This window comes from Haliotis rufescens, unplaced genomic scaffold, assembly GCF_023055435.1.
Source record: "Haliotis rufescens isolate VD_foot unplaced genomic scaffold, xgHalRufe1.0.p SCAF_29, whole genome shotgun sequence".
Classification (NCBI taxonomy): domain Eukaryota; kingdom Metazoa; phylum Mollusca; class Gastropoda; order Lepetellida; family Haliotidae; genus Haliotis; species Haliotis rufescens.
The window spans coordinates 4,847,052-5,135,409 of NW_025963990.1; the positions used below are offsets into that span (position 1 = coordinate 4,847,052).

At 40.9% G+C, this 288,358-nt stretch overlaps 1 protein-coding gene across 2 annotated transcripts; it reads left to right on the plus strand.

Moving 5' to 3' along the window:
* Nucleotides 1-24,572: 24,572 nt before the first annotated feature.
* LOC124144432 (G-protein coupled receptor dmsr-1-like) lies at nucleotides 24,573-186,532 on the plus strand. Of its 2 annotated transcripts, XM_046513833.2 has the most exons (3): nucleotides 24,573-25,100; nucleotides 122,891-123,000; nucleotides 184,500-186,532. In XM_046513833.2, the coding sequence occupies exon 3, from the start codon at nucleotides 184,669-184,671 to the stop codon at nucleotides 185,794-185,796; it is 1,128 nt and encodes a 375-aa protein (XP_046369789.1). In that variant the 5' UTR covers nucleotides 24,573-25,100; nucleotides 122,891-123,000; nucleotides 184,500-184,668; the 3' UTR covers nucleotides 185,797-186,532. The 2 variants fall into 2 exon arrangements, with proteins under 2 accessions (XP_046369789.1, XP_046369788.1); XM_046513832.2 differs by lacking the exons at nucleotides 24,573-25,100; nucleotides 122,891-123,000 and adding an exon at nucleotides 135,312-135,461.
* The last annotated feature ends 101,826 nt before the right edge of the window (nucleotides 186,533-288,358 follow it).

Consider the following 288,358-nt stretch of genomic DNA (forward strand, 5'->3'; position numbering starts at 1 on the left):
GCCCGTTAATGCCGGGCGCCAGGAAGGATAACAACTAGTACCACCTTTTAACGTTTTTTGATATGACGCGGCGGACGCTCTACCACTAGACCACGGAGGCGGTCCAAGGCGCCATGGAAGTGAGACAGTAGGGTATATGTGCCGCATCACGTGTCGTGCTGGCATCAGCTAAACGAGCTTCCCTGTGTGAACGAAGTGTGTGTTATCATGTAGAAAATATATTCTATATTTCCTAAGACTGATAGTGTGTTGTTATAAAGCCATGAAATCAGGAACACCTCACACTATCTGAGTGAGTGAGTGAGCTAAAATTTAACGTCACATCGGCATCATTTCAGCCATATCGTGACGAGAAAAAGTACTATGTTCAAATGAGATATATTTAGACAGTATAAAAACCTGTCGTCGAAGGACAGTAAAATAACTATATTTATCACAGATTTTATTTAAAACTAGTAGATAACTATAAAAATATAACACCATACGTAACAATACAAGATAAAAATGAGCTATAGATCGCCAGCCACTGAAGTTAGATCACCATACTAGGGACCATGGGGATTTACAGTGCCTTTGCTGCCTGCATGGACCCCAGCAGGATTTACACCATCCATTCAGTCGTTGGCGATTGTACGTAAGTTTTAGCCACAACTAAAATGACAAACATTCTACGTTTAAAAACGTAGTGGAAGTAAATATTCTTTGAATGACAGGGACCTACGATATCCTCTCAGGGGGAAAATAATTTTACAGTACTTTAACCCCCTTCGAGGATGCTGCCACTAACAATCTCCGATATAACTTAATTCTACCAATTCTAAAAAGCAATTTATTTATACAAAACATATTAAAAAAACTTACGATACAATTCTATTTCTTTAAAAAAATCAATAATTAAATGAGAACTAATTATAATCGTAGTAAAAAGATCCTTAATAGATGAAACCTTGAAATATTTATCCCTTGTGATATCCAAATCAACACAATCAAGGAAGACATGCTTGACGGTGATTCTTTCATCACAAGGGATGCAGAACGGAGACAATATCTGATATCATGCCTTCTTGATATTAGGTAAATTGTTTCATGAGTGATATTACACATGTTTGACACAAGATGTGTCAGCATCTCGTACAAGGTATCAGGTAAAACTGATACTATTTCATACGTACCAGCTAAATATGAATAGACCGCCTCCGTGGTCTCGTAGTAGAGCGTCCGCACGAAGAGGTTTGCTCCCCGGCCGCGTCATACCAAAAGTCGTTAAAAGATGGTACTTGTTGTTACCCTGTCTGGCGCTCAGCATTAAGGGGCTAAAACGAGGACTGGTCGGTTAGGAGTCAGTTTACTGTGTCTGAGTGGGGTATTCATGTTTAAACTGCGGCATGGTATCTCAGCGGGCTAGCATTATAAATCGGCACTGGTCCGGAGTAAAGAAGCAGCCACATACACGTGCATGTACGTCGCTATATGAGGGCAACAATCTTGGATGCGACGTTATATACCATTTCAACTCATCTCACCTAAAAATGAATGTGCACTGAGGTTGAATATGCAATTTTTTGTTCTGCTACACTCGGTATCTGGTAAAATGGTGATATTAGATTTCAAACATACCTGATATCTGGCAAATCATTAGTCTCATGCAGGAAATAGCATATGAGCTAAATTTAATATTTCCCAGTATGAAGATCACATTCGTTTATCCGAGTTTATTTTATCTGTAATTTATCTGAAAACTGACTTTTGGCAACGCTCTTATCTTCCAGCCTTGTGGAGAGTCTGTCACTCCCAATCTTTATACACAGATCTAAGTATAAAACAGATGAGGTGGTATCACTGGTCTCTTTTATTTCTATAAAGTGGAAGGAAGGTGTTACTTGTCCGTTATTGAACGATGTCAGATCATTCATACGCCTGAAACTTAAGTTAAACGTCTTGGCCAAATTTGAAAGTTTTTATTTTGCCTATCCGAGCAGTGATTCCGATTTTTTTATTTTTTTTGCAAAAAGACACAGGTTAACAAGAAGGGGAGCACAATTGCTGCCCATGGGGATACCTTTTTCTTGCTAAAATGTCTAACACCAAATTTCACAAGATGTTATCAGTTAAGAAGAGCAGCATTTCATACATTCCTTTCTTTTGTTTAGATGTGGAGGTGTATGTATATATTTTTATGGTCAGCGCTTACCTCTCCGTGTGCCCCCGGCCTCTGTTATAGAAAAAAACCTATACATTCATTACACACTATTACAATCACAATGAGTGGCATGCGACTGAAAATTTGATTGATCAAGGTCACAGCATTAAAAGTTGTATGGGCTATATGTGGAGGACATTTCCAAATTTCACTCATAGGTGAGTGAGTGAGTGAGGTTTTACGCCGCTTTAAGCAATATTCCAGCAATATCACGGCGGGGGACACCACAAATGGGCTTCACACATTGTACCCATGTCGGAAATCGAACCCGGGTCTTCGGTGTGACGAGCGAACGCTTTAACCACTAGGCTACCCGACCGCCCCCACTCATAGGTGACGACAAATTATGATATTATTTCAGGTGAACAGTTACTGACTTGCCTTTGCATGTGTTTGAGACTGGTTCCACCGACTGGTTTGGCGAGCACCTAGTATCCTCACTATTTGATTGGGTTTCATGAACGCATGCTTATGATACAGTGGGAATCGTAGAGTGGACTTTGATTATGGAAAATCGGAACCTTAGCAGCAATACATCACAGCATCAACCAAGACCATCAAGCGAGATCTTTGATCTTTCAGACAGAGAACATCTTAAGAATTTATATTACGAAAACGACTATGGACTTACTTTTGGAAACACAGTGCACAATGCAGAGTCTACACATGCACAACGCAACACAACGAAGACTGTGAAGGAACAAACACAGAATATACGACCTCTGCGTAATCCTACTCTTCACAAGTAGTAGAGTAGGTGTATTTCGTGTTCGAACCAGTCGGATCGTTCTCTTCAACATTTGTGCAGATAAAACTTTTGACGAGACAAAGAAGTTAATCTTCGACTATTGTCAGCAACACCATGTGCGCGCAACATATGTTAAGCTATTGAAACAGAGACGCCATTACGACACTTTTGAGACCTTCACCATACAAGTAAATATTGATTCTTCTGACCAGGAGATTTTCATGTCCAATGAGACATTCTGGCCTCCTGACATTACATGTAGAGACTTCATACCATGGAACAGACGTTATGGAGACACAGGTAACAACGAAACAGGTGGCAGTAGTCACCATCGTTATTGATCTAAATGGTTAACTAACTGTGCATTGCAACTAATTGTAATAATGTAATCTTTCCACATTGTTATTCCTTATGGCTATTAACCTTCTTACCTGGAACGTACGTGGGTTGCTTTACAACACAGACCAGAACTGTGCATTAATCTCTAATGACACAGATGTATTAGCTATACAAAAACATTGGCTTTACGAAACCAATTAGGATAGTTTTGATGTATTGTCATCATTTAAGCTAGTTGATTATAAATGTGAAAATAATATAAACTACATACGAGGATCTGGTGGGATTGCTATCCTTGCAAATAAGCACTCAAAATCGAAAATACAAAAGCTTAATATCAAAAGTCAATTGATCGTTGGGGTAACTGTAAAATCTCCCTTGTGTATTAACAAGCCGCATTCCTTCTACCAATGTACTTCACTCTGTTTATGTCGATGCCCTAAATGAACTGATAGATGCTTACGACCATTTTAGTGAAATTGGCGATGTTATTATTCAAGGTGATCTAAATTCAGATATTAACAAAGATATTCTAATGCCGCGTGACAAATTGCTTTAAGGCGCTATCAACCAGCGGTATCTGCTTAGTGCAGTGTCCAAGCTACGTACACGTTGTCCAGGCTTTACTTAGAGGAGTAAAGACAACGTACATAGACCACTTATTGACTACATACTTCTACCATCTCACCTGAAAAACCTCAGTTGTTAGATGTGATGTGTTGGATGTACGTATGATGCATTAGATCAAATGCCCTGCTACGTGTCACCCTTCCGTACGGAATGTAATACTAGTGGAGATAGGAAGAAAACTGTATACACAACATGGGCAAAAGCTGGTAATGAGCACATAGTCCAATACCGATACGAACTTGACTTATGTTTACAAGAAATTAACTTTCCACCAGGTGATATATCACCCGAGAGCGTGGAAATGTATAACTCCGCTATTACTAATGCTTTGTTAATATCTGCTAAACGTACCATTCCCGTCTCTGTCTACAATTCCCACTTAAAACCTTACTGGAAGGAAAATGACTTACATAATATTTACTATGAAATGAGAGCTGCCAGAAGACTTTGGTGTGCTGATAGTAAGCCTAGGGGACGTAACTCTACAACATATGTTGAATATAAAACCGCTTAAAGCGAGTTTAGGCGTTTACGTAGGATCGCCAAAAGGAGATATAGTAAAGAGGTGCGTAATGAGTTAGCACAGTCCCGTGAAGCAGACATTAACACTTTTGATAAATCTGTGAGGAAACAAAAACGGCAAAATCGATCGGTGCAGAAGCTCAGTTACGGAGGTCAAACAGAATCATCTACTTCTGGCATATGCAAACTATGGGGAGATTACTACGCTGACCTAGCGCAGCCTTACTACTCTGATAGTGTTAATGATAATTTCAAATAACACATATGCGACAAGGTTATGGATATCAAGGACAATGGTGAGTGAGTGAGTATGGTTTTACGCCGCTTTTAGCAATATTCCAGCAATATCACGGCAGGGGACACCAGAAATGGGCTTCACACATTGTACTCATGTCGGGAATCGAACCCGGGTCTTCGGCGTGACGAGCGAACGCTTTAACCACTAGGCTACCCGACCGCCCCTCAAGGACAATAAGGATGGGGATCGAACTGACATAGATGAAGAGTTATACAAAAGTATAGATCCTAGAGAAATCTCCTTACAAATACACAGTCTGTGTTAGAACTTAAGTCCAGGTCAGATAACGTGTGCAATGAAAACCTGTTGTTTGCAAGCAGTAATCTTCACGCGAATCTTACCACTTTATTTAACATAATTCTCAAAACGGAATATCTCCCAAACAAATACAGACTTGGTTGTTTGCAAGCAGTAATCTTCACGCGAATCTTACCACTTTATTAAACATAATTCTCAAAATATCTCCCAAACAAATACAGACTTGGGATGGTGATCTCTATCTATAAAGGTAAACAACATAAATCAGATCCAAAAAACTATAGGGGAATTCCTCTCACATCATGTCTGGGAAAACTATATGAAAAAGTAATTTTACAAGGATTGGAAGAATGGTGTAAGGTACATTGTCCATCCTTTCCAGATCCTCTACACTTCGGATTTCGAAAAGAGCATGGCGCCAACATGTCTGTCTTTACAGTACATGATTGTGTTAATTATCATTTATCCAGGAAATCACCAGTCTATGCAGCCCTCCTAGACAACGAAAAAGCCTTTGATCGTATTTGGAATGCTGGTCTATTTGTAAAACTGTATGACTTAGGCATCAAGGGGAAGATGTGGCATCTTCTCTATCAAAGTAACAGCACTAGTAGTTCATATGTCACCTACTGCGGTGAAATATCACATACTTTTCCTGTTGAGCGGGGTGTCGGGCAGGGACGAGTACTTCCTTCGTGGCTCTTTCTTGTTTATATTAATGATCACAAAAAAATTCACAAAAGCCTCTTAGCGCTACGACCTCCTAAGCGCTGCGACACGGTTTACGACCCTCTTTAGGATCTCCTTACGACCGTTTCACGAAAGCATCTTAACAACGTCGTAAAGTCAATCTTACACTAGGATGTCACAAGACCTTACGACATCGTATTTAACATAGCAACGGGACCCGGAAGTGAAAGGGCACCTGTCAAACTGATCGGCTGATGATCAATCGGCATCGTTTTCACATGGAGACAGTTCCCGATCTAGAGATTTAAAAGGTAAGCATGGCCTGAAAGCATAATACTATTCAGATATTTGTCGTCATCTGATATATTTCCAGAATAAAAGATCAATATTAGGGAGATTATTTGAAGACAAGTCAAGTGTTATCTCTTTAACTCTTCTTCCTTGAAAATAAGAATGAAGCAAGATTAGAGTTACTCCCCCTTTCGGCAAGGCAGACGTCAATCTTGTCCTGCGAGAAAATTTAGCTTATTATGGACGTATCAACCAATAGCAAAAAGCGTAAAAGAAATTTTGGACCCGGCGAAATTGAAGTACTTTTAGCCGGCGTGGAAGCGAATATTGACACACTAAATTCGTTACTCACGAATTCTGTCACAAATGCCTCTAAGAAGAAAATATGGTCAGACATCACTCTAAAGTGAGTCCATGTTTCTCGTGAGACGTTGACAATTAAGTGTACATAAAGCGTGCCTAAAATGTAAATATCAATGCCAATAATTGAAAAAGGTTTATGCAATAAAACATTATTTGACAAATAATAAAAATAGAAAAAGATCCCACACGATGCTTAGATTTCAAGTAATGCTATGATGAAGCATCAGACTAGGAAAGACATGTAAGAGAAAAAGACACAAATATGAAAATACTTATTCAGATTTGTTTGTCAAAAAAGGCACATTTAACTGTTTTAGAATCGATGCAAGTGGCACTACACCAAGAAACCGGGAGGAGATACGAAAAAAGTGGACAGATCTTAAGGCAGCAGTTAAAAAGGCAAATGTTACAGCAGCATCAAACAATCAAGCCACCCCATCCCATAGAGCTACTGGTGGAAATATAAGGAAGAGATTATCATAATCAGTTCAAGGTAAATAATAATATTTACCTTCACTTAATAATTATTATTTTGAATAATTCTTTAAATTTTGATATAAAATATCCTTAAGACATAGCTTTCTGGTGTCCCACAGTGAATGACCATGTCAAGAAAGTTGTCACACTCAATGGAATAAATAATCTCTGTTTTTTAGATAAAGGGGATGACTACATGAAGACCCTGTCCGGGTATGAAGACAGGAAAGGGCAGCTCCTTGAGGGTATTCTATGTGAGCTGAATGAGAGATTCAGAGATTCCCTCAGAGAGATTCGGCAAGAGAGGCTCATGATTCAGCAAGAGAGGCTCATCCTGGAAAGAGAAAAAAATCAGTTCATGCAGACCATGGACAGTAACAGCTTGCTGTCTTCAATCAAAAAGTTTTAAATACATGGACCTTAATAAATATTGAAATAAAAGCAGCTTTAATCATTCTAAATAGATGGTGTGTTTTTTGTCACACCTTCTCATCTGACTTGATTTCTGACCTGAATCACCAAGCAGCCACCCATCTGGTTTTTCTTCCTATAAAGCTCTCTTCAGTGAACAGTTGTGAGCATCATGTGTTGCCCCTGGCCACAAGACAACAACATTGGTGAAACTGGAAAACATAAATTTAACAATGATCTCCGGATACTGTTTACTTATGATAAGGTATACCAAGATAAGAAATGCCCTTCCTTAATCATTATTCTAAAAAAGAACATATTATTCATGTTAATAAATTATTATTGAAAGAAATACATTTAGAATTGGTTTATACATTATGTTTTTCGGTATTAACAATTAACATGTCTATAGAGTAAAACGTTATACATTTATTACCAAAGTTCATAAGGCATGGACTATATTTTGTAGTTAAACTCTACTATCGAGCGAATTATTACTTTATAAAGTCTTGGCAAGTCTATGTACTACATTTCCGGTAAAGGGGTCAAGGACGTGTTATTTATAGTTACCGAAGTTTAGCGTCGCACGCTGCCTGAACATTGACAGCGTGGTATCCGTTTCGTGATACATAGGCAACCTCGTCTACTTTAGGCCTCTGTATAGGGATGAGGGTGCAGTCAATACATCCACGAATCTGTGGGAAACCACAGCTTTGATGGAATTCTTCAATAAGTTGTCTGCGCTTGGCCAGTGTTTAAAAATGTATCAGTCGGATGGTACGGAGAATGGCGGACGTGGTATCGGCAAGTACTCTGGAAACGCTTGACTTGCTAACTCCGTGAATGTCGCCGATCTCGCTGTAAAGGCCCCCTTTAGCAAAGTGTCTCAAGGTACACAGCACTTGGACCTCTGAAGATGAGTCGAACGAGACAGCTGTTCATCAACTCGATTCACCAGTTCAATGATGACATGTCTCAGTAATCGATATCGCGAAATCAAATCAATATCATCTAAAACATCTAATGCCCGGCTTCTGTCCCTGAAAACACGTTCTCTCACGATACTATTTCTGTTTATAATTTCTAAAATGAATGAAAAATGAATTGAAAAGTACTGTCAGAAAGCAAGACAAAATATTAACTCCCTAAGATCTTTAGGATTAAATAGTTATGATCTTCATCCAATTTCAAGCGTGAAAATATGGCTGAGAATGATACTCACAACCAGCCTTTATGGATGTGAATTACTCTATGACATCAAGGGTCAACATGCCGCTCTGTTGGAAGGCACGCAAAGATATTTTGCACGCATTGTACAGGGTCTTGATAAAAGATCTCCCTCAGAATCTACTATTTCGAACCTTGGACTTTGGACAATTACTGCATATATTGATAAATGCAAACTTTTATTTCTTGGTCGTTTATGCAATCTGAACTGTAATAACTTTGCAAAAGATATTTTTTGCGCGTCCATTGCAAGCCCTGTCAATTCAAAGACAATCTGTGGAGATCTTAAATCAACACTTGATAAATACAATCTGAGTCCCTACCTTCGTGCATATACTCAGTACGGTACTTTCCCTCCAAAATTGAAATGGAGAAATCGTGTTAACGAAACTATATGCAAATACGAAGAACAATCATGGCTCACAAATGTATCAAATAACGCAAGCATGTCCCGTTATAAGAGAATTCATACGAAATTAACACACCATGTACTTTGGCAATTAGCTTTTCTGTACCCGGAATATCGACCTGCTTTACAACTCTGTGTGAAAGTCTCATCACGTAGTAAACTTTCGAAAGAGTGCATGCTCTGTAATAGGCATGCTTTTGACTATGACAGCCACGTTATTTTACATTGTGAAGCGCTGATATCAGAAAGAAATGCGTTTTTCTCTTCTCTCATTGACGTACTTGACGTTCAAAAATATGTTGATTTTGAAATGCAAGATGAAACAGATATGTTATCAGTCTTATTTGGGGCTGAAACAAAATTTACTCACAATCTGGATCAACACACCTGGGAAACTATTATACTTCAGTTCTCCTCGTATCTGTACAAACTAAGGCATCTTTTGATATATATCTTCTAGTGAAAATCTGTCATCATTTAGGTATCTGAATTTGATAAACTGTGTGTAATTGTAAATATGTTGTGCCTTTTTTTATTGTGTTAACTGCGTGTAATTGAATATATATTCATTGTAATCTTCGGAATCGCATCTGGAGGAAATAAAGAATCTCTCTCTCTCTCTCTCTCTCTCTCTCTCTAGGAGAGCCCTAAGGCTGTCGTAGATTTGCGGTGATTTTACGACGTAGTGTAAACTAAGAGGTCTTTGTGAAACGGCTTTAATAGTTATGACATGGTTTACTACGTGGTTTAGGAGGTCGTAGCGATAAGAGGCTTTTGTGAAACGGCACCCTGATCTGTGAACTGAGAAGAAAAGATTGTGGTATTATTGTACACGGAGTAAAAGTCCCAGTTGTTATGCTTGCTGATGGCACTACATTAGTCAGCGCCACACCTGCAGGTCTACAAGTTTCTCTTAACACTGTTACACATTATGCTTATGATTGGAGATTAACTTACAATGCCACTAAAAGCCAAACTGTTATATTCAGTAGATTGAATTCCCAACATAATCCCTTCAAATTTCAACTGGGTAGTGTTCCTATTAAAATATCCGATTGTGTAACTTATGGGGGAGTCATTCTAAACACTAAATTGACATGTACAAATATGATAGTGCGATGTTGCCAAAACGCAAGGCGCACAGTAAACTCACTCAAATCTGTAGGATTAAACAGCTATGATCTCCACCCTATTGTATGTGTTAAAATATGGCACCGAATGGTTCTCTCTACCAGCTTCTATGCGTGTGAGCTGTTAAGCGGCATACGTGGTAGAATACGATTCAGATACAAAATGTTCAACGGCACTTTGCCAGAGTCATCCAAGGTCTAGACCAAAACTCATCAACTGATTCAACCATAGCAAATCTTGGAATGTGGACGCTGACATGATACATAGACAAATGCAGGCTACTACTCCTCTGAAGACTGTGTACAAACTCATGCTTCTCTCCTATGAAACATATTATATGTGCATACCTAGCCTTAGTCAATGCTGATAATATCAAAACTAGCACTAGCATATGTGACACAATTCTATTACCTGTTTGTAAATATAAACTTACAAATGTCATCATGAACTTTATCAGTACTTGAATATTTCCTTGTAAAAGAAGAATGGAGAAAAATTGAATGGGATGCAATATCCTCATATGAAGAAGGTAGTTGGAAACTCAGACTGCCATTGAGAGAGGATCTGGTCCGATACAGGTCAGTTCACTCTTAACTTAAACGCCATGTATTATGGAAACTAGCACTAACTTATCGTCATCTTAGGTATTGCATCCTATATTCCCTTAAGATAGCTTCCCGACCCATTACATCACATGGATGTTCTAAATGTTCTACCAGTCGTCTAAGTCGCCGCGATTCGCTGTGCAGAGTTGCGTCCCTTGGGCACGCCAGAAACCTATGATTGTGGGTTCGAATCCCGGTTCGCCCCGATTATGTTTCTAGGTTTGTCAGCACCATACCCTTGCTCGTGGGTTTCACCGAAGTGGTAAACGTCAGAGACCTGCATCACTTCGGGCTTTCCTCCCACATTAAGCTGACACGCCGTGATATAACTGGAATACTGTTAAAAGTGGCGTTAAACCCAACTCACTCACTCACTCACTGTAAATGTTCTAAATATGATTATGACAAACATGTACTCCTAACACTGTGAATATTTTATAAATGATCGAAATGAATTCTTCGCCACTCCACCCTCATTGACAAACTGGATATGGAAAGTTATGTTCAAATTGAACTTCTGGAGGAAAATGATATGCTCGCACTATTCTGGGGCTCAGTAAACATACAATCTGGAATTATGAACCAGTTTACATCGGAATCATATCATTGATATTCTGTGAATATGTCTTAAATTTCAGAAACGTATTAGATTAACCTAAAATTAATCTGTTGTATCGTAAAAGCGCTCACTTGTGTAAATAGTAAAAAACGAAAATATATGTGTGTGTGTGTGTGTTGTGTATATATATATATATATATATATATATATATATATATATATATGTATGTTTATGTATGTTATGTGTTAATAATGCACCCATCTATATAAATACTAGCACAATGCATTTGCTCTGAGAATGTCAGAGATTTTCTAAATCTTCGGATGTAACTGCTGGAGGAAATAAATTCATTCAATCATTCATTCATTCATTCATTCATTCATTCATTCATTCACTCACTATACACCAATGAACTCACCAATCAATATCAGCCTCGGAGCAAGGCTACCTGATAAAGTGTCTGCCAACTTCATGTTATAAATCTTGATTACATATCCTTCTCTAAGCACTCATTCTCTTGCACTAGACAATCAACTGCCGTTGCACTGTTTGGTCTATTACACAATTTAGATATACATCTGATGAAGGTTGAGAGACAAAGCGATTCATGACGTCAGTGATTAATATGTCTCTTCTGCCAAACATTCTCGTCACCTTCGTCACTATATCATTATGATCCCTCCACAAGGCTAACTACGGTTCAACCACGTGAAAGTGATGAGGCCAACCGGTCCTGCAGGTCTCAGCTCCTCTATGTAAATGTGTCTGTGGGTTTAATCACAGCTCGCTGGGTTAACCGTGCAGTAATTTCCAGCGTGTTTACAGTGGCGAGATTAAACACTCATGAAAAAAAGTTATCAATCTAGATAAAATAATCGGTATTTACTGCGCAAAGACCGTAGATGAAACTGTTCTATTCTAGACAACGCTAATACATCTTGTGGGGACAGACACACAGCGTGGAAGGATTTCTCGACATGTGCACTAGACGTAATATACATCGCTTTTGACAAAAATGTAAATCATAGTTATGAGCTTAACATTTCAAAAAGTAGTTTCTTTGTTGGAAGAACATCATGAAGTGTATGTAAATATGTTTATTATAGCCTGGTGATGGACCAGGCAATGTGAGGGTATCAGTATCTGGTAGTATATTTTAGATTGACGTGATAGGAAAAAATGCATTTATATATGGTGCGATGTCAAAAAGCAGACAGTCGGTAAACGTCTGGAGCAGTGTTTGCATATTCCGTATTAACCTGAAGGCTGGTTGTTTTGTTGTTTAACGCCGCACTCAGCAATATTCCAGCTATATGACGACGGTCTGTAAATAATCGTGTCTGGGCCAGACAATCAAGTGATTAATATCATGCGCATCGATCAACGCAATTGGGATTGATGACATGCTGGTTTGGTTGGTTGGTTGGTTGGTTTGTTGTTTAACGCCGCACTCGGCAATATTGCAGCTATATGACGGCGGTCTGTAAATAATCGAGTCTGGACCAGACAATCCAGTGATTGATATCATGAGCATCGATCTTTGCAATTTAGATACGATGCATCAACCAAGTAAGCGAGCCTGACCACCCGATCTCGTTAGTCGCCTTTTACGACAAGCATAGTCGCCTTTTACGACAAGCATGGGTTGCTGAAGACCTATTCTAGCCCGGATCTTCTCGGGTCCGATGACATGCATCAACCAAGTCAGCGAGTCTGATCATCCGATCCCGTTAGTCGCCTCTTACGACAAGCATAGTCGCCTTTTACGGGAAGTATTGATTGCTGAAGACATATTCTATCCCGAATCGTCACGGGTCTAATTTGAAGGATGTGATAGTGTCACCGTGAAAAGAAGATATTATTCGAGCATGTGTGTCATACTGATTTTACGAAACGAGTGTCAGAATTCTTGTATATTCCGAACGCAAACCCCGACGTTTATACAGTTTGGCCCTCACTCTATGAATGTTCCATCGCCAATATACTCTCGCAAAGTGAAAGTCAAGTCGTTTCTATTTCTTAATCATTCTAAGCTCTCATTGCACTGATCATGACTGCCGTCTCAAGAAATTACTGTTGACAAATGACGTCAACAATATGACGGTTCTAGTGTGACGTCATTCCGTTATTACGTGACAATAAGATCTGAATACCTTCAACTATGACCGCCCGGATGATGTAAACAATACAATGGTGCACATACAATGTCAAGAACTCGGTTATTTGCACTTTAAATATGTCAATATATGTGCAATGATTTGATTTCGACGTTTGTCATGACCCAGCAGTGAATGATATCCCTTGCAATCGGCTTCAAGACCCATATCTAATTGTTTAGTCGTTTGTTGTTTAACGCCCCACTCAGAAATATCCAGGTATATGATGGCGGTCTGTATAATTATAATCGAATCTAGACCAGACAACCCGATGATCGACATTATGAGCAGCGACCTACGCTATTGGGATGCGATGACATGAATCAACCAAGTCAGCGAGCCTTACCACCAAATCCCGTAAGTCACCACTTCAGACAAGCAAGGGTTGCTGAAGATCAATTCTCACCCGGATCTACACGGGACCATGCCTGAGTAAACTATCGTTTTTACAATTTTAAATAAGCTATTTTGTTTAACATGTCTCATGAGTCAAAACGTCACCCTTTGTGGCTAGGATAATTCTATTTAAAGATGTATGTGTTATCAGAGGTACGTTTCGTTTGAAAGGTCTCATTGAGACTGAGTCTATTTTACAAGACACCGTCTACATATCCTGAGTCGTACCATGGATAGACCTCAAACCACAAGCATGGCTAAGACGGTAATAAAGGCTCGACCCACGGCATCATGTTGCTTAAGATACTGCGTTTGTGCCAAAGCGTGGCTTCCACTGACAATACGCTAGACAGTCGCATTAATTGCCTTGCATACTCAACATTTCATATTTATATTTTGATGCAAAATCACACGTTTTCGAGTGGGAAGTGACTGGTTCTGAGCAGCGAACAGAAAGCCTTTTGTCTCACTTTTCAGTCAAGCCTGCTTCATCTCAACGCAGCGCACAGATTCGATACAGTGGCCGTTCAGAAAGCTTTACTTTCAAAATCCCAGCCTGTGCCGATTTGTTATGGCACTTCACTTGGTTGACTTTCATTTCAGAACCGTCCTGCAATGAGGAATCACAAGCAAAATCAAAATTGACATGGTGATTGAGTCCCGCATGCTTAACACGTTTAAGAAAACTGTGGATATATGAAGGACTTGTTTTAATCATGAGTCTTGAAATGAGGATCATCAGACAAATAAATGTGTGCAAAAGTGCTCAATAAAATAGCCTGAAGATGAAGAGCCTCCACGTCAATCAAACCATGCTCTCCCATCATAACTGGTAAATATAAGCGATTGAGGCAAGAGCGAGGGTGGTGTGATCTAATGACTCACATGATTCTTCGCGTGAGGATACCCTGAATTTCTTGTTTCTTTGTAGACTGCCCGAAGGTTTTCCTTGATATGTCCCTAACCTGCATCCCGAAGTACGTATAGGCCTGACCTTCCCCGAGATGGCTAATAACTCCTCCTCCAAGTAAACTGACAGATCCTCCCTCGTCTACCTTGCGTTTCAGATGAAGAATGTTGCATTTGTCGAACCCAAAGAACATGCCGATATCATAAGCAAAGGACTCGAGAATGAGTATCTGTTTATTCAGTGTGGAATCTCCATTTGGCAAATAGTTCAATGTCATCTATGTAAAGGAGGTGAGTAAGGGTGAGTGGGTGTTGGGGATCTGTGCTGAGGAGGTCCAGGATGATGACCCCCCTCTTTGCAGAGCAAAAAGCTCAAAGGATTTAGTGAGTAACAGAAAAGCAAAGGACTAAAACAATCGCCCTGAAATATTCTTCTTATAATAGAAATAGGTTCCGAAGTCACCACCTGTACCCGCGAATACGTCTCAAGCTGAGTTGACCAGCAATTCACTAAAGACTTGAGTAAAACAAGAAGTCGCTCGGGAAGGTCAGTGCATTCCAGTGACTTCAGAATCCATTCGAGGTACACAATCATAAGCTTTTCCGTAGTCTATCCAACAGATTGAGAGGTTACGGTGGTAGGTTTTAGCCTCTTCAGGGAACATTTTCTGAACTGGCTCCTTTCTGCTCCATGTAAATAATGTCACTAGAAGCGTTTGTAAATAGTTTGTACTGTGTATTCAGACAAGTAATAGGGCGGAAGATTTTAGGGTCAGTAAAATCGCCTTTCTTTCTGAGAAGCATTGTGCCACCTTTGCACAACCAAGGCGGAACAACCCCTGTATCCACAAGAGAATTGAAACTGAAGTATGAAGAATGGTGTTTGGACACAAGGGAACAGTTTCCAAAACCGGTTTCGAATACCATCAGGCCCTGGCGTCGTGTTAGATTTGGACTTTTATTTACCCTTTACAGGCAATCGGGTGAAATGAAACACACCAATGGTGACTTTATTTTGGCAGGTACATTATTATTGTAATAATCCACCGTTGGTTCCTCGAGGTTGCAGTTGCCGGTTTTGACCACAACTGTTTCCAAAACCTTTCACTGGAATCCATGGTGGGTCTTTTCTCATCACTACCATTGGTTGCACTTGATTGCCTGTAAAACTGTTTTCATAAGATTTTAACAGTTTATTGTGTTTTTCTTATCCCAATTTCACTTCCCGTCTGTCCAAACCTTCAACTTTGCCTCCAGAGAATCAAGAATTTGATTAAGAATTTTCCCTTTTGTTTTGTTGTTCTTTGTTTTTGAATTTGTCCAATTCGTCTTTTGGCGTTTTGACATTGATTGCCCTGAGGAAGGTAATTTCATGCAAAGTTCTGTCCACGATAAAACTTTCTTCGTTTCATTTAGTTGTATCTGTAACCGTGTTTCCTTTTGATGTTTTTCGTTTATTAACCTTTTATGGTTCATTGTATTTAGCAACTGTATAGAGTTCCTCCAGCGTTCGAGCAGCAACATGAACGCAACAGTTAATGTCATGCTAAAGTCAGTCCGCATTAAGAGTGACTGAAATAATGTCATTTAATTTATCAAGTTGATTCTGTGGAATGATTGGTTTAATTGTTTAAATGGCCTCTGTTTCTCAATCGGTAAATTACAGAATGACATGAACAAAATATGCAACGGATCATCAGAAAGATCACTTACAGAAGTGGGGTCGAAATCGGCAGAAAACTCAAAATCTTCGAGGCTCCATCAGGAATTTCATTTCGGGAGCCCCTGTGTGGGCCATCAGTGACAACTGCATTAGGTAATTTAATGCGAACGCAATTTCGGGTCTGCTACTGTTGGAACTGAGGGTTCTTGCAATGGCACCTGACGAGTGTTGGTTCACCAGGTTCACGACGCATGTAACAGCTGTATTCGCCGGAGCTGGTCACGAATATTGTGCTCTGTCAGATATGCATAGATTGGCAATGCTTTGTCCGAATACATCTTCAGTGATGTACCATTTATTCGTGGCATTTCTGGCCATCATGTTGCTTTCTGGACTTTAATTGGTGCTCCCAAGATATTCTTGGATGGGTTCTGTGCCTCCCACTGTGGCACGTCCAATCTCCAGTTTGGTTGGTTTGTATACCGGAGGGAGGCTGTCTGGGCTGCGGAGTCGAAAGACGATTTTCCCGTCGTTCTGTAAACTGGTGTGAAATAAAAAAGAGGGTTTAGGTGATTCTGGCAGTCAGGCTGATAAGGCTCATCATACACAGTCCAGACAGCTAGTGTGACTTCTCCCAGGTAGCGCGGCTTTGTTTTTCATGAATCTTGTCTATCACATTAGTATCAAAAGGGACCGAAAATTCAATGATATAAATTATTTAATTTGATTTAAACAAAAGAAAAGATCAAGCATAACACTGTCATAACAAGAAGTACCATGGTATGACACTACCATAAACAAAGGCACCACGTACAACACTGACATAAACAGAAGCACCACATGTAACGCTGCCATAAACAGAAGTACCAAGTATAACACTGCTATAAACAGAAGCACCATGTATAACACTGCTATAAACAGAAGCACCAAGTATAACACTACCATAAACTGAAGCACCATGTATGACACTGCCATGCGCAGGGGCACCACGTATAACACTGACCAAACAGTAGCACCAAGTATAACACTTTCATAAACAGAAGCACCATGTATAAGACTGTAATACACAGAAGCACCAAGTATAGCACTGCCATAGACAGAAGCACAACATGTAACACTGCCATAAACATAAGCACTAAGAATAACACTGCCATAAACAGAAGCACTAAGAATAACACTGCCATAAACAGAAGCACCAAGGATAACACTGCCATAAACAGAAGCACCAAGTATAACACTACCATAAACAGAAGCACCAAGGATAACACTACCATAAACAGAAGCACCAAGTATAACACTACCATAAACAGAAGCACCAAGTATAAAACTACCATAAACAGAAGCACCAAGTATAACACTGCCATAGACAGAAGCACCAAGTATAACACTACCATAAACAGAAGCACCAAGTATAACACTGCCATAGACAGAAGCACCACATGTAACACTGCCATAAACAGAAGCACTAAGAATAACACTGCCATAAACAGAAGCACTAAGAATAACACTGCCATAAACAGAAGCACCAAGGATACCACTACCATAAACAGAAGCACCAAGTATAACACTACCATAAACAGAAGCACCAAGTATAACACTGCCATAGACAGAAGCACCAAGTATAACACTACCATAAACAGAAGCACCAAGTATAACACTGCCATAGACAGAAGCACCACATGTAACACTGCCATAAACAGAAGCACTAAGAATAACACTGCCATAAACAGAAGCACTAAGAATAACACTGCCATAAACAGAAGCACCAAGGATACCACTACCATAAACAGAAGCACCAAGTATAACACTACCATAAAGAGAAGCACCAAGTATAACACTACCATAAACAGAAGCACCAAGGATAACACTACCATAAACAGAAGCACCAAGGATAACACTATCATAAACAGAAGCACCAAGTGTATCATTGCCTTAAACAGAAGCACCAAGTATAACACTACCATAAACAGAAGCACCAAGGATAACACTACCATAAACAGAAGCACCAAGGATAACACTACCATAAACAGAAGCACAACGTGTAACACTGCCATAAACAGAAGCACCAAGTATAACACTACCATAAACAGAAGCACCAAGGATAACACTACCATAAACAGAAGCACCAAGGATAACACTGCCATAAACAGAAGCACCATGTGTATCACTGCCATAAACAGAAGCACCATGTATAACACTTCCTTAAGCAACTACACAGGGCGAACTCACTGTTGTGCATCAAAATGCATAATGATTTCTACAGCGCTAGTTCGAGTGTGTTATGTGTTTTGAGAGTTGAGTTAGTCATTATTGGTCAATCGCTAACAGCTGTTGTAGAGGCCAAATCGCTCGTTGTATTTAAAACACATTAAATTACCATCGGTTTAAAATTATGCTTTAGACAGGTCGAGTGGCAAAGCAAATAATTCTCAAGCATGTGATGAACGTTAATGCTAGTGTTATCTCTTTAAAACTTCAAAGACGAAATGTTAAAAATTCTGATCTGACCCTACCAACGCCATTTGCTATAACCAACCTCAGTTGTGGCTGATGAACTAATTCAGTTAGCCTCGTCAACATTTCTCCTACCAATGTGATTGATATCCACGTTTGAAAAGAAAACCAAGAAACGAAGCAATACATTAAGTCCAGGCTATTTCGCTGCCTTAGGAAATCACCTTCCACCTTCGACTGAGACATTAGCACTTGCAAATTTCAACATTAACACCGGGAACCTGTTGCAGGCCATGCTGCCTGGCGTTAGGGCCACAAAGCAGCACATTCAATTGTAATTGACCTCGCAGCAATAGGAGAAAATTTCTGTTGAGAGGAAGTTCAACTTTGGTAATTAAGTGACGATGAAGTCATTGTGTAACATTAAGAAGGCTTCGTTACATTTGCTACCCTTATTCAACATGATTTATGGATTTTCCGAATCTTTAACAGTGTTGTAACACGCAATTCATTAATAGCCTCATCACAATTGAACATGGTTCTAATATCCAATTACGCCATCCAATATATGCATTGACGTTAGCATTCAACGACCCGTGAAGATGCTCAGCATCAAATGGAATCAAATCTATATATACCAAGTTTGAACCAACACAATTGATACCTTGTTGGTCCTCCTGTCATAGCCTATTCGAAAATCCATCAAATTTTGTATATTATGTTAGCTGGAACACTCCCATAAGTTTTCAATAATTTCTATTCAATGCGATTAATTTCAGGTCTTCTTTTAGAAGTGATACACATAAGGAATAGGATATATATGGATGGCAGCTTCTTTATTATGAGGTTTATTATTTTATTCTTTAAACCTGAGAAAAATAAATTCCAGTTTTGAGAACTGATTATTAAAAAAAACTACATTACCATATATTCCTAAATGATTGAAATCGTGCAGCACGTTTACGATCATGTTGATTGTGTAAAAGCTTAACCTCGCTTTGAACAGAAGTTTATTGACATGTCCTTGCTACTTTAAAAAGAATCACGAAATATCGCGATGATTGGTTGGCTGGTTGGTTGGCTTGTTGGTTAACGCCGCACTCAGCAATATTCCAGCTATATGACGGCGGACTGTAAATAATCGAGTCCGGACCAGACAATCCAGTGATTGATATCATGCGCATAGATCAACGCAATTGGGATCGATGACATGCATCAACCAAGTTAGGGAGCCAGACCAACCGATCCCGTTAGTCGCCTTTTACGACAAGCATAGTTACCTTTTACGGCAAGCATGGGTTGCTGAAGACCTATCCTACCTCGGAATCGCGCGATGAATCAACGAAGATAGCTGCATGTGTGCTGATACTTATGAAGCGAAAACAAGCGGTTCCGCCAATGAGCAACAATTCACAGAGTAAAATTTTTTTGCAAAGTTTGCTTTTCAGGAAATGTCTCTTTTCTCAGCGATAAACATTGTCCTTGAATTTTGATCAGTGGTTACAATCCGACTGAGGATCGGTAGTCATGTGACTGCGAGCGGTTATACCAAGCAGCATTTTCCCGTCTACATTTCACAACGATTGAAGTTTGAGGTTTTTTTTCACGTGAACAATTAAATTGTGTTTGCATCTGTTTGTGAGGGGTGCTGCCGGTGGGACAGGATACGTTGACCTTTTCGCGAACACCTGGTGTCATCATTATTTCATAGTGATACATAGAAATCATGATCATGATATCGTCAGAATCGTAACAATCGACATTGCTTTTGACAGCAATTTATGAGGAAAATGGAAAGGGTTTTGTCGCTTTCATTAGAAAGAGCACTTTGAAGTTTTTGACATAACTGTAAGTAATTTTCAGACCAGACAACCCAGTGATTGACATCATGAACATCGATCCACGCAATTGGGACACGATGACATGCATCAACCAAGTCAGCGAGCTTGACCACCCGCTCCCGTTAGTCGCCTCTTACGACAAGAATGTCGCCTTTTACGGACAGCATGGGTTGCTGAAGACCTATTCCACTCCGGATATTCACGGGTTTGTCCCTTCATGCTGGACGACAAGTGACACGGGGCATGGTGAAAAGTTCACAAGAACTCCCCCTTTGACTTGCACATCACTTAGCTGTTAAACAATTTCTTTGAACAGGCCATATTCATTGATTTAAACGCGAAGTGCTATGCCAAGTCATGAGCAATAACACATCCACAATCTGGCAGAGTTGAGACTGAATGACGAAACATGACGAGCATTTCTCCTTTGCTAGGAAACACTATGGAAATGAGATTATTTCACTGGAGATGTTTTGTTAGACATGCATGACGGCTTCCTAATTCATTTTCATTACAACCAAAATAAACCACCCAAAAGCCTTTCATCGCTACAACAGGTAAGAACGTTTTATAATACAAGGTCAAATATATTTACAGGATACACTGGCATAAAGTCAGCATGCAGGTGGGTTAACACAGAACGCAGCAAGTATAGAAAAAAATGTATAATAATTTGAGATACAGTCGTCATGCATGTAGTTTTACGTATCAAACAATCATCATACTTGGACTCAGCGTGCATGAAGTTTTACGTATCGTGCAATCAGCAAACAGCTAGGTTGACATGTTGTGCAATCAGCAAACATCTAGGTTGACATGTCGTGCAATCAGACAACAGCTAGGTTGACATGTCGTGCAATCAGAAAACAGCTAGGTTGACATGTCGTGCAATCAGCAAACAGCTAGGTTGACATGTCGTGCAATCAGCAAACAGCTAGGTTGACATGTCGTGCAATCAGCAAACAGCTAGGTTGACTTGTCGTGCAACCAGCAAACAACTAGGTTGACATGTCGTGCAATCAGCGTACATGTAGGTCAGACCCGTGAAGATCCGAGGCAGAATAGGTTTTCAGCAATCCGTGCTTGCTGTAAAAGGCGACTACACTACGTCGGGTGGTCAGGCTCGCTGACTTTGTTGATGGATGTCATCGTATCCCAATTGCGTAGAACAATGCTCTGGTCCAGATTGTCTGGTCCGGATTATTTACAGACCGCCGTCATATAGCTGGAATATTGCTGTGTGCAGCTTTAAACAACAACAAAACAAACAAACAAACAAATCAAAACGAAGAAACATGTTTGTTAACATGCCGTGGAATCAGCGTACGTGTAAGTTAACGTGTCATATAAGTGAACATGACATACGGTCAATATACATTACGTGAATATGACATACAGTTGGTGTACAAGTACGTGAACATGGCATACAGTCGGTATGGTATACATTGTCAATTCACGTCAGTTGCAATCGAGGAGTAAGGTATTCTATAGTGCAACCGACTTGTTAAGCCCTGCATTCCATGGCTTGCGGTTGCTGCAGTCTGCTGACACTATTTTCAAATTTTACGACGGAAAACACCTCTACTCCCAACCACAAGCGACACAGCAACTCAGCTATGTTTGCATGGTTAACTCGACCTCACAATGCACTGTGGAATGTTTACTGTCACGTGATTAAACAACCAAATGTATGTATAAACATGAGTCATATCCTACGTATTGCTGCATGGGATATTCGATAAATACGCACACAGAAAGAAAGTATAAGCCTTATCAAACACTTAACTATCACTATCTTTTTTAGTGGTGTTTAAGTATGTTTAAAAAGAATGTTGTCTATTAACGTAGCACACCTGCCAGTTAGACTTGTTCAAAGATATTCAATTTACGGTGCTGCTTGTTAAAGATTTGACTAAAAAAGCATCTCCATTAAAACACTCTGGTTAGCCTTGAAGTTATCAGAACACAGGGTTAGTCTTAACGTCATCAAAGCACAGGGTTAGTCTTAACGTCATCAAATTACTAACGTCATCAAAACAAGGGTAGTCTGAACGTCATCCAAACGGTTAGTCTTAACGTCATCAAAATACAGGGTTAGTCTTAAAGCCCTTAAAACACAAGGTTAGTCTTAACGCCATAAAAACACAGGGTTAGTCTTAACGTCATCAAAACACAGGGTTAATCTTAACGTCATAAAAACACAGGGTTAGTCTTAACGTCATCAAAATACAGGGTTAGTCTTAAAGCCATTAAAACACAAGGTTAGTCTCAACGTCATCAAAACACAGGGTTAGTCTTAACGTTATCAAAGTACAGGGTTAGTCTTAAAGCCATTAAAACACAAGGTTAGTCTTAACGTCATAAATCACAGGGTTAGTCTTAACGTCATCAAAATACAGGGTTAGTCTTAAAGCCATTAAAATACAGGGTTAGTCTTAAAGCCATTAAAACACAAGGTTAGTCTTAACGTCATCAAAACACAAGGTTAGTTTAACAGTCGGCACTTTAGAAAAGTAATTAAGTTTGCTCTGCCCCAATGTGTAGTGTAATAAAAATATAAAGTATAGCTTTGCTCTGAACTACCATAGTGTCCACGTGGCGCTTCTTTTAAGTACAGGGTGGTCGGGAAGCCTGGTGGTTAAATAAAGCGTTCGCTCGTCACGCCGAAGACCCCGGTTCGATTCCCGACATGGGTACAATGTGTGAAGCCCATTTCTGGTGTCCCCCGCCGTGATATTGCTGGAATATTGCTAAAAGCGGCGTAAAACCATACTCAGTCAGTCAGTCTTTTAAGTACACATAGAGGTAACTTTATTTCGTAAGTACAGAAAGTAACATGTAAGTTGACATGTTACACACGTAGGTTACCCTGTCGTTATACAGCATCAAACCTAAAATAGTGTGTTTATAGTGTAGTACACAATGTAGCTACATTCGTCGTTTCACCAAATCATTCATAATTCTTCATCAACTTTATAAACCCGCATTATTGCAAAATAATTGAAAATCGTAAATTGAAAGTGTGTACATTCCTAACGTGAAATTACTTGTTTCAAATCACAGTTCAACCTTCAGATGAACAGGTGGGTTGATAAAGCTCCTGAACTATTTAATCCTGTCTCCAAACCATATGTCTAAAGCGGTATACAACTCGTAAGGATTCAAGTGCAGAAATATGTTACAGACAAGTACCTCTCTTAACAGTGCAATGAATCAATTTCACTGCAACAACATTGCAGGACTGAGACATCCTTTAGTTCAGATTTATGTGGTGTTACCGCAGACTTCATCAGTGACGTGAGACATTTCTGGGGTAAAAAAAAAGAAAAAAGGTAACCCCAGTTTGTGTAAGCTAATGAAGGACTATTTCCTCCGTGGCTTTGATTTTAAGATCAAACGAGTCAATACTACAACACGTTCATTGATGGCCCAGGCAACATGTAAACATTCACTTTGAAGTACGAACCTTAACTAGTTTCCTCTCTATTCATAACGTGTATAATTAGTTTCGAGTTGAGCCTCACTGAACAGGGCTGTACCCCGACGTTGTGTAAGGCCTGCCACTGTTTAATGTAAAGAATAATCAACAGAGATAATATGAAAAAAACGTGACAGGTTGATTTTCCTCTGAAAACTTTATGGCTGTTGCACTTGTATTTAGAAGCAATGTTTATGACATTCACGATACGTTACCATCAAGATATGATGAATGTTAATGCTGAACCTGCATTTACATTCCGAGCTGCTGATCGCTATGTTTGAAGTATTTGTCTCTGTGGGTGACATTTACAAGACGGTGTTCTCCTATCCTAAACCATCAATATGCTAAGACGCACTAATTTCCCCTGCGCCGCACCTTGCTGCGTAACTTGAACAAAACAATCTGTCAGAATTAACCAATTGATTTAGGAGAAGTGCAAAGGACGGGCATATAACCAGAACCGCTGATTGGGAATGATCATAATTGAAAATCTCTACTGAGGAAGACTGGTACAGCGGGATAGCTGGCAAGATACTTGGCGCAGGAGTCTCTGCCTTCGTAGACGCTGCTTGAACGACGCCTGGTATTTTACCATTGGTCAAGCTAGCTTTCTAGACTCCCTTCCCCATTGGCCAGGCGTCCTTTCCTAGTTCAGTGACAGAGCATGGAGCAGTCAGAGTGAGATTACTTGTATAGTTGCAGACAACACACAGCTTAGCCCCATCATTTTTCTAAGGTAGTCGATCATTTCCTGTAGACCAAGGCTATTGGAAGACTTCAGCGGCCCAGAATCCACTTGAAAGAGGCCTGCTTCGTGAGGCCCATCTACGGAAGCATACATTCACTATTACGTTGGACTTCTGAGAGCAGCTTCTTTTGACAAGAAGGACTTTGATTAGCTAACTCTTTGCAACGTCTGAAATCCTGAGATTTCCAACCTTCTGTCTTGGACTGTGTTTCAAGGCTGGCAGCTTTTCGTCTGGACTTATTCTTGTTCTGACATTGAGGACAGGACGGACGGAAGTAATCAGATTAGCCGAGGTATGTTGATCATTGTGATGTGGAGCCGCGTTGAGCATGCTTTAGAACACGCTAGAAATATTTGTTAAGGTAACTCTGTCTATTTGAACATTATCACAGAAACAGTTGCCATGAAATTAACTAACATCATTCATGATGATAATTACCCGAAACCGCCAGATAATGACACGCGATGGAAGCTAGGACTATCAGTGTTGACGTCTAAAACATACATCAAAAGACACCTTTCTCTTAATACTTATTTTAACTGTAAGAGACGTCATACCATGTTTACATTAAAACAAAATTTTTCAGTCCCAGGAAACACTGTACTTAGTAACAACATTCAAATCCGTTTATCCACAAACCACTCAAATTGATCACTGAACAAAACTGAAGTATAAACATAATGCGTTCCCATTAATGTGAGAGACGAACAGGGTTTCAATGAACATCAATGGTTTCATTGGACTTCAATTATTTCAATGGACTTCAATGGTTTCAATGTAGTATAAGATATAGCATATGTTGATATTTATCGTACCATGAATATGCTCGGATGATATGTCAATGTACCAATATATTATAAATTAGTGCTGTGGTTTTATTGGAAACAATGACGTTATATTGCTATTGACGTGATATTGATGTTTATATAAGAGATTCAAGTTAATGTGTCAGCTGCAATATATCAGTTCATTAACTACCTGCGTGCAGTGCGAATATACATTGGGATGTTTCACGACCACATTAACTTAATATCCACTTTGGCTTGGAAGATGCATGCATGAGTACCTCTGCTCTGTTTAAGCAAGCCTAGAATAAGCTGATGTTTGCTGAATCTCCTGGGATTACTGTTTAATTGATTGACAAAAGTATAGCTCCAATGTGCAGATCCAATGCTTTTAATTCTGTGTACTCTGTTTCTGTTTCCACAACACAACTGACTGTAATCACACATGTCCTGATGTTGTTTGTGTTCCAACATGTCTAACAGTACAAAACATTAAAACGGCGACAGAAAATAACTTTATAGATCCACGTAACCAGAAACTGTCCTCCCGAAGGTTATCAGGCAAACATGTGAAGGAAAACCTTCACACATGGTGTAAACAACATCGGATAGTTTGAACTATTGGAATATTAAAGCCGATGGAATAAATCAATCATTAATATTGGAAGCTTTGGCCCTAGGGGAAAAGAGTAATTATAGAGCTTTATACTTTAAACATTCTAGGAGTACGAGTTCTTCGACCCATCTTTCCGTAGCTTTGTTAACGGGGTCGTGGCCATGTTGTCCCAGCATGAGCTCGAGGAGACAGTTACACCATGAATATGTCTTCAAAGTACCTGGTCACGGTGTCAACGTCACTTAGCAGTACCCGGTCACCGTGTCAAAGTCACTTAACAATACCCGGTCAACGCGACAACGTCACTTAACAGTACCCGGTCACCGTGTCAACGTCACTACATAGTACCCGGTCACTGTGTCAACGTCACCTAACAATACCAGGTCACCGTGTCACCGTCACTTAGCAGTACCCGGTCAACGCGACAACGTCATTTAGCAGTACCCGGACACAGTGTCAACGTCACTACACAATACCCGGTCGCTGTGTCAACGTCACTTCACAATACCCGGTCACCGTGTCAACGTCACTACAAAGTACCCGGTCACCGTGTCAACGTCACTACACAGTACCCGGTCACCGTGTCATCGTCACTACATAGTATACGGTCACCGTGTCAACGTCACTACACAGTACCCAGTCACCGTGTCAACGTTGCTTAACAATACCCGGTCACCGTGTCAACGTGTCTTAACAATACCTGGTCACTGTGTCAACGTCACTTAACAGTACCCAGTCACCTTGTCAACGTCACTTAACAATACCCGGTCACCGTGTCAACGTCACTTAACAATACCCGGTCACCGTGTCAACGTCACTACACAGTACCCGGTTAACGTATAAACATCACTTCATAGTACCCAGTCAACGCGACGTCAGCATAAAATACCCGGTCACTTTGAGAAAGTTATACCGAACCTATTACGTCCACTGTTTCAAATTTGAAGATGTATTATATTGAAATATGTTAAATACGGGACGTGACATTATGGCATTAAAGATCCCAACCATGAGGTCATGACATGCAGACCTCGCACAGGAGGGACATCGTCTCAGAACACATGCACGTAATAACAATAGAGTCATCTCCCTTTGACTAATGTGCTATCGCGATCGGAGAACCTACCTGTCATCACTAACTGCAGACAGGCATACTGTTGATATGATCATGTGGTCCATCTGTCAACTGTTTACATGACACACCCGTGTGTGTAAAAATATCACACCCAAGAAAGGATTTTACTTTCGATTGCTGTACATCGAAAAATAAAATAGGGAATATTAATCGCTGTTAAAGCGATTCTTATGTGTATAGAATCTTGTGCATTTTTACACAAACAGTGAAGGCTTATCATGTGGTTGCTTATATAACACTGTTTGTGGTCGCGCATTTTCCATCTGTTTGAAGCGGCAATTTTTCGCGCTGACCATTGTATGGACAAACATGTTATTTAGCCACTTACTTCCTCGACCCCGTTTAGTATACGGTTATTATTACGTGGAAGCGACAATAAGAGTAAGACATATGTAGGTCGGTATTTGACCCTGCAATGTATCACATTGGTGACAAAAAAGTGTCAGGACAATATTCTTTATGTATTGCAAAGATATTTATATATGCTCAAGGATGAATGCAATGTGTCAGGACAATATTCTTTATGTATTGCAAAGATACGTATATATGCTCAAGGATGAATGCAATGTGTCAGGACCATATTCTTTATGTATTGCAAAAATATTTATATATGCTTAAGGATGAATGCAATGTGTCAGGACAATATTCTTTATGTATTGCAAAGATATTTATATATGCTCAAGGACGAATGCAATGTGTCAGGACAATATTCTTTATGTATTGCATAGATTTTTATATATGCTCAAGGATGAATGCAATGTGTCAGGACAATATTCTTTATGTATTGTATAGATTTTTATATATGCTCAAGGATGAATGCAATGTGTCAGGACAATATTCTTTATGTATTGCAAAGATATTTATATATGCTCAAGGATGAATGCAATGTGTCAGGACAATATTCTTTATGTATTGCAAAGATATTTATATATGCTTAAGGATGAATGCAATGTGTCAGGACAATATTCTTTATGTATTGCAAGATATTTATATATGCTCAAGGATGAATGCAATGTGTCAGGACAATATTCTTTATGTATTGCAAAGATATTTATATATGCTCAAGGATGAATGCAATGTGTCAGGACAATATTCTTTATGTATTGCAAAGATATTTATATATGCTCAAGGATGAATGCAATGTGTCAGGACAATATTCTTTATGTATTGCATAGATTTTTATATATGCTCAAGGATGAATGCAATGTGTCAGGACAATATTCTTTATGTATTGCAAAGAAATTTATATATGCTCAAGGATGAATGCAATGTGTCAGGACCATATTCTTTATGTATTGCAAAAATATTTATATATGCTTAAGGATGAATGCAATGTGTCAGGACAATATTCTTTATGTATTGCAAAGATATTTATATATGCTCAAGGATGAATGCAATGTGTCAGGACAATATTCTTTATGTATTGCATAGATTTTTATATATGCTCAAGGATGAATGCAATGTGTCAGGACAATATTCTTTATGTATTGCAAAGATACGTATATATGCTCAAGGATGAATGCAATGTGTCAGGACCATATTCTTTATGTATTGCAAAAATATTTATATATGCTCAAGGATGAATGCAATGTGTCAGGACAATATTCTTTATGTATTGCAAAGATATTTATATATGCTCAAGGATGAATGCAATGTGTCAGGACAATATTCTTTATGTATTGCATAGATTTTTATATATGCTCAAGGATGAATGCAATGTGTCAGGACAATATTCTTTATGTATTGCAAAGATATTTATATATGTTCAAGGATGAATGCAATGTAGAGTGGGTGACCCAGTCCCGTTTACCTTATTAACAAGATTCATCTACATCCTCGTGAGTTTGAGCAGCGTGGTGACCGCATACACATAAATGTGCTTGTGGTCTACACTGGCCCCAGCCACGGCATATGAGTTGATGGTACTCTTAAGGCAGAGAATATGTCAACTTCTTTATTATGAGGAACACAACGTTTCGGAGTATATGCTTACTCCTTCATCAGGTGAATGAATGCCATGAGGCTGAGAGCATATATATGTAAACAGATGATTGGCGCTGATGGGTGTTTAGCAATGGTCAATGGAAGCCAACACTTTACAGTAATTAGATGGTACTCTTGTTTAAAGTGTCACAGACTAAATAGCACTCTGTCTGGATAGCGCATATCTATTTAATGAGTTATAACTTCTAAACCACTTCATTTTTACGATCCCTTGGGTCGTGTCTTTGGATCAAGTCCATATGTCAAATGTCCATGGCTACGCAATATTCTCTTCGTCTGTCCCTGGTTGCCCGTTATATATATATATATATATATATATATATATATATATATATATATATATATATATATATATATATATATATATATTATATATAGGATATATATTTCCTTTATATATATACAGAAAAAACAGTCCAGATATTCGTACTTGTCAAAACTCCTTTATCCACACAAGATCTTTCGCCGTTCAACGGCTCTTCGGGTGTAATAAAAACTTTAACTTGCATTGTAGTCCTAGGCGACGCATAACAGTAGTATTTGTGGCGTCATAATGCCTATGGTGTAATAGTGACAATAGAGGGAGAAGTAAAACGTAGTCCTAGGCGACAGCCAACGTTATGCGTTATGGTATATTTAAAAACCACCCAAGGAAGTCTTTGTCTTCATTCTAAACTAATTCCCCAGTCGACATACACGTTGACAAACGTTTTCTTACACGAATAGCATAATTCAATATGTAAAGGACATAGAATGGCATGTCGATGACAACACAAGCCCATGACATTTTGCATATGATGGCGACTGTGGTCGTGGCGTTGATTCCCGCATGGTGTGACGCAGTGGAGAAATAACAAAGCAAGAACGCCGATAACTCAATACTGGCAATGGTGGTGCACTGAAGATGCGGATGCTGGTATAAGCCTGGCTTTGAATTCTGATGCAGCATAGCAAGACAAGACAAGACAAGACAATAATTTATTTGCGTCTCACCCATAAGGTACATTGTACAATATACATATAAATCAAAACATGTTTAAAACTTACGGCCAGTCGTAATAAAACGACTTATGAGAGACGATATGATCATAAAACCAACTTGTGTACTAAAATGAATATACATACAATATGTACATCATAAATATAAAATAGATCGGCGCTTCAATAAAATATCATAGCAGGTTTTGGCCACGTAAAAAGTGAGATCAGAGCTAGATAGAAGTAATGTAAATTGCTCACAGTAGGAATAGCCTTTGAAATACGGATCAGTAAAAGTACATCGTTTAAGAAGATCTGTTCTCACATCATTATATAGTGGGCATAAAAGTAAGACGTGTATCTCGTCCTCCACACAGTCTCCACAGTTAAAACAAAATCGCTCTTCTGATGGAATATTAGAATAGCAAGAGCTAACAATTTGTTTGCCCCTGCGTTCAAAATGGCCAGATTACCGTGCAAGACGGAATGGACGCTGTAGTGCCACAACATTTGTCCAAGATACATCAGTATTTGACATAACAATTTGACAATTAAAACCAAGGATTTTACAGCAGGGAACACTCATCATTATAGATGACTTTGTAACGAGTGGAGTTTGTGTAGTGTATGGTTCACTAACCACTTTAACCTTATCAAATACATACACAAATCCTTTTTAATGGAAAGTAGCAAAATGTATTTTTTTCTGTTTTGCCGTTAAGAACGTCATTCTTTCAGACTCCACTGTGTCTGTAGAACATTATACGATTACATGATTTCGTGTCTTCTTTGCATAAAATTTAGTACATCAACATTATTATCGAACTGGGATTTTACAATTTAATTGAAATCAATTCCTCATGTTCACTTGTTCGTTATGTCATTATATTTAAGAAATAAACGACCAGGGGGAGTTATTTATCGTACTATATAATATGCAGAGAGATTAAGTCAGGAGGGGCGCTGCCCCAAGTGGTTTATTCTCCCTGCATGGTTTTATTGTACGATAAACAACGACCACGAGTCGTTTATTTCTTATATGAGGTATCAACATTATGTACAGCTTCTTTAAGGACTTTGATGAATGGTACCAATTTTAAACATATTTACCCAAATTTAAATACCGATGACTCCTTGAATAGAATCCGACCTCGGAAATGTCGGACATGTCCATTCAAGTTTGGTATTTCCCGCATATTCTCACAATCCTCACGTCAATTCTCTGTACCTTTTCTCCTAATATCGATTAGCACATCTCTCCCACTTTTGGAGGAGATCATGCGACCACTGCGTTTATCTGCGTACCCCAGCTACATCTATAGGGAACACTTCACTGGACGCTTCCCTGTCAAAACTAACGTCGTCCAATATATGACGACATCAGGTTGCAAACTCATATTCGAATCTCAAGAAATGACGTCACATTTGATAATAGCCAAGTATTAAGCATGAGTGTTATAAGTTTTAGAAACTGTTATCGTATCCCAATTGCATGGATCGATACTCCTGATGTCAATCACTGAATGAGTGGGTTTTCCCACAATTGCAAGCATTGGATTGTCCGGCCCAGACTCGGCTATCTACATACCTCCTTAGTATATGTGTACGTCTGTTACTATTGTTACATACGTGTTGGTCTGTGTTACTAGTTCTACATGTGAATTTGTGTTACTATTCCTACATATGTGTCTGTGTCTTGCTATTTCTACATATGTGTCTGTGTCTTGCTATTTCTACATCTGTGTCTGTGTGTTACTATTTCTACATATGTGGCTGTGTGTTACTATATCTACATACGCCTCCGCCTGTTACAATTTCTACATATGCGTATGCAGAAATGGTAACACAGACACTGGCTGTGTGTTACTATTTCTACATATGTGGCTGTGTGTTACTATTTCTACATACGCTTCCGCGTGTTACTATTTCTACATATGCATTCTTGTCTTACTATTTCTACATAATTATGCGTCCTTGTGTTACTATTTCTACATATGTATCTGTGTGTTACTATTTCTACATATGCGTCTGTGTGTTACTATTTCTACATATGCGTTCTTGTGTTACTATTTCTACGCGTGTCTGTATGTTACTATTTCTATATACGCCTCCGTATGTTACTATTTCTACATATGCGCCTGTGTTACTATTTCTACATAGTATTACGCCTCCGTGTGTTACTATTTCTACTTTATTGTATACCAGTAACACTATCATCATGTCATTGGAAATAGACGTGGTTACATACGTTCAGTTAACTCTCGGCTTTGAGGAATACATCCCCCGAAATAATAATCTGTAAATACCAGTAGTCAGGAATATTTGTCACATGTAGATGTAAATATGATGTTAGACGCGTTACGATATTTATTATTCTCAACTGCAAGTTTAACGAGTTTTGATCTCAACAGTTCAGTAAAGAAAATGTTGTTCGAGTGTTTATTCATATTTTTAGTTGTTTTAAGTGACGAATAGCTATCGGAAAAATAATATCTTTGAATCTGAAGATACATTATTCAAAATTTTCAGCCTACTTGAAAGTTGGATAAAAAATAGGTGACCTTGTCAGTTTAATCAGTAAGATGTCTTTCACGAATAGTGTCAATTTGTTTCCTTCAGATCAACACTTGAGCAAAATACTTAAAAAGCAATCAAATTATTTATAGCATTCCAAATGAACTTCTCTTATACGGTGTGCTGCGGTTCAAAGAAAGCTGCGGTTACCCGTCTCCTCCATCACCTACAGTGTCCGATGTAAAAAGTCCGACTTCATTTGCCGATATCAATACACATGGCATTAAACTACTTCGCTTGACGTTGGTATCAGCGCCAGCAGAGAGGCCGGGCGCTCACTGTACAGGAGAGCCATGGTATCGAGGCTTCATCTCGTTTGCCTTGGTTCCCCGTGGCGGTGTACTGGCTGGGTTCTGAACATTCCCAGATATGTGTAAGATAAAGAAACATGCACGAGATATGTGCTTACACCCCAGTGCCTCCTCGAGTTGTTTGGACAGATATAAATACGGAAGATCAGCTCACTGATGCAAATTGAAGCGAGTGAGTCAGCGAGATTTTATGACGCTTACAGCAGTATCGCGACGGGAGACTTCAGGAGTAATCATAAGTTTCACATATAACTGCAGGGCCGTTTGTAAAGGGGATTTTTCGTTGTATTATTAATACGTATGCGGTGTTTCTAACCAAAATCTATTGGATGTTGAGCAGACTGTCATGAAAATAACCTAGTGTATAACACAGTTAAGGTTGTTAACAAGAATTGATGTATGCTCAACGGCATCGACAGTGTTAAACCAAGGCAAATAGTACCTGTGTGCTTTATATCGTTTAGAGTGAATCATTGAACACACACTGACGTATGCTGAATGTAGAATGCAGGTTTGTTTTTAGTTAAAGAAAAAGACTTTATTATGTATCTAATCTAATGTATTCAGCATTTCAACAAATAATCCGGTGCAGACTGAATATTAAATACAATGTAATTAACAAAACGAGATGTGTATGTAAACACATTCAACATCGTATTCAGTGTTGAAATCACAAGTACTAGTCTTTTCAGTGTTTGAACAGAACTATTGTTTGTTGAACGTCTTTTAAACATATTTACACAAATAGCATGTCTTGTTTGCGCAGTAATCATAACAGATAAATCATATTGTTTGTCTTCAGATATGGAATATTATTTGTCTATGATAAATGTTCATTTCATACTGGTGTGGAAACTATCCTGCGCCATAATCAAATTGATTGTGGGCAATGCGTTCCCGCTGTCGTCTTTTGCGAGTCTGGTGATGGTTACCTGGGTAATTAATTAACACGCTGTTTATGGCAGGCGTCACGCATGTTAGGGAACATTTTGATTTATGAAAAACGCCCTTGTAAACACCTTGTTATCACGTAAAGTACATAGGCACCGTGCGTTGTGTACTCACAACTGAAAATCGAGTACACATTAATCAAGTGACTAGGGTAATAATGGTTTCGCTTTTGAGAATTTACATGGTGAATGAAATCTGACGCTTTCCGCATTGGTTTAGTTTGGATGTATCGCTAGAAACGCACCATTATAAAAAATGGCCAAATGTAACACCAGTTATATTTGGGATAACACTTTCTTAATAAAGTACAGATTCTAGTACTTATTGGGGTTGAGTCTCATCCGGGATTCGAGTGAGTGAGTGAGTATGGTTTTACGCCGCTTTTTAGCAATATTCCAGCAATATCACGGCGGGGGACACCAGAAATGGGCTTCACACATTGTACCCATGTCGGGAATCGTACCCGGGTCTTTGGCGTGACGAGCGAACGCTTTAACCACTAGGCTACCAGATCGCCCCTCCGGGATTCGAACCAACACTGCCAGAATGAGGCGCCTAATTACCAGCACACAATATCTGCGATCTGACCCACTCAGCCACCGAGGCTCCCACTAAAAAAGGTCCGACAACTGGTAGTGTAGATCATGTACTTTGTGTACCCCTCTGACAAGTGTAAATTGGCACGGTTCCCATGGCCGAAAGCTATGAACACAATACCATTGAGAAAGTGGTCCAATGTAACAAATGTTATATTTGGGATAACCCTTTCCTAGTAAAGTACAGATTCTCGTACTTTTCGCCGGTTCGAACATCATGCCAGTATAGCGTGGCTTGCAAGTTAAATGGGAAGTGCGAAGTATCGCTAATCGAGGGACGTTTACCAAATAAAGTGCCTTGCTGACATCATAAGGATCATAAACAGGGCGATTCGATTCCGAGGCCACAGAAATATGTTCCTGACGCGGCTAGGGGATACAACTCATGTCAAAAAAATCAGATAACTGTATTCGGGAGTGTGATTACCAAACAGTACTGATCACAACCGACTTGTCAAGTGTTAGTTGTGGTGAATGGGGTTCAATAGTATTGCACTTATAAGGGTAATATGGTATCATATTAAATGTTCTCATTGTTGTTGAACAATGTTCCCTTGTCAGGCGGAAACCCTCGGTACCAAAGCCATCTTAGCGCTCAGGTGATTGTAACTCTTATACCTTAATGTAGACTTACGACAGTTGCAGCACTATTACGTTTGTACAACGTTTGTACAACGGTGAGTGAGTGAGTGAGTGAGTGAGTTGGGTTTAACGCCGCTTTTAACAGTATTCCAGTCATATCACGGCGTGTCAGCTTAATGTTGGAGGAAAGCCCGAAGTGATGCAGGTCGTTTACCACTTCGGTGAAACCTACGAGCACAGGTATGGTGCTGACAAACCTAGAAACATAATCGGGGCGAACCGGGATTCGAACCCACAATCATAGGCCTAAGGGACGCAACTCTGGACAGCGAATCGCGGCGCCTTAGACGCCTGGGCCACCCGTGCCCCCTTGTTCTATCATCCTAGTTCATCATAGTAACGTGTGAAATATGGTCTCACTCCGTATGATGCGGCTGAAATATTACACAATATCCACATTGATGTCCACAGTGGAATACAAATATTGCTATTATGGTCTAGAGATGAGATGCAACTTTTCAAAATGAACATTTTGTAAACATAAAAATGAGACAATATTTGGAGAAGGCGCTGGTGCATTTAGTAGTATTTTAAGTGATATTAGGTGCACAGCTAGAGCGGGTGATGATTTTTGTTTCCAGTCTCAGATCTATAGGGCATTTCAACAGAAAGTGTTCCTCGTCTTCTATTTATGATATTACAGAATGTCTAATTCCTTCTGCTGACGGAGTGTTTGAGTATTTCCCCCTCTTAATCTGAAAGCCGTGCTTAATTCCGAATTTGTCTCCTATTTTCCCGAGGTGTCTGGTTTAGTGGATGGGGCTTGGTCAGTTTCAATGAAGTATATGGACCTGAACCTTTCATGTACATGATGATAGATACTTTGATGACACACGACATGTTCCAGGGCGCACCATCGTCGTCAGGGGCCTGCTACATCACTGACAACGACTGTCCGTCACGACTGACTGACTGGCCGACTGAGTATGGTTTTACGCCGCTTTTAGCAATATTCCAGCAATATCACGGCGGGGGACACCAGAAATGGGCCTCACACATTGTACCCATGTCGGGAATCGAACCCGGGTCTTCGGCGTGACGAGCGAACGCTTTAACCACTAGGCTACCCGACCGCCCCCTGTCCGTCACGAAGGACATTAACCGCGCAAATAATGACGGCTGTAACAATAAATTGCGCTGGGTGCAAATATGTTGTACCTTGATAACACTTGATGATGATGTAGATAGTTTCTGTGGTAATATAGGAACAATGTTTACCGCCGCGACTCGAAATACTACAAATATCAAAGCGCTGATGACAGTTTGACTAGTCAATTCGTCAGAAAACTTGACAGATACTTCTTGTATATATATATATATATATATATATATATATATATATATATATATATTTATCATATAATGGGTAGGTTTCTCGGCAGGATAAAGCCAACGGATAAAAACGATATCCGTTGGGGTCATATGCGGATAGAGATGCAAATATCAAAGGTCAAGTAGGGACTACTTTCACTGTTTATAAACAAGCATGGCGTCGCCCTCGTCATTCGGCGATCGAGTCAGAATTAACCATCGGGAATCTGGATAAACTACAGGGATAATTGCTATCATTATCAAAAGAACAGTCTAATATACTGAAAATCAGTGTCTAACTGTGACGTAGCTAAGGCATTTTATAAGTTTTGGCAACTTTGAAGATATAAATTTCGAAACAATTTTGCGAGGGCACGAGGCCTAGCCAAGCGGGATCAGTAGCCATATCTGTGCTTGTTCACCTCTGCGGCTTGAAACCTTCTCCACACATTAAAACAGTTGGATTTGGCCGAAATATTTTTGAATTGTTACCGTGTTTCGTTTTGTCGCTGTTTGAACATCTGACTACCCTTCTGAACGTTATGACAGGACAGACCGACTGTCAACAACGTCTGACCGTGGCCGTGACGTCTCATAGACTAGGGTTAGAGTAGCTTCCCTTTGACAAAGGGCAGTTACTCTAGCTGACAGACCGATGGATTGCCACGAAAGGCAATTAAAAACAATTGTTTTGCGTATATGTTGCTTCGCCACTGTATAAGATTTATAAGAAACAGATTTCAGTTGGAACTATATTGGCTACTGTCATTGTCCGACTGACACATCACTTACTCTGTGACGTAATAAATATTAATGCGCGCATTCCCGGAAAACTCGCAATGTTTCGGTAATGTTTGTGAGAGAGGGAAAGCGATTCTCAAGCACAGAATTAAAGAATGACATTATATGATAAAGAGGTTATCACGCTTGTGTGTTTGTGGATGGTAAATATCCTGCATTAGGAATAAACACTATGTATTTAGCTCGCCGAGGCTCGCTAAATACAATGTTTATTCCTAATGCAGGATATTTACCATCCACAAACACACTCGCGTGATAACCTCTATTTATTCTCACTGCAGTGTTTTATTGTACGATAAACAAAGATCACGAGTCGTCTATGTCTTATATGAGATCTCAACATTATGTACAGCCTCTTTAAGTATGATGATAAAATGTGCAATCTTTAAAAGTATTCACCCTTATTTAAACAATGATGACTCCTTGAAAAAAAAACCCCGACCTCGGAAATGTCGGACAAGTCCATTTTATAAATGCACAGGTGGGTATTTCCCGCTTATTCTCACAATCCTCGAGTCGAATACCTGTACCTTTTCTCCCAAAACCGATTGTCATATCTCTCCCGCTTTTGGATGGATGCGAACGTTCGGCCATCGGGTTTATCTGCGTTGCCCAGCTACATCTATGGGAAACAACTCACTGGACACTCCCCTCTCAAAAATAAGGTCGTCCAATACGACGTCTCCAAGTTGCGCGCGGATGTTCGAATCTCCATAAATTACGTCATAATAGAGCAATTTTTAATCGTGAAATAAATCAGACTTCGTTCCTCATTGTTCTTTGCGATTTATCGCGTTTTGATATTAACCAAAAAACTTTCGTGAGGGTACTTGTGGTATATTTAGAAGGATGGGTAATGTGGCTTACCAGGGAATGTATCCAAACCTATATTCTTCCTCTTCTTCTCGTAAGTATATATGGGCAGGGATATTCGGACGTATAGAGCTCTGAACATGGATTTCTTGTCTTTACTAAATTATTTGACATGCATTGCTAAGAAGTTGACGAATGACAAAGTAGAGATAATATATGGATAACAACTTCTTTTCATAGTACGTAGCATTATAAATATTGCCCTAATCACAACATCAACTTGGAAAACGTCCAAATCCTCTCTAACAACCTCCATGAGTTCACTAAAGGAAACTGACTAACAGAAGCAATCCACATTCGCCGCCACAAGCCATCAATCAACAGAGATCAAGGCTTATCATCCCATCCGCCTACTATGAACTCATTAAGCAATAATCACCCCAGCTATGTACACTTAATCCTATTCAATTGGCTTCCTGTCTTATTGACTTCCTCATCATGTGTTCTCTGTCCATCATGTTGTTACAGTTTTATCTTTCTGTTGTCATTGTTTAACCTACTGACGTTAATCTCTCTGATGTATGCAATTGTTGTGACTGTTAATCCTCCACCTACTATATATGCAATCGATACCATGCTCATTATTACCTTTAGTAAATAGAGATAAAACGCAAAATCAAAGCCTCTATATCCCGAAGACGGCAAGCCCAATGGGACGCAAGTAAGATCGGCAGATGGCTATACAAAATTCAACCTAAGATCCAACAAAGGGAACTCATACTCAAATGAAAGGAAAATTGAAATTGGCATCTCATGATCATGCCTGAGTCTCGGTCACAAATAGCACTATGACAAGGTTTGTTCATCTTGCAATCAGGCTGAAACCATTGTGTTACTAGAATGTCAAAACCACGCCTCAGCCCGGGCGTCGGTTTAAAAAAAAATTGCACTTAGATCCGCTATCTGTCATAGATCTCTCCTAAAGCCAAGAGATGCAATAGCGAAGGCGAAACTAACTCTGTTTCTGAGAGATAGAAAGCCACTCGAACATATATAAACAGAGCAGCCAGGGATAAAAATTAAATTATATCAACATACGAAAATAGAAATCATATCAATACAAAAACAGAAAGTATGTGAATACGAAACTCACATTAAATATGTGTACCCAACTCACACGAGTCCCAAAGAGGGACAGGTCAGCCGAAATTGCTTAGGCAGAAGGCGACCTCTGAAACACTTGATGCATCAACAACGCTGATTATTCTCCGTGTACGAAATCTCCAATTACAGTAAGTAAGTCGTTATTCAGCCTTGTTTGACAACGGCATAAGGATCTATACCGAAACGTGGCCTTTGCAGTAAATAAAGAAGTTGTTATCAACAAATTTGTTGTCTTTGCTAGTTTGTGATACTGTTCAAAGCGGTGTTAAACCCAACTTACTCACTAAATTACCTTGTTGAGGCATTTAAAACGAAGTTCTTCATGTGTTCTTGTTTCACATGATCTTAACGCTTTCAAATATCCTATTCAGGGATGCTTTGTCCGAAGTCTAGCATTACAACAGAAACGGCATTCTCGTTTTACGTTTGAATACCAGCCCAGGGCACAGGAACCATATACAGTATTTGGAATATGAATATAGACGTTCATATTTCGAAGTAATTAAGAATATCATTTCAAAACGAATTGTCCATCACAAAAACATTTTGCTGCATCCCGGAGACATCAACGGACGAAAGGAGTCACATTCACTCACGAGTTTCACTTGGTGTCTGATTTACCAAAGATTTTGGGACAGGATACTCCAAGAAACAAAAACCTTCACAAAGATAGCATTTTGCTGTATTCTGGTGATGAGATTCCTTAACAATAATAAACTAAAAACCACCGAACGCCATCTGGATCCTGCGAGGCGGCATTGTTTCACCATGAGTTGGTCAGATGGTTGGGTTTAAAGTCGCTTTTAACAGTAATTTCAAGTTATATCACGGCGTACCAGCTTAATTATAATGTGGGGGGAAAGCCCAAAGGGATGCAGGTCTCAGACGTTTACCACTTCGATGAATCCCACGGGCATGGGTATGGTGCTGACAAACCTAGACACATAATCGGGTCGAACAGGGATTCGAACCCACAATTTCTGGCTTGCCCAAAGGACGCAACTCTGCACGGTGAATCCCGGCGCCTTAGACGACTGGTCTACCCGTGCCCCATGGTTCTGATGAAAAAGAACATAGTCATGTCTGATTATTTATTCTAGGTAATGTTGAGTGGTATCGGAATGTGTTGGATAACAGGGATATTGTGGTATTTTGACATTTGTAACGTTTCGAACGTTACTTGTTCTAGTTCAGTGAATTAATAATATCACATATTTAGGGGTATGCGTGGCCCAATCGTCAAATTCTCTGTGCAGAGTTGCGTTCTTTAGCTGTACCAGGATTCAAAGAGATCGAATTCCAGATCCTCATCCATTATACCGCATTGGTGTCCGTTCTGCAAGGCATCTTAATAGATCATGTGATCAGACTCGGAGACTAGGCTAATTGCGTGTCATTTGCGTGTTTCCCGACGACATAAATCGTGGCTCATGATATCAGTCATTTGATTGTCTGGTCCAGACTCGATTAATTCGTCATAGAGTTGAATGTTGTTGACTCTGCGCTAAAAACAAAACAAATCAATAAATAATATATATATGACCTCGTGCAGATACGGCAAATAATTTCTTGTGTTTAATGATCTCCTCAAACACTTTAACGACAAAATACGTCGTCAATAATATTTTAGGGGCGGTCGGGTAGCCTAGTTGTTAAAGCGTTCGCTCAACACGCCGACATGGGTACAATGTGTGAAGCCCATTTCTGGTGTCCCCCGCCGTGATATTGCTGGAATATTGTTAAAAGCGGCGGAAACCCATACTCACTCACTCACTCACTCACTCACTCACTCACTCACTCACTCACTCACTCACTCACCCACCCACTCACTCACTCACTCACTCACTCACTCACTCACTCACTCACTCACTCACTCAATAATATGTGAAATGAGCCGCCATGCGCGAAGACCTCCACACAGCGACACACATGCACATGATACGATCTCATGTGCCCGAAGCTGAACACATTAAAACACTGTTCTGATACTGAACGGCCGCGTTGCTCTGTTTGACGTCGAAACTAACGCGCAACACTATTACCTCTGGCGTGTTAATTACCAGAAAACTCCTAAAACATGTTTATCGACTATCTGGTCTCTTTCATCTTACATTCGTGTATGTTCCGACTCTAACAGACAGGGCAATAGTACTTGTCAAGAGTTATTTTTGTTTAAATACCAACCGCTTTACAAATAGTTGCCAGTCCGACAAAAGCACAGCCATGGCTCCTGCCGAGTCAGGGAGAGGTTGGTAAATCATTCAAATTAAATCCTTAACTTCCTTGTTTTTATGCCACAGTTCCAATTATCTCATTTTGGGTTTTGCCCGAATGAATTTAACGTTGTGTATCTGTAGCGTTTTGATCGATATTGACGAAATATACAGCTACGAAGCCAGCTCAACCTCAGAGGTGTCCCAGACAAGGCTGTACGCTTCCTCCTTCTCTTATCGTTGAAGAATACTGTGTGAGGGTGACTCTCATCATTCGTATTCTGGTTTAAGTGGTTTGTAATTGGCACTGCCTATTGGCTACTTAATGTCAACTAAACCACGAGAGCTGTCACATTGAATGGTCGGTCTTAACCTCCTGGATTTCAGCTATGCAAATGAAGATTGATTATGGTTCAACACTATAGGAGAATGTAACTCGCTATCTTTATCATCATTGCTTCAGAGGGTTCAAACAGAAAGCTAATTAGGCGAGAAAATATGACATTAGAGAACGAAAGAGTCGTTGGGGAAATTGATAACCGGAGATTGACAGTAATGACTTTCGGCTAACGTATTTTAAGAATAATAAAGTGATGATAAAATCAACGTCTTATTGCAAAATTCATGACGTTTTTACAAACTTGAATATTTATCGGCAGAAAAGACATGATAGTTGAAAGTGGACATTCACATTATTAAAGGCGTATACGTTGATTTCATCGAATCTTTAGTTACATCTTTCACAGGGTACTCACGTCCATCTCAACCTTACCGAAACTGGAACAGGATGGATGAGTAGGGCCCAACAGTATACACGCAGGTCAGGGGACCAACTGATTTATTTACTTGATTGTCCAGGATGGTATTTGCTGGGCGTGGCAATCACTGTCAGAGTTCACGAGGACTTTAGGTTAATATAAGGATTGTTGCATCTACATCCATTATTCATGCGTTATCTCCCCCCAACGAATTAAGATGGTGGAATATATTTACATTGGTTGTTAGAGAGGGTAATAAGGGTTGTACACGGAGGAGGTTGTTGGTTTAGATGAGGGATATGTACCACAATGATGTGGAATAACACTATCCACATTGCCTTAATATCGTGTCGTAAAATACACTTGTGTCGTAAAATGCCTTCTGGTTTATAGATATTCCCTGGGCCGGAGTGTGACAGACTCATAGTCTGGTTTTAAAGCCAAAAGGTGTCGTGTCTGTGATGTTAATACCAATATTTCATCATTCTAGGGTTTTATTGTGTATATGCTTGACTAGACCGGCTTCAGTATATTACATCACACTGTGTATTGGCAGTTCAGCCTCTGTGTATACAATAAGAGGACTACAATGTTTGTCAGTGGTAAACAGTTTTCGGTCGCAGGTTCAATTCATGAAATGTTTGCAGCACATCCATCAAAAATAATTCCTCTGGTACTTTCCAGCATAAAACCTGGGCACGTACTGTTCATAAATGATCTCACATGAGAGACTTTGATCGATAAGATAAAACTTGCTTGGCATCAGGGGCCACTCCGTGTGTAAGATAGCTGTGTCACATGGGATATATGTGTAGTAGAAATATGCAAGATATATGGTATGTTTGATAGGAATGTAGCAAGGAGTGTATAAGAGGCATGTAAAATGTATGGTATGTATGCAGAATGCCATGGTGTGGGACGTATGGATCGTTCAAAGGATGCATGCAGTATGTATGATAGCTTTGCAGCCTTGAAGTATCTCACTCTCTTGTTTTGCAAATATTGGCATATGAAGTATATTATGTCAAATTCTTCCTGTCTTCCCATCATTTCATTTAGACAGAAAGCAATGTTAGGATTTTATCAAGCCTGAGTGTTGACTTCTGAAGCGGCCTATAAAGCCTTAGTCAGGAACAGCGTGTTTTGGAGATATTTGGCACCCTCAATAATATCTTTGGGTGGCGTTCTAAAGTCGCTGAATTGTTCCAGTGTGATGAATAATGTATGCTGTTACCGTGTTACTGTGGTAATCGGACCTCAACACTGAACATACCCACAAATTCATGTTTATGTGTTAAAGTTTGCATGCAGTCACGGATAGTATATGCAGCTTGTGTGTGTATACACACAGTGCTGTATTGATTGATTTCACGAACGCTGGTGTAGGCATCGAATGGTGCATACGCTAGTTTGTTGCACATAAGCTCACGTAGGCTTCTAATTGTGCATTCGTTAGTTTGTTGTCGTTAGTTTGTTGCACATTAACTTATGTGCTAGGCGTCGAATTGTACATTCGGTAGTTTGTTGCACATAAGCTCACGTAGGCTTCCACTTGTGCATTCGTTAGTTTGTTGCACTTTAACTTATGTGCTAGGCGTCGAATTGTACATTCGGTAGTTTGTTGCACATAAGCTCACGTGGGCTTCTAATTGTGCATTCAGTAGTTTGTTGCACATTAGCTTATGTGCTCGGCGTCGAATTGTACATTCGGTAGTTTGTTGCACATAAGCTCACGTAGGCTTCTAATTGTACATTCGGTAGTTTGTTGCACATTAGCTTATGTGCTAGGCGTCGAATTGTACATTCGGTAGTTTGTTGCACATAAGCTCACGTAGGCTTCTAATTGTGCATTCGTTAGTTTGTTGCACATTAACTTATGTGCTAGGCTGCGAATTATACATTCGGTAGTTTGTTGCACATAAGCTCACGTAGGCTTCTAATTGTGCATTCGGTAGTTTGTTGCACATTAGCTTATGTGCTAGGCATCGAATGGTGCATACGTTAGTTTGTTGCACATAAGCTCACGTAGGCGTCGAATTTTACATTCGGTAGCTTGTTGCACATTAGCTTATGTGCTAGGCATCGAATTGTACATTCGGTAGTTTGTTTCACATAGGCTTATGTCCTAGGCGTCGAATTGTACATTCGGTAGTTTGTTTCACATAGGCTTATGTAGGCATCGAATTGTGCATTCGTTAATTTGTTGCACATTATTTAGTATAGGTGTCGAATTGTGCTATCGGTAGTTTGTTGCAATTGACCTAGTGTAGGAATGTATTGGTGCACTCTTTGATTATTTATTCTTTTATGCTAACGCAAGACGTATGTATCGAGTGATGCCTTTGTTACTTTATCACACGTAGGCTTCTTTAGGCATCGAATGGGATGGCTGGTTACGTAGGCTGGTGTAGGTAGGGATAGTGACATTATTATATTTTTGAAGAATTGGGGGACTAGGCATTGATGGAGATGGTATAAGTTTATTGCTTAAATTCTATGTAGGCCCAACATATACTACGGTGGTTTTCCGTTAGACACCCTTAGGCACTAACTACAAATCACCTATCGTAAGCCGGGAAACATTTTCTTTGGAAGACAGAGACCATAAATGTTGAAATATAAAAATAAATTACCAACATGCAGAACACATAACGACATGTATATAATTCCTTTTCGAAAGGACGAAAATGACTGGTTACATTCTGTTGTGATGTCTTTAAAGTCTCCTGAATTAATTAGATTTGAATCGGATTTCCGAAGCAAAACATTATCGTGACGTGTTGATTGATTCGCCTATCATGCACACATCCGGTTTTCTCTCCGTGCAGCAGGCTATAACCCGATGTACCTTCAAGTTATTTAGTCGTGTAATGTTCTTGATAATTACAATTTTTATGTTGCATTGCTGTCACAATAATCACGATCTATGTTACATCGCCTTGTTTTAATACACCACGAGCTTTAGAAAAAAAACAACGTGTTGCTCGAGCTACCATGCACAAATATCACAAACGTCTATTGTTGAGAAGAGTTAAAACGGATGGTTTGTTCAAGTGCTGGCGCAATTATGCTCTTGCAACTGAATTCCATTTTTTTTGTCTTTTCAACTAAAACGTGTATTACTCACTGGCAATATGTCGTCAACAACCTCTTAAATGCGTTGTATGAAACAGCATCCTTTTCTTCGTCTTGACAAGCGATGAGTTCGTGTAATACAATTACTAGTTTTCCCATGGTGGTTACTGTCACTCAGTTCCTTTTCAAGTCAGGCTGTTGTCACCCATCTCCAATCCTGTCGACGGAACGATGGCCAAAGAACAAATAGTTCCAACTGTTTTCTTTCAATTTACTCAATGGTCACTCGAATTAGTGAAAATGTTTTATACAACCATAATCCCCTGCTTACCAAACACCAATATCAATTGTTGAAGGTGAACGCCAAACAAGACACAGTGCTACCTGAGGCTAATGACTGTTTGACAAGTACACAGAATCTGTGGCAAGTCTGGCCTAATTACCACGAGAAATTGATACCATTTTAACGAGCGGTTAAAAAAGATATCTGGTTTTAACAACTAAGCAATGATCAGCCGTCAGAAACAGGAATGCGGATGGCTGCAAGGCTGACGCTCCCTGTGGAGTGTTAAGAGCACAACAAATGCAAGCATGTGTGAGATTATTGCTCAGTTGGAGCGACACTGCTGGCAGTGATGTGGTACATTATGATCTACCTTGAAGAGTAGGCTAATAATGTTCTGATAACACCATCTGAAGATAAAATACGGACCCTTCGGCCCCTGTTCAATTTGCCCCGAATAAGATCTTTCTTGTCAGAATTCATTGTTTGAGTTATATGGCTAATTACTCAGAAGGATTTGACAATTTTAAGCCCGTAGGGAGAAAGGAGTTCTTTGAGATATATTTCTTACAGCATTGTTCGAGGAGCTAATTATGTGACGTTCATCAAAAGCGGTTGATCCTGTTTCGAGAGGCCTGGTGGTGACACATTGCTGAATTGAGGAAGACAGCAACTGTAGTGTCTCTGACGGGAGATAATGTTACATGCATTTGACCGCTGACATTCGTCGAGAAACGTTTTATATAACATGGTTCAAGTGTCTCTTTGATGACTGTGAATGGCTGGTAAAATATATTATTTTTCATTTTGGTCATTCACAATGCCAATAACGTTATATCCATGTTTACAAATATTTGCAAGAGAATTATGAAACAACCGAGAGACAAATGCAACAATGTGTAATGGATAGAGGATTATTGATTTAACGTCGCGTCCAAGATTATTGCACTTATATAGCGACGTGCATGCACGTGTGTGTGTGGCTGCTTGTACTAATCCGGACTGATGCCGATTTATCGTTCTAGCACACTGAGATACCATGCCGCAGTTTAACATGAATACCCCACTCAGACACAGTACACTGACACCGAGCCGACCAGTCCTTGTCTTAACCCCTTAATGCCGAGCGCCAGACAGGGTAACATAAAGTACCATCTTTTAACGTCTTTTGGTATGACGCGGCCGGGGATTCGAACCCCGGACCTTCCGCTCTCCGGTTGGACGATCTACCTCTGGACCACGGAGGCGGTGCTCTTAGTCTGGACTTATGCTGGCTTTATATTGCTAGCCCACTGAGATACAATGTCACAGTTTAACATAGATATCCCACTCAGAAACAGTATAAGGACTCAGATATCCCTTAACGCCTTTTTGTGTAACGCGACCGTGGAATCGAAACACCGACTTTCCCCTCTATACCACAGTGGCGCTCTGTAATGAATGTGGACACCAGAATCATCAATGACGCCATTAATAAATGCCTCTCAAAAGCCTGGCAGGATGGATGCTCTGCACCTATTATAATGCAGCTTCATGTGGAAAGAATGCTAGACTAACATTTAGTCTATGAAATCTTATATTACACAATATCCTTCTTGACTCTAAAACTAATTAAAAAATTCCCTATTCCGATTTCATAAAGAGCCAGCTAGACCTTTCTAGACTTGCTTTTTGTATGCGTTTCTAGATTTTATTTTTTTTATAAAATAAATATATTCCACAGTCATGATGCAGGACTATAGAATTCCAACGTACGAGTTAACGATTGTCATGGTAGGATAATTTTAATTCGACCTAGAATAACCTGTAAGAATCCCTTAAGTTACCTGCCTTCTACGTTGTTTGTAAGGGGCAATTGTAGCGTACCAACTCGTATTTTGGGCAATAAACTTCTTTTCATTCACACACAGTGCAATACGCATTACACATTAAATGTAGATAAGCTGCCTGTCGTTTTTCGGTAGGTTACAACTTGCATTTTTAAGATGGGACGCAACGCAATTTGTTCAGTACAGTCTATCTATGTCACCATCTATATGTAGGCACCAAATCAAAATGAAGCTGTTCTGTTCAAGGGTGTAATTTTATTGCTTGTTGCTGGACGCTTATCATTGGGTTCAGTATGTTACTGACCCATCCCCTGAGGGACTAGTTCAAAAGTTCGATGTAGGATAAAACACTTAACTCTTTAAGTAAAAACTTAATTCTGAATATGTTTAATGCCTGTGTTAAGTAGCCTCTTTTGTCACACATTTCTTGTGTTTTGCTCTGCTTTTTATTAACGTTTATCAACTGAAGTTAAATTTACTACGTGTTGAAAATCATTTGTAGGTTTTTTTATAAATACTAGTAGATATATTTTGTATTGAACACTATATTACGCACTGCACTAGATGGACTTACCACTTTTGTAGCAAAACCTAAAAACTCGTTTTGTGGAAAGATTGGATGCAATTAATGACAAGTCCTAACTCCATATGAATGAAAATAGTACCGGTTTTGTCTTGCACACACAAACACACACACACACACACACACACACACACACACACACATACACACACACACACACACACACACACACACACACACACACACACACACACACACACACACACACACACACACACACACACACACACACACACACACCACCCTGAACTTAAGGAATTAAGATATTTATCCGACATCTAACTTTTGAGCTGGTCCCTTACCTTGACACGTTCATCACGTGCACTGATAGATTACCAGTAGCCAAAGTCATAATTAAAAAGGCTATAAACTGATGTTGCCAGTAAGAGCTAACATGAAGAACTCTACAATAATGTGATTAAATTGATGGACCAAACAGGTTGTTGGCTTTGTAATTACGTTCTTATCTCTGAAGCCATTTTGACGACACCCCTGTGAGTTGGAGTACCTATTGGTGCACGATAACAACGATGGGTATGACGCCATGGTGCCTGAAATCAGTAAATACACATGCACAAACTGAAAAGATTATATGCACATGGCAAGATATTGAGCACCATGTATTGTAATATATCTGATGAAAAATAGTTATTTTTAGAAAACGAACATTTAATGAACAGTGATTGACACAGAATTACGGATGCCTTTTAGGGCCATTTGTTTTTTTTCGATACTAAGTTGAAATTTCAAAATATTAAGTTGAAATTTCAAGATACTAAGTTGAAATTTTAAGATACTGAGTTGAAATTTCAAGATAATATCTTAATAATAATAATAATAATAATTATAATCTCAATATAGTATCTTGAAATTTCAACTAAGTAAAATTAAAAAGAACAAATGGCTCTAAAAGGCTTCCGTACGGATTTCGAATTCGATTAAATAATGACGTGTTTTGTAACTGTTCCACGGCAATAGTTGTTTGACTTCAATTGCTTCTTTTGTTTCTTTGTTTCATATCTCATGCCCCACTATTGGTGACCGTTTACTTAAGAGATTAACGACGAGTGGGAGTTAATTTTTTTCTTATTTGAAATCTCAACTTTATGTACAATCTCAGAATCTATAAAAAAATGCACAAGCTTTAACAACATTTACCCATATTTTAATGATGACGACTCCCTGAATACCACCCGACCTCGGCAATGTCGGACAAGTCTGTTATATAAACAAGTGGGTTATGTTTTGTATTTCCCGGATATTCTCACAATCCTCACGTTGATTGTCTGTACCTCTTCTCACAATACCGATTGTCACATCTCTCCCACGTTTGGATGCGACCCTTCGGCCATTGCGTTTATCTGCGTTGCCGCGTTACATCTATAGGGATACTCACTAGATACACTCATCAAAAAAAGAAACGCACAGGTAGATTTTAGTAAATTTATTAAACCTAATAAAGTCGATATATTGAATTTAATATCATAGATACAAATATGAAATTTTGGAGCTCGATAGTCACATGTTGTCGTTGTACAAAGGCATTGAAAACTGTTCATTGTCATGTCACATAAGGCCACAAGGTTGCGCTGAACTCAGCATCTCGTGTGACCGCCCCGGGCAGCAATCACGGTTCTGTATTCTTCGACACTGACTGGATAAGTGTACGAATTCTGTCCTGCGGAATTCTGCGCCATTCTGCTTGTAACGCGTTTGCAAGTTGTGGGAATTTCTGCGGCGTGCTCTGTCGTTGATGTACACGTCGATCGATTCACCCCAGGGGTGTTCGATTGGGTTGAGATCTGGAGATCTCGACGTCCAGGGCAAAACGTTGGTGTTGGCATTATGAGGTAGTCTAACGTGAAACAAGCTGTGGGTGGTGGAGCGTTGTTCTGTTGAAAGAGCTCCCTCTGGCGGTCAATGTTTGGACGAAAGTGAGGTTGAAGAATTTGATTCATGTTGCGATTTGCTGTCAAATTTCCCTGAACCACAACCAAGTCAGATCTCCTGTTGTAGGATATGGCCCCCGTCCCATGACACTACCGCCACCGAATTTGTCGAATTCACGTACACAATACGGGGCAAAACGCTCATTTCGACGACAATAAACACGTTGTCTTCCATCTCGCCGGTGAAGAAGAAATCGAGATTCAGCGCTAAACCACACTCGTCTCCAGTTTCTCAAATTCCAAGGTTGCAATGTATGGCACCAACGCAAGCGTCGCTGTCGATGGATCTATTGCAAAACAGGGACGATAACTGGTCTTCTGGGTCGGATTCCAGCCTCGCGAAGGTGGTTTCTGACAATCTGGTCCGATATCCTCTTCAAACCAGGGATGCGTCCTGCAGTCTCCGTAGCTGTGGCATTGCGATGACGTAGGTGGAACAGTCGAATGTAGCGATCCTGCGCAGGGGTGGTAACTCTTGGTCGGCTGGTTCTCAGACGGTCTGCAGTGGAATTGAACTGTGTGTATCTGACAATAAAATCAGTGATTTCGTATGGTAATGGAAAGGGTTTTGTTGGTTCAATTCAAAGAGACCAATCACAGTCCAATAGTATCAAAAGAGATCCCCATCATGACCACTTCAACACTGTAAATTGTAAAATCCACGGTCACTCCAATTATGGACAGGTGGGAACCGGCGTTCCATGTCGCTCCTCTCCCGTGAATAGCTACATTGCGGCTAATGCGGCGTTAAGCAGTGATCATTCACCCATTATGTTTGTCCGAAGCATGGCAATGGCTCTATATGTCTCTTCCATTACCAATCCAAATATGCTCTGAGCGGTTGCATGCTGAAGCTGTTCTACGGAGGTGATGTGACTCTGTGTATTCAAATAAAGAACAGTACGACGTTTTAAATACTTTCCTCACAAAGCACCAAGTAAATACTATGACATTGAGTAAATTACTAATCAAGTCATTCTGGCTGCTGGCGTGATAAACGCGACGAGAGTAGGTCTGAAGATTTGCAACTGAAGGTGTAGTTGGTCCATCATTAATGCTGACCATTTACACGTTATTGTGGAAACGAGTCGACCAGAAGAATAATTGTGTACTTGGTACGTAGAAACAATTTTATGGATAACAGCTCCTTTAATACTGTGAAGAGCGACGTTTCGGTATAGGTCCTTATACCGTTGTCAAGCAAGACTGAATGAGGGACATAGTATAAAATATATAAAGTCGGTGGAGGATTACATTACAGCAATTGCATACATGAGTGGGATAATTTTGGTAGGTGTTGACAACAAAGGGATATACTGTGTCAACACGATGGACAGAGAACACATAGGTGGAAGCCAATAGGGACATGAAGCCAATAAACAGGATAAGTGATTATTGCTTGATGAGTTCATAGTAGGCGGATGCGATGAAATAGCCTTGATCTCTGTTGATTGATGGCTTGTGGCGGCGAATGTGGACTGCTGCTGTTAATTTTCATTTAGTGAAATCATGGAAGTTGTTGGAGAGGATTTGGACAACAACCTCCATGATTTCACTAAAAGAAAACTTTTCTCTCATTCTCACTCTCTAGCTCAGTCTCGCTTTCCTTTCTCACTGTTTGTCTTTCCTCTCTGTATTGCTCCTCTCTCTCTCTTTCTTTTCTCACTTCTGTCTAGCTCCCCCCCCCCCCCCCCCCCTCTCTCTCCCTCTCTCCAGCTCACTCTCCTAAATACGAATACGGCCTTACAATCCGTCAACAAGTCCATACCAATCTACAGACACACAGAACGTTCTCAAGAATGAGGTGCTGTTCATATAAGCACGGCCTTTGAGCTGCACTTCTGTAAGTTCTCAACCAACCAATTTATTCTTTGCCAAGCAGTCAGGTCTAATATTGCACGATTGATCTGTCTGTTTCGTTATCAGTCAACTGACGTTTGGAAGTTTAAATTGATATCAAACAATTCAATCTCGCTGTCAGGCCTGCAACATGACATATATCCAAAGTGACACTCAGACTGGAATAGATCCTTTAACATGTTAAAAGAACCCCACTCTCTTCATATGCAAAGACCTTGCGGTTACAAAAGTCTGGCTTATTGTCGTTCTATTACTCATGAAATTAGAGAAAAATGTTTTCCGGATTTTCTGAGTTTCTTATAGTGAGACCCGGTGATGAAGCGTGTGCGTGATCTGTCGATATACGAGACATCTTCACATCGAGAACAGACATTACACTGTTCGATTATAAATAGTGTCAGTTTTCTTTAGTTGTGTAGTTTACTGCTGTGAACGCAACAGTATGACAGAAATTCGATATAAGGTGGAACACCAGATTGCATTTTTTCTACGACCTTTTTTTCAAAATTGATGATGTGTATTTCTCCCAATACACGCCAAGTTGGATAAATGTTTTAACGATCTCAAAGTCGATTGAATCAATAAACACAGTCTCACGCAATGATGCTCGCGACAAATCGTGACGTCACGGTTTTCCGTGAACCCAAGACGAGGGTCAGCAAAGACGCCTGAAGTCGCTGTGAAGAGTTACGTCCCCTAGGTGTGCCATAATCGTAGGTTCGAATTCCCGCCCCCTCTCATTCATCACCACTCGCCCCTTTCCGTAACCTGCAAGAAGACTCGTCCCCCGATCGATGATTGTGATGTGCGAAAATACGACAAACCAATCAGAATGATCGTATTATTTCAAGTTCTTCGTTAAAGAATCCCTCAGAAATAATTTTTGAGTTTACATATGTCTTGCATCTAAAAATATTCCCAAGACACAGTTAAATATGTTCAACCATACCGTATAATTTCGCATGTCCCGATGTGCTTTAAATTGCATCTAAAATATATATTATATATGGGGAAATATATGTTAACCATTACGCAACGAGTTGACAATTGTTTTAGGTATGCCCGTTTGCGCTAAGACGGAACCCGGTCGCAAAAATGGCCATGAGAGGAGCAAGGGTCGCTATTCGGCTTGTCCCTGAATAACACGAGTTGGTCACGAATGGTCCCCTCTGATTCTATTTCTACATAGAGGCTGGTCACATCATACCCGTGCTCGTGGGTTTCGTAGGGGTGGTAAACATCACATTGATCCTTCCTCTCCATGCTCCCTCCACACACGTGTCTGTATGGCAATTCTCATCAAAACAAGACTTGTGAATTCAACCTCCCTTCACCAACTGTAACCGTATGCGCCAGGCACATTCTGACGAACACTGTAAACTACGGTTATAACGTTGGTTGGTTGGTTTGCTGTTTAACGCCGCACTCAGCAATATTCCAGCTATATGACGGCGGTCTGTAAATAATCGAGTCTGGACCAGACAATCCAGTGACTATTATCATGGGCATCGATCCACGCAATTGGGATCGATGACATGTATCAACCAAGTCAGCGAGCCTGACCACCCGATCCCGTTAGTCGCCTTTTACGACAAGCTTAGTCGCCTTTTACGGCAAGTATGGGTTGCTGAAGACCTATTCTACCCTGGAATCTTCACGGGTCTCGGTTGTAACGAACTCAAATAATCACTAGTTTTAGTTCGTTATAACCGTAGTTCGTTATAAGCATATATACAGCATAACTACAGCAAATAATCGGGACAAAAAAGTAAGTTCGTTACATCCGTCAGTTCGTTATAAGCGTGTTCGTTATAAGCGTAGTTTACTGTACTCAGATTGGCTTTCTTTATCAGTTCAATCAGAATGTCCTCAAAATACTAGCACCATCACAATGTCCACACTAAGGACCATTATTTGGCCAGACAAAATAGGTCGGGTAAGATACAAGATATATGTGTTAATACAAATATACCGTGACAAGAGTGATGAATATAGACACGCTATACGTGAGCGTATATTAGGATTTCGTGACGGCGATGATAGCCGCTGGAACCATTTAGCCAGAAAGTGCTGGTTGTCAGGGTATCTCCACTGATATACACTGCTGTGCAATCAGGACGAACTGTTCTCAGGAACATTTCTGTTGAACTGATACAGCAGATAGTAGAGGGGGGACGTATCATTCACCAATGGTCATATCTGATGCACATCTTTACGTACACGTAACAGTCCTACTATCTGTCAAGTTCATGTTCCTTAACGTTCTTGTCACACACAAACATATTCCCTGAAACGAATTGTTTCCACGATTAGATCGCCAATATGAAATGTCATAGATAAAGTGCCGTAATTTGGTAAACACCGTGGGGGTTTCAGACTAGAATAGGTCCCCAACAACCTATCAAGGACGTATTGGGCGACAGAATGGATTTGGATGGTAAGATTGCGTGTCATCGTACACCGTCGGCGTAGATCAATGTTTCAAGTATCAGTAACTCGTGTGTCTGGTCCAGACACTAGTATTTAAAGGCTAACGTCATATCACTGCAATGTTGATAGTGCAAAGTTAAACAGCAAACAGACATACAGATAATATTCGCTGAAAAACACACTTATTCATCTCAATGATTCATCATCGAAACAGAACAGAATCCAATCATAACTTTTGTTTGCCAAATTGGTCCCGTCAGACGGGCTGCGTGGGGGCCAACTTTGAAAGTACGTACACTTCAATCAGTAGATATTTCTTCTAACTGATGGGATAAGTGTCTGTGTCTGTGTCTGTGTCTAACTTGTCATTACATCTGCCTGTAATGTTATCTACTTGCTGATGTGGGCGGCGGGGTAGCCTAGCGGTTAAAGCGATCGCTCGTCACGCCGAAGACCCGGGTTCGATTCTCGACATGGGTACAATGTGTGAAGCCCATTTCTGGTATCCCCCGCCTGCTGAAATATTGCTAAAAGTGGCGTAAAACCAAAAATGACTCAGTTGCTGCTGTAGTCGAGTCTTGTCGCCCTCTCGAGTAACTCCTTTTGTTTGCTTTTATCAATCAGTGATCTTGTGAAATAATTTGTCAAGTGTTTTGTTGCTTGCTTATGGTTCTATACACACCTGCACCCTGATCACTCTGGTCGCCATATCGTGTGGGATATCAGTAGTCTTTTTAATGTTTATATCGTTCACAAATCGAAAAAAACACGAACGGGTCCAAAAACTACGGTTTTCGTATTTGAGTTATTTCAGCAACTGGCCGTGTCGGTTCGTGCTTCCCGTGCGTTTTGTTGGAGCGTAAGTGTCACTCGCGTCGAAAAACCAGTTTAGTTACGATCTAATGACCGCTTCACTTCCCTCGAGGGGCGATCGGGTAGCCTCGTGGTTAAATCGTTCGCTCGTCACGCCGGAGACCCGGGTTCGATTCCCGACATAGGTACAGTGTTTGAAGCCTTATTTCTGGTGTCCCCCGCCATGATATTCCTGGTATATTGCTAAAGGCGGCGTAAAACTATACTCACTCACTCATGCTTACCTCGATTTAATTGTTCGGGTTCCGTCAACATTCAGCAAAGCTCGGCGATCGTCGTTGTCGTCGTTCCTTTGCATGATACACGTATACTTTATTCTCTAGCGATTTGAAGACACACTTTATCATGTATTGATTTCATATATGTTATTTCATATATGTTTGCTACCTCATTCATATGTTGGAAATGATTTTGCGACTTTGATTTGCACACATTTGGGTCATTATTTTGTACTTGTAAATATTTCACATGTATTTATAGTCAAATAATTGTACATATCAGGTTGTAAATCTTTAGTGGCACCGAAAGATAGCTTGTGTTCAGCGCTTTATGTTGGTACTTACATATCCCGTATTGGTTTAGTAGTGAGTTCGCCATTCGCGTTTTCCCTATGTTAAGAAACACACTTTGTTCAGCTCGCCAAGCTTTGACATTCCCCGACTTACCAGGAATTGTTGTCCTGTTCGACATCCGCCAACACGTATAAAACCCATGTCATGTGTTTTTACGGGTCATCTTGCTACTAGGTGGTCTCCCGTTCGTACGTGATCACAGAGCGGTGTTTATAGTACCGAATTTCTCTGGATTTATTGAGTGAGTGAGTGCGTTGGGTTTAACGCCGCTTTTAACATTATTCAAGTTACATCGCGGCGTGTCAGCTTGATGTAGGAGGAAAGCCCGAAGTGATGCAGGTCTCAGACGTTAACCACTTCGGTGAAACCCACGAGCACGGGCATGGTGCTGACAAACCTAGAAACATAATCGGGGCGAACCGGGATTCGAACCCATAATCATAGGTTTCTGGCGTGCCCAAGGGACGCATCTCTGCACAGCGAATCGCGGCGCCTTAGACAACTGGGCCACCCGTGCCCCCTCTGGATCTATTGAGCTAAAATTATTACCTAGGGTTTTCCCTACCCCGTTGTTCTAGTAATCAGTGGATAACCAACCTTCCCGCGATTGTCTAGTTTAGGCCAAGTACTTATTTTCCATCTGGAGATTTCGCTTTTGGTCAAACAGCCATTTTTAATGATTGTGAGTCCAGAGACTCCGTAGGCCAAGACTCTTATATCTTCGGGAAGTTTATCCATAAATGTGTTACCCTTCACGGTTCCTGAAGGCGAAATTTCATCTTAATCTCATCGTAGTCGTCGATCTGGTGTTATAACTAGTACATGTATACAGGACGGTCATCTCTTATCCAAGTGGTGTTTGACATTTGAGACACTTGTAGTGCAGATATGTCCCAATAATACACTCCAACCAATATACAACAGCGACACCCAGGATGCCTCCACCGCAAGACTATCGGGACACTTGGGTCATAGGTTCGAATGCCTTGAGTGGAACACCCACGTGCGGTAGGGTACAACTCATGAACATGACGTAGTTGTAGTGGAAAGTTGTAAAAATGTGGCGTTTGCGCGAGCTATTCTTTATACTCTGTTTCGCTTCGCCGGTTTCTTTCTCATCTTTCCCTTTTTAATTCATTGTCATTCGTCATCAATCTATTACAATAAAATTCCTTCTCTGAGGGCTGAAAGACTTGAGATGATTTATTTGAATGCTTCACTTTGGTAGACACAACAACATGAACTCTTGTAATGAGGACGTGATCACGTCTGGCCTTAATCTCATTAAAATCAGATCTAAGTTCTCGCTGCCGCTGAACAAAGATCTGAAAACATCCCATTGCGGGTCACGTCAGAACGACCTTTCGCGAACTTCAGTTAATCAGAAAGCAGCTTTCTCGAGCTTTACGACATTGGTTTAAACCTGGCGACTTCGATTTCAGACTACGCTTGAAAAATACGTTGACACTGTTCTCAATTTTGAAAACTGAACAATGGAGTGAGTGAGTGAGTATGGTTTTACGCCGCTTTTAGCAATATTCCAGCAATATCACGGCGAGGGGCACCAGAAATGGGCTTCACACATTGTACCCATGTCGGGAATCGAACCCGGGCCTTTGGCGTGACGAGCGAACACTTTAACAACTAGGCTACCCGACCGCCCCACTCGAACAAACGAACATTTTGGATGTCCAATATATGGTTGAGATTGTCTGGCAGTGCTTCCAACGTACTGACCCAAGCCTCCTCCGTTCAAATGTTTCTCCCATGGAAGCAAGAGATAGATGATGACTTTGACGGAATCAGTCGTACAGGTCGTAACTGTCGTTCGGAATACCCCGTTTTAACATTTTCGAGGTTGCATGATTAGAAAACACATTCCGACTGTCACTTTCATGATCTGGTAAGCTACGCTTTGATTGGTCGGATAAAAAGGTCGTTCTGACATGACCCGTAATGGGATCAGTGGATGGAGTCAGTTTTCAGCAGCTTGACTACAGAGAGCTTCTAGGGCTTCCGCCCTGCCCCTCACTGAAGCATATTTACATGTGGTGTCTGTCTCCTTAGGCACATGGCCTTGCTGTATTTATCCAGTAGTGAATGGATACCCCGTAGGATAGATGGTAGTGCGAGTGTTCTAGCAACTCCCAGGCAGCATGGGTTGTATACTCCCCAGGGAGCTGAGAATGAAAAGTTAAAAGTGATCCACTGACTGGGGTAATAGATTCAATCAATGGGTTGTAGATTGATAAGACAAGGATACGGATGTTGATTGAAATACATTGAATTCAACTCCTCACAACTCTATTCTGAAATCGCCACCATACTAATAGCGGCCCATGCTCACACGAGCAGGCGGTTTTACATGCTACACGCAAAGTGAGGATTAAATATAGGATTAGTATTGGCCTAGTGTTTATTAAGAAGGATGTTCTAGTCCATTTGTTCCAAGTGAATGCACTTCAATTCGAGAACTGCTGTTGATTACTGCAATTGATTGTCCTCTGTATTAGCTAGCCACTCCACACAATGATAATTAAAGGCTCTGGTACAATCGTAAAGAGCTTCAGGAAGAACTGGCAGATCGTGACACTCAGAGAGGATATTAACGTCAAATGACAGGTATGTCAAAGAAGGTAATCTCGTGTAATTGCCAATCAATCTAATTATTATGCTTGGAAATCCTCGTTTGTTGTCTAACAGAGAATATTTTTCATGTTTATTGCATATATAGGCAGTAAGGATTTTCAAATGAAACGAACCTTATCTCTGTTTGAAGAGGCGAAAAGTTTAATAATATTCGTTTGATGTTTGAATTGGAAAAAAATCCTTCTCAACCAATCAGATATTATCCTGCATGCTTACAACATCTTTATGTTCGGTTATTTGAGACGCCGACTTTCCAAAGGTTGATCTTTAAATTTAATGAAGATATAATAGTATATATGGTTGCGATGAAATTAATTTGCTTTTTTTTAACAAATTTCGGAATATAAGTCACTACATTAAAATTAAACTGAAGATTTTTTTCATGTACCAGATTAAATCTACTATATTGACATAAGTGAACATTGCCAGAAACAAATATTTCATTATATAGTTGAAAGAACTTTCTCGTCAATACGTATTATAAGGACGTTCTAGTCCATGTGTTCCAAGTGAATGCACTACAGTTCAAGAAAAGCAGTTGATTACTGCAATTGATTGTCCTCTTTTTTAACTAGCCACTCCACACAATGATAATTAAGGGTTCGGTACAATTGTAAAGAGGCTCAGGAAGAACGGGCAAATCGTGACACTCAGAGAGGATATTAACGTCTTATGACAGGTATGTCAAAGAAGGTAATTTCGCGTAATAGCCAATCAATCGAATTATTATGCTTGGAAATCCGCGATTGTTGTCTAACAGAGAATATGTTTCATGTATATTGCATATATAGGCAGTAAGGATTTTCAATTGAAACGAACCTTATCTCTGTTTGAAGAGACGAAAAGTTTCATAATATTCGTTTGATGTTTGAATTATTATCCTACATGCTTACAACGTCTTTATGTTCAATTATTTGAAAAGCCGATTTTCCAAAGGTTGATCTTTAAATTTAATGTAGATATAATAGCATATATGGCTGCGATGAAATTAATTTGTTTTTTTAAACACAATTCAGAATACAAGTCATCACATTAAAATTAAACTGAAGAATTATTTGAAATATTTAATTAATTGGTTTCATGTACCAGATTAAATCAATCTACTATACTGACAGGAGTGAACATTGCCAGAAATAAATATTTAATTATATTGTTGAAAGAAAATTCTCGTCTTTACGTAATAATCAGATATTTGATATTAGGTTTAGTATATTTCTGAAACCATTATAAATATTCTTAGACCGCTGATATACGTTAGGGGTATCTTAGAACAATTGCTGTTACATTGATATAAAGGGGAAGTGTACACACAAAAATCACTTTCTATCTTTTTCTAAACAAAACGCAATTTTAGAATTAGTTAGTATCTGTGTTTGAAAATATACTCATTTTTTTCACAGTGAAAGTAGGAAGCTCACAATAGTGTGAAAATGATATGCCGTTATGAGGCCTTCGTTTTTCGAGCTAAACAGGCCTGAGTTATCCCCCTTAGATTATGACGTAATTGGTGCCAATTCAACTGGGTCCCTGTCTATTCTAAACGCAAAAGATATCAAGTACCAGTTTGTGGTAAAACAACATGGCCTACGACACATTCCGGCGCAGTGGTGACTCAGCATAACACTATGCTGGCTGGCATCTGAGACGCTAGAATCACACACCTGTACCTACACCACGTGAAGCGGCTCTAACAAAGCATGATGACGTCATAATGTTTATCAATTGGCACCAATGACGTCATATTGTAAGGGGCATAAGCCATGGTGTTTTTGTTATGGAAATAGAACACTTGATAAATGTGAAAAATATAAATCATTTTAATGCAAAAAATATGTCAATTATTAGTGATATTTTTATATTTTTGTCTATGACACTTCTAGGTTAACACTTTTAATGTGGAAAAAGTACAAGAAAAATAGGTTCATTTCCGTGTGAACTTGCCCTTTAACGTAGCCAGTATTTGATAAGAGACAGGGGTTTGCTTCACGCGTTCGGGCGACGGGTCTGGTTGAATATCTAGGTCCATCTTCATCGTCAGTGGTTTCAACAAGACACAGAATATAAATGAAAGCTCAATTTGGGCCATGTTGGTCGAATCAGCCTATACAGGTGACAGGGTTGTGTGTTTATCAACTTGAAGATGTACGTTCCATGCCCATCTACTGAGTTTCACTTAACTGATGGTAGAGACTGCTGTCCAATATTAAAGACCTATGTACTAATGCTGTAGTTATCTGACAGACAAACAATTATTCAGCACCACATGATTACATCTTAGTAACCAAGTTGTTGCAACGAGAGTATGTTACCGCCGTCTGAGTGACAACGATCACCATAATCAGCCGTACCGCCATCTGGCAATCTTACGGGTATTTCCGTTAGGTGAAATTCGAGGAGTGTAACCTCATCTTTAACGAAGTTAGTCAAGTCTTTACGTGCCTGCCACTCCCAATGAAGACGTTATAAAGCTGAGCATACTACTTTTGTAAAAGAGAATAGTATCTTTCAATGAAGCTAATGCAATTGAATGTGTTGATGCACGACCAGGGCATTGTCTAGACGGACGAGTAAATCCATTGCCTCACAATAACACCACATCATAACACTATAACTGATCTACTTAAGTGATGTCTTTGAGATTGTAAAATGCCCTCTCTTCTCTACATCCGGTCGATTATAGGATCATGATTAATGACTTGCTGCCCGGAAATTACACTGGATCCAATGACCTTCAGCCCTTTAGTTAATACGAGATGCGGGAAGACTTGCCCGTAAGATCCGGGCTCTCTGGCAAAGCTTAAGTCCGACTAGAAGTCGGTGTGTTTCTAAAATGAAATTTAGTACATTGACTGCTTGTTTGTATCTTAATGTGGGCTTTGCTGAGTGGGCGTCTTTATCCTTTGGCAAGTGAACATGGGAAAACTAGTGAGTGAGTGAGTTGGGTTTAACACAGTTTGTAACGCCGTGTTCCAGTTATATCACGGCGTGTCAGCTTAATATGTGTCGCGTCTACATGAACCGTCTGCCAACACTTGTGATTTAAATTCATATTTGAGACCTCTCCCCACTCATGTGATTTACATGCATGTTTCAGATATCTCCTCACTCATGTGATTTACATGCATGTTTCACACCTCTCACAACACATGTGATTTACATGCATGCTAACACCTCTCACAACATTTGTGATTTACATTCATATTTGAGACCTCTCCTCACTCATGTGATTTACATGCATGTTTCACACCTCTCACTACACATGTAATTTACATGCATGTTTCACACCTCTCACGACACATGTGATTTACATGCATGTTTCAGATATCTCACGACGCATGTGATTTACATGCATGTTTCAGATATCTCACAAAACATGTGATTTCGAGCATGTTTCAGATCTCTCACAACACATGTGATTTACATGCATGTTTCAGATATCTCACAACACATGTGATTTACATGCATGTTTAACACCTCTAATAACACATGTAATTTACATGCATGTTTCAGATCTCTCACAACACATGTGATTTACTCGCATGTTTCACACCTCTCACAACACATGTAATTTACATGCATGTTTCAGATCTCTCACATTACATATGATTAACATGGATGTTTCACACCTCTCATATTACATGTGATTGACATGCATGTTTCACACCTCTCACAACATATGTGATTTACATGCATGTTTCACACCTCTCACAACACGTGCAATTTACATGCATGTTTCAGATCGCTCCCCACGCATTTGATTTACATGCATGTTTTAGATCTATCACCACAACTCCCAGAGTACACAGAATTGCAATTCGATTTCCAAACTATCTTTAAGCATATTTTTATCCAATGATTGACAGTATTATTGCTATTCTTGGTAAAATGGTTATTGCTCTTTGTAAATACACATACTTCAGACTGATGGCAGACAAATATATATTCCATGTTTAAAAATGACAAATGACAGCCATTGCTCTCATGACATAACGTCCAGTGTAGGAGGTATTAAGTTACATATTGGGATGGAAATAACCATCTTCCCGTCGGTCCCGGATATCATACAGACCACCATTACCTCGAACAAAGACACTGAACACGGCCCTAGCGAGTGTCGACGTGAGAAGGCTTCAACACAAGGAGATTCTAATTTCGTGCATTTCCTAACCATTAGAAAGACGGAGCAGGCATGTAATCTCTCGTGTGATTATTTTTGACATTTACAGATGATCATGTATATCATCCCTTCACCGAGGAATGTATTACTCGCAGCCTTAGTGGTAGTTTTTTTTCAAATATTATTTCAGGATCCATGCTTTACCCTCCGTGTCTACAGCCTCAGGCCCTTTGCGAGGGATTATGTGTCTGCACGAATATGTGATATTGCATAACGTTAGAACAATACTATTCTGGTGGTTTATAATTGATCTCCCTCTGCAAATGTTAACTTAGATGACTGTCTTCACACAGGACGGATATCGCAGGGTCGTTGGCAACACTTATGTAGAACGAGTCCTCAATAAATTACGTGATGAAGGAGATAGTCAGAAACTTCAGCTCCTTGAGTTATTGACAATTAGGTGTGGTACCTGTTTTTAATACCGCTCTGCGTATCAACTACCATCTCCAAATGACATGGAAACAGATCAATGGATATCTATGAAACTAAAAACCATTAATCCAGTATCATAACCCCTTGGCCCGATTCGCTGGCGATAAGACACATCACAAATACCCATAAACTGGTTCGATGATCACTTCATTATTAGGATATCAATTTCAATCAGAATCACGCAGTGCCCATGTCGTCGCCCTTATGGGAACATGTCAGTATCATGTCAATATCACTTCCGTTGTCTTTCATCTCTGTAAGTCTGCATGCATGACTCTCCACGCGTCCTCCGTCCCTCTCAGCATAATGGCAAATCACCGAGACGTGCTTGGGATAAAAAGTGAGGTTATTATTTGTAATTAATTAGTCCACGGCCTCTGTTTGCATTCTGGCTCATATTTATCGGGTTTCCTCTATACCAGAACAAGTGGCAACATCTTCTATCTCAGACTAATATTTCCATAACCGATTGATTAGTCTAGCGTGTGCCACAAGCGGAGTCAATATGATGTCAAACTACATCATAGGATCTATTGAGATGGAATCAGTCCTTCTATTCTTATATCATCATCTTTATCACACCGCCTCGCAGGGCTCCATCTTCCTCTGTTGAGAACTGTGTCGCCATTGCAAGGCAAGCGCCTTCATAAAGGGGTCCTCTTGAATGATAGCCAATCATCTCTGTTCAGTATCGTTGTCAGCTTTGGTGATACATTCAGCTCATCCCATTGTTATCAATTATTCTAATGAGATACAATGTTTCTATTTGTACATCAGACGAAAATATACACGGGAAAACATATTTTCTGGAGCGCACATGACCTTCCGGTGTATACTTGGAATATGAATGTATTGGTTATTGACAGATGGTCCTCGTCAGTATACGAATACTCCATATATAACAATTCAGTTAAGTTACTAAACGTCTTAAGCATGTGATAATTATTCTTATATGATTTCAATATTTGTGCGATCGAGTAATTCATATTTCTGAGCAATTAAGTAACTGAATATACTAAATATGTTCATAATTCATATATAACTAAAACAAAGCAGGTTCAAATATATACTATTTCTAAGCAATTATGTAACTGAACGTACTAAATATGTTTTATAAGTATCCTTATATAGCTACAAATATCAGTACCTCCGAGTAATTAATATTTCTGAGCGATTAAGTAACTAAACATACTAAATATGTTATAAGTATCCTCATATACCTAAAAATATCAGTACGTTTGAGTAATGAATATTTCAGAGCATGTAAGTAACTAAACATACTAAATATATTATACGTATCCAAATATATATAAAATATCAGTACGTTCGTGTATTTAATATGTCTGAGCAATTAAAAAACGAAACATACTAAATATGTTTAAAGTTATTCTTCTACAACTAAATTATCAGTACGTTCGTGTATTTAATATTTCTGAGCAATTCAATAACTAAACATACCACATATGTAATATTTATCTTTATGTAGCTAAAATATCAGCAGGTTCGAGTTTTTTCTGCTCGCACGGAGAAACACTGGTTCTTAACATGGACACCACGCGTGAAGCCCGTTTCTGGTGTTCCTCGCTGTGGTATTGACATTTGTAAAAGCGGCGTAAAACCTGACTGACTCAATAGTCTTGGAGTTACGCACATCACCAACACGCTGCCTTCTCGCTGGTAACACAACGTGCTGCTAATGGTACGGTGGTGTTCCTGAAACTGGATGACTTTGATACAATCTGGGGATCCAGAGGAGAATAATTTCCAAATACTTTGTCGCTCTTTTGATATAAAGAATTGGATCCATGTCCAGGTTCGGTTGTTTGGGTATCGTCATATCCAACGGTGTGCTAAATATCAACCACTGTTTAACTAATTTGGCCTCGGTTACATTTAGACCGCTGTAATATGTTTGGCTGATGCAGCCGTGGTTACATTCATACCACTGTGATATGTGTGACTGATCTAACCTCGGTTACATTCATACCGCTGTAATATCTTTGGCTTATCCAGCCTCGGATACATTCATACCGCTGTAATATGTTTGAATGATCTAGCCTCGGATACATTCATACCGCTGTAATATGTTTGACTAATCCAGCCTCGGTTACATTCATACCACTGTAATATGTTTGACTAATCCAGCCTCGGTTACATTCATATCGCTGTAATATGTTTGACTGATCAAGCCTCGGATACATTCATATCGCTGTAATATGTTCGGCTTATCCAGCCTTGGATACATTCATACAGCTGTAATATGTTTGACTAATCCAGCCTCGGTTACATTCATACTGCTGTAATATATTTGGCTGATCCACCCTCGGATTCATTCATATCGCTGTAATATGTTTTGACTGATCCAGCCTCGGTTACATTCATACTGCTGTAATATATTTGGCTGATCCACCCTCAGATACATTCATATCGCTGTAATATGTTTGACTGATCAAGCCTCGGATACATTCATATCGCTGTAATATGTTCGGCTTATCCAGCCTTGGATACACTCATACCGCTGTAATATGTTTGACTATCACTTTCAAATTGTGGTGATACCAGGTATTGGCGAATAGATGCGCGTATCCTGTCTTACCGGTGGCACCGTCACAAACACATGCAAAGACAAGTCAACTGTTCATCTGAATAAAACAACACAAGAACGTTTGTTTACAAGAAAAATAGGGAATTGCATGGGGCATCATTTTTGTCATTGATGCGTCAAATTTGGATATGGAGTCCCCATGTCTACCATAAAGCCTTTTGAAAGTTTTACTGAAGCCTTGAATGTTGTAACCTTGATCAAACTACTTCTGAGCAAGCGTAGAATGGCGCTCTTTAAAATCGTAGTAGGAAGAGCATGCTTGATTGTATCTTAAAACTTGTGACATGTAAACACCAAAGGCTGGAGCTGCTGGAATATTTCTCGACAAAAAGGAAAAGTTGACTATAGGAAAGTTGAAGTCATCCTTCTTGTCCTTCAGTCTTGTGGAGAGTGTTTTGTCATTCTGAATTGTTATGCATAGATCTAAATAAGAAACCTATAAGCGGTCTCACTGGTCTCCTTTATTTCTGGTTCATCCTTTAAAAGTGATGTAATCATTAAAGTACACAGGTTTCGTAGAGGGAGAATCACAGAGGAATAACTTGATGTCAGAACACAATAATAGGCAAACAAAGCTGATATATAACTATTGTGTGATTGTGTAGCACTCATCAGGATTTCCATAGAGCAATGACTGCAATGACTACAATGACTGCAATGAATACATTGAATGAACAATTCCAGACCCATGTCTGTGATGGAACACATACTACAATATGAATCCCACGACGCTGACCTGAAGAACATAGCAATACTTTGAAGTGAGTGAGTTGGATTTAACACCACTTTTAACAGTGTTTCAGTTATATCACGGCTTGTCAGTTTAATGTGGGAGGAAAGCCCGAAGGGATGCAGGTCTCAGACGTTTACCACTTCGATGAATCCCACGAGCACGGGTAAGGTGCTGACAAACCTTGAAACATAATCTGAGCGAACCTTGATTGCAACTCACAGTCAATGGTTTCTGGCGTGCCCAAGGGACGCAAATCTACACAGCGAAATGCGGCGACTCAGACAAATGGGCCACTCGTGCCCCTTTGAAATGACCTTAAACGACGTGGCTGAGATATAATGGTACTAATATTCACATTTTATGTTCAAGAAAAATATACACCATGCATACACGGTAGTATCCCTTGTGGTAGGGATGTGTATCTATCAGACACAAATATATGGACGCTGTATCAACCACTTACACCGTATCTGTTCAAGTATATGCATGAATGCATCAATGTCAACGGAGATGATTAATGAATTAGTTCGATATTGAGTATGTTTTATTCAGCTGTCGTCGGACTAACAAGGAAATTAAAAGTGTCGGCACCCAGACATTGATATGAACACTCCCTCTGAGTAGAACTGTAGAGTAATTACTTTATATATACACTGAATCTCTGAGAGGCTTCCGTCCTTACAGAAACCTTATAAATGATGAAAACCACGAAGTGTCTGTGGCTAGAAGTAAGGACTTGACCCAGTACTCTATTATCACAACATATGGTATCAGACTTCACGCCAATCACAGAATAAGTCATCCATTTCATAGCAATGTTGGCGTAATTGTTGAAACACGCTTGAGTTACCTACCTTGCAAACCTCATTGCCTCTCTAGTATGCTTTGGAATTGGATTGTAGGCGATAAGATGTCATTAATATAATCTGGTTTCTTAACATGTACACTGAAACCCGTCGTTGACATACAGTTCACAGAGCGGGAGCGCTCAGTATGTTAGGGGTCCCAACACGAGCATTGATCTGTCAGAAATGAACAATTATTCAATTCTGTCAAAAAATGTGAGGCCCTGAAGATACGGGCTATGTATATACATGTATGGGTGAAAAGAAAAAGAATTATGGATGTCAACTTATTTATTATGAGAAACACAACGATTCGAAGTATATACTTACTCCTTCATCGAGTGAAAAGGGAGTGAATAATGGATGTCACCTTGTTTATTATAAGGAAAACAACATTTCGGAGTATATACTTACTCCTTCATTGGGTGAAAGGGAAGTGAATTGTGGATGTCATCTTGTTTATTATAAGTAAAACAACATTTCGGAGTATATACTTACTCATTCATCGGATGAAAATGAAGTGAATTATGGACGTCAACTTGTTTATTATAAGGAAAACAACATTTCGGAGTATATACTTACTCATTCATCGGGGGGCGGTCGGGTAGCCTAGTGGTTAAAGCGTTCGCTCGTCACGCCGAAGACCCGGGTTCGATTCCCGTCATGGGTACAATGTGTGAAGCCCATTTCTGGTGTCTCCCCGCCGTGATATTGCTGGAATATTGCTAAAAGCGGCGTAAAATCAAACTCACTCACTCACTCATTCATCGGATGAAAATGAAGTGAATTATGGACGTCAACTTGTTTATTATAAGGAAAACAACATTTCTGAGTATATACTTACTCATTCATCGGATGAAAATGAAGTGAATTATGGACGTCAACTTGTTTATTATAAGGAAAACAACATTTCGGAGTACTAGTATATACTTACTCCTTCATCAGGTGAACTACTCATGTCAACATCATGGAACTTGTGTCTTCGCCCGTGTTCTCTGAGGTCACTCTGGTGAGACGTGTCACAATTGTTGACGTATGTAGTCATCCTACTGTGCATTATTCAATAATTTCATGCTTTAAAGTTTACACTGTTTCTTTCATGCTGATTGGCTGAATGGGTAGTCACATGATCTGATATTTGGAGTTCACACTCCTGTGAACGGACTGGAAAGTTCACACGATGTGAACAATTCTTTTTGTGTGAAATTGATCGTGTGAACTTCTGTCGGAACTACTTTCCGGGGTTTCCCCGAATTCTCGACCGGTGTTTACAATCAACTCGTTTTTTCTATTTTCTTTTTAATCCCTGCATTTATCAGCAATGTATTCAATTTAGTCTTTTTGCCTTGTCTTGTAACATTTCATCTGACTTAAAAATAAATAAATGCTTTGGTTCTGGTGTTTAATGTCGTCTAGCTGCTAGATAAAACAAATTGGATTGTCCTCACGGTAATTTGGATGGAAAGGCTATCTTTCAATACTAATAACGCAAGTGAAGAAAATGAATTCTGTAAACTTACTGAGTTGAACGAAATTGATTTATTGAGAGATATTGACTTTGATGACTTGTTTTCGAAAATGACAGGAATCTAGCACCAATGAAAAAAATGTGTCGTACGCTGCTCAGATGTGGCCGCAGTGGTTACACTTTTGTGTGAACCTCCTTGCAAGCTCGGGGGCCACACAGTTTAACCAGCGCTTTTAAATCGTTTTTAAATGGGAGGAATCATCAGTGGTTGCAGATTCGGCATACAAAAGGCCTGTCGTAACGCAGGAAGTACTGTCCGAAGATGCTTGAACCTACATCTGATGAAAGTAGCACTTTGCACATGGACAGTCGATCTTCGAAGAAAAGCCCATTTGTGCCCCTCACACAATCAATCACTAGTTTGCAAGGCTTAAACCATATCATCTCGACTGCAACCGTTGCGTTGGAACAGAGAGGGGAATTTTAGCTGCTATGTTATTTAGTTGTTTCTGAGCACGTCTCGCTGCAAGACGTCAACAACGGCGTATTGGAAAATGAACAACCAGCAAAGCCCCATTTCAACCTACACTAGTTGAAATATGAAGGCTGTGAAAAGGGAACGGACACGGGCGAGTTGGTGTGTCGTCAACGTGAACATACGTAAGTGGATTAATGAAGGTCAAAGGGAAGGAATGACAGTTTGAATAAACAAAACACGATGACACTGTTTGGTGTAAAAAAGCGCTACTTTTCGCCCCACATTTGCAAATTCCAAAACAATGATTAATAGCAAATGGATACTGTAATTCACAGGACTTTAAACTCAAACGAGGATAAAAACGAGGCTTGGAATCTTCGTGGAGAATTCCAGGGCCTCGTTCCACAAACCTAGGGCTTGGACGATGGTAGCTCCCATACTTTAACATTGACTTAAGAGATCCGTACCGCTAAGAACGTATGGTTGGTTGGTTGGTTTGTTGTTTAACGCCGCACTCAGCAATATTCCAGCTATATGACGGCGGTTTGTAAATAATCGAGTCTGGACCAGACAATCCGGTGATTAATGTCATGAGCATCGATCCACGTTTGGGATCGATGACATGCATCAACCAAGCCATACTTGCCTTTAATTATGCATGAAATGTGTGATGATCTTACTTATAGAATTGTCAGGTGTGAGTTTAGGTGCTCAATTCTTGTAAGTTACCCCTTGCCATGGGCTTACAATGCATATGCATGTTACAAGTAGATAGTGATTGACATCATGAGCATCGATCCACGCTATTGGGATACGATGGCATGCATCAACCACCCGATCCCGTTAGTCGCCTCCTACGACAAGCATAGTCACCTGTTACGGCAAGCATGGGTTGCTGAAGACCAATTCTACCCCGGAATCTTCACGGGTTTAAGAACGTATGGTAATGGCCCTGGTCTGCATGACCTTGTTCAGGCTATTTATTGAACAACGACCACTGAATGTGATGCATAACAGGTGTGAATAATGTAATCATGAATGTATTACTAGAGCCGCAAGTCGAACGATAGATCATATTATATGGATCCACATCCATACATAGCTACACACAAGATATATGTCGACAAAGAATAATCAGTAGCTTGTAATTACCGTGTAAGAGCGAAACATCAATATTTTTTTTGAGACAGGCATTAAATCACTGATTACGTAGGAATGTCTATGTGACACATTTCGACCCTTCTATTAACGTATGCCTGATTAACGCATTATTAATGCTACTATTGGAGTATCGTTTTATGATGGTTGTTGGTAATATATCCGTGGTTAATGTGGCAAGTATTCCAAGAATATGAAGACTGTATCGGTCATGATGATGGTGATGGTGATGGTGATGGTGATGGTGATGGTGGTGTTTTATTTATGTGTTTTTTTCGGGGGGGGGGGGGGGACTGTATGAAGACTCATGCACATACAGTATGTCTTGCTAACTTAAATATTTTGAGTCAAACTGTTTTTGTTATTTTTTCGGAAACAATTCCGCTGATAAAGCACAAATTGCCCAAAGCTACAGTCACCATTTGAACTTTATATGTGACAAATATGTTATCATTTTTTCAAATATTTGTGTTCATAAATTAGCCAAAGAAATTCATGCGGAAGCAACAGGGTGTGTTCAAAACAACGTTCGATCTGAGCATAAAAGCTTTAAGTTCGTTGTAAATAGCTGTTGCTATGTTTGTTTCAGAACCAGCAGGGTTTAAGTAATCCTTGGCACGCACGGAGGCCAGATTCCATCTTCAACATGATAAAAACGTACACTGAAATCCTTGATCTGCCTGCAGGCTAAAAGCGGCGTGTAACTTTAGACACGTTTTCTCTTAACTATTGACTCAAGATATACATAGATCCATACATCTATTCAAACATTAACGTTCGTCTTTTAAGAGTTGTTTTATGGCCGGAGAGTTGTTTGGTCAGTGGAGTAATGCTATCATTTTCTGTTTGAAAACTAGCTACATGTGTCATATTAACAGTTATTATGGCTATCGGACAGCAGGATAATGCCATCGTTACGACGTTATGCCTCTTATATTTTTCTTAGGGTTGATCAATACGACGTTTCTTAGTAAATGACATGTTGTTTTTTTCAAATTGAAGAATATTTTCCTCATTCAACTGCGAAAAATTGATGTGTTCCTCCGAAACCTCTGACAAATTTCGCCTGATCAATTCTTCAATGGGGATATAATGCTAAGAAAATGGAAAATGGAAGCCAAATGTATAATGATCATCTTTTTTCTGTGACAGGTATTCTCAGACTGTTTTCAGATAATATCAACAGAGTGTCCAGGCAGTACAAGAAAAGAGCTTCTCACGTTGACAAAACGGTATTGTATTGATTGCCGAAGGCAGCGCGTCATGCATAGTGGCTATGTGATTGGCGTGCTAAATGCGGTCTGTAATCCAGCCAAGTTTCTCCATGTAAGCTTTCACAAGTACAGGAAGTCTCTCTCAGTCCACGGAGTTTTATCACAGCTAATTACACACACTAATTACTCGAAAAGGGACAGGTATAGATCAGCGACGTCATTGTCGCGAACACGTCTTCAGCGTCCCGACGGCACGTTGCTGCCGTCGCCACTCGCGCGATGTTAACTACCAAAGGTCATCAGCCATGTTTCTGATACAAATACTAAAGAACAGCCGCATACATACATGTGTGGGAATCCAGTGGGGCACACAGCGGATGATGCTAAAAATTGAATGGTTCGAGGGGTAAGCGTGAGGTGACGGTACGCGTCGACTTTAATGCAGCACTTGCTGTATCCCTGCTCTGGTACAGGTCTTCACGCCATCTGCATGTTTCTGATACCCTCTAAACATTTGGGGTAGGTATAGGCTACGATCATTGACACCCTCTTAACATTTGGGGTAGGTATAGGCTACGATCATTGATACCCTCTAAACATTTGGGGTAGGTATAGGCTACGATCATTGATACCCTCTAAACATTTGGGGTAGGTATAGGCTACGATCATTTAAGAAGGTGCACTCACCTTTGTGTGGTGTGTGTGTTGTTTGTCACGACGTCACTATTACTATTCAATGCCCAACTCCTTAAGGAAGAAACACAGCTGCAATAACATGGCGTCCATATAACGATGTAACGTAATTAGTGACGAGTTTGCAGTAAAGGTAGAATCAATGACAGGTTGTACATAAATATGGGACAAAGAGTTCCGAACACAGTAAAGATTCTGGGAGACTACCGCACCATGGTTATATATAGTTTTATTTATTTCATTTAAAAATCAATAAAAACTTCATTGTGGTTATGTTATTCTGAGAATCCATTATATTTCCAGACACTGAAATATTATGTTCTTCAGTCCGAGTTGAAAGTGAAAGTTCACAGTTTGATGCCATAAAAATGCCATGACTATTCCAGACAGACGCTGACGTATGACCCATAATCCAACAAGCTGTTGAGAAATATACAGACATTGATTGAAACAATCCCAAAAGTTCAGTTTTGCTATAGTATGACGTCAACGTGAATTCCACAGTGTCATAATACATCAATAAAAACGCCAAGATCTCACGGAAGAACAGGTTTGTTTTTCTTGAACAGATCAATGGGACAAAACTTCACAGATTGTGCTGAAACAGTTGCAGTCATAATAAACCACGGTCATGACTGAGTGGCTATAAGGAAGCAATATCAGCAACAACACAATTTGTACGAACTGGGAGGTTTCAGTGCGGGTAGATTGAAAAATTCTAATCCTTACAAAGAAGGAATAGCGTAATATTGAAAACTGTTGCTGACATTACATGCCATGACAGTCTGTTTGTAACCATAGAAGGAATGCTATGGGCGAAGTATAGCAACTGGAAGATCAATCCATGTAGAACAGTCATGCTCTTCTAGTCAAGTGCTTATCTTAACTGAAGTTATAGTGATACAAACTGAGTGGAAAAGCATTGTTTGGGTAGAATGAGGTTAGAAAGGTCTTACCAATAGCGCGGATCGATGCTTATGATATTAATCACTGGATCGTCTGGTACAGACTCGAATATTTACAAACCGCCGTCATATATCTGGAATATTGCTGAGTAAGGCGTTAAACAACAAATAAACAAACAAAACATCCGGGGTAGAATAGGTCTTCAGCAACCCATGCTTGCCGTAAAAGACGACTATGCTTGTCGTTAGAGGCGACTAACGGGATCTGGTGGTTGATGCATGCCATCGTATCCCAATAGCATGGATCGATGCTCATGATGTCAATCACTATCTACTTGCAACATGCATATGCATTGTAAGCCCATGGCAAGGGGTAACTTACAAGAATTGAGCACTTAAACTCACACCTGACAATTCTATAAGTAAGATCATCACACATTTCATGCATAATTAAAGGCAAGTATGGCTTGGTTGATGCATGTCATCGATCCCAAACGTGGATCGATGCTCATGACATTAATCACCGGATTGTCTGGTCCAGACTCGATTATTTACAGACCGCCGTCATATAGCTGGAATATTGCTGAGTGCGGCGTTAAACAACAAACCAACCAACCAACCATACGTTCTTAGCGCTACGGATCTCTTAAGTCAATGTTAAAGTACGGGAGCTACCATCGTCCAAGCCCTAGGTTTGTGGAACGAGGCCCTGGAATCCTCCACGAAGATTCCAAGACTCGTTTTTATCCTCGTTTGAGTTTAAAGTCCTGTGAATTACAGTATCCATTTGCTATTAATCATTGTTTTGGAATTTGCAAATGTGGGGCGAAAAGTAGCGCTTTTTTACACCAAACAGTGTCATCGTGTTTTGTTTATTCAAACTGTCAAGAATTCAGCAATTAAACTCACACCTGACAATTCTATAAGTAAGATCATCACACATTTCATGCATAATTATAGGCAAGTATGGCTTAAAATTATCCTATACATATATATGACGAAAACGGAAGCATCTCATCTTTCTACAGCGAATACACAACGTCGTATTGGGGAACCGCCTCCGTGGTCTAGTGGTAGAGCGTCCGCCCGGAGAGCGGAAGGTCCGAGGTTCGCCCGGCCGCGTCATACTAGAAATCTGGTACTTGTTGTTACCCTGTCTGGCGCTCGGCATAAAGGGGCTAAAACAAATACTCGTCGGCTCTGAGGGAGTATACTGTGTCTTAGTAGGGTATTCATGTTAAACTTTGGTGTGTCTCAGTGGGCAAACACTATAAACTCGGCATCAGTCCGGACTTGTAAAAACAGCCACACAAACACGCACACACGTGCATGGACGTAGTTATATAAGTGCCATAATCTTAATTGCGACGTTAAACCCCATTTCCACCATTTACTCCCATGCATCATGGTATAGTAATGACTGATTCATGCGGTAATACGTGATTACATAATTATACAGATGTTTTATTTAACATGTTTGTGTTACATGGGGAGAGATCGTAATTAATGGAAACATTTCCTGTTAGAAATCATTATCATTGTTTTGACCGAGTTTTATGCCAAGTTTAAATTAATGGCCATGTGACAATCATGTTCATTTTCTTATGTAGATTTTTTAGTAAAAATATCACAAAAGATACCCAGATGCTCAAGGTCATAGACCCAATGACCAAGGGTAGATATTAAAAAAATAAATTCATTTTAGAATATACCCATATGACCATATGCCCCAGTGCCCCTATGCCCGGCATCGGCTCGTCCAATAACTGTCCAACTGTACATGATTCTGCAGCGTTAGATGTTTGACGTTTTATATTCTTTGACTTTGGTGACTGGTCAGGTGGGTTAGCAGCCAGATTGGATTCAAGATTTTCAGAGTACATTTTGCGATGTTTTGTGCACATTTCTTCAAAGCCCTACTCTTCTGTACCTACTGATTTAAAATACCTTTCTATGAATTTCTCTTCCATGTTATTTAGCTTTAATGCAAGATGGCGTATTTTGTTTCGAACCGGAAGTGACATGATTATTGCAGGACGTGTTCATGACTTTGTTTAAACTTGAACTAGAACATCGTAGTTTTGTTTTAAAAGTTCTAATGACGAAAGAATTGGTTTTCCGAAACCTGTGACAAACCAGAGGTACCAATTACTTTACTTCAAGCTAGAATCATGGGACGTTCTTGTTAAATGCTGAAAACTGTGTTTTCCGAAACTGGACAATAGGTAATCCAAATTGGATGTACTAATACATCTTTTTACAAATGGAGCTATAGAACCGTTGGTCTTTCTCGCATAAAGTTCAAATGCAGCAAAAAGCGACATGATTCAACTGGACGTACTAATGACTTTGTTTTGAACAGAGCTAGATCAAAGGGACTCTCGTCTTAAATTCTTTTGCAGTAAGAATGTGTTTTCCGAATCCTGTAGTGACATGATCCAAACTGCTAGGAGAGCGGGTATAAATGTTCTAAGCCTGACAAAACAAAACCAACAGTGCAAGTGTTTGGCACTTGGTGCCAGGTCTGGTGAGTATGTAGGGTGAGGAAGCGCTTCGAACCCACATTGTCGCACAGTGCTCAGCCTTTGCAAGTCGGGAGGTGTGAGACGAGGCATTGCCATGAAGTAGTAGAACTCCAGCAGTCAGCATTCCTCGCGACTTTTCTTTGATAGGATCTCTCAGGCGATGAAGCAAATCAGCAAAGTAGGCCCGTGTAATCGTCTTTTGGCTTTCTAAGTAAAAATCAACGAGAATCACACGCTTCGCATCCAAGAATACAGTGGCCATGATTTTCTTCACTGATCTTGAGGACTTGAATTTTGAATTTCTGCCATTCCATGGATTGACGTTTGGACTCAAATCGTCCTCAATTAGTTTTAAATGTTCTCTGGCAATGTCTTTTCTTTTTTTCTTGAGATCAGAATTTAGAAACGTTGGCACCCAACGAACAGATATTGTATTCATCTGTACCCTTGCATGAATTATAGTTTCGATGGATCCATGGTTTAGACCAGTGTTTTTCTCAAGTACAGCAAAGATAATACGTCTATCTGACAGTATACGTTGTTCTTTCTCCTTGATTGAATCTGCATTTGATGGAAGCTGAGGGACGTCGTCATCATCAAGGCTTGTTCTCCCAGCCTTAAACACAGCGACCCAACAGTGGAATAGCTAGGGCATTTATCCCCATACATTTGTGACATGCAGTCATGAATTTCATGAAGCCCTTTTCTCTGAAGTCAATAGTTGATGGCTGCTCGGTACTCGTTCTTTTCCATTTCTGTGTCCATTTGGACCCTATCACGTTCAACTGACTGTCACTAAATATACAATTGGCCTCAACAGGCCTAATGCACTTCCAATGAACTACACAAACAATGTGAAACATTGCCCAGTTCATTTTGTTACGGCCGATAGATGAACGGTTATGTCAGGCTTAGAACGTTTTGAAAAGCCCTCGAAAAAGTACTTATAACCTTCCATAAAGGCCTTGCCCATAATACATTCTTAATGTATGTGTTTTCAGAAACCGGAAGAGCAGACGTATGGATATTAAATAAATAAGCCATCAATAACTTCTGTTCAGTGCTTTTGTTGTCTGCTCAGCAAAATAAAATAATAGAACATATGTCAATGTTGATAATCCAACACGAAGAAGTATCATTTGGAGCCCGTTTGAATGTTTTCAGCTATATTGATAAAGTATAGTTCATTCCAATCACTCACGATTTAACAGGTAATCATGGGCAATGAAGAAATGTTGTGCTAAATAAAAGACAATCTGTTTTAGTTTCATCATTTACGTAACCTTGATGCTTTTGTTTTGATGTCAATTATGATGATGGGAAGTTGATCATGGGAGGCATTTAAATACGCACCGGTTGGTCTGTCCGAGAAACGATAACAAATAGGACTTGACGTTTGCTGTGTGAGTGGAAATGTACCAGAGCAAGGCGCCCGACGTATCAAGTCGGTCTTTCGTAGCTTGTACTCATGTGAGATCTAGGACATTCGAACTTACGCGACCTCTACCCTTACCGACCTCTTTTTTTTAACCAGGGAGGGTAAATATTTTCATAAGCATAATTACTTCTCTTCGCCACCTAAGGCATGGTGGGGGCAATGGTGGCCCAGTCGTCTAAGGTGTCGCGATTCTGGATCGACTCGGGCTTTCCTCAAACCCAACTCACTCACTCACTCACTTAGACATGGTAACGACGATTGCAGGTTTATCTGACCCTGCATGGAAAATAATATTGCAGTTAGGACAAGCAAACATCAAGAGAAACAGTACAATCCATCGGGCAGATTGACAAGGAAGTTAGCGACACCATCGGTCTTATCATAGGCTAAGCGAAACAACCAAAGCAATGTACAGAGTGTAAGAAATATGAACCATTGCGCTGTGAAGTAACGTTCAAAGGAAAATACATGCTTTTGCACTGCGTTACGTCCACTCGATTCCACACCACGCGTCACAGTAGAAGCAACAGCACCAAGATCAGATACATCCAGGACAAGAGCTGTCAAATCGGGGCCGCTTCTATGATGAGAGAGAAGGGTTGAACATCTGACAGTCGCTGCACGTACCGTCTTAGTCAGTTCAATCTTAATGCTACGTTCACGGTTCCAATTCTTTCTTTGTCTGTCAGATCCCAAAAGTTCGTATGAATCACCAAGGAGAGAAGGAACTTTTCGTGGCCTTTTCAGACATTACATGGCTGATGTGGTAAGAGAAACTTGGTTTTTTTGAGAGTCACAGAATATTGACTGATTATTGGCAAAATAAGAAATCGACTTGCTCGGAAGAAACCGAAAGCGAATACATGTAATCTTTAATGTATTACATTTAGTCATTTATTTTATTGCTGGAGCGGATTTTTTTTATCTTCGGGTTTTTTCGTCTCTGATTTCATGGGAATCGTACACTATTAAAATTGATTTTTATGTAGTAACAAAGGAAAAACGGTTTGGAAAATTCATTTGGTTCACGTGGGTAGCACAGAATACTTGTAGAAAATCAGTATTACTGTAAATGTTCTGCTAATGTCATATTCAATTTATCAGATGATAAATTGCAGCCGATGTAATAACATTATGTTTATTAGTTTCATAACATCAATATTCAACTTGCATCTCTTGGGACAAAGTTGATTCGAATATGTTAATCCGAAGTTTCAAATCACACTGACATTCTTCTTAATCTAATATTTCTTGGAGTAAGTATTTCTTCCTAATCCTAGTCTGTAGGCAGTTTAGGATATCATTTGAAGTAGGTTCTAAAATCTGAAAGTTTACGAATTGTGGCTATATAATTACAGTCGCGGAATGAAAAAAAAAAATTCGACTTTAACAGCATATTTATTTTAAATAATTGGCTTAAAGTGGCAAGAATTTTGTTTGTGTTTTCAACGCCGCACTCAACAATAGTTCAGCTATATGACAGAGGTCAGTAAATAATCGAGTCTGGACCAGACAATACGATGGCATGCATCAACCATGTCCGCGAGTACCCGATCCCGTAAGTCGGGTTGCTGAAGACCAACAGAAATATGGATCTCCACGTGTTAAAGTGCCATCAAACATACAGTCAAATGCATACAACTCTACGTTTGACGCCAAAGTACTAATGTGCATTTCCTAAACGAGTACGCTTCTACTACCAGGATTGGTAACGAAGGACAAAACTTATGTCAGTGTGGAGACTTGGGTCTTCAGCAACCAATGCAACTAACAAGATTGGTTGATCAGGCGCGTAGATCGATACCCGTGATGTCAGTCGCTGGATTGTCTGGTCCATATTCGATCTTTTAAAGACCGTCGTCACATAGCTGGATTATGGCTGGGTACGGCGTTAAACAACAAACAAACAAACATCTGTTAAATGCCAAATAAGAAGCAGAATGCCAATACGTTCACACGTGTTTTTATTGTGTGGTATTTCCATTGTCAGATTTTCCTGTACAGAAACCAAAAGGATTAGCCCATCAATCACTATACCCAAATCTCAATAACAGAAAGCGAAACACTGTCTCCATAACGACAAAAACAAAACACTGTCTCCATAACGAAAAAAGCACGCACAATAGCTGAAACCCACTAGGCTGAGACAAGAGAAATTGCCAGCGTTAGGCATAAATACTCAGCACTTGTCATATTCTATAACGCTCAGTTACACAATTTAGTCACTGCAAATTGCCCATTGGCGTAACGGTTTGCAATAGTTTACTGATGCGCAGGACAACACGTTTTTTTTGTCCTGTTTGATATCAGCCTATAGCGTTAAAGGCCTTCAGTAAACAGCCAGGCTTCTGAACAAGGTGCATCCACAAGCCTGACCGCACAATCTCGTCAGAATCGTTGTGTCTTACTTAATGAAACTCCTGTTCTACATTGTCGCCCTCGAGTTCCAATCATTAAACCGTTGGGGATTGCTGGGATCAATCATTCCAAATAAAACCTATACTTCTTCCACGATTTACGCAAACGTGTTTGTTCTAATTATCCCTAGTTTATAGGAAGCAGTTTGGGGATTGATCTAGTTGGCTACAGCTGGGCGATTGAAGTCGTACATGATCCCAGTCATTCCGGCCTCAACACGCATGTATCACCGCCAGGCTGACCGGTGTCTTGCACTGACGTCAAACAGATCTCAATCCCTCGTTGGTGTACACTCACATAAGATACATATATCTTGATTTCGTCGTGACGTGGTCTGCTTTTCCAAAAGAACACAACAATCATGTTTCATTCGGATTTCTCTAAACGTTGTTTTTATCTCGCGGTGTTACCATATAATAAAGCAAACTGACGAAAAATGTGTCATTATACTTATATCCTTTTTATATTTTGAAGAAGAATTATATGAACACAAAATGACATTTGGAAAGAGGTCAAATGTAACAAATGCTATATTTGTGATAACACGTTCCAAGTAAAGTGGAAGCCTCGGTTGAGTGGTTAGAACGCTGACGGGACTCAACCCTAAAAAGTACGAGAATCTGTACAAATATAACATTTGTGATAAAGAAGAATGACGATTCAAACTACTTTATTTTATCAATATATCGGTTTTATGTTTTGGTTTCTACTGACATCCATTGACGTCGATTCACGATTCATATATTTCATACAAAGATACAAACAACTGAAAAATCGACAAAAAGGTTTTATTTTGATTTTAAAAAATCACAGAAAAACTATTTCTTTTAAGCCAAAGAGTAACAAATGAAAGTTCCATAAAAGCGTCAATCTACAAAGGCTGGCACTGTGGCAACAGCATAAATCTTGGATAACTCAGTCATTATTTGAAACCTGTGATGTGCATCCAAACCAAGAAATTTAATGCCAATAGTTCTCATCAGAATATTTAACATCATTAATAAGTGTGATACAGCTATATGCATCAGCAAATTCCTCCTCGATATACCATGAAGGCTGAATAGACTAAAATAAGGACCAACACCGAATTTACATAGAAAAACGGATAGGAATTGTTATATACAATACCATCAGACTGTACAGTAATACGTGAACATTATTTATGAGTACTAATTATAACAAAACTGCTGCTCTGAAAATGGATTCTTTCCTCTGCTCACTACAGTGAACTGTGAAATTGCGGGCCCTAGGCTCCTTGAGACGTCATGTGCACGTCACCTGTCATGAAAAACTTGTTGATATGATTCATGTGGTATCGCCTAAAGTACCCGTATCAAATACGTCACCATCGAATAACCATTTCGTGTTATTTTTTTCATTTTTAGCCACTATTAATCATGAGTGTTAACGTTCTTTTGCCTGGAACTCTATGAGCTCCCATATTTCATAGACTTCATGGTGATTCCCAACAAAGGCGAGTGTCAGTTATGACAGTATCCCGGCGGACACGACAAGGGGAACTAGAAGTAAACTTGAGTTTGAATGACTCTTGTCGTACAAATTGTAAAATTCATTCATTGACTTGACACTTCTTTTCTTTTTCAAATTAGCTTCAGTTTCGTATCGTACTATGAACGATGCTATCGATCCTGTACACGACCCCTGTTTGTAAAATATGATCAAAGAAACCACACACTTGAAAACTGTATTTGACCAAACAATTAGAAACGTTGTCAAAGCGTTGCTAAGCTGAAAACAGTCGCAATAACACTGCAAACGTGAGGTAAAAAAACAAGCTATCTACCCGTATCAAATATATTACCTGCATCAAGTAACCATTTCTTGTTTTATTCATTTGTAGCCACCATCAAACATTTGGGTATACCTTCGTTTGCCTGACAGTCGTTTACCATCAAATGACTGCTTTCTGATTACATTGCTTAAGTCTCCTTGCTTTAGAGGACTTGGGTGATGATTTACCTGTTTGTGGCATGTCAGAGGACGTGTTGCCACTCAAAGGGACGTGCAGCGTACCAATGGTAGTTCTGATCCTGGTCTCGAGAACAAACAGTTATCACCGAAGGACCAAATATTCACTTGCCAATTTGGCTTTGAGTCTGGTCACACTTTGGAAATATTTCAGCCACAAATTCTTTAAATGTACCCATGCTTGGACTAGACAGTCGCAGAGGTAGTTTTACGGCCAGCTCTGCTGTGATCGTGTGATCTTCACGAACGATGGATGCCACAAGCAGAAACAGAAAATAATCATCCGTTTGTCATCACTGTCATATAATTCAAGTTAATTTTTTAATAATTTGTATTGGAAATCGTAGCTTCGTGTGTGTTTGTTTCTTATCTTTCCTTGTGACTATGATATGATTGTGAATGCCTTTGGGCATCGCCACTTCGATATGATTGAACAATACAATGACGTAACTTCCCTTGGGGGTCTGTGTTACCTCTCACTGGAAATGTGGTTGAGTATTTGCCTCTTGTAAACTGCGTAATTTATCTAATTTAGAAATATGACAGGTGACGTATGTGCCTCGTCCATCTAGACTGTAGAGATTGATATTACTGACCCTGGCGTTATGTGTCTGGTTTGGCGGGATATAGTCGATATCCAGCTTACAGATAGTAATTCAATCCTAATGAAGTGTCAGTTTGACGAGAAATGAAATTGATTTCTTTGGCAGCTGAGTGCGGGCTGCTGAGATGCAGGTTCATGCCACTGTATTTATTTATCTTTATCAAAAGGTGTATCGTCGTGAAAAACGCACTCTCGATCTTTTTGGTCATCCAGATGCACATGGGTTTGCCTCCAGGGACAGGGAGGATGTAGAATATATCCCATCGAGTTCCAGCCTTCAGCACCAGTCATGGCAATCAGCTTGGTAAGAAATGGTCGTTCTTTGCCTCCGACACCAGGTGTCATTATCATCATGACAGCGAACCATTTTGACATTCATGTTTTATCGCATTTGGTGGCAAAAATACGTTTTTGCTGTCTTTTCCTGCCATTGACATTTGATTTGATTCGCCCTGGGCTGAAGGCTCATTAGTCAGGCCTAGCGAGGAAAGTAACGCTGTTTATCCTTGAACTACCATTCTGTCTTGGGATCATTTTATAAGAGTAACGTTATATTAAATACTACTGAAGTATTTTCCCTGTTAAAGCACCTGCTATAATGTTGTATCAGTGATGGGATAGTGTAATAGTTACCGTTATTCTCCAACAATGAATATTCAACACTAAATCAAAACCTAGGCGGCCCTCCAAATGGTTGAGACTTTCTTTTCTTTTCTGTCAGAGCTTCAAACGAATTTTGGTCCTGGAAGGTGGAGCTAATGAATCGCCCCAGACACACAACATGATATCAACTAGTCGCACTTTAACACATCCATTCGGTCATATAATTTCCTATTTTAAACACGAGACCAGTAGCATCGTACATAGTATGATATGATACTATGGCTATTTTGAAAAGAAAAGAAATGTCAAACCAACACAATCAATTTAATGAAGATCTGATTGCACAATCCAGTCGCCAGCAGTTTTATATACATTATAGTACGCTATTCGGATTAACATTTTGTAAAACGACAACAGGAGAACTCAGAGCGTAGTTGGCTACACATTGTGCACAACATTTTGTATGTTTTATACATTTTGTGACATTAAAGAATCTCCATGTGATACATCTCTTTGAGGTACTATGACGTCACACAGTGTAAAGAGGTGATCTTTCGATCTACATTGAACCATGCACAGTGTTTCTATGCCTTTTTCGAGCGGTCGTTCTTTTTACATGGGGTTTTGATAATATTAGCGCTGGATAATTCAACAGTGAACAAAGCGATCTCGGGTGACTGTATTCCTGGGGATATTATCGCTCCCATTTCAGTAGGTTTAGCAAGTTCCGTGCAGGTTATTTAGAGGAACAGACGATTATTTCCGTAATTTGGCCTCATTACATTTAACACGTGGTTTACAAATATGATGTCCGATGCAAACCCCGTGTTGTTATCAGGTGAACAATTGACTTGTCTTTGCATGTGTTTGTGACGATGCACCGGTGAGGCAGGATACGTTCACCTTTTTGCGAACACCTGGTGTCATCACTATGTTATAATAATTCGTAAACACCTGCTCATGATACACTCGGAATCGTTCATTAGACTTTCGGCAGAGATTTCTATTGGATATGGAAAGAGTTTTGAAGCTGTTGTTTATATGTTTATTCTTTACGCTTGTGTTTGAGGGCGAAAAGTGTTTTTAGATATACAAGATCACATGCTCATTGTGTGAGTTGCAGGAACTTGACAATGTAATGTTCAATTTAAGTTGACATTTCAATTGTGTAAAATTTATTATTATGGGATTTGTTTTTGTACAAACAAAAAATGAAATGAATGTATTTCATTTTCATTAAAGCCGTTATCATAATAACGACATCGTGCTTCTGCGGTTTCTTTTAATTTCTTCTTGCGAAGTAAATTAATCTTAAGTGGCACATGTACGCTGTCAAACTGCCTTAATCCTTTCCCTAGTTTAATATGACACAGAGGTGATGGCGCGGCCCCACGTACATGAATCCTCCCACGTAGCAACATACTCGACTTTCCACTGATTAATTAGAACAGCTTTCAAGACAATACAGGGCCAGTGGCGTGTTACAGTCAAGCTCATGTCATTATCGCGACAATATAGGTTATAATGTAATATGCTGCTCAATCATCACCTGGCTGTAATGAGCTCTGTGGAACGTTGAGTGCGATCACATGGCGCTCCGTCGCTGAAGGTGGCTAGGTCAAGGTGTTCTGGATGACCACTGACTCGACAGTCCAATCGTCTCTTATTAAGGCACAAGCAATGCGTAGAATTATCCGATATTTGCATGCTCACATAAGCATTTTGTCCACTTTACAGTTGAAACGATTGATCCCATTGAGCCTTCGTGAGCCCTTTGCGGGGTCAGCCTGTTCTAATTACTTAACGATTGAAAGCCTGGTCCACCAAGGGCTGCCTTGGCCGTATTGAGCAGTATAGAATTAATGAGGCAACATCGCCCGCCACCAGCAACTCATGAATCACATTGCCTCAAATATTTCCTAAACGTCTATATTTCCCAACACTCGAAAATCAACACTTAGGGCAATTTTTAAGCCTGTCTTTTGTTTTGGAAGGGCCCGATCACGCCTAATCTTCCTATAGAGCAGCGGAGATTGATCCGCGATTGATTTAACACGGAATTATTGTGCCAAAGGCGTTCGGTATTTCGGAAGAAGAATGACCATAGAATCCCGATGTATTGACACTTGCCTCTGAGTAGCATCCCCTCTGATTACCTGACCCCCTCCACTGCATCCTCCCCCGCTCCCCTACCCATCCTCTCAAGGCGGTTTATTATCCTCTTCTTAATGATTACACTCGGCATTTCAAATGGTGAGTACGAGCCGGACATTATCCACACATTGGAAGGTCGTATTGCACACAAGTCACATTGGACCGTAAAGTGTGTGTGTGTCACTGTGAAGACACTACTGGCCTTCAATTAAGGCTCGGTGGGATAGTTCGGTGGATTAAGCGTTTGCTTGTCACACCGACGGCCCGGGTTTGTTTTTTCACGAGTTTTGTTTGTTTGTCGAATTCAAAATTCAGCTGAATGATGGCGGTCTGTAAATTATCGGGTTACGAAGACCAAATCAGAAAGCCTGACTACCCAATCCCGTTAGTCTCTTCTAACGACAAGCATAGGTTGCTGAAGACCAATTGTAACCAGGATGTTCCCTGGGGGCCACATGGGTACAGTGTGTGAAGCCAGTTTGTGAGTGAGTGAGTGAGTGAGTGAGTGAGTGAGTTGGGTTTAACGCCGCTTTTAACAGTATTCCAGTTATATCACGGCGTGTCTGCTTAATGTGGGAGGAAAGCCCGAAGTGATGCAGGTCTCAGACGTTTACCACTTCAGTGAAACCCACGAGCACGGGTTTGGTGCTGACAAACCTAGAAACATAATCGGGGCGAACCGGGATTCGAACCCACAATCATAGGTTTCTGGCGTGCCCAAGGGACGCAACTCTGCACAGCGAATCGCGGCGCCTTAGACGACTGGGCCACCCGTGCCCCCAGCCAGTTTGTGGTTTACCCAACACGTATTGCTGGATTATTACTTCAAGAGGGGTCAGCTATGTTCACGAACTCAATAAAATATTCAGGAGCTGTTAGGTAGTCTATAGTGGTTACGAATTCGGCTTGTCATGCTGAAGGTCCGTGTTCGATTATTTCAAATTATAGGTGGCCGTATTTTCGAATATCCACTTTATTGTCAAGATGCGAAAATTTGATCGGATGGTGAGGCCTCGGTGATCTCACTTGATTGTGCGTCATAGTATCCTCACGGCGTTGAAAGTTGCTGTTTAAACACTGCTTGTTTAGATCAGAATTCTTAAAGCCTTTGATATCCTTATAGCTTGAAATCCTTTGATAAGAGGTCTTAAGCACATGATCAAATAAGTACAGGAAAAATATTTCATTTCTTTAAAGAGCTTAATCAGGGATCACAACGTGATGACAAAGAAATTGTAAATCACAATGATGTTGACTTGTAAATCAAGTCAACCGCCGGTGAATTGAAAAACAATGAGACGTGTGGTTTAGATTGAATACACATTAAACACATCAAACGTTCTGTCCATGTGATGCTGCAAGTCCATGTTAAGCTGTCCAGCCTTACGCTTATGTATACGTTTTTTCCCTCGGGTCTGGGAGGCAGACTACACTGTCGGCAGCATGTAATATAAATACAAGTTTTACATACAAAGCTAGGCTTGCTTGACAACGGTATGATGATCTATACCGAAACGTCGCCTTTACAGTAAATAAAGAAGTTATTATCCATAAATTATCCTTTAATTGTCTACTTTGTCATCCGTCAACTTCTAAGTAATTCCAACAAAGAATTCACGTATGTTTGACACTGGCGTTCTCCCTTAATCCTGACTTTTGTGCTCAATCAGACCAATCTTTAACAATAAAGGCAGCCAATGATGACTCTGACAATTACAGGAGATTTCTATTGTAAGCTGTCAAGGTAAATATTTCATGGTTGTGTTGAATTATCGGCTTCAAGCCTACCGTCACCTTTGTTTTTTAATTACACAAGAGCAAGCCGGGTTTGGGAACACAAAACTCATCCTTTGACAGTATGTTTATTCTAAAAGCGCTGATAGAATTTTACAATAATTTGAATAAGAAATTGCATTGTGTGTTTGTTGATTTTAGTAAAGCCTTTGATACAGTTTGGAGGAAAAGTGATAAAATCAAACATGAAAGGAAAATGCTTCACTGTCATATATAACATGTATCTGAATATTGAATCATTTATTTCACAATGGTGATGTGACGGGTATTTTCAGTTGGACGATAAGGCGAAAATTTGTCACCTTTCTTGTTAGCACTGTATCTGTAGAAACCTTTCTCTCAGAAAATGGTTTAAAGGGACTGCAAACTGACTGTGCATTATCGATTCTCTTGGTTTGTATGTTAAAGTTGTATTAATATTATATGCTGACGACACTGTGGTCTGCCTCAAAGACCTCAGAGAAAAAAACACACCAATGAGTCAAAAATGATTTGACAAGTCAAGATCCTGAAATTTATGCTTGTTCTGGTCTTCATATGGATTTTATCTTTTTTTGTTTTGTAGATATAATTTTATCTTTAAATAAGATAACTTCATTTCTGGGACTGAATGTCAGTCTAACGACACTGTGTTAATGACAGAAACTCCAAATGATCTAAGAATATCTATATTACTGTATAAATAATGTATGACTCTATTTGAAGAATACTGTAATGAAAGGAGTCTGAAACTTAATGAAGATTAGACAAGGCTTGTACTATTTCGCATACGACCGTCAAATAAGGCATAGCAGTTTATGTTAAATAATAATGTTCTCCAGATTGTGAAAGAAATGGTGTGTATTGTTTACAAACACCGGAAGATGTTGCAAAGCCGAGATAAGACTGACAGATGAGGCAATGAAGGCTGTGGATGCAATATGTTAAGAACAATTAGAGTGGGAGAAATACCTATCGATAATCAGCTTAATCCATTCAACCAATCTGTTCAGACCATATTGTTAAATGGTTCAGAAACATCGAGAAACCAATAATTAAGGAACATGTAGATTCATAATTTTGTGAATATATACTTTCACTGAAACAGTCACGCCAGATTATATGGCGTTTGGTGAACTGGGAAGAATACACTGAGCATTTTCATTGAAGTGAGAATGGTAGCATATTGGTGTCAATTATCATCATCTGATAATACTGTTCTAAGAATTACTAACAGACTGATGTTTTATGTATTTCATGTAAATCAAGACAACAACTTTCAAATTTCGGATGATACGAAACAGTTTTGCAAAAATATGGGTTTAAATTACATTTGGTTACCTCAAAGGTTTTCCAGTTCGTCTGAACTTTCGGGTTCAAGCAGTTCTGAATCATCAGGGTTTTCAGCATTGGAGAGATTCCAAAATATATTCATCAAAATGACATTTTTATAATATTTATAAAGAAATACTTCCCCTGGAGCCACACTTCTATTATAACCGTCTGACCTACGTATTTGTGCTTTAGAACTTCTAATCCCCAGTTACCTGTTTAAACTGGGAGAAGGTACATGAGTTAAATAGGAGAAAATGTACAGTGTATAGAAATGCAATCAGTAACGAGTTGCACTTGTTATTGGAATGTTCCAGAGTATCAGAAATCAGTTGCTTCCAGATAACTACAGTAACATGTTGTCAATCACTGGATTGTCTGGCCCAGACTCGATTATTTACACACCGCCGTCATATGTCAGGAATATTGCTGAGTGCGGCGTGAAACAACAAAGAAACAAACATCAAACGTGGCACAGAGTCAACCAAACGTTGCTTCAGTGATTCCTGCAGTGTGTTTCCATTCTCCGTGTTACTTCTCTGACAGCCGGCAGTAGCAAGGAAAGGAAAGCAATGTGGTATCGGATCAGGTGCCCGTCGATCTTAGTACTACGACTGTCGTAGGTCTATATAAAAGTATGGAAGTTACGATCTTTGCACTGCGATCGCTTTGTGCAACGAGAGCCACTTACGTACAGGTGTTCAGCCCCACTGTCTTAAATGCAACAGAAAAGTATTAAAAAGAAAGTCCTTACAAATATCCTGTAGTCCCTGGGTAATAGCTAATGGTTACTGTGATTAGCACTGATGAGCGAATACCTCTCACATTTTAATGGTGAGTTGGTTTTAACGCCGCTTTTGACATTATTCCAGTTATACCACGGCGTGTCAGCTTAATGTGTGAGGAAAGCCCGAAGTGATGCAGGTCTCGGACGTTTACCACTTCGGTGAAACTCACGAGCACGGGTATGGCGCTGACAAACCTAGAAACATAATCGGGACGAACCGGAATTTGAACCCACAATCATAGGTGTCTGGCGTGCCCAAGACGCAACTCTGCGGCGCCTAAGACGACTGGGCCACCCGTGCCCCCTTTTTAATGGTAGTAGGGATAGCAGGTGGATGAGGTATAAGACGTAAAGTATAAGAGAAGAAGTGTGAAGGAGTTAGGGGTGACAAAGTAGACACAATTTATTGATAACAACTTCTTTAATACTGTAAAGTCGAAGTTTCGGTAAAGATTCTTATACCGTCACGCAAGATCGAAAATGGAACACTGTACACAATATATATAGTAGGTTGAGGATTAACAGTAGATACAGAAGGATAGTCATTCACAACATGATGGACAGAACACATAGGTGGATGCCAATGAGAAATGAAGCCAATTAAACAGGATAAGTCTTATATCCTCCTGTTGTCATTACCTACTCATGTTATCCCACTCAGGAATGCAATTGTTGTTACTGTTAATCCTCTACTGTTAATCATCCATCTACTGTGTACATTATTAACATTTTCTTATTAGTCTTGCTTGACAAAACTGTAAGGATCTGTACCGAAACGTCGCCTTTTACAGTACTAAAGAAGTTGTTATCCATACCTTGTGTCTACTTTGTCATCCGTCAACTTCTAATTAATGCCTATCAAACAATTCGAGTTAGGGGTGTTATGAGGGAGATATAATTTGGCCCTGGGGCCATTTTCAACATAAGTCAAGACGATTTGTCCCAGTGACCCATGTGAAACTGAGGCAGTGTCCCTGTATGATTCGTCACCATTACCTGCCTGTCTGATAATCAAATGAGAATTTAAAGACTTTTACGCCTATCCTCTTATACGCAAAAGCACGATGAAGTCACAGTGGATATGTAACAGTTCAGTCGGAGCATATTTTTCCTAATTTTTTTAAAGAACAAAGTGGAAGAGATACAATACTTCATATGTTTTATGTAAAATCCAAATGCCCTTTAGCAGCAAGAAGAGTATCTTTATTTAAACAGTACTCAAACAGCAAAATGCGGAATGTTATGTCAGGGTAGAAGAGCCAAGCAATCTATGCATGAGACCCATCGTCTCAGGAGCTAATAGCACAGACCAATGTCTAAGTAATGTCATAGATAACATCCTGAAGCCGTTAGCCTAGAAGGTGCGGAGACGATATAGACGTTCTGAATCATTTACCAAAAAGCATACCAGAAGATACAATATAGGGCACCTTTTGATGTTACAAGTTTACATACTAATGTTCCGCATGAGTTGGAACTAGATGCCATCGCATACTGGATTACGAGAACACGAGACGAGATTGACGAATGTTTCTCCGAAAAAGTCATCTTGAAATCAATGCGATTGATTTTTCGGACAGTACATTTGATTTTATCGCGAATTTCTACCAATAAACAAAAAGTAGAACAATGGGCACAAAGATGGCTCCAGCTTACGCCATCCAAGTGATGGGTTACCTAGAAGAGACAATGAATTCCAATTGCTACATATATTTGACGATTCTTCTGTTAAAGAATGTGCGAGATAAATGCAGACTCTATCACTCTTGGTGACTGTTTTATCATATGGCTGTCAAGTTTCAAGATACGGAAGCAACATGACAATCGCAATTTTCTACACCGATCAGTGATCATGACGTTCACTAAGGAGACGGACTAACAAATAATTGCACTTTTAGATGTGAGGATTATCAAGCGAAATACAATTAAGGTGAGGTGATGTGAGGTGAAATGGGACTTAACGTCGCGACCAAGATTATGGCACTTACATAGCGACGTGAATGCACGTATGTGTGTGTGGCTGCTTGTACTAGTCCGGACTGATGCCGATTTATAGTGCTATCCCACTGAGATACCGTGCCACAGTTTAGCACGAATACCCCACTCAGACACAGTCTACAGACTCCGAGCCGAGCAGTCCTTGTTTAAGCCCCTTAATGTCGAACGCCAGGCAGGGTAACAACAAGTACCATCTTGTAACATCTTTTGGTAGGACGCGACCGGGATCGAACCCCGGACCTTCCGCTCTCCGGGCGGACGCGCTACCAAGGACCATAGAGGCGGTCACTACAAGTACGACTGACATCATCAGTATCCACAGTTTCATTCCATCATCTCATCCTCGCCACACACAGATAAATATTCCCTAGTGTATGGCAAGAAGAATATGCAGTTATGCATATTATTGATTCCTTTGAACGTTCTTAAGGAAGGTCAAGGCATAGATTGATGAAAACGAAAACCAAGTCCCAGAACTAGATGGCTATTGTGTGTGACTCTGTATAACCCTAGAAATTGCAATCTAATTCCCGTTGTAGGCACTTGTATTCCAGTTGTATTGGAAAGCGAAAAGATAAAAAGTAGATTAATTACGTGTAAATGTATTCACAGCACAGGACAGCCATAGAATCTAAAAAGATTGTTGTGTTCACCAAATTATATTCCTGTTCAACTTGACAAGATTGTTAGCTCATGTGATATACCGGCGTTGCATGCCCCTTCATAATTGAAGGCGGTAAGGTTTTATACCAATTGGTAAAATGGTAAAATATTTAAGGTCAAAACATGACTTGACGCAGCAGAAGTGTGATTTGTATCATAAGATGTGCAGTTGTGGATGAAATTACAACAGCCAAACTGGAATGGAATTCAAAGACTGTGTTACTGAACATGAACAACAGACATTTAAAATGAGTGGACACATTGATCGATGTGGAAATGGAAAGTTTCCGATTTTTTTCCATTTTACAACCTATTTAGAGATACCCATACACACAAAAGGCTGGTCATATAACTATTGCCATGCAATATGTTTTACAAAACATTTTATTAAAGCTTTTCGCGAACACCTGGTGTCATCATTGTTTGATAGTGATTCATGGACACATGGTCGTGATATAGTCGGAATCGTTCAATGGACTCTGCTTGATATAAGAGCTATCTTATGAATCCGGAAAGCGTAATTACATACTAGAGTACAGTTTCTGTACTTCAATATGAGAGTACTTTAGAAAAGACCAAACGTTGCTAGTCAGAGTGAGTGAGTGAGTTTGGTTTTACGCCGCTTTTAGCAATATTCCAGCAATATCACGGCGGGGGACACCAAAAATGGGCTTCACACATTGTACCCATGTCGGGATTCGAACCCTGGTCTTCAGGGTGACGAGCGAACGCTTTAACCACTAGGCTACCCGACCGCCCGTTGCCAGTCAGAAATGTCATACAGGATACGAATTAAAAATTGATTTTTTTGTATGGAAATATGATAATTATAATCAGCTTACATCATGACTGGAGAAAACTGATAGGCAAAGCGGAGTCTAAAGGTTTTGTATGCGATTGATGTTTCGGACAATACATTTGATATTAACGCGAAATTCTACCAACAAACAAAAGGTAGAACCATGGGCACAAAGATGGCTCCAGCGTACGCCATCCCAGTAATGGGTTACCTAGAAGAGACAGTATATTCCAGCTGCTACACATATTTGACGATTCTTCTGTTAAAGAATGTGCGAGATAAATGAAGACTCTATCACTCTTGATGACTGTTTTATCATATGTCCGAAATAGCAATCGCATTGATTTCATGATCCTTTTTCAGAGAAACTTTCGTCAATCTCGTCTCGTGTTTTCTTTATCCAGCACGTGCACAGAAGAGAGCACCTCAAACAGATAGACACTACTGCAACATACTTAAAAGAGACGAAGCTCTAGGTACTTGGCACTCCAAACACATTCTGTGTACATGCACCTTACCCCCACCCCCCACACCACCCCACGCCCACCCTTTGTTTTCCGTCTGTGTCAGTATGAACATACTTAAATAATAACCTATAACTTAGTGCAACACGTTTCTGTCCACAAAGAACAATTGATATACGGTAAAGTGATCTGAAACATGATACTGCAGCGGTAATAGCAGCAAATCAATAGAAATATAATGGCTTTTATCAATTTAATCAGAACGTTTTACCGTTAATCAGCAGAGAAACGAGAGTGTAACGGAATCAAAAGTACCGCTCGTAAAACAAAACAATTTCCAGCCTAATGAGTTTCCCTTGGGTTTCCGTTACAATGCTCGCTTACTAAATAGAAAACAACAACATTTCTACCTGCGAGGTCGTAATTTCATATATACTCTTCAAAAAAAGAAAAGCAAAGCCAGATTTGTGTGAGGTAGGAAAATACATTTATTCGAGGAACCGTACAAGATATTGAGCCAAAATGTTGTGGAGAGAACACGTGGTGATTGTAGTCATCTCAGCTATCGGTACAAAGGAAAAGTCCAAGGTGATGTCAGCTACCATCAATAACTCCTATGTCACCCGTTGGAATCGATAGCGGCCTGACATCTCTTGCCCATGGAAGAGACGAGTATGCGAATCACATAGGTGAATGATAGCCCACTCAGCCTGCAACGCAAAAGCCAACTGCTGCAACGTCTTGGGTTGTGGTTGACGTTGGCGTAGCCGTCTATCCAATTCATCCCACAGATGCTCTATCGGGTTCAAATTCGTGGATCTGTAGGGCCAGGGGAGAACACCAACGTTGTTGTTGTGTAGACAGGCTCTTGTGATCCGTGCTGTATGCGGTCGAGCGTTGTCCTGCTGGAATACACCGTTGCGTTGGCTGCAATTGTGAGGACGTATGGTAGGAGCATTTCGTTGATGCATCGTTGAGCCGTAAGATTGCCCTAGATATGGACCAAATCTGTCCTGCCATGATGAGAGATAGGCGCCCACATCATAACGCTACCCCCACCAAACCTGCCCGCTTCCTGTACGCAGTTTCCGGCGTAACGTTCTTCCCGACGTCTGTAGACCCGTGCTCTTCCATCCCCTCGACGGAGGGGAAATCTTAATTTGTCGCTGAACAAGACCGTGCAGTACGTGCAGCTCCATGGCTCTTTTGTTAATGAACTGGTGCGTTTTTCCGAATCGTACACATTTCCCGACTAATGGTTTGCATGTCCTCGTTGTGACCATTTTGATCCGGTAAACACATTAAACCTCTTCATTTGGCACCTCAAATTGTGCTTCTATGGCCAAAAATATCCGTTTTGCGTTTCTTCTTTTTAAAGAGCATATTGACCTCAAAATTCATTATTATTTACCCTTAATAGGAACATCTCGAAGATAATGTGTCACTATGGAAAAGGTCAGCACTGCTGTTGCAATGAGATTGCTCTAGGGTCGTCCCAGTGTTGTCCTGGTCGGCCCCAATCACGCGAACTTCATGTATTTCCTATTAAGACGACTTATGGTTTAAAGGTATTAGGCGGGACATGATGGCTATCAATTCTCCTGACCGAGAGACCACCCTATATGCCCTCTGCACATACTGACCCTACATGGTGATAGAATCAGATGACCGGGGGTCCCTGTACCCTGACTGACACGATGTAAGTGACCTTCTCGTGACTTAGAGAAATATAAATGGATAGTGGTTTTAGAGGCTTACTGCAATTGTGGTTGACACAATTGATTTAATGCCGTTTGCAAGCTATATTGTTCTTCACGTTCCATTACTGGGCATTGTTTATATTAAATATTACGACAATCCATTTCACCAGTTTGACGATCTACTCATTTTTATTCGAAGTGGAGCCCCCAAAGGGGGCGGTTGGGTAGCCTAGTGGCGCCAAATGCTATTCTACTCCCTGGTACAATTTGTGAAAGTCATTCATGGGGTCCTCGGCTATGATGTAGCTGGAATAGTGTTAAAGCGACGAAAACCCCAACTAATTACTTATTTAATGTATGCCAATACCGTAGCGCAATCTTGCAATTTAGAACATGCCTCGACAGTTGTTTCAAATAAGGGTTTCAATAAAACGCGTCTGACTCCACACTTTGGCGATTACTCTTTAACCAAAGCATATTCCTCAACTGATATATGCCCCCTAGGGCTGGGACGGGTAACTCGGGTACCCGGGTCGGGTGGGTACTGAGTAGGACCCGAGTACCCACAGGACTACCCGGACCAGTGGTTAGTCATGTGATATATAGTTTAATGGCAAAAATTATCTAGAACTCTATGGTTACACTTCAAGTCACTAATGTTCCCAATTCTTTCTGACTATGCACCCATTCCTTCTGACTTTTCATATGGTCGCATAAAGATATAACTTAAGTCAACCTCAGTGTATGCATGACCAGATCGTTTAATACATGTATCTAGCTACGTTTAGCAAGTGCTGTGGTAAACAAAAATTACCAATCGGACATTTTGTATCTCTTGAGACCTACAGTGGGTACCCGGGTAGGGTCGGGTAATAAGGGGTTGGGTACCCGTATAGTAAATTTGGACTCGTCCCAGCCCTAGTGCACCCCTAGACTGTGTTTTGGCGTGATGGCAGAAGGAGAATCGCCTTTCATCAACAGGATCAGCACGACGGGATGATTTCAGCGGACATCCACTTAGCTGCTCATCAAAAAGACATTTCCGTGTGATAGTACCGTCTCGTTCCCGTAATTGCAGCCCCTAAGTCAAAATAGTAAAGCCATCCGAATTCGAAAGAAACGACCGGAGATTTCAGCTATTTCTTTGTTTTCAAAACGCACCTCAGGGCTAATCAACTGGAATTGTACACGACGTCTGGGGGTCATTTCGGTGTTCAGTCATACAGATTGTACATTCCAATCAAATGCAGAAGAAGAAACAAACCTGGTCTTTAAAAAGCATTTAGGAGTGATGACATTAAGAAGAGAAAATACGGATGTCAACTTCTTTGCCATGAGGACATATGTGCTTTCTCAATCAGGCGAATAGATGCCATGAGGAATAGAACATATTTATCATTTAACTTAAGCATTTATCCATGACATAAGCTTATGACATAAAAACATGTATGTCATACCCCAATGACATAAGTATGCAAATTAGATATGCAAATTAGATAACCGGAAGAGCGAGCGGTTTGATTTGAAACTATATATTATAAGTGAAGTTACACCAGAGATATAATCAGATTACACAGAATCGTTGTTGTTACCGTTATTAAAGTTTCAATTATTCTGCAAAAGTCTGTTCAAGTATTTTGTTTAAAATAATCCGAGGAACTTTTTTTCTCAGCGAATTGTTTATTTTGGTTTACATGGCTATGGAAAACATGTATCACTACGCACGATCTATACGTAAGAATTCGACAAGTTGCTGATGTTAAATTAGGTGAATTAGGACTGAATCCTCTTACTTTACAAATATATATGTCCATGTATAAATATTACCAGCGCCTGAGAAACATGGAATGTGACAGGTTCTTATTCGTTGCGAACCAGGAGGATATTCTTTTAGCCTCACCAAGACTGTTCAGGACATCTTCCATGAAATATCTGATGCAATACTTATTTCCCAAATCCATTAGTGTAATTGCCCCTTGCTCAAAATTCAATGAAGCTCTTCAAACAAAATTTAGGAATTTATTTCTCATTGAAAGTGACTAAGTAAACACTGATAGCTCCCATAAACTAAGGCATTTTGGACTTATTAAAGATACATTTGAACTTAAAAAATATGTTTCAGCTGTAAAATGTAAAGATCATAGATTAGCTTCAACTAATTGTTAAGAAATTAAGACTCAGTTGCCATAATCTGGAGTTTGAAAGAGGCAGGGACACTTACACCCCTGTCGACCATAGAATATGTAAATGATGTAACTTAAACAAGACAGAAGACGAAAAACACTTCCCTTTGTACTGTCCAAATTAGCGTTACGAAAGACAGTTACTTCTTTAAACGCCAGATTTATTAAACTGCCAAAATGATAATAAAATCTTTGCAAGTATCCTGAACCCCTGACCTGAAAAAGCAAAATATGTTTCACATATTATCTCTGACATGTTCATTAAAAGAACCTCTCTTATAGACAACATCTAGATATGACCTTAAATCTTTACTGTAACTATTGTGTCTTACCAATACAGTATCTACATTATTAAAGTGTACGCTGCCAGCCACCTCGTGATATATATAAATGTTTATACACCATGAATGAAAATAATATGTATTATCTCTATACATTATGTACATTATTTATATCTACCTCTCATGTCTATAGTTATATTTATTCTTAATATTTATATTTATTTATTTATTAGTTATATTTTGTACCCTGCCCTACAAGCGTGTTGTACTATAAACATTCTTGATTCTTGATTATTGATACTAGGGTTATAGTCAAAACGCAAGACACAAAACGCCGAATGAAAAAAAACCCATGCCAAATCGATAAAGATTAATACGGGACGTTTTGATGTGATGAATTTATAAAAATAAAGTGCATAAAAATAATTGAAATCTAGAAGTCATTTTGATTTTAGGACTGATAGCTGTTCAGCGGAGATTTTTTTATGGATGTGGAAAGGGTTTTGCCGCTTTTATTTATCTTACCAGGAGAATATGTCTATGTTGTTGTCTTTGACGAATATCTCACAAAGAGTGTCAGATTAGCTGTAAGTTGCATTTTAACATATAAACGTTTTAACTAGAAATCAAACGTTCTGGCCAAACAAAATCCCCTTAGCATCAACATGATAGTATGCATGCACTTTTGCATATATGAGCCCAAATATTTTGAAAGCAGCTGATAGACCTCACGGTTATTCCAAAGTAAGGCTAGTGACGGCTGTAACAATAAACCGGAGGACACGATAATGAGAAACGAGGAGTGAAGTTGAGTTTGAATTAGCAAACTTCTGAACGTAAAAGTCGTAAAATGTTGATTGATGATATTTGCCAGAATGTATTTCAGCGAGGGTACTGTAAAATGTTATTATTTGACGATTGGCGGAGATAATGTTATTAGTGCGTGTTATTTGATTACTAAATGATATTTAACGTGTACCGAATAAGAATGTTTTTATACATGCCAACCAATTTGTGATCTTGATTTTCTTGGATTTCGATATCAGTTGTTTGACCCTTTTGAAGGTTCGATCCCTCCTTCATCTGACAGATCTATGATTTGTTAAAATGTCAGTCGACAAGGTCGTTATCTAACTTCACGTCTAACTTCAAGGAAACATATTGCAAAGAAGTAAAACGTCAATTTCGACTGGAGTTTTAAACAAAAATCACATGTTCCAGAACATTACCAGGCTCTGAAACAGAAGAGATGTCACCTTCAACCCCCTCTCTCTCTACTTGATATTGAATGGTCAGTTCACTTCTCTGCCTATTAAACCTCCCACGGCCAATACAACATATATGTCCCTGTTTCCAAATGTATTAAACTTTGGTTAACATTGATAATAGCAAATTCACAAGGGAATGGGAAATATTCTTGAAATTTATTATCATGTCATTCTACACTGTCAAATATAATCCTATTTAAGAACATCGTTCTTCCTTGCCTCGCTGAAGTACGCTCACGCAAATGTGAAAAAACGTCTTGAAAGTCATAAACGTGGTGACATGTTATCATTCCAACATGGTAATGTTCATCTATTCTCACCAAACTGATTGCGACACATGACACCATAGTTTATAAAGTTTTCTGATATTTCTGAAGTTATGACTGTCACATGATGGCATCTGATGTGTTACACTGGAACCTGCAATCACAATAACACGCGGTTGCTCATGATGAGCGCGTTTTCATGTAATTTCGATACGTCCGATTCTTATAATCATACCAAATGGAAAACAACTATTTCTGGAACCTTGACATCTACGTGATGTTTCCAACATCACAGTACACAACATTGTGTCTTCAGCCACTCATAGCTACTAAATAGGTTTGCGTCAGTGCCCATAAACAAGATATTGAAACTATAGGCGGATGGTAACAGGATAAGAACACAATAAACTCATACTATTTTGAGCTAAAGGTTTCTGAAATTATTAATGTTGGTGATAATAATGATAATGGCTAAAGAATATATAAGAAAACAACAAAAAAACAAAAAAACAAGGAGGAGAATTTATTGATGTCAACTTCTTTATTATCAGGTGAATGAAGGGGTAAGCATATACTCCGAAACGTTGTGTTCCTCATTATAAAGAAGTTGACATCCACACATTCTCTTCCTTATGTGTATCACTTCTAAATGCCTTTCAAAGACTTGAATCGACAAAAAACAAGAAGTGTAATAAAGAATGTTTATGTTCACAGATCCATTATCTACTTTGTACATATCTTGATGCATATCACCTACATATTGTCCTTGCGTATTAATCTCCTAGACGATACTGCTTGGTTATGCGGGTATGAGGTCAGCCATAGCCCCACAAGTACCACCTGACAACATGGCTCACGCACACTGAGTGATTATTAATGAATCAAATGTTTCTTTCTGTGTGAATAATTTTGGATAGAAATAGTTCATTCTATTTTAAATTATGCCAGATACAGAAGGTATTACAGGTACGTAAGCTACATCAGTACAGTTTTCGCTGACAAAAAACACGGAAAGGAAAAAGGAGGAATGAATCAAGAAATATGATGTATCCGAATCGTTCCTTCCCACCATGTAAAATTGCAATGCAACTTTGATTTTCAGTGATCCATACAAATAATTTCAACCTCTATTGCCTTTTACGACTGATGGGATATATTTCGGTGATTATTCCAGACTAGTTATTCTCTTGGGTTGACGTTTCATATCTTAACGTGTTAATATATTTGATAGTTAGATCAGCACTGTCATATAAAAGCAAGTTTATATCAATGAGAACATTGGTATTGGCTACTATAGTGTATAATTCCTTGAACAAACCGACCCGTGAAAATTCCGGGGTAGAATAGGTCTTCAGCAACCCATACTTGCCCTGAAAGGCGACTATGCTTGTCGTAAAAGGCGACTAACGGGATCGGGTGGTCAGGTTGGTTGGTTGATACATGTCATCGATCCCAATTGCGTGGATCGATGTTCATGATGTCAATCACTGGATAGTCTGGTCCAGACTCGATTATTTTACAGACCGCCGTCATATAGCTGGAATATTGCCGAGTGCGGTGTTAAACAACAAACAAACAAACAAACTTGAATTTGTCATACGAGTTATAGTAAAGAAGAAAAAATGAAGGTTACAATGACGACCGTATTTCTAATGGGATCGAAATAGGTCGTACGTAAGTGTTGTTCGACAGTATCCATAACAACAACAACATCAAGTTGTCGGTTTGCGACTGTGAAGACTACCCTTGGACCCTTGAGGCTCCGTCCAACTCAAATATTGAATGGCGCTGTTGAAATGGTAATGGAGCGAGCAAAAGTTAGCAACTCTATATTTCGGGTTTGATATCACGCATGCAATATAGTGAGATGTGCAGTAGCCAGTTGTCAATATTTACTGTCTCTTCCATTACGGGGACTGAATTCAATTTAATAGCATAACGTCGTTGTGACCGACAGGCCTCTGAACCATTTGTCAGAAATCTGAGCAACTGGTTTTACGTGAGACATTCATATCAGGCGAGCTAACCTTGAACTCATGGGTGTCTGAACAGCCAGGATACTCTTTTCTCTTTCTCATCCCTTCCTACACAATCAGGAAGGAGTGTTCAACAAAACAATGACGCACCTCAATGAATGAGGGTGTAGATACAATATTTCTGAAATCATTATGTTATTTAAAATATGTTAAAGAAAATATGATATAGAACAAGGAGTAAGTGAGTGAGTGAGTGAGTATGGTTTTACGCCGCGTTTAGCAATATTCCAGCAATATCACGGCGGGGGACACCAGAAATGGGCTTCACACATTGTACCAATGTCGGGAATCGAACCCGGTTCTTCGGCGTGACGAGCGAACGCTTTAACCACTAGGCTACCCGACCGCCCCTATAGAACAAGGAAACGAAGTTAGCATCTCAATGATATCTCTGTCTCTTCACCCTGTGCATATTGAATTATACACCATTCAAAATGTTTATTTGAGTTTTGAATTTGCTTCATAGGCAAATATGAAGATTGTGATCTGTAACATAACCCTTGACACTCTATTGAGAACCCAGCTCAACGTATAATGGAAAAGTTTAATGAAGTTGAAACTGATACTCTCAGGAATTGACAATAGAGAAATAGTTGTTCAGCTATAGACCGATCAAAAAGGCATGGAATGTCTCGTGTGTGAAAGTGGTAGTAGTGTAGGACGCCATGGAATGTCTCGTGTGTGAAAGCGGTGGTAGTGTAGGACGCCATGGAATGTCTCGTGTGTGAAAGCGGTGGTAGTGTAGGACGCCATGGAATGTCTCTGTGTGAAAGCGGTGGTAGTGTAGGACGCCATGGAATGTCTCTGTGTGAAACTGGTTGTAGTGTAGGACGCCATGGAATGTCTCGTGTGAAAGCGGTAGTAGTGTAGGGAGCCAATGAATGGCTTGTGTGTGAAGGCGGTAGCAGTGTAGGACCTCATGGAATGTCTTGTGTGTGAAGGCGGTAGCAGTGTAGGACCCCATGGAATGTCTCGTGTGTGAAGGCGGTAGCAGTGTAGGACCCCATGGAATGTCTCGTGTGTGAAGGCGGTAGCAGTGTATGACCCCATGAAATGTCTCGTGTGTGAAGGCGGTAGCAGTGTAGGACCCCATGGAATGTCTCGTGTGTGAAGGCGGTAGCAGTGTAGGACCCCATGGAATGTCTCGTGTGTGAAGGCGGTAGCAGTGTAGGACCCCATGATATGTCTCGTGTGTGAAGGCGGTAGCAGTGTAGGACCCCATGAAATGTCTCGTGTGTGAAGGCGGTAGCAGTGTAGGACCTCATGGAATGTCTCGTGTGTGAAGGCGGTAGCAGTGTAGGACCTCATGGAATGTCTTGTGTGTGAAGGCGGTAGCAGTGTAGGACCCCATGGAATGTCTCGTGTGTGAAGGCGGTAGCAGTGTAGGACCCCATGGAATGTCTCGTGTGTGAAGGCGGTAGCAGTGTAGGACCTCATGGAATGTCTTGTGTGTGAAGGCGGTAGCAGTGTAGGACCCCATGGAATGTCTCGTGTGTGAAGGCGGTAGCAGTGTAGGACCCCATGAAATGTCTCGTGTGTGAAGGCGGTAGCAGTGTAGGACCTCATGGAATGTCTCGTGTGTGAAGGCGGTAGCAGTGTAGGACCCCATGGAATGTCTTGTGTGTGAAGGCGGTAGCAGTGTAGGACCTCATGGAATGTCTCGTGTGTGAAGGCGGTAGCAGTGTAGGACCTCGTGGAATGTCTCGTGTGTGAAAGCGGTGGTAGTGTAGGACCCCATGAAATGTCTCGTGTGTGAAGGCGGTAGCAGTGTAGGACCCCATGAAATGTCTCGTGTGTGAAGGCGGTAGCAGTGTAGGACCCCATGAAATGTCTCGTGTGTGGAAGCGGTAGTGGTGTATGACGCCATGAAATGTCTCGTGTGTGAACGCGGTAGAAGTGTAGGACCCCATGAAATGTCTCGTGTGTGGAAGCGGTAGTGGTGTATGACGCCATGTAATGTCTCGTGTGTGAAACTGGTTGTAGTGTAGGACGCCATGGAATGTCTCGTGTGAAAGCGGTAGTAGTGTAGGGAGCCAATGAATGGCTCGTGTGTGAAGGCGGTAGCAGTGTAGGACCCCATGGAATGACCCGTATGTGAAAGCGGCAATCTTGTATAGAACAACCAATTTTATCCATTATGTTTATGTAATATGTGCACTCCATTTAATGTGATACGTCTAATTAATGCCGTGCAACGCAGGGAAATTGCCACAACCTGATCTGAGATGTCCAAGAACAGAATGGTTAGCGTGAATCTCACAGCTTGTCCAACGCTTCCAGCCACGGCGCACCTGGCGCGCCGATAAATAAATCAATTCCTTGGCGTCCTTTTACCGAAATTTAGTTTCCACACAGCTAAACCTGCAATACCCACACGACCTTGCGCAGCTGGAGGACGGTCAAGTATGGAGGATCCCGCTCGTTTTATTCTCTCTTATCGCTCCCTGTGGACTCGCGTAAAACATTGTAGAAAGAAGTTAATTACACCGTATGATAGGGGATCATTGGCTTTTTGTTAAAACCAACGCGGTCGCAGTGGTTACATGTTGCTGATGATTTTTTACGGCAAAATACGTTTGAATGACCGATATTGAGTCATGCTGTAACAATATGCTATTTTTCAACATTTTGGATTTTTTAGGTTAAAACCGAACTTCGTTGGGTAATTGGTTTCTAAAATATATGGAATGTTATATTCTCAACGTCAGAGTGAAGTATATATGGAATGATCACCACCTCGGGGGGCTTGTTTTTTGTCTGTGAATGGAGACGGTCGATCCAATGATTTTTTTCCCAAAAAACTTTTTTACAGGACTTTAAAAATGTCTAGTGAACGAAAACTCGTTTTTGGTGAAAAAAAGATTTTTTTGATTTTCCTTTTATTTCTGGAATAAAGTACTTTTTTGCAACAAAATAACACCCTCTCCCTTTGTATAGGTATCAGCAGCAGTTGCAAAGCGGCTCTCCCCGACAGTTTTTCAGACAATAATGTATATTGATTTGCACCTGAAGAATCTAGTGGGTTGTCCATTAAACTTTCTAACAATATGTTATCCTGTGCACTTATATATTGCATATTTTTAATAATTATTTGTACCCATGTCTTGTTTAGTCATTGGCACGAACTGAATTTTCCAAAATGTTCTTAATGTACACTCTATATTTTCAAAATTAATATGCATCATATGCATCGAATTTATTTTTTTTATTCACCTGTACATTCCATGATAAAATGCTCGATATGCAATTATGTTCTATCTTTGTGTTCACGCTGTTATGTATCATAAGTTCTGTGAAACGATCTTTCTTGAGTGGGAACAACGGACAGTTTGGCATTGAATTACATAGGGAATGTAGATTTAGCTCACAAATCATTGACGGCTCGCCGCTGATAACAGTTAGATCGTGTTTTCGGCATAAAATAATAGTCATTTACATACCTTGACAGCTTTAGATGTGGCATGTGAAAAGTGCAACATTGTTGATGGGGTACATTTCGGAAAATCCAATTATTTTGACAGAGAGGAGACATTAACACTGCGACCAACGTGCACCGTTGTGTATTAAATATGTATGTAAAAATGTATAATTGTATGTTCATGTTCATGCATAACCGAGAGCTATGGTGGTGGCTTTGAAGAATGATGACGCCCAAAGACAGCCGTGTACAATGCCTTTGTTTTCATGCATATATATGTTCGTTGTTATTTAACACCGCGCTCAGCAATATTCCAACTATATGACGGCGTTCTGTAAATAATCGAGTCTGGACCAGACAATCCAGTGATTGATATCATGAGCATCGATTCACACAATTGGCATACGATGACATGCATCAACCAAGTCAGAGAGCCTGACCACTCGATCCCGTAATCGCCTCTTACGACAAGGGTGGGTTGCTGAAGATCTATTCTTCCCCGGATCTATTCGCACAGAAGTATGAACCAACTAATAACTTCTTCATTAAAAAAGTTTTTCCCAATTAATATATTGTCATATACAATATAGTTGTACTGAAATAGTTGTCAAATACATAAGTGTAAATATAATTCATTTCAAGGAGAACAAATATGGTAAAAACATGAGATGAACATTCGTCTTTGGGGACTTAATGTACAAACCATCCAATATAACATCACAACCAATTGTTTTGATAAATGACATCAGTAAATTCAGTTCTTGAGATAAAGAAACGCTATCGTTGCCATGACCTTCTTCGCAATCGTAACATAAAGGATAATAACAACGCAAATGAGTGTGTAGGTACATGTATGTATTGTATATATGATCAGTGATAACTGTGACTCCAACTATAACTATATACTTATTAATATTAATCTATTTACGTGGTCCCGCCTTTCAGGTTTCATCTTGTGCCTATGTTTTATTTCGTCCCGACTGCCATTTCACAATGAACAATAGCGTAGAATCTGGACATGACAGTTATCTGTTTAGATGCCGCCTAGTGTACACAGCAGATCAGAGACTTCATAGGCTCTTATACTCTGCCCCTCTTTCACGCATCGCGCAGACTCACTTTCGTTACAAAGACAGCTTTGGTGCAGGTCAGATCTGTTTGATTATATCGTCTTCAGCTTCCTAATCTATCACAGTAATGGCAAACCGCACATCCTTTCTCAGTGTTCTTAAGGCTGTAGGGTCGGATAATGATCTAGTCTTAATTACATTGATGTGATGCCAACGCCATAGATGTTACTGGAAGCATGATTCAGACTGCAAGGGTGTCTTGATACTTCAAAAGACAAACGTTTTCAGACTTGTATTTATGTTACTTGTTAATGATCCCAAGTGCACAGCGTTGTATCATGTTAGTACGTATATCTGCAACTGTCTTTGAGCTCTCGACAGCATTCAGTGTCTTGGTCCGCATGGTGATGTGTCCGTCAAGCTGTTACTGTTACGTGATGTAATGGTCATGCAATGAAAGGTTGTCATCGCGACCACGCATTCCAATCGCTGCTGAATTCTTAAGTGATTTCTACATTATCGTCCCGTTTCGGCGTGCGTGCGTGCGTGCGTGCGTGCGTGCGTGCGTGTGTGTGTGTTTGTGTGTGTGTGTGTGTGTGTGTGTATGTGTGTGTGAGTGTGTGCGGGGGATGGGTGGGGTGGGAATTTATATGAAGAGTAAAGAGTATATATATATATATATATATATATATATATATATATATATATATATATATATATATTTGATTAGAGCTACAAGAGTACGTTTTCATTTTTAATAAAACAAAACACCTTGCAAGAATGTATTCGTTCAATAATCTGAGGCATAATTCTTATTTTGCAAGCATTTCCCCCAAGGATATAAAATGCTCGGTCCCTAAGCCATAACTGACAATTTTATAGATGGAATTCTGTTCAGAGGTGAAATTCGATTTTTACTAACTTAGGTCACGTGTAACTTTAGGTGTTCCAGCCTTAGGGTATATAACATTGGCTTTCTTTAATGTTAACATATTTTGTTGCAGAACTTTTATCTTTGGAAAGGTAATAAAGGAAGCAGTGAAACGGAATGACGGTTAGCTGATTTCAAATGGGTTCGTGCTTCTCATTTTGTTAATACTTACTGATAATAAACTAACATATATTATGGATAGTATGAAAAAAGCCACTAAGAAACAAGTACATGTACAAGAACCTCTTTGACATAATAGGGGAGATCTCCTCACAATACGTTATTCATCAAAGGCAGGATCAAAGAATTCCTTCAAGAACATTAACGCCAGTCTGAGGTCAAAGAGGAATCTGATCAGCTAGTTTGGAATTAACTACAGCAAAACGACGAAGAGACATTTTTGAAAAATCACGTATCTAAGCTGTAAACGTGGTTTCTTCTGCCTCTCGGACAATGGTGTCAACGCAGTTGCGTAATAGTGTCACGCAAGTCTCAAGGGAAGCAGTTTGTCTGGGTGGTCGTTAAACATGGAAAACACCGTTATCACAACCACGATTGGCCCGGGGATGCCCATATCAATATATAGATGGAATTAGATCCATGTTTGCAGTCTGTGGTGTTTTCTTAACAATGTTTAGACTGGTATCGGGTCTCGATGATCGTCATTCTCCGTATGTCTCTCACACCGTTGTCTAAGCACGACGAAGGTCAAACAGAAAGATTGATGGAGGCACGCTCCACAACGTTTTAATTATATCTACACATCAAAGAGAAGATTCCCGTATTGAAAACAGACAATCTGATTGATCTCAGAAACGTAAATTGGGGAGCATAAAACGGTTTATAGATATGGGTTCTGCTTGACACCTTTTCTTCATTTGGAGGCGCATTCGAATTAGAAAGCCGTTGTTGGCACTGCGATTGGAGTGCAAACTTTCTTCACAAACACAACGCCGGGGATTTCGTATGGTATTTAAGCTTAAGACATCATGTATATCTTGATTTGATTTGTTATTTGGGAAGAATGTCTTATAACTAACACAATGTATTTGTCAAGGAAGAGAATGTATGGATGTCAACTTCTTTATTATGAGGAACACAACGTTTCGGAGAAGGAGTAAGCATATACTCCGAAACTTTGTTCATCATAATAAAGAAGTCGACATTCATAAATTCTCTTCCTTATGTGTATCACTTCTAAATGCCTTTCAAAGACTTGAATGTAACTGTTTTTCCAACATCAAAACTATACCTATAGGTATTCAAACAACACAGTGATGCTTTCAGAATTTATCAGAATTTGGATTTACGAGATATGTTCTTCCAGTTGGATATTTTAGTCATTATTTCCAAACAGTTATAATGTTATTTATGAACGGAAGTTGTCTTCGGATGCTAAAGCATACACATGGGTTTTTTACACTGATAAAGAAACTTTCTTCATGATAATATATATGGCTGATTTTCTTCTTTTCCTGATGAGAAATTGGATTAAGTTTTTCTTTTGCTCTGTGAAACAATCATAACAAAAATAATTATAAACTTTTGTCTAAAGAGATTTTTTCTGTCTCTATTTCCGTGCGAAATTGGTCACAAAATTATCCTGAAGGGAAAATGCAGTTTTTCGCTAAAGTAGACATTCAAGCTTCCCCGCTCAAAACGTAATAAGCAATAATGATACAAACGCCCAATGGTGATACGGCTTTGTTTTTCCCAAAAGTAAGCTTATGTCAGGACAAAAAATAAGAACATTATGCTGGAAGGAAATGTTTGGTAAAAATTATAATTGTTAAAAATGAAAAATCAGAAAAATAATTTTCCGGTCCCCGGATACGTAACGCGCTCACTATTTAAGCGTTTTTCTCTGCAAAATGTCCTGAATGACGACGTTAGATATATTACTCCTGGGGGAATTGCAGATGCAGTTAAATATATAAATAAGTTCATCAAAAATGGACGGATTCTTAAAAAAAATGTCATAGATGAATGTTGCTTTTAGGCAGTTTGTGTTCTCAGTGTTTTAAAACAAATTTGGGAACATATTTCAACAGTATCAAGACAGACTAAATGTGGCCAAACGAAATGCAGATTGTTTACATCAAAACATGGTGTTACCGCGGATACTGAGACGTCTAAGAGGCGCAACTTTGTAAAGCAATTATAGCCGATCAACCCATGTCTTACTGATTTTGAGGACACCTAGCTCTTGTCATCACTCCTTACCAGTGATCTATTCCTGTCATTTTCATCGTTATTTTGCTTTTTAGGCCGAAAAGATTCTGTTTAGGCAGTTAATCAAGATTCAGTAATCATTATATATTTACCTGAAGTGGGGCGATGTTATTGCTGGTGGATTGAATATCATCATTATATTAGTAGCATTTATTAAGTATGCTGAATAAACTACAAAAGGAATGTTAGGGCTGTGACATCAAACGTATCTTATTGTTTTTAGTTTCAACAAAATCTAGGTCTTCAGCAACCCATGCTTGCCGTAAAAGGCGACTATGCTTGTCGTAAAAGGCGACTAACGGGATCGGGTGGTCAGGCTCGCTGACTTGGTTGATGGATGTCATCGATCTCACTTGCGGGGATCGATGCTCATGATGTCAATCACTTGATTGTCTGGTCCAGACTCGATTATTTACAGACCGTCGTCATATAGCTGGAATATTGCTGAGTGCGTCGTTAAAAAAACAAAACAACAAAATATAACGCCACCCAAATGAATCGGTGGTCAAGCTGATATTCGATTGCGCAACATTGTACACCACGGCATGTATCATAACACCAATCATTCGGTTGCCTGATCCAGAATCGATTATGCACAGGCCGCCCTCATGAAGCTGGAACATGGATGAGTGCGGCGTTAAGAAACTAACAAACGCCATGACGCCACGAAAGCCTATGTCTGCAACAACAAGTTGCTCAAATCTATACTTGTATCACACAAAACCCGACGAATGGTCGCCCTTTTCCGAATTAGTTCAGCTATCTTGCAAACATAAATAACACTACATCACTATCATGACATCACTGTCGTATGCAGTGTACCAGAAGAAATGTCTACGTACTCTGGTAGTGTTGGCCTTGTTCAACATATGCCTTGTGTTTAAGCTTACATCCTTGGTGCTGCTTTAGAAATCATCTTCAGGGAGAGTTGACATGTTTTCATAGAGGTCAGACAGCGTTGAATTCAAGCTTATGATTCTGTCTTAAGAGATATAACTTCCTCGGAGTTCTCCTGGAGCGGAATAGTTAAGTTTCTCCTTCATTAGATTCGCCGTCCGCTGTCCTGGATACCGTATATTAATTGTGGTTAATTTGAATTGCAACATGAAATAGTCTAAGAAGTTATATTGTGTTAATCGGATGAGGCAGGTGCCCCTAACTAAGGAAGAATATACAGAATGGAATGAGTCATTTGATAAGAAGAAAGTGATCTTTTACGTTGATGCACTTAGGAAAATAGACTGAAAAACAACAAAATACAGAACACGATAAAAATACTGAAATTATACAGCTCCGGTGAGTATTTTATATTTGTAAGACGAATTGATATTTTTCCCATTTTGTACAACCGCTCAAAGGTAATCATCTGTGATTTATTACTTTCATTCAACGACTATAATGACAGCATCCTTGGGGTATGCTAATGACAGCTTGCATTGAAGGCTGGGGCGTCAGAACTCGCCCCCCGCGTATGGGAAATGAATAGCCCCGGTCCCTGTGCGTGTAACTGGATTTTCCGTCACTGTACTTTAAGAGTTGGCTGCGAATGGCAACTTCTCAGGACCTCTGGTGTTTACGAAAATGCTTCCTAATGACCTTGATCAAGCAATGGCGTCAATACAGCGTATCATAATGGCGTGTTCGTCTCCTGCGAAATATTCTGATACCCCACTGGTAGAATGGCATGATCACTATTGCAAGATTCGACTGAGTACCGTCGGGCATACCAATGTGTGTTGGGGTGTGTTACACACTGTCAATAGGTCTTCAGCAACCCATGCTTGTCGGAAGAGGCGACTAACGGGATCGGGTGGTCAGGCTCGCTGACTTGGTTGATGCATGTCATCGATCCCAATTGCGTGGATCGATGCTTATGATGTCAATCACAGGATTATCTGGTCCAGACTCGATTATTTACAGACCGCCGTCACACAGCTGGAATATTGCTGATCGGGGTATTTAACAACAAACAAACAGCTCAAACAACATACTGGCATTGATCATAATTCGTTCTCACGATTATCCAGTGAAAAGTACTCGCGCATCCTCGTTGGCTCGTTGATCCTTACCCTTAATACATTACATTGCCAAGGAAACAACCGATAGATAAATCAAATGACGATGGACTCTTCCGAGTTGAGATTACATTACATTGTCAAGGAAACTACCGATAGATAAATCAAATGACGGTAGACCCTTCCGATGGAGATAACATTACATTGCCAAGGAAACTACCAATATTTAAATCAATGACGGTGGACTCTTCCAAGTTGAGATTACATTACATCGCCAAGGAAACTACCGATAGATAAATCAAATGACGGTAGACCCTTCCGATGGAGATAACATTACATTGCCAAGGAAACTACGAATATTTAAAACAATGACGGTGGACTCTTCCAAGTTGAGATTACATTACACTGCCAAGAAAACAACCGGTAGATAAATCAAATGACGTTGGACTCTTCCAAGTGGAGAATTGCTTCCTTGGGGTATGCTATCAGATATATCTTCTACTGATGGGTATTTTGTTTCAATTTCAATTACTGTTGTCAGATACGAAACAGTGGCTACCAGACTGTTGGTGAGAAACTGTTGTTTGGGTGACGTGGAGATTGATCGTGTTCTGGTTTAGTCACTGACAAACAGGAGGTGTTTGCGACAAATGAACATGATTAGAAGGAGTCGTAGCGTGATATAGGTCGCCTGGTAGCCTATAGCTACTCGTTGTCGAGAAAACAGAAACTAATATTCACATTTCACGTTTTTACACAATTCCCAAAAAATGAATACACCAATAAATGCCATTCCACTTCCAGCCAGACACTCCAACGCAATGTCAATAGTGCCAACCACGGGAGATCTATATAAGCTTTACCGACGCCCGAGACGTGAATTTAACTGGAACAACTAAGTGATCACCATCATGAACCAAATTCCACGCCATCGGGGAATGGTAACACTCGGCCAGAACATGACGAAACGAGGAGACACATGGGCCACTTATACACACACACAAGGAATAGGGAAAAGACCTTGGTCGTAACAGCAGCCTTTACCGTTACTGTGATCAGCTGGGTGCAATTGAATCTTCTACTGTATCTTAGATACCACCGCTTATGACCCGCGAAGATCCGGGTAGAGAATAGGACTTCAGCAACCCATGCTTGTCGTAAGAGGCGACTAACGGGATCGGGTGGTCAGGCTCCCTGACTTGGTTGATGCATGTCATCGTATCCCCACGTATGCGTGGATCGGTGCTCACGATGTCAATCACTGAACTGTATGCTCCAAACTATTTACAGATCACTGTGTGCGGCGTCAAATAACAAAAAGGACGCAAGAAGATACCGCTTACCAAAGACACTATGTATCTTTGAAGAGGTTGCCCAATGACATATCGTTGAGGTTGTGCTATCAGTAAGCTTGACGAGCATGAGTGGTATACCAGAAACAACTGGTACCCTATAACTTGCATCGTTGTTTGTAATATGCATGACCAAAAGTCATATACAGGACACAACTGGCTGTCGGAATATGAATGTTTTATAAAAAATAAAACAGTAGGCAGATGTTAATTAACTTCAAATAAGTTCAATAAATGTCTGAAATGCATATCAGTATTAATTAAATCTCTCGCAAACAAGCACATTGTGCTGCATAAAAGAAGTAATTAATCGTGTTATTTAATCCCGTTAAGTACACAAGACATGTATTTGTCATCGCTGCTGCTATCGCTATTGTTGTTACCTCTTATCTGGCACTGCTGCCAGCTTGCCAAGCTCTCTGACTGCACTGCACCGCACCGCCAGGATGTCTCACAACCAGATGCCTCATGTATAACAATTGAAATGATGGTGAAGTGAGGTGAGCGTCCAGGATTATAGCACGTATATAGCCAAGTGAATGTACGTGTGTGTATGGCTGTGATAGTCCGAAATAATGCCGATTTTACAATGCACCAGTTTAACACGAATACCCAATTCATACAGCATACTGACTCTTAATCGATCAGTCGATTAGCACCGATCGCCAGGCAGGGTATCAACAAGTACCACCTTTTAGCATTTTGTAGTATAACGCAGCCGGGGATCGAACTCCGGACCTTTCTGTTCCCTCTCAGTATGGACATTACATCGAGATAGAATTATGTGAAGTATTATGTAACACTATGGCATTATCATATCATTGTCGTATAAAATATTAAATTCAACACATATTCATGTCAATAGTTTCGGTTTCTTCTTCTGTGAGCCTTGCTCCACGATGGTAAACTTGTTCACCTCAGTATCACTGTTAATGTTGTCAGTTTCCTGGATTATGTCGTCTTGAATGGATCTGAATAAGGAACAAATTCTCATATAAGAGTATAGTACAACAAGTATCTCCTAAGCGGGACATGTTTGCTCAGAGCTCACTGCTCAGAGGCCGCTATTCGATCCGAGGTCTGCAGCAAAAATCATTATAAATTGGAAATAATGGGATTTAAATTTCCCGATTTATGTTCGGCCGCAAGTCTCCAGCAAATGTCATTAAAAAATTGCCAAATGGAATTAAAACTTTTCCCAATTTAGTTCCGGCATCAAGTCTGCAGCAAATGTCGTTACAAATTCCAAAATGGAATTTAAAGTTTCCAAAAATGGGCTTCACACATTCTACCCATGTGAACAATGTAACCCTGGTCTTCCTAGAGACGCGCGAAAGCTTTAACCGCTAGGTTACCCCACCGCCCCTAACATATAACATAAATAGCTTACTTTATGCCATTGTAGATATAACCGTTTTTTTCACTGATACCAGGACGATTAAATAAGAAGGGGCTGTAAATGTTCACGATGAACACGGTAAGGAAAACACTTTATACAGGCAATGGTCGAAGTTTTCCCACCCAAATCTAATCATGGCATAGACAGACGTACATTAATGACCTCTTCTCCTATAATCTTTCCATATTGAAAGTATCGATGGCAAACATGGTATTTAATAGGCAATAAAGACAGGGTATTATGACAATATGGCCATATGATGACCCTTTCCACATCAGTGCACTGAAAGTAATAAGATCGATTGGAAATAAAGTAATTTGGAACAAAGGTCTATTTCCATTCATAACAAAACCAATTCACAAGTTCCAATTGACCAAAATGATATCCATGAAATGTGAGCGTCTGACTCTCCTGCTAGAGACTATCGCTGTGTAGACAGTGTTCGCTCACCTTTTCGCGAACACTTACTATCATCGAAGTTGATGGTGCTTTAAAGGACGCATGGTCATGATATACCGCATTCGACATAATAAGCGCAAAGGGCGCTCTCAAAATTAGAAATAGGGGACTCTTATTAGAATATTATTTTGGTGAAAAACAACAGATTTGAAGGATCGTAAATTTCGTTGTTTATGCTGACAGCCTGAAATGTTTATATACGACAGATATATTTTTTTCAGAATTTAATTTCCCATAATTAAGCATACATATAACACACGTAATTATACATGAATAAATATGTCTAGTGAACATTGATCATTCGGAAGGGGTGCTCATTGAGATTGTTCACTAGCCAATATATTAGCAAATATCGCAGTGGGCGCTTATTAGGGTGGGGCCCTTATTACGTCAAAATGGTTGTACAATAGACTCTGTTTTCAGAAAGGGTTGTTTTACTTTTCTTTAGCAGATATGCTTTACGAGAATGGGGTTTTGTAGCTATATCTTATATAAAGTGTGCTCTCGAATGTAATCATGGGGTATCATATAAGTTGGTCTCTACAACACTGACATATGGTCGAGATGGCGTATCTATGACCTCAAAATGAACAATGACAAGGTATATTCCAAGAGTTGTGATCAGCTTGATTTTTTCGCCAGTTATGGGGTTTCGTTGCAACCGAGTACTATGCTTTGCAAGCATGGTGGAACGATCTGTATCAGTACGATTGTGACGGGTACACATAAGCGTGTACACATGCTTACCAATCTCGCGAACATCTGGTGGCATCACTGATTTTCAGTTGCCTATTCATATAATTTCCACAGCTATTTGCTCTCAACGCCAAGTGGAATCTGTTTCCAGGATGGTTATTCTCTTGCACTGACTATTAATATTTACTGTTTGAAAGGTTATGATATTTAAGAAACCTTTCCCGTATGTACAAGTTCCTCCATTTTCAAATCCATTTTCAAATGTGACATCTCCATTTAATCTCTCATTCAACATAACACTTGAATAGAAGGATGCTCATGTGTTTGAAATGTTATTCAGTTTATCAGTTAATCTGTGAGCAGATTATATTCAGTAGTATGATAAAGAGTTACAAAAAGAGTCAGGTTGGCAATAAAGCCCATGGCTCTAAGTGTCTTCAGAACAATGCACGTTTCTCCAATAACAGTCTCAGAAGGATCTCGTCTTCCTGTTCTCGAGGTGCCTGATTACCCTTCTAGCTGAAACGGGATTCTGACGATAATATTTGCAAGCAATGCAAAACCATTTACTCAGTCACTAGAAAGGCATTCACTTTGAATGACACGCAAACTGAAAGGTCGTTTCCTGACCTTTCTGCTAAAAGCACGCCAGAAACCTATGATTGTTGGTTTGAATCCCGGTTCTACCCGATTATTCCTCTAGGTTTGTCAGAACCTGAACCGAGGGATACACCAATCTGACAAAGACCTGGGATCTACATCACTGAGGGCTTTCCTCCCACATAAAGCTGACGCGTCGTGATATAACTGGAATACTGTGAGAAAGGTGTAAAAGCCCATCTCACTCTCTACCTAAGTAAAACCATTTCCTTTTGCATCTGTGAAGATCCGGGGTAGTATAGGTCTTCAGCAACCCATGCTTGCCGTAGAAGGCGACTAACGGGATCGGGTGGTCATGCTCGCTGACTTGGTTGATTCATGTCATCGTATCCCAATTGCGTGGGCGGATGCTCATGACATTAGTCACTGGATTGTCTGGTCCACACTCGATTATTTACAAACCGCCGTCATATACCTGGATCATATACCTGGACTATTGCTGAGTGCGGCGTTAAACAACAAAGAAAGAAAGAAACAAACAAACTTTTGCAGCTGTCAACGGAGGGGATTGCTGTACTCCTCGGCTTCTGTGATCACGTCCACACAGAACAATTGACTTGTTGCGACTAGTCTCATGCTTTCTCAGATGTCTTTCCCTAATTATATATGATTTATCGAAAAAAATGTCACATAATGATTTCAAAATGAATATGATGTTTCAAATTTCAATTTAAATAACAATGCAAAGTTTGATGTTCATATTTATTAAAGATACAAATATTGTATTTCGCAAGGACATGTGCACGGCAGCAAGCTACTGTGTTTCGTGTAGCAAAGCATAGTTCGTATTTCAATACCATTAGGACCAGAACCATTGCTTTAATAACGTTATTGAATGGAGGATTGACATTTATTCGCAAAAGAAAGCAGATCAGGTGGTCTAGCCCCAAGGTTTGGATAACGTACCACGATAGCGTGATGCGGTGCTTATGACCCGATTTTTTACAGGCCGCCGTCACATAACTGCAATATTCGAATTACACACACACACACACACACACACACACAAACACACACACACACACACACACACACACACGGAATTGAAAATATACTTTTACAAAGAACATGGTCCTCGTGGTACTTGGACATTACAAGCCTCTGAGGTTCGTTTTGGCCATCAGCTTGGCATCCCTACAGGGAATGGAACAGGTGTTGGAAACACAGTTACGATTAGATTTAGGGGCGGTGCCGATGTGTTATCTCTGCTCCTGTCCATTTCATTCAAAATCCCGTTAATGTTCGTTTAGTATCTTTATGAACACATATATTTATCACATATTCCTTCTTATATCCTTGACGGAATTGAATTTTGTACATGTATGCATAGACAATGAGGTAAATTCAAAATGTCTAGGCCGGAGAATAGCCAGCCTCGATTACCTGTCGAAACAAATTCCATTGGGCGTTGTGTGTTTGTTGTGTAACGCCGCACAGCAATATTCAAGCTATAACACGGCTGTCCCCATACATAATCGAGTCTGGACCAGACAATCCAGTGATTGACATCATGAGCATCGATCCACGTGTTTGGGATCGATGACATGCCTCAACCAAGTCAGAGAGCTTGACCACCCGAATCCGTTAGTCGCCTCTTGCGACAAGCATAGTCGCCTTTTACGGCAAGCATGGGTTGCTGAAGACCTATTCTACCGTGGAGGGCTACTAGTGATGAAGATTATATAAATGGAGATTATGGACACGGGTTTTGTCACACCATTGAAATGTTTCTTTGCTCCTCATTTCTGTGATTTGAAAAAAAATAAACTGGCGAGGACACATTAACGTCATTCGTTGGTAACAAGGTCAGTTATAAGTTTAAAACGAGCATATCACCGGGTATTGATCATAGCATCATGTAAATACCAATACACAATGCTGTACAATGAAAAATTAACGCGAGCCTAACTTCTAATTGTTCGAGACACATTTCTCATAAAAATGAGTGAGTAAGTGAGTTTGGTTTAACGCCGCTTCTTCTTCTCCGCTTATTATTCCAGCAATATCACCGCGGGGAACACCAGAAACGGGCTTCACACATTGTACCCATGTCGGGAATCGAACCCGGGTCTTCGGTGTGACGAGCAAACGCTTTAACCACTGGGCCTATCGACCGCCCCTCATAAAAGATGTACGTGTCATCTCGAGGGATAATTTCAACGACTTACGGCTGTTTCATTATCTCAAACAAAAATGATTATTTTAAATGATAAAAGAATGACAGAACACCTTCCAAGAAACTAACATCGTGCTGCTTCTAATTACAAACATTATATCCCAGTGATTTATGAACAGAATGATTAACTGAAAGCATCAAAGCCCTTTGAGTATCAATGTCCTTATCCCTCAGACATCAATAGCCACGAAATCGATACAAAATGGAAGTATTAGTTTTAAAAAAACAACCTACACTCACGAATCACTCTTATTTCGAGGAAGACACGAAGTATTCGCGAAACACGTGAGTAGGACCTGCCGAACCGGAAGTACACGTTTCCATTAAGGTCAAGGTGAGAGTAGACGTCACGAGGCTCTCGAAAACAACCTATCCGTATTGTAGAGTATTAAGAAATTGCCGTTCACACGTCATAGTTCATCTTTTGTTGATATAATAGTATCACAGTAAGGCGATCTCCAGATTTTTTCGTGTAATGATTGTCTTTCATTTGGCATCTGAGTGAAAGGGACGGAGGTGCCGGGCGTATCAACTGTAAACACCGTGTTTGTTGTGTACAGAATAATCACACATATAAATACCCGACATTTCCATCAGCTCTTAAGTTGAGAAGCCTATCATTATGCCAAATCCGAAAAGGTTGTAGTTTCTTTGAAGTAAAGATTGTATTTGGTACTGTTCAGAAGAATATATTGAAAGCAGATATATTTCAGGTTAGCTAAACATGTTAAAGGTATTATGATAATAAGGTGAAATTATTTTTTTTTAAATCAAGAAAGAACAGGAAATATATAATTTGGTCTCTGGTGGTTACAAACAATTTGTTTGTAGTCTTGAATATAGAATGTGTTGTGAAAAAGACAATTTGAACGGCTCTCCCTTTCACAGATACTTTTGACTAAAGATAAACATGAACCCACTTACTTATCACACAGCATTGCATGAAAGTACACACCAGTCCCTTATGACTGAGCTATGTGTGTCACAGTCGCCAGCGAAACCATGTGGTGTATTCTATTTTGTTTTCTTTGCAAAAGACTTCACGAGGCGTTAATACTCCAGATGTATAATCATTTGCACGTGCGTCTTTTTTTCAAATGTTATATCTCAACAGAGTCTTTTCAGCTATATCTCAACAGAACCTGCTCAGTGAATCTCTTTTTCGCGTAGGCAACATATTCTGTGATTGCGTTTCCTTAAATAGATTTTATCATACCATGTAATAATATTAGTTATCGAAAGTTAATGTAAGAATGCGTAGTCTCATTTAGGATTTAATAATTGAAAATCTTGTTTTGTCCGTTAATGTCATTTTTGATTACTTGTACCTAAACCAATACTCATATGATTAAATCTTGATTTCCGCTTCATCGCAAACTCCAACGTTATTATAGTGTGGCCCTCGCTGTAAGAAAATTTATATACCAATCAACTCAAACAAACTATTTATTTTATGAGCATGTCCCTGTAGTACTGGGTTAGTACGCGTGACCTAAAACATGAAAATACACCATTTCTATCTCGTAAACAAAATAGTTTCTAAATACAGTAAACTACGGTTATAACGAACTCAAAGGGACTACTAATTTTAGTTCGTTATAGCCGTAGTTCGTTATAAGCATATATACAGCATAAATACAGCTAATAGTCGGGACCAAAAAGTAAGTTCGTTATATCCGTCAGTTCGTTATAAGCGTGTTCGTTATAACCGTAGTTTACTGTTTATATTAAAAAATATGCATATACATTTATTTCTCAAATTATTGTAGAGTGTTGATTGAAGCTACATGGTATCTGATACAAGCAGCGACGAAGAAGGTGGTCACACCACTACCTGATTAGTACATGATGTCACGACGCGTCGTAATACTTTGAAGTAAAGTATGGCCGAGTAACACCCGAATCGATTGGAACTTTTGGGTTTCTAATTATTGTTTCCGTCGTTTTTCATGTTCCTACTTGATTCAAACATGTCTGAATCTTGCCTTACAAAATAATCGGGAACATACTGTAAACAGCTGTGCGAGGACCTCTGCGGGTAGTATTTACATAACACACTCAATTCCTACTTGATTCAAACATGTCTGAATCTTGCCTTAAAAAGTAATCGGGAACATACTGTTAACAGCTGTGAGAGGACCTCTTCAGGTATTATTTACATAACACACTCAATTCCTACTTGATTCAAACATGTCTGAAACTTGCCTTACAAAGTAATCGGGAACATACTGTAAACAGCTGTGAGAGGACCTCTTCAGGTATTATTTACATAACTAACTCAATTCCTACTTGATTCAAACATGTCTGAATCTTGCCTTACAAAGTAATCGGGAACATACTGTTAACAGCTGTGAGAGGACCTCTTCAGGTATTATTTACATAACTAACTCAATTCCTACTTGATTCAAACATGTCTGAATCTTGCCTTACAAAGTAATCGGGAACATACTGTTAACAGCTGTGAGAGGACCTCTGCAGGTATTATTTACATAACACACTCAATTCCTACTTGATTCAAACATGTCTGAATCTTGCCTTACAAAGTAATCGGGAACATACTGTGAACAGCTATGAGAGGACCTCTGCAGGTATTATTTACATAACACACTCAATTCCTACTTGATTCAAACATGTCTGAATCTTGCCTTACAAAGTAATCGGGAACATACTGTAAACAGCTGTGAGAGGACCTCTGCAGGTATTATTTACATAACACACTCAATTCCTACTTGATTCAAACATGTCTGAATCTTGCCTTACAAAGTAAACGGGAACATACTGTAAACAGCTGTGAGAACACCTCTGCAGGTATTATTTACATTACACACTCAATTCCTACTTGATTCAAACATTTCAATATTGTAAATGGCATCTAACATGAACCAGCATTGCTCCAAACACATTGTATTGGTTTTACTTTGCACTTTCCAAGCGCCAGAGAATATTATGTGATTCACCGATTGTAGAGTGTTCAGCTGCATGACATGTTTACCAGCATCACTATATGACATTACATAGTAAATTGTCTCGAGACACACTAAATAGGAACACTCACGGTCATAACCAATAATGAAGACAGAGATGGCAGCGTCTCTGTTCAACGTCACCTCAACTGCGATAGTGATGTGCAGTTTTATTTGATTACGGGAGTATACCAATTACTGCGGTCACTATGCCATTATGGACCACTTCGGTTCACATAATGACATTATCTTTGTCACTGTGGTATCTTTGGTCATAGTGTCGGCTTCATAACGTAACATATCACACCAAACGTTTACAAAATGGCAATGAACGTGGAACAATAGTGTACACCTCTGATCAAAAGTATTTTCCTCTTTTATGGGAAACGTTCGTGATTATATGTTTTGCGAGATCGGCGGTACGCTACGCTATTTCCGCAAGCGTAGCGCTGGAAACGTGCCGCGTTAAGTCACGCCGGGTAGTGCAGTAATTATTGAAATGTACCGCGGCAGTCACTTAAGGGTAGTGAAGTAATTAGGTAAATGTACCTCTGCAGTCACTTAAGGGTAGTGCAGTAATTAGGTAAATGTACCGCGACAGTCACTTAAGGGTAGTGCAGTAATTAGGTAAATGTACCGCGACAGTCACTTAAGGGTAGTGCAGTAATTAGGTAAATGTACCTCTGCAGTCACTTAAGGGTAGTGAAGTAATGAGGTAAATGTACCTCTGCAGTCACTTAAGGGTAGTGAAGTAATGAGGTAAATGTACCTCTGCAGTCACTTAAGGGTAGTGAAGTAATGAGGTAAATGTACCTCTGCAGTCACTTAAGGGTAGTGCAGTAATTAGGTAAATGTACCTCTGCAGTCACGTTAGGTAGCGCAGAGACTAGGTAAATGTACCTCTGCAGTCACTTAAGGGTAGTGCAGTAATTAGGTAAATGTACCTCTGCAGTCACGTTAGGTAGCGCAGAGACTAGGTAAATGTACCTCTGCAGTCACTTAAGGGTAGTACAGTAATTAGGTAAATGTACCGCGACAGTCACTTAACGGTAGTGCAGTGACTTGGTAAATGTACCTCTGCAGTCACTTAAGGGTAGTGCAGTAATTAGGTAAATGTACCTCTGCAGTCACTTAAGGGTAGTGAAGTAATTAGGTAAATGTACCTCTGCAGTCACTTAAAGGTAGTGCAGTAATTAGGTAAATGTACCGCGGCATTTACGCAAGGGTAGAGCAGTAATTATGTAAACGTACCGCGGTTGTTGCAAGGGCTGTGTAGTAATTATGTAATCGTACCGCGGTTGTTACTAGGGCTATTTAGTAATAATGTAATCGTACCGCGACTATTCTACAAAGGTTTTGAGAAAGTGCCGTGATAGTTTCCGATACAGTAGCGCCGGAGAGAGGTAGTTATTTCTGAGCAGTAGTATATGTAACAGTTTCCAGGGTAGATGTCACGTGTGTCAGTACCAGTTATACGTGGTCTTCGCCAAAGAATTGATCAATTTGGAATTGTCTCGCTTCGGTGGTTGGACAACACAGTGGTTAAGCGTTAATGTTCGGCGTCCAACACCCGGATTCAATTTTCTATACATAATCATTTATTGAAGTTCATTCCCAGCAACTCACTCTATCATATTGCTGAAGTATTTCGTATTCGTCAAACCCTCAATGTCTTATGCGATTAGAGTGGTCATTCATTAATTATGAAACAAATCACAGTCCTGGATGCTCGCTGACTAATAGAATAAGCGATCGCTCTGCAGATGAACGTGCCTCTTGCACTTTAACACAGACATCGCTCTTCTGTGCAGGGTTGCATCGCTTTTGCTTTGCGAGAAACCTAGGCCTATGATATTGGGTTTGAATCCCGGTTCGCCCCGATTATGTTTTTCTAGGTTTAACAGAACCACCCCGTGCTAGATTTCACCTAAATGGTAAACGCACAACATCAGCATTACTTCGGGCGTTCTTGCCACATCAAGCTGACACGTTAGGATATAACTGAAATATTGTTCTCAGCAGCGTTAAATTAAACGCTTCCCGTGAAGATTCCGGGTTAGTATTGGTCTACAGCAACCCATGCTGGTCGTAAGAGGCGACTAACGGGATCGGGTTGTCAGGCTCGGTTGATGCATGTCATCGTATCCCAATTGCGTAGACAGATGCTCTTGATGTCAGACAATGGATTTTCTGGTCCAGATTCGGGTATTTACAGACCGCCGTCATATACCTGGAATATTGCTGAGTGCGGCGTTAAACAAACAAACAAACAAACAATAAATAAATAAATATGACACTTACTGACAGCGCTAAGATTGCTTTGTGGGTCGGGTTCCTGGTGTTATTGCATATCCGGCGATGATGTTCGGTATTTCGTGATGCAAGGGTGCATTTCTGTGAGGTCACCATAACCTCGCTTTACATTGTGTTTCCTACCCATTATACTGCGTGTAATACCGTGTGAATGACGACGTTTTTACGTTTCGGTATGATTATCAACTATACAAGCGTTATTAAGCTATTGGAGCAACAGCTCTTGGAAGGATTGCTGGCTGAAAAAGTAGATATTAAACTAAATTCCCCCATTATACGCTGTGGACTGCTATGGAATATGTCAATATCGATCATTATTTAATACCCAGTTGCTATAAAAGTAATTCTGGACGCGATAAACAGCTAATACCTCATCACGCGAGCTTACAATGTATTTAATGCAAATAACTATTGATGTTTCAAGCATGATCGTGATTGTATGTATATATAATTACATCACTATTCAAACATTTACTCAAATGTCAAATTTCCATCAGAGAAATGAATCATTTCCAAAAAGCTCGTCATTCAACTGGATTTTTGCCACACCGTTCTCGCCCCTGCTGCCCTTAGCTTACAGTGTCCTCAGGTCTCGAAAATAACATTATTTCTCCATTGTGTCCTCAAATTGTGTTATCTTGTTCGCTGCAGGTAGTCGGCCGTGAAGTGAACAGATCTGCGGACGTGTGGCAACTGCTTTGACCCTCCCTCTGGAGAGCGGATAGCAACAAGGATTAATGTTCACGTCCCCTACAGTCTAGGTAAGTTTTCATTTCCGTTTTTACATGCTATTAACCTCGTTGGGTTAATCCTTTTTGTTCACATGCGATGCAAGATGGTACCATAAATACTTCCTAATGAAGTACTGTGTTTCATTACTGCTCTGTCATGTGCATTGAAGGTTTCAGAGAGAGTACACGTAGGCATTGTGAGGGACATTAAGTGCCTTGCTAATCAATTGATAGCTGGATACAGTGATTGGGGAATTGCAGAATGAGTAAAAATCGTTTTCCAGTTTGCAGGGCCTTGAATTGAAAATCAATATTGACCATTGGAACATTAACGGAGGAGAAGAGGCGCTAATGTGTCATATATGTATTCGACAAATGTTTCTTCAGCATGATTCAGTTTAATCTTCAGGTAGAAGAACTGAAAATACAACTGACATATCTAGGTGAACAAATCGTGTCGTATAATTATTTCCTGAATTTCTTGAAATATGTGCCACTGTACACAAGTAAATCTCGGCTCTTGGAAAATAATGTGCCATTGTGAAGAATCAGGGCGACACACACACACACACACACACACACACACACACACACACACACACACACACACACACACACACACACACACATGGTTCTCGTGGCATTGGACATTACAAGCCTCTGAGGTTCGTTTTGGCAATCAGCTTGGCATACCCACAGGGTGCCTAAAACCCTGAATAGAACAGGTGTTGGAAACACAGTTACGATTAGATTTAGGGGCGGTGCCGATGTGTTATCTCTGCTCCTGTCCATTTCATTCAAAATCCCATTAATGTTCGTTTAGTATCTTTATGTACACATATATTTATCACATATTCCTTTTTATATCCTTGACGGAATTGAGTTTTGTACATGTATGCATAGACATGGAGGTAAATTCAAAATGTCTAGGCCGGAGAATAGCCAGCCTCGATTACCTGTCGAAACAAATTCCATTTGGCGTTGTGTGGTTATTGTTTAACGCCGCACAGCAATATTCAAGCTATAGCACGGCTGTCCCCATACATAGTCGAGTCTGGACCAGACAATCCAGTGATTGACATCATGAACATCGATCCACACACACACACACACACACACACACACACACACACACACACACACACACACACAATATATATATATATATATTGGGGAGGCAGACACAGGCTACCCGAACAAGAATAGAAAAGGATAGGTGTTGGAGGTAGGACCAATTTTGTCGATATTGCTTTAAACTTACATCCCACAACATGGCTGGTGCGAACTTTTATTTTCTTAACTTACTTTTATGGACAACACTAAACGTGGCATTCATTGGTCCTGGAGGTCGAATAAAAACGCACACTCCGGCGCAGTGGTGACTCAGAATAACACCACTGCCACAGGCTAGTTTGCATATCACGTGACTGGACTTTTCTCCTGTTTGAAAAACAAACGCGCTGTTTCAGAAATCAGTATAGAACAAACTAATGAAAGTATTTGGGGCGCTTTACATATTGTTTTGCATAATTATATAGATATGCTACTACAACTGCGACAGTTGCATGACAATATATATTTATACATCAAAGTGACCGTATCACTAGCTCTCCGATGACTGCACATGGAGCCGTACAACCAATTTAAACAAAGGATAGCTTCGCAAAAACAAGTAGATTTTCACGTGTTAGGATACTTTCTTAATGAACCGTAACCATATTTTGACATTTGTTTATGAAAATGTGTAGACTTGTCAAACATGAAACGGATGAAAAGCATATGCACGACTGTGATCATGAAAGATGTGACGAATCGTCACATGGCGCTGGCCTGTGGCAGAGGTACTATGCCTGCTGGCTGCCGCCCGCTTGGAACTCTGGGTAGGAGAGTGATAAAAATCGAATAGCGGCTACCTGAAGTCTGTTTGTGAAGTAAAATTGCTTCATCATGACCAGCAGGGGAGTTTGCTCTGTCATATATTGTCCAAACCAAATAGACGTGTCCCCCTGTTAATTCTCGAAATCAAGGACGTTACGCATGCGCACATATCACGGGACAATTTGCCCAATTATTTGTTTACAGCGTAAAACATGCTGCACAAAGCAACGGAGTTTTTAAGTTCTTTTTTAGGGTTCTGATAGATGACCTTGACCTTCAAGTTGTTGACATCTTTTTTCAAGGAGAAATCTAACACAGGTCTCACTTTCACAAAGCGATCTTAACGCTCGGATTAGTAACGATAATCTAAGCACGCAAAAATTGTCGTGGCTGTGACATCGGTCGGAATGAGTCGCCAAGGAGTTCGATCTGCCTTTCATGCCGTCAGCGGCATCAAGCATAAAGCATTGGGAAGTCCGACCCATAGGGTAGTACATTCATGAATTATGCAGCCATATTATACCACCATACTCCTTCATGGCGATATCGTTAGAGTGATAGGGTGAAATAGGTGTATGGTGTATGTGATCTACACCTATTTCCGCTACTTAATCAATCTCTTCAGGCCAACGTTTCCCCCAAGCATTATCTTGAGTTTGTGCACAAGCCATGTTATACGGTCTTCACTTACGAAGCTTTTGAGTAATGGGAACTGTGCACTTAAGCTTCCTAACAATGAGTCCGGCATATACTTTCAATCTTGCAAAGACGACCTTAATCGGAAACTGTCTGTTTAAATTTCCTGATAATTTCATTCAATAACACACCAAGCGCAAATGATGAAACGCCTAAAACAGCAATGTAAATAATACCGGGCTATCTCTATATACATCCTTATAGCGTGTACCATGGACTGGGAGCAAATTAAATTTGAGATTATCGCTGTATTTTATCTCTATCATTCAACGCGTGAAGAATACAAATCTGACAGGCAGTGGCCATTTTCCCGTCTGTGAAAGCTTCACCGAGAATGGCTTGTCAATATTGAGGCAACATTTCACTTCATTACAAAAGCAAACCAGAGGAACGACGAAAGGGCCGCAAGCACGAGTTGGTTGCAGCTATTTAAAACGCTAAGGAGGCGAATCTCTCGTGTCGCACTTACAGCTTGAAGTGTTTGGGCGAGAGAGGGCTTGTCACACAGATAGATGGTCCCATTGTCTCGTCCGCTATCTTGTCCAGCTGAGGCGGAGACGGCGTGGAGGGCACGGACGATCACAGAAGCTCCTGAATCCTGTGCCCAGAAAATTGGATCAGAGCACGCTTTGATTTACTGAAATGGTATCACTGTGTGCATTAACAACAGGTCTCACCATCTCTTTTGTCTGTGCTGAGGGCGGCATGGCCGGACAAGACACGTCTTTCCTTGTCACTGAGGCTCAGACGAAGATCTGACAGTTTTGGTTGAAGCTCAAAGACACAATCCTGGATATCGGGAGACATGACAATGTTTGAAATGTATGTGAAGAAACCCGTCTTCAAATAGGTCCTGTCTGGCAGCACGAATTGCTTATTGGTTCAAGCGTTCGCCCGTCACGCCGAAGACCCGGGTTCGATTCCCCACATGGGTGCAATGTGTGACACCCATTTCTGGTGTCCCCCGCCGTCATATTGCAGCAATTACCGCTAAGAGCGGCGTCAAACTATACTCACTCTATCTTGGTAATGGTTGTTGGTTGGTTGGTTTGTTGTTTAACGCCACACTCAGCAATATCTCAGCTATATGACGGCGGTCTGTAAATAATCGAGTCTGGACCAGACAATCCAGTGATTGATATCAAGAGCATCGATCCACGCAATTGGGATCAATGACATGCATCAGCCAAGTCAGCGAACCTGACCACCCGATCCCGTTAGTCGCATTTTACGACAAGCGTAGTCGCCTTTTACGGCAAGCATGGGTTGCTGAAGACATATTCTACCCCGGAATCTTTACGGGTCTCTTGGTAATGGAAGCGTGGCCTGGGAAAGATGGTGTTTAGGGTGTTGGGATATCTTGAGTGCGCCTGTCACATTCAAGTTTGCGGAACCGAACCCTGGTGTCCAACGTGTTCACCGAGCCACCAGACAACCCCACCGCATCTTTTCTGAGCGTATACAAGACACGTCTATATCGGCTACAACGTTCTCATCCTGTTTCCAGAAAATTTAGACTGGAACCCTTAATAAGTGTAAATGCCTTTTTAATGTGTAAACAGCTGGTAATGGCGTCTGTAAATAGTCGGCAAGAGAGTGCTTCTAGTGTGTGTTGTCATCCAAATACATGGCTCCTGATGAGGTTAACTTTCTAACTTCGCGTGTAATTACCACTGCGACTAAATCCGAGTTCTAAATCAGAGCATGGAGTTCACTACTTAAAGATCACGTGACATCCGGATGGTGTAAACTGGGAGACAGGCTTTCCAGATAATGATGCGCTCCGTTCTCGACGGCGGCTTATGTAACACAGCTGTGACGTCATTAGAATCAGTGACAGTTATGAAATAGTGCTTCGCCATTTTGCTAAGGGGCTCCAGGTGGAGTTCAACAATGGTATAAAATTGTTTTGAGGGCCTATTTAAAAAAATGATATAATCTAGGCTGATTTATCGGGTTTATCTGAACATTATCTATGCTTTCCGTTCTTGTCAAAGATGCATGGGAAATCAATATGGTACACCGTGATTATTGATTATATCATCCTGCAATATACTGATGTCAGTTTTTGACTGTTTCATCCTGGCATATACAGTCAGTGTTTGACTGTTTCAACCAGGTATAGATTCCTGTCAGTATTTGACTGTTCAGCCTGCAAAATACTCATGTCAGTGTTTGACTCTTTTATCCAGCAATATACTGATGTCATCCAAGTATATACTCATGTCAGTGTTTGACTATTTCTTCCTGGTATATACTGTCAGTGTTTGACTGTTTCATCCTGGCATATACAGTCGATGTTTGACTGTTTCAACCAAGTATAGACTTATGTCAGTGTTTGACTGTTTCATCCTGGTATAGCATCATGTTAGTATTTGACTATTTTATTCTGGAATATACTCATGTCAGTGGTTTACTGTTTCAACCTGGAATATATTCATGTCAGTGTTTGACTGTTTCGTCCGGGTATATACTCATGTCAGTGTTTGACTATTTCACCCTGGAATATACTCATGTCAGTGTTTGACTGTTTCATCCTGGTATATACTCATGTCAGTGTTTGACTATTTCACCCTGGAATATACTGTTGTCAGTATTTGACTGTTTCATCCTGGTATAGTATCATGTTAGTATTTGACTATTTTATTCTGGAATATACTCATGTCAGTGGTTTACGGCTTCATCCTGGTATAGACTCATGTTAGAATTTGACTGCTTCGTCCTGGTAAAGACTCATGTTAGAATTTTACTATTTCGCCCTGAAATATACTCATGTCAGTGTTTGACTGTTTCACCCTGGAATATACTCATGTCAGTGTTTGACTGTTTTACCCTGGTATATACTCATGTCAGTGTTTGACTGTTTCATCCTGAAATATACTCATGTCAGTGTTTGACTGTTTCACCCTGGAATATACTCATGTCAGTGTTTGACTGTTTCATCCTGGTATAGACTCATGTCAGTGTTTGACTGTTTCATCCTAGTATATACTCATGTCAGTGTTTGACTGTTTCATCCTAGTATAGACTCATGTCAGTGTTTGACTATTTCTTCCTGGTATATACTGTCAGTGTTTGACTGTTTCATCCTGGCATATACAGTCGATGTTTGACTGTTTCAACCAAGTATAGACTTATGTCAGTGTTTGACTGTTTCATCCTGGTATAGCATCATGTTAGTATTTGACTATTTTATTCTGGAATATACTCATGTCAGTGGTTTACTGTTTCAACCTGGAATATATTCATGTCAGTGTTTGACTGTTTCGTCCGGGTATATACTCATGTCAGTGTTTGACTATTTCACCCTGGAATATACTCATGTCAGTGTTTGACTGTTTCATCCTGGTATATACTCATGTCAGTGTTTGACTATTTCACCCTGGAATATACTGTTGTCAGTATTTGACTGTTTCATCCTGGTATAGTATCATGTTAGTATTTGACTATTTTATTCTGGAATATACTCATGTCAGTGGTTTACGGCTTCATCCTGGTATAGACTCATGTTAGAATTTGACTGCTTCGTCCTGGTAAAGACTCATGTTAGAATTTTACTATTTCGCCCTGAAATATACTCATGTCAGTGTTTGACTGTTTCACCCTGGAATATACTCATGTCAGTGTTTGACTGTTTTACCCTGGTATATACTCATGTCAGTGTTTGACTGTTTCATCCTGAAATATACTCATGTCAGTGTTTGACTGTTTCACCCTGGAATATACTCATGTCAGTGTTTGACTGTTTCATCCTGGTATAGACTCATGTCAGTGTTTGACTGTTTCATCCTAGTATATACTCATGTCAGTGTTTGACTGTTTCATCCTAGTATAGACTCATGTCAGTGTTTGACTGTTTCATCCTGGAATATACTCATGTCAGTGTTTGACTGTTTCACCCTGGAATATACTCATGTCAGTGTTTGACTGTTTCATCCTGGTATATACTTATGTCAATACGTGTAACATATGCCTTTACAATTTGTACGTTCACTTGTCAAATGCAAATCAATCACATTGCAATATTGCGCAACGAAATGAATGGCAAGTTCGAACTCACATCTAATGATATTGTGCTCGTGTTGGGAATGGATTTTTTTTTATAGAAAACAGTTTCATTTGAATCAAGAAAAAGTTAACTATGGCTTTGATATGTAAAGACAACATATATGTACGTTTCTTTAGATGATTGTCGGTTTTTGCAATAACTTTGCGAATGCCTTGATTGGTAAAAACAGAAATACCAACCTTATTCGGTATGGTATCGAGGGAATTGCAAGTGAGTGACGTTGGTACATAATTTCGTAGTTGAGGCAGTATGAGGCATCACGTCATGGATATTCATGGAAGTGCATCACGTGAAAAACCATGCGAAGGGATTCACGCACACATAAAAACCTGTATAATGTGGACCCATGTATATACCAAGCTAACAGCCGTATGATGAGGATTTAATAGTAAAGCACCAAGTTAACAGCTGTATTATGAGTATTCATAGTAAAGTACCAAGTTAAGAGCTGTATTATGAGTATTCATAGTAAAGTACCAAGTTAAGAGCTGTATTATGAGTATTCATAGTAAAGTACCAAGTTAACAGCCGTATGATGAGGATTTCATTGTAAAGCACCAAGTTAACAGCCGTATGGTGAGTATTCATAGTAAAGCACCAAGTTAACAGCTGTATGATGAAGATTTCATAGTAAAGTACCAAGTTAACATGCGTATGACAAGTATTCATAGTAAAGTACCAAGTTAACAGCTGTATGATGAGGATTTCATAGTAAAGCACCAAGTTAACAGCCGTATGATGAGTATTCATAGAAAAGTACCAAGTTAACAGCTGTATGATGAGGATGTCATAGTAAAGTACCAAGTTAACAGCTGTATGATGAAGATTTCATAGTAAAGTACCACGTAAACAGCTGTATGATGAGGATTTCATAGTAAAGCACCAAGTTAACAGCTGTATGATGAGGATTTCGTTGTAAGGCACAAGTTAACAGCCGTATGATGAGTATTCACAGTAAAGCACCAAGTTAACAGCCGTATGACGAGTATTCATAGTAAAGCACCAAGTTAACAGCTGTATGGTAAGGATTTGATAGTAATGCACCAAGTTAACAGCCGTATGATGAGATTTCATTGTAAAGCACCAAGTTAACATGCGTATGACGAGTATTCATAGAAAAGTACCAAGTTAACAGCTGTATGATGAGGATTTCATAGTAAAATACCAAGTGAACAGCTGTATGATGAGGATTTCATAGTAAAGCACCAAGTTAACAGCTGTATGATGAGGATTTCATAGTAAAGTACCAAATTAACAGCTGTATGATGAAGATTTCATAGTGAAGTACCACGTAAACAGCTGTATGATGAGGATTTCATAGTAAAGCACCAAGTTAACAGCCGTATGATGAGTATTCATAGAAAAGTACCAAGTTAACAGCCGTATGACGAATATTCATAGAAAAGTACCAAGTTAACAGCTGTATGATGAGGATTTCATAGTAAAGCACCAAGTTAACAGCTGTATGATGAGGATTTCATAGTAAAGTACCAAGTTAACAGCTGTATGATGAAGATTTCATTATAAAGTACCACGTAAACAGCTGTATGATGAGGATTTCATAGTAAAGCACCAAGTTAACAGCTGTATGATGAGGATTTCATAGTAAAGCACCAAGTTAACAGCTGTATGATGAGGATTTCATAGTAAAGCACCAAGTTAACAGCCGTATGATGAGGATGTCATAGTAAAGTACCAAGTTAACAGCCGTGTGACGAGGATGTCATAGTAAAGTACCAAGCTAACAGCTGTATGATGAGGATTTCATAGTAAAGTACCAAGTTAACAGCTGTATGATGAGTATGCATAGTAAAGCACCAAGTTAACAGCTGTATGATGAGGATTTTATGGTAACGTATCAAGTTAACAGCCGTATAACGAGTATTCATAGTAAAACACCAAGTTAAAAGCCGTGTTGTGAGTATTCATAGTCAAGTACCAAGTTCACAGCTGTATGATGAGGATTTCATAGTAAAGTACCAAGTTAACAGCCGTATGCTAAGTATTCATAGTAAAGTACCAAGTTAACAGCCGTGTGATGAGTATTCATAGTAAGGTACCAAGTTAACAGCTGTATTATGAGTATTCATAGTCAAGTACCAAGTTAACAGCCGTATGATGAGGATTTCATAGTAAAGTACCAAGTTAACAGCCGTATGCTAGGTAATCATAGTAAAGTACCAAGTTAACAGCCGTGTGATGAGTATTCATAGTAAAGTACCAAGTTAACAGCCGTTTGATGAGTATTCGCTTTAATCAGTTTTTCCGAAATGTTGTCAGCTAAAAGGCCCGTTGTGATGTGAGATTCAGACGTTTACTTCTTTGGTGAAAACCCCGAGCACGGGTATGGTGCTTGCATGTCAATGATTATTATCAGGGCGAATATGGAATTCGAACCCAGTATCACAGGATCACCATACGCCTAGGGGATGCAACCCTGCACAGCAAATTACCGTACCTCAGACGACTGGGCCACCAATAACCCCAGCCTATGCAATGTGATATCGGTCTACACTCAACCTCGTTGGCTCCTTGTGAGAGAAGAGTTTTCCCCTATGATAGGGAGTCTGTCAATAGAGTTGAAATTTCGGTGGTTCGATCCCCTGGCCGCGTCATACCGAAATACATTAAAAAATGATACTTGTTGTTACCCTGCCTGACCCTCGACAATAAAGGGGATAAAACAAGGACTTGTCGGCTCACTGTCAGTATACTGCTGTATGACCTCGCACTTTTAAACCGGCATTAGTCCGGACAAGCAGTCGCAAAAACACGTTCATTCTTAAACGCGACGACAAACGTCATTTCACCTCACCTCCAATATATCCTCTTGACCTTACTCGTCAAGATGGACCTGAAATTTTTTGTCACTGCGCTCAATCACACCATGATGTAAACGCCGACTATGAAACTTATTTTCAAGCTAACATAAAAAAATAAAAACAATAGCTATATTGTTATGACAGGTTCTTTGCATGCGTGCAATTTTACATGTCAAGAAAAGACAGGAAATTAGGTGGCGTGTAGGCTGCCATTATGATACCAGATTTGAGAAAAAAAATGAAGCGAGGATCAATACCAACAGTCATATGTAATTAGCTTTATCCCAGCTCCCCACAGAGCCATTACTCGTGAGTGTACTGTAGTGATGACGCCCTCTTCCCTGTCTATCAGCAGCTCGTAAAGACGCCTTGTGTGTTTGTCCAATGAATCTCCTTTCATCATCCCTTTCATTACGCTGAAATGCGTTTGATATTCATGGTACGACTGTAAAGAATAATAACGTGATAACGCACCGTTAGGAGTATGTATTGAAACACCGGTCACCTGGTCATGTCTCATTTACATACATTAATATATATATAAGAGGGAGAGAGAGAGAGAGAGAGGAAGAGAGAGAGATAGAGAGAGAGAGAGAGAAGAGAGAGGGAGAGAAAAGGGGAGAGGGAGAGGGGGAGGGGAAAAGAGAATAAGAGAGGAAATAGAGAGAAGAGAGAGGCGAGAAGGGGAGAGAGAGAAAAAGAACAAGAGAGAGGGGATGTGAATGAGAGAAGAAATGGAGAGAAGAAAGTGAATGAGAGAGGGGAAGAGAGTGAATGAGAGAGTGAGAGCAAAGAGAAGGAGAGAGAGGGGAGGGGAAAGGAGAAGGAGAGAGGAAATAGAGAGAAGAGAGAGGGCGAAAAGCGGGGAGAGTGAAAAAGAACAAGGGAGAGGGGATGTGAATGAGAGAAGAAATGGAGAGAAGAAAGGGAATGAGAGGGGAAGAAAGTGAATGAGAGAGTGAGAGCAAAGAGAAGGAGAGAGAGGGGAGGGGAAAGGAGAAGGAGAGAGGAAATAGAGAGAAGAGAGAGGGCGAGAAGAGGGGGAGAGAGAAAAAGAACAAGGGAGAGGGGGTATGAATGAGAGAAGAAATGGAGAGAAGAAAGAGAATGAGAGAGGGGAAGAGAGTGAATAAGGGAGTGAGAGCAAAGAGAAGGAGAGAGAGAGGAGGGTAGAAGGGAAGGAGAGTGAAAAATAGAGAGAGAGAGAGAGAGAGAGAGAGAGAGAGAGAGAGAGAGAGAGAGAGAGGGCAAACATTATTTCTTGAGGTCATAATTATTAACTAAACAACGTCGTGATCAATGTTAACCTGCATGTATTGATTGAAAGTTCACGTTGAATTGTTGTACAATTCTGACTGAAACGCAAAATAGGAAGGCTTTTAAAAAAAAACAATAGATACTAGTACTTGAAAAAGGAAGATTGTCCGAGTTTACAATATAGTAAACATATACATGTACCTTATCGTGTCTTTCGTTTCCCCCGTATATGTTTCTATCAACACAGCTAACCATGCAAGTTATAATTTGTAAATGCTTATGAAGAAGGTTTATTAAGTTGGTATAACTTCCACCCAATCCATTTCAATTTGTAAATAAAATAATTTGAATCCAAACCTCCTGAAGGCGATGTTTCCGGGCTGGAGGGTTCGTTAATATGGTTAGTGAGTTTTGTTGTGCTCCAGTGTAAGGTCGGTTCAACTATTTTACGGCGGTCTATTGTATTACCGGAACAGTATAATGAATAAACCATGAGTTTAATTAAATGTTTGAAGTCATCTCGAATTACCATATGCCCATCTCACATTTGATATTAACACATATGTGTAGACAACACATATCAAATGTGAGAGATGGACATAACGTAATTCGAGATGATTTCAAATGTCGTATCATTGAACTGGCCTAACAGTGAGTGAGATAGTTTTACGCAGCTTTTAGCAATATTCCAGCAATATCACGGCGGGGGACACCAGAAATGGGCTTCACACATTGTATCCATGTCGGGAATCGAACCCGGGTCTTCGGCGTGACGAGCGAACGCTTTAACCACTAGGCTACCCGACCGCCCCGAACTGGCCTAACAAAAACGCACAAAAAAGTATACAATTTACAGTTGGATTTAACAAATAAATTACAAACGTGTTATCGAAACGTTTTTAGACTGAAAACAGTGATATGGGTACAATGTGTGAAGCCCATTTCTGGTGTCCCCGCCGTGATATTGCTGGAATATTGCTAAAAGCGGCGTAAAACCATACTCACTCACTCACTCACTGAAAACAGTCCAGACGACAACTCTGATACTCATATCAAATAAACAACCATCGAATAACAATTTCTTTTTTTTCTTCTTTTTTTTCATTTGTAACCACCATCAAATATAGATGTATACTTTCTTTTGCCCTTCAGTTTTGCGTACATGTATTTTGACCAACTGCAAAAGGGTGTCAGTATGTAGTTGGTGCTTGCCTGTCAAACATCACGGTGCTTGTATTAGATATAAACCAATGATCCTATGGAGTATTAATCAGAGAGTGGCACACCTCTACTCCAGCAGCTGATACGCGATATCTTCCTCCAGTGACCGCCACATTGAGTGGCAAGTGAACTACATGTGATTACATCTGTATAAGAAGGACACAAGTCACGTTGGTCAAGCCCATAAACTCAGCCAAATGCATACGGCGTAAGTACCAACTTGTTCACAATAATCAGCGACGTGTTAGCGCCTATGCCAGCAGTAGGTGGGAACACATACGCCCCCGTTCGATACAACTTACAAACTACTCCCATGTTCCAAGCATCGTCTCAATACGGGGCCGCGCTCGGAGGTTAATATCGATTACTTCCCTTGTATGGGCGACGTCACGTGACTTTGATCGCTTCGTGGAGCCGGTCCGTATGCGAAGTGAGTGATCAGTTATAGGCAAGCTAGTTCGCGGATATAAAGGATTTCGTTTTGTGTACAACTGAGGAAGCCTTTTCGGAACATGGTACCGAGGCACTGGTAGAGGTAGTCGCGAAAGGTAGGGATACGAGATTTTGATTATTTCACATGATTTCTTTTTGTATTTATGGAATCGAGTCTAGATGTAAAAATAAAACTTTTACACAATTTGAGGATTTAAAATAGGAAAGTAAATAATTTCATCAGGTATGTATTGTTAACTTTGATCTTATCGTTTTCTGATAACTGTTCGTCCATATGGGCATCTGTGATACGTTGGGGTTGGACGGACAACAAGGAGAGACTTTGGGTTAAACCGTCGGCTAGCTCCGTTGTCTGTACACTTTTTAGGCGACGTTGTTTGACGATATCAAAGCATACAGATTAAGTGATGAGTTGTTCTTCAAATTCACTTGGCCCGCGTTTAGCCAGAGAAAACCATACGTTTCTAGAGACATTTCTGAGGATTGTAACTTGTTTTTATGAAATATATACATCGGGATTGTAATTCTTCAAACACAATCATAACCAAGCCTTGTTAGCCCCGTTATGATTCAATAATACAATATAACTGATATTCAGTTTGCTGGACACAATGATGACATTTGAGTGAGAGAAATTCAAAGAGATATTCCTTTGTAAAAATTTCCACCTTTAATTTGATTGGACAACATATATGAAAATAAATTGAATATTTACGATGTTTCTTAAAATCGATCTCATCAAGGATTTGGAAGTGACACATGAAAATAATAATTCGAAAATGCTATTTAATAATTCCTTTCACATAATACGCCATCTTCTTCCTGTAGTTCTCTATCGTTAGCTGCTTCATGCAAATCCTCCGTTAACTGTACACACAGCAGTGAGACAATAAACGTCTGGTTCTGGTCATCACGGAGATTGCAGGAGACCGAGAGCGAAGATGGTCGTTATTACAATGGATATATCGTCCGCATTTACCGGGGTGGCTTGCAGGCTTGCCAATGAGACAAAGTTATCAACAAGCTAGGTATACACTGTCAGACGCATGAGTTATTCATTCGGCACTGATTGTGGCCAAGCTGGAGGTTCTGTTACGAAGACATCTCATGTAAATTACCCGTTGGTCAGTCGTTAGAGACCAAAGAATTTTTTTGTAACACAAAATGGGTTTGTACCATCACAGATTGTTGAGATGGAATACATTCCGCTTCAGTGGTGTTACATATAGTATATAGGAGTCTAGTCTTTCTGGACAAATATGTATCATATTTTGTATCAGTTCTTAAATCTGACAAAACTGTCAGGTTATGTAAATGCTTTAAGGTAAATGTTCCTTGGTTTGCCTGAATTTATTATGTCATATACATGAACCTTTTGTCACATTATTTGGCAAGAAATCCAAATGAGCAATTATTTCTGATATATTTCCGGGCTTCGTTCTGTGGTCGATGCCACGGAATAATTATCGACACGTCTAGGGTACTCTCTTGTAAAGCTTGAGCTCCGTGAAGTAGCGTGTCAGCGAATTATGACCTTTCAATCATGCTAGGTGTAACTTGGCACGCGTGTCTCGATGCCAACGCGCTTTCCCCTTCAGGTGATGCATCGACTTACTATCTTCCTCTATAGGTCTTACACTAAATTTCGTATTCCATATGTATTTCATAATACCATTGCACATTGTTACAATTATTAGTCACACTCAATTGTAGTATATTTATTGGAATATTGCTATACAATTAACAATGGTTTGAGTACTTCTAGTTGGAGACAATGTTCTTCTAGAAATCTAGTAGTTACATGATATCTATTATATATATAAAATCATAAAGATGAATTTTATGACAATTATGACATCATGTCAAGAAACAAAATGTAGTGTATTCACTTAATAATCAAGAAAATATATCAACGGGGATATGTAATAAATCAAGTCAAGGTTGTTTGCCCATTCAGATGCAGGGCATGGAAACAGATCGCCTTCAATGAAGCTCATTGCTCTTTTCACCTAACGCAAACGATGAATGCCATCCAGGCAACCGTGGCATGCTGACATTTAGCTTTCTCCTCTTTTAAGGAAGGAAGCATGCCAACATTGTCAAATACTCTGACCGGGATAACATAATCTCACAGCGATGATGAGATTGTTCTCGATGATATTCTTCAGTGAAACGGATATGATCTGCGGATGGGATCTGCGGAAATGATCTGGAAATATTTTCGACACGATAATTAAACAGTACTTTATAAATTAGAATAATAAAAAAATGTTTGTTTTTTTAATTAGCTTGTAAACAAGTTTAAAGGAAGTAGCTGGTGTCCAATGCGTCCGATCAGGATGGTAACTGGAGCAAATATAATTCCAAACAGTTACGTGTATGTTACCTATCATTTCCTTCAGTCATTAATGTCACATAAATGTTGTTTCAATCACTGCTGCTTTTACACAAGGAGACTATCTCCATCTGATTTCTGTCAGACATCCGAAAATTCAAAAAGTATCTTCTCAGCGCAGCTTAAAGGCTATGATGGCAGGGTGGCGAAACCATCAACTGTTCGCGAAGAGGGGAACACTCCAAATCCTGGAGGTTATGCGCAGAGGGTTGGGGCAAGGCAGCTTCGTTGCTGTTTGCGATAAACTATGTGACCAGCATATTCGTCGTCAACCAATTCAAAGTATTTTCCATTTTATTGTATCTATTATTTATTACAGCAACATTACATAACTTTTGACATAAATCAATAGCCATATGTCGCCTCTCATATGAGACCACAATCTTGCTACCTTATCTGTAGAAAATATTCCGTGATGAAAAATGATGTGAAATTTAAAAAAGAAACTGAAAACAAAACCTTATCGATTTTCCCACGAGTTCACTTTGTCATATTCGTTAATAACAATGATTTGTTGTAACTTCACTTAGGTACTGGCTGCTGCCTTTATTAAGAATTCGATACGAGCTGATAAAGCACGTAGTACCATGGCGCCTGACAACGTTATTGTCCGAATACACTGGATGACGCACTCTCCCATCTGCTAAGGCTGGTTCCTACAGACGCCAAAGTGACGACCATGCAGTAGATGTTGTCATCTGAATGTAGTTAAAAGTCACAGACAGAGACACGGCCGTAGGTGTCAGCCTCAGCAACAGCAGGGTGTAGCGTTCAATGTCACAATAATCATGTTATGTCATCATATCAGTTCTCAACCAAGCAAATGGTAAGGTTATCCTTTCACTGCATCCTTTGTCGTCAATGCGGTTGGTATACAACCACGGCTACAGTGATTTGTATTTACACCAGACATGTTCTAAAAAGCGTCACGTTGTTACAGAGGAGATATGTCTTGTATGTCTAACAAGTCATAATCCCCCAAAAACGTATATATACACACGGTCGTCTAGTTGTTCCATCTCGCAGCATCACTTACGACACGTAACACCTATATATCTAAGGAAACATTATCCTCAAGAGCCTTGTTTGGAGGGGTAGGGTCAAGGGACCAGAGAGTGGGGTGTGGATGCGTGGATGGACAGGCGGGTCTCACAATTCGTTTTTATAGAGTAACCTCCCTTCAGCGAGTAGGATCCGGCTTGATGATGATCCTGGGTTTGAACCGAGCCATGATCCAGCCTCATTTTACTATTAGCAGTGATATAATTCGAGATACCATTCAAGTGAGTGTTGAACCCAGTTCATTCACTTATTAGACCGCCTCCGTGGTCTAGTGGTAGAGCGTCCGCCCGGAGAGCGGAAGGTCCGGGGTTCGATCCCCGTCCGCGTCATACCAAAAGACGTTCAAAGATGGTACTTGTTGTTACCCTGTCTGGCGCTCGGCATTAAGGGGTTAAAGCAAGGACTGGTCGGCTCGGAGTCAGTATACTGTGTCTGAGTGGGGTATTCATGTTAAACTGCGGCATGGTATCTCAGTGGGCTAGCACAATAAATCGGCATCGGTCCGGTCCAGTACAAGCAGCCACACACACACACACACGTGCATGCACGTCGCTATATAAGTGCAAAAATCTTGGACGCGACGTTAAACCCCCTTTCACCTCACCTCACCTCACTTATTAGCACCTGCACCTGAACCAATTGGCAGCTCCACGCGTGCTATTATAGAGGCGATCATGATGACGTCGGCATTCGGTTTCAAATGCGTACACCCGGTGGTGCCTTTGAGAGGTGTGACTGACGGCAAGGTGTGCTCATCACAAACGCCCTGTGTTAATTATACTACGACAGTGTCAGGTCTTATGACATAGTTCCCCTAGTGGCAATCGATAGTTACACAACACCATCCTCAATGAAAAACGGTCCTTTTCATAATTTGGACCAGAAAAATGGTAAAACAACTATTTGTGCTCCTTTCGCCTTCCCACAACAAATTACGTGTTTTGAGGAGTGACACGACAATTATCCCGTCCCTCAGAAAATATGTCTCCGCGCCCAAAATATTTGTCCCAAGTAAAATTTGTCACAGCCAGCCTACGTCGTCTTAATGAACTAATACAGTGTTATTGTTAAACAATCGCACAAGATAAACTCGATATATTTATGTGATCTTTTTATGAAGTCGTGTCTTCGCAAACCGGCAACAATGTTTGATAAATATACAAAGCTTGGGTAGAATGTTTGCTTGCAACCGTGAGCACACATGATTAGTCCAAAGAAGACAGCTCTCACTCAATTATCAATTCTTTTTAACCCCATAGGCAACATATACATGAGAAGAAAAAACCCATCTCAGAGCACATATTGTTTTTATTAAAATATAAAGGGTGCTGTGCATAAAAAGCTGTTCTATGTTAACCGTGGTTTTAATAATTAAAAGCATCCATTGTATACAGTCTCCGCGAGTCTTCTCTGGTCACGTTCTTCGCGGCGTTGGAAGGTTTCCGATTGAGATAATGAAGGTTGCTTTTGTGTATGGTTCTCGATAAACCATGATTTGTGAGACAGCTTCCAGTTTAGTTTTTCTTTGTTAGGTTAATGGGTTGTTCTAAATGCTCAATGCTTTCTGGAAGCGCGATCGACTCTTTTTTCGTATACGTATATACTGTTACCGGGGTACATACTCACTGAATGACGGTGACAAGGTTTACGTTGTTTTGGGAACCAGTACCACGGTAGAAAGATTGAGTTTCATATGTCAATTTGTATATACATTTCTGCAATGAAATGCTTTCGTTTTCTCGCTCAAGAGGAAAAGCCGCACACTAAATGCCTAAGCAGACGTCCGAGTTTTTTCTAGTCTCCCCCTAAAAGTGATGTGACATTTATAAAAGCATTCAACCAGTACTTTATCACCAGTCTGATATGTCTGGACATGTGTCCGGGGAGCCTTGTAACTTTCAATAGGCAATATCTCGTAAAGTATTCAACACTGACAATATTCATGGACACTGTTTCCACTGCCTTGGCAGTTTCAATAGAGCTAGCCCTGGAACCAGACTCTTTTAGCGCTTGACTTCCACAGTTGAACCCGACAGCTTCACTTCAAAAGCACCTATCGGTGCTGCAATTGTAATATACTGCCCAACTTCATGCTAGACAGAACATTGGATTTCTATTTGCCCCAGCTGACTTTATTTTCCGCCGTCGTCGACGTCGCGATGAGTGATATGAGTTAAGCAGTGTCCGTTGATTGCCACATGCTCTCAAGTGTTCACAACGCCAAATATACGACCATGGAAGAATCAGGTGTGATGAAGATTTTCCGTAATGAAATAATAAAAGAGAGGTCCATACGGAGAGACGGGCAATATCGCCGACGCTTGGCGCTTTAATTGCGGTGCGGGCACAAGTTGAGAACCGATAGAGTGGACAGTGGCATTAGGATCTTGTGGCGTTGCACACTCACAATCCCCTGATCACATCGATTAGCAGTAGGGAGAGGTTGTCCGCGGAACAAGCAATTGCGATTGTAAGTATGGTTTGTTTAAATGCTGTTTTGTTAATCCCTGTTGATAAGCTTTGTTTTGTTGTCAATTCTCAAACATGTTTGGTTTGATTTGGAAGCTTGTTACAGCTTATAATATTATGTTTTAGATTATATTGATTCAAGAAATATAATGTTGCCGTATTTAGCACATGTGTCTTTAGTACATTCTGCCAATGTGACTTGTGCTTCACGTCCATGTAGGGCAAATAAGGGTTTTATACACTGCTGTTAATACTCTTGCGTTTTGGGTTGGCGTGTGAAGTAATTTTCGAATGTATCATTTTCCTTGATGAGGTAGCCTTGGGGTTTAACATTCGCTCGTCATTAAGAAGGTCCGGGTTCAACATGGGACCAATTGAAGCCAGTTTCTGGTGTTCTGTTGATGTTGCTGGAATATTACCAAAGCGGCGTAAAACTGTACTCGCTTGCCCTTTGGCTGTGGTTTACTGGCACTCGATGGACTATTTTCAAGGAGTTAAATAATCCAAAAGCTGTTCCAGCCTCCAGTGGAGTCAATATGGAGTCGACCGCCTCCGTGATCTAGTGGTAAAGCGTCCGCCTGGAGAGCGGAAGGTCCGGGGTTTGTTCCCCGGCCGCGTCATACCAAAATACGTTTAAAGATGGTACTTGTTGTTACCCTGTCTGGCGCTCGGCATTAAGGGGCTAAACCAAGGACTGGCCGTCTTGGAGTCAGTATACTTTTTCTAAGTAGGGTATTCATGTAAAACTGCGGCATGGTATCTCATTAGGCTAGCACTGTAATATCGGCATTAGTCAGGACAAGCACAAGCAGCCACACACACACACGCACGCACGCACGCACGCACGCCCGCGCGCGCGCGGGCGCGCGTGCATGTACGTCGCTAGTCCTGCGCAATGACTGGAATATACTAAGACGAATCTACAAAGTAGACACAATTTATGGATAACAACTCCTTTAATACTGTAAAGGCGACGTTTCAGAAAAGATCCTCACACCGATGTCAAGAAAGACTAAGACAAGTCTCGTTTTCTTGATTCCACAACAGCAGAAGGGGAAGTTTCTTTTGAAATATCAAACAATTGGTTTAAAGAAGTGTTTTTATAGACCAAGTGGTAGTCTATCTGGTCGCTGTATACGTCCAATAGTGTTTCACGCGACGTTAAGCCCAATTTCACCTCGCTCGCCCCACCTCGTGGCTATGGAAAATGATAGACATTTAGCATCGCTTTTGAGTGAGTAAGTAAATGGTATATCGTGGCATGTGTGTTGACTGTGAAATCTGAGTGTCATCAACAACAGATTGTATTGATATATCAGCAGCTGCGATTGTTTGTGTAGTGTTCCATATAGTTGAAACCTACTCCAACAAGATCCAGAGCTGAGGTAACATCAATACACGACAACACAGAAGCAGGCTTCAAAATACTCCTTCCTCATGAACATTTTCAGTCTAATATTCTTTACACGTCAATTCACAACAACCTCGAAACGGGTCAAAATGCCCCTTTCTTATGAACAGTCTCATGTGCTTGAGTGAGTGAGTGAGTTGGGTTTAACGCCGCCTTTAACAGTATTCCATTGATATCACGGCGTGTAAGCTAATGTGGGAGGAAAGCCCAAAGTGATGCAGGTCTCAGACGTTCCTCTCTTCGGTGAAACCCACGAGCACGGTATGGTGCTGACAAACCTAGAAACATAATCGGAGCGAACCGAGATTTGAACCCATAATCATAGGTTCCTGGCGTGGACAAGGGACGCAACACACATCAAGGTAGGACATTGCCGTAGCTCCTCCCACAGAAATATTTCCACACTCATGTCCTTGACACATCATTTAAATTAGATTATAAATAGTGCTACTACATGAACATTCTCAGTCCCATGTGCTTAACATAGACAGACACATGAACATTCTCAGTCCCATGTGCTTAACATAGACAGATACATGAACATTCCCAGTCCCATGTGCTTAACATAGACAGACGCATGAACATTCTCAGTCCCAGTTGCTTAACATAGACAGCATGAACATTCTCAGTCCAATGTGCTTAACATAGACTGATACATGAACATTCTCAGTCCCATGTGCTTAACACAGACAGACACATGAACATTCTCAGTCCCATGTGCTTAACAAAGACAGACAGACAGATTGGGGTGTATTTAAGCATGTTCACACACGTACAAATTTGTTCTTTTATCGCCATCTTCTTATTATATGGCGTGCCTTCCTTACTACTTCACACTATTACAATTCCGTTGTATTCAAATAGTGTTCCTGCATGAACATTCTCAGTTTATACTCGACAGAGCTGACTGAAATCAGATAAGAATGATCACACCCTTTGATCAAAATGAATATCATCATGCACAGAGTTGATCATTTGTCATGGCTGGCATCAACCCCGTGTGTGTCTGGCCAGGATCATGAACAGACCGATGAGACGTAATAATAATACTGCTGACAGATCTAGAAGCACCGATTCTGCTTATTCAGCATAATTCCCGAATTTTCGGAAAGAGCTGGTGTCGCTGCTTTAATGGCTCAAGTGACTTTATGACGTGACTTGTGATCGTGTTCTTTGTCACGTTCGAAGCTGTCTCTAATTCTGTTCTTTTGAATATGACTGTAATTCGTTTCGTTCCATCTATGAATCTCAGTTTATCAAATTACGACTTTATCCAGCTGCATCTGTCTTGAATAAAAGTCAGTCCCACTACAATTTCCATCATTGAAGGATTGACTAACTGAATGAACGTAAATAAATACAACATTACATCTTTTGAATCTACATTCGATGCTGCATGAATAATGAATGATTAATGCGTTCTTCTCGCACACCTTTTTTTTAATCAACTTTACCGTTATCATAACTTGGTAACTTTGGCCCAGTTGTCTAATACCCCTTTCACATGCGCTTCTATACATATGTTTGTATATGTGCATACGTGTGTAGAAATACATACCATGAGTATTCTTGTCATGTGGACGCGTGTGAGTATATTTACACCAGGAGCAAATTTGCATCATGTCTGGAGCAGGTGCAAATGTAAATGTAAATTTGCACTGTGTGTATATGTTGCAATGTGAACGGTTATGTTAACGCAAGAGGATGATCTAATTAATATCTGTTCTTTGGCCGAAACCAAACAAATTGTCAACAGTTGCCAACTTTTATGCATAATATAAAGAGTTGAGCGGACAGTGTTTTCCTTTGGTTTCAAGGAGTCAAAACTTTGTGCACAAATAAAATCAAATATATGTTGCTTCACGCGAACATGTTCGGTGAAGTAACTCTCTTCTCATTCAACTTTGATTGGAAAACAACCTGTTTTGTGTTGTAAGTCATGGACAGACTGACGAATATGTGTATCTTACACAATTTACATACTTTATTTACACACCTAAGATGCTTTTCATGTGAACGCATAGTAAATTTACATATACACACGTATGTATAGTTACAAATGTGTAAAATTACTGACGTGTGTAAATGTTGTGCAAATGAAGGGGTATAAGGCACCTCAATACGTGGCGAGGTGGGACCCTTTTGCGTTCCAGATACTTGTGATCGGGTGTTCGAATCCCAGCCCAGACCGTATGATTATGTTTTTATGGTTTGTCAGCACCCAGTTTGTCGGTTTCACCGATGTGGTAAATGTCTAAGAGCTGCATCACTTCGGGTTTTTCGGCTACATGAACCTGAAACGCCATAACTGAAATACTGTTGAAGCACACTTACAACTTCAAGCTTGTGTCAGTTGCACAACGGGGTATGCCTACCATTCAGTGCTGTATCGGGGAAGGACGCACTGCTGCTGGATAACGAAGCACTGAATTCATGGCCAGAGACATTGTTTAGAGATTTAGGTAAAATTGTATGTTGTAGGTTATGTCAGAGGGCTCATCAGTAGACATCCATCTCAGTAATGGGATTAGACTTGCTCAAGTCTCTAAGGCAATACTTTTTAGTTTAAATCTTAATTTCTTGATTATATGAATATTAGGAACATGTTTTCTCCATAAAAGACTGGCGTTCTTACGCTTATGTAGACGGTAAGGGTAGGATTGCTACACTTCCATGGACTTATTTTTCAATACAGCAAGGAGCATGGCGCAAGGCTAGATCGTGATAGTCATGGTGGAATAACAACTTTATGGTACACAACTGCATCAATATCATCATGATACCCATAATAGTGTGTCTGTCACGTTTGACACGGCCAATATAAAGATATTCATACTTGTATACAGCGTTAAACCGAACTCGTTACTCCATCATACAGATTTGTCTGTCACGTGTCATGCGGCCAAAAAAGAGACATTCGTAATTGTATACGGCGTTAAACCCAACTCACTCAAACAGTTTTGTCTGTCACGTGTCCCATGACCAATATAGAGATAGTCGTAACTGTACACGCTGTCAAACCCAACTCTCTCACTCGTACAAATGTGCCGGTCACACGTCACACGACCAAAATGGAGATATCCGTATTTGTATACGGCGCTAAACCCAGCTGACTCACTCATACAATCGATTACAGCGGAAGCAATATCAATATGATTTATGTGTTTAACCGATGGAACACAATATTGAAATATTTACACCAACATACATTTATATTTGCCACGGTTGGACCAGGTGTCTTGGAGGTCTTCAGCAACCTATGCTTGCCGTGAAAGGCAACTATGATTGTGGTATAAGGCGACTAACGGGATCGGGTGGTCAGGATGGTTGATGCCTGTCATCGTATCCCAATTGCGTAGATCGATGCTCATGATGTCAATCCCTGGTATTAACATTTTCATCCTGGGGCAGAAGTCACCTGTTGCTCAGACAGTGTTATCATTTTCGGCTTAGGGTACATGCCACCTGTTGCTCAGACAGTGTTATCATTTTCGGCTTAGGGTACATGCCACCTGTTGCTCAGACAGTGTTATCATTTTCGGCTTAGGGTACATGCCACCTGTTGCTCAGGCAGTGTTATCATTTTCGGCTTTGGGTTCATGTTACCAGTTGCTCAGGCAGTGTTACCATTTTCGGCTAAGGGTACATGTCACCTGTTGCTCAGACAGTGTTGTCATTTTCGGCTGTGGGTACATGTTACCAGTTGCTCAGGCAGTGTTATCATTTTCGGCTTTGGGTACATGTCACCAGTTGCTCAGGCAGTGTTAATATTTTCGGCCTCGAATAGACGTTACGCATATCACAGACAATACTAAGCTAATAATGCTGGTATTTACGTATGTCACATGCGACAAAGACAATACTGACACAGTCAAACTAGTACATATGTCACTGGCTATAAAGTAAATATGGCAACAGTCATAATGATATATTAATGATGTGGCATAATCAATCAGTGTTTATTTTCGTAATGAGCAGGTCACATGTCTAGAATACATTAGGATGAGCAGTAAAGTATTGTTACATTGGGATACAATGACATGCATCAACCACGTCAGCGAGCCTGACAACCCGATCCCGTTACTCGCCTCTTACGAAAAGCACATTCACCTTTTACGGCAAGCATGGGTTGCCGAAGACCTATTCTACCCCGGATCTTCACAGATTCAAAGCGGCATTAAACCCAACTCACACACCTATTCTTGGCTGGTGATTGAAGTTGTGCCGCGTTGTCGCAAACGTCGAATACTTACTATGAAATATTTTAAGGCACTGACTGCAAGGATACAAACTGAGCATTTCGTTTGACACAGAACCATGATGTTTTGGAATCACTCACTCACTCAAGAAAAACACAAGAGAAAAACAAAACAAAACGGGAGTGTTAAGGACTTTCTGGACTGACATTTTCATTTAACATGATGATGCATTGAGAGAATTCGTTGCACTCGTATATGATAATAAAACCGTTTGTAATAGACACATACGGTGACCTATCGCTTAACAATAGCCGCAAATTATAAATGAATCATACATTTTCGCTGTACGTCATTTACGTGGCATATATGTATAAGCAATCAAAAACAAATCTTGTCAGTCATCATGCAACAAACGCCTTTACTTTGAACAGTTTCAGTAATAACCTGTCATTTCACATCAGAAGAAACATTTGTGTTTTCGGCACAGAGGCCGTGTCATGTTGGCATTGCTCTATTCATCTTAAAATATCGGAATATTAAACTTTTACATTTTCAACAAAAAACCGACTGAAGCTTTTGCGACATTTCCGAAGATGCAAAGAGGCTTGGAGGTTTCTTGACGGAGGTCTGTGTGTTTGATCTGGACGATGTTGTCATGTTCGTAACATGTGACCACGGCTAATGGAACCGCTGCCTGCGGGCACTAATGTCGTGAACGTTATAACTTGTCGGCTGTTTTCCCCATAAATTCTTTGAATGTTCTTTCATCTTGAGCGTCAAGGCCGAATAAGCGTGCTGCTTTTTATGTCATTCCATCTCCAGTATTTAGTTGATGAGCACACAGAGACACGCTTGCACTTTCTCACCCCACTCAGCATTAGCTCATCAATAGCAAGGTTTATTTCCGTAAGATGTACAATCCGACAGGTTGATTTTGTTCTTGAAAGCATTTCATATATTTTGCAATTGTATTTCTCTCTGGCTGTCATGTTAGACGTTAATGCAACGAGCGCATTTACAGTCTGTAAACCTGCAAACCCCAAAACACATTTTCTGATAAAAAACGGTTTGAGTGAGAGCAACCATTTCATAAATAATCTTCTGGATTACCCGCTGACAACAAATGACACAATTTATTTATGAAATGTAAATATCGGACTTTTATATCCGCTTCTAAACCTCCCGCTGTCATACGTTATCAGTGAGTGAGTTTGATTGGCGCCGCTTTCGGCGACATTCGAGAACATCATGGGGACATATTGGCATGTGTTATTAATGGGCACTATTCCTCATGCATTATGCCATAACCTATTGAGTGTTTTATTAATGGGCGCTATTTCTCATGCATTATGTCATAACATATTGAAGTGTTTTATTGATGGGTACGGATTCCTATGCTTTATGCCATAACATTTTGAATTGTTTTATTATGAGTACCATTTCTCGTGCGTTATGCCATAACATATTGATATGTTTTATTAATGGGTATTATTACTCGTGCATTAGGGCTGGCACGGTTGGTCCAGTCGTCTTAGGAGGCGCTATTCGCTGTGCAGAGTTGCGGCCCTTGGGCAGAAACCTAGGATCGTGGGTTCGGAAACCTTGGAAACCCGGTTATGTTTCTAGGCTTGTCAGCACCATACCAGTGGGTTTCATCAAAGTGGGAAATGTCTTAATTAGGCCTGTATAATTTTGGGCTTTCCTCTCATACTGGGCTATTATAACTGGAATAATGTTCGCAGTGGAGTTGAACCAAACTCACTCACTCACTCACTCACTCACTCTCGTGTATTGTGCCATAATATATTGACATTTTATTAATGGGTACTATTTCTCAAGAATTATGCCATAACAAATTAAAATGTTTTATTAATGTGTACTTTTCCCCATGCATTTTGCCATAACAAATTGGATTCTTTCAATAATTCGTAAGTATTTTCTTTCATATAAAGAACTTGTCTTATATTATTGAAAATAAAAAAAAACATATACGCAATTACAAATTGATTACACTATACTATACAATATACGTCAATTTTGCATTTTAAAATAATAACTGTTCACTGAAGGGAATATAAACATAAAGGTTATTCGTTAAAAGCCTGGGGTAGCCACGTTCTCCCTGAATTGTAGGTTATGAGTACCCTGATACAAATGCATACGTTCCAGCATTAATAGAAAGATGATGCGTAGTTTGTTTGGTAACGACATACCTAAGCCTCAATAGTCCGGTTGTCTATGCCCAATGCATTCTTGTTCCGTGAACATATGTTTCTTCTCAACAGGAAGCTGACAACTTTAAAACCGTCTTGAGTTTTCATGTTGACCTTTCAGTCGCCGTGGCAACTGCTAAAACTATCTTATCATGCACATGATTAAACATTTCGTTTCCACGGAAATGTTTTACTGTGGCGCTGCAGGTTGTAGCTGAGTGCTTACCGCGTCAACTCTTTGGATTTAGCACAGCCGGTACCGTGGGGCGGTCGGGTAGCCTAGTGGTTAAAGCGTTCGCTCGTCAAGCCGATGACCCGGGTTCGAATCCCGACATGGGTACAATGTGTGATGCCCATTTTTGGTGTCCCCCGGCGTGATATGTTGCTAAAAGCGGCGTAAAACCATACTCACTCACTCACAACCGGTACCACTATCACGTCGACTGTTGAGATTCCATGGCAACTGGATAAAGCGGGAGTAATTGTGTGTGACTGTGTGTGTTACTCTGAATGTGTGTTTGTGTGATTCTGTGTGTGTTCGTGTGTGACTGCCTGTGTTACTCTGAATGTGTGTTTGTGTGATTCTGTGTGTGTGCGTGTGTGACTGCCTGTGTTACTCTGAATGTGTGTTTTGTGTTATTCTGTGTGTGTGACTGTGTGTGTTACTCTGAATGTGTGTCTGTGTGATTCTGTGTGTGTGCATGTGTAACTGAATGTGTGTTTCTCTGAATGTGCGTTTGTGTGGTTCTGTGTGTCTGTTTGTGTGACTGTGTGTGTCTTACTCTGAATGTGTGTATGTGTGATTCTGTGTGTGTGCACGTGTAACTGAATGTGTCATTCTCTGAATGTGTCTTACTCTGAATGTGTGTTTGCGTGATTCTGTGTGCGTGTGTGTGACTATGTGTGTTACTCTGAATGTGTGTTTGTGTGATTATGTGTGTGTGCAAGTGCGCGTGTGTCCGTGTGTGACTCTGTGTGTGTTTCTCTCTGTGTGTATTTGTTTGAATGTTTGTATGTGTGTGTGTGTTGATTAACGCCTCACTCAGCAATATTCGAGCAATATTTCGGCGACATCTACATAATCAAGTCTGGACCAGAGGATCAAGTGAATGACCCACCCCCTTTGGGTTAAGTTATTGATTGAGGTTTTATGGTTGTGGGTTGAAGAGGCACATGTGGTTCAGTCATCTAATCCGCCAGAAACTTATTAACGTGGGTTCGAATCCCAGTTCGCCTTGATTATTTTTCTAGATTTTTCAACAACATACCAGTGCTCGTGGGCATCAAGTAGAACTTTCCTCTCAGCTGACACGCCATAATCTATCCGAAATACTGACGAAAGCGGCTTCAAGCCCAACTCACTCACTCACTCTGAGGTGGTGATTGAAATTGTGCCGTATTGTCGGTACTGTCTGCCACGCTCTATGGTACTACCTGAGTATTTCATTTGACGAAGAACGTAGTGTTCTATGTACTAATAGCTGCGAGGTTCAAATACACTTCCGGGCAAAAAAAGTACACACCAATGTTTGATGGTAGCTTAAAATGAAACAAACAAGAAATGGTTGTGTATTTGATCTGGTAATCATAGTTGTGTTTTGGACCTTAGGGTTGCAGTGTTTAGGCGACTGTTCTCAGCCTAGTACCGTTTTGATAATATATACTTGTAATAACTTGGTTAAATTAAAAAAGACACGAACTGAGAACTTCTGAAGAGCAATCAAACACCCATGAATCCGAAAATACATCTTTAGCCTGTATTAAATATAGAATCAAATGAGTCAGTTTGATTTAACGCCGCTTTGAACATTATTCCATTTATATCACAGCGTGACCGTTTATTGTGGAAGGACGGCACGAAGCGACGCGGGTCTCAGACCACGTTGGTCAAACTCACAAGCACGGGTATTGTGCTGACAAACCTAGAAACATTTTCGGGGCGAAGCTGTGCAAATCTGCACAGCAAATTCCGGCACCGTAGACGGCCGGGCCTCCCGTGGCCAAGGCATTCTTAAAAGAGGAGATACATACTGGTCAGCATACAAGCAATACTCAAAATGAGCTACAGTCTCACATATTTTATCAATGCATTGAGTAGTGTAACAAAGTCAACAGTCCAGAAACTGATCGGTATTCTTGGTGTCGTCGAGGTAACTCAAATATCTGCGTGATAGGTGAGTTTGACTGTTGGTCGTGATGTTATGCACTTTCGATTTGTGGTTGAACTTTCAGGCTTTTACCCAAACCGGATATCTCGATTACCGGATCAAAGGTTTCTTTATCGACCACATTGGCCTTGAAAGAGGTGTGAATGGGTACGGTTGTACTGGGTGGGGTTGGGTGGGGGTGGGGGTTGGGTGGGGGGGAGGGGGGGTGGGGTGGGGGGGGGGGGGGGGGGGCACTATAACGCGTTTTCGCACTTTTGACTCTTCACTGCTAACCAAAGTTCAGGAAAGCGAGAAAGAGAAACCCTTACAGTATTATAGATCGCCTTGAACAATATGACAGCACAGAATGACCGTAGACACAACGAATGAGCCTCGGAATGAAGAATGAGTTAATATATAAAACGGCCAGGCTACCCAGCCTTCCTCTTATACTGTTTGTTTGTTTTGGTTTGTTTGTTGTTGAACGCCGCACTTAGCAATGTTCCATTTATATAACGGCGCTCTGTAAATAATCGAGTGTGGACCAGACAATCCAGTGCTTGACACCATGAGCATCGATCTACGCAATTGGATACAATGACATGCATCAACCAAATCAGCGAGCCTGACCACCCTTCAACAAGCATTGTCGCCGTTTATGGCAAGTATGGGTTACTGAAGACCTATTCTTGCCCGGATCTTCACGGGCCCACACTTCATACTGACGACCAAGGTGTCGAGTACCCATCCGTTGCCCAGTCGTCTTGTATCCAGGTGAGCTCGTTCTTCATGAGGAAGTTAAAACCAGACCCCCCTGGTACCTCAGTGCAGTGGGTTTCCCTTACCAACATATTGCACAGTAGCTTAACATACACCTACACAACATATGTCTTGCAAAAGTGTTATTTATCTATTGCAGTCGTGTTCATCACACGAAGTAAAGGTTTAAGCAGAAAAAGATTTTTTAAGCAAATGTAAAAAGCAGTTGGGACTATACTTAATGACAAACTTGTCATAAAGAAGTCATGAGCTGGAATAAATCATTGCCACTGATGCCACGCGTATGACATGTCTGTCCTTAGGTTTATATCTCTCGGGGTATGGACGGGTTGTGTCTGCTTCGTGATATACTTTGTGACCAGGAACGAAATTCCCACGTCACCACTCGTGTCATCTTATAATCAATGTTCGAAGCATGTGTCACAATAAAAACGGAACTGGCATCACTGGGAAACACTCTAGCTTTTTTTGCTGCTTAAGGTCAAAGGGATAATCAAATCATCAATTAGGTCTTTGGCAACCAGCATACGAAGACCGGAGATAGCTTATCTGGAGTGCGAGTTGGATTGTGCACAGGTTAAGACAGTGCTAGCTCATTTGGAGGACGAGTTGTGTCGGGTGTTCAAAACAAGTACGAGTTGTGCCGGACATGGCGGAGAATAGGAGGAAGACCAGTAAGGCCGGGTTTGTGTAAGCTGAACATGTTGAATGATTGGAGGAAATTTAGCAGGAGGATGAGTAAGGCCGGGTTTGTGTAAGCTGGACATAGCAGGGGGATTAGTAAGGCCGGGTTTGTGTAAGCTGTACATGTAGAATGATTAGAGGAAATTTGGTAGGAGGACGAGTCAGGCCGGGTTTGTGTAAGCTGTACATGTTGAATGATTGGAGGAAATTTGGTAGGAGGACGAGTAAGGCCGGGTTTGTGTAAGCTGTACATGTAGAATGATTGGAGGACATTTGGTAGGAGGACCAATAAGGCCGGGTTTGTGTAAGCTGTACATGTAGAATGATTGGAGGAAATTTGGTAGGAGGACGAGTAAGGCCACGCATGTGTAAAGCTGTACATGTTGAATGATTGGAGGACATTTGGTAGGAGGACGAGTAAGGCCGGGTTTGTGTTAGCTGAACATGAAGGAGGACTGTGGAATACTTCATAGGAGGGCGAGTAAGACCAGTGAAGTGGGGTGTGTGGGTGTGGTTGTGGAGTGGGTGGGGGTGTGGGTTGTGGGTTGTGGGTGGCTGCATGATAATGCCGTTGTTGAGTGTTTTTTCTCCAGCTCATTTCATGACGTGGCCTCTGCCGCTGTTTCTAAATTACATTGTAAACGGTTTTATATCAACATTTCAAATGAAATCTCTTGGGCTCTTGAGTTGAGCAAGAAAAGTGTGTTTTAATGATGAAGGATTCGCCCAGAAAATGTTCAATCTATTAAAAGGGCATCTTATCCGTGTGTCCGTGGCAACCGCTGAACACTGACAGTTGTGCGAGGAAGCAGAATTAGTACACTTGTCGAACACTGATGAAAACTGGAATTGTTGTGGCAGGATTAATCTCACTGCATTATGCGTCAATCTTTGGTAAAAGACGGAATGGTAAATATCATGTATAATTCTATATTATTCCTTTACCTGGGAATCCATTCGTACAAATAACTGTGGTGACTCAAATTCCAGATTCTCAGCCATAGCCTAATGCGGCGTAGGAGTAGGAGAACACGTCCTTCGCATGTCGTACTTTGGGAGTCGTGTCTACTGTTATTTTACACAAGAAAGTTACCAAAACGACGTGCTAAACACGCTCCCACTTCCAAACCTCATCGTGTATTAGACGTGACATTATCAGGCTCTCCTGACGAAGTGGTCGAGAAGACTCTTACGCCGTATTTGGTGTGTGGACACCAGGGCTCTTCATATTGTACCCATGATGGGAATCGAAACCGGGTCATTAGCGTGGCAAGCCAACGCTTTAACAAGTAGGCTACCCAACCGACCCTCCAAAATTAGATCGCAAAACCTTTCAAATATCCGCATGTTCACGAGTAGGCACAACAGAATAGACAATTTCATGTACGTACATGTCTTCCTGATAAAATCACCGTGGTAAATATCATCACACTTAAGAATAGCTTAAATATCGACCGACTATTATTCCGGGAGAGTATTCAGTGGGCGATAATCGAACACAATCAGATATGTGTGTATCCAAATCATTCACAATACGTGTGAAGAGCTAAATGAACCTGCCTAAGACCAACTGAAAGTGGACGGTATGGTATTGCTTGCTTTGGAGACGGCCTGAAGCGAGTAACTCAAAATAAGCTTTTCGATTAATTTACCTATTGTCTAGGTCCCATTTACGATTTTCCTCCAGGATATTCAGTTCAGATTGCAAGTAATTCCCGGATTTGCTGCTTTGCGTGAAAATTAAAGCTCACGGCCAAAATATATCAACTTATCTGTCCTTGTCTACGCCAAATGAAGAACAGTCAGAGGCTGTTGACGTTAGGAGACCACAAAGCGTCACCCGCTACCCTGCAGTGTGTGTGTGTGTGTGTGCGCGTGTATCTGTATGTGTGTGTATGCATGTATGTATGTGTGTGTGAGTGTTTCTGTGTGAGTGTGTGTGTGTGTGTGTGTGTGTGTGTGAGTGTATGCGTGTGTGTGTGTGTGTGTGTGTGTGTGTGTGTGTGTGTGTGTGTGTGTGTGTGTGTGTGTGTGTGTGTGTGTGTGTGTGTGTGTGTAAGCGTGCGCGGCAGGCAGTGTGTATGTGTGCCAGAAAGCTTCACCCATTACTTGGTCAGTGTATGTGTGTGTGTGTGCGTATGTACGTGTGTGTATGTGCGTTAGACCAACAGAAAGCTTCACCCACTACCCTGCAGTCAGTGTGTGAATGTATATGTGTAGGTATGTGTGTGTATTTGCGCGCGTGTGTGTGCGTATGTGTGTGTACCAACAGAAAGCTTCACCCTCTACCCTGCAGTCAGTGTGTGAATGCATGTGTTTTATTATATGTGTATGTGTTTGTGTGTATTTGCGCGCGCGCGTGTGTGTGCGTATGTATGTGTACGTTAGACCAACAGAAAGCTTCACCCACTACCCTGCAGTCAGTGTGTGCCCTCAAAGAATGCACTCCACACACTCGAAGGAACAATATACTTCAGTTGTTACGTGTATTTTTTTTCAAGATAATTAGGCATTCAATAGCCATGTCATGCAAATGAGTGCATAGACTGGCCCTATTACTGCAATAAAATCACAACATATGGATAGCTTCCCGAGCACCTGGTACGTGTGAAGGATGCTAAACTAGCCAATCACTATTCAGCACTAAATGGCGCTTATTTAAGATTGTTTGTGCTCTGACACAGCCTCCATCGTTGATGAGACAAAGCAATACTGGACTCGACTGGATATTGAAATCAATTGTTTTTAATCACTATATTTATTATTGGATGGGTGTAGATTTACAAAACATCCAATTCATTCAAAATATGATCCAGTCATATCTTCAATCGTCTTCACTGCCGGTCCATCTCTTTGCAATATAGGGGGGCACGGGTGGCCCAGTCGTCTAAGGCGCCGCGATTCGCTGTGCAGAGTTGCGTCCCCTGGGCACGCCAGAAACCTATGATTGTGGGTTCGAATCCCGGTTCGCCCCGATTATGTTTCTAGGTTTGTCAGCACCATACCCGTGCTCGTGGGTTTCACCGAAGTGGCAAACGTCTGAGACCTGCATCTCTTCGGGCTTTCCTCCTACATTAAGCTGACACACCGCGATATAACTGGAATACTGTTAAAAGCGGCGTTAAACACAACTCACTCACTTACTTTGCAATATAGTGTTGTATAACCAAGACTGGTCCCAATGTTGGCCCCCGCAGCAAGGTAACCGCTTTTGGCAAACAGTCGACGTCCGAAACACATGCTACAGATCCGGGCCCCGTCCCACAAAGCGATCATAACGCTAAGTGATCGCACCTCCCATACTTTAACATAGGCATACGGTAGTCGCAATGCTACGATCGCTTTGAGGAACGGGGCCCGTACCATATCCGGTACTAGGTACGCATGCGCAACGTCCTGAATTGGGGATGTAAACAACAAGTCATGTCTATATCACGGATGCTCGTTTTGGTCATTATGAAAACATGGTGTTATTTTTTTACTTCCCTCTCAAACCTAAGGAAGCAGGTTATTTGTTTTCCATGCCAAGGACAAATTAATCCTATGTTTAGTGTCGTCAAATCACACCCCACAAGAAAACCTTCCCGCATGTCTTTCCGTTCAGCAAAAGAGTCCTGTCAACCTTAACTATGCCACACGTCACTTCCGGTTCCGGTTCCGGCTTCGACCAACAGAGCAATATGATAAAAGTGTAACCTTGTCCGCTCTATTGTTAATCCCTTGCTAAGAAGGCAACGCATCGACAATGAACGTGATAAAACGTGGTCTCATCGCCCAGTCTGAAAAACATCGTAACATTCGGAAAGCTGTATGAATTTGTTCTTTTTGCATGTGTTGGAGGCGGCTCCGCACATGCAAAGGTAATCCAGTCTATTAGCGAGAGTATTCCTTCTTGCCTATTAAAGGGGCTTAAGTAACGATGAGGTATCGCATAGCGGGGAAAGAAATACCGCACCGTGCTGTAATCTATAGATCAGCGTAGTGCGATCCTACATTAGACGCGTATTAGCGCAGATAGGAACGCTACATTCAATAATAAAATGTTCCTCCGATTCTGACAAATGCCGCATTTAATGTGTACCGCGAGCAGATATTGTCTCTGAGGTCATGCGTCTCTGAATGGAACTAGTTCCTTTAGTTTTATCCCCCCTCGTTTGATCAGCTGTGACTGTATTATGTGTCCTCTGAGACCTTTGGGACTTAGTCACATTGCGGAAATTGAATGGGCAAAAAGTTCCGTGCTTCAAGTTAGCCACACTCATCTGAGATTTCACGAGATTTCCCGATAAATGCGTTGTTTAATACCGGTTTAGTACCTATGACACGTCGGTGTATTTTTCGCAGGGTAAAGATTTTTTCCTATTCCAATCTATGTGTACGAGACGCTGGCATGTGACAGGTTGATTGTACAGTAAATTTTCTCATGACCTTTAAGTGCTAATAAGGAAGTTGGCCAAGAACCCGCTTGAGACGCCATAGGAACAGACTCCGGAGACCCGGGGAATTACGGATTAGCTGACGCCAACAGATTCCTGTTCTTCATTCTGCGATTCTTGCGTCCGTTAGGTTCATCCTGTGCCAGTGTGATAACGCAACTCTTGATCCAAAAAGACGTCATCTCTGAAACCTTTAGCTGCGTTAAATATTCTGTATGTGCCTTCTTTGAAATGAAGATCAGGAGTGTCAGTTCGGTTCACAGAACGAATTGTATTTTATCATATCACCAGCTTTGGTGCTTTCACCGTTTGAAATTTTCAGAATATGTCCGAAAGCTCCACTGAATGATGTCTAAGAGGAATACCACTAATCTACTCTCTTAGGGACTGGGTAGCGTATGAATGGCGTCCTCTATTTATTCCCTTCTGAGGTTCATGTGTGAACCCCTCCCCCCCCAAAAAAAAACCCCGCGTTTGTCAGTTGCGGTAAATTTTAACCCCCTCAGTCACTCACTACCATGTCACCGTGTTTTCATCAACGCCATCTCTACAATGTAAATGATGCAAACAGGCTTATTTTATTTGCATCTTTTGGCTGGGAATTTTTTATATCTCTACCCAAAATGTTGAAATCATAAAATTCTCTCTTCCACTTGACACACTGGCTTTATTGAAAATTAATATATTACATTTCCCCCAGAATTGTTTTACTCCTTTCAAACAACAAAAAAAGTTTGTATTAAAACACTGTGTGGAAACATTCTCTGTTCGAAACACAAATCCAAGACAAAACCTCACCCCTTTCATAGACTTTACGGGCGGTCGGGTGGCCTAGTGGTTAAAGCGTTTGCTCGTCACGCCGAAGACCAGGGGTCGATTCCCGACATGGGTACAATGTGTGAAGCCCATTTCTGGTGTCCCCCGTGATATTGCTGGAATGTTGCTAAACTCGGCGTAAAACCATACTCACTCACTCAAAACGTCAATACCATACGTGATATCTTACTGTAAGTAATTACAAAGACAACTACAAATAAACGGAAAGAAGAGCGTCACCTTAAATAAGAACAATTATCCCATACAAATTACATTTTGAGGTTGTCACTCATGATTTGAATCCTGTTCCTCATTGGCCTCCAGAACTGGAATGCTGGGGTTGTGACTGACCAGTGCCAGCGTCTGTGAATAGAGGGTGTAATTACTGTACAATTGTCGACTAATTCCATAGCTGCTGAGCAGGAAATTATCTGACAAATCCACTTACCACGAGTGTGGCGCCGCGACATCTGTCACGAACGCTGTAACAGTACCTCTGTGCCATGTTTATTTAACTTTTCATCAAATCTCAAGTGCCCCTGTAATGTTTGGCTTGCAGTTTTAGCTGTCACGATGGTGTTTGTGATTCCTGTTGAATTCCCATGCAATCAGGTTCAATGGGGTCTCTACTGTAGTCACAGGGTACTACTAGAAGTTCAACATGGATACGCCACTCAAACACAGTATACTGACTCAGAACCGACAAGGGGTTCGTTCCAGAAAGTTACCGCAGCACTAAGGTGATGGTAACTCCTATACATTAACATAGACTTACGTGCTATGATTGCATAATAGAACGGAGTCCAGTCCTTATTTTATCCCTTACTGCCGAATGTCAGACAGGGTAACAACATCTTGCGTCATCCCCTCGCTACAATCCTCATTCCCATCTATCCTTATCTATCCTCTGACATATTTAACTCTCTTCCAAGCATATTTTCCAGATGAATTGTAATATGTTAAATAAGACATTTAGGAAATGGATTGGCAAGAACATATATTGATGGCAAAAAGATGCACTCAAAGTGAGGATATTAGAGGGTTTTAGTTTAAGATTATTCACTACATTCTTACATCTAACAAATATTTATATCAATTGGATATGTTGACTCTCCTTTGTGTACTTTCTGTACAAATCATCCTGAAACTATAATCCATATGTTATATGAGTGTGAACATGTAAGAAAGATTTGGGGGAAACTGTATATTTGGATAACATCCGTTGTGGAAGGAACCATTGATTGGAACAGAGAAAATGTTTTGGTTGGATTTCAAGGCACACACAACAACCCATTGAATATTGTACTTTTAATAACAAAACAAGTAATATAAAGACAATGTAGGAAAGGATTGCCACATTTTGAACACATACAGCATGAAATATTCAGTTATTACAATGCTACAAATGTATTGTCATTTACAAATTGTAACTATTCTTTTTCAGTTTCTGATCTTCCTTCCACACTTTGTTTAAAAACCCATCTGTAGGACACACTGATACAGTACGTTGACTTTATGGGCAAGAGTTTATATGTATGAAAAGCTGTACACTTCTTGAATACCATGTACCACAATTATATATATGCTGTACCTGCTGTGATGAATAAAGAAGGGAAAAATATTTTCCAGATAAATTGGCCCTTACATACTATATATAGAAGCAAATATATATCCACAGTGTATTGGTGTGACACGTTATTGCCGTAACCAGACAGTTTATGTTGTATGCAGGTCTCTGGGTTGCGTAGTACATAACGATCATACGGTTGTCGTAACTTCACTCTTTACAATTGGCTTACGACGTTAGTAGTGCTAGGACAATTTATTGAACAAAGACCAGACCCGTTGCTCATTTGTAAAATGCATTGCAAGTGACTTGTATGCAAATTACCTGTTTTGTAACATGTGTGGACATTTTGAAAAATTTAATTCAACATCCCTTTTCTTGATTTGCGCAACTTGTGGAAAACATAATCAGATCTTGTAAATAATTTTTTTTAATGTTTTAAGGTACCCTTCTTTAACAGCGACAATGTTAACGATATGTTTGTTTCAAAAGAATACATGATGAGGGCCCGTGGCTTTGATGTGGGATTTTAGACATGAAAACACGAATGTACACGTAAGATAATTCGTTATTCTAATATTTCCAACTGATATGTTAAGAAATACAATGGAAAAACCATTATGTAACGTCAAACCTGACAAGAAACTTTCACGAGGGACAACCGATCAGTGCGACGAGGCTATTAGAAATGGATAGCATGCCAGGTCTTTGAATATCATTGACAGATGCACGGGTATGCATAGAACTTAAATCGTGGTCTATGGGGACAAATTTGTCGAAAATAATTCATCACGCATGTAACTGTTTCAAGATGCCGACGATGAACTAGCCCGGTGATGGTGAAGACGGAAATAGTCCCTGGTTTTGCGATTGGTCGTCGTTCTTCTTGTAAAGGTCATATAAGCCCAGCTCTTCGGATCCGTACAAACAGCCATGCATCACAAAACGTACACCTTTATGCAACTTCTGGTTTATTGCATATATCGACGTTTCGATGCAGGTTCTTATACCGTTATCACGTTGGAGTACTGTTATCCATGATGTTGTACGTTCGTTTTCTTACCTACTCACTGACGTTGAGAGTTTGTCGAAGACGTTGACTGTGATAATATTTTCCAAATCCATCTTGATAAGGTGTAAGAACCTACATCGAAACGTCACTATATGCAATATACCAGAAGTTGTTATCCATAAAGTTGTACATTTTCTTACATACTCACCAACTTATAGAATGCCAATCAAAACTAAACAATCATACGTTGAGAGTTTGTAGAGGACGTTGATATTGAGGATATTTTTCAAAATCACATTCTGAGTTAGAATGATATGCATTGATTGTTGGACAAGACATATGTGTTAATTTGTCTCAAAAAGTAATGCAAGAGTGAGTGAGTATGGTTTTACGCCGCTTTTAGCGATATTCCAGCAAGTTCACTGCGGGGGACACCAGAAATTGGCGTCAAACAATTTAACCCATTAGGGGATTCGAACCCGGGTTTTCGGCGTGACAAGCTGACGCTTTTACCACAAGGTTTCTCTCGGCAAGCATGGGAGGTACGACAAATGTAACCTTTGTTTTTGGCTACATGTTCCACACAATAAAGGAAAAAAAGCTTTTATATTTCTCGTTTACGTTAATCTAATTATTGCATCTGTACATCCCAAATTAACGTGATGAGTAATGATAGTTCACTCACAAGCACTGTAAAACACGTCCCTAAAGACATTGCTACTGTTCTGTATATCATTCTTAATGTCAGTGTCGGGGGTCAAGGAACCACGGGGGGAATGGTTGGTTGTTGGTTGGTTTGTTGTTTAACGCCGCACTCAGCAATATTCCAGCTATATGACGGCGGTCTGTAAATAATCGAGTTTGGACCATACAATCCAGTGATTAATATCATGAGCATCGATCCACGCAATTGGGATCGATGACATGCATCAACCAAGTCAGCGAGCCTGACCACCCGATTCCGTTAGTCGCCTTTTACGACAAGCATGGGTTCCTGAAGACCAGTTCTACCCCGGAATCTTCAGTGTCCATTTTTCTGTGCGACCTTAAGGTGAAAAAACAATTTTGCTAGTTATATGCTATGGTGTGAAATTATGCTTTTCTCGATTCTAAGGTTAGAACGCACTTTAAACCGCGTTCTTCACACATTTTATTGATATTACATTGTCCTCATTGGTAATTAAACATTCGGGCCATCTCCTCTACCGTGGATACAACCATTGATGAAAGGAGCGTATTGTGTGGTCTATCGACATTGGGACAGACTGTTCCATCGGGGATTTACTGTGGGAATGCTGAACGCTAATAAGGGAACAAGAAGATCTGGTTCCGAAGCCTATATTGCCGATGCTGTTCTCGACATGACTGTGGATGTATCTAGCTACTTGTGGTATAGGAGGGACGACTGGTACATAGTGTCTACTTGGGTCCATCTGTTTCGCCCTAGCTCAAGTAGGAATATTTTAACAGCAAGATCTACCAACACAACTGAAGAAAGACGTTTTAATGAAATCATGCCAGACCAATATTTCCCACTCTGGCACTAGGCTCGCTTGTCTATTGAGTCTGTGACGGCTCTTGTCAGACGTCCACTTCACAACAGGAATGCATTTACTAGATTATTTCCACCTGAAACCAACAAAGACGGCACTGACGCTACGTCAACGTCAAGATATCTTCACATATGGTGATCTATAGTCAGACACATCTTGACCCAATCGTGGTACATCATGGGGAGTGCTTTCAAAAAATAGATCAGAGAACTTTGACAGATAGATGTATGTCTGTTTGAAGTATTGCATTTCCCACTACGAGGGCTGGTCCAAAAGTTCAAAGCCTGACAAACTTTCAACTATGGGCCATAACAAAGTGAATTAGTCAATGTAGTACTTTGTTTGAGGAGTTCATTACAAGTGTATTTGGTCTGTTGAGGCCGTTTGGATATAAGGGACAGCCAGTTGAACGTGATAGGGGTCCACATGGACACAGAAATGGAAAAGAACGAGTACTCAGCAGTCATCAGGTATTTGACTTCAGAGAAAAGTACTTCCCTCGAAATTCATGACCGCATGGCACAAATGAATGGGAAGAGGTGCCCCAGCTTTTCCACTGTTAAATGTTTGGCAGCTAAGTTTCAGGCTGGGAGAACAAGCCTTGATGATGACTCTAGGTCTGAGCGTCCCTCATCTTCAATCAATGAAGTTTGAATCAAGGAGATAGAAAAACTTATTCTGTCAGATAGACGTCTTACCATTGCTGAACTTGAGGAAGACACGGGTCTAAACTATAGATACATCGAAACTATTATCCATGCACATTTACAGATGAATAAGCTATTAAGATTTCTGCTCGTTGATGCCAAATTTTTCCAAATTCTGATCTCAAGGAAAAACGAACAGACATTGCCAGAGATTATTTTAAGCTAATTGAGGAGGATTTCGTCAAATTGAAAAAGTATTAGTGTACGGGTGATGAAGCATTGGTATACCACTATGATCTCGAGTCAAAACGTCAATCAATCATTCCACTTCTCCGGCACCAAAGAAATTCAAGTCTTCTATCTACAGATCAGTGAAGAAAGTTATAGCCACTGTATTCTGGGATGCAAAGTGTGTGATCCTTGTTGATTACTTAGACATCAAAAGACGATTACCGGTGCCTACTATGCTAAATTTCTTCATCGCCGGAGAGATTTTATCAAAGGAAATCCGCGAAGAATATGACTCCTGGAGTTCTACTATTTCACGACAATGCCTCTTCTCGCACCTCTCGACTTGCAAAGGCCGTTGTGCGACAATGTGGGTTCGAAGAGCTTCCTGACCCTCCATACTCGCAAGACTTGGCAGCAAGTGATTTCCACCTGTTTACAAAACTTGTAAACACCTTAGTGGAAAGTGCTATGACGACAACGATGACCTCAAAGCTGCCGTGAATTGGTTTTTCAGGGTGGCTTCAGAAAACTTCTTCCTGACTTGAATTGAAAAGCTTCACTATCGGTATGAGAAGTGTTTTGAAAAGCAGTGAGATTATGTTGAAAAATAAAATTAAAACAATTTTCACAATTGTTGATATTGTTTGTTAGGCTTAGAACGTTTTGACGAGCCCTAGTAAATTAGCAATAATGATTGAAAGATCGGGTGTAATGATAAGTATTTGCACATGTGAATTTTATTGATCCTCATAGTTCATTGATAAAGTAACGTCATTGGAGTATTACTGTATTTAGTTTCGATGTGTTTCTGTTTTACTTATGACGAGGGGTGATATTATAAGTAGTAGACTAATCACCATGGGAATGTATTTATCGGGAATATCCAATCGGATCGGGATGCAGAAGCGTCCGCGAGATACAATCATAATCCCCGAGGGATAAGCTCAAACGAATTTAGGTTCAGGTGCGAAGCGGTTTTTGATTGACATATTTCTATACGATTATGTGTTTATGTCTAGGCTCTGTGCATCACGCACATCTAAGATCAGTGTTTAAATGCATTACATGACGGCTTTTCCCAGTAAGGAGCATGGGTTGCAGAGATTATAGAGATGAGCACAGTGCCTGCGCCATTACGTCAGGGTTTTCCAGTTGAACACTTCTGTGTGGAAACTGGACAGCTACAGCAGATATTTTCAGTTAATACCATGAGCATTAATATCATTCCTTAAAACAATGTAATCTTTATGACAGAAAATTTATCTTATTTTACAGTTTGAAAAAAAAGTCTCAAATATTTTCGGAGACAATTTTTTTTCGATTAAATCTTATTGTTGAAGATCACATTATGTGATAGATGACATTGTGGGACGTCATATTATATCATTGTTGGCATCATTGAGTGACGTCACGTTATGCCATATATTGACATCATCGTGGGGCATCATATCATGTGATAAATGCTTCATTGTGTGACGTCACATCACGTGATTGTTGCCTTCATGCTGAAATTGCCAGTCCTTGGAGAATATGATTCAATACAAAAGACAATCTTCTTGACGACACGAAACACACATCAAGACATATTTACGACTGTGTTTGAATCGTATTAATATTACAACATTCGTGTCAGAATTCTCTATTTTCATGTTCTTGTTCTGGAAATACACCAATCGTGGCTCTCAGGGCAGGCGTGTGGTTAATATGGCACGTCTTGACGTCTCATGTTTGACACGTCGTGCTAATGACGTTAAGGGATTGACCGTGTTGATATCACATGGCACTGTCGAATTAAGCGTCAGAGACAATCAGGATGCGTCGTCAAAATTGCAATTGTAATTGAGAACGTTATACCACGGAATTCTATTTGTAAACGAGTTTTCATTTGGAATTTTAAAATTCTAGCCTTACCTCGTCGGTTCCGAATGACGTTCCTTGGTCCCAAATAATCAGTAACTCCCACAAATCAAAAACACATAATGTTTAATGACATTGTGAACATGAAGGTTACGCCAATGTTCGGTGGTGCTACACTCTTTCTTCGTGTCGTGCAATGGTCGAGAGAAAAGCTGTAAAATGTGTCTCTCTGGGAGCCAACGAGGTAATCAAGGACGTGATGATGCAATATGTTCCCCTGACAAATGGTCCAGCAAGCTAGTACAATACGGGGGAAATGAAATTACCATGTATTTTAAGTTACGTTATAATTACATTGAATATATTTAAATACAATATTTATGTCGGTCTGCCGGTTATAAAGTTTTTCACATTCCTCGGAGAAAGCAATTTGATATTTCGCAATAACCGCAGTCATTAGGGAAGTAGATTCCACTGCATAACCTCCAATTTAACCTCATCTTTCAACAAATTAGAATGCGGTGCACGCTCACATTTTATTAGTATTATTCTAAGCTCGCTTTATTGTAATATCATTTCGCCGTTTGAAACAACAAATCATTATTAGCTCTTGAATAGATCGATGTGAAGCAATATGCTACTGAGACCCTTATCACTCCCACAGCCAGGACGCCCTCTCTCACACACTAGTCCCTTTAACACACAAGACGCTCTCTCACACACACACCTTTCACACACAGTCACTCCCACACACAATACTCTCTCTCCACACACACACCTTTCACACACAGTCACTCTCACACACAAGAGGCTCTCTCCACACACACACCTTTCACACACAGTCACTCTCAAACAAGACGCTCTCTCCACACACATACCTTTCACACACAGTCACTCTCACACAAGAGGCTCTCTCCACACACATACCTTTCACACACAGTCACTCTCATACAAGACGCTCTCTCCACACACACCCCTTTCACACACAGTCACTCTCACACAAGACGCTCTCTCCACACACACACCTTTCACACACAGACACTCTCACACAAGAGGCTCTCTCCACACACACATCTTTCACACACAGTCACTCTCACACAAGACGCTCTCTCCACACACATACCTTTCAAACACAGTCACTCTCACACAAGACGCTCTCTCCACACACACACCTTTCACACACAGTCACTCTCACATACAAGAGGCTCTCTCCACACACACACCTTTCACACACAGCCACTCTCACACAAGAGGCTCTCTCCATACACACACCTTTCACACACAGTCACTCTCACACACACAACGCCCTCACACACACGGCACTCTATCACACACAAGGAACCCTCGCACACACGTCACTCACACACACAGGTCACTCACACACACCCTCGCACACACAGGTCACTCACACACAAGACATGGAACCCTCACACACAGGTCACTCACACACACCCTCGCACACACAGGTCGCTCACACACACACAAGGCAACCTCACACACAGGTCACTCACACACATCCTCACACACAGGCCACACACACACAAGGCACCCTCGCACACACATATCACTCTCTCACACACACACACACACACAAGGCACCCTCACACGCACAGGTCACTCACAGACACAAGACGCCCTCACACACAAACAGGACGCTCTCTCACGCACGGTCACTCACACATAAAAGACGCCCTCTCACACATAGTCACACTCACACACAGGTTACTCACAGACAGATCACACACACGTCACTCAGACACAGATCACTCAGACAGACAGGTCACTCACACACACACAGGTCTCTCTCACACATAGGTCTCTCTCGCAGACATATCACTCGCTGACAGACATACCGCCATCCCACAACCCTAGTCCACTGTCTCACACAGGCTACTCTCACTCAAACACCATATTCACTCAAAAACAATGTCAACCCCGCCCAATATTACATACAAATACAGATACAATGTAAGCAAGATGTGACCAATACTGAAAACGGTGGAACACAATTTCCAGAGCTTCCACACTTGACATGTACGTGGTACGTTGATTGTCATTATTATAAAGTTTTTGACATATGAACTGATGAATGTGTCAGCGTGGAAGGCAGTACTTTGTCCAACAATCTTCCTGTTTCCATTTCCAATGACCCACGGACACGCCACCCACTAACATAACAGCTAGTGTCGGCATGTCCCACCCATAGTTCAACAACGTAATCAGCCACAAAGACACTTCATGGTGTATCAGATACTACCGTTCCAAATGGTAATCATTCATAACTATGATAAATTGTAAATTTACTTTGGTCACGGTATGCTCCGCCAAGCTGTCTTCAAGAATGTGTAATACAATCGGAGAGAATGTGATTACGAGGCACATCCCCCCATTAGGGAACGGGTAGATAATAATCTATTTCTCCAATGCAATTTCTGAAACATTAAGACCGTATGGGGGCGTAAACGTCTGTGAATAGAGGCTATTACTTTTAAGACTGTCCAGTTTTTAAGCTATTTTATTAAAAAGTTTGTTCATTAAAATATTACCTCTGAAAAACATCACATTCCATTATCTCGGGGAACTGTATGAGGTGAAACAAGATGAATAAAAGATGAGAAATTTATGAAAAATCTCTTTAAAGCTACAAAATGCTGAAAGGGTTTTGAAAGTGTTTTGGCGAATGGCGGGCATCAATGTAATGCTAGTTATGTAAAATCACTCACTTCCACCACAAGCGCTTTACGCACAATAGATCCCCCAATCTTCTGCAGATTTCTCCATCAATCATACACCAATCACCAGAGAAAGCATGTTTTAGATGGAGACTCTCAGATATTGTACCGTGTTTAGGAGCCATTATCTAGCGCCGATCACAATTACACCCGTCAGTCACACAGAGCACTATTCCACATATCCGTCACCAGACAATATTCTTTTCAAAGTTATACCAAGAAAATAAACCTGTCAAAAGATAGAATAAATGGTCTCTGCAACGGTCCCTGACTCCGTACATTTGTAGCTCAGCAATGAACATATATATTCTGGTCACGTGATGACTATTACTTTGTTTATTGTTTAAAGTGCCTCGTTAACTCGTTAACAATAACTAAAATAAATAAATAACATAACGATTGCACGACTAACAAATATTTTATTCGAGTCTCACCTCTTCATAATATACAACATTAATAGAAATTCTACATACATTACGACATATATCAAATATAGTAACGAGCTATCCCATACAAAGTTACGAGAGACATAATAACATGCTGCAATCAGAACCGAGGTATAAGAGGCAGTGAAACAGCAAGGAGAACCAACGAACAAGGATGCTGCATGTATAACTGTACCAATTGTCTGTACCTTATAGATTAACTAGAGGAAAGATGAACTAGATCTGTGATACTTCCAGTGTCTTAGTGAACCGGAATGCACAGGTCACGACAATGACTTAGTGATCAATTGTGTTTGATAGATGAAACCTCTCAGGTCACCGACAGAGTAAAGATATATATGCTGCGTCCAGTTCCTTTGTGATAACATGTATTTAATCAAAGGGGGCACGGGTGGCCCAGTCACCGAAGTTGTAAACGTCTGAGACCTGCATCACTTCGGGCTTTCCTCCAACATTAAGCTGACACGCCGCGATATAACTGTAATACTGTAAAAAGCGGCGTTAAACCCAACTCACTCACTCACTCACTCACTTAATACATGAATAGTAACTTTCAGGTCGTCAGCAGAGTCACCGTCACATTGTAAGCCTGGTTACAACATAAACGTACATAGCTTGACTGCCACATTGTACGCCTGGCTACACCATAACCGTACATAGCTTGACCGTCACATTGTAAGCCTGGTTACACCATAAACCTACATAGCGTGACCGTCACATTGTAAGCCTGGTTACACCATAAACCTACATAGCCTGACCGTCACATTGTAAGCCTGGTTACACCATAAACCTACATAGCTTGACCGTCACATTGTAAGTCTGGTTACACCATAAACCTACATAGCTTGACCGTCACATTGTAAGCCTGGTTACACCATAAACCTACATAGCGTGACCGTCACATTGTACGCCTGGTTACACCATAAACCTACACACCTTGACCGTCACATTGTTAGCCTGGTAACACCATAAACCTACATAGCGTGACCGCCACATTGTACGCCTGGTTACAACATAAACCTACACAGCTTGACCGTCACATTGTACGCCTGGTTACACCATAAACCTACATAGCTTGACCGTCACATTGTACTCCTGGTAACACCATAAACCTACATAAACCTGACCTTCACATTGTACGCCTGGTTGCACCATAAACCTACGTAGCGTGACCGTCACATTGTACGCCTGGTTACACCATAAACCTACATAGCTTGAACGTCACATTGTATTCCTGGTACAACAAAAACCAACATAAGACTGAACGTCACATTGTACGCCTGGTAGCACCATTAACCTTCATAGATTGAACGTCACATTGTACGTCTGGTTACAACAAAAACCAACATAAGACTGAACGTCACATTGTACGCCTGGTAGCACCATTAACCTTCATAGATTGAACGTCACATTGTACGTCTGGTTACAACAAAAACCAACATAAGACTGAACGTCACATTGTACGCCTGGTAACACCATAAACCTACATAGCTTGACCTCCACATTGTACGTCTGGTTACACCATGAACCTACATAAGCTTGACCGCTACATTAAATAACATCGCTTCACCATAAACCCGCATAAGCTTGACTGCTACTTTGTACGCCTGGTTACAACATAAACCAACATAAACCTGACCGGCACATTGTATACCGTGATTCATACATATACCTACATAAACCTGACCGGCACATTGTATAGCATGGTTCATACATATACCTACATTGATGTATAACCTGAATGTCATATTCCACACTATGCACTTGGCGTTCATGACGAGACGCTTATGGGTGAAATCGGTAACTCGGGGCAAGGAGCCTGAGATTATGATACACAAGGATGGGCATCAAAGCCATGAAGTCAATTCCTGGCGATATTACCCTCTGTCCCATCCCAACATCTTCCTTCTGATTTCTAAATGAGACAGAAAGAAAACTCATTACTGTCAGCAAATAGTCAGAATTACCACGGTATTGACACACCAATAGACATGGCGGTTGTCTGTGACGTCACAAAGGACGTGGCTCCTATTGAAAGCTTTTCAAACGGCACAAGTCAAGATAAAAACCGTTTCTCTTCAGACGATGTGGGATAAAATTAAAATGAGATATTTCGAGTATCGGCTAAGCACCTTGGCATCGCTGATAAGAGTCACTCTACCTCCAGATCGTCAATATCAAGTAGGGATGCTAACATTTTTCCATTACTTTTTATGACCTTCATAGATAGCTTGTACAACAGCGTTCAACATCTTATGATAGTTTGTGAAACATGCCCATTAAGCCAATATCTCTGAGATTTGTTTCATCTTGAGGAATTATATCCTTAAAGGTTCTATGTAACTAATGTTGACTTAACTCCTACGTGTGATACTGCGATCGCATTACATACGACCCATCAGCGTAAAGCATATATGTGTTAGAGTCAGTGAGTAAAATCAGTCAATGTGTAACATTTTATTCACCTAGGCAATTTACAAACTGTCGAAATATTTGTCTATTTATTTGACAGATTGTCTAAAAATTCCTTTAAGTGGCATGTAGAGTGAGTGAGTATTGTTTTTCGCCGCTTTAACAATGTTCCAGCATTATCACGGCGGTGGACACCAGAAATGGGCTTTACACATTGTACCCATGTCGGGAATCGAACCCGGGTCTTCGGCGTGACGAGCGAACACTTTAACCTCTAGGCTACCCCGCCGCCCCAAGTAGCATTTAGAAGTTGGTATGATGAACAACAGAGATAATTCCAATACCAGATCATGAAAGTGACAGTCGGAATGTGATTTCTAATCATGCAACCTCGAAAACTTTAACACGGGGTATTTCGAACGATAGTTATGGGTTTAACGACTGAATCCATACAATCTAGACCACATATTAGCCATTCCAGAATGTTCTTTTGTTCAGGTTTGAATTTGTCAAAAATATGTTTCGAAGCGTAGTCGCCAATTTGAAATTAGTGCCGTAAGGCACGAACAAGCTGCCTTCTGATCGGCTAATGTCGACTTCTTGTCAGTCATTCCATTGCTCGGTCAAAGTTCGCGCAAAGTCGGTCTGACGTGACCAGTGATGGGATGTCCTCAGATCTTTGTTAAGCGGTAGCGAGAACTAAGATCTGATGTTAATGAGATTGATGGATATACAGCTTCTATCTTACAATATATACCATGGAGATATTAATGGGATTTTATATCCACAGAACGACCTCCCTATTAAGAGGTTCCAAAAGGACTCAAAAACATCACAATTGTTCTCGGATTATTTGATTACACCATGACACAATTTCCCCCGTTATGAAATCCAGGCAATATAAAATACCCGATGCATAAAGGGTCATATCGGTATGAAGTTATTTCTGAACCAGCCAGACCTACTCTATATGTTATATTAAGTTCTGAAGGATAGTGGTTGCTGGATAGTCTGCCATGTAATTGCGGTGAGCCGATTACAGCCTTGCTCAGGCGCCTTAAAACAATCGCTGACAATGTTACATGGCTTAACCAGAAAAGTTAATTCCACCTACGAGGGGTACTGAAAACCCAGGGGAAATTGGACGTATGCAACCTGATCCTCAGAAGTTCTTAAATCTCCTTATTATCTGGCAATCCCCCACTAGGAATGACTCTTCTTCCTATGAACATAGCACAACGCACTCTTCAAAACCTGATGGATCGTTTCAGATTATTATGCCCAGTTGCCCAAGATGAAAAACGGTTTACTTTGATGAATATTTAGTCCAACTAATTGTCATGATGATGCAGAATTTGATGGAGACAATGATTGGCGATAGGTTGTGTAGTAATGATCTATTGTTACCGATCCTCATAAAGGATATGTCTGACCACTGGTCACCTCAATCGATCAACTATTCAATCACTCAACCCTAAATCGGGGTTCCGATTCAGAACTAAATACGCTCAAGAAGTCCGGGCTTGTTTTCTAATCAAGTAAGACTCATTTGTTTGCCTGATTAGACAATGACACCAACTATAGGAGAATGGAATTAGTTCACCTCAGTTCAAAGTCCACAGTTCATAGTTTACAGCAGGATATGTCTGAAAATAGCGTTGATTGTTATTTGTGTAGATTTGTTTGCCAGTGGGAAAGGAAGCCCTTCTGTGCAGTGGGACAAGCTTGCGCTGTCTTGGCCACCACGGAAAAGGAACTACATTGAATTACGATTTTGTCATTCCTATTGGTAGACCTCATGAAGTTTCTCTCGCCATGTTGATGCCAGCTGTTGCGGCTTGGTCTGTGTTTTTAGGAGTTGGATAAGTGCTGCTGTTGTAGTCTCCACACCCGTCGGTACACCATATCCACTATCTATTCAGTCCTTACCATCACTTAATGAGGAAATGAGAGGGGAGGGTGTATGTGTTTGTTTGTTGATTAACGCCACTCTCAGCAACAGTCCAGTCTTTTCAAAGAACAGACAGTCCCAACCATACGCCATTAGCGCGTATCATCGTAATGGAACACGATTAACAGGAAATAACATCATGGCTAAAGAGGGTGACTACCTTGGTGTTTTTATACCATCAGAACAAGCGCACAAATCTATACACGTCCTCTATCATAGTTACAATGTACTCAAGTGAGTTTTCTCAAAACAGGAAACGCTATACGTAACAATAAAACGTCAAACCAGGGAATAATCAATCTCGATTATCTTCGGAAACAGATGTCATTGGACGTAAAAGCCAAAATTGCGGTTTATATGAAAGGATTACTGATGGACCAGACAATCAAGTGACACGATAGCGCATTTACTGAATTTGTTGAAGCTTAAACGATGTCGATGTTGAACTACTTCGGCTGTGTACTAGCGTGGAGCTTCTGTTGCTTGGAAGTAAAGAGAAACATTTACAGACCGTCGTCATATAGCTGGAATATTGCGGCGTGCGGCGTTAAACAACAAACAAACTAACAAAACTAAGTAAAGAGAAACGTTTATTCATTGCATCTAAAAGTCAAATTAGCGGTGGAAATAATTTGATCAAATCACTGCAAACATGTGATGTCATCTGGTGTTCGCGAAAAGGGTAAGCATGTCCTGCACTACTGGTAGCACCCGCTACTCATACATTACCATAACGGTAAAGTTTATGAGGTAAAGTGAAAACAAAAGGACAACCTCAAAGTGCTCTCCATGTTTGGACGTCGTGTACAATTGCAAATCGAATTCATTCAGGCGGTCTGAGGACAGTTTGATCAGAGATTAATACCAACAGGGTATTTGGAATCTTCGTCAGTACATATTGGTTTCACTTACTGCACACAGGATTGAGAGAATTATTGGAATCGGCCTCTAACGCGGCTACCTATACTGCTCGATGAAGCAACAACAGCTTTGATGGCAAAATAAAGACATGGAATTGCTTCCCTCTGAGAGTGGCATCAGATCTTCAGGTCAAACGAAAAGAAATCTGTTTCATGAAAACAAACTGAAAGTTCCACAAATATTTTTAATATCTGACTTTGTCTTTGAAGTGTCTGTAATATCAAAATTACACAACTGGGGAGGACGTTGGGAGTGAATTAAACCTAAGCATTAGCGGTTACTCTCGTCCCTACTGTAATCAATCCAGATCCTCAACAAAAACTTGCGGAGGACCAGAATAGACGTCTTTGAAATGGTAATCAACATCGTTTTCTTACAATCAATGTGGTCAGTAGGCGAGCAGACCATATTCCACTATCTTGCCGTAAGCCCGCTTGGATTCTCCCACGTCGGAACGTAGTGTTCCTGCGGCTCACAGAACAGGCTTCAGATAGGAAATTGAGTACATGAAGTATTGTGGATTGTGGATTGTGGAAAGGTTTGTCTTCGGGAGGAAGTTGTGTCCCTTTACCTACCATGAGGGAAGTGGTAGTAATTATTTGACAGTTTTGTAAAATTAGAGCCGTATGTCCCTCTTTCATCTCAATGTGTTTGATCCCCAAACTGACCCTAATATAGGATCATGAAATATGAAAATAATTAACCAAACAATTTATTTCAAATATCAGAGCATCGTAGTTAAAGAGTTCACTCCTCACGTTGAAAGCCACAATTCGCTTCCACACATGGACATATTGTTTGAAGTCCATTTCTGGTGTCCGCTGTCGTTATATTGCTGGAATATTATTAAAAAATAATACCCAAAAGCAGTTTTAATGAGATGAATTAATAAGATGTTAATAAACAAATCCGTGGCCTGGTTCACAAATCAAACCTAACTACGACTGCTGTGAACCTGTGTTGAAGTGTTCTGACAATCACAGCGCAGCAATTTCTTTGCACAACCGACCACTGGGCCGTGATACCAGTCTCCGAACGGAAGGTCAATTGGCATGTACTTTATAAATCTGGAACAGGCACGTGTCATGTTTCCAGACGTAAAACATGTCTCATCAACCATCTTAAATGACAAACATAAATGGGATAATCTTCCAAATACCCCTGTTTGTTGAAGCGACAGGCAGGCGTAGACATCGTCATTGATTCACATACAATGATTACAGTGTCATCCGCAGTTGCCAGTGTTTATGAAGTATCATGTTCAGCTTGTTACATAATTCTTACAGGATAAAACCTATAATTGACAAGGACGAAGGACCTCGTTAGCGTGTTCCATATTCTACATTAACTCATACCAGCTTCTGTCATTTTCATGAAAGAGAGTTATTTGACGCTCTGTTGTTGAGCTCGTTATCAGCTGTGATGTGCAGGATAAAACTGCAACGGTAATATTACAAATGGATTTTGCAGGTATAGGGAACCATAGCACCTCATTTCCAAATGATTTATGATACTTGACGAACCCGTAAGGCATGACAACACCTTCAGCCTCTGCAGAGTAATTGTCCCGAACTGCAGCATCCCACTTTGTCTATTTCGGGCGGAAATCCTTCAAGTAAATATTCTTTTAGTCTTTGTTTGAAAAGAGATGTCTTCATTGACAACCTCTGAAGCACACTGTCGCTTTTTGCTGTAGCTTACAACTGCTTTGCATGTCTCTGCACGAACGAATTGAATTCACACAATCAATAATATTTTTTACTTTTAATCCGCGTTAAGATTTTACGCAAGGTCTTTATTTGATTGTAATGCTATTCATGTGCCTGATGTAAGGTGCAGGTCAGGTAGTATAAAATCATCTGCTCTTGGGATTATGCGAGCTCAACACACCAGCAGAGTTGACAGGCTATCATCCTATGGCCTAACAAAACTACAGTCAACACAAGTTACGTGAGAGGTGGGGTTATGGATCTTCCAAGACGTGTTTTTCTCACACATAAACCCTGGTGATTCCATGCCTAGCCTCGGCGTCTGTTATCTGCTATTCATATTTGAATGTATTATGTCTATGTCGTCCATTTTCGAATCAGATGTTCCTGTTTCGGGAATTGGTTTTATCTTTGCATATCCCTTACATGTGTTTCGGCCGCCATCTCTCCTCAGCCTCTCTACCACGGCTCGCCAAATAAACCCCAGGGGTACAAATAAAGGCAGACGTTGTCATTTTTGAATAATTGCGAGGATTAACAATGTGTAAATGTCCATCTTACAGCGCTACCATAGAATCTCCCAGATGTGTATCATTATGTTAGTGCTGTGAGATGCACACTTACTGATTGATGGTTGATCCACGCGACACGACGATCTTGTTCCTTTTTGTTCCCCGCATGCTTCGTTTGGAAGATTGCAGTCTGTTTGTTTTTGCGCTGTCGTTTCCATGTTTTCAGCAACGTGCTTTCGGAATTATAATGATGTTTCTGCGATTTTTGTATACTTTCTCATTGCCTGGCACAAAATTGATTATTTACTGGCCGCTAAAATATTGCTAGCTTGGGTTTAAATCAACATTCACTTACTCAGGCTTAAAAGTTTTCTTGAAGTTAAATGACTTAAAGGTACACTGTAGGATACATTATGATACAAGTAGCATGCCTACTTTTCTGGGAATATAATAAAGACTTAACTTAGTATTATGTGCGCTAAGAATTTTAGATATTGTGAAAATGATTGTGCTGTCACCTACGCAGAAGACAGTTGCACATTGTGTGATTCTCGTCAACAGGAAAAGAAATATTAAGTGCATGTACCGATACGAACTCTTTAATCCATAATTCCTTATCAGTATTTAGTTTGTTTTTATAATGTGTTCCTTCAAAGGGGGACATGCCTTTATTAATAATCAACATATCAATTATTCTCAAGCAAACGTTAACGAATGGTATCAGTGCCGACATTGTTGTTTTTCCTGTGACGTACGCAAAGGCTTTTAGCCATAGATTCATGGCTGTTGTCAAGACACAGCGCTGACAAAAGGTGCCCTTTCAACGCTCCCATGTGCCTGTTCGGCGTAATCAAAGTGTTAAACCAGAGTAGATTATGCAATACAAATAACGCGTTGACACCTAGCAGCCCGGCCTAGCATGATCACAGAGAACAGCGAGGACATGAGGACACAGGGGAGGACAGAAGAAGAAGCGTGGAGGACAGGAGCTGAGCTCGGCTGCAATAGTTTCCATGCGGAACACCACTCAGTGCTAATGTGGGAAGTGTTCAGCATAGAATTGATTGCGGGCGGGCCACTCTGCTATGCTACCGGCGTGAAGACTGGGGCAGATGTCATAACAGGAGTAGTGGTACACTTGGCACAAACGGTATTGCACAGACTATAAACACCACAGCATCTATCACTGTACAGTCAGGAGTATGCACCCTTAGGCGTTCAGTCAGACGGGGATCTGCAGAAGCAGCAGCAGACGAGATGAAACCTTATGCAACAACTATTGGCGTTTCGGAACAGGCAGTAGTCTGTAGAATCGGGCGATGAGGTTATTTTCGATATGAAACAACATTGGATCCCGTTTAATTAGCTGAGCATCGGTCAAATACAAACAATGAATAATGATCTTTCGTGGAGTTTGGTCAGGTGAAGTGTTATGTGCATGTAGTTGTATGATTTGTGGTTGCAGTGTATGTCGCAATAATGATGATGATAATAATAATAATAATAATAATAATAATAATAATAATAATAATAATAATGATAATAACTTATTTGGAATAGGCCCGTATACAACCTCAGACGTATCCAGGCCAACAAACCTGATCTTGTCCTTTTCGATAAATCCAATGAAATCATTCATAGTATTGAATTTTATGTCCCTTTTGACACCAATGTGATTGACAAACATGGCAAATATGCGGACCTCGTTTCTCGAAATGTCACGCTTGCATCCTAAGTACCAAGTTGTCCGACTCCCCATTGTTCTTGGTGCCTTAGGTTTGGTACCTCCCAATCTGTTGACTGACATTGGGAGAGTACCCGGGTTTGCTACCATGAATACAGCCCTTCTGACAATCTGGGTAATGCAGAAGGCAGCTGTGTTGGAGAGTCTTCACATTCTCCGAAACATTCTGGGTGGGTTTGACTAGGCAGCGCTTCTTGGGAGAAGTCCCATTCGCTGTCTGGGCTACGTGTAGAGGGGTCAAGGGCCCTCAGCTGATGATGAGGCTAACCAGTCTGACTGTGCCAGGATCACCCAAACCCTCTTTGCTGCACTTTGTATATTAATCTGTTAATAATAAAAGTATTACTATTATTATTATTATTATTAATGATAATAATAAAAATAATAATAACGCGCGATATCTACCCACGAATGCATGCTCAAAAGGCTATGACTATGCGATGTGATTTAGTTGGCGTTAAAAGGGAAACGTTTTTAAAGTACAAATCCAGCTTCTACAGGAGATAATATTGCATCACAGCTCTTCACAGACCATTGGGACGAAATCGGTTGCCATGCCACCACAACGAAATGTCATCACTAATCTCTCTGCCTCTGAAGCTGTGTTTTTTTACATTGTGAACACTAATGTTTAAAAACTGAAAAGTTGGAAGAATGATTTTAGAAGATTAACCTGATTTCAGAATAGAAAATTAAAAAAATATTCCCAATGTCTTTCTTGACAAGTCCCATGTAGCGAGGCGGACATCCTCCGTATCTGGTGAAACTTTAGTTGGAAACGATATGCAGCAAGTTACGTTCTTCCCTTGGGAGAACTGTTCATTAGCATCTGTTGTAAGGAGGATACAGACAGGGACATCTTATGCAGACGTATATAAAGCGATTCCGACAATTTATTTATGAATTAATTTGAAACATGTATTTTACGCGTATCTTACAAAGGAAGCATAAACATTCTTATTATATGGCTTGGCTGATTTGGCGGATCCAACGGTGCTGCACATGTTGGCGTTGATTTCCCTAGACTGCTGTTATTCAATCCCAGGGTAAGACTGACAGGGTGCCCTAACATGTTAGACAGGTCTAGACGGCCATGTGTATATGGTAAGCGTAAGTGGGGAATGTCAATATTCATAGTATACCATGGCTGGGGTAAACTGTAGATCTTGCAAGATTTACACTTTACAAGACCGCAGGTTGATTCATGGTGTGGGTTTAATTACGTGGGGTGAGCCGTTGGCCTGGAATCCTTTCTTATTCAGATGGTGTGTCCTGTTTCATAAACGGCGGATTGCGAGGCTGGGCATTTCCATTCCTTACATAATTACAAAGTGGGTCTGCGACGGTTAAATTTAACCACAATCGACACACATGCAATGAAGGTACTCTAGCCATTGTGTCTGGACTGAACATATTTGGTACATACTCCTGTTTGTATGGCAGTGAGTATAGATCTTAATGATCGTTTTGCCACAACCCCATTGGCGCAGAATCTCTTGTTGCCCATTCTTGACCTCAGAATCATGACAAGTGGTGTGCAATGTTTTCTCGGTTGTATCATGGACAGCGTCATGGCTGATGCTGTCAGTCACTTGTTAAGCTCGTCTATACTGGAATATTTATAGTAGTATTAGAGCGTTGAGTGTAGCTGAAAAACAGTATTCACTCCTTAAACATTTTAATGTAGTGCAAGACGGTACCTCTCTTGAACTCACTTCACAGCGTAATGATATGTGATCCTTTACGTCTATATATTGGGTAGGGGTAGCCCAGTGGTTAATGCGTTCGCTCGTCACGCCGAAGACCCTGGTTCCGTTCCCGTCATTGAACACTGTGTGAAGCCCTTTTCTGGTGTCCTTTATATTGCTGGAATGCGGCGTTGACACCACTTTCTCACGCAAATTCATGTTATATATAAATAAATATACTAGCTAGTAAATGCCAACGCTTATACATAGACAGGTGGGTCACCCAGTTCACACATTGTGTCCTGTATGGTATGTGGACACCAGCACTTTAGTTTTACGCCCAGCTATTGCTGGTATTCAGACATCTTGTCGAAATGCCACATTCTGAATAGACAGTAACGATCAGGTTGAGAGTTTTGTTGGTCAGGCAATTGTAGGTTATAGAGAAGTAAAGCACTCAATGCTGTGGGTGTGTTTCACGGCATCAGACTGGAATAGATTAGATTACCATATACACCATTTGCAGCCGATACTCTAAGTCCCACTGAACATTTCATATCAGTCGCATTAAATGGTGACGAGCACTACAGAAACTACTTGTATGTGTGAGAAGTAAAATCGTAGGGACATTTGTATTTTGGCTTGAATGGGCCCTTTCAAAACAAACACTTTCGTAGATAGTTCACATAACGATTTTACAGTTACTTTGTTAACATACATGGACAAACGAGTATGGTTTACTTCTCATTTAGCATTTAACTAGCGTTGGCTCGGTGGGGAACCAATGAGGAACCGTATGGTATTTGTGTAGGGAATCCAACCGGCGTGATGGCTGAACATTTTAATCAATAATGTTCCCCTGTTGTCCCCTCTCGAACAAGCAAGTATGAGTATTTCAGTTACATCACGGTGTCAGTTTTGATGTGAGAGAAAAGCCCAGAGTGATTCGGGCTTTGGATGTTTACTTCTTCGACAACCAAGAATCCTGTATGATCCTTGAAACAATATCAGAGAAAATATGGGATTATAGGTCTTTGTCTGCCTGTTGTACTCAACTAAACAGCAAATTGTGGTAGCCCTGGCTCCCAGCTGTTGACCAGGGAACAAGTCGAGTAATATTTATATACCTACACAACTCGTACATGTACGTGCTTCGCAGGGAACATGTATGTGTTTGCTGCGTACTATCACTGTTTGAATGAGGCGCCCGCGACCCACCATTGCCTGACCCAGCCTTCGCGCCGCAGGTGTAGGTCTTTCAACTTGTCGATTGTCCAAAAGGGTTCACCATCAAATCATCAGGCGCACTCAGAAGACACTTTGACCACTAAAAGTCCCCTTTAGCGACCTCTGGCAAAAATCTTTGACAGTTTAGAAACTGTTCTGTCCAAGAATGCCGTTGACGGAGTGTTTTGGGATTCAAGCACATAATTCGGGATTGATCTCAGGCCTCACTAAACAGTTAAATGATTGTTAACTTAAATTGCCTGCATTTGTGACCAAACACATGCAGTAAACTACGGTTATAACGAACACGCTTATCACGAACTGACGGATATAACGAACTAACTTTTTTATTCCCGACTATTTGCTGTAGTTATGCTGTACATATGCTTATGACGAATTACGGTTATAACGAACTAAAATTAGCAGTCCCTTTGAGTTCGTTATAACCGTAGTTTACTGTATCACTTTTTTGAATATACACCTGGAAAATGTTAATCACCAGCTACTGTGGAATGGTATTTTGTATTAATTTTCTGAAAATACACATTTGCTTTTGAAGACGATGTGACATGTTTGTGTTGACATTCAGAAACTAAAACCGACTAAGTAGCAACCGTTTCAGCGCAATAGTTGACGTTCAGATGCTTCTTTGTTTCTTGGGTGGTTGGGTAGCCTAGTGGTTAAAACGTTCGCTTGTCACCCCGAAGACCCCGGTTCGATTCCCGACATGGGTACAATGTGTGAACCCATTTCTGTTGTCCCCCGCCGTGATATTGCTGGAATATTGCTCAATCTTTGTTTCTTTACATCATACCAACCTCACGGAAGATACTGTGTTCTTGTACCATCCCTTCTCAAAATAACTGGGTCACGGGTGGCCCAGTCGTCTTAGTCGCAATTCAGTGCACAGAGTTGCGTCCCTTGGGCACACCAGAAACCTATGATCGTGGGTTCGAATCCCGGTTTGCCCCGATTCTGTTTCTAGGTTTGTCAGTCCCATACCGGTGAGTTTCACAAAGTGTTAAACGTCTGACACCTGCATCACCCTCAGTAAACTGACACGCCGTGAAATAACTGGAATATTGTTCAAAGCGGCGCTAAAACCAACTCACTCACTCACTCGTATATCTATGGTATATTAGAGATTGTGATCACTGTCATGTGTAGATATGTCCAAAAATTCCCTAAGAGTTCGAGATATATGTGAAGAGAGATGGGATGGTCCTTTGTCGCTGTCTTGGTGCATACACGAAGTTAATCGGCGTCCCCGCACATGGCCCCTGGACATAACCTTGACCTCTACGTATTAGTTGATCACGTGGTCATTTATCTAGCCTACGCAGTATTGGTGTATGGATTTACTCATAAAGCCATCTTCATTATAATTTATTGACACTGATCTCTGAGGAAAAGCTTGCGGCTACGTTGCCCACTGTGAAAATTAGTGTTTGTTCATGGTTCAGAACGGGGCCCCTCTACAGTCGTAATCTGTCATGTTTGAGAGTTAATAAAGATTTATGCTTCAAAACACTCTAATGTGTAAAATTGATTCGAACATGCACTCTGCTGATTGCTACATAATTACCAATTATGAAGTCAGCGGCTGTAGGAGAATGTCGAATGTTATGACCAGTCAAATGACACATGCATGTTTAATTTGTGAGTGAGTCAGTGAGTGAGTATGGTTTTACGCCGCCTTTAGCAATATCCCAGCAATATCACGGCGGGGGACATCAGAAATGGGCTTCACACATTGTACCCATGTCGGGAATCGAACCCGGGTCTTCGGCGTGACGTGCAAACGCTTTAACCACTAGGGTACCCGACGCCCCCTGTTTTATGTATGAGACAGCAGGGTTACAGTATGTCGCAATCTGGTCTCTGTTAGGGGTTTGAGGTTGTCAGAGGCATATATGACACTGGTAGTGAGTGAGTGAGTGCATGGTTTTACGCCGCTTTTAGCAATATCCCAGCAATATCACGGCGGGGGACATAAAAAATGGGCTTCACACATTTAACCCATGTCGGGAATCGAACCCGGGTCTTCGGCGTGACGTGCGAACGCTTTAACCAATAGGCTACCCGACCGCCCCCTGTTTTATGTGTGAGGCAGCAGGGTTACAGTGTGACGCAATCTGGTCTCTGTTAGGGGTTTGAGGTTGTCAGAGGCATATATGACACTTGTAGGATTGGATTGGTGATGCGGGTGGGCGTTGGGATGTGATCATTTTGTTGAAGTGGGTATGTGTGGTGGTGGTGGTGGTGGTGGTGGAGGGTACTGCGGTAAGGTTAGATAGGTGTCGGTCATGGTGGTGGGGTGGGTTGGTAGTGAAGGTTGGTGCTGGTGATGTGGGTGTAGTTTGGGGTAGGGGTTAGTGATATGGGTGGGCATTGAGGGTGGTGGTGTGGCCGTGGGGGGTAGTGATACGGATGGGCATTGGGAGTGTTGGTGTGGGTAGGGGTAGATTTTCGAATTTTTGATGGGCATTGAGGATGGTGATGAAGGTGAGGTTGGGGGTGGGGGTTGGTGATACGAATCGGCATTGAGGATGGTGATGTGGTTGAGGGCTGAGGTTAGTGATATGGATGAGGTAAGGAGTGTGGTGAGTTATGAGATATGGGTGGGCATTGACGGTGGTGATTTGGGTGGGGGATGAGGTTAGTGGTATGGATGAGGTTAGGGGTGTGGTGAGTCATGGGATATGGATGGGCATTGACGGTGGTGATTTAGATGGGGTATGAGGTTAGTGATATGGATGAGGTTAGGGGTGTGGTGAGTTATGGGATATGGGTGGGCATTGACGGTGGTGATTTGGGTGGGGGATGAGGTTGATGATATGGATGAGGTGGGGTTGAGGTTGAGGTTGACGACAAGTCTGGCATTGGTGAGGGGGATATGGGTGAAGTTGAGGTTAGGGGTTGATGATATGCATGGGCATTGAGGGTGGTGAATTTAGAAGGGTATGATGTTGGCTGGTGTTGGTGCTGGTAGACTTGTCTAGGTGTTTAATTGAGAGCTGTTTGCTATTCAATCACTATGACCTATTAACTATGAACTGGATGCCCTATATGAGAGTCACAGATTATCCTTATGTATTCTGACGCTCATTAAATCATGTACCTATTCAGGGGGCACGGGTGGCCCAGTCGTCTAAAGCGCCGCGATTCCCTGTGCAGAGTTGCGTCCCTTGGACACGCCAGAAACCTATGATCGTGGGTTCGAATCCCGGTTCCCCCCGATTATGTTTCTAGGTTTGTCAGCACCATACCCGTGCTCGTGGGTTTCACCGAAGTGGTAAACGTCGGAGGCCTGCATCACTTCGGGCTTTCCTCCCACATTAAGCTGACACGCCGTGATATGACTGGAATACTGTTAAAAGCGGCGTTACACCCAACTCACTCACTCACTGTACCTATTCATGCAGAGAAACATTCACTCCGGACAATGAATAATGCTTTCGAAGCCCAAATATACACATATCAGCCAACTCACATTGAAACAATCATCTGCTCGCTTTTGTCGCTACGTACGACAATTATGGAGGATTTGAGGCTTTCCTTGTCCCAAATCGAAATCCTTTACAAATGTCCTTTAAGTAAACGAGGGCACGTTAATGACAAATTGATTTACACTTTTTAATACAAGAACCCCACCCACATACATGATTACTTCAATGACATTCAAATACACACAACAGCAGTACATAGAGATAATTAATTGTTATGGATAATAAATTATCATTTTTTAAAATCTTTCCAGTATTAATGTCCCCACACCCTTTGCGGGATAAGCATTGACGCCCACGTTGTTCAAAATAAGAGAACGACCCGGTCTTAGTGCAACACGTCCTTGAATTAATTTTATAGCAGTCACAATGTGTTACAGAGATGTCTCCTGTGTAGGTGTTTCTTCGTGATATCGAACTGATTATATACTTCGTGCGTGAACCGCGAATCTGGCAAAATAATGGACATATATGTGTGACCGCTTGTAACGATTTTCCGAACAAATGACAGGAAACGTCAACATTGAACATGATTAACGGAAAAAATTAACTTGATTAATCCTCCTGATTATTTACCTGCTGTGCTGTTCTATAAGCACCCCAGTGGTTAAATGAGACTGCCATATTCTATAAGCACTCAAAATGGTCAAAATGAGTCGTGTTATTGCATGTCTTGTCACGACAGTTCGGTTCTCGTTAGTGTGTCCACTAATTTACTTCCCTTTGATGTTTACAACGTCGTTTCTTGTTACATGTATAAGTGAAACATCACGTGACATCCTAAATGTGTACGCTTGCTGTTGCAGGAAGCAGGACGCGGTCAGCACCTATCGGACTTACCACTTATCACCGCACCCATGGTCATGCAAGAAGTCAATTTGACTAAGCCTGATAGTTAACAGCTCAGATCCCCATCGACCAACCAAATCATCCCGAGGCTTGACATCATCGCTGATTGGTTGACATCGAGACGCTATGGCGGACCCTGGACAACTGACGTCAACAGCAGCTTACTTCAACACTACGGTCGGTAGTAACTCCACGTTGTCAGACATGGGGGGCAACGCTTCCCAAGAGGTTCTGACAGGTCTGGATGTATGGAATTCGTGGTATCGCCCCGTCCATGGATACGCTGCCCCAATTGTGTGCATCTTCGGAGTTGTGGCAAATGCGTTGAACTTTTTTGTTTTGACCAGCAAGAATATGCTATCACCGACTAACGTTATTCTCTCGGGTTTAGCCGTGTCTGATGGACTCACAATGGCGGCTTATTTCCCATACGCCATTCTTAACTACCACATGTTTGATTCCCGTCCCTCCCCGTTAGCAAACGCTCGTTTTCTTTTGTTTTACGCCATTTTCAGCGTAGTGGTACACTCCATTTCAATTTGGCTGACGGTTTCTTTGGCACTCTTTCGTTACATATTCATACGCAATCCTCGACACGGAGCCAAATTGTGTAGTATTCAAAGAGCCAAGCTGACAATTTTAATCGTATCGGTAGTAACAACGATTGCTTGTGTACCCAACAGCGTGTCCTACAAGTTTACCGACTATACAGAGAATAACGTTACGTCATGGTACATTGATGTCAAGAAAGACACCTCTGCCGCAATTTTCATCAAGAACCTCAATTTCTGGACACAAGCCCTCTTGGTAAAACTATTACCGTGTTTTCTGTTGACAATACTGAGCGTGTGTTTGGTTAAGACAATGAAGGATGCGGAAAAGAGGAGGAAGAAGCTATTGAATAAGACCAAGAAAGCGGACGACGACAACAAACGGCAGGGGAAGACCAACAGAACGACGCGCATGCTTCTCATTGTCGTTGCTTTGTTTCTGTTGACTGAGATTCCTCAGGGAATCCTTCAACTGCTGAGTGGGGTGATCGACGGGTTTTTCATAAATGTGTACAGCCCTCTGGGGGATTTAATGGATATTCTCGCTCTCATCAACAATGGAATAAACTTCGTCCTGTACTGTACGATGAGCAAGCAGTTCAGAGATACATTCATCAAAATATTTCTCAAGGACATGCTGAAGGGTGGCGAGAAAAGGACAGCTCTTGTGCAAACCCAGGCCACACGTGACTCTGACGTGTGAATGTACTGATGTGCCTCGCTCTGCTCAACTGTATGAACACCGTGCCTAGTCAATGAACACTGTGCTGAGAAACTGGTTGGAACAATGCGTGATACTTGAAGTGAAGGTGTAGATAGACGCACGCCGGCTGGCATACAGTTTGTCAGGAAACAGAACAACTAGGTTGACCCCTTACTGCAGATCTATTATGGCGTCATAATTGACTGCAGAACTTGTTTCCTGACAGGGCTGTGTTTCAAGTTGGCCATACGCTGGACTGATGAGCTGCCTTGAGTGACTGGTCGTAGTTGGGAGTGAACGCTTGTACATAACCCGTCACTTGGATCTGTGCATACGGTGACTTATACAGAGAATGATGTAAATACACTTGTATTATACCCATGATGTATAGCAGTTAAGTAACATCCTGCTACTTGTATATACCCAGTAGTGGACACAGCCATGACGAAATAGCCGGATACTGCACTCGGCGACCTCTTCCCCATCTGACAACAGGGACGCTGTGTTTGTTGCCTGGCGACAGTCAAAGGCGTGATGAGACGATTTAACTGACTATCATATGGTTTTTATTCCTTGCTGGCTTGACCGAGACCTGCTTCTTGTTAATGCTGTATATACATATATCGAGTATATTCCTCTGTTGAGTGTTGTTATCATGCAAAACAGCTACCTGTATATGTATCGTAGTGTGCACCTTATTTGTACTGACTTACGTAAGGTAAATAGTATTTTGTGATACAGTCTTTTTGCTTGTTTGTGGGCATCCACATGGATATGGCGCCGGACTTCTGACACAAATCGTGAGTATTTTAATGCAAACAATTCACATCCGTCATTCGACAACAGAAATGCTATTTTGCCACTACGAAGGAGGTCAAACATTCAGCAAGATCATCAGAGACACAAAACACGAGGTTGATGTAACAAATTAATAAAAAAGTCACAACAGATCTTAACAGAATTCGAACGGACAATGACGTTACCTCGTAAACCTTCACGCATTTGCTTGCAATAGGGCGAAATATAGCATACAGCATCTGTTACAAGTGCAATATTAAATCACCATAATTAACGGTATTCAGTTTTAAGGGGTATGTGGGGCCGGTACTAGTCTCAATCTAGACTTCAATCAGTGACATGCATCAAACGGTACAGCCTGTTTCTGCAATCAGAAGAGTTGGAGAAATGTGGTTTAATGACGTGTTCAGGATTATTGCAACAACAAGCATGATGTTTTAAAGTCTTTTGGAAAAACGCACCCGGGAATCGAACAACCGAACTTCCGCTATCCAAAAACAATACTCTTTCCACCATACCACGTCTGTTAATCTTTAACTGCGTGATCGATGAACAACATAACGCAAAATGTATTTAAGGTAAAGTAAAGGGGGTTCGAATGATTGGAATCTAACTGACTAGGTCGCTAATTGACCCGAATCTAGTGCCGCTTTACAGAGTTGCGCCGTTTAGTATGGTCGGTTCGAATCTCTGTTCGCTCTGTGTACGTTTCTAAGTTTATCAGCACCATACCTGGGCTTTTAGCTTCAACACTATGGTAAACGCCTAAGATCTGAATGACGTCGGTCTTTCCTCCCAAACCAACGTGAAACAACGTGACATACTGCTCAAACACGAGAATACTGTTCAAACTCACACACGTTCGCTTTAACAAACACATGGACGTGTATGGTATTGCCGTATGGTAGATGGAAATATGTCGTGGAGAATAAACGAAATATACCGCCAGACTTTCATCGGAGAGAATTGACATGGATTACAATGCATTACCTGTGATTACAGAAAATGGCTATGGAATGTTGAAATGTCAGGATCAATGTAGACAGTCTCTTGGAAAATAATAACGTCTTCATGTACAACAATGGTATTTTCCAGCCCACAATTATCTGGAAATCATATTCACCGCATCAGAGTCAGACAGAAAATTATCTGCTAGTAGTAACATAAATATCCTTCGGTTGGGGGCATGAAGTATGATATTTTGCTATGTACAGACGAAAAGGACCACCATTTGTTGCTAATGCTTTATATCTAGTTAAGGAGAGTTGCCTTACCACAGACACACTACACACTGCTAGATGTCCTTACTCGTCACTTGCCTTACCATCAACACACGACACACAAGTACTCGTCCTAACTCGTCAGTTGCCTTGCCGTCAACACACTACATACAAGTACTCGTCCTAACTCGTCAGTTGCCTTGCCGTCAACACACTATACACAAGTACTCGTCCTAACTCGTCAGTTGCCTTGCTGTCAACAAACGTCACACAGCTAGATGTCCTTACTCGTAAGTTGACTAACCGTTAACACACGACACACAGCTAGATGTCCTCACTCGTCAGTTATATTACCGTCAACACACGACACACAGCTAGATGTCCTCACTCGTCAGTTGCCTTACCATCAACACACGACACACAGCTAGATGTCCTCACTCGTCAGTTGCCTTACCTCCAGCACACGACACACAGCTAGATGTCAGTTGCATTACTGTCAACAAACGTCACACAGCTAGATGTTGTTACTCGTTAGTTGCCTTACCGTCAACACACGACACACAGTTAGATGTCCTCACTCGTCAGTTGCCTTACCTCCAACACACGACACACAGCTTGATGTCCTTACTCGTCAGTCGCCTTACCACAAACACACGACACACAGCTAGATGTCCTCGTTAGTCAGTTGCCTTACCATCAACACACGACACACAGCTAGATGTCCTCGTTAGTCAGTTGCCTTACCATCAACACACGACACACAGCTAGATGTCCCAACTCGTCAGTTGCCTAACCTCCAACACACGACACACAGCTAGATGTCCTCACTCGTCATTTGCTTTACCTCAAACACACGACACACAGCTAGATGTCCTTGCTCGTCAGTTGCCTCACCATCAACACACGACACACATCTAGATGTCCTCACTCGTCAGTTGCCTTACCTCTAGCACACGACACACAGCTAGATGTCCTTGCTCGTCAGTTGCCTTACCATCAACACACGACACACAGCTAGATGTCCTCACTCGTCAGTTGCCTTACCGTCAACACACGACACACAGCTAGATGTCCTCGCTCGTCAGTCGCCTTACCCATCAACACACGACACACAGCTAGATGTCCTCACTCGTCAGTCGCCTTACTCTCTAATCAACTCTCTACACATATATAGATAGATCCTTTTTGACAGCATAATAATTCCAATATTGACATATGTAGCAGAAATCTAGGGATGTAACAACGCAGAAACTGTGGAAAGGGTACAGACGAAATATTTCAGGAAAATACTTTATCTACCGAATTCGGCCAGTCACGATGCTGTTCTAGGGGAATGTTGACGACATAAACTGTACACAACTTGCCTTCTGAAGTGTATTAAATACTGGACAAATGTCATCAAAATGAATTATAACAGACTACCTAAACAAACATATATGATGTGGTATGGTCCAGACGAAGCACGGAGAACAGCACGGGTCACGCACATTAAGAAAATTCTATTTAAATTGTTTGGGATACGAACGAACATGATACATTCTTATCTGAATTCAAACAACGGGGTATCGACTCGGATCACATAGATGACATTCCTCTATTTGTTTCAACTCTAAACTTTTCTCCTATTCTCCGTGAGTTAACAGTGCGGCTGCATGGCTGCTATATTAGTGGTTATGAAGATTCATTCTTCGTTTTAATTTAAGTTCTGATTTTAATCCGATTAAATTTTAAGTTTTTGTGAGTACAAAAACAAATCGTTTGCAAAAGTGTGATGGTGCCAATGTTACCTCCATCGGCCATGCAATTCGGAAAATGTTTTTAGATTCGAAAAACCCATGACTCCCAAGGTGAAACTTGTCATCCGCTCAGTGTAAATGAAATAAGTTTACTGAAAAAAAGGGTTAATAGTTAACACCTATAGCTACACCTACGCCTATCCCGGAGGCTATTAAAACAAGGTTACTTTACTCTAAAAACTGAGAGTGGTGGAACATTTGAAACCGAAGAGGACGACGATGTGTAAGGGGATGAAGACGAAGTGGTGAAAGTTTGGTGAAAAATAAGTCAAGGCTTATACCTAGGCCTCCACGCGGGAAAGAAAAATATTTGGAAGACTTTTAGGACAAACTTGAAAGTGTCTCTGTCCATGTAAAACAAACAAAACGATACTTTTCTGAATATGAATTAAAAGGCCTTACTTATCTTAAAATAATGCAGACATCGTTATTAAAAAGCCGATAAAAGAGGTGCTATGGTTATTATTAATAAATCCGTGAATGATAATGTCCATTTTAAATGATGATTAATATTATAGCAATTCTCGTAAAAAAGAAGAAACATTTGTCCAGAATAAGATTAACAAACTGTCAGATAGGTATGGTGCTTAAATTTTTGGTAAAGAAAAAGACTGTCTTACCGCTAAATCCTACGGCCTACGATGGCCCAAAGTACATAAAAGTAATTTATTCAAAGGGAAATTAATTATTAAAAATTGTGAAGTTATTTCTATTGGAGGATTGGATTTCTCCGGAGGATTTTCCTTTTACATCTATTGTAGGAGGACCAGTGAACTGTACTCAGCGTCTTACCATAGATATCATTCTTCAGCCCTTATGTAAACATATCTCAGAGTGAGTGAGTGAGAATGGTTTTACGCCGCTTTTAGCAATATTCCAGCAATATCATGGCGGGGGACACCAGAAATGGGCTTCACACATTGTACCCATGTCGGGAATCGAACCCGGGTCTTCGGCGTGACGAGCGAACGCTTTAACCACTAGGCTACCCGACCGCCCCACATATCTCAGAGATAACATTAATTTTTGTATGTAAATTACCTACTGAGGTACCGGGAGGATCGATGCTAGTTAGTTTGTATGTTGTTAGTTCGTACAGAAATATTGAAACTGGGCTCGGATTGAAAGCTGATAGATATTGGCTGAAAGAGTACCACTGTGAAATACCAGATAGATTTTCGGATTAGTTTATCTATGATGCATTGAAGTTAGTTGTTATCAATAACATGTTTTTTTATGGATCTTAATATTCAGAAAGAAAGGAGAAACAATGGGTACAAAGGTAGCCCCAACTTATGCAAGCCTTGTTTTGGGTTTTAGAGAATATGTTTTATGATGAGGTGAGAGACACTCTTAGAGAATATACGAAAAAACAATAAAACATTCCTGGTTAAGGTTTTTAGACTGTTTTATCACATTAAAAACCAGTGACGGTCATAACATACTAAATCCGCTTTGTTGTCACTCAATTTCACTATGGAAAAAAGCGAATCCAGTTTAACCTTTCTCGATGTGACAATCAATTTAATTTATGAGGAATTTGTACAAACTGATATCTATTATAAGGATACTGATATTTAGATTTAGATTTTGGATCATGTTACCCTTACGATTTGAAACGTCATATCCCTAAATGTCTCGCAAGACGTATTTGTACCATGATGAGATGAGGTTAAAACTAGCCGCCTTGCTAAACTTAAGAGTTTGCATCAAAACTATCCCGCAAAGCTAATTAAAGATAGCATACGCTAGGCACTTGGTATTGAGCACCCAATATTTAGAGAAATATCTGAAGAAAACGATGTGTGGGTCACTTTAACGCTTGTATCTACCTTCAACCCAAATCATGAAAAGACATTGTCCATGGTTTAAAGTTACCTGCCTGTTTTGAATCACAGTACAAAAAGAAGAGAGGGTATTAAGCAAATACAAAATTATCAACAGCCAAAGACAACCAAAAAAGCTTAGAATTTGTTGGACAAGTTCTAAATTTGATTCTGTTGTCGTTACTCCACAGGTTTCTGAATGCGGTGCTTAACGTTGCCTTACTTACAGCAACATAGGGGCGGTCGGGTAGCCTAGTGGTTAAAGCATTGGATCGTCACGCCGAAGACCCGGGCTCGATTCCCAACATGGGTACAATGTGTGAAGCCCATTTCTGGTGTCCCCCGCCGTGATATTGCTGGAATAATGCTAAAAGCGGCGTAAAACCATACTCACTCACTCACTCACTCACTACAGCAACACAGCTGAAGACCTATATTCTTGATTGCTTGGAGTGGGTGCAATGAAAAGTTTATATAGAAGACAGAACTTAAATTAAAACGAAGAATGCATCTTCACCGTTCCTAAATAGAGCAGCCACACAACCGCACTATTCCACTTAGTGAACGTTTAGATACATGTGGAAGCGCAACATTTTAGTTTCCCTGCTATGTAAACTTAATTTAGATCACGAACCTACATTGTTTCAAAATGAGCAACATTTCATTTATAAATACGCGCCAAAGTTGCCTGAGCATTGTGACGTCATAGAACTATGCTTCATGTCGGTTAATCAGTTATGGCCTGATGAGGCTGATGTGCACCCCCCCCCTCTCTCTCTGTATGTGTCATGTATATATATATATATATATATATATATATATATATATATATATATATATATATATATATATCATATAAAATTCAGAAATAAATACGTGTTCGTTGGAACAATATGTATATATTACTCCGTAGTATTGTGCAACGAACACGTATTTATTTCTGAATCTTATGGCGTATGTCATTAACACAAAGTCACATGCTGTTTAACTGATAGAACTTCTACATTTCTATATCTACTTTATGGTCCGCCACTTAAGGCGAACGTCATGATCATGTACCTGTAATGCGAAGTGGCTCGGAAATTTCAAGATTGCCCGTAGCTCGAGATGCACAATTGTGTTTCACATGTGCACTCCCTGCTCCACCAGACACCGTTTCCAACGTTAAAGACCAGAATGTAATTTAATGTACTCAGAGCATTTAAGCTTATTTACTCCTACTTAACACTGCAGATGGTTTGAAGTTCCTAGAAAATTATTTTTTGAAGAATTCTAATTTATTTTGTCAACATATCACAGACATGGCTCTTGAGATTGCGAGGCGAGTGGAGGGACCAGCCAAGCAATTTAAAGCCTATTACAAGTCCCAACTTCAAATTGGCAAAATAGGCTTATTTGTATAAATATTTTAAAATTTTAGACTGCGGTTTTTACATCTGATCTCTCGACAGTTCGCTGTTACTGGAATTAGTTTGGAAGATGTTCAAGACGGCGCCGTTTTCCAAAAGAGATAAAACACCCCTCCAATGTGGTGAAACCTCTGCAACTTATAGTGCAGAAGACGTGTACTGAAACATAAGTCGATTTGGGAATTCGTTACCTAAAACATTGCGTGATTGATTGATACATGTCAAGCCTGCTACAAATGTCAGAGACTGTTATCATGTTACCCACGTCTTACCGAATCAATGAATATATTCACATCAGACAATGATACCGAAACCAGGGAATATATTCACATCAAACAATGGTACCGAACCAGGGAATATATTCACAACATGCTACCGAATCAATGGATATATTCACAACATGCTACCGATTCATATACTATTCCCAAATGTTACCCAAGCAGTAGAGTTGAGTGTGTCCAAATGCAGCGAATATATCTGCACGCCATTACATTGCTCACATCATAGACAGAATGATGTCGACCAAATGAAAAGACGACATCCATCACGTTACCAATGGCATGACGAGTTATCAAAGATGTGTCGCCATCAAAGACAGATGGACCGATGACATCATTCCACGGAACAGCAGTATTTTGCTTATAATTCACACCCTCAAACTAAATGACTAATCCGACAAATATATTCATTATATATATCATCTTCTTGATCACACGCAAAAGGAAAATCATATTCATGAATACATGCACCTCTAAGCAAAGGAGAGAGGGGCACGGGTGGCCCAGTCGTCTATTGGCGATTCGCAGTGCAGAGTTGCGTCCCTTGGGCGCGCCAGAAACCTATGATTGTGGGTTCGATTCCCGATTCGCCCCGATTCGCCCCGATTATGTTTCTAGGTTTGTCAGCACCATACCCGTGCACGTGGGTATCACCGAAGTGGCAAACGTCTGAGACCTGCATCACTTCGGACTTTCCTCCCACATTAAGCTGACACGCCGTGATATAACTGTAATACTGTTAAAAGCGGCCTTAAACCCTACTCACTCACTCACTCACTCTAAGCAAAGGGGATCTTTCTCAAACTAGGGATGTCCGCACAGCGACCTTGATATGCTTGGATTATCAGTACAGTGATGTCAATACACTTGGTATATTTACACAGCGAGGTTCATATGATATGGGTATCCACACGGCGATGTTCAAATACAATGGTTATTCGCACAGCGAACTTCATACATCAGGGGTATCTGCCCAGCGCCTTTCATATACTAAGGTTAATCGTGCAGCAACGTCCATATACAAGATCCATATACACAGTGACCTGCATATACCAGGGTTATGCGCACAGCGACCTTCATATGCTAAGGTTATTTGCACAAATAGGTTCATATACTAAGAGCTATCTACACAATGAGGTTCGTGCACGTGCTTAATAGCACAACGAGGTAAATAGACTATGGATGTTAACACATAGACCTTCGTACATTTAGGGTAACCCGACAGCGGCGTGAAAAAAGGGATATCCACACAGCGACGTTCATACTGAAGACGTATCAACACAGCGACGTTCATCCTGAAGACGTATCCACACAGCGGCATTCATCCTGAAGACGTATCAGCACAGCGGCATTCATCCTGAAGACGTATCCACACATCGACGTTCATCCTGTAGACGTATCAGCACAGCGGCATTCATCCTGAAGACGTATCCACACATCGACGTTCATCCTGTAGACGTATCAGCACAGCGGCATTCATCCTGAAGACGTATCCACACATCGACGTTCATCCTGTAGACGTATCAGCACAGTGGCATTCATACTGAAGACGTATCCACACAGCGGCATTCATCCTGAAGACGTATCCACACAGCGGCATTCATCCTGAAGACGTATCCACACAGCGGCATTCATCCTGTAGACGTATCAGCACAGCGGCATTCATCCTGTAGACGTATCAGCACAGCGGCATTCATCCTGAAGACGTATCCACACAGCGGCATTCATCCTGAAGACGTATCCACACATCGACGTTCATCCTGTAGACGTATCCACACAGCGGCATTCATCCTGAAGACGTATCCACACAGCGACGTTCATCCTGAAGACGTATCCACACAGCGGCATTCATCCTGAAGACCTATCCACACATCGACGTTCATCCTGAAGACGTATCCACACAGCGGCATTCATCCTGAAGACCTATCCACACAGCGGCATTCATCCTGAAGACGTATCCACACAGCGACGTTCATACTGAAGACGTATCCACACAGCGGCATTTATCCTGAAGACGTATCAGCACAGCGGCATTCATCCTGTAGACGTATCCACACAGCGGCATTCATCCTGAAGACGTATCCACACAGCGGCATTCATCCTGAAGACGTATCCACACATCGACGTTCATCCTGTAGACGTATCCACACAGCGGCATTCATCCTGAAGACGTATCCACACAGCGACGTTCATCCTGAAGACGTATCCACACAGCGGCATTCATCCTGAAGACGTATCCACACATCGACGTTCATCCTGAAGACGTATCCACACAGCGGCATTCATCCTGAAGACGTATCCACACAGCGGCATTCATCCTGAAGACGTATCAGCACAGCGGCATTCATCCTGTAGACGTATCAGCACAGCGGCATTCATCCTGAAGACGTATCCACACAGCGGCATTCATCCTGAAGACGTATCCACACAGCGGCATTCATCCTGAAGACGTATCAGCACAGCGGCATTTATACTGAAGACGTATCCACACAGCGGCATTCATCCTGTAGACGTATCAGCACAGCGGCATTCATCCTGAAGACGTATCAGCACAGCGGCATTTTATCCTGTAGACGTATCAGCACAGCGGCATTCATACTGAAGACGTATCCACACAGCGACGTTCATACTGAAGACGTATCAGCACAGCGGCATTCATCCTGAAGACGTATCCACACAGCGGCATTCATCCTGAAGACGTATCCACACAGCGACGTTCATACTGAAGACGTATCAGCACAGCGGCATTCATCCTGAAGACGTATCCACACAGCGGCATTCATACTGAGGAAACATCAACACATCGACGTTCACACTGAAAAGGTATCAACAAAGCGACGTTCATAGTGAAGACGTCTTAACATGGCGGGACCGCCTCCGTGGTCTAATGTTAGAGCGTCCGCCCCGGGGTTCGATCCCAAGCCGCGTCATACTAAAAGACGTTAAAAGATGGTACTTGTTGTTACCCTGTCTGGCGCTCGGCATTAAGGGGCTAAAACAAGGACTGGTCGGCTCGGAGTCAGTATACTGTGTCTGAGTGGGGTATTCATGTTAAACTGCGGCATGGTATCTCAGTGTGCTAGCACTATAAATCGGCATCAGTCCGGACTAGTACAAGCAGCCACACACACACACACACATATACACGTGCATGCACGTCGCTATGTAAGTGCAACAATCTTGGACGCGACGTTAAACCCAATTTCACCTCACGTCTTAACATGGCGGCGTTCTTACTGAAGACGTCTTAACATGGCGACGTTCATACAGAAAAAAATATCAACATAGCGACGTTCGTACTGAAGACATTTCAACACAGCGGCGTTCACACTGAAGAATTTTCAACACAGCGACGTTCATACTGAAGACGTATCAACACAGCGACGTTCACGCTGAAGAACTTTCAACACAGCGACGTTCATACTGAAAAAGTTTTAACATAGCGACGTTCGTACTGAGGACGTCTCAACATGGCGACGTTCAAACTGAAGACGTCTCAACATAGCGACGTTCGTACTGAAGACGTCTCAACATGGCGAAGTTCATACTGAAGACGTCTCAACATGGCGACGTTCGTACTGAAGACGTCTCAACATGGCGACGTTCATACTGAATACGTCTAAACATGGCGACGTTCGTACTGAAGACGTCTCAACATGGCGACGTTCGTACTGAAGACGTCTCAACATGGCGACGTTCGTAATGAAGACCCTGCCTTAATATGAACAGTAAATCCTGACTAAAGTTTGACAGCAGACCCTGCCTTAAACTGGACAAAAGAACCGGACTAAAGCTTGACAGCAGAACCATTGCACTCCCTTCCACTGATTTACTGACCTGAACTAAAAAAAACAGGCGACCAGTGAGAAAGCCTCACCTGTTTAGATCTATGCATAAAGAGCGAGAAAACACTGTGTAACAAGAGAGATGACTCCCTTTAGGTCGAGCAATATTCATGCAGCTCTTGCCCTTGGTGTCTACATTTCACAACTTTTGAGGCACAATTGCGCGTGCTCTTTCTACCAACAACTCAAGAGCGCCATACGACACTTGCTCAGAAACAGTTTGATAAAGGCTACAACATTCAAGGCCTCAGTAAAGCTTTCAAAAAGTTTTATGGTAGACATGTTGAGGACATTTCCAAATTTGATACATCAATGACAAGAACGGTGCGCGATGCAATTCCCTATTTTATCTTGGTCCATATGTTTCCGTAGTATTTTTAGATTAAAATTGACTTGCCTGTGCATGTGTTTGTGATGGGTGCAACCGATAGGGCAGGATACGCTCACCTTTTCGCGAACACCCTTGTATAATCACTTTCAGATAGGTATTCATGCTCATGATATAGTGGGAATCGTACAATTGCCTCTGATTTTGAGTCTGCTGTCAAGCTTTAGTCAGGACCTGTCACTCATCTTAAGGCAGGGTCTACTGTCAAGCTTTGGACAGGACCTGTTCATCATAAGGCAGGGTATACTGTCAAGCTTAAGGCAGCACCTGTCACTCATCTTAAGGCAGGATCTATTTTCAAGCTTAAGACAGGACCTGTTCATCATAAGGCAGGGTCTACTGTCAAGCTTTAGTCAGGACCTGCCACTCATCTTAAGGCAGGGTCTACTGTCAAGCTTTAGTCAGGACCTGCCACTCATCTTAAGGCAGGGTCTACTGTCAAGCTTTAGTCAGGACCTGTTGTTCATCGTAAGGCAGGGTCTACTGTCAAGCTTTATTCAGGATCTTTTGTCTAGATAATGGCAGGATTTGTTGTGCACCTTGTGGCAGGACCTGTTCTCCAGCGTAAGACACGACCTGATGTGAAACAGATCGTCAAACCTCACTGTGGTAAAATTAAACAAGATGTGTTTTAGCGCCACCCTAAAAGTATTACCAGTGTTACTCGGTGCATATATTCCACATCTGTACCAATATTCACTTGAGGCAAGAACATTTGTGAGGCAGAGTGATTGTTCATGATTTCAATATTTGGTAATGTGGATCAGAGGACCTGATATTGTCCCCAGGAGGTCAATCCCCTCCTTGATGTCCTTTACAACACTACGTGACATCAAATGTTCCACCGTTGACGTGGTAATCTGCAACACAACACGATAGTAACATCATTTCATTCTCTGCCTGAGTATACTAGCATCAATTTTGGTTAACAAAGGCTCTTAGCTTGACGCTGAATGAAAATTAAATACGGCCTCAGGATATACCCCGTATGAAGTTTCTGAAAGGTCTTCAGTCTCTGTTCTCGTAAAATGGACCTCGGGAGATTGCACGTGACGTTCAGCAAACATTAGTCCCTCTTGAGACTCATGTTGTAGTTTCTTTACACATATTCAGTAGTTTATGTCTTATTTAAGCCTGACGTGACTGAAAATCAGGTAGATTATGAGGCCCTTTGGTGACCGTGATTACCATTTGTTCAGATTTCGGACACTGATCCTATCCAATTACCTGAGGGGAGTGCATCTTTGGTCAGTCAGCGAATGGCGAATGTCTTTTTAAAGACTAGTAGGTGTCAAATGGCTCATGCAGTTTATCGGGCTGTATATACGTGTTTGTGTGTGTGTGTGTGTGTGTGTGTGTGTGTGTGTGTGCTTGCATATGTATGTGTGTCTCTGTGTGTGTGTCTGTCTCTGTGTGTATGTGTGTGCTTTCTTGTGTGTGTTATTGCATGTGTGTGCTTGCAACGGTGTGCTTGTATGTGTGTGCTAGTGTGTGTGTGTGCTAGTGTGTGTGTGTGTGTGTGTGTGTGTGTGTGTGTGTGTGTGTGTGTGTGTGTGTGTGTGTGTGTGTGTGTGTGTGTGTGAATTATTCAACGAGCATAGGTTTCTTGCTTGTCAACCACCAACATAAGAATTACTTAGATACATCGGAATGTTCGATAGGGAATTGATGTCACCGAGTGTTGCGACGTTATTGTCAATTAAGCGTGGAATATTTAGCATTGTTTTAACACCAATATTTGGTCCTGTTTCATTGAAATATATAGTGGAGGTTGACTGAGCGTGTCGACATTCTTATGGTGGCGGTGGAACGAAGTACGTCAGTTGGAAAGGATATGCCTGGTTCTCGGTGCGCTTCATCAGTGTCCGTATATAACCTGCCAAGAAAGCAAATTTTATTATGTGATTTCATAACGACGACTAAGTGGTAAATTATACGACGAATGCAAAGCAAAACACATATTAGGCTTCTCGTAAGAATGTGGTAAAAATATAACATAGATTTGTAATGCAAAATTGATGCCAGAACATAATCGATCACGTCTGCCCTGAAAAAAATCCATGTGTTGAAAAACTTATAAATGATCGGTTCCTAATACACAAAATTTGCATTTAGTGATAATATATTCTGGCAAATGGTAATGCTTTTGAATATATTTTGGGGAAAATGGTAGCATGCCAACCTGATGGCATGCAAGCTCTAATTGCGACAGTCGTACTGGAAGCGAGGCAGCATCACATGTGACCCATCGAGCATTACACACCGCCTTTCACAAAGACAAGGAATGACTAAATGATGAGGCTATCCTATACATGTGTATGAAAAACAAAGTTAGAAAAAGGATAAAACCCAACATGATGTTTTAGTTCCGGAGGTCGTTCGCGACAACCGAGGTATAGTCAGGGATGTGTGACTTTGCTACTTAGACAACCCAGGTATAGTCAGGGATGTGTGACTTTGCTACTTAGACAACCCAGGTATAGTCAGGGATGAGTGACTTTGGTAGTTAGACAACCCAGGTATAGTCAGGGATGAGTGACTTTGCTACTTAGACAACCCAGGTATAGTCAGGGATGTGTGACTTTGCTACTTAGACAACCCAGGTATAGTCAGGGATGAGTGACTTTGGTAGTTAGACAACCCAGGTATAGTCAGGGATGAGTGACTTTGGTAGTTAGACACCAAGGTATAGTCAGGGATGAGTGACTTTGCTAGTTTGACAACCCAGGTATAGTCAGGTATGAGTGACTTTGCTAGTTTGACAACCTAGGTATAGTCAGGGATGAGTGACTTTGCTAGTTTGACAACCCAGGTATAGTCAGGGATGAGTGACTTTGCTAGTTTGACAATCTAGGTATAGTCAGGGATGAGTGACTTTGCTAGTTTGACAACCCAGGTATAGTCAGGGATGAGTGACTTTGTTAGTTAGACAACACAGGTAAAGTCAGGGATGAGTGACTTTGCTAGTTAGACAACCAGGTAATATAAAGTCAGGGATGAGTGACTTTGGTAGTTAGACAACCCAGGTATAGTCAGGGATGAGTGACTTTGGTAGTTAGACAATCCAGGTATAGTTAGGGATGAGTGACTTTGCTAGTTTGACAACCCAGGTATAGTCAGGGATGAGTGACTTTGGTAGTTAGACAACACAGGTATAGTCAGGGATGAGTGACTTTGTTAGTAAGACAACCAAGGTATAGTCAGGGATGAGTGACTTTGGTAGTTAGACAACCAGGTATAGTCAGGGATGAGTGACTTTGGTAGTTAGACAACCAAGGTATAGTCAGGGATGAGTGACTTTGCTAGTTAGACAACCTAGGTATAGTCAGGGATGAGTGACTTTGCTAGTTTGACAACCCAGGTATAGTCAGGGATGAGTGACTTTGCTAGTTTGACAATCTAGGTATAGTCAGGGATGAGTGACTTTGCTAGTTTGACAACCCAGGTATAGTCAGGGATGAGTGACTTTGTTAGTTAGACAACACAGGTATAGTCAGGGATGAGTGACTTTGCTAGTTAGACAACCAGGTAATATAAAGTCAGGGATGAGTGACTTTGGTAGTTAGACAACCCAGGTATAGTCAGGGATGAGTGACTTTGGTAGTTAGACAATCCAGGTATAGTTAGGGATGAGTGACTTTGCTAGTTTGACAACCCAGGTATAGTCAGGGATGAGTGACTTTGGTAGTTAGACAACACAGGTATAGTCAGGGATGAGTGACTTTGTTAGTAAGACAACCAAGGTATAGTCAGGGATGAGTGACTTTGGTAGTTAGACAACCAGGTATAGTCAGGGATGAGTGACTTTGGTAGTTAGACACCCAGGTATAGTCAGGGATGAGTGACTTTGCTAGTTAGACAACCTAGGTATAGTCAGGGATGAGTGACTTTGCTAGTTTGACAACCCAGGTATAGTCAGGGATGAGTGACTTTGCTAGTTTGACAACCCAGGTAATATAAAGTCAGGGATGAGTGACTTTGGTAGTTAGACAACCCAGGTATAGTCAGGGATGAGTGACTTTGGTAGTTAGACAACCAAGGTATAGTCAGGGATGAGTGACTTTGGTAGTTAGACAACCCAGGTATAGTCAGGGATGAGTGACTTTGCTAGTTAGACAACCAAGGTATAGTCAGGGATGAGTGACTTTGGTAGTTAGACAACCCAGGTATAGTCAGGGATGAGTGACTTTGGTAGTTAGACAACCAAGGTATAGTCAGGGATGAGTGACTTTGGTAGTTAGACAACCCAGGTATAGTCAGGGATGAGTGACTTTGCTAGTTAGGCAAAGCAGGCATGTGGATCAAACCATTTTACAGCGAAGTTAAACCATTTATTTTATCTATCTTAGCACTTAAAAAGAGACACAAGCATAATGTTGTCAACAATTATTCCACATAGACACTCCAATGTTCACGACAAGCATAAGATTCAACAATTATTCAACACAGACACTTCATCACTCACAACAAGCATAAGATCCAACAAATATTCCACAGAGACATTCACTGTTAACGACAAGCATAAGATTCGACAATAACTTCACACTAACACTTCACTGTTTACGACAAGCATAAGACTCAACAATTAGTCCACATGGACACTTCACTGTTCATGACAAGCATAAGATTCAACAATTAGTCCACATGGACACTTCACTGTTCACAAGAAACATAAGATTCAACAATTATTCAACATGGACACTTCACTGTTCATGACAAGCATAAGATTCAACAATTATTCCACATGGATACTTCACTGTTCACCAGAAGCATTCGATTCAACTGTAGTTTGAAGTATTTCGGTTAAAATAATTACAAACAACATTTTGTCTATTATCTTCTATTTATCTAAATATTGTCAAACTATGTTATTTCACTTACATTTCGTGATTGAAAAAAATAAGAACTAAGAATTTGAATAAATACATTGCTTTATTAATCTCAATCTGAAGTTGTCCCTACCCAAACACCCCTATGCCCATTAATAGTTTGTCCCAAACAGATTATACGGGTCTCTATACACAAAGACTTGAAGAAACCGCTCATGCATAATCAGACAACCCAGGCTTACTGATAGTCTAAAAATTAGATGACCAGGGTTGAAAACATATTGTTGACAGAGAGGCTGAAACTGTCTGCGTGTCGGGTGGTTTTAAGAGTATATCTTGTATATTGTATATGCATCTGTCGTAACAGCTGACTTATAATGATTGGGCAGTTCCAGGCGTGACCAGGCTGTGTAACATTCTGAGCCAGATACGACTGTTTACAGGTAACGGGGATAAAGCTGGAATATTGTTGAATCACCCACCCTGGTAACGAAACGTGAGTTCCACTGCCCCAACTAACCACAGTTTCATATTCAGGTAAGCGAGAACAACAGTTCCAATGGGGTCAGAGTTCAAATTGGTTATCATTTGCTTTTGTGTGTCAGACATAATTTATCAATTTTCTTCTTTCTACGGTTCAGTTCGTCTTTGATGCGGACGCAGCTTTGATGATTACAAGGATGAACCGTCGGTCACGGAGACATTCAAAGCATGCATTTGATCTCAGGAGATCGCTTTATTTCGTAAAAAGGTTAAGGCGCATGCCGTATATCCTCTGACATTAGCGCGTCACTCCCAGTGCGCAAGATGTTCACGTACACTAAGCTTTGAACCCGTAACAGACATTGATGTATGTTATTTACAACGTAAATGAAAATAATTAACTTACAACGACGCATTCTTTTCCTAATTCGATAAAACAAATATCATGAAATCAAAGGATGGGGAGAAATTATTTGTAATCAAATAATGAGATAGTGGACCAATCTGAAGGTTCTACTACACCAAATCAGAACCAGTTTGGACAGTTTGGACAGCCTTCAGTGCAGATCGAGAGATATCTGCAGGCTGTGATTGGAGGATATTCTGTACGATTTTTATGTCTTTCAAATGTACATCCATCCAGTTATTAAAACTGACCATGTTTTTCTATATTTAGTACTGTCTTTTTCAACATGATGACTTATGCTGAATGTGACCACGTGCACGGCTCTTTTCAAGTAGGTGACATTTGGTGCGAAACTGGGGGTGGTGTGTTTAGCTTCCTGTACTCGGAAAAGGAGCTGGCTAAGCTAGTCATTTTTTATTTTTTTATTGCTGCTATAAGGCCAAACTGTGCACACACGTACAGGTAATAGCTGTTGAATGCTTAGTTATTTAAAAAAAATATAACGTTACTATAGAAGTCTATGGGAAAACATTTGGTGGTGTGTAACCTGAAGGGCTGTGCTGTATGTTAGCTTTGTGTTAAAGGAGGACGACGCTCGGACAAACTGTCAGTCCAAGGAATGTCGGAGTTTATCAATATCAATCCAACTGTTTGATCTTGTAAATACAGACAATGTCCCAGTTTCACGCAGGGCACTATTTATGTGACATAACTGAACATGTGTCGGCAAGCAATGCGTAAAAAACCCCGATAATGACACTCGGTTCGTGATCAGCATCATATCTGTGTCACTGGTTTCATCAAAGGGTTAAACGTTTCTTGCGTCACTTGCAATTGGGGCTTCCCTCCCACACGGAGCTTACGTCGTCGTAAAAGAGGCGTTCAACCCAAATCACTCACTTCCTCCTATTTCATATCATAAGTCAAACACAAATCTTCAAATGCCACGTGTGGCTATTTTGTAGATGTGAAGTGAGAATGATGTACTCAGGGACCTGCCATTTAATACAGAGGGGGTGGGTCAGAGGTTTTTGATGCACTAATGTTCTGACAATAATGACCCTCCCCCGATGGTATGAACACAGACTGCCATTTAGAAAGTGCCTCACTCTGGCAGTGTGGGTTCGAACCCTTGATGGGACTCAACCCCAAAAGAGTACTATAATCTGTACTTTACTAAGAAGGTAGAATATGGCCCCCACACCATGACACTACCGCCACCGAATTTGTCGAATTCACGTACACAGTGTTGGACAAAACGCTCATTTCGACGACAATAAATACGTTGTCGTCCATCTCGCCGGTGAAGAAGAAATCGTGATTCTTGGCTAAACCACACTCGTCTCTAGTTTCTCACATTCCAAGGCTGTAAGGTATGGCACTAACGCAACCACAAGCGTCGCTGTCGATGGGTAGGTTGCAAAACAGGGACGATAACTGGTCTTCTGGGTCGGATTCAAGCCTCGCGAAGATGGTTCCTGACAATCTGGTCCGATTTCCTCCTCAAAGGACAGTCGAATGTAGCGATCCTGTGCAGGGGTGGTAACTCTCGGTCGGCCGGTTTTCGGTGGAATTAAACGGTGTGTATCGGTCACTAAGGCGGCAAATGGTGCTGTGGCTGACGTTAAAGTGGCGTGTAACAGAAAACTGCGATTCCCCTCTTTGGATACGTCCTATGGCGATGTTCCGATCGGCAGCGCTTAGTCTCGGCATTTTCACTTGAAAAATGTTGACAATTGAATGACAAATTATTGGCTTATGCTTGTCTTTTCATAGCCACTACCACGAGTTACGAATGCCATAACTTGCACGTGTATTTTGCTTTACTGTTTTCCACCATGACATTTTCTAACAAGTGTGAAAACAATGCCGTTTAAGACATTGCAAATCGACAATGGCTGTGTTTGGTCGCACGGTTTGTCGAGTATCAGGTCACCAACATTTTCCAATGACATATATCCAAATTATATACCGGGTTGTTTGTGTAGTCAGTTTATATGAACGACATACCTGTGCTTTTTTTTTTTTTTTCGAAGAGTGCAAATTGGCACATACCATTTAAAGCGAGACGTCCCGTAAGTCGTAAATCAGTAGACTAAAGTGAAGTGCGGTTGTGATGAGCTTAAAAGAATATTGTAACGTTCATACGCACAGTGGCCATTTTCACCTGAAACCAATTCATAGGGAGGGGGTTACGTCGCTTGTTTTCATAAAATATGAAATACAGCAAACTACGGTTATAACGAACTCAAAGGGACTACTATTTTTAGTTCGTTATAACCGTAGTTCGTTATAAGCATATATACAGCATAACTACAGCAAATAGTCGGGACTAAAAAGTTAGTTTGTTGTATCCGTCAGTTCGGTATAAGCATGTTCGTTATAACCGTAGTTTACTGTAACTATAGCTTGCGTGAGGTGAAGCGGCCGCACTTATACATTCTGTTATTAATCGCTATATGGCTGAAATATTGCCGATGCGATGTAAAATTTAACTCACTCACTTACTCACATTCTGTTATTCATGTGTTGTAACTGTACACGTTTCGCTTTTTATCAGTTACGTTGATATGTAGGTAACTAAAGTCATTCATGATATTCCACAAATATTCCACTTGGGACATAAACTAAATACGCAAATGGACTAAGTGTAACATATTATATATAAATGTATTATCTTCGAAATGTAGCTCAAGTCAGTTAGTTATTGCTCTTGCTATCATTTATCGCAACACTTAATGTAATTCACCAGGGATCATTGCCTAGAAGAGGAACTCAGAACCCTTTCCGGAAACATCTTGAAGATGGCTTATATAATGACTGATGATCCTGAGAATGATTATCGCTGAAATGACTTTCAACAAATCGAAAAACTCTTTAAGTACGATACAAGTGACACGAAGCTCCATGGAGATATATTCAGCTACTCGGGGTTATCAATGACAGACGAGACATCCCGTGAGATATGTTCTTCTTCTCGGGGTTATCAATGACAGACGGGACATCCCGTGAGATATGTTCTTCTACATGGGCCTGTTATTACATACGGGACATGATGCTCCCTGGAGATATATCCTACCACATGCGGTTTCCCATGATACTCGTGTCTCACTGATCCCTGGCGATATACTTACTACATGTATACGAGGTTTCCAATGATACACGGGACGTGATGATCCCTGAATAATTATATTCGTCTACTCGTGGCTTCCTTTGATACATGATAGAATTTATTTGTCTGATAATACTGTTGTGCAGCACGTCAAGACTCATGCTGAAAACAAGGCAAGTCACAGTTTTCTCAAACGAGGTAAGAATATGAGATATAATCTCAACGTCAGTTTTGATTCTGTTAATGGTTCTGATGGTCCCATTCTGGGGCTGCGTGTTGAGGGGGCAAGGGCCCTGAGCTGATGATGAACCTAACCAGCCTGACTGTGCCAGGATCACATTTTTCCTGCATTTATTATTAATAATAACAACAACAACAACAACAACAACAGCAACAGCAGCAGCAGCAACAACAACAACAACACCAACAACAACAATAATAATAATAAAGGCTTTTGAAACAGTTGTTGTCTATACCCAGCATCTGTAACATCGTGGAACCATGGTTAGAGGAATATAATGATTGTGTCAACGAAAAAATAAAATCACCATTGTTGTGTTTCATTACACCTGATTGCCTGAAAAATATAATTAAAAAGTCCAAATCTAATACGGCGCCAGGACCTGATGGTATTCGAAACCGGTTTTGGAAACTATTTCGTTGTGTCCAAACACCATTACTTCACTGTTTTAATTCTCTTGTGGATACAGGGGATGTTCCGCCTTGGTTGTGCAAGGGTCGAACAATACTTCTCCCAAAGAAAGGTGACTTGACTGATCCCCAAAACGTCCGCCCTATTACTTGTCTGAACACACAATTCAAAATATTTGCAGGACGTCTCACAGATATTGTGTCATCATACTGCGCACCCAATGACATTATTTACATGGAACAGAAAGGAGCCAGAAAGGGATGTTGGGGTTGTAAGGATCAACTACTAGTTCAGAAAATGATCCATGAAGGGGCTAAAATTTACCAACGTAACCTCTCAATGTGTTGGATAGACTACAGAAAAGCTTATGATTCTGTACCTCACGAATGGAGTTTGAAGTCACTGGAATGTATTGACTTCCCCGAGCGACTACTTGTTTACTCAAGTCTTTAATGAATTGCTGGTCAACTCAACTTGAGATGTATTCGCGGGGTCAGGTGGTGACTTCGGAACCCATTTCTATCAAAAGAGGAATATTTCAGGGCGATTCTTTTAGCCCTTTACTTTTCTGTTTGTCACTAAATCCTTTAAACTTTTTGCGCAGCAAAGAGGAAAGTTATCATCCGGGACCTCCTGAGCACAGATCCCCAACACCCCTTTAAACATTTTGCTCAGCAAAAAGGAAGGTTATCATCCGGGACCTCCTGAGCACAGATCCCCAACACCCCTTACTCACCTCCTTTACATGGATGACCTTGAACTTATTGCCATTGGTGGATCTACCCTCAAAAACAGATCCTGCTCGTCGTGTCCTTTTCTAATGATATCGGCATGTGCTTTAGACTCGACAAATGCAACACTCTTCATTTGAAACGTGGTAAGGTAGAAGAGGAAGGTGAGGTGAGGTGAAATTGGGTTTAACGTCGCGTCCAAGATTATTGCACTTATATAGCGACGTGCATGCACGTGTATGTGTGTGTGTGGCTGCTTGTACTGGTCCGGACTGATGCCGATTTATAGTGCTAGCTCACTGAGATACCATGCCGCAGTTTAACATGAATACCCCACTCAGACACAGTATACTGACTCCGAGCCGACCAGTCCTTGTTTTAGCCCCCTTAATGCCGAGCGCCAGACAGGGTAACAACAAGTACAATCTTTTAACGTCTTTTTGTATGACGCGGCCCGGGATCGAACCCTGGACCTTCCGCTCTCCGGGCGGACGCTCTACCACAAGACCACGGAGGCGATCAGAAGAGGAAGGATCAGTCAGAGTACTTGGAGGAGGAGGCCTATACGTACTTAGGGATCGGGATTCGGGACAAACTCCAGAATGCCCATATCAAGTACAAATGTAGACTAAAGAAAATCTGGAGTTCAGAGCTGAACGCTCGTAATAAAGTCAAAGCCACATATACTTATGCTGTGCCCGTCCTTTCGTATTCTTCTGGTGTTGTTGATTGGACGAAACAAGAAATTCAGGGTATTGACACCCTTATCATGTCAAACAACAGATCCCACCACCCCCGCTCTTCCCTCAATCGCTTATATTTACCAATTATGATGGGAGGGCGTGGTTTGATTTATGTGGAGGCTCTTCATGATAGTATGGTTTTGGGTACTTTTGCACACATTTATTTGTCTGATGATCCCCATTTGAAGCATGTCAAGACTCATGATGAAAACAAGGCATTCCATAGTTTTCTAAAACGAGCCAAGGATGTGGGACATAATCTCAATGTCGGTGTTGATTTGGTTGATGGTTCTGTACTGCTGGACGGTACAGAAATGAGTGTCAACCAAGCGAAGAGCCATATCAGGTCGGCCCAGACTCTGTTTTTCAAGGAGAGGCTTTCTGAACGACCACTGCATCGAGTTTATGTGCAGTGTGTTGAGAAGATCAGCAATCCTGAAGAGTCCTTCGCTTGGATGAAGTCGCCTGGCCTGAAAAGTGAAACAGAAGGCTTTATGTTTGCTGCTCGGGACCAGTCACTTCCAACTCGCAACCGTCAATGTGTGATTTTGCGACAAAATGTGAATATGAAATGTAGATTATGTAATGAATTTAATGAGACTGTACAACACATTGTGACTGGATGCCCAGCACAGACACAGTAACTTAAGCGACATGATGGGATGGCTCGATCATTTTATTAGCGTCTTCGCCATGCTTGTGGTTTTGACACAGATGTCCATCCATGGTACGACCCGATATATGTAGATGGCGTCATGGAAAATGATAAATACAAAATCCTTTGGAATAGGCCGGTATACAGCCTCAGATATACCAGGCGAACAAACCTGATCTTGTCCTTTTTAAAATACAATGAAATCATTTATATCATTGAATTTTCTGTCCCTTTTGACACTAATGTGATTGACAAGATTGTCGAAAAACATGGCAAATATGCAGATCTCGCTTTCGAAATTTCACGCGTGCATCCCAAGTACCAAGTTGTCCGACTCCCCATTGTTCTCGGTGCCTTAGGTTTGGTTACTCCCAAATCTGTTAACTGACATTGGGAAAGTACCCGGGTTTGCTACCATAAATAAAGCCCTTCTGACAATCTGGGTAATGCAGAATGTTTCAGTGTTGGGGAGTCTTTACATTCTCCGAAACATTCTGGGTGGGTTTGACTAGGCAGCGCTTACTGGAAGAAGTCCCATTCGCTGTCTGCGCTGTGTGTAGAGGGGGCAAGGGCCCTGAGTTGATGACGAGCCTAACCAGCCTGACTGTGCCAGGATCACCAAACCCTCTTTGCTGCATTTTTAATTTTAATCTGTAAATCATAACAAAAGCGACAAAATCCTTTCCGTATTCATCAGACATATTTACGGAAAGTACAGTCGATTGTACGACCCCTAGTACCCGCCTTAAACACACGCAGAGGCAAGACAATTTTTCACATGACAACATCCGGGAACATATGGTACAAATCAAAACAGGGAATTGTATCGGACATACTTTGTGTCACTGAAATTTGATCTCAAAATTAGGAAATGTACACCACATGTCTACTTTAAAGGGTTTTGAACGGTTTACCGAAACCTTGAATCGAGCAACCTTGATCAAACAACTTCTGAGTAAGAGTCTTATGACGCTCTTGGAAATCGTGTATCGTGATTGTGCCTCAACATGTCTACCATAAAACTTTTTGAAAGGTTTACTGAGGCCTTGGATGTTGTTACCTTTATCAAACAGTTTCTGAGCAAGTGTCGTATGGCGCTCTTGAGTAGTTGGTAGAAAGAGCACGCGCCTCAAAAGTTGTGAAATGTAGACACCAAGGGCTGGAGCTGAATGAATATTGCTCGACATAAGGGGAAAGTTGACTACTGGAAGGTTTTAGTCATCCCTCTTGTCCTACAGGCTAATTGAGAATGTTTTGTCACTCTAAATCTTTCTGGTAAGATCTGCATATTAAACAGATGACCCGGGTTCGATTCCCGACATGAGTACAATGTATGAAGCCCATGTCTGGTGTCCCCCGCCGTGATATTGCTTGAATATTGCTAAAAGCGAGGTAAACCCATACTCACTCACTAAAATATAACAATTTAGAAAAATTACAACAAAATTAAATAGGTCGTACGGTACGTTAGGCGTAGAGATACATTTATTCATCTGTCTTGTGAATCAAAACTACAACCTTGTTACGTCTTGAGGAAAATCATTCGCCGAGAGTCACGAGAACTGTTGGAAATATAAATCCGACGATGTTTTGTTGTTGTAATTGCAACAAAAAAACAATTGAGGCTGTGGCATTTGATTATATCTGCAATATAATTTCATAATTTCTGACGTGCGGTACGACAAGTCTAATAGTTATATTTCCCAGTTACTTGACAACACGATGGAGGGAGTGAACCCACGAGCACGGATATGGTGCTGACAAACCTAGAAACATAATCGGGGCAAACCGGGATTCGAACCCACAATCATATGTTTCTGGCGTGCCCAAGGGACGCAACTCTGCACAGCGAATCGCGGCGCCTTAGACGACTGGGTGTCCACCCTATCCGTCGAATTTCTGAAATTAAGGTAGGTAAAATAATTCTACGGCTCGGGAAAGTATATTCGTGTTTACTTAATGTGTCTGCAGTTAGAGTATTCCATTATTTTTTCTCATGGGGGTGATAGGGAACTTGACGCTGTTAGGGACAGTATATTCCTGACACGAGGACTCGGTTATTTCCTATTTTTTATTCTGATGTAACAAGGATGTAACAATACATTTTCACATACATACATACAGCAATAACAGCAAAATAAATAATCAATATATATGTTATCAAACATTTAGTTTATCTTGATGATTCTAACAATTTTCATGATCTTTATTCATAAAACGTTTACAATAGCCACGTTAACATACATACACAAACATAATAAGTAATCATAAATATAAATATTTATCAAGTAATCTTTATTCATAAAAAAACGTTAACAATATTCATGTTTACATCCACACACCAACATAAATATTTATCAAGTAATCTTCATTCATCAATGATCTTTATTCATAAAAACGTTAACAATAGTCATGTTAACATCCATACACCAACATAAATATTTATCAAGTGATCTTCGTTCATCAATGATCTTTATTAATTAAAACACTCGTTCTTCATGTTCAATAAATACATCATAGTTTCAGTCTCAAATTTCATTCACAAATGTCACCACACACCAAGAAGGTTTGCCACATGATCAACATAGTCCATGAGGACTCTCTCACCACGTCTCAGTCTGTCCTTTTCCCGTTGAATCTGCGAATAACCCAAATTTTCTATTTCATAAGCTCATATCATAAATAATTTTGTCAATGATAAATTGCTTCATATACATGTTCCTATTCCAAAGTGCACGCACTAAACAGTATGCTCCCTAAGAATGACCATCTTCACGGTACATAACAATAAGTATATGTCACTACCATATACAATTGTAAATTATTTCGGAATATGCATGCAGTTGAGAAAATAATAAAACAGAACTACATAAGTTTCAGCAATCCCTGGCTTGAATATGTATGGTTACTTGGTCTGGCGCTCTGCACAAATGATATCATAGCAATCAGTTTTGTAAAGTGCCAAAAAACACGTCTTCGTTTTTGGAACGACGGTGTTTTCCAGTGTCTGTATAAATGCAATCACGGATCATGTTTACATGTTGACATTATTTAGAGAGATATGACCAATAAGATGATGTTATTGTTCTCTGCTATTATTATAATATAACACATCATGCCTATTGCTTAACGGCTAGGATATGGGTGGTGTATTCAGTATGTTTATTTTGTTTAAACATGACAGTTCTCAGATGTGAATATTGAAATCATACGCGTCTCTTGCTTGTGCTACTCGTTTACGTTGTCGTCTTGTATAGAAATTCACTCCGATGTGTGCAACACAGTTCTGTCACAACGGCGTGCATGTGCTGGTGGCGGCCCGGCAGATAGATTCGGGAACGCCGAACATAAGATTCTAGGGATTCTGCTGCGATTGGTGTAAACCGTGAATGCTTACCGTTTTATTCCCGTGAAAATCCAGGGTAGAATAGGCCTTCAGCAACCCATGCTTGCCGTACAAGGCGACTGTGCTTATCGTAAGAGGCGACTAACGGGATCGGGTGGTCAGACTCGCTGTCTTGGTTGATGCATGTTATCATATCCCACTAGCGTGGATCGATGCTCATAATGTCAATCACTGGAGTGTCAGGTCCAGACTCGATTATTTACAGAACTATAAACAACAAACAATCATACAAACAAGGCTTACCGTTTAATGATTTACGCGTGGCATACAGAAATACATTTGTACAAATATATAAAGAGCATAAAAAAATACAATAAAAACAAATAGATCATAGCGTTATCATTTACATCTATAATTGGTTATGAGTCTACCCACGACATGGATGTATTAACAGGTACGTACACAATACTTGAACTGTCGGTATCATGATGTATGATGAGACATCACCATGAAGTCGTACCAGAGGGTTTGCTGAGATTCCATCCTTCAAGTCCATGAACACCCTCCTCTACCAACAGTCCCGAGATTTACAGTTGGAGGATACGTGGCCAAAAACGGAAGATGACGACCAGGGCCCCGTTCCTCAAAGCGATCTTAGCGCTACGATGATCGTAAGCCTATGTTAAAGTATGGGACTTACGATCACCTTAGCGCTAAGATCGCTTTAAGGAACGGGGCCCAGTTCCTGTACAGAGTCGACCACGACATCCTTGCATTATTCACTACCAAGAACTTTGAACACCAGCGACAGGCCGAGTGTTTACCGTTATGGGACATGTTCCACTGCTCCACTCCTGTTTGGAGCAGATCCACTGTATCCATTCTGAATTCAAAGGGACCGCCTCCGTGGTCTAGTGGTAGAGCGTCCGCCCGGAGAGCGGAAGGTCCGGGGTTCGATCCCCAGCCGCGTCATACCAAAAGACGTTACCTGTCTGGCGCTCGGCATTAGGGGGCTAAAACAGGGACTGGTCGGCTAGGAGTCAGTACACTGTGTGTGAGTGGGGTATTCATGTTAAACTGTGGCATGGTATCTCAGTGGGCTAGCACTATAAATCGGCATCAATCCGGACTAGTACAAGCAGCCACACACACGCACGTGCATGCACGTCGCTATATAAGTGCAATAATCTTTGACGCGACATTAATCCCAATTTCACTTCACCTCACCTGCATTCAAAGGAGACATGGTCTCCTTGATGTATTGAAATATGCAAATAAGATTATAAATCATAGAAGCTAGAAGCTACGCATGTACGGGTATTTGAATATTTGCGTGAGAAGGCACATCTCCTGAGCTTAGGCGTCATCTCAAGGGTTCTTCATTTGAACTTCGAGTTACCTGCCCACAATGTAGCATGTTTGCGCCAACAACCGCGTTTCTTCAACAACGTGCGTGTAATTTTCCATATTATGAAATGAAATTGATTGCAGTCAGTCCTTTGTTCTAATAACCCCTAATTCTCAAGTTCAATGACAATAAATTGATTCTAAAATTAAATAAGCATCTTTCTATACATATTCATGAAGATAACTCATCGGCTTGAAGGTCGTGATTTACAATGTGTAAGTGTATATTCATGCACGGCGCACAAGTTGGAGTGAGGGAGGTGAAATGGGGTTTAACGTCGCGTCCAAAATTATTGCACTTATATAGCGACGTGCATGCACGTGTGTGTGTTTGTGTGTGGCTGCTTGTACTAGTCCGGATTGATGCCGATTTATAGTGCTAGCACACTGAGATACCATGCCGCAGTTTAACATGAATACCCAACTCAGACACAGTATACTGACTCCGAGCCGACCAGTCCTTGTTTTAGCCCCTTAATGCCGAGCGCCAGACAGGGTAACAACAAGTACCATCTTTTAACGCCTTTTGGTATGACGCGGCCCGGGATCGAACCCCGGACCTTCCGCTCTCCGGGCGGACGCTCTACCACTAGACCACGGAGGCGGTCCTTGCTGCAAACAGGAATGTCACAAAACTAGTTGTCTTACATTAAAATGTTCATCGAAACACAATATCATCTCTTTGGAGACGTTATCAACATTAGGTCAACATTTACGACTTGCCACCGGTCGGTCATCCACGTGTTACGGTACGTCAACAAGACGACCACATTCAGTTGGTGCGGAATCGATACTAAACTGTCACGGTAACAGCTCGGACAGTTCCTAAATTGAAGTCAATTGCCCTCAGACCTAAATTATTTTCTTTTATTGCTATCTACAGTGACATGAAAGCCCAACATAATTAACATAGGTCGTAGACTGTTCTCCTGTTGCATGCTGACCAACCTCTACTTGTCACTTAAAGTATCGACCTGGATCCACCATCTAGATTTCTCAGTAACCACTGTCAACAATGGCCGCCTGAAGTTTTGAGCAGAAACATACGCAATTTCATGGAAATAGGGATCAAATCATGGGAAGCTAGCGTAAAAACCATTTATAGATTGTGGATAAAAAATTGCAGCAAAATACAATGTCTAACATTCTCATGTAGGTTCACAAGTCACTTTAAAAAACTTGGCCAGTCTGAACAGCCCATTTAACACGGCACTATATTCTCCTATTTTCCTTTCGGTTCAGACCCGAGAAGATCCGGGGTAGAATAGGTCTTCAGCAACCCATGCTTGCCGTAAAAGTCGACTGTGCTTGTTGTAAGAGAAACTAACGGAATCGGGTGGATAGGCTCGCTTACTTGGTTGATGCATGACATCGTATTCCAATTGCGTGGACCGATGCTCATGATGTTAATAACGGAATTGTCTGCTGGAATATTCCTGAGTGCGGCGGTAAGTAACAAACAAACAAATCCTTCCGGTTCCGGTTCCGGTTCTAAGGGGAGGTAACTGTCGTCGGAGACATTACATGGAGAGGCAGAAGAGTGCTCAAACGGTTTACGGAGCACAACTTTCGGCTCCGAAGTTCTGATTATGCTTTCACGTCACCGCCAGGCACGTCCAGCTGGGTGTAGACAGCTGGGGTTCAGAAGACAAACCTGGGACAATATGCTGTTCACAAATGAGTCAAGGTTATATATGGACAGCTATGATTTTTGTGCATTGGTTTACTGGCGTCCTTGAGAACGTTTTACCGACGCTTGCATTAACTCAACGTTATCAGTTTCGGGATGGAAGTGTAATGGTATCGGTTGATATCACAGCTCATGGAAGAACCAAACTCGTCATTGTTTATAGCAATATAAATGGCGTTCGCCACAGGGACGACATCGTTCGAGATCTTGTTCTAACCTTTGTGCAAATGCAGGGTCGTAACCTCACGTTGGGTAATACCTGCCCACACGTTGCACGTGTTGTAACCTACTTTTTGAGGCAGCATAACATAGCTGTACCGCCATGGTCGGTTATTACCCTAGACCTCTACCCCATGGAAGATGACATTGAGGAGCAAAAAGGACGCCTACGACAGGATCCGGACCTGCCGGTAACGCTAGCTCAATTAGACCAATCTCTGGTTCCAATTGACATATGGAACGTCATTCCAAAGGCTGTTTTCAATCATTTGGTGCCTTCAGTGCGCCGCCGATGCCTCGCCCGTATACCATAAATAATGGTTACCCCCGATGTTGACTTTCTTTTTTGAATTAATTGTAGCGCCTCCGTGGTCTAGTGGTAGAGCGTCCACCCGGGGAACGGAAGGTCCGGGGTTCGATCCCGGCCGCGTCATACCAAAAGACGTTAAAAGATTGTTGTTACCCTGTCTGGCGCTCGGCATTAAAGGGCTAAATCAAGGACTTGTCGGGGCCCGGGGTCAGTATACTGTGTCTGAGTGGGGTATGCATGTTACACTCTCTGTGGGCTAGTACACACATACATACATACATACATACATACATACATACATACATACATACATACATACATACATACATACATACATACATACATACATACACACATACATACATACATACATACATATTTCAGAACTTTACAATAAACAAATGTTTCATTAATCATACATGTACGCTGCAGTTATGTCTAAAGGACATAAATCTGAAGATTTGAGTCGTCCCAAGACAAATCACTTCACAGAGACATGTCGTTTCCTGTCGGACCAGCATCAATGGGGAGCCTGTATTTGACAGAGCATAGTGTAGCATTTGCGTGCAACATGATATCAATGGATCGTGAAGACTCCCTTTGCAGTGACAGGTTATATCTCCATCCCTTTGTGCCCGCCACGAACAGCCGTAATTCAAATAGACGCTACATCCTCGTTCATGGCAGTTGCATATGCTGTAATGTGAATCAAGAGAATTACTGATCCCTGTGTTTGATGGCAGGAAGCGATAAAGGTTACATGAACCAGGACTCCCAGTTTGAAAGACGATCATCTCCATGATGTTTGTTTGTTGTTTGACGCCGCACTTAGCATTCCAGATTCCAGCTATATGTCGTAGTCTGCAAATATGAGTTGGTTTGTTGTTTAACGCCAAACTCAGCAATATTCCAGCTATATGACGGCGGTCTGTAAATAATCGAGTCTGGACCAGACAATACAGTTATTAACATCATGAGCATCGATCCATGCAATTGGGATCGATGACATGCATCAACCAAGTCAGCGAGCCTGACCACCCGATCCCGTTAGTCGGCTTTTACGACAAGCAGAGTCACCTTTTACGGTAAGCATTGGTTGCTGAAGACCTATTCTACCCCGGAATCTTCACGGGTCAATCCAGTAGGGGATATTCTAACAACGACAAGTTTGTTCGGGACCTATTGTAACGCGTCGGTACTTTTACACTCGGAGTACACAGTAGATAGGAACAGGCAACGACATCTTGGACTAATGGAAATGGCATTTCTGATTTGGGAATTGTTTATTGAATTGACAAAATTCAAAAGCTCAGCGCCAGAGAATAACCAGTCCCTGTTATGTGCCGAACAGATTCCATAAGAGGCAAGATAGTAATTAGTAGGGCTTGGACGGGCAACGCGGGTACTCGGGTCGGGTGGGTACTGAGTAGGACCCGGGTTCCCACAGGACTACCCGGACCCGTGGTTAGTCACGTGATATATTGTTTAATGACAAAAGGTATCTTATACTCTATGTTTAAACTACAAGTCACTAATGTTCGCAGTTCTTCCTGACTACTACGCCCACTCCTTCTGACTTTTATATGTTTGAATAAAAATAAAACTTCAGTCAACTTCAGGGCATACACCAGATCGTTTCATACATGTATCTAAACACATTTTACCAGAGCTATGGTCAAACTTTTCCCAATCGGACACTTTGTACCTACCTTCTGAGACCTACAGCAGGTACCCGGGTAGGATCGGGTAATAGGGGGCCGGGTACCCGGGTAGTAAAGCCCCAGTAATTAGGTCTATGGGAATGGATGACTGAATACCAATGATGAAACTATGTGTTCGCGAATAGGGAACGGTTATTCAGCGCTACCGGTAACACCCACCACACAAATTTTTATTAGAAAGGTTAGTGCTATTGAGTAAGGGTTGTGTGAAAACCCCACGTAAAGGTCAGAATATGGGATAGCATCGTGCGTCATGTTGATAAGTGACATCTTTTGGTACATTCGTCACCACTCGCCCCTTTCCGTAACCTGAAAGAAGACTCGTCCCCCTATCCATGCATGTGCGAAAATACGACAAACCAATCAAAATGAGCGTGTAACTTCAAGTACTTCCTGTGAAAGAATCCCTCAGGAATAATGTTTGATTTTATACATGTCTTGCATCTAAACATATACCCAACATACAGTTAAATGTGTTCAATCTTACTGTATAATACCTGAAGTCCCGATGTGTCTTAAATAGCATCTGGAATATATATGACGTATGGGAAATATACGTGAATCAATACGCAACGAGTTGACAATTCTTTTAGTTATGCCCGTTTGCGCCTACACGGAACCCAGTCCCAAGAAAATGGCCACGAGAAGGGCACGAGTCGCTATTCGGCTGGTCCCGGAATAACACGAGTTGGTCACGAATGCTTTTGGTAAATACGTCTGAAAGCTTTAACAGTCCGGAATGACTGAACCAGGCCTCGGATGGTGAATCCTGATTCAAAGGTCCAGTTGTAAGCATTTCCATCGAATTTCAATGAAATGTACATGGTCCATGAAAAACGTACCTAAGCATTTGAGAATTGTAGACGGTACAAGCTTTAGTTGATGGCATAGGGTTCTTGTCGTACAGCTTGGTAAATTGTGTTCATCACGTTCACAAGTGAGTTTGAAATAATTCGACATGATGCAAATATGTGGGACATAATTCTTCCCTCACCCGTCAAACCATTGACGTTAGTGAATGAATCGTCACACTGTTATCATCGAAAATGACACCGACATAGTTGTTTGACATATATGAAGGCAAATATATCTACAGTTCAAAATGTACACGAATAATGCACTCTTAATGTTACGCTCAATCATGTACAAACAATATTCACTCCACTCACAACATTAATCTATGCAATTGATAAAAATATATCACCAGCACAGTACAGGTTAAGATATATTTGGATTTACGACGTGTTTTATCCATATATATACATTTTTTTGTTAACTATGAATAAACTATTTTAATCATTACTAACATTGTTTGAGTATGTGTCTGATTCAGTCACTATGGAGTTCTCAGTGGCAGTGAAAAACATATCATCTCGTTGGGTTCCAAATCCTCTGACATCTGATCAAAAACGCAGCAGGCACAACGTTTCTCGTTTCAGCTCGGTTCGATGCTGATCCAGAAAGGTTCTTGCAACGATTTGTGTATTGATTAAACCTGGCTTCACAACTTTCTTATATGGCTCCGTCAGACTTCCCGCTGTTCCCAAACATGACGAAAGCTCAAGCCGGAACGCATTTCAACTCGAACTATGGCGTCAAAGTAGCTGTGGATAACTTTTTGTACACATGAGAGACATGGTCTACGAACTGGTATAAAATTCCTCCAACTTCGTTGGTAAAAGTGTATCAATGTGGAAGGCGATGATGTTGAAAAATACTTCATTTTCATGTCTTCATGTAGTCTTTTCTGTTATTACTCACTTCTCGTACTACAACTGGATTATTTCAGTCATTGTTAAAAAGAAAACGGTTATACATGTTCTAGTTCTCGGAGAGTGGAAAATGATCAATAAAATATTCGAGTCAGAGAGACAACTTAATGTATCTAAGTTTTCGGGGTTTGTGTGGGTCAGGTCTGAAATATAACCCTGGGTTTAGTGAAAACCGATTTCCATGTAACTACCATTCAGAATTTAAAATCTCTAAAAGACGCATAAACGTTGTTAACACATTCGCATCTGATACATCAAGCAAGGAAAAACGTTAACCGACGTAATATCATCAAGCAATAACGAAATGGATACTTGCTTGGTAGAATATAAAGAATTAACCGTATAGAGCCCTAATGTTACTTGACACTTTCCGTCAGTTCTTGCTGACCGCGAACAACGTTGAATGTCCAGGATGTAACGCGTGTTTCCTCGGTTCAAGTCACAAAAAAATACTGCAACCTGATTGGCTAAATAGGACATAGGTTTAATTTAAATGTGTGGATCTGTTTCCTCGGGCATGTCAGTTTATTTTGTTTGTTTGTCGTTTAACGCCGCCCTCAGCCGTATTCCAGCTATATGACGGCGGTCTGTAAATAAGCGAGTCTGGACCAGACAATCCAGTGATTGACATCATGAACCTCGATCCACACAATTGGGATCGATGACATGCATCAACCAGGCAAGAATGGGTTGCTGAAGATCTGTTCTACCCAGGATCTTCACGGGTCTGGATGTGGAATACAATGTCAGTACTGTACTCGTGTTCTTGGGTTTCTCCAAGCGGTAAACGTCTACACACAACAAGCTGACACGCTGCGTTATAACTTAAAATATTAAAAGCTGCGTCTCGCTCACTCACTCATTGACGCACAGGGAAATTTTAAATGAACCATATTGTACCCTATGGATTACGTGCGCAGATAGTATAAAGGTGACCTAAAATAGAAACAAACAAACACATAATTTTGCCAATGGTTGTTAATAAAAGCGAAAAATAAATTTCCATATTCTCAAGAAATCTATGCCGAGTTGATTGAACGTTTCCGACTTCATCATGAGCATGTGTTTATGATTCGCTATCAAATGATGACACTAGGAAAGGTGAGCTTGTACGTCATCCTGGGTGGCACCCGTCACAAACACACGCAGGGACAAGTTAATTGTTCACCTGAAACATATGGTACAAGTTAAAAATAGAGAATTGCTACTATGATTTACTGCTACACCTTGTCACTGCATGGCTGTCATAGGTCAAATGAATGACTCGTTGGAAATGAGCGTATCAGGCTCTACCACCACGTAAGTATCAAATGTTTTCTAGAGTGTGAGCACATGTGGCTATTCTAGAAAGAACTGAATTTAACCCTAACAATATGAGGAGAGGCGAAATTGGGTTTAACGTCGCGTCCAGGGTTATTGCACTAACATTGCGACGTGCATTCACGTGTGTGTGTGTGTGTGTGTGTGTGTGTGTGTGTGTTTGTGTGTGTGTGTTTGTGTGTGTGTGTGTGTGTGTGTGTGTGTGTGTGTGTGTGTGTGTGTGTGTGTGTGTGTGTGTGTGTGTGTGTTTGTGTGTGTGTGTGTGTGTGTGTGTGTGTGTCTGCTTGTTCGGACTGATGCCGATTTATAGCGCTACTCCACTGAGATACCATGCCGCAGTTGATCATTAATACCCCACTCAGACACAGTGTACCGACTCGAGCCGACCAGTCCTCGTTTTTGACCCTTAATGCAGAGCGTCAGACCTTTTAACGTCTTATAGTATGACGCGGCCGGGGATCGAACCCCGGCCCTTTCGCTCTACCACTAGACCCCGGAGGCGGTCCCATCACAAAATGAAACATCAAGACAAAATCAAGTGGAAACTTTATAAAGGAGACCAGCATGGGTACGATAGCATTACTACAAAGGTACCACTCGAACGAAATTGGCAATGTCGTGGCATCAATGTTGTATGAAGCCCAATGTTAGTTGACTGCTCATCCAGAGAAGAAGCACGCTACTGGAATAATTGCCTTTCTCTGTGTTCCGTCACCGACTTAGCCAAGTGTCAAGCATGCTTACATGTCATTTGCCGGAATCTTGTCGTAAGTGGCGCCTGTCAACTCTATTGTGCGAGGACTTCACTGGCAGTTTATGAAAACGGTATCCCCAAGACAGTGCTTCCGTTTTAGTTAAGTAGTTAAAAAGAGGGAAATTAGAGCCTCATCATCACTTCACATCTTACGAATTCCCAAATCACGAAAATGGCCATACGTGACATTTGAAGATTTGTGTCTGACTGATGATGTGAAATAGAAGGAAGTGGGTGTTTTGGCTTAAACGCATCTTTTATTATAACGTAAGCTCAAAGTGGGAGGAAAGCCACCAGGATAGTTGCATGTGACCCAGGAAACGTTTACCACTTTGATTGATTACCAGTGGCACTGGTATGATGCTGAGAAATGAAGTACTAGTATCATTATTGGACTATATCGTTAAGTGATTAATCAATTTGCAAACTTACGTGGATTCATACAGTTTTCACATTGTTTTTGGATTCAATGGATCTCGATGAACAGAACAATATACATGTACACAGTCAATCCTTACACGCGCGCACGCACTCACGCACGCACGCACGCACGCACGCACGCACGCACGCCACACACACGCACGCACGCACGCACTTATAGTCATCGTCGGCCATTTTTGTCAGCCGTTGACGATGGTCATGTAATCAGGTAGTAGCTTTTTGGTAGGAACTAAACTTTACATAATATGGTACAGTAAACTACGGTTATAACGAACTCAAAGGGACTACTAATTTTAGTTCGTTATAACCGTAGTTCGTTATAAGTACATATACAGCATGACTACAGCAAGTAGTCGGGACCAAAAAGTTAGTTCGTTATATCCGTCAGTTCGTTATAAGCGTGTTCGTTATAACCGTAGTTTCCTGTACTTGAAAGAGGTACCCGTGACTATCACTATCAGATAATATGAGCATACAAAATTCATATGTGCAAGGGATTGATCGGAATAACATTAATAGTTAAATACACATTTGTAAAAATTAATGAGGGTGTGCGACACCACTGTGCGGGGGGATTCAAGGTTGTTGTTAACATGACAAAAACGTTGTTAAATTCATAATAGTGAGTGAGTGAGTGAGTTGGGTTTAACTCCGCTTTTAACAGTATTCCAGTTATATCACGGCGTGTCAGCTTAATGTGGGAGGAAAGCCCGAAGTGATGCAGGTCTCGGACGTTTACCACTTCGGTGAAACCCACGAGCACCTAGAAACATAATCGGGGCGAACCGGGATTCGACCCCACAATCATAGGTTTCTGGCATGCCCAAGGGACGCAACTCTGCACAGCTAATTGCGGCGCCTCAGACGACTGGGCCACCTGTGCCCCCTAAATTCATAATAAATTTGTAAAGAAGATTCCACGTTATACATTTCCATTGGACGAGTGGGCAGTCACATGCCATTATAAACTGTTTGTTTTGTGTTTGTTGTTTAACGCCGCACTCGGGAGTATTCCAGATATGTGACGGCGGTCTGTAAATAATCGAGTCTGGACCACACAATCCAGTGATTGACATCATGAGTCTCGGTCCACGGAATTGACGTCAAAAGCGTATGAACGACACGTTTTGACGTTCATTCATATTTCAAGAGACTGACGTAGAGATCACGGAGAATTTCCACTTTCCTGGGGAAAATACAAAGTATTCCCTGGCATGAATAAAATACGGATACGATGATTCTGATCATTGAGACATTTGAACTCAGCATTTTGCATTTATTGATATATTGGCAAATATCAGAGTGTTTGACTGCACCGAGAATATCATCTCCACCAACTCATCCCAATACGAAGAAATGCACACCCGATCTGCGACTAGCTGACATTTCATATTAGCATATTTATAATATTTATTATATACCGTTTTTGTCCGTTGGCTTTATAGTGCCGAGAATCCGACCCATTCTGTTGACATGTTACATTTTCGTTTCTTTATCCATCATTGGCATCCGGGGTTGAAAGAAGAATCTCGATGTCCTCTTTGAAGGTACGTCAACAGTGGATGCTGGCAGTCTTTGATAACTGATGAAAGGTTTCCTGCGGAAGAATAGCTAATTACTTACTTTTCATTTATTTCAGGCAGTGATACGATAACTCGAGCAAGGTCATCCGATTGTGTTGTCCTATATAAGCGTTAGGCTGAGTTTCAGTTATGGTAACGTCCAAGTTAAGACAGCCGAATTTTCAGACGGCTTACACAGGGATAAGGTCTGGTTGTGTGCACAAGTAATTGTTACTTATGTACCTTAATCTGAAATGGAACGGCCCGACACAAATGTCATAGTACCACAATACGAAGTATTTGGAGGATATGTTTATTATACATTTATATTAGTAACAAATTTAAACATAATACAGAATGGTTTTGATTGATGTGACTGAATTGATATTATCAGAACATATCATCATAACATGATGTCACTATATGAATTCACAGTTCATCACAAATCGGTCCATAACAATTGACAAAATCATATTATTGCTCATATATAGAGGTTATCACGCGAGTGTGTTTGGGGATGGTAAATATCCTGCATTAGGAATAAACATTGTATTTAGCGATCCTTGGCGAGCTAAATACATAGTGTTTATTCCTAATGCAGGATATTTACCATCCCCAAACACACTCGCGTGATAACCTCTTTATCATATAATGTCATCCTTTAGTTCTTTGCTTCAAAATCGCTTTCCCTCTCTCACAAACAATACCGAAACATTGCGAGTTTTCCTCGAATGCGCGCATTAATATTTATTACGTCACAGGGAAAGTGATGTGTCAGTCGGACAGTGACAGTAGCCAATATAGTTCCTACTGAAATCTCTTTTTTATACAGTGGCGAAGCAACATATACGCAAAACAACAATTGTTTTAATTGCTTTTCGCGGCAATCCATCGGTCTGTCTGCTAGAGTAACTGCCCTTTGTCAAAGGGAAGCTACTCTAATCCTAGTATATGAGACGTAACAGCCACGATCAGACGTTGTTGACAGTCGGTCTGTCCTGTCATAACATTAGGAAGTGTAGTCAGATCATGATGTACACACACCGACAAAACAAGGTAACAATTCAAACATATTTCGGCAAAATCCAACTATTTTAATTTGTGGAGAAAGGTTCAAGGCGCAGAGGTCTACACAGATATGGCTACTGATCCCGCTTGGCTACGCCTCGTGCCCTCGCAAAATTGTGTCGAAATTTATATCTCAAAAGTTGCCAAAACTTATAAAATGCCTTAGCTACGTCACAGTTAGACACTGATTTTCAGTATATTAGACTGTTCTTTTGATAATGATAGCAATTATCTCTGTAGTTTATCCAGATTCCCGATGGTTAATTCTGACTCGATCGATCGCCTCGATCGCCGAATGACGAGGGCGAAGCCATGTTTGTTTATAAACAGTGAAAGTAGTCCCTACTTGACCTTTGATATTTGCATCTCTATCCGCATATGACCCCAACGGATATCGTTTTTATCCGTTGGCTTTATCCTGCCGAGAAACCTACCCATTATATGATAATATTAAATTATCTCTGCGACTCAAAGAACTCAACTCCACGTATCCAAGGCATGGTGATACCTTACCTGCTGCTGTTCTAAGCGTTTGAGAGGTCGCCTTCTGCCTGGCCCTCTTTAGGACTCATGTGTGTGAGTAGCTATAGGGTACATATTGATAGAATTTCTTCGGCAGCTCTGTTATATGTGGCTGACCATCTCTCAGAAATAGAGTCAGTTTGTCATTTGATATTGCATCTCTTGGCTTTACGACAAGCAGCGGATCTAACTGCAATTCATCTTTGAACCGAGCCGGGTTGTGGCATGGTCTTGACATTCCTGTAACAAGTGAGCAATGGATTAAAGCTCAATTGAAGATGGTCTTATTATGTCGTAGAGCTTCTGGGGGCAAGGGTGGCCCAGTCGTCAAAGGCGCCGCGATTCTCTGTGCAGAGTTGCGTCCCTTAGGCACGCAAGAAACCTATGATTGTGGGTTCAAAACCCGGTTCGCCCCGATTATGTTTCTAGGTTTGTCAGCACCATACCCGTGCTCGTGGGTTTCACCGAAGTGGTAAACGTCCGAGACCTCCATCACTTCGGGCTTTCCTCCCACATTAAGCTAACACGCCGTGATATAACTGGAATACTGTTAAAAGCGGCGTTAAACCCAACTCACTCACTCACTCGTAGAGCTTCTTGTGACCGAGTGTGAGATGGCTAAATCAGTTTCCCTTTCATTTGAGTTTGAGTATGGCTTTTGGTGTATCTTCTATCGAATTTTGTTTCGCCATCTGCTGATCGTACTTGCGTCCCTTTGGGCTTGCCATTTTTGGGCTCTGAAGGCTTTGAGTTCGCATAATATCTCTAGTTTTCTGAAAGGAATAGGCTGTGTGTCCGCTTTGTCGTCAGCTAACTTCGTCAGTGTATCTGCTTTCTCATTTCCTTGAATATCCAAGTGAGATAGGATCCAACACAACTCAATCTGTTGCCCCTGGTCTAGACTAACATCTAGTCTCTGAAATGAACATATCGTACAGAAAAAAACAGTTGTTCAGGTATCTTAATAAAAATATAATAAAAAGGAGCCCAGTGACGCTCTTCATACTGCAGTGATCTAGACTTGCCAAACATATTGCATGGACTGTATTTGATATATATGTGTATCAGGGTCTGTAAAACAGACTACCCCTGGTCCGATAGTTTTGTATATTTATATAGACTAGTATTGACTATGTTTGGCCTGGAGTTTGAGCTTCTGCAACTGACAGCTTGTAGTGCACTTAGTGAGTCTGATAGGATGACTGCTTTTGCTTCTAGTAGTTCCAGTTTGAGTTTAATTGCAAAATGAATTGAGTTCAGTAGTGTTTACTGATTGACGCTCAGTGGATATGGATCCTGTAATCAGCAATGTGTTTATAGAATTATTGGATCCAACAGTGTATATATGGACCCAGCTGTCCCAGGTAGTTTGAAGTTTGGTGATAGCTACAGAACGTAGTAGGGTTGGGTTTTCTTTGTAGTTACTTCTAATGTCAAAGCAGTCTCACCTTTAATTTGGGCGTTTGTAAAATACAGGGTGGATGTCATCCTTTGTATCAAGTTTCTGACGGCTGAATGTCATCAAAATTATGTCTTCGGATGAGTTAACGTACTGATACCCCAGATGGCTTTAGTGAGGAATGTTTTTGTCTTGCCATATATCTTTCACCAAAGGGTTTGATGTTCGTCCTCAGAACGATACTATTGTCTGTTCTCTTCTTAATTTCAATGGGAGTTCTCCTGTTTCTACTTGAAGCGCTCCTTGTGAAGTTCCTGTTGCTGCACCTGTGGCCAGCATTAGGTCTTTGTATTGTATCCTGTCGAGGCGGTTCAGGATGTGTTTGATGCTTTGTGAAAGGTCTCACAACCGCAGTCTATTGTTGATCTGATTAGTGATTTGTGGAACTATGGAATACAGCCTGACTTATGTTACATTCTACATATGAGAAGCAAATCAGTCTAATTACTTCTTATTGTTTCTAACATTTAATAGATGAGGTGAAATGGTGTTTAACGTCGCGTCCAAGATTATTGCACTAATATAGCGACGTGCATGCACGTCTGTGTGTGGCTGCTTGTACTAGTCCGAACTGATGCCGATTTATAGTGCTAGCCCACTGAGATTCCATGCCGCAGTTTAACATGAATACCCCATTATGCTGACTCCGAGCCGACCAGCCCTTGTTTTTACCCCTCAATGTCGAGCGCTAGACGGTAACAAGTACCATCTTTTAACGTCTTTTAGTATGACGCGGCCGTAACGTTTCTAACAAACTCTCAGGTCAAACGAGATACTAACATACACCGAGTCCCATGTTTTATATCATTGACAAAACTACTCCTAAGATTTGTTTATAGAACTCAAGCAACAGAACACAGATCAAACACAACTTATAAACTCATTCATCATCTGGTTCATCTGTATCCCCTGACGAGTTGGAGCTTCTACACAGTTGCGAGATGGCCATTAATTAGGAAGGTAAGACTTGGCAGTGATGCTGGTCAGTCTTCATTGACTTGCCTGATAATTGGCACGTCTGACAATTAGGAGTGAACCCCAGTGATATACTGAGCTAAATCTATACGGACAAACATCTAATGGAAAATGTCATCCTTGGGCATAGGTTTCTTTATGGAACAAAGAGGCATTAGTTTTCAAAGAGCACAGTATCATGAGTAAATACAATGCTGCTTCGGTTGCAGATAACCGTCACGAAACGAGTTGTGACACATGTGGTAGATGTACGGTTGTAACCCTTGTACTATATCATGCTACATACCAAGGCATGGCCTTATGGTATCCTGTCGCCGGGATACCGTAAATCTTGAAATTAATGCAACTGTCCCTTGTTCGCATTAATTTCCTGGTGTGTTTTAGGTTAGGGATCGACATTCGCATAAATTTTGTCACGCATTAATTTCATGATTTACGGTATGTTTCTAGAGAGTGATTGAATAATGTTTAACTCATGGACATATACGTTCCTCCTCTTCAACCATTACCTTAAAGTTGAATAAAACTCAACCTATATCACATTCCCTTATGTGATATCATCGGCAGTTATATTAAGCAAAGCCTGAACAAATTGCTGAGAACAATCTCTGAGAAAGTTCATCGTAAACATCGCAACTTTTGACATTTTACTTAATCACCATTCATGGCGTCATATTGCGTTTGTTTTGAAATCTATAAATCGGATATTTACTCGGTGAAGTCAATTTAAAAATAGCAAATTAGTGAACACGGGTATCTGCTATTTAACAAATCACCTTCCTTTTGAAACGTCATTATTAACCCTAGGATCGTTAAGCATGTTTCAGAAAATACGCAAACTCGAACGCTGAATCGAAATTTCTTTCATATCGGATTGTGTTTATTGCGCATGCCGTTATGAGTGAGTGAGTGAGTATGGTTTTACGCCGCCTTTAGCAATATTCCAGCAATATCACGGCGGGGGCACCAGAAATGGGCTTCACACATTGTACCTATGTCGGGAATCGAACCCGGGTCTTCGGTGTGACGAGCGAACACTTTAACCACTAGGCTACCCGACCGGCCCGTATGCCGTTATGAGGCGCTTATTACATCATATATATTTCACATGAAAGTTCCGTCCGGCGTGGCGCCATGCCTGACGCAACATCAGGCACAACAACGACGGTATTTTCTTCATTTCTGAAGAATTGTCTTGCTCACAATGGAAAATATAAAAGTAAATAACAATATTGTCAGATTGTTTCAGATTACTTACATGACATATTTATGTACATTCGATCCCAGAATCAACGAAATACCTCCTCTGAAAATTGTGCGTTCTGTTGTGAGTGAACACACCATTTTGTATAAGTCGGTCTGGGTGGTGATATCATCCAGGGGGCACGGGTGGCCCAGTCGTCTGAGGCGCCGCGATTCGCTGTGCTGAGTTGCGTCCCTTGGGCACGCCAGAAAACTATGATTGTGGGTTCGAATCCCGGTTCGCCCCGATTATGTTTCTAGGTTTGTCAGCACCATACCCGTGTTCGTGGGTTTCACCGAAGTGGTAAACGTCTGAGACCTGCATCACTTCGGGCTTTCCTCACACACTAAGCTGCCACGCCGTGATATGTCTTGAATACTGTTAAAAGCGGCGTTAAACCAAACTCACAGAAGAGAAATATTGGTTTTGCATATTTATAACATATAAATTTGAGACGCCCACGACGCAATACCTTCAAAGATCACTGGGATAGTGGCTTAGTATTAAAAGGTAAATAATATATTATTAGCAGCCATTTATAACTCGCATGTACTTGTACATATAAGATCGTTACAATACGGTTGTACAAATTCAATCTTAAATCTACAGTTTTACAGATAATAAAAACAACCATGAAATAAGAAGTTTAGACATAAAATAAGAATAATATGTAAATGTTTCTGAAACAAGAGAGGAGAGAGCAGTGAGTTTATCAGGGTTTGGTGACCCGTGAAGATCCGGGGTAGAATAGGTCTTCAGCAACCCATGCTTGCCGTAAAAGGCGACTATGCTTGTCGTAAAAGGCGACTAACGGGATCGGGTGGTCAGGCTCGCTGACTTGGTTGATGCATGTCATCGATCCCAATTGCGTGGATCGATGCTCATGATATTAATGACTGGAGTGTCTGGTCCAGACTCGATTATTTACAGACCGCCGTCATATAGCTGGAATATTGCTGAGTGCGGCGTTAAACAACCAACCAACCAACCAACCTCAGGGTATATTAAAGCATGTATGCCGTGGACCGGACACCGAGAGAGTTTTATACCCTACAACACTATTGGTGTAACATTAACAATTCCTCTGATGTTGTAATTTCCGGCTATGTTATCTGCCCTAAGCTGTCAAAGAAGGTGCTGATAAAAATAGTCTCTGTATTGCCTAGCAAGGGTTGATATAAAATATAGTTTTAGCTGATGGTCAAATATGCGGAAGCTGGAAACAAAACATTTATCAGTGCTTGACCAGAGAAGCAAGGCCACGAGATATATTGGTCTAGCGACTTGCAAATATAAAATTTATTTTCTGTTTTGAGCTATATTTGTGAAAAAGTTCTAAATAATATTGGCACTGAAATAATAAGAAAAGATAGTTTCATGATTCATAGCAAATGTCCCTTAGTAACTTATTTGCAATGGCCTAGTATGGGGCATAGCTTTGTTATTCCCCGTTCCTTTGTAAGAGTGTTTACCGTTCTGTCTTCTTTTGACGTTACAGTGCAAACTCGATTTCTGTCTTTTATTAAAAAATATTTTTCGTATCGAATATGCAACAATAAATATAAGCATACAAATGAAATTTACCATGTTTAGAATTTAAGCAGTATTTGGTTTACATAAAGCTGTCAAATAACACTTTTCGTTACACAATACCTTATTGGTGTACCATTAAGAGTGTGGAACTTGCTTTTTTTTTTCTATTTCAGAGAATACTTTGCAATGTCTGATTTTTCTAAGCAATCCAAACTTTGCTATTATTTTTACACCCTCAGGTGGTAAACAATTATATTCTAAATCAATGTGTAATTTTATATTCTGGGGTAGAGTCTATGCCGCACGACAACAATTCTCTTTAACCAATTGAGGTAAAAAGAACTAACTTGGCATCCATAGGCTTAAACGCCTCAGCCAGTAATACTCCCTTTACTTAACGTCTGTCTGTAAATAATCGAGGCTGAACGAGGAAACCGGTTACCGAATGTTTTGTCCCACGGACGACGTCGACCCGTGAAGATTCGGGTTAGAACAGGTCTTCAGCAACCCAAGCTTGCCGTAAAAGGCGACTATGCTTGTCGTAAGAAGCGACTCACAGGATCGGGTGGTCAGGTTCGCTGACTTGGTTGATGCATGTCATCGATCCCAATTGCTCATCAATCCCCGATGCTCATGTTGTCAATCACTGGATTGTCTGGTCCAGACTCGATTATTTACAGACTGCCGTCATATAGCTGGAATACTATTTGAGTGCGGCGTTTAACAACAAACACATAAAACAAAACAAAACGTCAGGAGTAGCTAGGAGGCCACGTAGACATAAGTAAAACCTGTCGCTGCAAGAAGAAGTGATGACTTACGCAAGCCGTCGGGGTACAATGACACGCAAGCACCATCCCACTCACATCGTGATTATCCGAATCTTATTTTAGTTGGCTCATTTCTTTTAACAAGCATGAGATGCCTAGGGAAAATTCTGCCCCTGAATCCAAACTTTTGTTGATAGTGCGTGGCTGGTAAGAGGTGTCTTAGAACCACTTTGGTCATTGTTACATCAATGTGTCTCAGCTTAATGTGGGAGGAAACTTCAAAGCGAGGACGACAATGGTCATGTACCGGTTTGGGTATCCCAAAAAGAAGGTGTTAGGTGCTGAGGGGGCGGATCTGTAAATCGGAGCTGGCAGCGCTGGTCGATCCCCGATCGATGAAACTTCACAACACCGTTGAAAGCCCAAACAAAATCTTTAAACGTCAAAATATTGACAGAGAAAACAGGAGGTCTGGGGCAACTAGATCCATTCTACTGCTCCGCGACGACGAAGCTGTATTTGGTATAACATTCATCTTTGGCTCGTAAGTTTACAAAATGTTTGATGTTGATGTATGATGTTCACTATGTATTGAGAGATAACTGACTATATGACATATTTCTTCGTATCAACTAGACCCGTGAAGATTCCGGGGTAGAATAGGTCTTCAGCAACCCATGCTTGCCGTAAAAGGTGACTATGCTTGTCGTAAAAGGCGACTAACGGGATCGGGTGGTCAGGCTCGCTGACGTGGTTGATGCATGTCATCGATTCCAATTGCGTGGATCGATGCTCATGATATTAATGACTGGATTGTCTGGTCCAGACTCGATTATTTACAGGCCGCCGTCATATAGCTGGAATATTGCTGAGTTTGGCGTTAAACAACAAACCGACCATCCAACATGTCTATCTAAGAGGCAATTCTTCAAGGCAATTTGTAAAAGAATGAAGGCAAATCTGAAGTTCACTGAGAAAGCAATATGGGATATGTTGGACCTCATTGATAACATCTATAATTTTGGCGAGAGTTACGGCACCGATTGCTCTATCCCGCTCGCTGATCATTTTCTTTATGTACATAATTCGGAATTTCTGCTTGATTTGAAAACCAAAACAAGGGTATAACTCCAAGAATTTAAGATTCAGGTATGTCAATGATCTTCTATAATTTAATAACGGTCAAAAAGACGATTACCTTCAATTGATTAACCCACTTTAACTGGAAAGGATACCAGTGAAGTCACCCAACTGATTTCATATTAAGCTTTATGCATAGAGATTCTGTGTGATACAATGAATCTCTACATGTCGGCATTAAGGGGCTAAAACAAGGACTTGTCGGCTCGCAGTCAGTATACTGTGTCTTATTTGGGTATTCATGTTAAACTGCTGCATGGTATCTCAGTGTGCTAGCACGATAAATCAGCAACAGTCTGGACTAGTACAAGCAGCCACACACACATGTACATAAGTGCAATAATCTTAAACGCGATGTTAAACCTCATTTCACCTCACCCCACCTACAAGCATAGTATCATGGCCATGTTTTTTTAGGCCTTGCCATTTTGTTGAAGCACTCTAATACTTTTCGTTAGGCCAGCCATACTTTGTATGGTAGCTGGTTGGACCAGAATGGGTTTTATTCAAAGCATTGAAGTCCGAAATTTGTTGGTTAGAAAGACTGCCAACGCCTGATATTTCGTGTAACATCCATATGGCTTTGCTGGACACAACAGCCGAATTTTAAAAGATTTCTCTCAGACATTCTATAAGGTCAGCGGCATTTAAGGCTTCAATGGCCCCAAAGAATGGAGTGAGTGTTTAGTGAGTGTATTATCAGCGTCGATATAGATCACAATCATTTAGATTAGGCAGTCTTAGGTCAGAGGTACCGCAACGGAATACAATATCTGAAGTAACTACGATTACGGTACTATGCACATGTACTTACGTTAATTATTATATTTTAATGTGGGAGCACTGTGTATAACATTACTAGTAAACGATGTTACGATTGACTGTTGGAGAAAAATATAACATACTCGAACTGTATTCGATGGACATAAGTCTCAGGACACATTCAGCAGTACAGTGAGTGAGTTGGGTTTAACGCCGCTTTTAACATTATTCCAGTTATATCACGGCGTGTCAGCTTAATGTGGGAGGAAAGCCCGAAGTAATGCAGGTCTCAGACGTTTACCACTTCGGTGAAACCCACGAGCACGGGTATGGTGCTGACCAACCTAGAAACATAATTGGGACGAACCGGGATTCGAACCCACAATCATAGGTTTCTGGCATGCCCAAGGGACGCAACTCTGCACAGCGAATCGCGGCGCCTCAGACGACTGGGCCACCCGTGCCCCCTCAGCAGTACAGTGTTGACTACGTAACATCTTTTTATACAATACCTTAATGTTTGCCGTGGGAACGGCTCCTACATCATCGTACACACGATGAAACAGTTTCTTAAAGGTTATCGTCGGTGACCCCTGACTTCTGAAAGGCAAAGTACTTAAAAGATTAGATACAAGATAATGTCGCTCTTATTCTTTCACATTCGCCAAAACCGGGGAGCTTTATTTTGCCATGGTTGAATGGAAGTAACCTCATTGTCTGGCCATCTGTAATGTAGAATGTAATGTCAGTTGACGATGCCTGGAGACTGGGAAACAATAATTACCACATATTAAGTATCCTGCTAGAGAATGAGATCGGTGAGGATAGGCGTGTACCTGTATGCAACACTAATCTAAACCCGGAAGGATTTCCCCGCACTTTAATTCGGTGAACACCATTTGTATCTGTATTTTATGATGATGATGATGATAATAACAACAACAACAACAACAATAATTTTGCATCAAAATGTAAATATGAAATGTACGACCCAGAATATGTAGAGGGCATACAGAATACAGCCCTTCTGACAGTCTGGGTAATGCAGATGGCTGCAGTGTTGGTGAGTCGTCACATTCTCCGAAAAGTTCTCTCGGTTGGGTTTGCCTAGGTTGCGCTTCCTGGGAGGAGTCCCATTCGCTGTCTGGGCTGCGTGTAGAGGTGGGAAGGGCCCTGAGTTAATGATGAGCCTAACCAGTCTGACTGTGCCAGGATCACCCTAAACCTCTTTACTGTATTATTTATTTTAATCTGTATGGTAACAATAATAATAAGCACTAGCCTCAATACACGTGGAATTGGCACGCGGAGCTTTGGCCTCCGGAGTTTGTACTTGTCCAGTTTTTGACCAAATAAATACAAGCTAGGTCATGCTGACACTTGGGTGTGAATCAGAGTACGTTAAACTTTGTTGAACAGTCTCATCTGCTGTATGGTGTATCATCAAGAGCTATAATTGCAGGAAGGATCTTGAACTCTGCCCACAGTTCTCCCTGTATCGTGGTCTGTCTGCAGTTGAGGTATATTTGAGTTCAGAATTAAACATTCTGCAATGTTATGGCAGAATGTTCCTTTTCTACGCATATATTGTTCCTTTCCGCCGTTGTTTAAGATAGCCGCCATTAGGTATAGGTTTGCATCATCCTAGTGTCCACCAATCAAAATTCATAAGAAAGAGGATATACGGTAATCCTTTCAGAGTATGTAATTAAATCCGATATTTCTGATGTTAGAACTTGAACGGTACGTCATGTTGCAACTGTGAAGTTGCTGTCACAACGTGTTATCAACATAGCCAAATATATTGAACACACGTTATCTGTAAGGTGCGTATTCCAGTCTCAATGGATGCATGTTTACTAAAAACGCAACTTTTCACTAAAAACCGCCTCATTTCGTTCATATTTTGATCTATGCATAAAAATTCAGGGTGACAAAACATTATCCACAGGTCTGTCTGGCCAGAGTGATGACTTTCCAATTGTTAACGTTGAGCAATATTCAAGCAACTCAAGTCTTCGGTGTATACATTTCACAATTTTAGGTACATTCGAGCATGCTCTCTCTCTCTCTTTCTCTCTCTCTCTCTCTCTCTCTCTCTCTCTCTCTCTCTCTCTCTCTCTCTCTCTCTCTCTCTCTCTCTACGAAGACTTCAAACCGCGTCATACGACTCTTCCTCTCTTCCTCAAGGGTTGTTTGATCAGAGTTATATCAAGGACTCACTCTCTATTTTGACTTGTGCTATATCTTACCGTGCTTTTTAGGTGAATGCTTGACTTCCCTTTGCGTGTGTTCGTGACTGATACCATCATTTGTGGAAGTATCCTCACTATTTGATGGTGATTCAAAGACATATGTATGTGGTATGGTACAGAGGACCTTGTTTTGTGGTTATAGAAGGCCTGTGTCGCGATTATTTAGAAAAGATTTCATAGTTCACTTTGTACATCCATCCTTGGAAAAGACGAAATTAAGACCACGTCTTTAATTACAAATCAGCATGTTATCAAAATTTTAAGTCGTCAAGCATTCTAAATTATTGATTTGCAATAAGCATCAGTTCAAAGATATAAAAAAAACATGAAACATAAAATCTCTTTTGGTCTAGGTTTACTGGAGAGCAAATTGGCCTTAACTTTACAAAATCAAAGTTTACAGATAGAATTGAAGGGCAAGGCCCCATTTTTATTATTTCTTCCTATCCGCTCTTTCGATGATGTTGACAGCAAAAAACACCACACGCAATTCTGTGATTGAAGTATTGCCTGGCGATTCCTCAAGACAATAGTCATTGTCGTGACTCATATCTCGACAATGTGCATTAAAGTTTGTTGGAAGGTACCTTGTTTGTGAAGGCACCTTAACCTTAGTTTAGTTATCATATTTGTGGTAAATATTTAATGAAAATGGTTAAAAACTTTCCCGTCTCAACTGTGCTAATACTACAAGGCCAATGGGTATGAAATATCGGATGTTTATACATTCCCCTGACACAATTGATACATACATCCTTATATTCATATGTATACCAATAACCCCCGTGTACACCTCTTTTATACGCATCGTTGTAAGTACTGTCTGTCTGATGTTCCTCCAGGTCTACTATTGTTTGTTTTCGACTCATCATTGTTGCGTTTTCCTTTGTGTACAAGTTCTGTTTCTTTCATCGCAGTGTTTGGTCCCTTCAACATATTTTTGTGTACGCATTCTTTTTCTACACACAAAACATCGCATGCATTTACTTCTCCTAGGTGCCGCTTGCCTTACAGTGATCTATGATTGAAAACAGACAACAAGGACGGTCATATTGAACTATGGTGTATTACGAGCCCAATGTTCACTGCATACGTAAAATGAAGCAAAACTTTGGTTGGTTGGTTGGTTGGTTGGTTGTTTAACGCCGCACTCGGCAATATTGCAGCTATATGACCGCGATCTGTAAATAATCAAGTCTGGACCAGACAATCCAGTCATTAATATCATGAGCATCGATCCACGAAATTGGGATCAATGACATCCATCAACAAAGTCAGCGAGCCTGACGACCCGATCCCATTAGTCGCCTCTAAAGACAAGCATGGGTTGCTGAAGACCTATTCTACCCCGGATCTTCACGGGTCGCAAAACTTTGGTTTACGGTTAACGTTGAATGCAGCACATGACCCCAAGAAATACCTCATCAGACTGCTTCGTATGAAGGTTTTTAACATGACAAGCAATCTCTGTGATAACACCTAAGTAAAACATAACACATTGGACACATCTTATATTTACATAAAAACCTAGATCTTTGTATGTTGACACACCAGCGTATTACGCATTTTTATGGGATTTTATATGAGAATAATATTTGGGAAACTCTTAAACCAGTGCGCAAATTGTTATTTCAGATATCGATTAGCGTTGCGGTATTTACAAAGCCATTTAGCCTGTTTAATGAACCTCTATCAGAGGGCATTACTTGCAACTAAATACTGTGTAACGACGACAGCGGCGCACGTTTGTGTCTCTTTTAGAACTTCACCAGTGTAATTTGTACGTAAAAACACAACACTAAGTTCACCCTTGAATAGGTGAACATGAAATAGCTTTTACTTCGATAGATGCACTTCCCATACACCTTTCATTACGGACTCGTCTTTCCCATTGACTAGCTAGACAAAATGTTGAATTGTTCGGTAGTCGTTAGTTGTAGTGTCCAGATATTTTTGGGACCTAGTCAAGTGAAACCCTAGAAATGTGGTAGTTTTTATCCCAACGAACGAGAAAATTACACCATCTTCTGGCATGAGTGAGTGAGTGAGTGAGTGAGTGAAAACGGAGGGGGACACCACAAATGGACTTCACACAATGGACATTTCCCATGTGGTGAATCGACCCGTGAAGATTCCGGGGTAGAAGTCTTCAGCAACCCATGCATGCCGTAAAAGGCGACTATGCTTGTCTTAAGAGGCGACTAACGGGATCGGGTGGTCAGGCTCGCTGACGTGGTTGATGCATGTCATCGATTCCAATTGCATGGATCGATGCACATGTTGTCAATCACTGGATTGTCTGGTCCAGACTCGATTATTTACAGACCGCCGTCATATAGCTGGAATATTGCTGAGTTTGGCGTTAAACAACAAACAAACCAAACCATGTGGTGAATGGAACCCGGGCCTCCGGCTTGACAAGAGGACGCCTCTCCACCGCCCTTGTCGATGGGGGACACTCAAGATATAATTTCAGGGTGCGCCAGATAACTGACATGAGCACAATTTTATGTCCCTTTTTATATATAAGTGTGACCTTTTTATATTTAAGCTAAACTGTAATGTCATTAACATGTGCTGATCATACGTCTCTTCCAGCAGTGGGTGGCAGAGACATCACAAAAAAGCTTAGGCATTCACTCAAAACAGGAAGTCAACTGGTGAAGGAAAGGAGATTGCAAAAAAGACGTTTTTCTCATCCTCCAATCTGTTGCCGAACTTGATGTTTCACTCTGGCTTTGTTCTCAAAGGCAACTCGTTTCCTTACTGAGCTGGCTGCGTGAAGGTCCGGCTCCCCTTTACCATAGCTCCAGGCTATCAACATCTCCGGAGATAGAAACTGTAAATTACTGTCTGGATAGGAGACTCAGATTTGAAGCACCCATGACCAGGTAGTCGTGCTGGTGTCTACGTAAGTCGGATATCCATTCGTAATCACACAGTATTGTACATGGTGCCAGCAATTAACAGCATTATGAAACTGAAATAAATATACTGTGTACGCTTCTCGCCATACGTATTATTAACCTGTCTGGTGTGTTGCCCCGATGCAACATCAATCCATGCTGTGCTGTCCATGGCGTAGCTGGCTGTTCCTAGATTATTTTGTTGTGGTTTTTCGAAGGGGTAATGTTTCTGGGAATATGTACTGCTTACCAAACGTTTGTGAACATAGCGTTTTTTGGACAGTTTGCGTTTTGCATGCAACGAACGAATCCATTTCATGTAAACAGTGAGTGAGTGAGTATGGTTTTACGCCGCTTTTAGCAATATTCCAGCAATATCACGGCGGGGGACACCAGAAATGGGCTTCACACATTGTACCCATGTCGGGAATCGAACCCGGGTCTTCGGCGTGACGAACGAACGCTTTAACCAATAGGCTACCCGACCGCCTCATGTGAACAGAGGATTGCGATGACGTACACTTTTCACGAAGACCTTGTGCCTTCAGTGATTTGCAGAGATCCATCCATATGATTTTCACAACTATTTTGCCTTTTACTCCCAGTGGTATATTTTTTTGGCACATAATCAAGACTGATAGTTCTCAGGCGTTGACGTCTTCTAAACACTGCTTTGATAATTATGTATTATTGATTTTTTTGTCCAATGGAAGTCGTCTCCCAAAGGAATGGAAATGTCATTCTAAATTTTGAAACTCTTCCACCCCTGCAGTTTGCATAGACTACACGGAATGTGCAGATTCCATGGCTCCCATGTCGGGTCGAGAATTTTCTCAAGTTTGGTCAGCAGTAAATTTTCGCAGGTGTTTTGTACGTGGAATTGTTTTTGTATGTATAGTGTTTAATATATAGAAATTAACCTTACTGATACGTGGTCGACAACTTTATTCTAATACACTGACCAATCCATATCTGTTAGAAGTGTTTCTGTGGTAACGTTTTTTTCCATCAAAAAGAGATATAAATTAGAAATATTCAAAGATTTGCTCTGAACATGACTGTGGCATTTAGGAGTGACGGGAATTGTTAAAATCAACAATGCATACTTAGACAGGCTAATCCTTCAGAACATCCATTTGTCTACATCTTAACAAACATAATTCCCGTGAGACAAGATGCAATTTCCTATATTTCGAGAGGGATATTTGAAAAACGATTCCACCCAAAGTTACTTATTCATAATTCAGTATTGTCTAAATATCACATGCATATATACATGTTTTTTTTATGTAGATATTATTCAATTCTTTTGATTTAAATAATATTAGTGCAAATGGGACATATTTTATTCTTTTTGATGTTATTTGCCGTTTCGAATAAACCATTAATATATCTTTATAGCGACATTTTAGACGTATATCAACTGAAAAATATAAAATAATACATAGATATCTGGAAAATGTTTCAAATAAATGTCATTTCATCACTATTGATCGACAAAGTAGAGACTCGCTGACTGCCAAGCTTGGGAGACGGACAGCAATGAATAGCAAAATGCAAACCACAGGATAGACAAGTGTCCTTGTAGTGTGGATAATGAGGAATCATTGTATATTATTGTGTATGTTAGAAGACAGATGGAAACATACGGAGGTCGGTGTGTGCTTCTACTTCAGTGGGGTAGCCAATTGGCTAAAGCGTTCGCTCGTCAGGCCGAAGGGCTGGGTTCGGTTTCCCCCATGGGTACACAGTGTGAATCCCATTGCTGGTGTCCCTCGATGGATATTGTTGGGCTGATGCTTAAAGCGGTGAAAACTCACTCACTCACTCTTCAGTCACATAATTGCTCGTACCGTAGAAATGCGTTTGTTGGATCCAAAGCGAGTCGTTCAGTGTTACGTACGTGAAGTTCTACAAGAATGATTTGACAGATGTGCCTGTATGAGCATGCTTCACAGCTGTTCCAGTATGTTCCAGTATGTTCCAGTATGTTCCAGCAAGTGTCCAGCGCCACATGCGGCAGGTACTGACAGTCAGCCTCAGGGGACGTTATACAACGGTACCTATCGGGACGCAGGCATAGGGCGTCAACGCTCGTATATTACCGCGAGTATGATGACGTGACGTGAGGTTAATATTATTGTGGAGAAGACAAAGCCATGGGTGGGCAGGTAACAATGTCATCTACTTCATCTGACATCTTCTTTTGGCCAAGCACCTGGGTTAAGATACGGAGACTACACAAAACCAGCTCTCATCAACCTGGAAAATATATATTGTCATATATGTTGAGTACAATTAATGTATTTCATGTTCAACAGATGTGAAACACGCACAACACGTGCCGTGGTAGTCGTACACCCCACCTGGATGTATAGATAGATACACTCAGTTAACATCAAGCTACCTCTGCGATGAATCCGATGTAAGATATGTTAACCTTGATCAAAAGGGGAGTTGTGAACAGGCAACATTCAATCATTGTCACAATGTCTATCACGGAGGCATATATTCCGGCGTAAAAAACAACAACTTTGCTTCATATAAAGTTCAATAACTATAAATATACTCTGAAATGAAATAATGCATACAAATCCAATACAAATTCATGACGACATCACGATTTTAAGGCCGCGCTTCCCAACTTGCACATGCATGTTAATGCACGGCTCACAATTAGGACATTTGTGTGATTGTTGAGTGTGTTGGGGTTAATGCTGCTTTTAACAATATCCAGTTATATCACGGCGTTTCAGCTTAATGTGGGAGGAAAGCCCGAAGTGATGGCGGTCTGAGACGTTTACCACTTCGGTGAAACCCACGAGCACGGGTATGGTGCTGACAAACCTAGAAACATAATCGGGGCGAACCGGGATTCGAAGCCACAATCATAGGTTTCTGGCGTGCCCAAGGGACGCAACTCTGCACAGCGAATTGCGGCGCCTTCGACGGCTGGGCCACTCGTGCCTCCGTGTTTGTTGAGAGCATGATGCTCACACACTTTTTCTGAATGCTACCAGCAGACAGTTATTGTTTGACTATTTCGTGCTCATAAAATTACTTTTGTTTAACCATAAAAAAACGCTTACGCTTTGCCACTGCTTGCTGAAAATCAACGTCTATGGGCCGTGGGTATGCTGCAAACGATGCCGCCAGAGACGGTAACGTGAGTGCCGCTAATGTTAGTTCCGTTTGGCAAATCTTTGTTTGTCTCTTGGAAGAACATTTCCCTGGGCTGTTTCACTGATCTGGTGTCTTTTAACGCGCCGCCGTTGCATTGCCTCGCCTGTATCCGTTCAAATGGTGGTTGCGGCCGATATTGACATTGGTAATTGAGTTGTTACGTCACACCTCGTTTAATAAGGGCGTGTCTCCTGTTACCAGGCACGAGTGTTGTTAATGAATATGTTACGATACAACATTGATCAGCAAATGACCAAATATTTTGTTGCTATTTTTAATAACATAACATTTACACCACTTTATATGAAGCACAGTTACCTTTCCCGTAAGTCTTCAGGATGGGATGAGGTGAGGGAAATTGGGTTTAACGTCGCGTCCAAGATTATTGCACTTATATAGCGACGTGCATGTACGGGTGTGTGTGGCTGCTTGTACTAGTCCTGACTGATGCCGATTGATAGTGCTAGCTCACTGAGATACCATGCCGCAGTTTAGCTTGAATACCCAACTCAGACACAGTATACTGACTCCGATCCGACCAGTCCTTGTTTTATCCCCGTAATGCCGAGCGCCAGACAGGGTAACAACAAGTACGTCTTTTGGTATGACGCGGACGGGGATCGAACCCCGGACCTTCCGCTCTCCGGGTGGACGCTCTACCACTAGACCACGGAGGCGGTAGTTTATCAGGAAATCAGGTGTACATGTATACAGCAAGACAACGATCCAAACCGTTGTTCACAATGTTAATAAACTAGGCATTTAGTTAATAACGCAAAAATCAATAACGCCATAACCCATAGCAAAATTACTGTCAGATCACGATTATAATTTTCAATAAAATATTTTGTTTTAAATCGTGTGTTATTGCGCATCCATATTTCCCGTCTATGAGTGTCTACAAGAGCTGGTTATCATGACGTGGAACAAACAGTATCATATCATTTATTTCCATGACTGGCCGTGTGCCAACACAACAGTCTAGTCGCGTTTAGACACCAGTAAGGAAGAGACTTTCTGGATATCAGCTTCAATATTATGAGGAACGCATTCTCCATAGTGTTCTTCCTTATGTGTATCACATTGATTGACTAGACACTAGTAGACAGTGAATAGTATATTTGATGGTTGCAGCTTACGAATGTCATGTGCTGATATAGAAACTGTACGGGGCGTATTAATTCTATTATGGTTTATACGTCTGTGACATATTACTCCTGTAATTGCTTGTTTTGCAATCCTATATGACGCGTTACTTCTGATACGGGTTATGACGCATAACCTATGTAATTGTTTGCTCTACTTTTATGAATGACGTAATATATAAGCTGTTGTATGTTCGTTCAGATATGACGTGTTAACGCTTACTGTAAAACATCAGTTATTTTTCCTTTAATGTTATTTTACTTTAATATATATCGTAATACTCCTGTTAAGATCGCTTTACTGTAATATATATCATAATACTCCGGTATTGGTTTGTTTTACTGTAATATGTACTGTAATAAATCTGTAATGGTGTAATGTGCTGCAGTATATAGCATTAACCCTTTCACGGTTTGTTTTCTGTTACTGTGATATAGTTGTATGACGCATGGTTCCTGCAATGGTTTTGCTTCCATAATGGGCTGGGATTTTGTCTGGAGGTTAGCTTGAGCCTGAATATACGTTCCAACAATTCCAGGTGATACCGTTAAAATTCATTTTTGTTTGTTAAGGGTTAGACCTCTGTGCTGTAGACTCTGGTACATTGCATTAGATCATGTTCCTCTCTGCTTTGATGTAGATGATGATATCGACGCTGCAGTTTTTAACATTTCGGAATGTCTCTAATGATTGTTCTCATCTCGTCGTGAAACACTTCTGGAGCAGATTGTCCTCGAAAGCTGTGTTTCCGTAGCAGTGCAGTCCTATGTATTTATTAAACGTTGTAATTTGGCGGGATTCTCACTTTTGCACTATTTCAATAACCAGTCTTATCACTTCTTTGGTGCCGTAACTATATGCGATACCCATGGGGTATCGTCTCCGTCAACTTACTCTATAAAGTTCGCCTTTCTTCTTTCACGTTTCCATGGAGGTGAAAAGATGGCGTCTTCTGTTAAAAAAACAACTATATTCCGAACAGTATATATCTTGTTTAAATGTCAACAAATTCCGGTTTTTTTAAGTAAGATGTCGAGTGTTTACATCAACTATTTATGGAAATTTGGCGTTACACGGGTATTAAATTAGAAGAACGCATTTGTCCATTGTGCCCCCTGAATGGCAGTGAAGATTCCTTTTTATATGCCCTTTTTATGTAACATCTGGGGCTAAGTATATATCTGAATATTACTATGTTCATCCCATATTTCTTTAAATTTACATCTCTATTAAACAACTCGAAGTACTTACTTTTACAAAAAGTCCATGTACATGTATCATGCAATGAGACACAGGAAACATTATGTTTAGGACTATGATATACAATTCAAAAAGTAGGGGATGTTCTGTTTTGAGGTGAAACTACAGGAAAATACACCAATGTCTGGAGATGAAAGTAAGTGATTAATGTGTCAAGAACATTTCTGAAGAAATCAAGCTCCCAAACACAACATTGTGACAGCCACGAAGCATTTAACCTCAGCCAGCACGTGCAAGGGGTGGTATGCCCGATTTACCATTGTCCCTCGGGTGTGAGCTGACGCATATTGTTTTCTTGGCACCAAACGCCAAAGACACTTTTTGAACACATTTATTCATTAAGGAAGCAACATTTGCATCGTGCTGGGCGTTTATATGCCATAGACATATTTTGCAGGTGGGCAGATGCCAAAACATTGTTGCCCAAACGCTGCATATGTCTCAATCTCTCATCGTCAAATTGTGGGCTCGATACCCACAAACACATCACGTCGATGAACGGCTCCACTCTGGAAGCCCAAGGGCAACAACTCCAACCCAAGACAGATTACTCAGAACCATGTTATCAAGAAATCAGTTCCAAGGTGCCACTCAGATAAGGGCCCGGTTGCAACAGGCAATTGGTTTAAGAGTACGTACTCAGACGGTGCGAAATCTTCTGTACAATTGGCACTTGTGCGTACTACGACCACGTGTCATACCACAACTTACTGCGCGTCATTTGGATCAGAGGCGCCATTAGTGTAGGGAACGTTAACGTCAGCACTGGGATAATCGACGTTGGGCTAATTCACGTCTTCTGACGAGTCGAGGTACACTCTCGACTGCCATGACAGAAGGAATCGATGTTGGAGAGGTCCTAATGAGCCTTTTTATGGACGTTAACGTCGTGCAGTATGATCGTTGTGGGGTTGGGTCCATTATCGTATGGGATGGTATTACTATGACTGGCCGAACGGGTCACAGGTCAATGCTATCCGGACAACATCATTGCACCACTCGTGGTGCCATTTGCACCACTTGTTTGGCATCGTTTCCTTTTCAGGGTGAAAATACATGTACACGTGTTCATCGTGCCAAGGTTGTGACCTTCCTTCAACAGCTAAACATCCATGTCATGCCATGGCCAGCACTCACTTCTGTGACCTTTCCCTCAATGAACACGTCGGGAATGTCATTGGCGGACGTGTACGTCAACGTCAACGTCAACATCCACCTACAACTCTCAATGAACTCGATGATGCTCTCACTGATGAGTGGAACAAGAGTCAGGCTGAGTGGTTCACTCATCAGAGGCGCGCCTCAATGACGTCGTGCATGTCTAACCAACAGAGGTGGTTCACTCGATATCATTGACGTTGGCTGAAAATGCAAATTTCGATGGGACCCCCGACCTCTTTCACGACCTTGTGCGCAACCATCTTATCACACCAACCATCAGAGCCAAAAGATCTGATCACCTAATCTTCAGCAGATATTAGCTTATTATTTCCTTGTGCCAATACCATACAAATCAGAAGATATGTCTTGATGATTCCCCCTATCTCCTACTTTTTTAGCATTTACATTTTTTTATTTTTTTATTGTTCCCAGAGTTGGAGATAAATACAGTATTCCGTCAAAAACATATTTCGGATAGCATAGAATGGCACAATACACTCATTAAAAAATAAAAGGGTTGGAAACAAACATTGTCCTATTTCAAACCCAAAACGGTTGCAACACACAATAAGACTCGATAATGGAATGTATCAACAGAGACCTACGAGTCAAATACTGAAAATAAAGGTGACCATTTTTAGTTGAAGTTATTTTTGTCATCCTTTTTTATAGCAATACATTTCTCGAGTGAGTATACTTTTTGAGCAATTTCTTAAACACATGTTTACTACAATGTTAAATGATAAATGTGAGTGCCAATCAAAAATTTAAAAAATATATCATTCTAAAGATTCATAATTACTTTTTAGGCATCCGAGTAAATTGACATAATTAATATGTCAATTGAAATAGACAAAAATCAGCATTTCATGAAAACAACTAAAGAAAATGAGTTTTTGTACAAGAATATGTTCAACCTTTCAAAATCAGGACAAAAACATGAGACATTCTTCAGAAAATATCCCCCTCAAAAGGGTAAAGTTAATGAACAATGCTGTCTATCTGAGACAAAACTGATCGCTCGATCAAAGCCTAAAACAAATAACATAATCACTCCTCCAGACGCGTATTCATTACGCTAATCCAACAAAATAACGGATTGAGTCTCCATTTATTGGAGAACAACATCCGATTCTTTGTTTACAATTAGTGGAGAACGCTTCCAGTGTTTATCAACGACGCTTTGCTTCTTGATGAGACTACTAGGTAATCATGATTAGTTGTAAGGGCTTCTCTTTTACAATATGCATATGTTTTGATAACCTGCTGATATCAGAGAATTATGTATCACATAATTGATTCATTTATGGAATAAAAGGGATAAAGCCTTTTCAATATTCATTCATATATCTGCCGAAAAGCGGGGGCACGGGTGGCCCAGTCGTCTAAGGAAGGCGCCGCGTTGCTGAAACCTATGATTGTGGGCTCGAATCCCGGTTAGCCCCAATTATGTTTCTAGGTTTGTCAGCACCATATCCGTGCTCGTGGGTTTCACCGAAGTGGTAAACGTCTGAGACCTGAATGACTTCAGGCTTTCATCCGAGATCAAGCAGACACACCGTGATACTGTTAAAAGCGGCATTCAACCCAACTCACTCACTCACTCACTCTGCCAAAAGCAGAGTCGATTGTACGATTCTGACTATATCACGAGCATGTGTTTATGAATCACTATCAGATAGTGATGGTACAAGGTGTTTGTGAAAAGGTGAGCGTATCCGGCACCATCACAAACACATGCAAGGGCAGGTCAGTTGTTCACCTGAAAAACAAGGAAACACATGGGTCACATTAAAATAGGTAATTGCCTCGGACATGCAATATACAAAACATGTGCTAAATCGTCGGCTACAGTCCAACCTCTTGTCAATAAATGTTGATTCAATCCCTGTATTTGTTTCAATTTCAAAACATCACGCTATCGCTTTAGGTTTCGAATAAGATTAACAGGTATCGAATCTACGTTCGAAAGCTCTAAATTCACACTAGGCTTACGTGTTCATTGTGGATTGGGATGGGAGTGCACTGTTCCTTTCGTGTGTGACTGGTGTAACACGTGTAACAGCATCTTTGGTAAGAGTGAGTGAGTGAGTGATTATGGTTTTACGCCGCTTTTAGCAATATTCCAGCAATATCAAGGCGGGGGACACCAGAAATGGGCTTCACAAATTGTTCCCATGTCGGGAATCGAACCCGGGTTTTTGGCTTGACGCTTTGGTAAGAGGTGGAAATCATACGGTGCCAAATATGGTGAATATGGAGGATTTCCTTGAGTTCAAAGTCACGGTTCCCCATTGCAATCATTGCGACAACATACTTGTTGTATTCTGCTGGTGACCCATCACACCTCTATAGCGACTTTGCTTGTCGTAGGAGGCGACGAACGGGATCGAGTGGTCAGGCTCGCTGACTTGGTTGATGCACGTCATCGTATCCCAATTGATGGCTCGATGCTCATGATGACAATTACTGGATTTACAGACCGTAATGTAGTTATAATATTGCTGAGTGCAGATGTAAACAACAAAGAAACAAACGAGCCTTTAATGAATTTCCCACGACGTTCAGCCTTGATGTTCTCAAGGATTAGTACAAGCAGCCTCACCTGCACGCACGCACGCACGCACGCACGCACGCACATACGCACGCACGCACGCACGCACGCACACATGCACGTCGCTATATAATTGCAATAATCTTGGTCGCGACGTTATGGGCAGGTTAGCATACTCGTGGCCATTACTGGTCTGATCTTTACGGATATAGTCCAGAAACTCTAAATTAAAACCTTCTTGGTTATCTCTTCTTTGTGTACAGTTTGGGTGGGGGTAAAGTCGTGTGAGACGTCGAATTCGCTGTACAGACTGGCGTCAGATACGCCATAAACCTTTGATCGTGGGTTCAAGTCACTGAATGGCACTGAGTATGTTCTGTGGTTAGTCAGCACCCGGCTTGGCTCTGGTATCAACAGGGGCGGTCGGGTAGCCTAGTGGTTAAAGCGTTCGCTCGTCACGCCGAAGACCCGGGTTCGATTCCCGACATGGGTACACTGTGTGAAGCCCATTTCTGGTGTCCCCCGCCATGATATTGCTGGAATAATGCTAAAAGCGGCGTAAAACCATACTCACTCACTCACTCCGGTATCAACAAAGGGGTAAGCGTCTCACGCGATTCATGAAACGTTCAAAGTCATACCGATTGCTGTCATTTGTGGTCAGTAACTGACGCAGACATATTATGCCTCGTCTGCTTGTCCCTCTTCTTCGCCGGTACACTCACTCACTTGATCACAATCACGCACTCAGAATAAGAGACTGCAAGTAGAACCATGTGAAAGAAATAGGCAACTTGATTTTGTTCGTTATGCGTCATTCATCATTCGAGATCCGTAAAAAAAACCTGAATGACGAATAACGAACTGTTTTGTTATTTGTCTTTCAAATGGAATTGATGAGTGACAGATTACTTCGGTTTTTGTCTCCCAGCGTTATTTGTTACCACGAAAAGTGTGATCATTTATGTACTTCATTTATTAACTGAGCACTCGAAAAAGAAGCACATCGTTTGCAATAGTAATGTTTCTGTTCTTCACTGTTCATGAGACCAAACGCGTGTCGGAACAGCTGCAGACATTGCGTGGGACATCATCTTCCCCATGAACCTACTGTTAAACGTTGAAAGATGAATATCGAATGACTACTTCGTTATGGCACTGCTTAATGACGAATTACTTTACTTTTCGTCCTCCATGCAAACTGCATCACCTAGAGTGAAACAAAAACAGATATCATTTGGGACATCGCATTCAGCAGACATCGCCTGGTACACGTTTGAAAGGCGAAAAACGAATAACTAAACAGTTTATTATTCATTATTCGTTGTTCGTCTTTCCTACTCCTGAACGGCAGAAAACGAACAGCTGTGAACCGGGGATGTAATTTCGCTTTTCACAGCTTACAATCGCCATTTCCATTTTGGCAAAGGTGGTGAAATATGCATGCATTTTGGCATTGCGATCCCTTGTAGAAGTATTAAGTACTCTAGAGTAAATGTTTGTGAGGCTTAGAAGTTCGTTCGAAATAATTAAAATAACATTGTCAGAGCACTCCACAAGTCTCCACAAGAGAGAATTACTTAGAAGTGTATGTAATTCATCGATGCTTTCTTTGAGCCAAATGTTTTAATGACAGACTAACATATTCTATGTTTACATTGTATTTATCTGGGACATCCAGACTGAATTACGTATTTTAAACAACAGCAGTATTTATGTTAAGGCAGTAGGTAATTGTAAACAAAATCGATAAAACCCTTTCGAGTATCATAAGAAATATCTGCTAAATGCAGGGCTCATGGCACAATTCTGATTATACCATAAGCATGTGTTTTTGAGCTCTTTCAAATACTGATGACACCATGCGTTCACAAACACGTGCAAAAACAAGTCAAGCGTAAACAAGAGTTTGCCACTAACGTGGCTATATCCCCCGCCACTGTTGCAGAATTTATGACATAATTAAATCTAAACAAACCCTAACCTTTTTTAACCGAGGTGGAACTTGTCATGGAAATTGTAAAAAAAGAAGAGTTTGGAACCTAAGTCCATCTTGTTGCCATGGAAACGTAGAAAATAAAAACTTCTGCAAAAGGCACCAGTTCAGCATGTACCTGACAGACCTGCAAAGTTTGATGAAAAAATATTGGACGGGTTTATGAGTTATGCTCCGGAAACGAACCCTACCCTCACAGAACCTAAGTCCATCTTGTTGCCATGGAAACGTAAAAAATAAAAATTTCTGAAATTTCTAAGTAGCAAAAGGCACCTGCTCAGCATGTACCTGACAGACCTGCAAAGTCTGATGAAACAATATTGAACGGTTTATGAGTTATGCTCCGGAAACGCACCCTACCCTCACAGAACCTAAGTCCATCTTGCTGCTATGGAAACGTAAGAAATAAAAATTTCTAAAATTTCTAAATAGCAAAAGGCACCTGCTCAGCATGTACCTGACAGACCTGCAAAGTTTGATGAAACAATATTGAACGGTTTATGAGTTATGCTCCGGAAACGCACCCTACCCTCGCATAACCTAAGTCCATCTTGCTGCCATGGAAACGTAAGAAATAAAAATTTCTAAAATTTCTAAATAGCAAAAGGCACCTGCTCAGCATGTACCTGACAGACCTGCAAAGTTTGATGAAACAATATTGAACGGTTTATGAGTTATGCTCCGGAAACGCACCCTACCCTCACAGAACCTAAGTCCATCTTGCTGCCATGGAAACGTAAGAAATAAAAATTTCTAAAATTTCTAAATAGCAAAAGGCACCTGCTCAGCATGTACCTGACAGACCTGCAAAGTTTGATGAAACAATATTGAACGGTTTATGAGTTATGCTCCGGAAACGCACCCTACCCTCACAGAACCTAAGTCCATCTTGCTGCCATGGAAACGTAAGAAATAAAAATTTCTTAAATTTCTAAATAGCAAAAGGCACCTGCTCAGCATGTACCTGACATACCTGCAAAGTTTGATGAAACAATATTGAACGGTTTATGAGTTATGCTCCGGAAACGAAACGTGACGGACGGACGTACGGACGGAGACCGTTTATATATCCCCGCCAACTTCGTTGGGCGGGGAATAATTAGAACAAACCGCGGAACATATGGCACAAGTCAAAATAGTGACGTGCATTGGACCTAATTTTATCACTGATGTGTCAAATTTGAAAAGGCAAAGAAGTTTTTAAGCAAGAATCGCATTACATTCTCTGAAATTGTCAGGTATATTATCATCAACTTAAGTACACGTGTATTACCATGTATTAGCATGGTGTGATTTGTTTTTTCGGATGGTTATGTCTACTGTGATGTCTGACGTTGCTTCGACATGGGCTGAGATCGTCTTACTATTGACGAAAATACATTTTGTTTCTTATTTGCCCTGTACCTAAAATATGTGCCGATATTCTAGACATAAACAAGAAGCCAATCAATCATAAAATGTTTTACAAACACACCATAGGGAGTGAAAGAATGTTGATTCCATCAGTCATTTATCTTTTTTTGTGGGCATTTTGAAGTAGCATAGTTATCTGAAGCAACCCACTGATTTTGACGATCATTTACCTCCCATGACCGTCGTCGACGAGGACAGTTACATCAGCAGCAGAGTTGGGATAGACGGCGTCCTGTAGTGTAGAAGGTGGGGAGTATGACGGAAGGAGGAATCTGTAAATTATTGAACGTGATAATAGTCTATGAATCACACACTGTAGTGTGATGACCCCAGCATCAAATTCATAGCTTTGTATTCCATTGAGAAAAGCTTGAGAACTGGAATTCGTGTTTAAGGGAAAGTTGATGGTGAATGAAATGTTGGTGTTTCTTAAACATGATAAAACGGTATTGCAAATAAATCAAATATTCTCAGCACTGAGATGTGTTCAGGTGTACGTCAGGAATATATGTTTCCATTTGTGTTAGCATACGAACATTGCAGTAACCACTGTTATAAAAATGTTCATCTATGTGATGACTATAACAAAGATATATAAAACGTCATACGAAATAGTTTTATTGGTAACGTTTTAATCGTATGAAGGATGAAGAAAGACATGTGCATGTAATGTGAATATGTCTCTAATAGGAGTGGATGCTAATAGTAGAATGGTGAACCATGAGCACATGTAACTAGTTACCGTCTGAGAACACCAGGATTTGGGAGAAAATCCGACCCATGTTTATAGTGTGTGTGTGTGTGTGTGTGTGTGTGTGTGTGTGTGTGTGTGTGTGTGTGTGTGTGTGTGTGTGTGTGTGTGTGTGTGTGTGTTTGTGTTTGTGTAGAGGGGAGGGCTGTGTAGGTGTGTGTGTGTAGGAGGGGTAGGGGTGTGTAGGTGTGTGTGTGTAGGAGGGGTAGGGGTGTGTGTGTAGGAGGGGGGAGGTGTGTGTGTGTTGGGGGCGGGTGTGTTGGGGGAGGGGGGTGTAGGGGTTTGTGTGTGAAGGAGGGGAGATGTGTGTGTAGGAGGGGGAGGGGTGTCTAGGAGGGGGAGGGGTGTGTAGGGGTGTGTGTGTAAAATGGGGGAGATATGTGTGTAGGAGGGGGAGATATGTGTGTAGGAGGGGTAGGGGTGTGTGTGTAGGAGGGGGAGATGTGTGTGTAGGAGGGGTAGGGGTGTGTGTGTAGGAGGGGGAGATGTGTGTGTAGGAGGGGTAGGGGTGTGTGTGTAGGAGGGGGAGATGTGTGTGTAGGAGGGGGAGGGGTGTGTAGGGGTGTGTGTAGGAGGGGTAGGTGTGTGTGTAGGAGGGGGAGATGTGTGTGTAGGAGGGGGAGGGGTGTGTGTAGGAGGGGGTGTGTGTAGGGGTGTGTGTGTAGGAGGAGGAGGGGTGTGTGTGTAGGAGGGGTGTGTAGGGGTGTGTGTGTAGGAGGGGGAGGGGTGTTTAGGTGTGTGTGTGTGTGTAGGAGGGGTAGGGGTGTGTGTGTAGGAGGGGGGGATGTGTGTGTAGGAGGGGGAGGGGTGTATAGGGGTGTGTGTGTAGGAGGGGAAGATGTGTGAGTAGGAGGGGAGGGGTGTGTGTGTAGGAGGGGGAGGGGTGTGTAGGGGTGTGTGCATTGGAGGCGGAGGGGTGTGTAGGGGTGTGTGTGTAATAGGGGGAGGGGTGTTTAGGTGTGTGTGTGTAGGAGGGGTAGGTGTGTGTATGTAGGAGGGGGAGGGGTGTGTAGGGGTGTGTGTGTGTAGGAGGAGGAGGGGTGTGTAGGGTTGTGTGTGTATAGGAGGGGGAGGGGTGTGTAGGGGTGTGTGTGGAGGAGGGGAGGGGTGTTTAGGTGTGTGTGTGTGTAGGAGGGGTAGGTGTGTGTGTGTAGGAGGGGGAGGGATGTGTAGGGGTGTGTGTGTAGGAGGGGGAGATGTGTGAGTAGGGGGAGGGGTGTAGGAGGGGGGAGATTTGTGTGTAGGAGGGGGAGGGATGTCTAGGAGGGGGTGGGCGTGTAGGGGGGGTGTGTTGGAGGGGGAGGGGTGTGTAGGGGTGTGTGTGTAGGAGGTGGATGGATGTGTAGGGGTGTGTGTGTAGGAGGGGGAGATGTGTGTGTAGGAGGGGTAGGGGGTGTGTGTAGGAGGGAGAGATGTGTGTGTAGGAGGGGGAGATGTGTGTGTAGGAGGGGGAGGGGTGTGTGGGTGTAGGAGGGGTAGGGGTGTGTGTGTAGGAGGGGGAGATGTGTATGTAGGAGGGGGAGGTGTGTGTAGTGTGTGTGTGTGTAGGAGGGGAAGATGTGTGTGTAGGAGGGGGAGGGGTGTGTAGGGTTTGTGTGTTTAAGGGGGTGGGGTGTGTGTAGGAGGGGAGGGGTGTGTAGGGTTTGTGTGTGTAGGAGGGTTGTGATATATATATATATTTTGTGGGGAATGCTCCATAATATCAGATTCCACGTCAGCCGAATACTGTTACTTTCCTCTTTTCATGTGCAAGACATTGCTATGACAAAATAACGTCTTCTCGAGGCAAGGGAGCTGACTGACTTATAAAAGTCCAATTTAAACCATTTCCGAACCAGGCTTGAATTTCTGGGCTCGATCGTAGTGCTACCAGTGCGTCATATCACTTGCATTTGCTTCAAGCCAAATGGTGGCGCCAAGTCAAGAGGATCTGACCGATAATCAAGATCTATATTGTAATAAAACGTGTCTTACCTCGCTAAGCGCATGAAATAGCGTCAGCAAGATAGTTTACGAACCGGATTTCGATTTCGTTACGCGATATTTATTTGACAATACATAGAATCGTTGGCCAAAATATAACTCCACAATTCCAGCCTAGTTCAGCAAGGTTGGAAACTGGATTTTAATAGTCAGTTAACTCCCTTGCCTCGGGAAGATGGAAAATTTATGAAATCAAGACTGTCACAGTCTGTGGTGTTACGATCGAGCCGAGGAATTCCAGCCTAGTTTAGCAAGAGTGGAAACTGGACTCTTATAGTCAGTTAACTTCCTTGCCTCGGGAAGAAAAATATATAAAGACAAACACGATGAAAAAAGTTTCGTTGAAGCAAGCAAACTGACAGGGACAAGAGGCTTAGGTTCCACAAGCTGTGTTGCAAAAGTATTTTGGTTCAATGGGAGATAAAAGGACACAGAACAAGATAGGACCGTGTCTGAACAGTGACAAAGTACATCCTCAGTTGGCTTTTCTGCCTATCTGTCACCTCAGTTGTTAATAGGCTTAATACCCAAGTAGAAACAGCGCATCCATAGCAACGCTAACATGAACTCGATCCTATCATTTATTGTTTATTATTTGGCGGCTGACATCGTGGTATTCCGTTTCGTATAAACTGCATGAATATATTACGTATTTAAACAAAAGTAACATCAATTAATCCCAGATTGAAATACTCTCAGTCTGAGTAGCCGCAGTAATGTTCTCCGGCGCAGCAGAAGCATGCTTGTTGTGTCAATCTACACAGTCGGGTTTTGGGGACGTTTTATCAATATAAACGTTACCCGATTACTGAGAGAAATATCTCTCATAAAACAAAATAATTAAAGAAATCCGATCTGGGCAATAATTCATTTCCATACGAAAATACTATGTTTCAAATCCTTTGAAAGAAGATATTTCCAGCATGGAAATAGATTGGTCAATTTGTGGAAATGATTTGTGACTTGTAAAACATATTTGAGAGGTTGGAATTTCCTTGAAAAACTAGTGTGCACGTATTTACAGTTCTATATTTGTCTTTTGGACATTTTTGAAAGATCAGGCTCTCCATTTATGGAATGTTTAAAATTGCTTAAGAAATGTTCTCAATAATACTGGTTTTGCCAAGTGAAATAAACTGTTCGCTGTAGATGGTTGACGACAAGAAAAAAGTGCTGTAAAACAGAAATATTGGGAAATACAATAACATGTTGGGAAGCAGTGCCCGTAAATCATTACACAATGCCAGCTGCACCAGAACATTGCATGGTCTGCTCTTTACATGTCCCGGCATATAGATCACACCATGTCCTGGAACATACATCACATCATGTCCTGACACATACCTCACACCATGTCCCGGCATATATATAACACCATGTCCTGACATATACATCACATCATGTCCTGGAACATACATCATACCATGTCCCGACACATACATTACACCATGTCCCGGCATATACATCACACCATGTCCTGACACATACATCACACCATGTCCTGACATATACATCACACCATGCCCCGGCATATACATCACACCATGTCCTGACACATACATCACACCATGTCCTGACATATACATCACACCATGCCCCGGCATATACATCACATCTTGTCCTGACACATACATCACACCATATCCTGACACATACATCACACCATGCCACGGCATATACATCACACCATATCCTGACACATACATCACACCATATCCTGACACATACATCACACCATGTCCTGACATATACATCACACCATGCCCCGGAATATACATCACACCTTGTCCTGACACATACATCACACCATATCCTGACACATACATCACACCATGCCCCAGCATATACATCACACCATATCCTGACACATACATCACACCATATCCTGACACATACATCACACCATGTCCTGACATATACATCACACCATGCCCCGGAATATACATCACACCATGTCCTGACACATATATCATACCATGTCCTGACACATACATCATACCATGTCCCGACACATACATCACACCATATCCTGACACATACATCACACCATATCCTGACACATACATCACACCATGTCCTGACATATACATCACACCATGCCCCGGAATATACATCACACCATGTCCTTACACATACATAACACCATGTCCTGACACATATATCATACCATGTCCTGACACATACATCATACCATGTCCTTACACATACATAACACCATGTCCTGACACATATATCATACCATGTCCTGACACATACATCATACCATGTCCCGACACATACATCACACCATGTCCTTACACATACATAACACCATGTCCTGACACATATATCATACCATGTCCTGACACATACATCATACCATGTCCTTACACATACATAACACCATGTCCTGACACATATATCATACCATGTCCTGACACATACATCATACCATGTCCCGACACATACATCACACCATGTCCTGACACATACATCACATCATGTCCTGGCACATACATCATACCATGTCCTGACACATACATCACACCATGTCCCGGCATATACATCACACCATGTCCTGGCATATACATCACATCATGTCCCGGCATATACATCACACCATGTCCCGACACATACATCACACCATGTCCCGGCATATACAACACACAATGTCCCGGTACATAAATCACACCATGTCCTGGCACATACATCACACCATGTCCTTACACATACATCACACCATGTCCCGGCATATACATCACACCATGTCCTGACACATACATCACACCATGTCCTGACATATACATCACACCATGCCCCGGCACATACATCACATCTTGTCCTGACACATACATCACATCTTGTCCTGACACATACATCACACCATGTCCCGGCATATACATCACACCATGTCCTGGCATATACATCACATCATGTCCTGGCATATACATCACACCATGTCCCGACAGATACATCACACCATGTCCTGGCACATACATCATACCATGTCCTGACACATACATCATACCATGTCCTTACACATACATCATACCATGTCCTGACACATACATCATACCATTTCCTGACACATACATCATACCATGTCCTGACACATACATCATACCATGTCCCGACACATACATCATACCATTTCCTGACACATACATCACACCATGTCCTGGCACATACATCACACCATGTCCTGGCACATACATCACACCATGTCCTGGCACATACATCACACCATGTCCTGGCATATACATCACACCATGTCCTGACATATACATCACACCATGTCCTGGCACATACATCACACCATGTCCTGGCACATACATCACACCATGTCCTGGCACATACATCACACCATGTTCCGGCATATACATCACACCATATCCTGGCACATACATCACACCATGTCCTGGCACATACATCACACCATGTCCTGACATATACATCACACCATGTCCTGGCACATACATCACACCATGTCCTGGCACATACATCACACCATGTCCTGACATATACATCACACCATGTCCTGGCACATACATCACACCATGTCCTGACACATACATCACACCATGTCCCGACACATACATCACACCATGTTCCGGCATATACATCACACCATATCCTGGCACATACATCACACCATGTCCTGACACATACATCACACCATGTCCTGGCACATACATCACACCATGTCCTGACACATACATCACACCATGTCCTGGCACATACATCACACCATGTCCTGGCACATACATCACACCATGTTCCGGCATAAACATCACACCATGTCCTGGCACATACATCACACCATATCCTTGCATATACATCACACCATGTCCTGGAACATATATCACACCATGTCCTGGCATGCATATACATCACACCATGTCCTGGTTTATACATCATATTATGTCCTGACTCCTACAACACACCATGTCCTGGCATATACATCACACCATGTCCTGGTATATACATCATATTATGTCCTGACTCCTACAACACACCATGTCCTGGCATATACATCACACCATGTCCTGGTATATACATCATATTATGTCCTGACTCCTACAACACACCATGTCCTGGCTTATACATCACACCATGGAACTTACACTATACAATGTCCCGGCATATACCGTAACGTCATGCCATGTTCCAGCATTTACATCACTGTTATCAACAAAAGGTGCCTTTCCGTGGAATTTTAATTGAATGTACATTTTCTAAAATACATTCCTGTGCAATTGTGAAATGTGGACACAATAAGCTGGTGCTATTGGAGGATGCAGGGGAATATCGCGATTGGAAATTCACATCATCATCCATGTGCATTTTCCACACGTTTTTATACCGGTGTTATCGGAGGCTAATATCGCCCACACACGTTACTGAAACCAAGTGTTAAAACGTTAAGCCCGATAAAGATTTTTCACATTTTGTTTGGTTAAAAATTCAATATTAGCCTCCGGACGGGATGAAAAATCAAATGTAACAGTAAAAACTATAATGTTAAAAACATATAAAAAAGAGACGCAAACTCTCATCATTGCCAGTGCGAGATTTTGATTTGAACGTTTTTTTATATGCATCTATTGATTTAAAACGACATGTGCAACGTTTGATTGACACAAGGAAACATCTTTTCTAAAACCACAGTTCCCCAACGTGATAACACGATCTGATGTGTATCGCCTCCTCATCTGTGTATACAAACGTACAGGATATCTCGTAATATGACGGTACTGTGAGCAGTTTCTCTTTCAATGAGTTTGCTACATTCGCAACTTCATGCCTTCAAGCGCCCAATTACACAGAACAATAGAACTCCAAAAGCCGTCAATGTCTCCATGTCGTTTTTAGGGATGGGGATGGGGGCTCAGGGGAGCCAGAGAGCAACGAAGATGATCCAAGATCAGGAAGACCTTCAGCTGCCACCACACAGGCAATTCAACAGGTATCCCTCATGAGAAAGTTGAGAACATGCTGAGGAATGAACTCGGCATGACAATTTTTTCAGCACACTGGATTCCAACACTACGGACTCCTGGACAGGTTCATCATCTCTTATGAGAAGTTAAGTCGATTTGAAGCAGCTGATTGTGTTGAGCGATTTGTAAACATGGATGCGTCTTGGGTTCCCCACAATGCGTCAGAGACTAAACAAAAGTCAACGCAGTTCTAACGTCTCCTCTGACGAAAACTATTCAATTGTTACAATGTACAAAAGTCTAGTTATCATTCATAAACACCTGTGATAACTCTCACTTAATAAAGTTCTAAACATTTTGCTTAATTCTTCAACTTTGTGGATCCAGTGGGTCTATCTTGTCCTTTGTTTATCCGGATTGTTTTGTAATGATACCATTCGGATTGTTCGGCTTCTACTGTATTTGCGAGTGCATCTCAATGCTATGACCTTGCAGTGAAAAAGCATTTCACGTATAAGTTGACAATGTAAATAGAGTCATCCCGGGACTTTATCAAAAGCATTATCATAGAATTGTAACCGAGTTTATATCAAGTTTATCCCCCGAGTGGAATAATTTATTCCTGGGGGAAGGACATAAATTTGATATTAAATTTATATTTTGTTACCTATTTTTTACCAAATATCAATCTATTTCAAGAATGTACTTATAATGAGACCCAAGTGCATGGATACAATTTATAGCACATCGCATAACACATCTAAAAAAAGACAACGTTGGATTAGTTTGCGTTGAATGACTGAAACAATGTGCTTTTCCCTCGCGTGGACACACAGTGTGGCAAGCTGCTTCTGCCGTACTGACTAGTCACACTCACGTCAGGATTGTGTGTTCATGGAGCGCTGTGTTATTAAATGAACATAACAAGGAGCTAACAGCACATACAAGGGTAAGGCATGGACGAATATCGCCTGTGTCTCTGTATTACATGACGAGTTCCATGGCTGTAGATCAGTTGGCATCTACGTGTTACAAACACCAACGACAGCGAATACAGTGGCCATATGATGGTGTGATACTTGAGTGTGGAGTTGGGTTGGTCAGCCAATCTCACTGGATTTCATACACGGTGGATCATTTTAGTTGATATTACAACTTCAGTACTTAACGTTAAGTTTAGTTAATTTTAAGGAAACGAGCGCTATATAGTAATCAGTTTATTTTCCTACTCTAGATCCTTCATAATAAAATCACATCACATTTGAGTATATATTTGTACCGAAAACCACACAAAGTACAGTATGTAAGTATTAGCCTACATGTAAATTGATTTTGTAAACACGGATTGCCCAATACCGGAAACATTTCCTGAGTTCAGCCATTTTGTTCAGTAGATTCTAGTAACATTGAAAAACATTGAAGTTTATATCAAACTGATGTCACAATAAGTTGTAGTATGATCACTAGGGGTATCTTGGATTTTATGCGTCCCGCGTTAGGTTTCTTACCACGAGCCGGCGAAAATACATTATTTACAGACCGCCATCATGTAGCTGGAATATTGCTGATAGCAATAAGTAGTCAATTATTCATTCATTCCGTCATTTTCCCCTGTTGTCTTACATCTGGATGATACAACCTAACTCTGCAATCTAATTACACACAATTAATCCATATCCATAACGGTCCTGTATTGATGAACTTCTCTGACCTCCGGGTGGCAATGCGCATTCGTTCCGAAGGGAGCGGCTGTCGACAGGCTGAATCGAAGGGCATTGTTTTGTGAGGGCACCATTGATAACTAGCCAAAGGTAGAGCCTATTTCACCATGTCGGGGACAGTTCGCCCCTACTTTGGTTTACAGTTCTACACGCTGCGGCACTCTGAAGATTAGTTTAATCAACGGGATTCCACCTTACAGACCGCCATCATATAGCTGGAATATTGCTGATAGTGCCGTAAAACAACAAACAAACGAACCAACTTATCTTACTCTTCTACATGCGACAATGACAAACATGCATTGGTTTTGTTCATCGCCAAAAGTGCATAACAGTTGTTTCCTATTAGACTGGCATTGTATTTTCAAACTGACTTCAAATTTCAAACGATATTTAAACGATTCGTTTTGATGCCCTCAAAATAATAGCAGCACAGTTTCCAATTGTCCGTAACTCCTCGCGTTCATGTGTCTCCTTAACTACCGAAACGCCATGAAAGTAAAACCAATTATTCAGATATTGTGACTGATAGATTGTATTTTGAATGATGAGAACCCGTATGTCCATGAAAGAGAAGGAAGAGCTAAGCCGCTACATGTCCGTGTTTTAATGTCTTTAAAAGTGACATCCAGCTTTACAATCGAAGCTGATCTGTTTAAACCTGTTTAAGTTGTCAATTATTCACCCATTCCATCCTTTTCTCCTGTTTTCTTACTTTTGGTTTATGTAATCTAACTGTGCAATCTAATTACACACAATTAATCCATATCCGTAACTGTCCAGTATTGATAAACATCTATGACCTCCGGGTGGCAATGCGCATTCATTCTGAAGGGAGCGGCTGTCGGCAGGCTGAATGGAAGAGCATTGCAGAGCGGTGGCTTTGTGAGGGCACCATTGATCACAAGCCAAAGGTAGAGCCTGTTTCACCATGTCGGGGACAGTTCGCCCCTACTTTGGTTAACAGTTCTACATGCTGCGACGGCACTCTGAAGATTAGTTTAATCAACGGGATTCCACCTTACCTACTGGGCTATTCTTCAGCCTTGACAGCGCCGTCTCAAAGTGAATATATGCATTTAAGAACACATTTAGTCGAAAAAGTAATTTGTACCATGTAACGTTCGCAGATGAAATGGGGTGCTATAGCGACTCGTGGGCAAGCTCTGTTTTGACAGGGAACTGAAATACCATTAGTGATTGTTCGGCAACGGATGTGGGCATGTCGTTAAAACGCGATAGATGTTGATTATGTACAATCCTGGGGGCGATCTATTCCATACTTATCTATCTGGAGTTATATATCCAGGCATGTGCGAGGACTAAACTGAGTGTGCAAAGTGTGTGGAGATAGGCAGATTAGTGCTACAAGCAGTGTTGAAGTCTAAGCCATGAATTGAGTCTACATCAGCTGGAGAGACCATTACTCAATCGCTCGCAAAGCTAAAATTAATTGAAAAGGCATTTTCGTAAAGGATCAGCTTGTGATCTCTGAGGGTAATTTGTCTGTTTTTCACACTCAGTCTGTATTTCAAATAATCTCCATCTCATGATGCCATTTTTAGTTGCTACTATCTACTTTCCATCCCACCTTTTGAATTCAGCACCACAAACGGATTGCAAGATACACCAGCGAATCGTGATAACCCGTCATTTCAGCTTTGGAACAGGTTGCTGTTGTGTTCGAGAGTGGATAAACTCCTTACTAGCTCTCATCAAATAAGCCAAGCAATGTTTGAGAGTTTTCAATATCTTTTTTCCTTAAAATAGCCTTCAGCGGCGAATCGTTTTAGGCAAGAACGAATAAGAGAAACCTTATTATTTTCAACATATTTATTTTATTTGTTTATATTTTTAAGCCAACATCATGCAGTTGAAATGTGAAATTTAATTAACAATGCTATTTACTTCATTGAGTAATTATCAGTTGTCGATTGTTTTGGGCACCGGAATTCGGTAGAATGGGCATATTTTTTATTGACGCAGCTCACATGTAGAATGCATCCAATCTTCGCCATGAAACACTACCTGTCTACAATGAGACGCCATTTCCGTTAAATCAGTTAGGATTGTAATTTCAAATCTGGATAACAGCTGTATAGGGAGTCCATAGGGCTGTAGCCTCTTCTCATGCATTAAAGCGTGGGTGCCGATGCGTCCAAAGTCCAAAGAAACGCACTTGCCTAGGCATTCTTGCACGTTGTATTGACTTCAAACTTTCAGTTGCAGATTATCTTAGCAAAATAACATGGCGAAAGAAGCAAGTTCGCCTCCGATGAATTATTAATATGAATATGGCTAAACTGTACTGAATAACAATGATCTTAAACTATTTATTAAAGTGTGATCAGAACTAGATGTTTTAGAATTCTACACCGTAGTATCACCTTCAATATATCAGTGAAGCCACTTCATCCGTGTGCTTATAGGGTCATACATCTCTAATCTTTCTCCAACCGTGAAGATCCGGGTTTAGAAGAAGTCTTCAGGAACCCATGCTTGCTGTAAAAGGCGACTGTGCTTGTCGTGAGGGGCGACTTACGGGATCGGGTGATCAGGCGCTCTCACTTGGTTGATGCATATCATCATAATCCAATTTCGTAGATCGATGCTTGATGATATCAATCACTGAATTGTTTGGACCGGACAGGATTATTTACAGACCGCCGGCATAAAGCTGAATTATTGCTGAGAGCGGCGTTAAAAACAAACAAACAAACAAACCTTAATCACTGAATGCATAAATGACATTCAAGCATTGGTTTTGTTAATGGCCGAAATTGCGTTACATTTGTTCTCTACTTAAGTGGCATGGTTGTATTTTCACAATGTCTTCCAATTTCAAACAATATTTAAGCAATTCGTTTTGATGCCATCAAAACAAAATTCAACAAAGTTGGCGATTGTTCGTAACACTTCAATTTCATGTGTCTCCTTAACTACCGAAACGCCATGAAAGTAAAACTAATTATTCAGATATTGTGACTGATAGATTGTGTTTTTGAATGATGAGAATCCGCATGTCCATGAACAAGAAATGACAGCTAAGCCACTACATGTCCGTGTATAAATGTTTTTGAAAGTGACATCCAAATTTACAATCGAAGCTAATCTGTTTAAACCTGTTTAAGTAATTAATTATTCATTCATTCCGTCATTTTCCCTTGTTTTCTTACTTTTGGTTGATACAACCTAACTGTGCTTTCTAATAACACACAATTAATCCATATCCATAACTGTCTACTATTGATGAACTTCTCTGACCTCCGGGTGGCAAGGAGCATTCATTCTGAAGGGAGCGGCTGTCGGCAGGCTGAATGGAAGGGCATTGCAGAGCGGTGGCTTTGTGAGGGCACCATTGATCACTAGCCAAAGGTAGAGCCTGTTTCACCATGTCGGGGACAGTTCGCCCCTACTTTGGTTAACAGTTCTACATGCTGCGGCACTCTGGTGATTAGTTTAATCAGCGGGATTCCACCTTACCTACTGGGCTATTCTTCAACCTTGTCAGCGCCGTCTCAAAGTGAATTTATGCATTTAATGAACACATTTAGGCGAAAAAGTAATTTGTACCATGTAACGTTCGCAGATGAAATGGGGTGCTATAGCGACTCGTGGGCAAGCTCTGTTTTGACAGGGAACTGAAATACCATTAGTGATTGTTCGGCAACGGATGTGGGCATGTCGTTAAAACGCGATAGATGTTGATTATGTACAATCCTGGGGGCGATCTATTCCATACTTATCTATCTGGAGTTATGTATCCAGGCATGTGCGAGGACTAAACTGAGTGTGCAAAGTGTGTCGAGATAGGCAGATTAGTGCTTCAAGCAGTGTTGAAGTCTAAGCCATGAATTGAGTCTACATCAGCTGGAGAGACCATTACTCAATCGCTCGCAAAGCTAAAATTAATTGAAAAGGCATTTTCGTAAAGGATCAGCTTGTGAACTCTGAAGGTAATTTGTCTGTATTTCACACTCAGTCTGTATTTCAAATAATCTTCATCTCATGATGCCATTTTTAATTGCTTCTATTTACTTTACAGCCCACCTTTTGAATTCAGCACCACAAACGGATTGCAAGATACACCAGCGAATCGTGATAACCCGTCATTTCAGCTTTCGAACAGGTTGCTGTTGTGTTCGAGAGTGGATAAACTCCTTACTCGCTCTCATCAAATAAGCCAAGCAATGTTTGAGAGTTTTCAATATCTTTTTTCTTAAACTAGCCTTTAGCGGCGAATCGTTTTTAGCAAGAACGAATAAGAGAAACCTTATTATTTTCAACATATTTATCTTATTTGTTTATATTTTTAAGCCCACATCATGCAGTTGAAATGTGAAATTTAATTAACAATGCTATTTACTTCATTGAGTAATTATCAGTTGTCGACTGTTTTTGGCACAGGAATTTGGTATAATGGGCATATTTTTTATTGACGCAGCGCACACGTAGAATGCATCCAATCTTCGCCATGAAACACTACCTGTCTACAATGAGACGCCATTTCCGTTAAATCAGTTAGGATTGTAATTACAAATCTGGATAACAGCTGTATAGGGAGTCCATAGGGCTGTAGCCTCTTCTCATGCATTAAAGCATGGGGGCCGATGCGTCCAAGGTGCAAATAAATGCACTTGCCAAGGGATTCTTGTACCTTGTATTGACTTCAAATTTTCAGTTGCAGATTATCTCAGCAAAATAACATTGTGAAAGAAGCAAGTTCGCCTCCGATGGATTATCAAGGTAATTTTGACCACTGGGGCGGGGCAACAACAGCTACATTTCCCTGTCGCTCATGAAAGTGGACCACATCGGAACCATGTTGTTAAACGTTTCCTTAGGGTTCTCGTCCGTGTATGTATATATACCAGCTTGAATGCTCACCACATCATATTCCTGGATTGATTTAAAATTCATTTAAAATACAAACTGAGTTGGACCTCAGATGTTGCCCTTCTGAAGAACACACAATTTCTAATATGAATATGATTAAACTGCACCGAATAACAATGATCTTAAACTGTTTATTAAAGTGTGATCAGAACAAGATGTTATAGAATGCTACACCGTAGTATCACCTTCCATATCAGTGATGCCACTTCATCCGTGTGCTCATAGGGTCATACATTTCTAATCTTGAAGATCCTGGTTTAGAATAAGTCTTCAGGAACCCATGCTTGATGTAAAAGGCGACTGTGCTTGTCGTGAGGGTCGACTTACGGGATCGGGTGATCAGGCGCTCTCACTTGGTTGATGCATATCATCATATTCCAATTTCGTAGATCGATGCTTGATGATATCAATCACTGAATTGTTTGGACCGGACAGGATTATTTACAGACCGCCGTCATAAAGCTGGATTATTGCTGAGAGCGGCGCTTAAAACAAACAAACCTTACTCACTGAATGGACAAATGACACTCAGGCATTGGTTTTGTAAATGGCCGAAATTGCGTTACATTTGTTTTCTAATTGACTGGCATGGTTGTATGTTTACACTGACTTCCAATTTCAAACTATTTTTAAGCGATTCGTTTTGATGCCCTCAAAATACAATCAACACAGTTGGTGATTGTTTGTAACTCTTCGCTTTCGTGTGTATCCTTACCTGCCGAAACGCCATGAAAGTAAAACCCATTATTCAGATATTGTGACTGTTAGATTGTGTTTTGAATGATGAGAACCCGCATGTCCATGAACAAGAAAGGAGAGTTAAGCCACTACATGTCCGTGTATAAATGTTTTTGAAAGTGACATCCAGCTTTACAATCGAAACTAATCTGTTTAAACCTGTTTAAGTAGTCAATTATTCATTCATTCCGTCATTTGTCCTGTTTTCTTACTTCTGGTTGATGTAATCTAACTGTGCAATCTAATTACACACAATTAAACCATATCCATAACTGTCCAGTATTGATGAACTTCTCTGACCTCCGGGTGGCAAGAAGCATTCGTTCTGAAGGGAGCGGCTGTCGACAGGCTGAATGGAAGAGCATTGCAGAGCGGTGGCTTTGTGAGGGCACCATTGATCACTAGCCAAAGGTAGAGCCTGTTTCTCCTTGTCGGGGACAGTTCGCCCCTACTTTGGTTAACAGTTCTACATGCTGCGGCACTCTGAAGATTAGTTTAATCAACGGGATTCCACCTTACCTACTGGGCTATTCTTCAGCCTTGACAGCGCCGTCTCAAAGTGAATATATGCATTTAAGAACACATTTAGTCGAAAAAGTAATTTGTACCATGTAACGTTCGCAGATGAAATGGGGTGCTATAGCGACTCGTGGGAAAGCTCTATTTTGACAGGGAACTGAAATACCATTAGTGATTGTTCGGCAACGGATGTGGGTATTTCTTTAAAACGCGATAGATGTTGATTATGTACAATCCTGGGGGCGATCTATTCCATACTTATCTATCTGGATTTGTGTATCCAGGCATGTGCGAGGACTAAACTGAGTGTGCAAAGTATGTGGGAGATAGGCAGATTAGTGCTACAAGCAGTGTTAAGTCTAAGCCATGATCAAAGTCTACATCAGCTGGACAGACCATTACTCATTCGCTCGCAAAGCTAAAACTAATTTAAAAGGCATTTTCGTAAAGGATCAGCTTGTGAACTCTGAAGGTAATTTGTCTGTATTTCACACTCAGTCTGTATTTCAAATAATCCACATCTCATGATGCATTTTAAGTTGCTCCTGTCTAGTTTCCATCCCACCTTTTGGATTCAGCACCATAAACGGATTGCAAGATACACCCGCGAATCGTGATAACCCGTCATGTCAGCTTTGGAACAGGTTGCTGTTGTGTTCGAGAGTGGATAAACTCCTTACTCGCTCTCATCAAATAAGCCAAGCAATGTTTGAGAGTTTTCAATATCTTTTTTCCTTAAAATAGCCTTCAGCGGCGAATTGTTTTCAGCAAGAACCAATAAGAAACCTTATCATTTTCAACATATTTATTTTATTTGTTTATATTTTTAAGCCAACATCATGCAGTTGAAATGTGAAATTTAATTAACAATGCTATTTACTTCATTGAGTAGTTGTCAGTTGTCGTTTGTTTATTGGCACAGGAATTTGGTATAATGGGCATATTATTTATTGACGCAGCTCACATGTAGAATGCATCCAATCTTCCCCGTTTAACACTACCTGTCTACAATGAAACGCCATTTCCGTTAAATCAGTTAGGTTTGTAATTACAAGTCTGGATAACAGCTGTAATCGGAGCCCATAGGGCTGTAGCCTCTTCTCATGCATTAAAGCGTTGGGGCCGATGCGTCTTAAGTGCAAATAAATTCACTTTCAAGGTATGCTTGTTCATTGTATAGACTTCAAATTTTCAGTTGCAGATTATCTTGGCAAAATAGCACTCTGAAAGAAGCAGGTTCGCCTCCGATGGATTACCAGGGTGTACTAATTAACCACTGGGAGGGATGACCAACAGCTATATTCCCCTGTCGCTCATGAAAGTTGACCACGTCGGGTCCAAGTTGTTAAACGTTTCTTTAGGATTCTCGTCCGTGTAAGCATATATACCAGCTTGAATTGAATGCTCACGGCGTCATCTTCCAGGATTGATTCAAAATTCATTTAAAATACAAAGTGAAATGGTCCTCAGATGTTGCCCTTCTGAAGAACACAAAATTGCTAATATGAACATGACTAAACTGTACTGAATAACAATGATCTTAAACTGTTTATTAAAGTGTGATCAGAACTAGATGTTATAGAATGCAACACCGTGGAATGTCACCTTCCATATCAGCGATGCAACTTCATCCGTATGCTCATAGGGTCATACATCTCTAATCTCAGTCCAACCGTGAAGATCCGGGTTCAGAAAAAGTCTTCAGGAACCCATGCTTGCTGTGAAAGGCGACTGTGCTTGTCGTGAGGGTCGACTTACGGAATCGGGTGGTCAGGCTCTCTCACTTGGTTGATGCATGTCATCATATTCCAATTTCGTAGATCGATGCTTCATGATATCAATTACTGAATTTTCGGGTCATGACAGGATTATTTACAGACCGCCGTCGTAAAGCTGGAATATTGCTGAGAGCGCCGTCACAAACAAACACACAAACAAACCAATCTCACTCTCTGAATGCGCAAATGACACTCATGCATTGGTTTTGTGAATGGCCGAAATTGCGTTACATTTGTTTCAGTCGTCAATTGTTTTTGGCGCAGGAATGCGGTATAATGGGCACATTATTTATTGACGCTGCTCACATGTAGAATGCATCCAATCTTTGCCGTTGAACACTACGTGTCTACAATAAGACGCCATTTCCGATAAATCAGTTAGGTTTGAAATTACAAATCTGGATAACAGCTGTATAGGGAGTCCATAGGGCTGTAGCCTCTTCTCATGCATTAAAGCTAGGGGGCTGATGCGTCCTAGGTGCAAATAAATTCGCTTTCAAGGTAAGCTTGTTCATTTTATTGACTTCAAATTTTCAGTTGCAGATTTTCTTGGCAAAATAACATTGTGAAAGAAGCAAGTTCGCCCTTCCGAATGATTATCACGGGGGTGACCAACTGCTACATTCCCCTGTCGCTCATGAAAGTGGACCACGTTTTCTTTAGGATTCTCGTCCGCGTATATATATATATATATATATATATATATATATATATATATATATATATATATATATACATACAACATCATCTGCCTGGACTGATTCAAAATTCATTTAAAATACAAACTGAAATGGTCCTTCGATGTTGCTCTTCTGAATATACATCACACCATGTCCCGGCAAAAACATCACACCATGTCCCGGCATATACATCACGCCATGTCCCGGCACATACATAATACAATGTCCCGGCATATATATCACACCATGTCCCGGCACATGCATCACACCATGTCCCGACACATACATCACACCATGTCCTGACACATGCATTACACCATGTCCCGACACATATAGCACACCATGTCCTGATACATACATCACACCATGTCCCGACACATACATCACACCATGTCCTGACACATGCATTACACCATGTCCCGACACATATAGCACACCATGTCCTGATACATACATCACGCCATGTTCCGACACATGCATCACACCATGTCCTGATACATGCATCACACCATGTCCGGGCACATATATCACACCATGTCCCTGCATATGCATCACATCATGTGCCGGCATATACATTACACCATGTCCAGGCATATATATAACACCATGTCCTGACATATATATCATACCATGTCCTATTACATGCAACATACCAGGTCCTGACACGAACATCATGCAATGTTATGGAACTTACACCATACAATGTCCCGGCATATACGTCATGCCATGTTCTGGCATTTACAAGAAACATCACACCATCTCCTGACATCATACCATTTATCATATAATGGGTAGGTTTCTCGGCAGGATAAAGCCAACGTATACAAACGGTATCCTTTGGATTTCATGTGCGGATAGAGATGCAAATCGAGTCAGAATTAACCATAGGGAATCTGGATAAACTAAAGGGATAATTGCTATCATTATCAAAAGAACAGTCTAATATACTGAAATCAGTGTCTAACTGTGACGTAGCTAAGGCATTTTATAAGTTTTGGCAACTTTGGAGAGATAAATATCGATTTTTTTTTGCGAGGGCACGAGGCCTAGCCAAGCGGGATCAGAAGCCATATCTGTGCTTGTAGACCTCTGCGGCTTGAAACCTTTTCCACAAATTAACATATTTGTCCGAAATATGTTTGAATTGTTACCTTGTTTCGTTTTGTTGCTGTGTGTACATCTGACTGCGCTTCTTAACGTTATGACAGGCCAGGCCGACTGTCAACAACGTCTGAACGTGGCCGTGACGTCTCAGAGACTAGGGTAAGAGTGGCTTCCCTTTGACCAAGGGCAGTTACTCTATCGGACAGGCCGATGGATTGCCGCGAAGGACAAGTAAAAACAATTGTTGTTTTGCGTATATGTTGCTTCGCCAGTGTATAAAACACAAACATCATACATGACCTGACTCACACATGTGAATGTCCCGGCATAAACATCACATCATGTTATCGTCCTTACACTATACAATGTGCCGGCATATACGTCATGTCATGTTCCGACATTTCCATCACTGTTATGAACAAAAGGTGCCTTTCCGTGGAATTTGAATTGAATGTACATTTTCTGAAATACATTCCTATGCAATTGTGAAATGTGGATACCATAAGCTGGCGCAATTTGGGGATGCAGGGGAATATCGCGATTGGAAATCCACATTCATCATCCATGTGCATTTTCCACACGTTTTTATACCGGTGTTATCGGAGGCTAATATCGCCCACATACGTCACTTAAACCAAGTGTTAAAACGTTAAGCCCGATAAAGATTTTTCACATTTTGTTTGATTAAAAATTCAATATTAGCCTCCGGATACCGGACGGGATGAAAAATCAAATGTAACAGTAAAAACTATAATCTTAAAAACATATAAAAAAGAGACGCAAACTCTCATTATCGCCAGTGCGTGATTTTGATTTGAACGGTTTTTTTATATGCATCTATTGATTTCAAACGACATGTGCAACGTTTTATTGACACATAGAAACAACATCTTTTCTAAAACCACAGTTCCCCAACGTGATAACACGATCTGATGTGTATCGCCTACTCATCTGTGTATACAAACGTACAGAATATCTCGTAATATGACGGTAGTGTGAACAGTTTCTCTTTCAATGAGTTCGCTACATTCGCAACTTGATGCCTACAGGCGCACAATTACACAGAACAATAGAATCCAAAAGCCGTCCATGTCTCCATGTCGTCTTTAGGGTTGGGGAACGGGGCTCAGGGGAGCAAGAGAGAGTTACGAAGATGATCCAGGATCAGGAAGACCTTCAACTGCCACCACACAGGCAATTCAACAGGTATCCCTCATGAGAAAGTTGAGAACATGCTGAGGATTGAACTCGGCATGACAAATGTTTCTGCACACTGGATTCCAACACTACGGACTCCTGGACAGGTTCATCATCTCTTATGAGAAGTTAAGTCGTGTGAAGCAGCTGATTGTGTTGAGCGATTTGTAAGCATGGATGAGTCTTGGGTTCCCAACAATGCGTCAGAGATTAAACAAAAGTCAGCGCAGTTGGACCTTCTAACATCTCCTCTGACGAAAACGATTCAATTGTTACAATGTACAAAAGTCTAGTTATCATTCATAAACACCTATAATAACTCGCACTAAAAGTTCTAAACATTTTGCTTAATTCTTCAATTTTGAGAATCCAATTGGTCACACGGGACCCTAATCCTATCTTGTAGTTTGTTTATCCGGACTGTTTTGTAATGATATCATTCGGATTATCCGTGCTCCACTGTAATTGCGAGTGCATCTCAATGCTATGACCTTGCAGTGAAAAATTATTTCCCGTATCAGTTGACAATGTAACTAGAGTCATCCCGAGCTAACAGCACATACAAGGGTAAGGCATGGGTGATTATCGCCGGTGTCTCTGTATTACATGACGAATTCCATGGCTGTAGATCAGCGATCAACGACAGCGAATACAGAGGCCTTATGAAGGTGTGATACTTGAGTGTGGAGTTGGTTTGGTCAGCCCACCTGACTGGATTTCATACACGATTGATCATTTTAGTTGATATTACAACGTCAGTACTAAACGTTAAGTTTAGTTAATTTTTAGAAAACGAGCGCTATACAGTAATCAGTTTATTTTCCTACATTAGATCCTTCATAATAAAATCAAATCATATTTGCTTATCTATTTGTACCTAAAACCACACAAAGTACAGTATGTTAGTATTAGCCTACATGAAAATTGATTTTGTAAACAAGGATTTTCAAATACCGGAAACATGTCCTGAGTTCTGCCGTTTTGTTCAGTAGAGTCTAGTACTAAGTTAAGTCCAAAACATTAAAGTTTATATCTATCTGATGACACAATAAGTTGTAGTATGATCTCCAGGGTATCTTGGGCTTTATGCGTCCCGCGTTAGGTTTCTTACCAGGAGCCGGCGAAAATACATTATTTACAGACCGCCATTATGTAGCTGGAATATTGCTGATATTGCCGTAAAACAACAAACAAACGAACCAACTAATCTTACTCTTCTAAATGCGTCAATGACAAACATGCATTGGTTTTGTTAATGACCAAAATTGTATTTCAGCTAACAACCTAACTGTGCAATCTAATTACACACAATTAATCCAGATCCATAACTGTCCAGTATTGATGAACTTCTCTGACCTCCGGGTGGCAATGCGCATTCGTTCCGAAGGGAGCGGCTGTCGACAGGCTGAATGGAAGGGCATTGTTTTGTGAGGGCACCATTGATCACTAGCCAAAGGTAGATCCTATTTCCCCATGTCGGGGACAGTTCGCCCCTACTTTGGTTTACAGTTCGACACGCTGCGGCACTCTGAAGATTAGTTTAATCAACGGGATTCCACCTTACAGACCGCCATCATGTAGCTGGAATATTGCTGATAGCGCCGTAAAACAACAAACAAACGAACCAACTAATCTTACTCTTCTAAATGCGTCAATGACAAACATGCATTGGTTTTGTTAATGACCAAAATTGTATTTCAGCTAACAACCTAACTGTGCAATCTAATTACACACAATTAATCCAGATCCATAACTGTCCAGTATTGATGAACTTCTCTGACCTCCGGGTGGCAATGCGCATTCGTTCCGAAGGGAGCGGCTGTCGACAGGCTGAATGGAAGGGCATTGTTTTGTGAGGGCACCATTGATCACTAGCCAAAGGTAGATCCTATTTCCCCATGTCGGGGACAGTTCGCCCCTACTTTGGTTTACAGTTCGACACGCTGCGGCACTCTGAAGATTAGTTTAATCAACGGGATTCCACCTTACAGACCGCCATCATGTAGCTGGAATATTGCTGATAGCGCCGTAAAACAACAAACAAACGAACCAACTTATCTTACTCTTCTACATGGGACAATGACAAATATGCATTGGTTTTGTTCATGGCCAAAAGTGCATAACAGTTGTTTCCTATTAGACTGGCATTGTATTTTCAAACTGACTTCAAATTTCAAACGATATTTAAACGATTCGTTTTGATGCCCTCAAAATAATAGCAGCACAGTTTCCAATTGTCCGTAACTCCTCGCTTTCATGTGTCTCCTTAACTACCGAAACGCCATGAAAGTAAAACCAATTATTCAGATATTGTGACTGATAGATTGTATTTTGAATGATGAGAACCCGTATGTCCATGAACGAGAAAGAAGAGCTAAGCCGCTACATGTCCGTGTTTTAATGTCTTTAAAAGTGACATCAAGCTTTACAATCGAAGCTGATCTGTTTAAACCTGTTTAAGTAGTCAATTATTCACCCATTCCATCCTTTTCTCCTGTTTTCTTACTTTTGGTTTATGTAATCTAACTGTGCAATCTAATTACACACAATTAATCCATATCCATAACTGTCCAGTACTGATAAACATCTATGACCTCCGGGTGGCAAGGAGCATTCATTCTGAAGGGAGCGGCTGTTGGCAGGCTGAATGGAAGGGCATTGCAGAGCGGTGGCTTTGTGAGGGCACCATTGATCACAAGCCAAAGGTAGAGCCTGTTTCCCCATGTCGGGGACAGTTCGCCCCTACTTTGGTTAACAGTTCTACATGCTGCGGCACTCTGAAGATTAGTTTAATCAACGGGATTCCACCTTACCTACTGGGCTATTCTTCAGCCTTGACAGCGCCGTCTCAAAGTGAATATATGCATTTAAGAACACATTTAGTCGAAAAAGTAATTTGTACCATGTAACGTTCGTAGATGAAATGGGGTGCTAAAGCGACTCGTGGGCAAGCTCTATTTTGACAGGGAACTGAAATACCATTAGTGATTTTTCGGCAACGAATTTGGGCATTTCATTAAAACGCGATAGATGTTGATTATGTACAATCCTGGGGGCGATCTATTCCATACTTATCTATCTGGATTTGTGTATCCAGGCTTGTGCGAGGACTAAACTGAGTGTGCAAAGTGTGTGGAGATATGCAGATTAGTGCTTCAAACAGTGTTGAAGTCTAAGCCATGAATTGAGTCTACATCAGCTGGACAGACCATTACTCAATCGCTCGCAAAGCTAAAACTAATTGAAAAGGCATTTTCGTAAAGGATCAGCTTGTGATCTCTGAAGGTAATTTGTCTGTATTTCACACTCAGTCTGTATTTCAAATAATCTTCATCTCATTATGCCATTTTCAGTTGCTCTTATCTACTTTCCAGCCCACCTTAAACGGATTGCAAGATACACCCGCGAATCGTGATAACCCGTTATGTCAGCTTTGGAACAGGTTGCTGTTGTGTTCGAGAGTGGATAAACTCCTTACTCGCTCTCATCAAATAAGCCAAGCAATGTTTGAGAGTTTTCAATATCTTTTTTCCTTAAATAGCCTTCAGCGGCGAATTGTTTTTAGCAAGAACCAATAAGAAACCTAATCATTTTCAACATATTTATTTTATTTCTTATATTTTTAAGCCAACATCATGCAGTTGAAATGTGAAATTTAATTAACAATGCTATTTACTTTATTGAGTAATAACAACAGTTGTCGTTTGTTTATTGGCACAGGAATTCGGTACAATGGGCATATTATTTATTGACGCAGCTCACATGTAGAATGCATCCAATCTTCCCCGTTTAACACTACCTGTCTACAATGAAACGCCATTTCTGATAAATCAGTTAGGTTTGTAATTACAAGTCTGGATAACAGCTGTATAGGGAGCCCATAGGGCTGTAGCCTCTTCTCATGCATTAAAGCGCTGGGGCCGATGCGTCTTAAGTGCAAATAAATTCACTTTCAAGGTATGCTTGTTCATTGTATAGACTTCAAATTTTCAGTTGCAGATTATCTCGGCAAAATAGCACTCTGAAAGAAGCAGGTTCGCCTCCGATGGATTACCAGGGTGTACTCAACCACTGGGAGGGATGACCAACAGCTATATTCCCCTGTCGCTCATGAAAGTTGACCACGTCGGGTCCAAGTTGTTAAACGTTTCTTTAGGATTCTCGTCCGTGTAAGCATATATACCAGCTTGAATTGAATGCTCACCACGTCATCTTCCTGGATTGATTCAAAATTCATTTAAAATACAAAGTGAAATGGTCCTCAGATGTTGCCCTTCTGAAGAACACACAATTGCTAATATGAACATGACTAAACTGTACTGAATAACAATGATCTTAAACTGTTTATTAAAGTGTGATCAGAACTAGATGTTATAGAATGCAACACCGTGGAATGTCACCTTCCATATCAGCGATGCAACTTCATCCGTGTGCTCATAGGGTCATACATCTCTAATCTCAGTCCAACCGTTAAGATCCGGATTCAGAAAAAGTCTTCAGGAACCCATGCTTGCTGTGAAAGGCGACTATACATGTCGTGAGGGTCGACTTACGGAATCGGGTGGTCAGGCTCTCTCACTTGGTTGATGCATGTCATCATATTCCAATTTCTTGGATCGATGCTTCATGATATCAATTACTGAATTTTCGGGTCCGGACAGGATTATTTACAGACCACCGTCATAAAGCTGAAATATTGCTGAGAGCGCCGTAACAAACAAACACACAGACAAACCAATCTTACTCTCTGAATGCGCAAATGACACTCAGGCATTGGTTTTGTTAATGGCCTAAATTGCGTTACATTTGTTTCAGTTGTCGATTGTTTTTGGCGCAGGAATGCGGTATGATGGGCACATTATTTATTGACGCTGCTCACATGTAGAATGCATCCAATCTTTGCCGTGGAACACTACGTGTCTACAATAAGACGCCATTTCCGATAAATCAGTTAGGTTTGTAATTACAAATCTGGATAACAGCTGTATAGGGAGTCCATAGGACTGTAGCCTCTTCTCATGCATTAAAGCTAGGGGGCTGATGCGTCCTAGGTGCAAATAAATTCACTTTCAAGGTAAGCTTGTTCATTTTATTGACTTCAAATTTTCAGTTGCAGATTTTCTTGGCAAAATAACATTGTGAAAGAAGCAAGTTCGCCCTTCCGAATGATTATCACGGGGGTGACCAACTGCTACATTCCCCTGTCGCTCATGAAAGTGGATCACGTTTTCTTTAGGATTCTCGTCCGCGTATGTATATATATATATATATATAAATTATATTTATCTACAACATCATCTGCCTGGACTGATTCAAAATTCATTTAAAATACAAACTGAAATGGTCCTTCGATGTTGCTCTTCTGAATATACATCACACCATGTCCCGGCTAAAACATCACACCATGTCCCGGCATATCCATCACACCATGTCCCGGCATATACATCACACCATGTCCCGGCACATATATCACACCATGTCCCGGCATATGCATCACACCATGTCATGGCACATATATAATACCATGTCCCGGCATATATATCACACCATGTTCTGACATATATAGCACACCCTGTCCTGATACATACATCACGGCATGTACCGACACATGCATCAAACCATGTCCCGACACATACATCACACCATGTCCCGACACATATAGCACACCATGTCCTGATACATACATCACGCCATGTTCCGACATATGTATCACACCATGTCCCGGCATATACATCACACCATGTCCTGGCATATACATCACACCATGTCCCGGCATATACATCACACCATGTCCAGGCATATATATAACACCATGTCCTGACATATATATCATACCATGTCCTGATACATGCAACATACCAGGTCCTGACACGAACACAATGCAATGTTATGGAACTTACACTATACATTGTCCCGGCATATACGTCATGCCATGTTCTGGCATTTACAAGAAACATCACACGATCTCCTGACATCATACCATTTATCATGTAATGGGTAGGTTTCTCGGCAGGATAAAGCCAACGGATACAAACGATATCCTTTGGATTTCATGTGCGGATAGAGATGCAAATCGAGTCAGAATTAACCATAGGGAATCTTGATAAACTAAAGGGATAATTGCTATCATTATCAAAAGGACAGTCTAATATACTGAAATCAGTGTCTAACTGTGACGTAGCTAAGGCAGTTTTGGCAAATTTGGAGAGTTAAATATCGAAATAATTTTGCGAGGGCACGAGGCCTAGCCAAGCGGGATCAGAAGCCATATCTGTGCTTGTAGACCTCTGCGGCTTGAAACCTTTTCCACAAATTAACATATTTGTCCGAAATATGTTTGAATTGTTACCTTGTTTCGTTTTGTTGCTGTGTGTACATCTGACTGCACTTCTTAACGTTATGACAGGCCAGGCCGACTGTCAACAACGTCTGAACGTGGTCGTGACGTCTCAGAGACTAGGGTAAGAGTGGCTTCCCTTTGACCAAGGGCAGTTACTCTATCGGACAGGCCGATGGATTGCCGCGAAGGACAAGTAAAAACAATTGCTGTTTTGCGTATATGTTGCTTCGCCAGTGTATAAAACACAAACATCATACATGTCCTGACTCACACATGTGAATGTCCCGGCAGAAACATCACATCATGTTATCGACCTTACACTATACAATGTGCCGGCATATACATCATGCCATGTTCCGACATTTACATCACTGTTATGAACAAAAGTTGCCTTTCCTCGGAATTTAAATTGAATGTACATTTTCTGAAATTCATTCCTATGCAATTGTGAAATGTGGATACCATAAGCTGGCGCAATTGGGGGATGCAGGGGAATATCGCGATTGGAAATCCACATTCATCATCCATGTGCATTTTCCACACGTTTTTATACCGGTGTTATCGGAGGCTAATATCGCCCACATACGTTACTGAAACCAAGTGTTAAAACGTTAAGCCCGATAAAGATTTTTCACATTTTGTTTGATTAAAAATTCAATATTAGCCTCCGGATACCGGACGGGATGAAAAGTCAAATGGAACAGTAAAAACTATAATCTTAAAAACATATAAAAAAGAGACGCAAACTCTCATTATCGCCAGTGCGTGATTTTGATTTGAACGTTTTTTTATATGCATCTATTGATTTCAAACGACATGTGCAACGTTTTATTGACACATAGAAACAACATCTTTTCTAAAACCACAGTTCCCCAACGTGATAACACGATCTGATGTGTATCGCCTACTCATCTGCGTATACAAACGTACAGAATATCTCGTAATATGACGGTAGTGTGAACAGTTTCTCTTTCAATGAGTTCGCTACATTCGCAACTTCATGCCTACAAGCGCACAATTACACAGAACAATAGAAGTCCAAAAGCCGTCCATGTCTCCATGTCGTCTTTAGGGTTGGGGAACTGGGCTCAGGGGAGCAAGAGAGAGCAACGAAGATGATCCAGGATCAGGAAGACCTTCAACTGCCACCACACAGGCAATTCAACAGGTATCCCTCATGAGAAAGTTGAGAACATGCTGAGGATTGAACTCGGCATGACAAATGTTTCAGCACACTGGATTCCAACACTACGGACTCCTGGACAGGTTCATCATCTCTTATGAGAAGTTAAGTCGTGTGAAGCAGCTGATTGTGTTGAGCGATTTGTAAGCATGGATGAGTCTTGGGTTCCCAACAATGCGTCAGAGATTAAACAAAAGTCAGCGCAGTTGGACCTTCTAACATCTCCTCTGACGAAAACGATTCAATTGTTACAATGTACAAAAGTCTAGTTATCATTCATAAACACCTATAATAACTCGCACTAAAAGTTCTAAACATTTTGCTTAATTCTTCAATTTTGAGAATCCAATTGGTCACACGGGACCCTAATCCTATCTTGTAGTTTGTTTATCCGGACTGTTTTGTAATGATATCATTCGGATTATCCGTGCTCCACTGTAATTGCGAGTGCATCTCAATGCTATGACCTTGCAGTGAAAAATTATTTCCCGTATCAGTTGACAATGTAACTAGAGTCATCCCGAGCTAACAGCACATACAAGGGTAAGGCATGGGTGATTATCGCCGGTGTCTCTGTATTACATGACGAATTCCATGGCTGTAGATCAGCGATCAACGACAGCGAATACAGAGGCCATATGATGGTGTGATACTTGAGTGTGGAGTTGGGTTGGTCAGCCCATCTGACTGGATTTCATACACGATTGATCATTTTAGTTGATATTACTACGTCAGTACTAAACGTTAAGTTTAGTTAATTTTTAGAAAACGAGCGCTATACAGTAATCAGTTTATTTTCCTACACTAGATCCTTCATAATAAAATCACATCACATTTGAGTATATATTTGTACCTAAAACCACACAAAGTACAGTATGTCAGTATTAGCCTACATGTAAATTGATTTGGTGAACACGGATTGCCCAATACTGGAAACATTTCCTGAGTTCAGCCGTTTTGTTCAGTAGATTCTAGTACTATGTTAAGTCCAAAAACATTGAAGTTTATATCAAACTGATGTCACAATAAGTTGTAGTATGATCACTAGGGGTATCTTGGGTTTAATGCGTCCCGCGTTAGGTTTCTTACCACGAGCCGGCGAAAATACATTATTTACAGACCGCCATCATGTAGCTGGAATATTGCTGATAGCGCCGTAAAACAACAAACAAACGAACCAACTTATCTTACTCTTCTACATGCGACAATGACAAACATGCATTGGTTTTGTTAATGGCCAAAAGTGCATAACAGTTGTTTCCTATTAGACTGGCATTGTATTTTCAAACTGACTTCAAATTTCAAACAATATTTAAACGATTCGTTTTGATGCCCTCAAAATAAAAGCAGCACAGTTTCCAATTGTCCGTAACTCTTCGCTTTCGTGTGTATCCTTACCTGCCGAAACGCCATGAAAGTAAAACCCATTATTCAGATAGTGTGACTGTTAGATTGTGTTTTGAATGATGAGAACCCGCATGTCCATGAACGAGAAAGGAGAGTTAAGCCACTACATGTCCGTGTATAAATGTTTTTGAAAGTGACATCCAGCTTTAAAGTCGAAGCTAATCTGTTTAAACCTGTTTAAGTAGTCAATTATTCATTCATTCCGTCATTTTTACCTGTTGTCTTACTTCTGGATGATACAACCTAACTGTGCAATCTAATTACACACAATTAGTCCATATCCATAACTGTCCAGTATTGATGAACTTCTCTGACCTCCGGGTGGCAATGCGCATTCGTTCCGAAGGGAGCGGCTGTCGACAGGCTGAATGGAAGGGCATTGCTTTGTGAGGGCACCATTGATCACTAGCCAAAGGTAGAGCCTATTTCACCATGTCGGGGACAGTTCGCCCCTACTTTGGTTAACAGTTCTACACGCTGCGGCACTCTGAAGATTAGTTTAATCAACGGGATTCCACCTTACACACCGCCATCATGTAGCTGGAATATTGCTGATAGCGCCGTAAAACAACAAACGAACGAACCAACTGATCTTACTCTTCTACATGCGACAATGACAAACATGCATTGGTTTTGTTCATGGCCAAAAGTGCATAACAGTTGTTTCCTATTAGACTGGCATTGTATTTTCAAACTGACTTCAAATTTCAAACGATATTTCAACGATTCGTTTTGATGCCCTCAAAATAATAGCAGCACAGTTTCCGATTGTCCGTAACTCCTCGCTTTCATGCGTCTCCTTAACTACCGAAACGCCATGAAAGTAAAACCAATGATTCAGATATTGTGACTGATAGATTGTATTTTGAATGATGAGAACCCGCATGTCCATGAAAGAGAAGGAAGAGCTAAGCCGCTACATGTCCGTGTTTTAATGTCTTTAAAAGTGACATCAAGCTTTACAATCGAAGCTGATCTGTTTAAACCTGTTTAAGTTGTCAATTATTCACCCATTCCATCCTTTTCTCCTGTTTTCTTACTTTTGGTTTATGTAATCTAACTGTGCAATCTAATTACACACAATTAATTCATATCCATAACTGTCCAGTATTGATAAACATCTATGACCTCGGGTGGCAATGCGCATTCATTTTGAAGGGAGCGGCTGTCGGCAGGCTGAATGGAAGGGCATTGCAAAGCGGTGGCTTTGTGAGGGCACCATTGATCACTAGCCAAAGGTAGAGCCTGTTTCGCAATGACGGGGACAGTTCGCCCCTACTTTGGTTAACAGTTCTACATGCTGCGGCGGCACTCTGAAGATTAGTTTAATCAACGGGATTCCACCTTACCTACTGGGCTATTCTTCAGCCTTGACAGCGCCGTCTCAAAGTGAATATATGCATTTAAGAACACATTTAGTCGAAAAAGTAATTTGTACCATGTAACGTTCGCAGATGAAATGGGGTGCTATAGCGACTCGTGGGCAAGCTCTATTTTGACAGGGAACTGAAATACCATTAGTGATTGTTCGGCAACGGATGTGGGCATTTCGTTAAAACGCGATAGATGTTGATTATGTACAATCCTGGGGGCGATCTATTCCATACTAATCTATCTGGAGTTATGTATCCAGGCATGTGCGAGGACTAAACTGAGTGTGCAAAGTGTGTGGAGATAGGCAGATTAGTGCTACAAGCAGTGTTGAAGTCTAAGCCATGAATTGAGTCTACATCAGCTAGACAGACCATTACTCAATCGCTCGCAAAGCTAAAATTAATTGAAAAGGCATTTTCGTAAAGGATCAGCTTGTGAACTCTGAACTCAAGGTAATTTGTCTGTATTTCACACTCAGTCTGTATTTCAAATAATCTTCATCTCATGATGCCATTATTAGTTGCTGCTATGTACTTTCCATCCCACCTTTTGAATTCAGCACCACAAACGGATTGCAAGATACACCAGCGAATCGTGATAACCCGTCATGTCAGCTTTGGAACAGGTTGCTGTTGTGTTCGAGAGTGGATAAACTCCTTACTCGCTCTCATCAAATAAGCCAAGCAATGTTTGAGAGTTTTCAATATCTTTTTTCCTTAAAATAGCCTTCAGCGGCGAATCGTTTTCGGCAAGAACGAATAAGAGAAACCTTATTATTTTCAACATATTTATTTTATTTGTTTATATTTTTAAGCCCACATCATGCAGTTGAAATGTGAAATTTAATTAACAATGCTATTTACTTCATTGAGTAATTATCAGTTGTCGACTGTTTTTGGCACAGGAATTCGGTATAATGGGCATATTTTTTATTGACGCAGCGCACACGTAGAATGCATCCAATCTTCGCCATGAAACACTACCTGTCTACAATGAGACGCCATTTCCGTTAAATCAGTTAGGTTTGTAATTACAAATTTGGATAACAGCTGTATAGGGAGTCCATAGGGCTGTAGACTCTTCTCATGCATTAAAGCGTGGGGGCCGATGCGTCCAAGGTGCAAATAAATGCACTTGCCAAGGCATTCTTTCTAATATGAATATGATTAAACTGCACCAAATAACAATGATCTTAAACTGTTTATTAAAGTGTGATCAGAACAAGATGTTATAGAATGCTACACCGTAGTATCACCTTCCATATCAGTGATGCCACTTCATCCGTGTGCTCATAGGGTCATACATTTCTAATCTTGAAGATCCTGGTTTAGAAGAAGTCTTCAGGAACCCATGCTTGATGTAAAAGGCGACTGTACTATGTGCTTGTCGTGAGGGTCGACTTACGGGATCGGGTGATCAGGCGCTCGCACTTGGTTGATGCATATCATCATATTCCAATTTCGTAGATCGATGCTTGATGATATCAATCACTGAATTGTTTGGACCGGACGGGATTATTTACAGACCGCCGTCATAAAGCTGGATTATTGCTGAGAGCGGCGCTTAAAACAAACAAACCTTACTCACTGAATGGACAAATGACACTCATGCATTGGTTTTGTTAATGGCCGAAATTGCGTCACATTTGTTTTCTAATTGACTGGCATGGTTGTATGTTTACACTGACTTCCAATTTCAAACTATTTTTAAGCGATTCGTTTTGATGCCCTCAAAATACAATCAACACAGTTGGTGATTGTTTGTAACTCTTCGCTTTCGTGTGTATCCTTACCTGCCGAAACGCCATGAAAGTAAAACCCATTATTCAGATATTGTGACTGATAGGTTGTTTTTTGAATGATGAGAACCCGCATGTCCATGAACAAGAAAAGAGAGTTAAGCCACTACATGTCCGTGTATAAATGTTTTTGAAAGTGACATCCAGCTTTACAATCGAAACTAATCTGTTTAAACCTGTTTCAGTAGTCAATTATTCATTCATTCCGTCATTTTTCCTGTTGCCTTACTTTTGGTTGATGTAATCTAACTGTGCAATCTAATTACACACAATTAAACCATATCCATAACTATCCAGTATTGATGAACTTCTCTGACCTCCGACTGGCAAGAAGCATTCATTCTGAAGGGAGCGGCTGTCGACAGGCTGAATGGAAGGGCATTGCAGAGCGGTGGCTTTGTGGGGGCACCATTGATCACAAGCCAAAGGTAGAGCCTGTTTCACCATGTCGGGGACAGTTCGCCCCTACTTTGGTTAACAGTTCTACATGCTGCGGCACTCTGAAGATTAGTTTAATCAGCGGGATTCCACCTTACCTACTGGGCTATTCTTCAGCCTTGACAGCGCCGTCTCAAAGTGAATATATGCATTTAAGGAACACATTTAGGCGAAAAGTAATTTGTACCATGAAACGTTCGCAGATGAAATGGGGTGCTATAGCGACTCGTGGGCAAGCTCTATTTTGACAGGGAACTGAAATACCATTAGTGATTGTTCGGCAACGGATGTGGGCATTTCGTTAAAACGCGATAGATGTTGATTATGTACAATCCTGGGGGCGATCTATTCCATACTTATCTATCTGGATTTGTGTATCCAGGCTTGTGCGAGGACTAAACTGAGTGTAAAGTATGTGGGAGATAGGCAGATTAGTGCTACAAGCAGTGTTAAGTCTAAGCCATGATCAAAGTCTACATCAGCTGGACAGACCGTTACTCATTCGCTCGCAAAGCTAAAACTAATTTAAAAGGCATTTTCGTAAAGGATCAGCTTGTGAACTCTGAAGGTAATTTGTCTGTATTTCACACTCAGTCTGTATTTCAAATAATCTTCATCTCATGATGCCATTTTAAGTTGCTCCTATCTAGTTTCCATCCCACCTTTTGAATTCAGCACCATGAACGGATTGCAAGATACACCCGCGAATCGCGATAACCCGTCATGTCAGCTTTGGAACAGGTTGCTGTTGTGTTCGAGAGTGGATAAACTCCTTACTCGCTCTCATCAAATAAGCCAAGCAATGTTTGAGAGTTTTCGATATCTTATTTACTTAAAATAGCCTTCAGCGGCGAATTGTTTTTAGCAAGAACTAATAAGAAACCTAATCATTTTCAACATATTTATTTTATTTCTTATATTTTTAAGCCAACATCATGCAGTTGAAATGTGAAATTTAATTAACAATGCTATTTACTTCATTGAGTAATAACAACAGTTGCGGTTTGTTTATTGGCACAGGAATTCGGTACAATGGGCATATTATTTATTGACGCAGCTCACATGTAGAATGCATCCAATATTCCCCGTTTAACACTACCTGTCTACAATGAAACGCCATTTCTGATAAATCAGTTAGGTTTGTAATTACAAGTCTGGATAACAGCTGTATAGGGAGCCCATAGGGCTGTAGCCTCTTCTCATGCATTAAAGCGTTGGGGCCGATGCGTCTTAAGTGCAAATAAATTCACTTTCAAGGTATGCTTGTTCATTGTATAGACTTCAAATTTTCAGTTGCAGATTATCTTGGCAAAATAGCACTCTGAAAGAAGCAGGTTCGCCTCCGATGGATTACCAGGGTGTACTTAAGGACTGGGAGGGATGACCAACAGCTACATTCCCCTGTCGCTCATGAAAGTTGACCACGTCGGGTCCAAGTTGTTAAACGTTTCTTTAGGATTCTCGTCCGTGTAAGCATATATACCAGCTTGAATTGAATGCTCACCACGTCATCTTCCAGGATTGATTCAAAATTCATTTAAAATACAAAGTGAAATGGTCCTCAGATGTTGCCCTTCTGAAGAACACACAATTGCTAATATGAACATGGCTAAACTGTACTGAATAACAATGATCTTAAACTGTTTATTAAAGCGTGATCAGAACTAGATGTTATAGAATGCAACACCGTGGAATGTCACCTTCCATTTCAGCGATGCAACTTCATCCGTGTGCTCATAGGGTCATACATCTCTAATCTCAGTCCAACCGTGAAGATCCGGGTTTAGAAAAAGTCTTCAGGAACCCATGCTTGCTGTGAAAGGCGACTACACATGTCGTGAGGGTCGACTTACGGAATCGGGTGGTCAGGCTCGCTCACTTGGTTGATGCATGTCATCATATTCCAATTTCGTAGATCGATGCTTTATGATATCAAATACTGAATTTTCGGGTCCGGACAGGATTACTTACAGACCGCCGTCATAAAGCTGGAATATTGCTGAGGGCCCCGTAACAAACAAACACACAAACAAACCAATCTTACTCTCTGAATGCGCAAATGACACTCAGGCATTGGTTTTGTTAATGGCCGAAATTGCGTTACATTTGTTTCAGTTGTCGATTTTTTTTTGGCGCAGGAATGCGGTATAATGGGCACATTATTTATTGACGCTGCTCACATGTAGAATGCATCCAATCTTTGCCGTGGAACACTACCTGTCTACAATAAGACGCCATTTCCGATAAATCAGTTAGGTTTGTAATTACAAATCTGGATAACAGCTGTATATGGAGTCCATAGGACTGTAGCCTCTTCTCATGCATTAAAGCTAGGGGGCTGATGCGTCCTAGGTACAAATAAATTCACTTTCAAGGTAAGCTTGTTCATTTTATTGACTTCTAATTTTCAGTTGCAGATTTTCTTGGCAAAATAACATTGTGAAAGAAGCAAGTTCGCCCTTCCGAATGATTATCACGGGGGTGACCAACTGCTACATTCCCCTGTCGCTCATGAAAGTGGACCACGTTTTCTTTAGGATTCTCGTCCGCGTATGTATATATATATATACACAACATCATCTGCCTGGACTGATTCAAAATTCGTTTAAAATACAAACTGAAATGGTCCTTCGATGTTGCTCTTCTGAATATACATCACACCATGTCCCGGCAAAAACATCACACCATGTCCCGGCACATACATAATACGATGTCCCGGCATATATATCACACCATGTTCTGACGTATATAGCACACCATGTCCTGATACATACATCACGCCATTTTCCGACACATGCATCACACCATGTCCCGACACATACATCACACCATGTCCTGACACATGCATCACACCATGTCCTGGCACATATATCACACCATGTCCTGGCATATTCATCACACCATGTCCCGGCATATACATCACATCATGTCCCGGCATATACATCACACCATGTCCTGACATATATATTATACCATGTCCTGATACATGCAACATACCAGGTCCTGACACGAACATCATGCAATGTTATGGAACTTACACCATACAATGTCCCGGCATATACGTCATGCCATGTTCTGGCATTTACAAGAAACATCACACCTTTTCCTGACATCATACCATTTATCATATCATGGGTAGGTTTCTCGGCAGGATAAAGCCAACGGATACAAACGATATCCTTTGGATTTCATGTGCGGATAGAGATGCAAATCGAGTCAGAATTAACCATAGGGAATCTGGATAAACTAAAGGGATAATTGCTATCATTATCAAAAGAACAGTCTAATACACTGAACTCAGTGTCTAACTGTGACGTAGCTAAGGCATTTTATAAGTTTTGGCAACTTTGGATAGATAAATATCGAAATAATTTTGCGAGGGCACGAGGCCTAGCCAAGCGGGATCAGAAGCCATATCTATGCTTGTAGACCTCTGCGGCTTGAAACCTTTTCCACAAATTAACATATTTGTCCGAAATATGTTTGAATGTTACCTTGTGTCGTTTTTTTGCTGTGTGTACATCTGACTGCACTTCGTAACGTTATGACAGGCCAGGCCGACTGTCAACAACGTGTGAACGTGGTCGTGACGTCTCAGAGACTAGGGTAAGAGTGGCTTCCCTTTGACCAAGGGCAGTTACTCTATCGGACAGGCCGATGGATTGCCGCGAAGGACAAGTAAAAACAATTGCTGTTTTGCGTATATGTTGCTTCGCCAGTGTATAAAACACAAACATCATACATGTCCTGACTCACACATGTGAATGTCCCGGCATAAACATCACATCATGTTATCGTCCTTACACTATACAATGTGCCGGCATATACGTCATGCCATGTTCCGGCATATACGTCATGCCATGTTCCGACATTTACATCACTGTTATGAACAAAAGTTGCCTTTCCGTGGAATTTTAATTGAATGTACATTTTCTGAAATACATTCCTATGCAATTGTGAAATGTGGATACCATAAGCTGGCGCAATTGGGGGATGAAGGGGAATATGACGATTGGAAATCCACATTCATCATCCATGTGCATTTTCCACACGTTTTTATACCTGTGTTATCGGAGGCTAATATCGCCCACATACGTCACTTAAACCAAGTGTTAAAACGTTAAGCCCGATAAAGTTTTTTTACATTTTGTTTGATTAAAAATTCAATATTAGCCTCCGGATACCGGACGGGATGAAAAATCAAATGTAACAGAGATTTTGATTTGAACGTTTTTTTATATGCATCTATTGATTTCAAACGACATGTGCAACGTTTTATTGACACATAGAAACAACATCTTTTCTAAAACCACAGTTCCCCAACGTGATAACACGATCTGATGTGTGATCGCCTACTCATCTGCGTATACAAACGTAGAGGCTATCTCGTAATATGACGGTAGTGTGAACAGTTTCACTTTCAATGAGTTCGCTACATTCGCAATTTCATGCCTACAAGCGCACAATTACACAGAACAATAGAAGTCCAAAAGCCGTCCATTTCTCCATGTCGTCTTTAGGGTTGGGGAGCGGGGCTCAGGGGAGCAAGAGAGAGCAACGAAGATGATCCAGGATCAGGAAGTCCTTCAACTGCCACAACACAGGCAATTCAACAGGTATCCCTCATGAGAAAGTTGAGAACATGCTTAGGAATGAACTCGGCATGACAAATGTTAC

Excerpts from the sequence above, each read along its gene's own strand:
- LOC124144432 (XM_046513833.2), top strand. The coding sequence starts at position 184,669 with ATGGCGGACCCTGGACAACTGACGTCAACAGCAGCTTACTTCAACACT.